The 288,358-nt window shown below is 45.8% G+C and overlaps 1 protein-coding gene across 1 annotated transcript; it reads right to left on the reverse strand.

Moving 5' to 3' along the window:
• Window positions 1–16,071: 16,071 nt before the first annotated feature.
• On the reverse strand, window positions 16,072–241,988 carry LOC138287142 (solute carrier family 23 member 1-like). The gene is made up of 12 exons (XM_069227501.1): window positions 241,953–241,988; window positions 240,861–241,028; window positions 233,792–233,949; window positions 198,574–198,733; window positions 143,931–144,112; window positions 141,938–142,058; window positions 108,660–108,816; window positions 81,783–82,036; window positions 49,751–49,915; window positions 44,280–44,388; window positions 43,064–43,159; window positions 16,072–17,517 (listed from the first exon to the last, which is right to left on the reverse strand). The coding sequence occupies exons 1-12, from the start codon at window positions 241,986–241,988 to the stop codon at window positions 17,273–17,275; spliced, it is 1,851 nt and encodes a 616-aa protein (XP_069083602.1). The 3' UTR covers window positions 16,072–17,272.
• Window positions 241,989–288,358: the final 46,370 nt, after the last annotated feature.

The following is a 288,358-nucleotide window of genomic DNA, read 5'->3' on the forward strand; positions in this document are numbered from 1 at the left end:
TTGCTCCTATAATTATGACTCCTCCTTCCTACTATTCTCTTTGGAACAGTGTATATTTTTTTGTTAAGTGCATCTCATCAGGGAGAGCGTACACTGGACCATCAATTTCTCCCTGTCCCTCTATTTTTGACCTACTTTGGAGCAACACTCCTGGAGCAATTGGAGTGTGACTGGTCTCTGTCATTCAGACCGGTTTTGAATTGTGTGCTGCCCGTGTTTCAGTGCCTCTGGTGCTCGTTCGAACATGCACTAAAAGTTTGTCTTTCTACGCAGCGCTTGCTTTCATTGGACGCTGATCTGTTGATGTTCTGGCTGAGGGCCGATTACCAGACATGCGCATTGAGGGTGCGTTTACTACGGGAAGCTGTTTATGAGTTACCCTTCATGGAGAATGCAGCTCTAAATTCATTGTTTTTTTTTTAAATAACTTTTATTGCGTTTTTTTTTTTTAAACATGTCAATAATATGCACACAATAGATTTTCCCAACATCACTCTAAGGATCCCACCCTCCCCCAATCATGCACTTAAATCATCATAATATGTTCCTAAGCTGATAATTCCTTGTTTGAGATAACAGTTCATCACTAGCAGCATAAATCTATGTTGTTGGCGTGGGGCAAACTCAGATTCGGATTCCGAGGCAGTTGAAGCATCTTCTGGTACAGGGGCATCGAGGGTCCTCAGGCTCTCCAGTATTGAGTCCCATTGTGTGGCACTATCCCTAGGTCTTCGCACCTGTAATGATTCTTTTAGAAGTACAGTTCCCTCGATTTCCGCCCATCTTTCTAAAGCGTCTTGCCATCTATTTACTAGCAGGCCCACTGAGTCTTTCCAATGTGATGTGATTTCTCTTTTCGCAAGGACAATAGCCAGGTCGATAAATTTGTTAGATGTTTTATAAGCTATGGGGCGTGGGAACTCTAAATTCATTGTTGGGCACACCACGGACTGCTGCTGCCTTGGCTGGAGCTCAGGCTTTGGAACACGAATGCTCCTTGGTTTTCCCTGGCGATGAACTTCCTACTTTACCACCTGCCGAAGTGGAAGATTTCCTGTATTCAGTTATCCTGGATGCGATTGGCAACTTCCAAAATGACTTTGATTCTTGAAATTCGGCCTTTTAAATGCCACAGTTAACATTTTTAAATTGTCCTTTTATATATACTCAAGTGCCTTTTTAACTTGTCATTATTGACATATATATCTTAGGTTAAGTTTTAGTAGCTTTTATCCATAATTAGGCTTTGAACTACCTTTAAACCGGCAAGGGAAGGGTGTTGTGTAGCCATTTTAGTTATAGCTTCATACATGTTATTTTAGCAAACTAGGCCTGCGGCTGTGCACTTTAACATAGATATATTTTATTCATCTTCGTTTATTATTTTAACAATAGCCACATTTGCGGTCTTGTTTTATTTTTTTCTATCTAGCTGTTCTTTGCCCAGGCCAGCACTGTGTTCTTTAGCAAGACATTTCTTTCACTCTGTGCTTCTCTCAAGGCTGCAGTAATATAGGTAGCCGGTAAATGTGGTACCGCTTTGTCTGTAGTGTTCATAGAAACATACACACTCTTACGTAGGGATCCTTTCTTGAAACATCAGCTGTTTTATTATCTCTGTTCCATACACGTTAGAGGGAGATTCCAGCCAGATGGCCACAGCTGTATGCTGATTGCTGAACGCTTTGCTACAGCTACTTATGTAAACTACAGGCCTCTTGCTCAGGTATGAGGGATGATGTCTTCCCAGGGGAACCTGAAGGGCAGAACTAGAGCTTAACATGCTGTGCTCTAACATAGCCTAGGTAGGAATTATTTTAACGATTCTAGTGACAACATGGTAGCGTTATCTTTATGCTTTACTCTCCTCGACACTATTTTAATCCTGTCGTGCTTTATCGTCCTGATTATTGCAGCACATGCTTTATATATACTGCCTCTGATTGTCCTTGTATATGTGAGGCTAATGTATCTGAGAGAAACAGATGCAATCTGAGTGACCACGATTTCCCTGAGGAGTCAATTGTGTTATGTGCTCGGCTGCCCAATCATCCCTGCTCTTCGGTATAGATGAGGCACTGCAAGTTAGCTGGAGCAAAACCCGGATTAGGTTGACAGGTGTCACCTGTAGTGGGTCAGACTCAGTCCCCCGCAGTGCAGGTGATTCTGCCGCCCAAATACAGTAGTCTCATTAGAATAATGAGAGCCTACGTGACACTCCTGCAGCTTTCCAATTTTTCATCAATGAAGTGCTGCAGGGGTTCTTCGACATCTGTGTATTGGTGTACATAGATGACATCCTGATCTACTCCCCTTCTGAGGAGAAACACATAGGCATGTACGAGCAGTTCTACAATGACTTTGCAAACATCATCTTTTTGCCAAATTGGAAAAGTGTATTTTTCTTTCCCGAACCAGTTCTTGCACTTGCTGAGAATCTCTAGGAGGCTCTAACTGGAGCACGCCGTGCCCTAGCTCATGTTGTGGATTTGGCACGTGTCACTAACTGACATTAACACTTGTTTTGGACTGAATTAAGTGCCTAACGCTACGCCATTCTTCTATTAGATTCCCTGGTAGTGTGGATCATGAGAACAGAGCATTTGGAGGTGATACGTTATGTTGCAACCTTTTTGTCCTTTGAAACCTTCTGTGCTCAAACTTTCACCAATAGTCCTTATTGTGTTACATTTAAGGTGCATTGTGCTTGCATTTCATGCATCAGTGTCTAAGATTTGTTTTTTCTGTGTGTGACAAATATACTAGTGCTGTTAACTGATCAGTGCGACACAACTGAGAACCCCGTTATTCCCCATTGTATGTATAACTGACCTAAATCACTTTGGGTGGCATTTTAGAGAGTATAGGATGGAGTGACTTCTCAACCCTTGTCCTTCATTTGTATGTTCTATGGACATTGACCCCAAGTCCTGTGTGTCAGTCATCCTTGCTTACAGACGTACCTGAGAATTGACACAAAAGGAGTAGATTCTGTGGTGTACTGTCAGAGAGTCAAGGTGATTTAACTCCCGGGTTAACAACTTGTGTTTTAGCCTCCACTTAACTCTAGGGCTTCCCAGTACGAGCAATACTAATTGTGGTGTCTCTGTTCTCTTCTCCAAAACATCATCCCTGATGAAACATTGACCACACCCCTACACTCCCAAGAAAGGGTGCCCGGCTGGATCAGGTGGTGAAGATGTACCAGTGTTGTTTTTTTCCTCTCTTCTCAATTCCTCTTCCCTTTCAGGACACCTGCTGAGACCCCTGTGACTGTCCGGTAGTATCGAGAGGTGTTCTGGGAGGTCAGGGGAGCATTCATTGTTCCTGTAGACATCATGCCCCTCAGGTGAGTGGCCCTGACAGTAGGTCATGGCAAAACTCCTGTTGCAGCTGTGCTGTAGCTTCTCAAACCTGATGAGACAAAGAACAAACCTCGTCAGCCAGTCCTTTGCAATAATCCAGCACCAAGTCATCTATAATGTTCACAAGCGCATTCGCAGGCATTTCTGACAATGTCATGGCTCTCCCCATGAAGATTTCACAAGGGGACAACCTAGTCTCTCTGGCAAGTGTACGGCGCATACTCATCAAAACAAGAGGCAATTCATCCATCATTTTGTCTGCTTGGGCAGAAAAGACTCTGCGAAGCCCGGAAGCTTCAATGACCCCCGAGACTGTGTAAATCTCATAACCAGCTGTCAGAGTACCATTTTTACCTGTTAAACAGGACCCATCAACAAACATGACATAATCATTTTCAGTCAGGGGAATGTCTTGAATGTCAGGAATGTTCAATAGTATTCACACAGTCATTGACATTTTCAACAGGGTTAGGCAATAACGTAGCAGGATTCAAAACGGTACATCTCTTGAGGTTAACATTTGGAGAAGCGAAGTGAACTGCTCTTAACGGGTCATACATGCACTGGTCAAATGCTGTGTTTTAGTCCAGGTTAACAGTATTTCCACAGACTGGGGAATAAAACCCTTCAGAGGGTGGCCCATAACAATGCCTTTACACTGTTCAATGCTGACACTCAAGGCAGCAACTGCCTTCAAACAACCAGCCAGTGCAGAAGCCCCAGGATCAAGAGTGGCAGAAAAATGGGCAACAGGCTTGTTCTCTCAGCTTTGTGAAGGCATGTATGCAGTTGTAATCCAATGGTACAGGACCAGACACATCCTTGTGTGGTAGCCTCTGTAAATGCTTGTCCATAAGGGAAACGTTTGGAATCCACTGGCAACAGTAGCCAACCATTCCCAGGAACATTCTGACTTCTTTCTGTGTGGTAGGGGGATTAATTTTCATTATTGCTGAGATTCTTTCCTGTGACACCTTTCACACACCTTCCTCTATGTGGTGGCCTAAGTACACAACTTCTTTAGTGCAATACTGCAGTTTTACAGCGGGAAATTGTATGTCCATTTTCTCCCAACTGTATCTCTCCTAAAGGCGTCTTGAGTGTTTGATGCAACAAGTAAGTCATCTATGTACTGCTCTAAGACTGAGTGGTAGGGCTTTTTAAGGGATTCCAGATTATTTTTCAAGATCTAGTTGAAACCTGAAGGACTCTCGGTATATCCTTGTGGAACTCGGAACCATGACTGCGAAACTTGAATGCAAAGAGGAATTCGCTTTCCTCATGCAATGTTATGGAGAAAAGGGCTTGGAATAAATCAATCACAGTACACCATTCTACTTCACACAGAATCTAGAATAAAATCACTGCAGGACTCAGTACCACGGGACAACATGGAACGACAATCTCTCTTAATTTTTCTCAGGTCCTGGGCTATGGGGTACTTTCCATTAGGCTTCCATAGTCCTAGAATGGGAGAGTTAAATGGACCTCTCATAATTTCTTTCATGATACCTTGCTGAATTAAACAATTGATCAGAGGAGTGATTCCAGCAATTGGCATGTTATATGGGGGAATTCTAGGATACACTCCATTTGGCGTCACTGTTATTTTTATAGGCTAAACTTCTTTGATGAGTCCTGTTTCCTTTCCTGAAAAATCCCAAACTTCAGGTGTCACTGTATCTTTTAAATCTTCAGGCAACTCATTACCTGTTAGCATCAGGTACAATGTGACACTCGGGGATGCTTCACAATTTTACAGGGCACTTTTTTCTCATTTGTTTGTATTGTGATTCCTTAGGGTGTGCATTCAATAGAACAATTTAGCCTACACAGTAAGTTGCGTCCAAGCAATCTTACAGGATTTGAATCACAGACCACAAAAGGGTGCTCATCTTCAAATGAACCTATTTTTTACAGGAACAGATTCTGTTACAGGGTTGGTCAACTGTGTATTTGCAACTCCTACAACCCGGATTTACTTTCCTGAAAGGGGCAAATTTTGAACTTCTGCTGTGCTGACAGTGGAGCATGTAGCCCCAGAGTCAACTAGAAATGACATACCATGTTCCATTAGGTTAGCATTCACATAGGGACCACACTGATCTACTTCTAAGGATGCACCGAACATGCAGTACTCGTCCTCCAAGCTATCTGCTGGAAGAAGGTCTGAAAATTCATCATCACTCAGCTACATTAGGGGAAACTGTGGTGCTATCTGATTCACATTTGCATTTGTGATTTGATTTAGATTCTGCTGGGGAACAGTCATTTGCTGCTGAGTCATCGGGCTTGTGGTACCTGCATCTGCTGTCCTGGGGACACATTTACATTTTGCACTCACGGTCTTCGAACTCTTTAGGCTTGAACCTGATTATTGTCTTATACCTGAGCAATTTCAGCATTCTGTATCCGATTACTCACACTATTAAAGGGACACACTCTTCACCAATGACCCAAAGTTCTGAATGCATGACACAGATTAGTTCTCTTCAAGGCCTGGACATCAACAACACTTCCACTTTGATCTACCTGAGCACTATGGGCCTTATTTAAGAAAAGTGGTGCTGCATCCAATGCAGCACCACTTTTCTTGCGCTCCTGTGCGCCCCCCTAACGCCACTATGTGTGTGCTGTATTTATGATCCAGCACACCATAGCTGCATTAGGAACAAGAGGGTCAAAATTTCTGATGCTATTGTGGTGCTGTGCTCCACTAGCATCAAAAATGTTGACACTAGTGGAACAAAGTGCATGGAGGCCCATTGATTACAATGGGTGCGTCCTTTTAAAGTCTGCTTTCAGCAAGCGCTAAAAATGACGCCAAAAATGGCGCAATGAAATCTTGTAGATTTCATTGAGCCATTTTGGCGGGCCTCCTTGTGCCAGAACGCCCCCTTTGCATACATTATGCATGGCACATGCATAATGTGGTGCAAGGGGTTATAAAGTGGCCCATTGCATGCATTGCACCACTTTGTAAAGACAGCACGGGGAACGGGCCACCTTAGCATAAATAAAATAACATTGAGGCGGCGCTAAAGTGGCACAAGGGGCTCTTAAATCTGCCCGTATGTCCTCTACCTCTAGACTGGACAACATTCATTACCTGCTGTGGCACACCTTTCATACCACCAGTGTTCACCATCATCTCAGGACTCTGACTGACTTTCTGTGCAGCTATCAATTGCATGACCATCACCTTTTCTTTTAACTTTTCTGCTTAAAATCCACTTCATTGCTGCAATATTTTGCATACCGCAGGATCTCATCAATCGGCTTGTTCTGTCAACAAATCAAGTGCTGCTGAATCATGCCACTTATGTCTTGTTTCAGCCCCTGTAACAAATCTGAATACAAAATGACGCATATCCTTAGCTTTCATAGTTTCCATATCACTGTGATGCTTGAAAGCCTGCAGCAGTCTCGTAAAAAGAATGAACCGACTCCCTCAATCCCTGGGTCCTCCTATCAATCCTCTGCCACTCAAGGGGCCAGATGTATCATCGCGGCCCGTTGCGATTCGGAAATAGCGATTTTTAAGAAATCGCTATTTCCGACTCGCAAAGTGCCATGTATCAACATTTGCGATTCGGTAATAGCGATTTCTTAAAAATCGCAAATGCTATTACCGAATCACAAATTGCGATACCGGCCCCATTCGCAGCTATGGGCCTGTTGGCCCATATCTGCGAATTTTTTGCATTTCCAAAATTGCGATTTCTGAACCAGAAATTGCAATTTTGGAAATGCAAAACCCCAGGGTGCTGGGGGGCTAAGGCCCCCTCTGCTGCAACCCAAAAAAAAATTGGGGGACATGTAAGGTGCACACATGCCAAAAGGGCATGTGTGCCTTACATGTACAATTTAAAAATGCATTTTAAATGCATTTTAAAATTTTGCACATGGTTACCACCAAGTTCAAATTGGTGGTATTAGCGATTCCTAAATGCCAAAATCGCATTTAGGAATTGCTTCCTACATGTGCTAAGAAATCGCAAATAAGGAATCCTTATTTGAGATTTCTAATTTAGAGAGTCGCAATTTGCGACTCTCTAAACAGGGTCACAATTTTAAGGAATCGCTATTTTAGCGATTCCTTAAAATTGCGTTCAGAATGTATTTCATACATTCTGAACTGGCATTTTGCATTCGCAAACGGGCATTTGCACTGTTTGCGAATGCAAAATGCTTTCATACATCTGGCCCAAGATCTTTTGGAGACACCTTGTTTTTCAAAAACCCAATCACCTTGTAATACTTTTCATCCCTTCTTCAGATGGTACACCTGTTACTGGATCTCTTAGGGGTTCATAGTCTGGCCACTCACCATTAACTTTGCATTCAGTCCACAGATCACTCTGAACCACAATGTCACAGGCATTTTGAAAGTTTCACAAATCTCTCTGCTTGCTTGTACCATTCCACCGGTGTTTCTCCCAATCTCAGGTAATCATTTGTGAATGACAAAATATCACTCCATCTCCAGGGCACATGAACATAACCTCCACCTTGTATTTCTCTCTAGGGCATCATTTTCACATTGTCTTTAGCTTGATTTGCTCCTGTCGGAGGCACATTTGCCTTTGATTTTTTTCTGATCTCTTTTCTTCGCCCACTACCTTTCCACTTATCTATAGCACTCTATTTCTGAATGTATGTCATCAATTCCTTAATGTGCAATTTCTTCCAGGGGATCTCATGTTAACTATATACTTTATGCAAAACTCCAGTCTATAACTTCTATTTAATAGCTTTGATTTTTCCAAATCCCCATCCTATTTCCTACCCACACCCCTAGCATCTATGTGACAGCATAGAAGTGATAGCCCTTTTCTGCCCATAATAGTTCATGAAAAGAGTCCCCACCCCCATACCTGAGAACAGGGGTCTGCTGGCTGTCTCCTCGGTTGGCTTCTAGTTAGTCTCTACCAGGTCCAATCCTCAAGAGTGATGGTTGAGTAGGTGGTCCAGAGACTACAGGAAACAACCAAAAGAGTATGGCTCTTAATAGCTAATAATAGAGCCCGAATATACAGAGGTGGGATAATACTTGCCCCTGTTGCCTTAATAAAATCAGGACTTTCCTGCACAACTGGCTAGGAGAATCTGCATTTTTTCACATACAATGGAGGCTTCATATTATGCATATGCTGAGCTCATTAATAACATAAGTAGCAGAATGATCAGCAGGTTTACAACACAGAGGCTTACATGTGGACACCCTGGACCAATCTACAGCCTTCAAGATGTACTCCAATCAAGACCCTGCCCAGAAAGCCTTCACAGCCATGGCCCCTCTAACACAATGGGCACCAAGAGAACCTGTATCTACGCCTGCTTTGGCCATAACGTCCTAAACCCATTTCCTCAGAGGAGTAAAATGTTTTCTTAAGGCTATCAACTGGGGGGCAGCTGTCCTCACCCCTCTGGTCAAGTGTACATAATGTTGAATGCACCATACCACACAAAACTTAGGATGCACATCAAAGCTCGGAAATTCAACAAATGAGGAAAACGTTTTAGTCCTCTTCGTAATGTGGAAGCCCACCCAAGTGGGCGTGTACAGCACAGCATACAGCATAACATTAATGTCTAAAGCATGGACATCGGATACTTTTTAAAAAGAGATGAATCACAATGAAGTCACCAATTTAGCTGACAACCATTTAATTGATAAGAGTATTTATTATATTCCCAGGACTCAAAAAGATGTACTACCAGATTGATATCCCGCATGACTGGGTATCTAGTTTTAGAGTGATTCACAAATCTAATACCCCTTAATATCTACAGACCAAAGGATGGTCAAGAAGATGTTTTTCATCAACCTTATGATGCCCTGCTGAAATAGTAGACCTGTAATAGTACTGTAAGACCTTTGATTTGCAGCTCATGATGCCAAGAAATTCAACACCCCCACAACATCTGTTGAAACAGGATCCATACCATGTTAAGAAGTCCAGCTACTTGACAGTTTGCATCCTGATCTATAGGCCTTCATACTGCCTGAGACCCATGAGCCCATGATATATCCTGAAGCATCAACCGAAAGGCCGGCATGTCTATAAACATCCTGAAGGGTTCAATGCCACTAGATCTAGCCTATTTTGAGAAACCAATGGATGCACCTGGCTAAATGGATTCCTCAACATCCCTTGGAAGACTGGAAACAGACTAAGATACTCCCTGGACAGTTCCAACAGAGTCAGGCACCATCACCACCCTAGCTGACTGCCTATGAATGTGTGCCAAGCTCCTCACTAACAGGACAAAGGGAGGGAAAGCATAGTGAATCACCCTTGACCAATCTTGGAGAAATGCATCCGTTGCCATGGCACATGGATCCAGTCTCCAACCGAAGTATCTTTCCAACTGTCATGAGTATGGATGCAAATAGATCGATATAGAAAGTTTGCCGCTATTCCTCCAAGGACCTGAATATTTGAGAGTCCGAACTGCAGTCACTGTTTTCCAACAGATTCCTGGAATCTCAATCTGCCATTCCCTTTATTGAATCTGGCATACATTCTGCCACCAGCGAAATGTCCTGCCATAGGCAGAACTTCCAAGGAGCTTTCACTAGCTCCGCTAATGATTTGGACTTTGTCCCTCCTAACTTGTTTACATACCTGACTGTGGTTATACTGTCCATAAGGAGGAGGACAGAACACCTTAGTTTGCTGTTCACCAGGCTTGATCTGCAAATGTGCCTGCAAGATGCTCTAAACAGTTTATGTGCCCCAATGTGGACCATCTTCCTCCAGTCCAGAAGGAACCACACCTTGTGCCCCATCCCCATAGACTTGCATCCAATTCTAATACAGAGTCTGCATATAAGGAAAATATTGTTCACCCATATCTGGTGTTCCTGTGTGCCAACCACCAAACCACTTCCTCTTTTGCCTCTGTATCTAATTGAATCAACTGAGCGTAAACTAGCCCTATATCTTATTTTCAGTCTTTGAAGGGTCCTGTAGCACAGCAGTCCTGGGAAAATGGCCTATACGGAGGAGGCCAACAGACCTATAATCCTGGCCAGATATCTGAGCTAGATATTGCTGTGAACCAGCACAGACCTCGACTGTTTACAAATCCCCTTCACCTTTGCTTCCAGCAAATTCAACAGTCTTTTCTCTGAATTTACTAGAAAATCCAAAAAGTCCATTCGTTGGGAATGAGAGAGAGATTCGATTTGGCTACATTTACCATAAATCCCAGACTCTGAATGAGATTTTCTACCCTCTGAACTCGGTCCACCAAAAGATCCCTCTCCTGACTTAAACATATCTCTCTTTGTTTCTGTAAATTTATCTCTATATCTGACTGATGTACCAGAAATGTTGTTGCTACCTTTGATGTCTCAGTAATCATCTCTATGTGACAGAGTTTGCTTTTTGTTATTTGAAACATTAATAGGTTAATTGTAAAGTGGTGCACTGAAATCCTATATTAATGTGCATTCACTGTAGAAAAGCAATATTAAGTATAACCATTCGTTTTGATTTCATATGTTTCTTTGTCATGTTAATTAATAGTTTTCATTAAAACGATAATGAACTTTTGAAAATAAATGTTTTAAATCTTACATGCAAATGTCAAAAATGCAGACCTGCATTATAGCTGATGGAATATATTAACAGAATTATTCTGTTTTAAATCCACTGTACCATGAATGCTGACAAAGCTTATTAAGGATGAATTAAAAATTCTGAATGTTATTTGTGCCCTCCTTGATATAAATGAATCTGCCATTTAATTCACTACAGTTAAGCCTAAGTGAGAACTGCAAGGCGCTGTTTCATGAACGTGCAGAAAATGTTTAGTCATTCTTGCTAATGTCACGTTTCTTTCAGACTTCATTCACATGACGTGCTAGCTTGGAAATAGATATCCTATTGTTTTACGTATAGTAGGTCTGACAAAGTAACGTTGTACCCTGTACCTTGAGCAACTGTGGAAACTGACTCTATACAATTGTTTCAACTCGCACAGATGAGCTAAAATGGATGCCTTTTCGTTATCGGTAATGGAAATCTTTCACTATGTTGCAGTCCCATGTCATGCAATGAACTTTCATTGGGCAGTTGAATCTTCTGTTTGATGTCATGCAGCTGATGGACAAATCATCAGTCATTTTGGACTTTAATATACCGTTCCCCAGTTGGATCACCGGCATTCTTCTCCAGATCCCCCTTGAGCACTCTGCTTGCCTCTCTTGCCTTGGCACTCTCTACTTTGCTTTTCCTTGGATTCTGAAAGGTACAGATATCTCTACCCTTACTCTTCATTTCAATACTTTGCTGACAATTAGAATTTTCCCCTGACCCGAGAAGAAGACTCTTGACCGAGCTGCTGAAATGCTGATGCCTCCCCTTTGTACTTACTTTTTATCAACTCTGGTTAGTCACTTTTCTCCCCAGATGTTGTTTCCAAATTTTGTTTGTCCTTTTTAGGGCTCACTTAATGGCACGCATGTGCTGTTGCTGTGAGGGGTACTGTATGGAGTAAAAGGCTTGAAGCTCCACCATCAGTTACCATTTGCAGGCTCGATTGTCACTCTTTGTAGCTGTCACCTAAATGGCCTCCATATGACTGATATAGCTTCCTTTAATTTTTCTGGCGCATGGAAAAAGTACTGATTAATTTAGTTTAATTTGTGTCCTTCCGCTATTTGCGCTGTGCTTCAGGGAACTTTTTTTGACATTTATTTTGGATCATTATTTTTATTTTTTCCACATTTCACTTTTTTTGCACAACATTTTTTTCGCATCTCTGACTTTTTTCAATGGCACCGATTATTAAAGCAGTCCAGGTGACTGCAATGTTTGTAGGTTGGGTTCATTGCCTGTTTTGTTTTTTGTGTGAGAGTTTGTGTACTTCAGGTCTTTGGTGCAACCTGCTCACATATTGTTTTCTCTTGCACCCCTCTCCGTGTTGTTCTTCCTCCTTCTTATCTCTGAAATTTCTTTTTGTTTGCAGTTTTCTATGGTGGCAACTCTATCGGAAAGTAATGGAGAACTCTACATGACCACCAGTTGGCATTAGGTAGGGTCACATTCCTCGTTTTTAAGGTACAGGGAGATGAAGTAATTTGCCCGGAATCACAGGATGTTGAGTCGAAGCTGGGACTCGAAGATGGTTCCAAAGTGTGCCACATCCTATCTTGTTTATTATTTGGTGTATTAGGTTTGTACTTTATTTTTTCAAACTTTCACTTTGTTCTACATGACTTTTTTCAATGGCACGGATTATTAAACCAGTCTGTTTGACTGCACTGTTTATTTTTCTACCTTTTTCAGATCAGCATCTTTTTCCTATCGCCATTTTTTTTGTTCAGCCTTTCACTTTGTTGGACATCACTTTTTTTTAAAATGGCGCCGACTATTAAAGCAGTTTGTGCAACTGCTTGTTTTTGTAGGTTGCATTCATTGCCTTTTGTGTCTTTTGTTTTGTGTGGGAGTGCATGTGCTTTAGGGCTTTGGTGCAACCCACACCAATATTACTCTCTTTCTCTGCCATCCCTCTCTGTATTTCTCCTCTACCTTCTTATCCCTCCTGCTTTTAGTTTATTTTTCTTTGCAACTCGACGTGAAGATATTGGTGCGCTCCACATGAGCACCAGTTACCTTTTACAAAGTCACATTCCTCTTTTTTTAGACACAAGAAGGTTGGGTGAGTTGCACAGGATGTTGAGCAGACACAAGACTTAAACCTGCTTCCCCATTTCCAAAGTGACCTGCTCTGACCATTAAACCGCATCCTCTCTTGTTTATTACTCTGGATGATACTAGGCTTATATTTAGAGTAACAGTAAGTGTGCATTTTATTTGAAATGTTGGATGAGCGTCCATTCGATGAGGTGGATGCATAAACAATTTTTTTTTTTTTTTACATGATGGTATTTGCCTCAGGTCTTTCTCCTTGCCCAAATGCTCCCTGCAGCTGTCCCTTGCCTGACACCAATTTGTATGTGGTGTTTGCAGCAGCCAGTTGACAGTGGTTGATTGATGCAGAGGATGGGAGCAAACAGCTACCCATTTCATTATTACTAGAGCAGTCTGGAGCTGCAAGTATGTGCACTCTCTGGACGTCTCTTCTTGGTGTTGTTAAATTTGAAGATGCGCATGTGTAAGCATAGCTGGAAGCTTATCTGCGATGCCAACGTGTCCCAGTTATTTCATGTGCACAGGGCTGCTGCCATAACTATGACACTTGACTTCATTTGTGGGGCATAGCAATTCCCAAAGCTTGTTGATCAGGTTGCACATCCCTATCACAATTGTCTTTGCTTCAGTTTAACTACTTATTTTCTTGGTGTGTGCTTCAATTAATTTGGATTGTTGTTGAAGCGTTTGCACAGCTTTGCTTCTATATCATGTTTCAAACATCTTGTTTCAAATTAAACTGACTTCCCTTTTCCTTAAAACATGCAGAGTGTTCTTGTTTTCGCCTATTAGGCAATCGCAAGCTGTATAAACCATGATTTCTGGCAGGTGAATTAAACCCTTTATCAGCCCTGCGGTTCATCCTATGTATGGGTGATGAAGTGTCTGGCAATTTATACACCTTTCTGGATTTCACGAGATTTATTATTGAAAATGTATTTGCTTTGATACAGTGGATCGTGATGGGCAGCTGAAGCCTTTCCCTCCATCAAAGAAGTGCATGTGGCTGTTCTGGCAGATCATAATTTACAAACATTCAACCATTTTGTAGTTTAGAAGTTCTCATCTGTTTTCTGGGCCCAAAAGATAGGCCCTGTTGTACATATATCATTTGAAAATGGCTGTACAACTGATTCTGGGCAGTGATCTTTCATTCACCCACTATAGAAACAAGCATTGCAAAACCAATAGGGCTTGCTTTCAACTTTGCCAGTACATTTTGCCAATGCTGTTTTACAGTGGCAAAAGGTAAAAAAATAGTTACTGCCAATGGTGAACATCATCAGCAAAAAAGAAGATAAAGCCAATAGGTCTTGCTAATATGAGATCTTTTTGATATGTCAATGTTTTTCCTAGCCATGCTGCAGTACAGCTGCTGGACGGCATGGCTAAAAGTAAAAAGTGAAGAAAAAAAAAAGATACGACTTGGTCAGTGCTGGCCACTTCATAGGGATCTTTTTCTTTACTTTCAATCATACTACACAGCAGCCACGCTGTTGTAAAACATGGCTCTAAAAACATTGACAAAGCCAAAAAATACATCTATTTGGCTTTGTCATTTTTTGCCATGTTGTCCATCAGTGTGGCTGCTGTGCAGCATGGTCAAATTAAAACAAAAACACTATCACATGGCCAGCATTTGCCACATCATAGCGCTTTTTTTGCTTTTAGCCATTACTGTACAACATAACTTAAAATATATATTGACAAAGCCGACAGATCTCACATAGGTGAGACATACTGGTTTGGCCAATGCTTGTTCTTTTACCTTTTTGTCCCAACGTGTTTTAGCCCAGCACATGCTAACTTGTGACTTGCTAATCTGTAGAGATTTCCCTTACCCTAGGTAGCTAACTTACATGACTTTTAAATTGCCTTCATGCTTAAAAACACAGAACAGTTCTTGTTTTCTACCAATTGGACTCTTTTGAAGTTTTGTATTACCATTGTCCAGTGTTTAGTTCTTTTGATATTAGTATCCATGAATCTTTTTCCTCCCCTCTGTCAGCCCATGGTGATTCTGTATCTTTATAACCTTGTTTTGAGAAGCATTTACGTAAATCTGATCCTGAATCTATAATAAAACATGTAACCTCGTTTCAGAATGGAGTTTTCATATATGGCCAAACGGGTCATGCTGTCAATTTAAGTTGAGCTGTTTGAAGTCTAGATTTTCTATTTCCCCACCTCTTCGTGCTGGGTGAAAAGACTAATTGATCTAAAGTATAACCAAAAACTGCATTATCCAACTCTTTGTCTATGTCTCTTCCTCGTGCTCTCTCTGTTTCTGTGTACCTGTATTTCTCTCTGATGATACATCAATCTTATGGGCAAGCGCAAAGTGCTCCATCCCATTTTGTAATCTCTCTTTGGGCTTCCAACCACGCCCATGTCACGTCAATCACTTACATTGGTTCTTGGGCTTTCCTTTTAAAATCTGCTTACATACGTCATGCCTTTTCCGCTGTTTAGCCCACCTACACAGCACCGGTAAACTACTAAAAACATACGAGGCTCTATGTTTTCAGCATGATATCCGGACTACTTTATCTGTTTATTTTCCACGCAGCGCGATCGAGCTGCATTTTACATAGTGCGATCATGCTGCGTTTTTTTTTCTTTACAACGCTAATAGCTCTAACTCGAGCAAATGCGAGACCTGTTGCATTGAAAATGCTTGTCTCTTTCTCTGTCTACGCCTTTGGGCATTTTATCATGTGGCTGTTGGTTTTACTAGTTTTAGATATACTTTGGAAATGTTCTGCTTCCTTTTAAAACATGCACTAAAAAGTCGCATGTGCATTCAGAGAGGGTCCATGTATCGTGTTTACCAACACAAGCAAGTAAAACAGAATGACTTGGCTCGAGCATAAATCCCATGCATTGTCGATCACACAGTAAAAATGTAGACATTTATCTTATTTGGAACCCTGTTCTCAGTTAAATACATGAGCCTTCAGTGTGCAATAATTAAATACTCAAAGTTTATTTTGTACCTGTTCAAATTTTATTTTTAAACATTTCTTTTGTGGTAGAACAGGGCCTTTGATAACCAGTGGCAGAGCGAGGAAACATATTTGGAGTGTGTGTTTTTGAAGATCTTCACTGATTGGGTTGTATTTAGTGCGAGGGGTCGGGGGGGGCTCTATGACTTTATTTCAGGTGAGAATGAAGTCGCTGCTTAAAGGGTTGGTGGTCAGGTGAGTTAGGCAGAATTCCATCCAAACAGCCAGACAAGGGCTCACAGTAACTGGTACGGTAATTGCGCACCAGCAATTCGCAAAACCGCAGGTAGTGGTACTTTTGGGTGTGTGATTACCGCACCTTTCCGATATAAGCACCTCGGGGGATGAGGAGCTAATTGTACTTGTTTTCACTCGCTGCACAGACTTGGCATTTGCACTGATTATCTGCAACATTTGACCAGATTGTAAATTGTGATTTTAGTGATGAAATTGCCAAAAAACTTGAAATCCTGAATTGGGCAGAAAATCCTGTTTATGCCAGATTCAGGATTTGCACCATTCTTAATAATGCCAGTAGTCTTGTTGCTGTCAATCTCCTCCCATGTACTGTTCTTTCTATGCCTCCATTTGCGTGTAGACTCTTTGAAGTCGTAATTTATTTTTTCCCTGAACAAGCTTCCTGAAACGTAAGCCCAGAATAACAGGGGGCCAGTGTTCAAGGTGATCATGAGGTGGGCATCATTCTTGCTACGTCCATGAGAGAGTCACTCTAAGCACTCCATATTGACGTTACAAGAATAAGGTCTTCAGTCCATCAGGATGGCATTGGCTTCTACATATGCTATAGAGGCTTATCCAAACTTTTCTAAGAGGCAGATATTCCTCGGGAGAGCTATACTGAGGCTTGTTGGAGGGTTATGCCATCATAAAGGGCTTAGGGAGTCAAGTGAATATCTCAACAGTCCTCTTTTGAACGTGAGATTAAAAGTGAAAATTGTCCTCTGCGACTAATTTAAGTAATATTGCTTCTGGTTTGAGGAAAAGATGCTGGATTACCATCATGTTAAAATCAATATTTGTAATCCTCATTGGATTGCAATACATTGTGGTCATTCCACCTCTACTCTGACCCCTTTGTAGAAACTGAGCTTTTAATCAAAAGTGGCATTATATGTCACCACTGATGTCATCTCGGAAACCTGTACCATATGGTACCACTTTTTCAGGTGAAGTTGAGGTGCTGCAATGATGGTGTTTGTTGCCCCACTGAATGTCACTGCGTTGTCTCAATCTCTCTATTTATAGTGTTGTCGAGGCAGCCATCTTCTGGGATGCTGCTGCTGGAGCTTTTCCTCTTGGGCTTGGGCCAAAAAGGGAGGTACCGAGTCCAAGGCCACGCGCAGCACTTGGTGCCCAAGCCAAAGGGTAGGCTGTAGATCTCGGTAGGATCCTGGCTGTCATCGGAGCCACCCCCAAGCTCCTCTTTCCATGCCACAATCCCTCGCTCTTCGGGTGTACCTAGAGAAAGGCAGACATAAAGGAAGGGTTAATGCCACTCAATACTAGTCCATGTTTTGCTACGTGTTGGAGATGTTCATGGTAAATATCAGTATGAAAACTGCATAACTAGGATTACTTAGAATAGAATCACATTAATGCCTGTGAGAGCAGTAGTTAGCACCCCCTGTTGCTTATGCTATTTCCTGCAATCATAATATGCCTTCCTTTTCTAGAATGCAAAGGATTTGCAGCTTGCAAACAAATAGTTGTTCTCAGGATTCAAACAAGCAACTGACAAACTATCTACGGTTCCAAATCACTTTTCGATAAGATTCCTCTTTTCGATGAACTGTTCTCTCAGGTTTGGTCATCAGAATGCACGAGGAGACCTTCGGCACATGGTACAAGCTACTGCACAGTTAATGTGCCTGGGTTTTGATGAAGGGGCTGTCTTTCTGTTAGTTTTTTTCTGTGCGAAATTACTTGAGCAGAGAAGTGGAAAGTCTTTGCACATTTGTGGCGCAATGTCCTGTGTGTTATGATGTGGCTACGGCAGAGTGAGATGAAGACAGTGCATTCAAAACAAAACCATTAGAACACCTCAACCAGCAATTGTGATGCTAAACTTGATAACAGGTCGATTACCATATGGGAATAGAGCGCTGGGCCTGTAATGCCTCTTCAACCACGACAATCACAATTTATCGCCCGAGTTACCCGCAAAGCTCACTGTGGTAAACTGATACCACATTCAGTACTATAATTCAGTGCCTTTTCTGTATTTTCAGCATACGTGGTAAAGAGTTTATTAACACATTCATTATTATAATTCACAGATATATAAGAAAAAAACTTCAATAATATAAAATAATATAAAATTATTTGATGCTGTAGTTGAATAAAGCATCAAACAGTAATGTATGAATTAAAGTAATCCCACCCACTGCTAAATCATAGACTTGACTAGGGACTACGTAACAATTCAAACTTTTATAAAGGATTGGATGAATCAACTCCAATATGGTATTTAGTTCAAACCTCTCATTTTAAACAGTACACTATTGTACATGGCATCGATCGTGCCTGAGGAAGTTATGCTGCAAGTATACACAAGCATTCACATTCCCTTGTTGGAAACTTTAATAACTGTAAGATGAATATAGCAATAAGCAAGCATTAGAATTAATGCAAATTAGTTTAGGAAGACCAATGAACATCACTTGTGAGTTCAAAAGGTAACATTGTTGATTTAAACCTGAAACATAATAGCTTTCTTTCATATAACATACAAAACGTTGTTTTAGATTTCAAAGCTCTTAATTATATTCACTATTCTTTTGTATGCAGAAACTTGTTACTGGTAGCTAAACAGTGGACGTTTTTAGAATTTGAAAACAGGTTAAAATCAACAAAGAAGCCCAATCATGTTTTTATGTTGTTTACCTTGTCTGCTATTCATGGTTATCTCAGCTCCTCAGTGTGGAAATGAGAAAGGGGCCCATGTACGAAGCTTGAGTTCCCAAAAGGCCGAGTCACCGATTTTTCTGACATACTAACACCGAACTGCGATTCTTCAGGATTGCAGTTTGGGTTTGTGAATCAATATTTAGAAGGAGGGTGTTTAGGGCGTCCCTGTCAAATACTGATTTGCAGAGTATGTGCTAATGTTTTGCGACCAAATTACATTTGCAAAACATTAATTTGTTTACTGACTACTGAAAGGAAGTGGTAACCATACACAAATGGGAAGGGGTCTCCATGGGTTAGTTGTGCATTCAGTTAATTGATCTGAGTGTACGAAAAAAGCTTAAGGCCTAAGATTCAGGCTTTCACTAATTTGGGCATGTTAGCCAGATTTTTCCTAACTGTTGATCCAATGCATCCCAATCGTGCTTTTGGCATTATTGTTTTGCGTGGTAGAAATTGTGTCTCTTTGGAGCTGTAAGGCTCTTCCTCAGGGACCTAGGGAAAGTTGCACAGAAGCATTTTGTATTAATCACAGATGCGGTTTTGGGGTAGGCTATTGACATGGACTCTGGATTGGAGCGTTTTGGGATGACATATCCTTTGTGCAAGTAAATGCGTGCCCCCGAGCACTGACTTGGTTTAAGTCAATCACTCATTAAATGTAAAGGAACTCACCCATGGACATGGTTATGACCCCACCCCAGCTGAAGGGAGCAACAGTCTTTCTGCTCCAGCTGCAGACTATAGCATCTAACTTAAAAGGCGAGCAAGAGGTCATTTCCTCCTTTTGGGTGTTGCTTTTCAATTTGGGGCAGGAGTGCTTGGCTAACTCCCAAAGTCGGACACCTTACAATGGAGAACTGCTGCACTTTTTGGGCTTGTGTAGATTGCCACCCAGACAAACCTACCAGAAACAGACACTTATGAAAACTAGACATCTGGAGGAGTTAAGGGTGGTGTGCTTCACATGTACTCTACACCATTTTCTTACCCACAATCCCTGCAAACCTCCAACTTTGCCTGAAATCACGCATTTTCCCTACATTTCTGGGATGGATCCTTCCAGAATCCGCAGGAATCCACAAAATTCCTACCGCCCAGCATTGTCGCATCTGTACTGATAAAAACTCTGCCCCACTTGTATGGGTGACCACAGCAGAATCAGCCTAAAATGTATGGAAAAACTGCCCTTTTGGACCCGCTTTGGTTCCCCCTCAATTTCTATACATTTATGCCCCCTCCCTATCACAGGCATTTGGCCCACCTACACAAGTGAGGTATCATTTTTATCAGGAGACCAAGGGGAACACCTATGTCAGATTCCAGATCTTTCTATCACTGAAATATGAGGCAAATGTGTTTTTAGACACATTTTAAGGTTTGCAAGGGATTCTGGGTAACAGAGCCTGGTGAGAACAACACAAGTCGCCCAATCCTACGTTTCTCTGGGTGTCTAGTTTTAAAAAATGTACAGGATTGCTAGGTTTCACCAGGTGCGACTGAGCTAGGGCCCAAATACCACAGCTCGGCACATTGCAAAAAAAGGGTCAGTTTTCAGTGAAAAATGTGCTGTGTTCACGTTGTGTTTTGGGCTGTTTCCTGTCACGGGCACTAGGCCTATCCACACATGTGAGGTACCATTTTTATTGTGAGACCTAGGGGAACACATAATAGTAGAATAATTGTTATTACCAATTGTCTTTCTCTGCATTTGTACCTTCCAAATGTAAGACAGTTGTTGAACTTTTTTGCCTATGCAGGGTCATGCTCAATCTTTTTGTCTCCTGCCTCCTATTTTTTCTAACCTGTTGCTGTTGGTTTTTGAACTCTGAGCACTTTACCACTGCTAACCAGTGCTAAAGTGCATGTGCTCTCTGTGTAAATGGTATTGTTGATTGGTTTATCCATGATTGGCATATTTGATTTACTAGTAAGTCCCTATTAAAGTGCACTAGAGGTGCCAGGGCCTGTAAATCAAATGCTACTAGTGGGCCTGCAGCACTGGTTGTGCCACCCACATAAGTAGCTCTGTAATCATGTCTCAGACCTGCCACTGCAGTGTCTGTGTGTGCAGTTTTTAACTGTAAATTCGGCTTGGCAAGTGTACCCACTTGCCAGGCCTAAACGTTCAGTTATCTTACATGTCAGACACCCCTAAGGTAGGCTCTAGGTAGCCCCAAGGGCAGGGTGCAGTGTATGGTTAAGGTAGGACATATAGGGCCTCATTCTGACCCTGGCGGACGGCGGAGGCCGTCCGCCAGGGTACCGCCGCTGAATGACCGCACCGCGGTCAAAAGACCACGGCGGCCATTCAGACATTTCCTCTGGGCCGGCGGGCGCTCTCCAAAAGAGCACCCGCCGGCCCAGAGGAAATGCCCCTGCAACGAGGACGCCGGCTCAGAATTGAGCCGGCGTAGTTGCAGGGGTGCGATGGGTGCAGTTGCACCCGTCGCGTATTTCAGTGTCTGCTTAGCAGACACTGAAATACTTTTCGGGGCCCTCTTACGGGGGCCCCTGCCGTGCCCATGCCATTGGTATGGGCACGGCAGGGGCCCCCAGGGGCCCCGCGGCACCCCCTACCGCCATCCTGTTCCTGGCGGGCGAACCGCCAGGAACAGGATGGCGGTAGGGGGTGTCAGAATCCCCCATAGCGGCGCAGCAAGCTGCACCGCCATGGGGGATTCTAAGGGCAGCGGTAAACCGGCAGGAGACCGCCGGTTTGCCTCTTCTGACCGCGGCCGAACCGCCGCGGTCAGAATGCCCTGCGGGGCACCGCCGGCCTGTCGGCGGTGCTCCCGACCGCCGGGGTCAGAATGACCCCCATAGTGATGTGTTTTATATATCCTGACAGTGAAATATTGCTGAATTCGTTTTTCACTGTTGCAAGGCCTGTCCCTCTCATCGGTTAATATGGGGGCTACCTTTAAATCTGATTAAAAGTGTAGATTCCCTTTGGGAGCGGATGGACATGTGGAGTTTGGGGTCTCTGAGCTCACAATTTAAAAATACATCTTTTAGTAAAGTTGTTTTTTGGTTGTGAAGCCTTTGCAGAATGGAAGTCAATTTCTGGCACCTATTTATGTATAAAAAGTGGCAGCTTAAAGCATTCTGCATGGAAAGGGGAAATCCAGAAGGGAGGATCTTGAGTCAGCCCTGTTTCAGTATGAGTTGAAACGTTGTCAGGAAACACCAACAAATGAATCTGAGGAGGAGAACTACTCTGAGGAGGAGGAGGACTACTCTGAGGAGGGAACAGAAAGAGATGATTGGCTCCTAGCTCGAATCCGGAGTCTGGAAGAACTAGAAGCAGAGCTTGAGAGGGCTGAGGAGAAGAAAGCCTTAGCCCTGGAAAAAGAAAGGATTGCAGCTCAAGAGCAGAGCTGTGAAGAGCTGCAGCTGGCGGCCATGAGGGCTGAGTCCAGTTCAGATGGTGGCAGCAAAAATGTTATATCCAGTACTGCTGAAAAAGTGCACTTGCCCAGAGATGTGGTGCCCTACTTGAAGGAGGGAGTTAACACACACCAGAAGGTTCAGGGGTATGAGGTAGCTCCAGTGATGCACAGGGTCCCTAAGGTGGATTGGGGAACTGGCATAGGGAGTCATATTCCTAGTGATGGGAGGGACACTCTACTGGCTCTAGGTGAGAGTGACAGGGAGAGGGGTTCCCCTCAGGTAGAAGTCCTGGTTATGGAGTGTGAAGACATCCTAGAAGAGTGTGGGTTGAGTGTCAGGGACAGTCAGGTACTATCTCACCAGTCTCAGGAGGGTGATGTGGGGTGCTTTTTCAAAGCAAAGTCACTGGATGGTTGGGTGAAGGGTACTTTGATTTATTCATGTGAGGGGCTGAGTGATGTAATTGCTGGAGAGCACATGTCTAGTCCTTATTTTCCAGAGCTACGCCAACACCAGGTGGAGTGTGAGTTCTCTGACCCCAGGGAACTTACACTGGAGACAGACATCTGGGTGAGTACCAGAGAGTCTGAAGAGGCATTTGGGGGTGTTCCTGAGAGGAGTGGTCTAGGTATTTCCCACCCAGGTGAGGTAGGGAAGGATTGTAGTGCCCCAGGTAGGTCCCAGTGTAGTGGGATGGGTGAGGGACCCCATGTCCAGTCTCAGAGGAGAGGGAATGGGGATGGGCTGAGGCCCAAGGTGCCCGAGATCCGGTCCCAGGTCCTGGAGGGTTCCATGAGGGAACACCAGGAGGGGAGCCTAGCCTGTACCATAGGGCCATCTGTTGAGGGAGACCCCAAAGTGTCAGGAGAACTTGGGGGGCGGCTGTAGCTAGCGTTCCACCATTTCTGGTGTCTGGCAGTACCACTCCTAGTGAGGGGGTGCAGAAGTTCAGACAGAGGGTTGAGAGGGGGTTGCGGACCCCAGTGGAGAACCTGGAGGGTCAGGTGTCAGCTCTTAGAGCAGAGCCCCCCAGGAATGACTTTGGTGAGACCATTTCTGGGTTGGGGGGAATCCAGGCTCTGTCAGATGGGCAGTGGTCAGGAGACCTGCGCCAGCCAGACTCTTGCGTGGCCCTTGGGGACGGTGTGTCCCTTAAGGGGGGTAAGTGTGCCCCCTGCAAGTCCTGGTGTGCCAGGCAGTGGTTCAACCACAGGGTGGTGACTCTGGGTTGAATGATCAGGTTCAGGGGGTAAACTCTGACCTGATGGGGGGTAGGTGTGCTCCCAAGGAAGTCCTGGTGCGCCAGGCAGTGGTTCAACCGCAGGGTGGTGACTCTGTGTTGTATGACCAGGTTCAGAGGGTAAACTCTGACCTGGTGGGGGGTAGGTATGCCCCCCAGGAAATCCTGGGTTGCCAGGCGGTGGTCCAGTCTGTGGGTACGGACCCTGGACTGGAGGATCAGGTGCAGGGGGTAAACCCTGACCTGAAGGGGGGGCGGTTTGCCCAATCACCCCCCCTGGTGTGATTTCAAGGGGTACTGTCCCTGAGGTGGGGGTGCAGAACCCTGAGAGTAGGGACAGGGGAGAGAGAGAGACTCACCCCTGACCCCAGTGCAATCTAAGGGTACAGACCCTGGATTGGAAGGCCAGGTTCATGGTGTCCCCCCTGACCTGAAGGAAGGGGCTACTGCTAACAGTGCCCCTACCATGTTGTCTTCTGGGGGGCCACTCCTAGTTGGGGGGTGCAGGGCCCCAGAAGGGAGGGCAGGGGGAGGGAAGCCTCACCCCTGGCCCTAATCCAACCTGAAGGTACAGACCCCAGGTTGGAGGACCAGTTGCAGGTAAACATCCCTGCACTGGTGGGAGAATTGTGCAGGGATGCTTCTACAAGCACACTGACAATTTTGGTCTCTGGGGCTGCCGCTCTTGCAAGGAGGGTACAGAGCCCCAGAGGGGAGGACCAGAGTCAGGTTGTCATCCCTGACCTGGTGGAAGAGAGAGTGGTCAAAGGGTGCCAGGCACCGGGGGCTACCGCCCCCCCACTCTCTATAGTCACAGTGGTTTGAGAGGCCTGAGGTCGGGCTCTCATCCCTGACAGTTGTCAAGGGTCACTGTGGATTGCTGTCCTGGTGGACAGAGTCGCCCCTGGGGGGGAACGAGAGTCACACCCCAAGGGTGGAGTGGGCAACACCACTGTGTTGGCCTTGGTGGTGCTATCTACCCCCTGGGATGCCTCTGTGAGAAAAGTAAAGTTAGGTGCTGCACAGATGGTATCTGCAGATGAGGAGAAAGGTTCCCCATGGGTTAGCTTAGTGGGCCCTGAGAGTATGGACACAGGGATCCAACTGGAGTCAGGAAGGCATAGAACTGGAACATGCCCCTGCTGTTGTGGGCCTGGGTCCCTGTTCTATCGCCCCAATCAGGGAAGTACATCAAGGTATTGATTGTTCTCCCTTGGCTTTAGGCTGGTAAGGGGTCATGTTGGATTTTTTTGCCTATGCAGGGTCATCCCAGTCTTTTTGCCTCCTGCCTCCTATTTCTTTCAACCTGTTGCTGTTGGTTTTTTAACTCTGAGCACTTTACCACTGCTAACCAGTACTAAAGTGCATATGCTCTGTGTGTAAATTGTATTGTTGATTGGTTTATCCATGATTGGCATATTTGATTTACTAGTAAGTCCCTAGTAAAGTGCACTAGAGGTGCCCAAGGCCTGTAAATCAAATGCTACTAGTGGGCCTGCAGCACTGGTTGTGCCACCCACATAAGTAGCTCTGTAATCATGTCTCAGACCTGCCACTGCAGTGTCTGTGTGTGCAGTTTTTAACTGTAAATTCGACTTGGCAAGTGGACCCACTTGCCAGGCCTAAACCTTCCCTTTTCTTACATGTCAGACACCCCTAAGGTAGGCCCTAGGTAGCCCCAAGGGCAGGGTGCAGTGTATGGTTAAGGTAGAACATTTAGGTGGTTATTACAACCCTGGCGGTCGGTGTTAAAGCAGCGGTAAGACCACCAACAGGCCGGCGGTAAAAATTTAGCAATTACGACCGTGGCGGAAACCGCCAACAAAGACAGCTACTTTAACACTCTGACCGCCACTGCGGTACAAACAAACAGCACGGCGGTCACCGCCAACAGACAGGCGGGAGACAATGTACCGCCCACACTATTATGACAGGCCAATCCACCCCCTTTTCCGGGGCGGATTCACCGCGGATAAAAACACGGCCGAAACAGGAATCCCGAAGGGAAAACACTCACCTCTACACACCCCACGAGGAACGAGGACGCCATGGACCCGGAACTCCAAATTCTCCCTGCAATAGTCTTCCTGCTCCTCTACCAGGAAGGAGGACGAACGCCGGCGGTGAAGACCACGGTGAGTACTGCACCTACCACACAGGGGAGGCAAAAAACAGGGACACACACACGCAACACCCCCACCCCCACCCTCACCCACTACAACACACACACTAATGCACATCAATACATCACAGTTACACCCCCCAAACCCTCCGGAAGAATGCAAAGACAATAGAAAATGAGTGTAACCATTGTAATATATTAAAAGCAAGTAGGAAGAAATATATATATACACCATGTACATGATATATACCAAGCATAGTAGTCCAGGTAGTGCACTAAGAAAGTCAGTGGAACACTGGGACCACACGGTATGGGCGAGGCCCACACAAGATCCCTGTCCATGACGGAGAGAACACTGCAGGGGCATCAGAGAGCAACTAAACAGGCACCTCAGGGGGAGGGAAAGGGGGGGCACCTCAGCCGCTTGAGTGCACGACGCCAAATCCACGAGGGGGCCACATGCCCATTGTTACATCCTGGGGAGTGCAAAGCCACAGTCTCTCAAGTCTCTACAGTGGGTGGTTTGCCCACTGCCATATCCTGGGGAGTGCAAAGCCACAGTCTCTCAAGTCTCTACAGTGGGTGGTTTGCCCACTGCCATATCCTGGGGAGTGCAAAGCCACAGTCTCTCAAGTCTCTACAGTGGGTGGTTTGCCCACTGCCATATCCTGGGGAGTGCAAAGCCAGAGTCTCTCAAGTCTCTACAGTGGGTGGGTTGCCCACTGCCATATCCTGGGGAGTGCAAAGCCACAGTCTCACAAGTGGATGACAGTCTCCACTGGGTCTGGAGGGGGCATGGTACCCAGAGTGCTTCATCCTGCCAAGGATTGGGGTAGTGGATGCTTTTCTCCACTGGTTCTGGAGGGGGCTTGGTGCCCAGAGTGCTTCATCCTGCCAAGGATTGGGGTAGTGGATGCTTTTCTCCACTGGTTCTGGAGGGGGCTTGGTGCCCAGAGTGCTTCATCCTGCCAAGGATTGGGGTAGTGGATGCTTTTCTCCACTGGTTCTGGAGGGGGCTTGGTGCCCAGAGTGCATCATTCACCCCGTGACGGACTCAGTTGCGTCAGTGCCCTTGCCGCTCATGGGCCAGCGGTGCTTGAGACGACGGTGCCCTGTTCAGCGGTGCTTGAGATGGCGGTGCCCTGTGCAGCGTTGCTTGAGACGCCGGTGCCCTGTTCAGTGGTGCTTGAGATGGCAGTGCCCTGTGTAGCTGTGCTTGTGACGGCAGTGCCCTGTGCAGCGGCGCTTGAGATGTCAATGCTTGAGATGGCGGTGCCCTGTTCAGCGGTGCTTGAGATGGCGGTGCCCTGTGCAGCGGTGCTTGAGATGGCGGTGCTCTGTTCAGCGGTGCTTGCGATGGCGGTGCCCTGTTCAGCGGTTCTTGAGATGGCGGTGCCCTGTTCAGCGTTGCTTGAAATGGTGGTGCCCTGTGCAGCGGTGCTTGCGATGGCGGTGCCCTGTGCAGCGGTGCTTGAGTTGGCGGTCTCCATTGCAGGGTGTCAGCTGCTGGCGGTCCTTCATGGCCCAGCGGGGCTTTTTCTGGCGGTCCTTCATGGCCCAGCGGGGCTTTTGCTGGCGGTCCTTCATGGCCCAGCGGGGCTTTTGCTGGCGATACTTCAAGGTCCAGCGGGGCTAGTGCTGGCGGGGGCCTCCTGGGCAGGTGGGCTGGTGCTGGCGGGGGCCTCCTGGGCAGGTGGGCTGGTGCTGGCGGTGGCCTCCTGGGCAGCTGGGCTGGTGCTGGCGGGGGCCTCCTGGGCAGCTGGGCTGGTGCTGGCGGTGGCCTCCTGGGCAGGTGGGCTGGTGCTGGCGGGGGCCTCCTGGGCAGGTGGGCTGGTGCTGGCGGGGGCCTCCTGGGCAGCTGGACTAGTGCTGGCGGTGGCCTCCTGGGCAGCTGGGCTAGTGCTGGCGGTCGTGTCCTGGGCAGCTGGGATTGTGCTGGAGGTGGGCTCCTGGGCATCGGGGGTGATGGCGGTCTTCTCCGCCGTGCTGCTCTTCCCAGACTTGCCGGGTTTCTTGTGGCCCTTCCCCACCTTGGAAGGTGTCACAGCTGACTCCACAATCCCAAGGGTCCCCTGGGAGCGGCTTTGGTGGCTGGAGTCTTCCCCCTCTCCCGCCGGGCACTGGCCAACTTCTGATACTTCACAGGTGGGGGACTGTCTGTGCTGGGGCTCCGTGCCACACTGGCTGCCCTGGTGGCCGGTGCACTCCAGATTCCGGTGACTACAAGCACCACTGGTCCCGGAGTTGTTGTGGCTGAGGTGCTAGTTCGGGACCTATGAGACGGACAGGGTGGGGGAGGTGTGGGGAAGAGGTCAAGGTTGGACAGGAAAAGTTTTTGGGACACACTGGGACGGGTAGCTGGAAGCAGGAGGGGGTTTGGGAGTGGAGGAAGAGGTGGTGGTTGTAGGAGGTGTACGTTTGGTGACTTTGGGTGAAGGTGCATGCGCTGGAGGCTGTCGTGAGGTGGATGGCTGTTGGGTGGGTGTGTGCCTGCGTTTGTGTATCTTGGGAGGGGGCGTCACAGACACACTGGGAGAGGACACAGGGGACGTGTGAATGGTAGTGGGGGTGGTGACTGCACATGAGCGGGGTGTGGTGGTGGGTGTGCTGGAGAGGGACGTAGTGGCTGTAGAGGTAGTGCATGCAGATGTGAGTGTAGACGAGACTGGGAGGGAGGAGGGAGACGAGGAGGGGGACACAGTGGAGGCAGTGGATGTTGGTGTGTCTGCATGTGTGTGATGCTTGTGTGAGTGCCTGTGGGATGTGTGGTGCTTATGTTTGCCTGAGCTTCCCTTGTGTGTTGACGTGTGTGCATGTTGGTCTGTAGGTGTGGTTGGGATAGGCTGAGCTACAGGGGATTGGGTCGGGGTTGAGGAAATTGGAGGGGGGAGGCTAGAAACGGGGACAATGGCTGCCATCAGTGCTGAGGCCAGAGTCTGAAAAGCTCGCTGAAGGGCCGCCTGACCAGAATGAATGCCCTCCAGGAATGCATTGGTTTGTTGCAACTGCCTCTCTACACCCTGGATGGCATTCAAAATGGTAGACTGCCCAACAATCAGGGACCTGAGGAGGTCAATGGCCTCCTCACTGAGGGCAGCAGGGGTGACTGGGGCAGGGCCTGAGGTGCCTGGGGCGAAGGTGATGCCCACCCTCCTGGGTGAGCGGGCACGGGGCAAAGGCTGAGGGGCTGCTGGGAGGGCGGTGCTGGTAGAGGGGGTGGCGGCTGTACCTGTAGATGCGGGGGGCACAGATGTTGCCGCCACCACAAGGGAGCTCCCATCAGAGGACGTGTCCGTGTTGCTGGTGTCAGCTCCTGTCCCCGCCGTGGAGCTCCCCTCGCCCTCCGTCCCACTGGTGAACTCTGAGTCCGTAGTCTCGCCCTCCAGGGCCATGTGGGATGCAGCTCCCTCGTGCTCCGGTGCCACTGCTCCTCCGCCTGATGATGCTAATGCACACAAGAACAGGGAGACCACAAAAAGGGGGGGGAGACAGAAGAAAGACATGTTGAGTGTATGCATTACCGCTACCGTTGGCAGACATGACAGACACAGAAGCCCCCTGCACTACGCCGCGCTCTTGGGCTCCACTGTTCAATTCCTGGTAAATGGCGTACAAGACTATGGACGACATCTGCACACATAGATGACACAGGGGCATGACTAGGTGTACTTGGCACTCTACAGAGGTGGGGTGGGGTGCCACATGGCCTGCCTTACGGAGGGGCCTTGCCTACGGAACTCGCCCTGGCCCAGGGAAACCCACCGCCCACCTCCCCCACCCAGACACCTCCACTGCGCGCAAAGTCACCAGAATGAGAGTAAACTCACCCCCTTGTGGCTGCTGTGATGCCCTCAAGCGCCCATCCAACTCCGGGTAGGCCACCGCCAGGATCCTGAACATCAGGGGGGTCATGGTGCGACGCGCACCCCTCCCACGTTGGGAGGCCATCCCCAGCTGAGCCTCCGCCGTCTTCTTGCTCCAGCGGCGAATGTCCTCCCATCTTTTCCAGCAGTGGGTGCTCCGTCTGTGGTAGACCCCCAGGGTCCGGACGTCCTTGGCGATGGCACGCCAAATATCTTTTTTCTGGTGGGCGCTGATCTACATGAAATGTACAGGGGAAAAGAGAAGTTATTAACAGCTGCACCGTCAAAGTGATTGGCCCCCATCCCCACCCTTGCCTTGTGGCACACGCATTCACTGTCTTTCATGCACGCAGCACTCTCCCCCCTTCCTTTTTACATCCAGCCCTCTCCACGCAGGCATAGCCCATACAACATGCTCCCTGTGTACTTACCTGTTTGTCTGGAGGACCGTTGAGTAGCGTGTACTGGGGGAGGACCCCATCCACGAGCTTCTCCAACTCCTCTGATGTGAAGGCAGGGGCCCTTTCCCCAGACACTCGAGCCATTGTCTCTTCCAGACCGAGGTCACAGCAGCACTTGCAGTGTAGGTCCTCTGCTGTCGAAGATCAGGTATTGAGTGATTGAACAGATAGAAAATGGCGGTCACATCAGCGGCGGTGCGTACCGTCACCGCCGGCGTACATCGTCATTGGCTCCTAGGACCCATAGGGTACAATGTTAACCAATGCAGCATTACGCCGCGGTCTTCGACCGCCTACCGTGACGGTGTGGAATGCCAGCGCAGTTACCTCACATCCCATTGTCCCACTTTAGAGGTCAGGCAGCTGCCATTTCAGGGGCCCACATGGCTTAATTTCCAACTGCGTCACACATACCTAGGCCTAGACTCAACACACATACAGGCCACCTTTTGTGTATGATTGGTGTTCTGGGTAAACTGTGGGTAGGTACCTCTGAGTTGTTTGACTCTGTGCTCGCTGTTGACCTTCATAGGCACCGTCCGCTGGGACATGTGAGGAGATGGCGGCATCCTCCGGTGTACCGACCGTTGGTGGACCTGTCGACAATGGAGGAGCGACATGTGATTATCACATACAGGCTTGACCGTGCCAGAATCCAGGAACTGTGTACCCAGTTGGAGCCAGACCTGATGTCAGCAATCCGCCATCCCACTGGAATCCCCCCTCAAGTGCTGGTGCTGTCAGTGCTCCATTTCCTTGCAAGTGGGTCATTTCAAACAACAGTGGCCATAGCATCAGGGATGTCCCAGCCTGTGTTTTCCAACGTATTGTCCAGAGTGTTGTCTGCCCTTCTGAAACACATGTTGAGCTACATCGTTTTCCCTCAGGTGGAGGATTTGCCTACAGTGAAAGGTGATTTCTATGCCCTGGGACACATCCCCAACATCATAGGTGCCATTGATGGGACCCATGTGGCTTTGGTCCCCCCCCCCCACAGGAGTGAACAGGTGTACAGAAACCGGAAGAGTTATCATTCTATGAATGTACAGATGGTATGTTTGGCAGACCAGTACATCTCCCATGTGAATGCCAAGTTCCCTGGCTCAGTGCATGATGCCTACATCCTGCGGAATAGCAGCATCCCTTATGTGATGGGTCAACTCCAGAGGCACCGTGTGTGGCTATTAGGTGAGCACCTGGAGGCAAGTCAGTGGGAATGGTTGTCTGGGTCTGGGGATATCCCTCCAGGTTAGTGCGTGTCTAACAGTTGTCCCTCACCATTTGCAGGTGACTCTGGTTACCCCAACCTGTCATGGCTATTGACCCCAGTGAGGAATCCCAGGACAAGGGCAGAGGAACGCTACAATGTGGCCCATGGGCGAACTAGGAGGGTGATCGAGCGGACCTTCGGCCTCCTGAAGGCCAGGTTCAGGTGCCTCCATATGACAGGTGGATCCCTATTCTACTCACCAAAGAAGGTGTGCTGGATCATCGTGGCCTGCTGTATGCTTCACAACTTGGCTTTGCGACGACAGGTGCCTTTTCTGCAGGAGGATGATCCAGATGGCGGTGTTGTTGCAGCTGTGGAGCCCGTGGACAGTGAAGACGAGGAAGCAGAGGAAGAAGACATGAACAACAGGGACTCAGTGATCCAGCAATATTTCCAGTGAGACACAGGTAAGAGTACAGACCTGCCTACTACATGTACTTTAACACTACTACCTCTCTACTGTCTGTCGTTTTCACCCAGTGTATGGTCACTGAGTTGTCACTTTCCCTTACGATTTCACAGATGTGGGTCCCACTGTGTGACATCTGCTTAGATTCCTCATGGACTAGAGCTGTGTGACATAGGTATGTTGACATTATAACTGAAAGAGCATTTTGTCACTGCAATTGATAATACACTATTTCGAAATCACAGACAGGCTCCAAATAGTTTTGTGCTTTAAGTGTGTTTATTTTAGTGCTCAATATTGGAGGGGGTAGTGAAATGGTGAGGGGTGATGGCGGAGGAATGTCCATGGCAGAGTCCAGTCTATTAGTCTCACAGGTGCATTGCCCAAATGGGCATAGGAAGTGGAGCTGGGGCAGTTTAAGGATGGACAGGTTGAAAAAGTGGGACAGTAGGATGACAATCAGGGTGGTCTCATTTCTTGGCGGGGGTCTTGGCATCGTGCTCTGTCTTTGTACTGGATCTCAGGGACCGTTTGCGGGGTGGTTCTCCCTCTGCAGGGGGTGGGGTGCTGGTGTGGTGGTCCTGTGGCGGGCGTCCTGTCCACTAGCGCCGGTGGAGGTGGTGGGCAGTTCATCGTCCATGCTAGTGTCAGGGGCCCCTTGTAGTGCCACAGTGTCCCTCCTGGTGTTGAGTACTTCCTTCAGCACCCCTATGATGGTGCCCAGGGTGGAGCTGATGGTTCTGAGTTCCTCCCTGAAGCCCAAATACTGTTCCTCCTGCAGGCGCTGGGTCTCCTGAAACTTGGCCAGTACCGTTGCCATCGTCTCCTGGGAGTGGTGGTAGGCTCCCATGATGGAGGAGAGGGCCTCGTGGAGAGTGGGTTCCCTTGGCCTGTCCGCCCCCTGTCGCACAGCAGCCCTCCCAGTTCCCCTGTGTTCCTGGGCCTCCGTCCCCTGGACCGTGTGCCCACTACCACTGCCCCCAGGTCCCTGTTGTTGTTGGGGTGCTGGGTTATCCTGGGTTCTCTGTAGTGGTGGACACACAGCTGATTGACTTGTCCTGGGGACGGAGGTATGGGCCCGCTGGGTGGGTGCTGTGCTGGTGTTTCCAGAGGGGGGAAGGTCTGTGGTGGCCTGTGCCAGTGTGAGGGGAACCGACTGTCCCGAGGTCCCCGATGGGCCGGGCTGGTCATCTAGATCCAGTTGGACAGAGGTGCTGTCATCACTGTGGGCCTCTTCTGTTGGTGGTTTGGACATGTGTGGACCCTCCTGTCCGGTGACGTTGGGTAGGGGTCCTGCAGGGGTATAAAAGGATGGTTATTACATCTGTGTGTGTCACGGTGTGCAATGGGTGGGTGACCGTGTACCCCAGTGCTTGCATTCCTGTGTGGGACCTTGTGTGATGATTGTTTAGGGGGTTGTATGGGTATGTGCAGTGGGCATGCTTTAGTGATGGGTGTCCATGCTTTGTTGTTGCATGCAGGGCTTGGTGTTGGGTTGGGTGGTTTTTGATGTTGGGACATATGTGAGGAGTTGGGGTGCTGGGGGTGAGGGTGGGTGTGGGGGTATGTGATAGCATGCAGGTAGGGTGGGGGATGTTATAATTAAGATTTGTCTTACCAGAGTCCATTCCTCCAGCTACTCCTGCGAGGCTCTCAGGATGCAGAATCGTCAAGACCTGCTCCTCCCATGTTGTTAGTTGTGGGGGAGGAGGTGGGGGTCCACCGCCAGTCCGCTGAACCGCCTGGTGGTGTCTTGAGACCACAGAACGCACCTTCCCCCGTAGGTCGTTCCACCTCTTCCTGATGTCCTCCCGATTTCTTGGGTGCTGTCCCACTGCATTGACCCTGTCCACTATTCTTCGCCATAGCTCCATCTTCCTTGCAATTGAGGTGTGCTGCACCTGTGCTCCGAATAGCTGTGGCTCTACCCGGACGATTTCCTCCACCATGGCCCTGAGCTCCTCCTCCGAGAACCTGGGGTGTCTTTGCCGTGCCATGGGGTGGTGTAGGTGATGTGTGGGGTGATAAGTGTGCTGATATGTAGTGGGGTGTTGTGTGAGGTGCGTGGAAGTTCTGTGGGTGATGGTGTTGTGGGATGCTGTTGTTCTTGCTGGTGGTGTCTCTCTCTGGCCTTCTTTCGGAATTTGTGGTCTTGGGGGTTTGTGGGTGATGTGGGTGTGTGTTTTATATTGTAATGGGTGTGTGGGAGTGGTGTGTGTATGTGTATCAGGTGTGTGTATTTCGAATTGTCCAATGTGGTAGTGTTTTGTAAGAGTGTGTGTATTTTGAGCGCGGCGGTGAGTACCGCCAATGGAATACCGCGGTTGAAAGACCGCCACATGGATTCGTGTGTCGTGATAGTGTGGGCGTATTTCTGTTGGCGTGACGGTGTTGGTTTTGTTTTCGCCATTTTATCACTGACCTTTGGTGTGGCAGACTTGTGTGGGTGTCTGAATTTTGGCGGATTCCGAAATGTGGGTTATAATAGCTGTGGCAGAATTCCGCGGCCATGGCGTTGTGTTGGCGGTCTTCTGCACGGCGGTAAGCGGCTTTTACCGCCAATGTTGTAATGACCGCCTTAGTGATGTGTCGTATATGTCCTGACAGTGAAATATTGCCAAATTCGTTTTTCACTGTTGCAAGGCCTGTCCCTCTCATAGGTTAATATGGGGGCTACCTTTAAATCTGATTAAAAGTGTAGATTCCCTTTGGGAGCGGATGGACATGTGGAGTTTAGGGTCTCTGAGCTCACAATTTAAAAATACATTTTTTAGTAAAGTTGGTTTTAAGATTGTGTGTTTGAAAATGCCACTTTTAGAAAATGAGCATTTTCTTGCTTATACCATTTCTGTGACTCTGCCTGTTTGTGGATTCCCTGTCTGTCAGTTTGACAGTTGGGCTGGTTGCACCTCACACTAGACAGTGACACAAAGGGAGCTGGGGTGTAGTCTGCATTTCCTGATGAGACATCTGTGCTAGGAGGGAGGGGAGGAGTGGTCACTTACACCTGAAAGGGCTGTGCTTGTCCTCACACAATGCAGTCTCCGACCCCCTTGTGAGTGTCTGGGGCCTGGCTTGGGCAAGGCAGGATTTCACATTCAAAAGAGACTTTACTTTGAAGTAGGCCTACTTCAAAGGAGAAATTGGGTATAAGAAGGGCACCCAAAACCACAGACTTTAGAAACACTTCTGGAAACAAGAGGAACCTCTGCCTGGAGAAGAGCGGAGGAAGAAGAGCTGCCCTGCCTGTGACTGTGCTTTGTGGAGCTATCCTGCAGTTGCTGCTTCTGCCAGAGTAAGAGGGCAAAGACTGGACTTTGTGTGTCTTCCATCTTGAGAAGAAATCTCGAAAGCCTTGATTTAGAGCTTGCCTCCTGTTGTTTGAAGTCTCAGGGACAGCAAAGACTTCTCTCTGCCAGCACCTAGAGTCTCTGGAGAGACTCCTACTCTGCCCTGTGGTGCCCATCCAGTTCCTGGGACCCTGAAAGGATAAGCTGGCAGCCTCAGAGGAAGAAATCCACGCCCAGAGTGCCGTGCGGGGAAAAGATCAACGCAACTCCGATCTGCGGCTGAAGAAACGGCGCACCGCCGGCTCCGCAGCTGAAAATCGACACTCGCCGGAAACGCGACCGAAGAATCGACGCAGGAGCAGGAGAAACGACACACAGCATTGCTGACGGAGGCTAGGAGATCGCAACCCATGGCGGGGTTTTCGGATCATCGTGCGGCTGGATTTCTGACGCGAACCATCGTTGTGCGTGCAAAAACAAAGCAAGGCCTGCGTGGACCGGTGTGCGGACCGAATCAACGCATCGCTCTCCTGCAGAGAGAAGAACCGACGCATGCAGACTCGACAGAAGGGGGAAACGACGCAAGGTTTCGCTCGTGAGTGATATCGACGCATCGCAAGCCCTTTTTGACGCACACCCGCCCGTGAGGGGTTATTTTTGACGCGCACCAGGTACATTTTCACGCTAGCAGCGCTAGCGTGTGTTTAACACTATTTAGACTCTTTTTGATTTTTAATTGATAACTTGACTTTTGTCATTTTGGTCTTGTTTTGTTCAGATAAATATTTCCTATTTTTCTAAACCTGTGTTGTGCCATTTTGTAGTGTTTTCATTGAGTTACTGTGTGTGTTTTGGTACAAATACTTTACACCTAGCACTTTGAAGTTAAGCCTGCTGCTCTGCCAAGCTACCAAGGGGGTAAGCAGAGGTTAGCTGAGGGTGATTCTCTTTTACCCTGACTAGAGTGAGGGTCCTTGCTTGAACAGGGGGTAACCTGACTGTCAACCAAAGACTCCATTACTAACAACAATGTTTAAGAAAGAAGTCATTTTGAGAAAGGCTGGCTTATTCACATGCTAGTATGGGTAACCCCAAATTCAGAGGTGTGCAAATACCCATTCCTTCTAAGCTCTATATCTTGGGCCCATTTTGGAAGTATGTAGGTTTCCTTGATATCTATTTTTCTCTCTTGATATTTTACCAACTAAATGACTATATATCCCGTACGCAATGAAAACCCATTTCAAGGTACAGCTCAGTTATTGGCTCTAGGTACCTAGGGTTCTTGGTGAATCTACAAGCACTACATATACCCGCAACCAGAAGGGCCCAGCGGATGTAACAGTATATTGCTTTAAAGAATCTGCCATACTAAGAAGAAGTTACAGAGGAAAATGTAGACATAAATGGCTGTTTTTTTCAACTCAGTTTCAATATATTTTAACTGTTGCTTTCCATAAGAAAACCTTGAAGGATCTACACAAATGACCCTTTGCTGAATTTAGAATTGTGTCTACTTTTTAAGAAATGTATAGCTTACTGGGATCCACCTGTGGGTTCACACCCATTTCTACCACTAACTGGAAGGAGGTTGAAAGCACAAAAAATAGGAAAAATAGGCTATATCTCAGTAAAATGAAAAAACTGTGTTGAAAAATTTGGTTTCATAATTCAAGCCTGCCTGTTCCTGAAAGCTGGAAGGTGGTGATTTTACCAAATTTGGCTGTATTTTAGATAATTTCTTGGTCCCATCAGGGAAATCCACAAACCATAAGTACCTTTAGAATTCCTAAGATGTTGGGAAAAAGTGCACAAATTTAGTGTGGATTCCTTATGTGGACAAAAAGTTGTGGGGGCCTAAGCGTGAACTACCCCAAATATCCAAAAAAGCCTTAGCACTTGGGTGGAAGAATGCCTAGCATCAAATGGGTTAACCACTTGGGTGCCGTGGATGTAATGGTTATGTCCTCGGCTGCAGCGCTGCTGTGCAGAAGACGAAACCATTATGTCCGGCACCCGGCCCACAACCCCCAGGCCACCCACCCACAACCCCTGGGCAGGGATGGCAGGGGAAGCGCTTCCTCTGCAACTCCCCGACCCCCCCCCAACCCTCCCAGTGACATCTGATGACGTCAGCGCGCAATCGCGTGCAGACCTCATCAGAGGTCGACCCGAGAAGAAACTGGTTAGTTTCTCCTCAGACGGGGGAAGTGGGCAGGTCGGAGAGGCATGAGAGAAAAGGAAAGGCTTTTCCTTTCCTTTCATGTCTCTCTGAGCATTCCTGCAGCACGATCGCATAGCATAGCGACCCTACTGCAGAAATGCCCACTAGACACCAGGGATTGTGTTTACATTTTGTAAACACATGAGGGGAGCGGCCCTTTTGGCAAGGGGGGCATTTTTTTCTAGGCCATTTCTGCTATTTTCTTTCTATTTTCATTAGGCCGATCTGCCTCCAAGGTGGGGGGCAGTAACCTCTAGACACCAGGGCAAATTTTTTAATTTTTTTATTGGGGGGGGGGGGGGGGAACGTCCCCTTAGGCAAGGGTCGCTCCCCTGGGGGCCAATATCATTTTAGGACATTTCTGCCCCCCCTTGGGGGCAGATCGGCCTATTTTTATTAGGCCAATCTGCCCCCAAGGGGGGGCAGAAACCACTAGACACCAGGGATTTAAAAAAATATATATTTTACATAAGGGGAGCGTCCCCCCTTGGGCATATTATTTTAGGCCATTTCTGCCCCCCTTGGAGGGAGATTAGCCTATTTCTGTTGGGCCCATTAGCCCTCAAGGGGGGGCCAGAAACCACTTAGGCACCAGGGATCGGTGTGTGTGTGTGTGTTTTGTTTGGGGGGGGCAGCCCCTTGGGCAAGGGTCGCTCTCCATGGGGGCACATTACTGATGGTCATTTCTGCCCCTCTGGGGGCATAGCAGCCTATTTTTGTAAGGGCCATCTTCCCCAAAGGAGGGCAGAAAGCTGACTAGACATCAGGGAAAAATGTGTTTTAAAAAAGAGGGTGGGGCAGATGGGGTAATTATCCCCGATCCACTCCAGGGGGGTGGGGGGGGCAGAAAACCTACTAGATACCAGAGAATTTTAAAAACTGAAGGGGGTAACAGTCTTTCAGCCCATCCCCCTGCAAACGAAAGGATCTTATCCCAGCAACAAGCAAGAGGACATTTGATTATTTTGGGTTTTGAATCTACTTTTGGGCCAAGAGAGCTTAGCTAACTCTCAATAGTATTCCACTTGGAATAGTGAGCATCTACACTTTTTGGACTTTGGGGCGCTGCCACCTAGAAAAATCTACCAGATCTAGACACATCTGAAAACTAAACATCAGGGAGAGTCCAGGGTAGTGTGTGTCACATGCACCCCACACCATTTTCTTTCCCACAATGCAATGCAATGCTCCAACTTTGCTTGAAATCACGCATTTTCCTACCACCCAGCATTGTTGCATCTGTACCAATACAAATTCATCCCCACTTGTCAGCCTAAAAACTTTTTTTTCCAAACTGCCCTTTTGGACCCGCTTTGGTTCCCTCTCAATTTCGACATGTTTTTGGCCCTTCCCTGTCACAGGCACTTGGCCCACCTACACAAGTGAGGTATCATTTTTATCGGGAGACCGAGGGGAACGTTGGGTGGTAGGAAATGTGTGCCAGTGCGGTGATCTCATACAGAAATGTGAGGAAAATTTTATTTTTTAGCAAAATTTGAGGTTTGCTGAGGATTCTGGGTAAGAAAACACTGGGGGTCCACGCAAGTCACACCTCCCTGGACTCCCTCGGGTGTCTAGTTTTCAGAAATGACTGGGTTTGCTGGGTTTTCCTAGATGGCTGCTGAGCCCAGGACCAAAAACGTAGGTGCCCCCCTTGCAAAAACAGGTAGTTTTGTAATAGATCATTTTGATGTGTCCTTGTTGTGTTTTGGACACTTCCCTTTCATGGGCACTAGGCCTGCCCACACAAGTGAGATATCATTTTTATCGGGAGATGGGGGGGGAGTGCCCGATGAGCTAGAGGCCAAAATCCACAGCTAGGCACTTTGCAAAAAAAACATCAGTTTTCTTTAGAAAAATGTGATGTGTCCACGTTGTGTTTTGGGGCATTTCCTGCCGTGGGCGCTAGGCCTACCCACACAAGTGAGGTATCATTTTTAACGGGAGACTTGGGGGTACGCTGGGTGGAAGGAAATTTGTGGCTCCTCTCTGATTCCAGAACTTTCTGTCACCAAAATATGAGGAGAAATTGTTTTTTATCAAATATTTAGGTTTGTAAAGGATTCTGGGTAACAGAATCTGGTGAGAGAGCCACAATTCACCCTATCCTGGGTTCCCCTAGGTGTCTAGTTATAAAAAATGCACAGGTTTGGTAGGTTTCCCTAGGTGCCAGCTGAGCATCGAGCCAAAATCCACAGCTAGGAACTTTGTAAAAAACTGGTCAGTTTTCTTTGGGAAAATGTGATATGTCCACGTTCTGTTTTGGGGCATTTCCTGTCATGGGCACACAAGTGAGATACTATTTTTATTGGAAGACTTGGGGAAATGCTGGGTATAAGAAAGTTTGTGGCTCTCCTCAGATTTCAGAACTTTCCATCACCAAATGTGAGGAGAAGGTGTTTTTTGGCTAAATTGTGAGGTTTGCAAAGGATTCTGGGTAACAGAACCTGGTGAGAACACCACAAGTCACAACATCCTGGATTCCCCTAGCTGTCTAGTTTTCAAAAATGCACAGGTTTTCTAGGTTTCCATAGGTGCCGGCTGAGCTAGATGTCAAACTCCACAGCTAGACACTTTCCAGAAAACACATCAAATTTCAATGTAAAAATGTGATGTGTCCATGTTGCGTTTCCTGTTGCGGGCAGTATGCCTAACCATACAAGTGAGGTATAATTTTTATCAGGAGACTTGGGGGAACACAGAATAGAAGAACAAGTGTTATTGCCCCTTGTCTTTCTCTACATTTTATCCTTCCAAATGTAAGACAGTGTGTAAAAAAGAAGTCTATTTGAGAAATGCCCTGTAATTCACATGCTAGTATTGGGTCCCCGGGATTCAGAGATGTGCAAATAACCACTGCTTCTCAACACCTTATCTTGTGCCCAATTTGGAAATACAAAGGTTTCCTTGATATCTATTTTTCACTCTATATATTTCACTAAATGAATTGCTGCATACTCGGTATACAATGAAAACCCATTGCAAGGTGCAGCTCATTTATTGGCTCTGGGTACCTAGGGTTCTTAATGAACCTACAAGCCCTATATATCCCCGGACTCAGAAGAGTCCAGCAGAGGTAACTGTATATAGCTTTCAAAAATCTGCCATAGCTCGAAAAAGTTACAGAAGAAAACGTGGACAGAAATGGCTGGTTTTTTTTTTCAATTTCAATATTTTTTTATTTCAGCAGTTTTCTACTTTCTGTAGGAAAATCTTGAAGGATCTACAAAAGTGATCCCTTGCTGTATTTAGAATTTTGTCTACTTTCCAGAAATGTTTAGTTGTCTAAGATCTACCATTGGTTTTACACCCATTTCTGTCACTAACTGGAAGGAGGCTGAAAGCACAAAAATAGTAAAATGGGGTATGTCCCAATGTGGTTTTCTGATTCAAGTCTGCTTGTTCCTGAAAGCTGGGAAGAAGGTGATTTTAGCACCACAAACCCCTTTGTTGATGCCATTTTCAGGGGGAAAAACACATGCTTTCTTCTGCAGCACTAGTTTCCAATTTGTTCCGAAAAAAAAACAAAATTTTAGCTGTATTTTGGCTAATTTCTTGGTCTCCTTTGGGGGAACCCACAACTCTGGGTACCTTTAGAATCCGTAGGATGTGGAAAAAAAGGAAGCAAATTTGGTGTGGATAGCTTATTTGGACAAAAAATTATGAGGGCCTAAGTGTGAACTACCCCAAATAGCCTGGCAGCGAAGGGGTTAAAGAGGATTTATCATTTCTATTCCATAGATACTTAACATGGCAGTTCTACCTCATCTCAATCAGGCCTATTAAATGTAATAAGGAATCCCCAATGTTCACCTATGAGTGGAGTAGGCCTCCCAGTAGTGAAAAACAAAATTGGGAGTTTTTCACCATCAGGACATGAAAAACTTAAAAGTACATGTCCTAATTTTTACTCTCATAACACCCTGCCCTAAGGGCCTACCTTAGGGGATACTTAGGCTGTCAGGCCTAACAGTTCCCTTTTAACTAGAATACATTAATATATGTGTGTGTTTCTTTCATGGAAGAATCAACACAAAGAAACAGGCTGCTTTTCTTTTTGTGCTATTTCTGTTTCCCCCCAAAATTTTCAAAGGTGGAGATCGAGTTGGTTTCACCTCGAGGGTATTGAGAGTAGAGGAGAACATTCATGCATTCATTCCTGCAATGTAGGGGCTTGTGACATAGATGGATTAGTTGCTCGGGTGAGATACAGAAAATAGGGGGCTGCAATATGAGGCCTACTGCCATAAAGGTATGCAGCGGTGTTTTAGATAATTTAGCAAATATTATGATAGTTTTCACACTAATAGATTAAGCTGCGAGCCAGCTAAATATAATATATTTAGGGATTTCACTAATAGGTTAGGGATATATAATTATCAAAATCTGTGGTGTAACTAGCTTTCACCCTTAACTCAATTTTGATTTCTAAGAAGGTAATTATTATTATGAGAATCCTTATTCATCTGATTTATATGAGAATGACACATACTAAATTATATTGTATTGTAAAACATCATGGCGGTCATTCTGACCCTGGCGGTCAAAGACCGCCAGGGCGGAGGACCGCGGGAGCACCGCCGACAGGCCGGCGGTGCTCCAATGGGGATTCCGACCGCGGCGGTAAAGCCGCGGTCGGACCGGCAACACTGGCGGTCTCCCGCCAGTGTACCGCCGCCCCATTGAATCCTCCAAGGCGGCGCAGCTTGCTGCGCCGCCGAGGGGATTCCGACCCCCCCTACCGCCATCCAGATCCCGGCGGTCCGACCGCCGGGAACCGGATGGCGGTAGGGGGGGTCGCGGGGCCCCCGTAAGAGGGCCCCTACAAGTATTTCACTGTCTGCTTGGCAGACAGTGAAATACGCGACGGGTGCAACTGCACCCGTCGCTCAGCTTCCACTCCGCCGGCTCGATTCCGAGCCGGCTTCATCGTGGAAGCCTCTTTCCCGCTGGGCTGGCGGGCGGCCTGAAGGCGGCCGCCCGCCAGCCCAGCGGGAATGTCAGAATTACCGCCGCGGTCTTTCGACCGCGGAACGGTAACCTGACGGCGGGACTTTGGCGGGTGGCCTCCGCCGCCCGCCAAGGTCAGAATGAGGGCCCATGTGTGTACTAATTCCAGAGCTCATGGACAGGGCTCTGCCCTATTACTTGTAACTGTAAGAGATTATCTGATTTAGAAAATCCTCACTCCTCAAGAGCAAAACTCATTGAGAGGGGGAGAGAAAAAAAAAGTTAGTTTCATTTTGGATCTTAGGATACTGGGTGTGACCTCAAAAAATACTGGGTATCACAACAGTTTACTCAAATGTAAAGCTATCACTATACCCATCCGCTGACACCATTCATATGTTGTTGTTTTTTAGCTTCTTGTAAGAATCTGGTAACATTGGACTTATGTATGATGGCTGTTTAAGCTCTTTCTCTTTGTCTCATGCTAATGCATCTAGTGCTTAAGTTCAGTCTCAAGGACAAATACGTAATTGTACTAAAATAAAACTAAGGACTGTTTGTTCTTCTTGTGGCTCCCTTGCTCCCCCAATTTAATTCTGTCCAACAACTCCTGGCGTCTGTTTAGGGATTTGTTCTATGCCTCTTAGCTGTTAAACAAAATGTGTTTGTGGTTTATACATCAACCACAGCTAACCAAAGAATATGTGTGTTTAATTGAACGTATAAAGGGAAGAAAGCTGTGCAGGGAACCTCATAGTGGAGGCAATGGTCTTCTAGTCACATTTCGTAGTGCACGCAGATACTCTTGTTAGTGCCAGCAGCACAAATAGGTCTGGGAAACCTGAAATAACATGCATTATTGTGACAAGAGTTACCTGGAATGGTGTTGTCTAGAATGAAGCCAAAGCACCCTCCCACTAGCATGCCAGTGGTCAGAAGTGCCAGGATCACTTGGTCAAGTTGGGAAATTCCTGCAGAGCACAGAAGGGAAAAAGCATTAATGAAAACCTCAACTAAAGCATTTGTTTTCCTTTTATTTGATATGTTATTCATATAGCTATTCATATTAGTAGCAATCATCCATCCCACATTATTAATTAAATAATATAACATAAATAAAGATAGATAGATAGATAGATAGATAGATAGATAGATAGATAGATAGATAGATAGATAGATAGATAGATAGATAGATAGATATACATGTTTATATATGCCAAGACAGTGAAAATAAATGTGGCCCAATAACACGTTTTTGTGCAAGCGTACTAATAAACGCACATTCACACTTGTATTACTACATTGCAAAAGCCAAAGTTTATTACCTCAGTAGAACGCACTTCACATTAGAAAAACACTGTTTACTGGCTTTTATATGGTATATAACAAATACTTAACTCATGGAAACAGTTCTCCTAAAGGTCATTAGTCAAGACAAGGTTTGGCTCTATTATTGTCTTAACTTTGTTTTTTCGTAGCACCATTTTACCCATGTCGTGAATGTTGCGCTTTAAAATACATTAAAAATAGTTACAAAAATACAACTGGGGGAAATTTCAAGTTGTAACTCTCAATCTATTTTACTTTGTCATTTTCGGCCAAACCTTTAAGTTGTACTACATGTTGTGCTGCTGAGTTTTTCTTGGATGTTGTATTGGTAACATATCTCAATATGTGTTGCACCTGCTGTATAACCTGACTGCAACCTTTACATTAAAAGTCTGAGTCATTTCAGGCTTCCATTTTTAAGAGGTCAATCAAATTAGATAAACTGGACTCTCCAAAACTAACAAGAGATATTAAGAAACAATTCAGTCTGGGGTGTTAGTTATATAAAGTAATAATATCAATAATAATATTATTAGAAGAAAAAATTAAATACATTGTCTTTTTCATCAGCACTATTGGTATTTTTAATATTAGTGAAAAAATACAGAATTTTTAAGTGTTACGTTCACATATTAATTGAAGCCAATAGATATCAGAAACCATTTCCAAGACTGAATTATTATTATTGTTGCTGTTGTTATTATTATTATTGTTATTATTATTGTTATTATTACAGATTATGGTAAGGACTATTAAACTCACCAGTCTCCATCATCCGGGCATTTTGGTTGACCCAGTTGGGAACAGTGAGACCAGAAAAAATGGAAAATCCAACTATAAATATATTCCTCGAAGAATTCATATCTGCAAACTATAGGAAAAAATATTCCAATTAAAACACAAAGCACTGTTTTCCTCATCGAGGTTTGTAGCACAGAAACAGAGACATACATCTCCCAGCAAACATCTGTCTATAAACTTTTTGTAATAGACAAAACTCATACAACAATGCAAAAATACACAGACACAAATGTGCAAATGTAGATGTATTACAGTATTACATAGCCTCACATTCAATAATGAAGAAACACTCACACTCCAATATGAATATACTACAGAGATAACAGGGTTCTCTCCAACTCATGCACCCAGTTGACAAAGAAGGAGAGGCAAACTGTGAGAAATTGGGTTGTTGGTTGGCTAGGGTGTGAGCCATGGTCAAGCAACAACCACAATCCCTTGCAGGGTGAACCACAAAGAGTCACTAATTTAACATGTGCTTAACCCTGGGTAGCTTGGTACAAAAAAAGCAGTCAGGCTAAAATTAGAGGTAGTGTGTAAAGTATTTGTGCACCACACAAACAATAATGAAGTGAAAACACAACAGAAGAACAATCCCAAAACAATTTAGAAAAATAGAGAAATATCAATAAATTCAAGGTTCAAAATAGCAAATCCTCCATTTTCGAAAATGGTCAACTGGGCACCTTTAGCTCCACAACCAAGGGTCCAGGAGTGGATGGCCTGAATGGCCTAAAATATGTGGAGCCTTCTGGAGGGAGAGAAATGAGTAGCAGCAGGACCCATTTTGACTAAGTTGCCAGATCGAGGGGCCGGCGGTGGCCTGACTAGTGCAGCCTTTGCCGTTGAGGACCCACTGAGTGGGAAGGCGGTCTGGACAGGAAAGCATGATCCCAAGGGACAGGTGAGTGGGTGCCGTGGAACCTGCCTGTAAACAGATATCCGACCGCGAAGAAGAAGAGGTGTGAGACCACAGCCCTCCCCACAGACAGAGGCTGTTGCGGACTGAGGCAGCGTGACCCACACGATTATGGGGCCCTGAAGGAGGGTCGACGCAAGACAGCACCGCAGCTCTTCTTCCCCTCTCTTCGCACCCCATTTCCAGGCAATGCAGAGGAAGCACTGGAGGAGGCCCCTCTTACTCCTGGCTGTCCTGCATGGGCCAAGGGGAGCGGGACCTGAAACAAGGAAGGAGCTCCTGCGGGGGTCTGACCTGTGACTGGCAGCCCATTGCTGCGCAACGAAGGAGGTGAGCAGGTCCGGGCGGCCGGGCTGTGCTGCATATCGACCACAAAGATGGGAGCCTGGTGAGAGGTTGGAATGATGGAGCACATGCTACCAACAGCTGGCCTGGCAACTGGTGGGCACCTTGGCCCCTGGTCCTCGAGACAGACAGTCAGCAATGAGCAGGGGGAGTGGTAAAGCCAAGAGGCTGCAGAGGATGTAGCAGGGGCAGATGCTGGCAGACGTCATCCTCTGGCAAGCGGCGGTGACTGCTGCTACCTTCAAGCTCCAGAACCCTCACTGGACTCCGCTATGGTGGCTGGTGCTCTGCTCATTATGGGGGAGGGGGCATGCCCCCTCCTACTCCGTGAGTAGCAGAGTGGTTCCCTAAATACGGGACCACATATGAGCTTCACAGACCCATGAATAGGAGAGTTAAGTTGTTTTTTTTTTAAATCAGTTTGCACGTGAATCCACGGCTATATGGGCAAGTAGCTTATGGCACACACCTCCAGGGAACATTGCATTATATTTCTGTCTTGATGAAAGCCCAGGACCTTATAGGCCTTGGAACGGGCTGAAACATGTCGACACTGAGTAATATTCTAATTTAGACTAGGTCCTATAACCATAATATACCTACAGATCCCCCCCCCCAGTTGTGCTATACTTTAATCATACTTACTGGCACCATGAATAAACCAACACCTTGGTGACCAGCAAGGTACTTTTAATCTAGTCCCCTATAGGATCTATCCTAAGTGTTCCCTTCAGACAGTTGAGCCTACCTTGGCCTCTAGGAGCTAGGGTGGACCTGATGATGAAGCATGCCACTACTAGATTGGGTGAGGGTCACTAAAAAAGAAAGAACTTCTTTATTCAAGGGAAAGGGAACCACGTTGTGATGAGCAGCCAAAACGGTGACCAGTGACTAGGTCTAGAGTTAATTATTTATTGTGATTGATTATTGAATTGGGAGGGTGTATGCCTGGTATTCCTGGGTGGGGAGTGGACACCTCCCCTCACCCCCCCACCCCCAAAAAAAAGATCCTTACAGACTTTTTGGGCTTGTGAACCAACTGAGTGTTGGTGGTTTCTCAATTCTCTATGTATAAAGACTACTGGACCCATGGCACCTGAAGGATATACAGATCAAGGATAGTTTACAGACCACAACTGAGGAATATTTTGCTGACAACGGGGGCTCGGTTGCCTCGGAGTGCACTCTGTGGGAGGCACACAATACAGTGGTGATGGTCAGGCACTGTCACTGATAGAGGGGGTTAAGAAGAAGAGGAGGGCACAGTTGTCCCACTTAGAATCCAAGGTGCTAGACCTAGAGAACAGAGTGAACAATTTGGCAGACACTGGATTGGTCCATCAGATGAAACTCAAACAACAGGAATACCGAGTTGTGGATCAATGTAAGGCAAAGCAGCTTTCTTAGCAACCCTTTGCAGGCTCTACGAGGGGGGCAACAGATCCAGACAGTTCTTGGTCTGGTTTGGGCAGAGGGAGTGTAAGAGGAACTGGGTGGTGGACACTGAGCCATAATGAACAGAGACATAGCGACGGTGTTTGCTGAGTTTTATGGCGGACTATATGCCTCCTCCAAGATCGGATCACCGGCAGATGTAAGAGAGTTTTTGGAGTACATAGAACTCCTGGTGCTCTCCCCATAGGACAGGCAAATGCTGGACACTGAACTCTCCAAAGTAGAGATAGAGCAAGCAATCATGGTACTATAATCAGGTAAAGTGGCGGGACTGAACGGTCTCCCCATTGAGCTCTAGAAAGGGGTGCCAGGAAAGGTGGCCCCACACTTCTTTAGTATGTTTCAAGAAGCTGGGCAGCGCGACATCCTCTGATTCGACCAGTGACTGGCTAACATAGTGACAATTCTGAAGGAGGGCAAACCACCACATAGATGCAGCTCCTATCGTCTAATATCACTGTTAAATGCTGAAGTTAAAATACTGGCAAAACTGCTGGCCAACCGATTGACCAGACCAGTCAAGATTCATGCCCAATATGGGGACCAGACTTAACCTGTGCAGACTTTACAGCTGCATGGCCTATATCAGACTTAACATATGCAGACTTTACAGCTGCATGGCCTATATGGAGTGCCCTGTGGAGCCAACAGTGGTTCTCTCGCTTGATGCAAAAATGGTTTTTGACTCCCTGGAGTGTCCCTTTCTGTTCGGGCAAATGAAGTTTGGCACAGAATACTGGAAATGGGTCAGCCTACTGTATAGCCAACCCATGGCACGGGTCAAAGTAAATGGGAAGAACTCTGAGGATTTCCAGCTGCACAAGGGGGTGAGGCAGGGATGCCCGGTCTCACTAATGCTTGTTGCGGTGGCTCTGGAGCCGCCTATGCCATGGATCTGAAAGGATGGGCTGGTGCTTGGGTTGCGATGGGATACTTCTTGGGATGACAGAACCTCACTCTATGCAGATGATGTCCTTATCTACACAGCCCATCTAGCCTGACTCCATGATGTTGAGACTCTTACATATATTCTACCTCTTTGGCACGTTCACTGGCTACACCATTAACTGGGAGAAGTCCTATCTCTACATGCTGTCTGGGGGCGAAGGGGCACACCCCAGAGGCCTCCCTCGCTTGAAGGCTTTCAGTACTTGGACACTGGGTGACAAGGAACAATTCCTCAAAGACTATCTATATGGCCTCCTGGATGAATTCAGGAATGATGTAAATTTCTGGAGGACTCTGCCCCTTTCCCTACTGGGAAGGGGGGCACTGTATAAAATTATCACACTGCCGACATTGGTATATGTGCTCCAGAATACACCATACAGGGTGCTGGATACCTTCTTCCGGCAACTGGAAAGTACGATAAAGCTTCTGTTGTGGAACAGCAGGGCACCCCATATAGCATTGGCAAAACTGATGAGGGGGATAAACGATATGGGGATAGCCTTGCCAGATGTCCAAAAGTATTATGTGGTGGCACAGCTGGTGGTCGCGAACGACTGGGAAAATGCACCGCTTACAAAACCTGGTTGACAGGCACGCAATGAACAGTAGGGGATACCTATCAGCTCTTTACAGACATCATTAGCAGAGCCAACTCCCACAGCAGATACACACCGTGGCCAGGGTCAGAATGCAGCACACACAGAAGTGCCAAAGCGTCATTTTGAATGATAGTTTATGTGTGGGAAGGGACAACTTCCCACACTTAAACAATCATGTCTGGCATTTTGCTCTTTGTATGTGTGCTGCATAAAAAGGACGAACGTAGTAAGACAGCAATAGAGTACAATAGCAGTACAATAGTAATGAGCGCTGCTGAGCTAGACTGAGGTGCACTAACCCTGTGAGTTCCTCAGTACTTAATTTACAAGTAGCACTGCCGTAACGAGGGTATGAGATGAACTGACAGAGCCAAATTTGGGTTTCAGCGATTGAATATTGGTGGGTTCTGACTGTCTGCAATGAAATGCACTTGAAGAGCTGTGTTCAGGCGTTAGCGTTTGATGAGTACCATGAAACTGCAGATCGGGAATGTGGATAATTTTTAAGCCTGTGTTTAGATCTCAGAAGTGGCATAACAAGGGGTGCAACCTTCTGGTCAGGATGTAGGTGCAAAAGGTCGTGCAGCCTTTACATGGATTGCATCATTGGTGGAATACCAACAAATCCTGATGGTCAGGGACCAAGTTCATTGCTAGAGGCTTGAAGCCATCTTAGGAGCTGGATAGCATAAGACATGACCGGTCGGGGCAGAGGTGAATTCCCAGAGCTACGTACGGTTGCAGTACTGGCAAGGCAGAGGGTGCGATGGCGAAAGAATGAGGTACATTCTCAAGGCTCCATGTGGATCTCAGCACTGGTATAGCAAGGGGGTGATGATGGAGAGGCCATGAATGAGCTGCATCACTAAAGCCTCAGATCTCCTAACGGTTTTCACGTTAGAAATTCTGTATGCACTCACGGTTATAGACATTCACAGAAGCACAAACATGCACAGGAATTCCTACAGCTTCCTGCAAGGGCCTAAATATGCATGTAGGCAGAAACGGGGGAGACTGAAAGCACCAGCTGCACAGGAATACGTGTTGCATACTTACACACAAAAACCTATTAAAACATGTACACGGTAATACTGGACGTGTTAAGACTTGCAAAACAGCAGCGTCATTCAGTTCGTTCTTAAAAGTTCACAAAATAATGAAACCTGTAAGGTGGAAAGTCCAACGCCAGTGAGGACCCCGAACATCACCATGAAAAGTCCTCCAATCACAGGTGCCGGAAGAGTGGAAAACACAGCTCCCACTTTACTAATAACTCCTACAAGAATCGCCAGTATTCCTGCAGCGATGACAACTACTCGGCTTCCCACCTGGAAAATGAGAGACATTTAGAAAGAGTTAACAGGACAAGAAGGAAAGTTGTAAATGTTCATTAACAGTAACAATAGGACGCTGATCAATCCAAGGTGGCTGACATGCTGAAGACATTTATTGCAGCCTATGTACGAAGTTATTGGTGACATTTGGTTTGCTCAAATTGTTATTACCACTTTAAAACTTCTATTCTGATGTTTTTGTAAAGTGCGTAGCTACCCAGCCGGGCGCCCCAGCGCTGTAAGCAACCACACCAGCCGGAGTAACAAGTGAACTTTTGATCATTGCGGGTCTTTAGAACAGATGAGTTTTAAAAAGCTTCCTCCACCTAGCTTCTGACTGTTGACATCTCAGGTCCGTGGGAAGATCATTCCAAAGTTTTGGTACTATGTATGCACATAGGTCCTTGTGTCTCTGATGGCAGAGGTCTCATAGGGACATAGAACGAGACCAGTTTCGGAGCAATAGGTGAGCCTCTTCTGTGCATTCGATGAGCAACAGAGGGCCTTAAAATGAATCCTTGTCTGAATCGGCAGCCAGTGCAAGGCTGCCAAGGCTGGACTGGCCGACTGATGTTTCAGAATTTTGTGTTGAATCCCAGCAGCAACATTCTGGACTACTTGAAGTCTTTTAAAGGTATATTTTAGACTCCCTATATAAAGGGAGTTACCATGGTCTAACCTTGACCTATTAAGCCCTGCACCACCACTTTCTCAGTGGGAGATGGTAACCAGCGCAGTACTCTTCTGAGCGTTCTTAGAATGCTGAAGCAGGATCCTACCAGTTTCCGGGTCTGAATTTCCATGTTAGGTTTATCATCTATCCAGAAGCCAAAACATTTTACTGCCTGGCAGACTTGGGGCAATCTCCTAGATACTCCGGCCAGGCAAGATCAGTCCACCTTGTGGTGTTATTTCTGACCACCAGAACCTCTGTATTTTCACCATTAAGTGCTCGACAACTTGCGTACACCCACTCAGTGACTTCCTTTAGACACTGATTAAGGTGGACAGATGTATGACCTGTGTCAGGAGTGAGGGCCATGATGATTTGTGTGTCATCGGCAAACAACACAAGATCAAGGCTGTGCAAATGAACAAACCCTGCCAAGGGGAGTGCATATAGATTAAAAAGCGTGGGCTCAAAGAGGACCTCTGTGGACCCCAACACAAAAGTGGAAGGACGACTGAATAGAAGACTTCCTCACCCACCTGGAACCTTTTGTTTTCAAGAAACGCTTCAAGCTATTTTATGGCCTGCCCACTGATTCAAACTTCCTTCATCCTCTAGATGAGGGTGAAATGAGAGACGGTATTGAAAGCCGCACTCAGTTCTAACATAATCGTAGCAGCTGAACCACCCTGATCCAACATGGTCCGCAGTTCCTCTGTGGAAGCCAGAAAAGCAGCCACCATGCTGCTGATCCGCCTGAAACCTGTTTGCTTGGGGTGAAGGATGTTATGCGCTTTCAGAAAATCAGAAAGGTGTTTATTAATATGTTTTTTCACAATTTTTCTTCCTACTGGGAGAACTGAGATAAAGATAAGTTAAAGGCTTATTGTAGAATAGTGGGGTTTTCCAGTTTCAACTCAAACACAGAGCACATGTTTGTTTAATCAATGCATGTCTTTGACTTTATTTTATCATAGGGGAGAATTTGTGATCCCTTGTATTGTCTATTCCTCTTCTTCCGTAACACCAAATGTGAGTTTTCACTATGCTTGCCAGTCTGCCTTTCCTAGCCCTCTTTGGCTGATTCATCCATCCATCCATCCTTTTATTTAATTACAACTTTTTTCTCAACAGCAAAAGACACAGAGGGGATTTATCAATAAGCAGATGATAATGGAATAATGTATTTAAACAACATATTTGACAATGACATTTCTAGAATGCCAGTGTTAAGCCGGTGAACTTTGAACCTGTTGGCATATAAGTGCCTTGCTTGAATTAACCGTGCAAAAGTAAAATGAGTCAACAAGGGTTTGAGGGTTTCACTGAGAATATTCTGAGCATAATTAAAAAAATATTGCATTTTGCAACTCTATTTCAAAATAACTTGGATAAAAAACAAATTGTGGAGAGCTAATAATGAATTGTTCAAGTAATATTATGGTGTCCCAGGCAAGCATTACAGTCTCTAGGCGTTTTGGTACTCATCTTCCCCGAACTGTAAGAGACTGGTGGCAAAACTGTGGATAGTTCAATGTAATGTTCCCTAAAAGCTGTTCAAAGATGTATGTATGTTACAAGCAGTTAAAAACACCTAGTTATGTAAGGTCACATGGCTTATCATTTTCAAAATGTACCTAGCATTTTTCTTCATTTCAATTTTTCATTCAGCCCGTCTAAATGCAGTCATATGTTACGACCAAGACTCTACGTGGAAGGGGCAAGGTGAACAAATCAAATCTCTCAATCACAGGCTTTAGGCAGACCTAGATAAATCTGAAAGGCTTACGCAGCAACATTACTACAGAATTGGAGCTCAGTATGTCAGACAGCAGAGTTTGGACCAATCGTATATGCTAAGGGGCTCAGAAAGCAGCAGTGATAATATCATAAACATTTTATGAACATCAATGACATAATGCCTACACAGAAGTGATGAAATAACAACTTTGGCATTAAATGTTCTCAAGAATCAAGGAACGAATATCAGCAGTAAGTCTCCTGAACATAGCATAAATTATTACTCAAATACCAGTTTTAAATATATTTCACAAATGGATTGATTTTGTTTGATAAATTAGCTTATGGGGTTCTTAAAATTCTAACATTTCACCAAGAAATGCACATTTCTCATAAGCCATTCCCCAAATGCTGAAGATTGTAATTTCCACGAACAATGCATTTTTTCATTTTTGGTTCCAATATCAGTAACCGAAAACATCATCACCTCTTCCCAAGAGCTGTGTGACATCCTGCCAGACATCTTCCATTACATGATCTCAGCTATCTACAAACACTTCAAATCCAGACCCACCACCGCCGACATCATCAGCTTCCTTGCCTCCAAAAATGCAAATCCGAACCACATGAGCACCATGTGGAACCAGCTCATCACGCAGAGCACCACAGCCATCGTGCATTGTATCCACTCACAGGCACCCACAGACCCCTGACCTCACCACACGTTCAACCTCGGAATCAAGGCCATCAGCAATAAGCTCACCGTCATCCTAAACACATCTGCCACCTTCCCAGAAGACTGGAAACATGCTCAGGTTAACCTGTCCTCAAGAAACCATCCGCCAACCCCCATCGAGCTCAAGAACTATCAGCCCATCTCTCTGCTCCCTTCCCCACCAAGGTCCTCAAAAAGGCCATCAACTGACAACTCACGAAATACCTGGAGAATAACGGTCTTCTGGACCCATCCCAATCTGGGTCCCGCAAGAACCACAGTACCAAAACCACTCTGATCGCAACCACCGACGACATCAGAACCCTCCTAGACAGAGGAGAAACAGCCGCCCTGACCCTCCTCAACCTCTCAGCAGCCTTCAACAATGTGTCCCACCATACCCTGATAAAGAGGCTTCGTCAGATCGGAATACAAGGGGACGTTCTCAAATGGATCGCCTCCTTCCTCACCGGAAGAACCCAGAGAGTCAGCCTTACACCATTCAACTCGAAACCCAGGAACATCATCTGCAGTGTCCCCCAAGGTTCATTCTTCAGCTCAACTCTGTTCAACAACTACATGAACCTCCTGGCCAACATAGTTACAACCAACGGACTGAACATCATATCCTAAGCAGACGACACCTAGCTCATCCTCTCTCTATCTGAAGACCCATCCACCACAAGAGCCAACTTCCGCCTGTGCATGATCAGCATCACCAGCTGGAGGCAAGACAACTGTCTCAAACTCAACACAGACAAAACAGAAGTACTGATCTCCGGGAAAAACACCTTCCATTGGAGAGACTCCTGGTGGCCAGCTGAACTAGGACCCTCACCCATCCCACAGACCACACCCGGAACCTTGGCATCATGCTGGATAGCAAACTCATCATGAAAAATCAGATCAATGCAGTCTCCTCAGCCTGTTTCCTCACTCTCTGCATGCTCCATAGTATCTTCAAATGGCTCCCATTCATCACCAGACGAACCGTCACTCAAGCCCTTGTCACAAGCCACCTTGACTACAGCAACACACCCTACACAGGAACCATCACATACCTCCTGAAGAGACTGAAGACCATACAGAACACATCGTTCAGACTCATCTTCGACCTCCCCTAGACAGTTCCACATCACCACACACCTCAAAAAACTCCATTGGCTGCCCGTCCATACCAGATGTCAATTCAAGATGCTGACCCACACCTAAGAAGCCCTGCACAATCAAGGATCAGCATACATTAATCACCACCTGAACTTAACTTCCACCAGCCCTCCAGACACCTGCACTCCACCTTTCTCTCCCTCGCTCACCCCCCCCATCCACTAAAGCAATAGTGGAGGAAGCTCCTTCTCCTACCTTACCATTAGGTCATGGAGCAGCGTCCCACTCCCACTCCACCTCCAGACCTCAACCTCCCCTCAGAAATTCGGAAACGGACTCAAGACCTGGTTGTTCAACTGACTCCACCCAACCAGCTTGGCTCTCAGAACCTGGATACCTTCGTGAGTGATTAGCTGCGCTCTAGAAATTGAGATTGATTGATCTCATCAAGAGCATGATGAAATTCAGCGGTATCCCCAACCCTTAAAGAACTACACTGGTTCCTCCCTCCCAGCCCACATTATCTTCAAGACCAGCTGCACCACATAGAAAGCCACCAGAAACGACAGACCTGCATTCCTCTGATAAAAAATACCCCCCTCAGGCAGACAGTGGCACATTAGGAGCCAGGGTGTCAGCTGTCTCGAAACAAATAAACTGCAAAAAGAGATAACCTAAACACAAGTCTTAACCATCTAGGCACCTAAAAACTTGAGCAAGATTCTTATTAACATCAGAACGGCATGAAACTGCTTGCAATTCAGAAAGAATTTGGAAACTAACCTCATCTTAGAACACTAGATCGTGGCATAATTGAAATTATGGTGGTCATTATGACATTAGCGGTCAGGTGACTGCCACGCTGGCGATGGCGGTAGTACCGCCACCAGGCTGTTAGTAATGACCGGCAAATTGTGACCATGGCGGTGATCCCTCCCATAAACAGCCAATGTACCACCCCAACTGCCAGTGGGGTACGACCACTGAACATGGCAGTAGCAATCTCCAGGCAGGTGGAAGACAAGGATGCACCCACCATATAATGACATAGCACACCACCAGGATTTCCAGGACGGTAGCAACACCACCAAAAGCCTGGCGGAAACACATCATATAAAAGGAAACACTCACCTCCAGGGACACAGAGGAGTCCGCGGCCGCCATGGAACTAGAACTGTAAGTCTTCCCTATGCTGTACCACACAATGGCCATCCAGGAGCACAAATGCCGACGAAGACAACGACGACGGTGAGTACAGCTGCCTAGCACACAAGAGAGGCAAGGAGGTATGGGAGAGTGACACACGCATAACACACACATTATACACACACCCAGAACTATCTGCAAGAGTTGATCGACAGTAACAGAACCCAGGAGCAAAGAAAGCTAGGACACAGTGGAGGAAGAGGGAGTGGTTGTAGGAGGAGGAGGTGTGCTGGACTTGGGTGCAGGTGCATGTACAGTGTGCGTGTGTGAGGTGGATGGCTGCTGGGGGACTCAGTGCAAGCGTTTGTGTGTCTTTGGAGGGGGGCAGACAGGGTGGGGGAGGTTAAACAGGACGTGTGGATGGATGTTGTGGTGGTGTCTGCAAGTGAGGTGGGTGTGCTGCATGAGGTGGTGATGGTGGTGACTGCGCAAGTGGTGTGTGGGGTGCATGTCTGCGGGTCTGCTGTTGTGGTGACTGTGGGCAAGGCTGTGTAGGTGGCAGGTTTTGGGACTGTTGATGCTGTGCAGGCAGGTGTGAGTGCTGATGTGACTGTGAGGGAGGAGGAGGAGAGGGAGACAGTGATGGCAGTAGCTGATGTTGTATGTGCATCTGTGTGTTGGCTGTGTGTCTGCTTGTGGACTGAAGTGTGCTGCCTGTGTTTGTCTGTGCGAGTCTTGTCTGTTGTTTTGGGTGAATGCTTGTCAGAATGTGTGCGTGGGATGGGTTTGGGGAGAGGAGACAGGGGAGTGGTAGTTGGGGGGGCAGAAGTAACAGGGACACTGGCTGCCATCAGAAGGGAGGACAGAGCCTGAAACGATCTCTGTAGGGCCATCAAGCCACCGTGAATGCCCTCCAGGAAGGCATTGCACTGCTGCATCTGGGATGCCAGCCCCTGGATGGCATTCACTATGGTTGTCTGCCCTACAGAGATGGTTCCCCGGAGGTCAATAGCCTCCTCACTGAGGGCAGTAGGGCTGACTGGGGCAGGGCCTGAGGTGCCTGGGGCGATGGAGACGACCACCTTCCTGAGTGAGCGGGCACGGGCAACTGGATGGGGGGGCTACTGGGAGGGCGGTGCTAGTACGGGGGTGGCAGAAGATCCTGTAGCTGGGGTGGTCCTAGAGGGGTCTGCCACCACCAGGGAGCTCCCATCAGAGAAGGAATCAGAGTCAGTTGTATCAGCTCCTGTCCCCCCTGTGGTGCTCCCCTCGCCCTCCGTCCCACTCGTCCCCTCGGCATCGGTGGACTCTGCTTCCTAGGTTCTGTGGGCTGCAGCTCCCTCACTCACTGGTGCCCCATTCCTTCACCAGATGATGCCAATGCACATATGGGCAGGATGAAAAAAGGAGCAAGGGGGGGAGAAAGAAAGGGAGCACAGGGCCAATCACAGCACCAACAGCACAGGCGGCTTACACATCACTATCACTTACTGGGACTAAGAATGGGCAGTATGGACCACACTGGCATACCATTGGCTAGGTACTACAACAGGTAGAACCCAAACACTGCCATCTGCACATCTACTGGGACCAACTAAGCCCTGTCTGCCATGGAAAGCCAGCTACCCAGGTATCTAAAGTATGCATTACACCCAAAATACCTAAGCTGGACCACTCAGCAATGTCTAAACTGGCATATTGGGGCATCCACTGACTGTAACCGTGCATCCAAATCCCATGCCAGGTAACAAATGATTGTTGTTACACACACTCTACTCACCCCCTTGTGGCTGCTGTGATGCCCTCAAGCACCCATCCAGCTCTGGGTAGGCCACCGCCAGTATGCGGGCCATTAGGGAGTCTCGTTGGGAGGCTGTCCCCAGCTGGTCCTCTGTGGTCTTCCGGGCCCAGTGTCTCAGGTCCTCCCACTGTTTCCTGCAGTGGGTGCTCCACTGGCTATGGACCCCCAGGGTCCACAATTCCTTGGCGATGGCACGCCACAACCCCTTCTTCTGATGGGCGTTGACCTGCAGAGGAAACATAGTCAGAGGGACACCATGAACAAGACAATCCAGCCTGTCACGCATTTGGCCCACATACTGCATTTGCCCCTCATCAAACACACACATGACCCGTACATCTGCATTAACACTGCCACCAGCCATACCCCCCGAAATGACACACTGCCAGCACACACACACATCTACATGCAGCCATGTCGCATGCAACATACCCATGATGTACTCACCTTTTGGTCTGGAGGCCCATACAACTGCCCATACAGGGGTAGGACCCCATCTACGAGCCTCTCCAACTCCTCCAATGTGAAGGCTGGGGCCCTTTCCCCTGTAACACGGACCATGGCAGGTACCATACACAGCTCACAGCAGAACACACAGTGGAGATGTAGTCCAGTGGAAAGTCAGGAATCAAGTGAAGTAGTTTGTAGAAAATGGCAGTCACGACCACGGCGGTGAACACCGTCACCGTCGGCGTTGATCATCATTGGTTCCTGAACTCCATAGCGCTCCATGTTAGCCAATGAGGAATTGCACGGCAGTGCAGACCGCTTCCCGCCATGATGCCTAACGCTGGCAGAGTGAGGTCACTTCCTTCTGTCCCTGCATACAGGACAGGTGGTTACCATTTTCTACTGCTAGTACACATGGGTTGATTTAAAAGTGCGTCATTGGTGTTGACTGTACATACCTAGATAATTCCAGTTTCCAACATACAAAAATGCTCTGTGTACTCTGATAATGTGTGTCCATAGTTCCTGTTGTCACGCCCTTCTTGCTTTTGGGTCACTTAGGTACCAAACACTACGGAGGAATAGGGGGAGGAGGTGAGCACCCGTGTACAGACCCCTTGTGGACTTGGCTACACTGGAGGACCAGCACATTATACTCACCTATCGTCTGGACAGGGCCACAATCACAGAGCTGTGTGCACAACTGGAGCCTGGTCTGATACCTGCTATCCGTTATACCACAGTAATACCCCCTCTTGTGCAGGCGCTTTCAGTGCTCCATTTCCTGGCAACAGGCTCTTTCTAGGCGACAGAGGGATTGGCTGCAGGAATGTCACAGCCAATGTTCTCATTAGTGGTTGCAAGGGTTTTGGCTGCCTTGCTCAAATACAAATGCAGCTACATTGCATTCCCCCAGGTTGATGATTTGCCCACTGTGAAGGCTAGATTCTATGCAATGGGACACATACCACATGTGATTGGGGCCATTGACGGCACCCATATTGCCTTACTCCCCCCAGGGCCAATGAGCAGGTGTACAGAAATAGGAAGAGTTTCCACTCACTCAGTGTCAAGATAGTGTGCCTTGCTGACCAGTACATCTCCCACGTCACGGCCAAGTGTCCTGGGTCGGTGCATGATGCCTTTGTCCTGAGGAATAGCAGCGTCCCACAGCTGATGGCACAACTACAGAGGCACAGAGTGTGGCTTATAGGTGAACCTGAGTCCCCACCCAATGTATGTCAGTGTATGCCTTCAGGAGTCATTCCGCATGCCATTGTGCAAGGCTAATGTGTGTCCCTCACTTCTTCCAGGTGACTCTGGCTACCCAAACCTGTCCTGGCTCTTGACTCCTGTTAGGAATCCGAGAACAGGGGCTGAGAATAGGTACAATGATGCTCATGGGCATACCAGGAGGATGGCTGAAAGGACCTTCGGTCTCCTGAAGGCCAGGTTCAGGTGCCTCCATCTGATCCCTATGCTACTCCCCTGAGAAGGTCTGCAAGATTGTTGTTGTGTGCTGCATGTTGCACAATTTGGCCCTCAGATGCCATGTGCCCTATCTGCAGGAGGAGGGAGGTGACAATGCAGCAGTGGCAGCAGTGGACACTGAGGACCATGAGGAGTAGGAAGTGGAGGAGGATGTGGACAACAGGACACATGTAATACAGCAGTACTTCCAATGACAGTCAGGTAAGACTGTTGAACTAAACATTTCTCCATTTAAGTGCTGTGCTGTGTGGCTGTAGCATAATTCCAGCCACTACCTTTGCATCCCAACTGACTGTCACCTATGCCTTCCCTTATTTAAGATGTTGGTGTAGTTACAACAGTTTAATGCTGTGATGTGTACAGACTGCTGAGACACATATGTAGGATGGATAAACATTTTACAGGATATTTGCACAGGATCATGCAGTTCAATACAATTAAATACATTGTACATTTCCTTGAGATAAAGCACTATTACTCAAGTAGTGTCCAAGGGTGTTTATTGATAAATTTGGTATACAATGCAAAGTGCAATAGGGTGGGGTAATGGTTGGGAAAAGTCCAGTGTAGTGGTTCAGTCTGTTTGTAGAACAGGTTCAGTGTCCAAGGGGCCATAAGAAGAGGAGCAATGGCAGTTCAAGGTGGACATGGTGACACAGTGGAACACAAGGGGGACATTCTGGAGGGGTTCATTTCCTTGCAGTGGTCTTGGTCTTGGCAACTGTCTCTGGTGTCTGTCTGGGTCGCAGAGAACATTTGTTAGGTGGTTCACCTTCTGCAGGGGGAGGGGTGCTGGTGGCCTGTGGGTCCTGTGGCAGGCCCTCCTGTCCACTAGCTGCAGCAGATGTGGAGAGCTGGTCAGCACACTGGCTGGTGGTAGGGGCCTGTGTACTCCTGCATGATGTTGGTCAAGTCACCCAGCACCCCTGCAATGGAGGCGATGGTGGTATTCAAGGCCTGCAATTGTTGCATGACCTCCTGGTGGTGTTCTGCCTGCAGCCGCTGGTTATCCTGCATGATGTTAAGCACCTGACTCATCCTGTCGTGGGATTGTTGTTATGCCCCCAGGACATTTGTGAGTGCCTCTTGGGCAGTTGGTTCCCTGGGCCTGTCCTTCCCCTGGAGCACAGCTATCCTCCGACTGTCCCTGACCCCCTGTGCCTGTGTCCTCTGGAGAGTGTGCCCACTCCCACTGACACCAGGACCCTCATTGTCATTGCCTGTGTGGTGTGGACTCAGCTCCCTGTACAGGTGGACACAGTACAGATTGACCTGTCCTGGGTACAGAAGTCTGGGGGCGTTGGCTGGCTGCTGTGGTGTTAGATTCTGAGGTGGGGGGGGCTCTGTTGTGGACTGGCTGTGGGATGGGTAGCTGAGTGACCAGTGGGCCCTAATAGGCCAGGGAGATTATCCAGATCCAGAGCTCCTGAGTTGCTGTCATCACTGGGAGCATCTTCTGGTGGGGGACTGGGTAGCCATGGCACCTCCTCGCAGCTGACATTGGCTGGGGTACCTGTGGGGATGTAAGTGATGTGTCATTTCTGTGACATATTCCGCCTTCCTAGCTTTCCCAATGACATGTGCATGCAGTGGGTATGGCATGCAGGGCTTGGCATTTAGGTATTTCACTGGGGTGGTGGACTCTGTGGGATGGAGTGGGGTGAAGGGACTCAGGGTGAGGGGTTGAGATCGCATGCAGGTATGGGGGGCTAATAGGTTGTAAATGGTGACCCACCAGTGTCCAGTCCTCCGGGTACTCCAGTGAGGCCCTCAGGATGTAGTATTGCCAAGACTTGCTCCTCCCAGGCCGTCAGCTGTGGAGGAGGAGGTGGGGGTCCACCGCCAGTCCTCCTGATGGTGAGCTGGTGCCTTGCTGCAATGGAACGCACCTTCCCCTGTAGGTCGGTCCACCTCTTCCTTATGTCATCCCTTGTGCGTGGATGTTGTCCCACGGCGTTCACCCTGTCCACGATTCTCCACCATAGCTCCATCTTCATGGCAACGGAGATCTGCTGTACCTGTGCTCCAAATAGCTGTGGCTCTAACCTGACTATTTCCTATACCATTACCCGCAACTCCTCATCAGTGAACCGGGGACATGGGTCTTGTGTGGTGTGTGTGTTGTGCAGAGGGTGATGTGTGAAGTGGTGGGGTGTGTGGTGTATGGTGCGTGACAGATGAATGGGTAGTTGTGGTATGTGTGTGCAGTCCTCTCTGGGATTGGCGTGGCAAAGTGTAGTAGTCTTCTCGTGTTTGCAAAGGTTTGTGGGTGATGTGGGGGTGTGTTTTATAGTGCTGTTGGTGAGTGTGTGGGGTGTGTGTATTTGTGTCAGGTGTGGGTTTTTGGTTTTAGCCAATGTTGTCTTGTTTTGTTTTTCGGTGGCCATATCCGCCTTCACAGTGTGTACTACCAATGGTTTACCTCTGTTGGATGTCCGCTGTGGTGATTCGTGGGTCATTATTTGAAGGGTGTTGTTTTGGTGGCATAACAGTATGGGTGGTAGTTCTGACAGTTTATCACATTCAGTAGGTCTGGCGGATTTATGTTGGCTTTGTGTGTATGTGTCATAATCTGGCGGAGGGATGTTCACCGCGGCGGTATTCAGAATTTACCGCCAATGTCATAATGAGGGCCAATGTTCCTTGAAGTGTGATTCACTGTAAACCATCTCTGAATCTTATCTCATGAATCCCACCATTTTTTGGTGCCCCATTGGGTCCCATCTAGGTTTCCATTCTACAAATAATGATAAGTATACACAGGCATCAGCTTATCATTTTCACAAAGTACTCACATATAGTACTGCCACACATGGGCAGATTCTGCCTTCCATGTCGATTTATCAGTATCAGATACCAGGGAGGTTCATCAAAGATTTTCACCACCACTACACAATGAAATGTCAGAGTTATGTGAAGCATGAAAAAGTTACATAAACGAAGGGCTGCTGCCACTCCATGGATAGCTATACCTTTGTCAAGAATGGCTTCGTATGACAATGACTGGCCACAGTAATGCCATAGTTTACCAAAACCAGGAATACATTTGTCATTAATGGGTCACAATTAAGTAAAGAAAACCAGCATGTCGAAACGAATGCTCACAAATAAGTCTCTAGAAGCCCCATCATTAAGACAACATGAGCCAGCATGTTCCCAAAATTACCCAGCAATATATCACTGATGTGCCTCATTATCAGGATGGGCATCATTATGTCAGGTATAGGCCACAAATATGGCACTGATTTGCTGTCATTAACTTGTTGGACATATTGGAGGGTTAACGTCTATGTTGTCAAATACACCCAGAAATCCCACCTTCTCTTCACACTACCCACCTCCTGGGTAGCAGCAATGATCTTGACTTAACATCCCTGGCTCTAGGGTGTCCCTCCACGGTCATCAGCTTGGATCAGGAGGCAGGAGCTATGGGACCTCATATTACTTGATACAAGGTCCCCTCCATGTCTCAGAAGACATAGTGATACAAAAGAAAGCTCTTCATCAACTGAGCCATGGGCATCCCCAGCACCTACACTGGAAAGGGCCATTTAAAACAGATGGGTTGCAGGGAAGACATATATGACTCAAAGCAGAGGCTGGGGGTCTCATACTAGAGGTTCCAAAGCCAGAAACACTTATCCAATCTGTAAGCCCAGGAAATCAAGCCCCAGGGATGGTGGGGTTTTCCCACCCTTTTACATGATTGGGTGGGATCATTAAACTGGTGTGACATGGCTGGAAATGGTGGAGTCGGCTGATGGATGAGGCTGTTTCAGGTAATGATGCAGAGGTCCATGCCCAAACAGGATTAAAACTTTGTCCCTAGAGCTACACCACTTTAGTGGTGGTCAGAGAAATGCACAACGTGTTCCCTAATGATACTCAGAAATACATAGTGGATAGCTGAGATCTGTACCTGGGCAGTGCTGGAGGTCCTCGCATTTGACATGCAGCAGGGCAGTGAAAGGCAAACACTTGTTCGCAAAAAAAAGGAGCAACCCACTGCAATATTTACATAACACTAATGGCTATCAGATTAGTGGTAGGATGGAGCCCTAACTCCCAAATAGATGAACAGCAAATACTTAATTATATGCTGGAACACACACATATTCCATTTGTGGAATGAGACGAAGAGGATGTCAGCCACTTGGGGGAGGTCACCCTCACCATTCCATTTCTGTAATAAGATCAATAATTACAGTTGGTGTAAAACAATTAATGGCAGATTGTGGAGAACACTGTGACAGGTCCTGTCTAAACTTCTTCTATTTCTACTATGTTTTTAAAATGGAGATGCACATACTAACAACAGTGTTAGTGAACTCTCTTATATTAGTTAAGCCGACTGTTATCAGTATTTAAAAAATGCTACAAGCAATTTCAAACAACATGTTGAGATATTAATCCTCGGTTTAATCGACAGAACTCCATATACATTTGTACAGTTTTGTGAACATCAGCCAGTTGAAATTAACTGTAACAAAGCTAAGCCAAATAATTAAGAAAATATGGCACATTCTGAGATTTAATGGATTTGTTTTCTCAGCCCTCGTTGTTCTGTTACAAGAGGGGTTATAATCTTAACGACCATTTAATCAAATACATTAAATGGAATCCTAAATACAGCTCAGGCTCCAAAAGCATTCCTGTAATGTTGGGTCTTCCTGCCAAAACTAGACATTTTAAATGCCAGAATTGTTCTGTATGCATGCTCACAGCTAATACTAAGGATTTCAAACATGCAACTATTACACACAAACTTTGACAATTCATTAACTGTGATTCTATGAATGTGGTGTACTCAATTAGGCTTCTGTACAATTGGCAAACTACAGAAAAGATTAAGACACATATCATTCAACATAAGAGCAGAATTAAATGCAGGACAGAGAAAGCCCTACTGGTACCATGCTTTCCTCAAAAAAACATTCAGAAAGTGATCTGGTGTGACAAGTGGCTGAGCAGGTGACTGCCTCTGAGGGGTGGAAATGTACAACATTTACTAAACAAAAGTGAATGCAGTTAGATTTCAATATGTGATTCTGTCAATATTTGTTTAGATACTTTGGATAAATGTAACTATATGATCACTGTGAGTTACTTGTTTAATTATGCTTTCATCACCCTCTGATACAATCACAATATTACATTGTGAGCCGTTTTGGACAGACTATGGGGGTGATTCCAACCGCCGCCCGCCAGGTGGGAACCGGCATTTGGCCGCCATGCGGCCAAAATACCGCTGCCCCCATTCCAACATTCCCGCTGGGCCGGCGGGTGCTAACCATGTTAGCGCCCGCCGGCCCAGCGGGAATGAGGCCGCAACACAGGAGCCGGCGGTGTTGCGGTGGTGCGACAGGTGCAGTTGCACCCGTCGCGCTTTTCACTGTCTGCTAAGCAGACAGTGAAAAGCTGGCCGGGGCCCTGTTAGGGGGCCCCTGCACTGCCCATGCCACTGGCATGGGCAGTGCAGGGGCCCCAGGGGCCCCAGGACACCCCTTACCGCCAGCCACTTCCTGGCGGTGAAAACCGCCAGAAACAGGCTGGCAGTACGGGGGTCAGAATCCCCAAGGCAGTGCTGCTTGCAGCGCTGCCCTGGCGGATTCTCCCAGCCGGGGCAAAAACGGCGGAATACCGCCAGCCCCGGCAGGGCGACCGCGGCTTTACCACCGCGGTCAGAATGGCATGGGAAGCACTGCCAGCCTGTTGGCGGTGCTTCCGTCATTCGTGACCCTGGCGGTCCAAGACCGCCAGGGTCAGAAGGACCCCCTATGTCTACTGTTGAATTAATTTATTATTTTTTGCTTATTTGTTTTGTACATCATATGTATGATCATTATGCACCTTTTCACTTCTGGGTATGTGGTTCCTTTTAATTTCTTGTCCCATCCTGTCTTTCCTTTTTGACCCCTGGATTTATCCAAGTGCTCTTGTGTTATGTACAACTTTGAGCGAACTATTTCCAATCAGATCTTTTTCATGACACAAAAACATGTACTGGGCTGGTCTACCTTGGGTTCGTCCAGGTAACCGTGTATAATCACTTCCTGTGTTGAGCCCTTATCCTTTAAAACCTGTGCTCCAGTTCTTAAACAAGTCCACATTCATACAGTTGCATCCTACATCACTGTGTTGTTTCCTTATAATTCAACTGATTCTGGGCTCTCACTCTACCAATTAGGATTTCTTGAGCTCTCGATTTGTTGCAGTAGGCGGCCTCCATTGCGGGTGAATATTTCTTCACCATGCCTTTTATAGAAATTTGCCCGCCTTGCACTAGGGATGAGTTTATTTCTTATTCCATAGTTAGTTAGACTTCCTTGACTGTGGAGTCTTATTTACACTGAGACCTACTTCTGTGGCTCCTTAGCTACACTGCTTTTTGTGCCTTTCTGATTCTTCAGAAACATGTCTGTTATTCAATAACTCTGGCAATGCCTTCACAATCCATCGGGATACAGTAATATCAGTGGGTTTCTTTCTCTTGTATTTACTATGCACCTTATTTTCATTCATATTGACTTGTTTAATAACATCATTTTCAATTACAGAACTCAACATCTGCTTCAAATTGATTGTTTGTTCCTAACGTTTGTGTGGCACTTTGGGATCTAGCATGGTTTTTCATTGATTCAGTAACGTTTTTGTGGCAAGTTGTTTGTCTATTTTTGTTTCTGGGTTATCTTTCAGTAGAAGGCACAAGTCTTTTCTAGATATAGTCCTACATGGAGACATGATTTTATATGATGTTAATTCATTTGGATGACTAAATGTTCTGCTTTATTCTGTGCCACCTCTTACTTTTCATAGTACTCAGGTATCTCTTGCTATCTCCTGATGATGACTCTTTAAATCAACAAGGATAGAAACACCATTGATAATTACACATTTTAAAAGAAAATATTGAGAGAATCTAAATGTCCAGTCCTTTCTCAAATACTTATCAGTTCTCTGTAAATAAAGAAATAGTTTTTTGTCTTTTTGCCGATTTCTTCATATGTGATCACTTTTATGCCGCCCTCTCACTTTTTGAGCACTGTATGTTCACTCACTACAGTGAGCACTCATTTGTACATATTTAATTAATTATTATGCTGCATAACATTACCACTAAGATCAAAGTACTTCTAGACAAATTAATTTGGTTGTATCTGGTTGTTAGACATTGATTGTATATAATAATAAATTAATGGGTATTGGATTAAGTTTATTATTTTGTTCTCATAATGACACCCATATGGACTTTCTTATTTTGATATGATAGCTTTTTTTCATAAACATCAGTTGAATTTGAGTTCTGTGTCGATGGTACATGTAGGAAGCTGGCCTGGTGTGTGGTGAGCACCTATGGTGTTATCACCCTATACCAGGTCCAGGTATCCCCTATTAGTGAGGTGTCGTCAGTGTCTAGTAAGCCAGGCTCTCTAGAGGTAGCTGTGGATGAGAAGCCACGACTTATCTAGGAGACATGCAAAGCTTATGCAATACCACTTATAGTCACATAGCACTTACACACATAAAGAACCACACAGTGTTACAAAAATAAAGGTACTTTATTATAGTAACACAAATACTAAAATACTGTATCGGCAACTCTCTACTAGCAGGTGAGTAAATACACTATTATATAAACCTAAGTAATCAGAAATGGGCATAGAAAGCAATAGAAAACAGTGAAATTACAGTAAACAATAGAGACCCGGGTGGGGGACTAAACCATATACTAAAAAAATGTAATGCGAAAGGCAGACCCTACCCAGGTAAGTGGAATCTGTAGCGGGGAGCTGGAGGAACTAGGAACCCCAAAAGGTAAGTACCAGAGTGCCCCCCAGCGACCAGAAGAGGTTAGTACCTGTTTTTTTCCAAACCCACAGGTAAACTTTGTAAAAGGACTGTGCAAGATTCAAGCAAGACTGGAAGAAACAGAAGATGGATCCAGACAGAAGAGGACCTGCAAATGAAGGGGACCAAGTCCAGTTGCAGTTGGAGTGTCCAGTTGGGGGCAGGAGCCACTACCCACCCTTCTGGAGGTGCAGGACCAGGTCAACAGTGAAGACCAGGAATCGGCTATGCAGCACAGGAAGAGTTCCAGAAGTGATGCAGTTGATGTCCCATGTCAGAAGAAGCATTGCAGTCCATCAGTAGTGTGGAAAAACCACCATCAAACCATGCCAAAGGCAAGAGTTACAGAAGAGAAGTTACAGAGCTGCTGGAGACCAAGAAGGTCTGAGGGGACTGAACCCAAGGAGGGGAGAGTCCGAGGCGACCCTCAGCAGTGAGAAGAGACCAATGTCAAGGATGCAGCCCCCACAGGCAACTCACAGGCAGCAGGCACAGGAGTGGCAGTGATGCCCACTCAGCACACATGGAAAGGAGTTCCACGTCGCTGGAGCAGAGGCAGGAGACTACGCTTTGCAGAGAAGAGTGCTAGAGGCCGGGGCTACATGGACTCTGAAGATCCCTTGTAAGAAGAGCCAACAAGGCTTGATAGCTGCAAGAGTTGCAGTGCACAGGGATACTGTTCTGCAAGGAGAGGCCAAGACTCACCACCTCCCAAGTTGGGCAGCTGGTAGAGGGGACCGAGGGGACCACTCAAGACCACCACCTGTGTTGCAGGATCCACTCAGAGTTGCAGGAAACAGAGTCCACTTGGCCGGTAATCATTGCAGTTGGTGCCTGCAGATACATGGGTGTGACTCCTTCACTCCAAGGGAGATTCCTTCTTGCTTCTTGGTGCAGTCTGAAGACTTGCCACCCTAAAAGGATGCACAGCTGGGGACATGTTGCAGTTGCTAGAAGGAGCTGGAGAAACAATGTTGCAGAGCAAAGCCATTGCTGGAGCTGCAGATTGTAGGTTCCTGTGAAGTCCAGTTGTGATTCCAGTGGCCAGAAGTTGAAGCAAACATTGTAGAGGAGTCCTGCTGGAATCTTGCACATCAAATATGAGGACTCACCCAAAAGAGAGACCCTAAATATCCCTATAAGAGGGGATTGGTCACCTAGCAGGGTGATCACCTATCAGGAGGGGCTGTGATGTCACCTGCCTGACCTGGCCACTCAGATGCTCCCAGAGGCCTCTGCCTACCTTGGATTCAAGATGTCAGAATCAAGTGGCCACCTGGAGGAGCTCTGGGCACCACCGCTGGGATGGTGATGGACAGGGGAGTAGTAACTCCCCTTTCCATTGTCTGGTTTCACACCAGAGCAGGTACTGGGGGTCCCTGGACGGGTGCAAACCGGCTTATGCAAGGAGGGCACCAAATGACCCTTCAAAGCATACCAGTGGCTTGGGGAAGGCTACCCCTCCCAAGCCATGTAACACCTATTTGCAAAGGGAGAGGGTGTTGCCTCCCTCTGCCAAAGAAAATCCTTTGTTCTGCCTTCCTGGGCTTGAACTATTCAAGCAGCAGGAGGGCAGAAATGTGTCTGTAGGATGGCAGCAGTGCGGGCTGCCCAAGAAAACCCTGCAAACTGGCAGGAGACAAGTTGGAGGACTTCTAAGGAGCCCCCAGAGTGCATGGAATCATACAACCAATACTGGCAAACGTATTTGGGTATGACTCCGATGTGTTTGATACCAAACATGCCTAGGTTTGGAGTTACCATTATGTAGCTGGACATGGGTAGTGACCTATGTGCAGTACACGGGTAAAATGGCTTCCCTGCACAGATGAAGTCCAGGAAAATGGAGCTGGAGTTCGAAGGGGCACCTTTGCTCAAGCAAGGGTGCCCTCACACACAGGCACTTGCACCCATGCCCTCTGGTCTAGGAGGGCCTGCCCTAGGGGTGACTTATAGTAACCTGGTGCAGTGACCTGTAGTGAAAGGGTACATGCACCTTTTCACGCAGGCTGCAATGGCATTTTGCATGGGCTTCCATGGGTGGCATAATACATTCTGCAGCCCATGGGGAACCCCTGGTGCCCTAATGCCATGGGTACCTGGGTAACATATACTAGGAACTTACCTGGGGGCACCAGTATGCCAATTGTGGGGTGCACAAAGTCAGGAACAACCACATTTGGAGGGAGAGAGCACAGTCACTGGGGTCCTGGTTAACAAGATCCCAGTGAACTCAGTCAAAAACATACTAACAGCATGATAAAAGTGGAGGTAACCATGCCACAAATAGGATAGTTTCCTACATAACCCCCCTCCCCAAGTGGAGGACAATGAGGCTAACCTTGTCCAGATGAGCCTTCATTGTCTAAGTGGAAATATCTGGAGAGTCCATCTACATTGGAGTGGTTACTCCCAGGTCTATGTTCCACTGTATTGTCCATTCCCTGTAGGGATGTGGACCACCTTAAAAGTTTGGTATTTTCACCTTTCGTTTGTTTTAACCATAGAAAGGGCTTGTAGTCAGTTTGAACAAGGAAGTGAGTGCCAAACAAGTATGGCCTCAGCTTCTTCAAAGCCCACACCACAGCAAAGGTCTCCCTTTCTATAGCTGACCAACAGTTTTCCCTGGGGGTCAACCTTCTGCTTATAATAGCTACAGGTTGATCCTGGCGCTCTGTATTCAGTTGTGACAGTACTGTCCCAATCCAGGCTCAGAAGCATCTGTCGGTACTATGAATTGCTTGGAGTAGTCAGGACTTTTTAAAATAGGAGCAGAGCACATGGCCTGTTTAAGGTCATCAAAAGCATTCTGGCAGCTAGCTATCCACAAAACATTTTTAGGCATTCTTTTGGAAGTGAGGTCATTTAGAGGAGCTACAGTGGAGCCATAATTCTCAATGTACCCCCTGTAGTACCCAGTGACGCCTAGAAAGGGTCTCACTTGGGTCTGTGTAGCAGGGGCAGTCCAATCCAGAATTGCCTGGATTTTCCCCTGTAGTGGCCGAATCTGGCCTTCACCTACCAGGTGGCCCAGATATACCACCTTCCCCTGTCCTACCTGGCACCTAGAGACCTTGATAGTGAGGCCTGCCCTTTGCAGAGCCTCTAAAACATTCTCCAGGTGGACCAGGCAGTCTTCCCAGGTGGAGCCAAAGACATCTATGTCGTCCAGATAAGCTGCACTGAAGCTTTCCAAACCTCAGAGGACTTTATTCACTAGCCTCTGGAATGTGGCAGGTGCATTTTTCAACCCAAAGGGCATCACAGTAAAGAGATAGTGACCACTAGGGGTGGGAAATGTAGTTTTTTGGCTGAGCATCATTTGATAATTTGATCTGCCAGTAGCCAGCAGCCAGATGAAAGGTGCTCAGATACTTGACAGATGCCAGTCTATCTATAAGCTCATCTGTCCTAGGGATAGGATGAGAATCTGTTCTAGTAACAGTGTTAAGACCTCTGTAGTCTACACAAAACCTAATTTCTTTTTTGTCCTCTTGGGAGTGAGGTTTGGGACAAGCACTACAGGGCTAGCCCAAGGGCTATCTGAGGGCTTAATGACTCCTAGGTCTAGTATCTTCTGAACTTCAGATTTGATGCATTCCCTCACATGGTCAGGTTGCCTGTAAATTTTGCTTTTAAGAGGCAAACTGTCCCCTGTGTCAATGGTGTGTTCACACCATGTGGTTTGAGCAGGTGTTAGGTTCAACAGTTCTGAAAACTGTTCTAGGAGGTTTCTGCAATTCTCCTTTTGGGACTCAGAGAGGCAGTCAGCAAGCACTACCCCATCAACTGAGCCATTAGCTGCAATGTGTGAGAAGAGGTCAGGAAGAGAGTCACTCTCCTCTTCCTGTCCCTCATCAGTGGCCATGAGCAGAGTCATATCAGACCTCTCATAATAGGGTTTAAGGCGATTCACATGAAGCACGTTGTGGGGGATTTTGGGGATGCCAATGTCTACCAAGTAGGTAACCTCACCCTTTTTCTCCACAATGGTGTGGGGGCCACTCCACTTGTCCTGGAGTGCCCTGGGAGCCACAGGCTCCAGGACCCACACTTTCTGTCCTGGCTGGTAGACAGTTAGGACAGCCTTCTGGTCATGCCATTGTTTCTGCAACTCTTGGCTGGCCTGAAGGTTTTTAGTAGCCCTGTTCGTGTACTCAGCCATCCTTGATCTGAGGCCAAGCACATAATCCACAATGTCTTGTTTAGGAGGCTTGAGAGGTTGCTCCCAGCAGTCTCTAACAAGAACTAGGGGGACCCCTAACAGGGTGCCCAAACAGAAGTTCAAATGGGCTGTAGCCTACACCCTTCTGATTTTTTCAGAGAGTCCCATTATCATACCCTTGAGAGTTTTGTTAAACCTCTCTACTAAGCCATTTGTTTGTGGGTGGTAAGGAGTGGTGAACTTGTAAGTCACACCACATTCCTTCCACATGGCTTTTAGGTAAGCAGGCATGAAGTTTGCACCCCTGTCTGATACCACCTCTTTAGGAAAACCCACTCTTGAAAAGATACCAAGAAGGGCTTTGGCCACTGCAGGATCTGTAGTGGTCCTAAGAGGAATGGCCTCTGAGTACCTGGTGTCATAGTCTACTACCACCAGTCTAAATCTGTTCCCGGAGGCCGTTGGTGGGACAAGGGAGCCAACAATATCTATCCCAGCCCTCTCAAAGGGAACCCCAACCACAGGAAGTGGAATTAAGGGGGCCTTTGGGGTGCCACCTGTCTTGCCACTAGCTTGACAGCTGACAGAGGAGCGACAAAACTCCTTTGTGTCTTCAGACATGTAGGGCCAGTGAAAGTGTGGGACAAGCCTGTTCCAAGTCTTTCTTTGCCCCAAGTGACCTGTCAGGGGAATGTCATGTGCCAAGGTCAACAGGAACTCCCTAAACTTCAGAGGGATCACCAATCTCTTGGTGACACCAGGTTTGGGATCCCTTGACTCTGAAATCTAGCGGCCTTAAGCTCTCCAGTGTGGGACAAACCTGTTGTTCCCTACTGAGCTCCTCCCTGGTGATCCCCCTGCACTCAAGAGCTCAGCTGTGTAAGCTTGCAGTTCTTCTGGTGTAGGTTCCACCGAAGAAGTGGATTCTTCTCCCTCAGGAGTTGAATCCTCACTGGAGGCTGGTGCAGGGGGTACTTTCTTACCCTTCCTGCTCTTGGGTTTATGAAGCTCTTGGGCCATTGTTCCAGGTTTCAAGGATCCTTGCTCTTTTTGCTTTTTAGCCTGTGCTCCTGTGAGGGCAAATATATGCCCTGGGATGCCCAGCATTGCTGCATGGGCCTCCAATTCCACCTCAGCCCAAGCTGAAGTCTCCAAGTCATTCCCTAGTAGACACTCTACAGGTAGGTCTGAGGAAACCACAACTTTCTTAGGACTAGTAACCCCCCCAGCTGAAATCAATAACTGCCATGGGGTGGCACAAGGTGTTATTATGAGCATCAGTCACTTGGTACGTGTGACCAGGTAGGTGTTGCTCAGGAGACACCAGTTTCTCAGTCACCTGTGTCCCTGTAGGCCTCAGCCTCAACACCATTAATTAGGGGATACTGCCTGTACTTACCCGTATTAAGGGGACAGACAGCAAGGGTGGCAAAGTCAATGCCCCCATCAGAGACCAAGACAGCCTCAGTGGTCTCTCTAACTAGCCCACTACAGTCCTTAAAGTGAGCCCAGCTACACTCTTGGACTGACTACTGTTAGTAGTCCCACCATTACTGCTATTGTCAGGGGCACTAGGAGTAGAAGTGGTGTTAGTAGTGGTGAAAGGCTTGGTGCCTTTCTTAGGACAGGAGCTGTCCCCTGCCCTATAGCCTTTGTTTTTGCAAACATAGCACCAAGGCCTTTACAAGCTTGAAGATGAGGAAGAGGATTTGTTCCCACCCCCAGAGGAAATTTGTGGGCCTGATGAAGACTCTTTGTGTTTATCTTTGTCCCCACCCTTGTCTTGAGACTTACCTGCTTCCTTCTTTTTGTGGTCACCTCCAGTGTGAGCCTTCCTACTCACCTTGATGCGGACCCATTTGTCTGCCTTCTTTCCCAATTCTTGGGGAGAGGTCAGATCAGAGTCCACCAGGCACTGATGCAGCTGATCAGATACACAGTTATTTAAAATGCGCTCTGTTAGGATAATGTTAAACAAGCCCTGGTAGTCACTGACTGTCCCCTGCAACCCGCCCTCCAGAGCTTCTACAGAGCAGTCCATAAAATCAACCCAATCTTGGGAGGACTATTACCTGGTCTCTCTGAACTTGATCCTATACTGTTCAGTTGTCAGACCAAACCCATCTAATTTATTGTGCTTATTTTAAAACTGTGTAATTGTCTGCATCCTCTTCTCTGACAGCGAGGAGTCTGTCTCTACCTTTGTCAGAGAAGGAGAGCCACAATATAGCTGCCCACTGTTCCTGAGGGACCCTCTGTACTTTACAGGCCCTCTCCAGAGCAGTGAACCACTTATAGATGTCGTCACCCACCTTGTAAGATGGGAGTACCTTGTTCAGGATCCTAGAGTCAAGAGTCCTTCCTGACCCTAGAGTCCCTGAAACTAAACCTGCTGCCACCATGGGGCACTAACCCCTCCCTTTCTCTCTCCACTGACAAGGCCTTCCTATCTAGGCCCACTTGTGTGACCACCCTTTCCACTACCGGTAGTGCTCCTAACAGGACTGTGAGTGTTTCTAGGTTGTCTCTGATCCTCCCTGGGTACTTTCTGACCCACCACAGGGTCTAAATCTACTCTCTCTAGCACTGGGGGGTCAGATTCTACTTCCTCCTCCTCCTGGCTACCAACATGGTCCTGGTCACATGGTCCTGGTCATCCTGGAGAAGCAGGCTAGAAGCAGACTCTTATTGGGATTTCTCCCTGTCTTCAGTTTTCTGTCTGCACACATCTCACTTAACTCTTGGAAGGTTAAACCCTCATATTGAGAGTTCAAGGCCTAAGAGGTGAGCTCTACTGAAGACATGATGTCTAGCTAGACTGGTGTTGGAGTCTCTAACTGCTCTAACTCTAGGCTCCCAGCAAAGTTTGGAGCAAGGTTATGCCAGACCCTAGTTTACCCAAACTTAGGAGACTAGATCCCTAACACTACGTGTATACAGTAGTGTATCTTTTGCGCGGTCTTTCTTGTGGAATTTACTCAGTGACAGAGTGGCAAGGCAAGTGCAAGTGCTTATCCCACCACTGCACCACCAATGTACGAAGCTGGCCTGGTGTGTGGTGAGCACCTATGGTGTTATCACCCTATACCAGGCCCAGGTATCCCCTAATAGTGAGGTGTAGTCAGTGTCTAGGAAGCCAGGCTCTCTAGAGGTAGCTGTGGATGAGCACCCAAGACTTATCTAGGAGACATGCAAAGCTTATGAAATACCACTTATAGTCACACAACACTTACACACATGAAAGAACAACACACTGTTACAAAAATAAAGGTACTTTATTATAGTAACACTAATACTAAAATACTGTATAGGCAATACTCTACTAGCAGGTGAGTAAACACACTATTATATACACCTTAGTAATCAGGAATGGGCATAGAAAGCAATAGAAAAGAGTGAAATAACAGTAAACAATAACAGTAAACAATATGGGGGACCAAACCATATACTAAAAAATGGAATGCAAAAGGCAGACTCCCACCCAGGTAAGTGGAATCTGTAGAGGGCAGCTGGAGGAACTAGGAGCCCCAAAAGGTAAGTACAAGAGTGCCCCCCAGCGACCAGGAGAGAAGGGGTAAGTACTTGTTTTTTCCCAAACCCACAGGTAAACGCAGTAAAAGGACTATGTAAGACCCAAGCAATACTGGAAGAAACAGAAGATGTATCCAGACAGAAGAGGACCTGCAATTGAAGGAGACCAAGTCCAGTTGCAGTTGGAGTGTCCAGTTTGAGCAGGAGCCACTACCCACCCTTCTGGAGGTGCAGGATCAGGTCGACGGTGAAGACCAGGAGTCGGCTATGCAGTACAAGAGCAGAGGAAGAGGTCTAGAAGTGAGGCAGTCGATGTCCCACGTCGGAAGAAGAGTTGAGGTCTGTCAGTGTTGTGGAAAAATCACCAACAAGCCTTGGCAAAGGCAAGAGTTGCAGAAGAGAAGTTGCAGAGCTGCTGGGGACCAGGAAGGTCCAAGGGGACTCAGCCCAAGGAGGGGAGTCCCAGGCGACCCTCTGCAGTGATGAGAGACAGAAGTCGAGGATGCAGCCCCCACAGTCAACTCACCGGCAGCAGGCACCGGAGTCGCAGTGAGGCCCACTCAGCACAACTGGAAAGGAGTCCCATGTCACTGGAGCAGAAGGCAGGAGACTACATGTGGCAGAGAAGAGTGCTGGAGGACAGGACTACATGGACCCTGAAGATCCCTTGGAAGAGCCAACAAGCCTTGGTAGCTGCAAGAGTCGCGGGCAGAGGGGTATTGTCCTGCAAGGAGAGGCAAAGACTCGCCACCTCCCAATTTAGACAGCTGGTAGAGGGGACCGAGGGGACGACTCAAGACCACCACCTGTGTTGCAGGATCCAAGCAGAGTTGCAGGAGAGAGGATCCACTTGGCCAGTCGTCATTGCAATTGGTGCCTGCGGATGCAGGGGGGTGAGTCCTTCACTTCAAGGGAGATTCCTTCTTGCTTCTTGGTGCAGACTGAAGACTTGCTGCCCCCAGAGGATGCACAGCCAGGGAAATGTTGCAGTTGCCTGAAGGAGCCAGAGAAACAATGTTGCCGAGTGAAGTTTTAGCTGGAGCTGCAGATTGTAGGTTCCTGTGAAGTCCAGTTGCGGTTCCAATGTAAAAGTTGCAGAGGAGTCCTGCTGGAATCTTTCATGTTGAATTTGAGGACCCACCCAAGAGGGAGAACCTAAATAACCCTTAAAGGGGGGATTGGTCACCTAGCAGGGTGCCACCTATCAGGAGGTGGCTGTGACGTCACCTGCCTGACCTGGCCACTCAGATTCTCCCAGAGGCCTCTGCCCACTTTGGATCCAAGATGGCAGAATCAAGTGGCCACCAGGGGGAGCTCTGGGCACCACCCCTGGGGTGGTGATGGACAGGGGAGTGGCAACATACCTTTCCATCGTCCAGTTTTGCGCCAGAGCAGGGAGCGGGGGTCCTTGGACTGGTGCAAACTGGTTTATGCAAAGCATACCAGGGGCTTGGGGAGGCTACCACTCCCAAGCCATGTAACACCTATTTCCAAAGGGAGAGGGTGTTGCCTCCCTCTGCCAAAGGAAATCCTCTGTTCTGCCTTCCTGGGCTTGAGCTGTTCAAGCAGCCGGAGGGCAGAAACCTGTCTGTAGGATGGCAGCAGCGCAGGCTGCCCAGGAAAACCTCGCAAACTTGTAGGAGCGAAGCTGTGGGTCTTCTAAGTAACCCCCAGAGTGCATTGAATCATACAATCAATACTGGCAACAGTATTGGGGTATGATTCCGACATGTTTGATACCAAACATGCCTAGGTTCGGGGTTACCATTTGTAGCTGGACAAGGGTAGTCCTCTATGTCCAGTACACGGGCACAATGGCTTCCTCCCACTCTCAAAGTGCAGAAAAATGGAGCTGGAGTTCGTGGGGGCACCTCTGCTCATGCAGGGGTGCCCTCACACACAGGCACTTGCACCTTACCCTCTGGGCTAGGAGGACCTGCCCTACGGTTGAATTGTAGTGACCTGTAGTGAAAGGGTACATGCACCTTTTCACACAGTCTGCAATGGCAGGCCTGCAGACACAGTTTGCATGGGCTCCCATGGGTGGCATAATACATGCTGGAGTGCATGGGGAACTCCTGGTGCCCCAATGCCCTGGGTAACATATACTAGGGATTTACATTGGGGCACCAGTATGCCAATTGTGGGATGCAGAAAGTCAGGAACAACCAAATTTAGAGGGAGAGAGCACAGTCACTGGGGTTCTGGTTAGCAGGATCCCAGTCAATACAGTCAAAAACATACTGACAGCAGGCAAAAGGTTGGGGTAGCCATGCTAAAAACAGGGCACTTTCCTGCAGTACAATTTGTGCTGAGCATCAGTGGTGCAGCAGAAAAGTACAAAATCCTACTAAATTGTTTCTCTGAGTTGAAGTTATAAATGGCTCATAGCTGGTTCCAGCTGAACAATTCATAAAAAGTTATCTTTTTTGTTACACAATACCCACTTCACAGAGATGCCCATTCTTACTTTATCAACTGATGGTCCTCATTCAGCATTGGAAAGAACGCATATTGCTTAACCTTGAAAAGTAAACGCAAGTTAACTGCAAGTCACTACTGACAGAATGAGGCATCCATGCAGTTCTCCACTGGCTTGCATTATATTATTTTAAGCAAGACCTATTGCTTTGCCAATGCCGCCAGGTGTGCCAGATTTGCATTTCAGTAGCTGCTCCACAGCAAGAGTAGTGGAGCTTCAGGAAACACAGACTTTTATCAGCAGTTAGGCAGCTGAATGTGGAGCTAGAGGTGAAAAGTACTGTTGCTCTTACTCATCCAATCAAATTAAAATGAACACGCTCAGTTCCCCCAATACCATATTGTCAGAACCCCTTTCAGAGGGCCACAGTGCATGCACGGACTACTTGTCCCACCCATTGTGGCTTAGGCATTTTACTCCTGATATCCTGGGGCCAAACCTACTATGGCTCCTGAGCAACTGGGCCAAGTACACCTTCTGCACTTAGCTCAGTGGTAGCTGTGGTTGAGCCATCAAGGCTTTCTCAGGGATGAGGGAGTGGGCACAATTGTAGATGCAGGTCATCGAACACGACTCATAAGTCAAACAGCAAACAGTAAAAGCAATAAATCAATGTCAGTCCAATACTCGCTTTTAAAGAAAAAAGTATTTTATTTCCAACTTTACACATGCAAAGGTATATGGCGTTAAGTATCAATAACACAATCCCCCTTGAGGTCAGGGCTGAAGGAGCTATCAGGCAAATCCCTGTTCCACCCTCCTTTGTGTAACATGTTCAGGGTTCATCCCCATTAACTGGTACCCGCATTCACAGAATGCAAACTATTAGGACGTACTCAAGAGTACTCCCTTTGATTCTTTAAGAATTAGTCTAAAATGTCCATAGTGCCCCAGCATTGTTATCAGCCAAGTCCACCGGCGCCCCAAAGGCCCATTTCCAGTCTTACTCGCTCTGGAGATATTGTAGTGCTCAGTGGAGCAGTAGGGGCCCTCTCTTTGGAAGCTCATGAATTTGGATCCTGTATGGCAAAGTTGAGCCGCTTGCGATGGATGCGGCAACACCCAAAGGCACAGTCTCGCTATGTTGAGCAGCACTGCTAGACCCTTCCAGTGAATGGAGCTGCTCCTACGCAACGGCCACTAAGGTAAGGTACTCTTCTCCCCTGCGGGGACGGAGTGGGGTTAGGGGGTGCTGATGCGATCCTCCAGCTCCGGACCGGAGGTCCAGTGAAGGATTCAAGCGCAGACTCTCCTGGCATATGGATTCGCCGATTTTGGCAGCCACAAGTCCTGCACTTCTATCCCAATATCAGTTCGCTGGTGAAAGCGCTCAGAACAAGGTGGCCCTCTCCTGGCATATGTGGATTGCTGAGCAGATACTGCACACACACAATAGCCCGTTTGGTGCACAGCCTCACACCTCGCTCAGGGAATCCTTGTGCAAGGCTCTCCACTGGACCACGCTCCCTACAACACTCTCCTTTTCCTCACAAGGCACTCGGGTATTGGCAAACAGGCAGACAATGGCACTCCAGCCTTCAGGCAAGGTGATCCTAGTGTCCTGGGTGATATCCTCTTACTCAGCAGGGAGACGAGCAAGCCTTGGCCCCAAGTTCTGGTGACAGGCAGAGTCATGCAGAGCTTCCCCTTCATCCTATGTGGCTGCTTGGCAGACAACACATTTGTGGGGATTCAACTGCCTCTTGTTATAGTCCTTTTCAAGACACCAAATGTGAGTCAGGGTCTGAGTCTTTCTAATTTTATGTTGGGGTTCTGCTCCCTTTGAAGTGGACACTCTTTCTTCTTTCCACACGAAAAATGTCTGTCACAGCAGGCAAGACTCCACAATTGATTGTCCTACAACATAATTTATGGGAGTGACCACAGTTCACACCTGAAAGTCAGCCACACTGATATGTGCATCAAAAGGATTATCCCAGACCCCCAGCCATACTCGTTATGTTTCCCTTATTAGTCCCATCTCATCTTCCTGAGATGTCTCCAGGCCCCTTCCTTGTGATCTATCACTGAATAAAAGAGCAGTCTTTTGATGTGTAAAGGAAGTCACTTCCTTTTCCCTCCAGTGTGTGTCTCACCCAGCTCACAGGAATGCAGCAATACACAAGTTTGTCCGTTGGGATTTCTGTCCTCCTCATGTCTTCACCAGGCAGGCCTGAGCATCCTAAAATAGAACCCAGCATCCTCCATATAATGTACCACTCCAGGAACACTCACTCATTTCACATTCACAGCACACTTTCAGTCCAGCAAAGTTACTTTTAAGCATTGTACTCTTACATATACACATTGATTCAGTACACACACTTAGGGCCTGATTACGACCTTGGCGGAGGGGATTATTTCGTCCCAAATGTGACCGATATCCCGTCCACCATATTACAAGTTCCATAGGATATAATGGAACTTGTGATACAGAAGGTCGGATATCCGTCATATTTGGTATGGAGTAATCCCCTCCACCAAGAATGTAATCTGGCCTTTAATCTGTGTGCACTGTTCAGCACTGAAGCTTTTCTATCTTTAACCAGGGTGTGTTATTTACAAACACACACACTACCAGCATGTACACACCCACGATGTGCGCTCTGCACAACACTTCACTCTTCTTGTATTGTACTTCACATGAGCATCAATACACCCCACACATGCTTTCATCGCACACCCACTGCGTAGCGCTACATCTTCCATGTCATGTTTACCTCACAGTTATACATACACCCAGCACACACACTAATTTCTCATGTACTACACAGTACTGCTTTATCCCTGTTCTGTACTCTTGCCAGGCACACATACAATCATGCGATATGCAGCATTCCACAGCTACCTGATGTGGGCCCGAAGGAACCTTGAGCACACAGCATCAGAACTGGCCTCACACCAGTGGCACAGGCTAAAAAGATCCTGTTCACCCCTACTGATCACCGCGCTCATGCTGCTTAACTCTTGGTGAAGGGCAGTAACTTTCCACCACTATCAGGGTAGTGCTTTGGGTGCCCCCCTGGTCCAACAAGACCGCAATCCATGAGACAGGCCTATGTCATGGCGCACACACATGATCTATATTTGCCTATCAGCATGAGAGATCCAGACAACAGTACAGTTGGTCACTCAGGGCAGGAGTACACGTCTTTACAATGCAGAGGACTTTTCCATCCTAACACAATTTCTTTAACTAGTTATTACAAACTAAATCAAATATTGCACTCCTAACATTAAAGAACAAACAGGAACTACTTGGGTACACCGTCTCTATGAAGGGTCCTTGCTCAACTGTTCTAGGAAGGATCCTAGTGTGTCAACAATGGAAACCCATATGATTTTTCTTTATATAACACAGAGAGGACTGAGGTCCCATGCCCACCAACTCCCTTCTGCAGGGGCGTACCTTGACCAGTAAGACTGGGGTGTGAGCTTCAGATTTTCCAAACAATAACGTTGCCATATAATGTTATAATACTTACCACTTCACCCAAATCGCATGACAGCATCAGAAGAAAATCTCTGACCACTTACATGGTGAAAATGGGTCAGGGGAGAGTTTGTGAATACTTACAAACTCACACCTTTGTGCATATACTCAAACTCACCTTGTAGCACCTACCTCACACCTAGCGCATGGAAGCTACTTTGGGGTATCTGCATGCAGGCTTGGTCTACAGTTACACAGGAATACGTGGATTTATATCAGGTGGGTTCAATTTTCTGAAAATCTAGCATTTATAAATCCAGCCATTTTCGGATGCCGTGAAGATACGATTGCAGCCGAAAATGCATTTGATAGTGGGCCAATATGTTTAATTTATCTGTATCAAAATCCTACTTTTGCAGAATGTGTGCATTAACAACTACGTAGTGTAGTGTGTGCTTGTATATTAGATGACTGCTGTGCATATTTGTTTTTATTTCCCTTTGTTCAGAATCAGAGTGTTGGCACAGTATACCTTCACTATCAGTGCACAGTGCATTGTAGGCTGTTGTTAATGTTTATGTTGGAGATGCTCCCCCTGGCCCTTCTGTACATGTGACTCCCGCTGGTCACATAATTAATGTATTGCATGAACGTATACCACACACAGACTAGTTGACAAAAAGGATGAATTAGGAACAGGAAGCATACATTACCATTCTAGAGAGAAGGTGCAAGAGCAGAGCTTACTGTTGCAAATTACTTTTCCTTTACTGGCAAATGCAGCCCTGCATCATGGGTCGCTTAGCAATGGTGTTTTGGAGTATGTAAAGGAGTACTCCTGTAGTATTGTTTTACATACTCTTACATGCGTTTGTGAGTTCGCTCCAAAACATCTAATACGGGAATATTCATGAAATATACATATATAGCTAGTAAACAAAGAAAGGCCTGTGCCCTTTTACTGATGAGGGAGATGAGCATTTCTAAGCCAATTTGTAAAGGCATGTAAGAGTACCTAAAAGAGTACTCCAGTAGTAGTTTTTCCCATCCTCGTAAAAGCTTTTGCAAAAGCCCCAATGTTGCCATGCAACTGCAGAAAAACATGGAAGATCTAAGGTCTGGCTCATCTTAAATATTTGAACCATTAGTCTCTGTCATGAAACAACACTATTTCTATGTGACTATGTCACTTCCAGATTCTGTACTACTTTACGTGCACTGTATGCTTACTTGTGATTAACAAGACTATGTGCTTATTCCGATTGAAAATGATATCTCTTACCTTGGTAATGCCCAAAGCACCAATATTTGCACCAAAGGATCCAATGCCGATACCTGAGCCCCAGGCCCCTGTCAGTAAGATGTTGATACCCTGGATGCCAATCCCTCGGTTAACGGCCTGCCTTGTAGGAGGTGGTGCCCCAGCCAACCGGGCACAGGAGTGATAGTCCCCAATGGCATCCACCATGGTTGCAATCACTGCAGCCAACATTCCAACTATTATACCCACGTTGATGGTGGGCCTTCCCCACTGGCCTACAAAAGAAAACATTAAAATATATTTGTTTAAAATATAATTGTACCAAGTGAAAGGATGTAAGGAGCACTTTCTCGAAAGACAGATATGGCTTAAACTTTTCAAAACCATAGTCAATTATCAGAGGTGAAGGGCACTTGTGGGGGACCACTGAGGTCCCAAGAACTTTCCCAATACTGTCTGACCTTTACTCCGCCCTTTTAACTTTGGCTCACCTTTCCCAGCAATTAATTTAACAGAAACTTTACTTTGTCGACAAGAATAACATTCCATCCAAAGCATCACAAAAAGAAACTTCTAAAATAAATACAAGTTAGAATTTCCATTAAAAACATTAAATTATTAGTAAATAAGGTTTAGTGATGTCATTTTGTTTAAGTGGGGTTAGGACATGTAAACAGTGATTCTTTGAAAAAGAATTGCACTCAAATTAAATAAGGGTTGGGCTTAGGGGAACGTTTGAATAATATCCAATCACAGAGATCACGTGGCACGGCGGACAAGAGTGGTTCTGCTGCAGCGTCAACACACTCCCCTTCCCCGCCTTCTGCTTCCACTGGGGGTTGCGTTGCCTGCTGAGGCCCTGAAGCCTCTCTGCCTCAATTCAGCAGGCACCAAGCGCTGCCTGGGCATTGGCAGGCCTCTGCTTCTGCTCCAGTGCAGTGGGGCACTGAAGAGGGGGAGGGGAGCAGGCGGCAATCGTCACGGAGCAACCACAGCAGTGGAATACCATGTTCAAACTATATGTAAGCACAACACATAGATGCCAAGTTTCCCAGATCCATGAGTGATGTGCTGCTCCAGTCCAGGTTTTTTCCCTTTGAATTTTGGGGCATGTGGACCTATTTTACAATGGAATGAACAAAACAACTTGTCCCAGAATTCAAAGAAAAAACCTGGTCTGAACTGGAAAACGTGGCAGGGCTGATAACATTTTAACATTTTCTAGTGGTGCTGGCATTCCCAACTGGGCCGCTGAACAGTGTCAGCTCAAGGATTTGTGTGGGACAACTTTAAATATCTTACCCAACTTTAGCTCACTCAAGCTATGTGACGATAAACAATATAAAATTATATGTTCAAATCTTTTTTAAGTTAAGTTCGTTTTACTTGCAGCAACATCTTATGTGTCGTTCGGTGTCTAACCAACTTGGTACTCTCATTTGAAGAAAAACATACTAAGGGCCTCATTCTGACCCTGGCCGGCGGCGGTAGCCGCCGGCCTGGCGGGGCCCGCCAGAATACCGCTGCGCGGTCAAAAGACCGCCGTGGGTATTCTGGGTTTCCCGCTGGGCTGGCGGGCGACCGCCAGAGGGCCGCCCGCCAGCCCAGCGGGGAACACCCTTCCATGAGGATGCCGGCTCCGAATGGAGCCGGCGGAGTGGAAGGGGTGCGACGGGTGCAGTTGCACCCGTCGCGATTTTCAGTGTCTGCATGGCAGACACTGAAAATCTTTGTGGGGCCCTGTTACCGGGGCCCCTGCAGTGCCCATGCCATTGGCATGGGCACTGCAGGGGCCCCCAGGGGCCCCACGACACCCCATACCGCCATTCTCTTCCTGGCGGCCAAAACCGCCAGTAACAGGATGGCGGTATGGGGCTCGGAATCCCCATGGCGGCGCAGCTTCCCCAGGGCAGCGGGAATCCGGCGGTACACCGCCGGTTTTCCGTTTCTGACCGCGGCTGTACCGCCGCGGTCAGAATGCCCATGGGAGCACTGCCAGCCTGTTGGCGGTGCTCCCGCGGTCGTTGGCCCTGGCGGTTTTTACTGCCAGGGTCAGAATGACCCCCTAAGTGTGACTTGGTAGAGCACTGAGGAACAAATGCGTAGTATAAAAATAAGACATATGAAATTGGAGCTTTAGTTGCTGAATATTTGCAATCACAAATAAACCCACCTGCATTACTGGCGTTCTTACTGCAAAATGTGAACACCAAGTGTTGCTCTGAGGATTTTCACCTTTCCACTGGTTAAAATTAGATAATTTTCTCTTTGCTTCCCTTCACCTTCCTTGGGGTGAAGGGTAAAATGAGAAATATAGGGTAGAGGAAAATAAGGAGGTTAAGAGGTTTGCATGAAAAACAGAAAGACAGGAGATGCTCATACAGTGGCAGGCAAAGGTGTGAGATAGAGGAAGAGATTGTGAGTGAGAGAGAGAGAGAGACCCACAAACGAAGAGGTATTGAGAGGTACAGGAGGTGAGTTGAAATGGTGGATGAAGTTCAGTGAGAGAGAGAATACACACACCCACACCTCCCCCAATACTCAGATTTCAAAAAAGAAGCAAAATATTTAGAGAGGAAAAGGAGAGAGTGAAAGGGGATGGAAAGATGAGGGAATTGAAAGAATGCTGAGGTAAACTGATAGTCTGTACTCAGAGAGAGAGCTATGAAGTAGAAAAAGGTGTGGTAGTGAGGGGATGTGAGGTAGAGAGAAATTTGGTAGAGCAGTGGCTCCCAACCTTTTGACTTCTGTGGACCCCCATTTTATCATTATTGGAACCCAAGAACCCCCACTGTGTCACTGTTGGAATCTGGGGGATCCCCCCACTGAATCATTACAAAAAGCTGGAGACCTAATCGGTTAATATTATTCAAATTTTTAAGCAGTTGCGGACCCCCTGAGGAGGCTTCATGGACCCCCAGGGGTCCCCGGACCACAGGTTGGGAACCACGGTGGTAGAGGGGTGAGGGGGAGAGGTGAGGTAGAAAAAGGGCTGAGAGAGAAGTAAGGTAGTAGAGACATTGAAAGAGAAGTAGGTGAGGGAAAGATAGAGATGGGGTTGTGTGCAAAGTGAAGTAGATAGAGGAGAGATACAGGGAGATCAGATGGGAAAAAAGAGCAGCGGGGTACAGAGAGCGGGACGATGTTCACAGAGTCGAGGTTCACTGAGAGGACTGAGAGCGATAGATATAGAGGCAGACACACAGGGGCATATTTAAACAAACCTAGTGTCACCATAGCATTTTTGTTTTTACGCTAAGATAGCACTAAAGTGTTTTTTCTGACACACCATATTTACATAGTGATGCAATGCATGCATTGCACCACTTTGTAACCCCTTGCGCCACCTTATGCCTGCCCCAGGCATAATGTATGCAAGAGGAGTGTTCCGGCGCTAGGAGGCCTGCAAAAATGGCGCAAGGAAATTTAAAAGATTTCACTGTTCCATTTTTTTACGTGATTTTCAACAGCAGCTCAGAGCAGGCATTAAAACCATTCTCCCATTGTAAACTATGGGCCTCCTTGCACTTTGCTGCACTAGAGTCAAATTGTTTGACGCTGGTGTAGCAAAGCGCAACAATAGCGTCAAAAATGTTGACACTATTGTGCTAACGAACGCCATGGTGCACTGTATTATAAATACGGTGCCCATGGTGTCGTTAGGAGTCAGTAGGGGGGCACAAGAAAAGTGGCACATCATAGCTGATGCGCCTCTTTTATTTAAGTATGCGCCGTTGAGTAATAGAGAGGCACCGGCATGAGAAAGAGGTAGAGAGAGATGAAGTTTAGTGAGATATATTAGATATATTGAGATAGAGGTGAGGTAGACATAGGTGAGTTAGTGATAGCTGAGATCACAAGAGCTGTGAAGATAGAGAGAGCAGTTAATAGAGAGGATTAGGGCAGAAGAGCTGAGGTGAAGTTAGGCAAACAAATGGCACAGATGAGGATTAGGCTGGGCAGACAGGAATGCACACTAAAGGGCAGATTTTTCAACACTTTGTTCCAGTGCAAAGTCATCAAAAGTGATGCAAACAGGCGCAAAGTGTGTATTTGGGATTTACCTTTCAGCGCAAAACTTGATTTGCACTGGAAATAGTAACAGAAAATAGCATTATGTGCTGTTTTGCATTACTTTGTGTCAAGAAGCATTCTGTGGGTGGTGCGAGGGTGTTTCCTTGCTATCACCCATTGTTTTTTTATGCTTATCCCTATCTACTAACATGTGTAGACAGATCTGTTCCAGGAGAAAAGTTACTTGAAACGTTTCACAATTTGCATGTGCGCTGTGCTGTAGAACACACATAAGAGGGAAAGGTTTTACAGTTGGTACTTGGAGGGTAACTTTCCAGTACAAAACCTATGCTGGACTAACACATACAGCTTTGCCCTATGGCGCAAAGGTGTGTTTGTGGCGCAAAGCAGCCAAATTGGGCATCAGTGCTTGGGAAGTGAGGAGCAGTGCCATATCTTAATAGATATGATGCTGTCTTGCTCTCTCCCTTGTGTGTAATTCAATACTGCAATTTTGAACTGTCAAACTGAAGGTGCCTAGCTATACTAGTAGTAGTGACATGGAAATGTCCTGTGCGTAAAGTGCACACTTTGGCTGCTGCTTGGGGTTCTGTCATTGAGGTAAAATGAAGGGGTTTCAGTCAGTAGAAAATTTCATAGCTTAATGTCAGCACATGCCAGCTATTCACAGTTGTTTTTAAAAAATATGGTGAAATTTTTCTGTGCCTCTTCAGCACACTGCTTCTCATCTTCACATGGCTGCCTGCCAGGGCCGGCTTTAGGGCTGTGCGACCAGTGCAGCCACACCTGGCGCTGTTTAAAAATAACTTACGCACTTTAAAGCACCTAATGCAGAGTTTCTAGTGTTTCCAGCACTTTGTGAGCTAAGAATAAAAATGTCAAAATAAGTCTGAAGATTAATGTTCCTGCTGGAGAGAAATGGAGTTTTGTCTAGTGGCACTTTCAACTCTTCATAATGTAGCGCAGAGGATATGCCTGATGCAAAGAACGTCTATCATTCTGCTCTCAGACCTACATTGATAGCTCAGTAGGCTACTGCTTTCGTCACATAGATCCTTTTACTTGCAGTTCATAAGTCACAATCCTATTATAGCAAAGTAATCAAGCAACTGTCATCAAAGAGCTGCACCCAAAATGCATGGTGTAGGATAGAATGTTATGTTTTTTCCCGCCTTTTGTTTTCCTAATGTTGCTAAAAACAGTTACTTGGGTAGAAAGACATTCTTATTAGTAAAGCCAACCCCAACCACTATGGTATGTTTTAAATCCTGAATATGTGCTTCTCCAGATCAAGATATACTTCCTACTAGTATCGGTGACCTTGCAATCCTCATTGTCTTATGTGACATTTCCTACAGACTGATTTACACATGTATGATTTATTGTCTCTGTATAATGCATGTGTGATGTAAAGTGCTCTGATACCCTACACTGCTATGAGTAGCGCTAACAAATGAATTTCATGTGAGTGAGGAGCTATGGAGAGATTAGAGGCCCTGTGTTGGAATTGGGTTCCCTGGCTGGCAGTCAGTTTACACTCTGTCCAAGAAGGGAAGCACACTCTAGTCAGGGTCAGGGAGATACACAGCTCAAATAACCCCGGCTCACCCCCTGGGTAGCTTGGCACAAGCAGTCCTGCTTATCTCAGAGGCAATGTGTCAACTATTTGTAACAACACAGACAGTAACAGAGTGAAAACACCACAAAAGGACTCCACACCAGCTTAAAAAAATAGCCAATATTTATCTAAATCAAACAAGACCAAAACGACAAAAACCTAACATACACTAGCAAATTTTTAAAGCAAAAAGAGTCTTAATCCATAGAAATCAATGTATGCGTTGTTTTAGCACAAAGTACTGGGTATGTGTGAAAAATAATGCCGCACCAGCAAGCGTGCATCGGGGAAGCAAGCAAATATATCGATTCCTTACTCGCAAGTGCTGTGAAGTGCAAGTGAAGTGCAGTGCTTCTATTCTTTCTCTGCTGGGCAAGCAATGGGTCGGCTTCAAGACCAGCAGCCTCGGGTCCGTGCGGTGGTGTCGAAGATTTTGACGCCCAGAGACGAAGTGTGGAAAATCCAGATTCATGGCAGTGATGAAGCCGCACTGAGCTGAGATGCGTCAATTTCACCAGCACTGCGGTGATTTTTCAGCTGCGGTGCAGGTGCTGCGTCAATGTTTCTGCCGCTCAGCTCCGGTGGATGGATTTTCACTCTGGTTCTGCCAGCTTCTTCTTCCACGGGCCCAGGCACTGGATGTGGCACCACTTGGCAAGTCAGGGGGTCTCAGCAAGAGAGCCCAGGTGCTGGCAGATGAAGTCTTTGAAGTCCCTGAGACTTCTTAACAGAAGGCAAGCTCAGTAGAAGCCCCTGGAGAAACTTCACAAGCAGCATACATAGCAAAGTACAGCAGGAACTGCAGGCCAACCCAGCAAAGCACACACAGCAAAGGGGCAGTTCTCCTCCTCCAGCTCTTCAGTTATTCTCCTTGGCAGAGGTTCCCCGTGATCCAGAAGTGTTCTAAAAGTATGGGGTTTTGGGTCCACAACTTATCCTAATTTCTGCCTTTGAAGTGGGCAGACTTCAAAGAAAAGTCTCTGCTGTTCACAAAATCCAGCCTTGCCCAGGCCTGGCACCAGACACACTCCAGGGGGTTGGAGACTGCATTGTGTGAGGATGGGCACAGCCCTTTCAGGTTCAGATGTCAGCTCCTGCCTCCCCACTCTAGCCCAGGAAGAATCATTAGGATACGCAGGACACGCCTCAGCTCCATTATGTGTCACTGTCTAGAGAGAATTCACAAACACCCCAACTGTCAGTCTGACCCAGGCATGGATTCCACAGGCAGGCATGGGCACAGAATGGTTAAGCAAGAAAATGCCCACTTCCTAAAAGTGGCATTTTCAAACAGACAATCTAAAAACTAACTCTAAAATAAGATATATTTTTAAATTGCGAGTCTAGAGACACCAAACTCCACACCTTTCTCTGCTCCCAATGGGAAACTGCACTTAAAAGATAGTTAAAGGCAGTCCCCATGTTGACCTATGGGAGAGATATGCCTTGCAATATTGAAAACCGGATTTAGCAGTATTTCACTATCAGGACATGTAAAACACAACAGTACATGTCTTACCTTTTACATACAATGCACCCTGCCCACGGAGCTCAATAGGGCCTACCTTAGAGGTGACTTACATATAGTAAAAGGGAAGGTTTGGGCCTGGCAAATGGGTATACTTGCCAGGTTGAATTGGCAGTGCAAGACTGTACACACAGAAACTGAATTGGCAGGTCTGAGACATGTTTATAGTTGTTAGAAATGGGGTCTCTAGTTGCCAGAGGTATACACCCTAATCCAAGTAGGGACCACAATCCTAGTCAGAGTACGTCACAACAGAATCCAAAATATCCTGTGCTCACCAAAATATCCAAAATATCCTGTGCTCACCCTCCGATAGCTTGTGGTAGGCAATCTGTAAAGTATTTGTGTAATAACTCAAACAGTAACACAGTGAAAACACCACGAAAAGACACCACACATGTTTAGAATAATAGAGAATATTTATCTGAATAAAATAGGGTCAAAACAATGATAATCCAATGTACACAAGCAAAGTTATGATTTTTTAAAGATTAAGGGGGTCATTCTGACCCTGGCGGCCGGTGGCCGCCAGGGCCACCGACCACGGGAGCACCGCCAACAGGCTGGCGGTGCTCCCACGAGCATTCTGACCGCGGCGGTTCAGCCGCGGTCAGAAGCGGCAAGTCGGCGGGCTCCCGCCGACTTACCGCTGCTCGGGGGAATCCTTCATGGCGGCGGAGCGCGCTCCGCCGCCATGAGGATTCTGACCCCCCCTACTGCCATCCTGTTCATGGCGGGAAAGCCGCCATGAACAGGATGGCGGTAGGGGGGGTCGCGGGGCCCCTGGGGGCCCCTGCCGTGCCCATGCCAATGGCATGGGCACGGCAGGGGCCCCCGTAAGAGGGCCCCGCAAAGTATTTCAGTGTCTGCCTTGCAGACACTGAAATACACGACGGGTGCCACTGCACCCGTCGCACCTTCCCACTCCGCCGGCTCGATTACGAGCCGGCATCCTCGTGGGAAGGGAGTTTTTCCCTGGGCTGGCGGGCGGTCTTTTGGAGACCGCCCGCCAGCCCAGGGAAAAACTCATAATACCCTCCGCGGTCTTCTGACCGCGGAGCGGTATAATGGGGGCGGAATTCTGGCGGGCGGCCTCCGCCGCCCGACAGAATCAGAATCACCCCCTAAATCCTACTAAAGTGCTTAGAAACACAATAGCTCAAACTGGGGCTATCACAGCGTTTTTGACGGAGTTGTTCCCAATAATCCGACACCACAGGCACTAGTCATGGAGTCGCCCGGACCCTCAGGCAGAGTACCTTTTGAAAATGAAGAACCAAAGATGTCACACGGAGTCGTGGAAGTGATGCGTTGCTCGAGCCGGTGTGGCGTCAGTCCCTTACGCCATCCGGGGAGGTGAGGTGTTGGGTCCGCACTACGAGGCAGGGGGAGACGAGACGTTGGTTCTGTCCGGTTGCAAGGGGAGCTGGTGCAGAGTCGATGGCGAGGCGTTGGTTCCTTGTGACCCGACGGGGTCGATGGATCCATTTGGTCAAGATGCGATGTGTTGACTTCACAGTGTTGCAGTCACACTGCGGGACGTCAGCAGCATTGTGGCAACATCAGACTTGCATTGCGGGCCGCTGTTGTTGCTTGCAGTGAGGACCAAGGAGCCGGAACAGGAAGCATTGTGGCGTCCTGCAGCGGCGCCTGTGCTGGAGTCGCTGAAGTCAGTCCTGGAGTCGCTGAAGTAGGAGAACGAGCTAGAAGCGAGTAGGTGAAGTATTGTTGACCCTGAGACTTCAGATCAGGAGGCAAGCTCAATCCAAGCCCTTAGAGAGCACTTTTGGGGAAGGCAGAGTCCTTCCAGCAAAGTCAGAGGCCAGCAGGCAGCAGGGCAGCAAGCAGGGCAGCAGTCCGTCTCAGCAAAGCATTCCAGATGAGTCCTTTGGGGGGCCAGACAGTTCCTGTGGCAGAGTTCAGGTGTAAATCCAGAAGTGTCTGATTTGGTGGAGTCAGAGGTCCAGTTTATATACCCAAAAATGCCTTTGAAGTGGGGGAAACTTCAAAGAGTGGTTTTAAAGTGCACACGTTCCCAATTCAGCCCAGTCCTGTCTGTCAGTCCTTTGTGTGAGGGCAGGCCACTGGCTTTTAAAGTGTAAGAGAGAGCCCCCTCCACCCTTCCTGCCCAAGGAGACCCATTCAATATGCAGATGAATGCAGAGCCGACTGAGTGTCCTGTGTTTATGGTTGTCTGCGTGGAATGCACAATGGGAGCTGTTAGCCAACACAGACCAGACATGGATTGCAGACAGACTGTAAGGTGCAGATGGCAGTAAGTGCAGAGAAATGCCCACTTTCTAAAAGTGGCATTTCTAAAATAGTAAAATTAAATCCAACTTCACCAGTAAGCAGGATTTCCTATTACCTTTCTGGCCATACTAAACATGACAAGGCCACTCCTTCCGGATCAGAATCTACCACTCAGAAGTAAATGAAGGCAGTTCTACTGCTCATCTATGAGAGGAGCAGGCCTCACTGTAGTGGAAAACAAATGTATGAGTTTTTCACTGCTAGGACATGCAAAACACATAAGTACATGTCCTGTCTTTTATCTACATAGCGCCCTGCCTTATGGGTTGCCTAGGGCCCACCTTATGGGTGACTTACATGTAGAAAAAGGGGAGTTTAAGGCTTGGCAAGCAGCTTTAAAAGCCAAGTCAAAGTGGCAGTGAAACTGCACACACATGCCTTGCAATGGCAGGCCTGAGACATGGTTAATTTACAGGCCCTGGGCACATGTAGTGCACATTACTAGGGACTTACAGGTATATTAAAAATGCCAATTGGGAGGGAACCAAAGTTACCATGTTTAGAAGAGAGAGCATATGCACTTTAGCACTAGGCAGCAGTGACAAAGTACCCAGAGTCCTAAAACCAGCAAAAACAGGGTCAGAAAAATGGAGGGAGGCAGACAAAAAGTTGGGGGATTGGCCACCCTAAGGCTGTCAGGCCTAACAATAGGACTACTCATGTGGGTAGCACAATCAGTGCTGTAGTCCCACTAGTAACATTTAATTTGCAGACCCTGAGCACCTCTAGTGCACTTTACCAGGGACTTACTAGTAAACCAAATAAGCCAATCATGGATAAACCAATCGCCAATACAATTTAGACAGAGAGCATATGCACTTTAGCACTGGTTAGCAGTGGTAAAGTGCTCAGAATCCTAAAGCCAACAGATGAAGCTCAGAAAAATTAGGAAGAAGGAGGCAAATTTTGGGGGGATGACCCTGCAAAAAGGGCCAGGTCCAACACCTTGTTGGAGGGCGGTAGTGAGGGAATCCGCGGAGAGGGACGTGATTGGAAAGGGGTCCCCACAAAAAAGATAGTGGCAAGGGGCGCCAACAGCACTAAGGCCAGGGATTATGCATGACCCCATTAAGTGTAAAAGAGGAAACAGCTATAGTTGCCTTTTATTACCAACCAGAGTGTGACTCCCTTCTGAGATAATTGAAGTACTTGTTGTTGCTGATGCAAGGCTTGCAATAAAAGCAATTCACTGTTGAATAATATCATATCTGTAATAACAGTGTTGACATTTGTTTAAGCTGAATGGATAAAAAATATGAATGAACATTGCATTCCCTTCTTTTGCTTGTTTCTGTTGACTCAGCAAGTTTAAAGGTGAGTGCCTGATAAAATTATTTGTCAGCTATTATTTAAAACTGATGTATTAGGAATTTCAAATGAGTTTCTCATTCTGTAAGTATTTTTTTCAATTAAGTCAGTCAGTTAAACTTTATTCGACTAGAGAGAGCCATAAAAGTACACAGAAACAATAAAAAGAAAAAAAAAGAATGTACAATCAATATCACATTATGTGTAAAAGCTGACTTATGCAATATTTCATCAATGTAGTAGTCTTATTTGGCAAGCTAAAGATAATAAAAACTTTATACGAGCAGTCATAAAAAGTGGCTTCCTAAAAAGCATACTATTAATCCACCTCAGTATTTCTTCCTCATGACCAGCAAACATTTTACATCATTTATTACTACATAACAAACTTGTGGGCTGTCTAAAAGCTGTATAAATAAAAACACGTTTACAATGCCTAATATTGGCATCACGTAAAACAGGGCTAAAAACGCTTCCAATGGGAAAGGTAAAGAGACTAGATTAGAATATGATGGATAGTACCTTGCCCAGAAGAATTATCACAAAAGCAGGGTGTTTGAAATTGGGTTATGGTTGACTGAAGTGTGAGTCCTGGTGAAGCGCAACCATGATCTTAGCTAGGGTAAGGTACAAGCAGACCCCAGATTAACCTGTGCTCAACCCCTTGGCAGCTTGACAGAGAGCTGTCAGGTTCTACTTAGAGGCAATGTGTGAAGTATTTATGCAACACTTCAAACAATAAAACAGTGACAACACCACACAAAAAGTATCCCACACCAGGCTAGAAAAATAGAGCAGAATTTATTAAATAAAACGAGAAAAATAATTACAGAAATCCAATCAGTAGAATCAGTTATGAATTTTTAAAGAATAAACTGTAATATAGAGCTTAAAAGCATAAAGTGGCAACCATGGCTACCTGATCCTGCTGGACCGAGTCAAAGTCAAAAGTTCAAGCTGACTGTGATGGAGCACAGGTCAGATACTGTCCCAGATTAGTCCTGCTGAAGGTTTATTGTCTCAAGCTTTGTGCCTAGAGTCCTGTTCGTGCTGGAGAGGTTTGTGAGGAAAGTGCCATGTGCGGCAGTCAGCATGACGCAAAGAGCAGGCCGGGCGTTGCACATGGGTGGGCTGGAGCATCATGTTGGCAGTCCCCCGTTGGCTGTCGGTGCTGCTGTGCGAAGAGGTGAGTTGGTGGCGGTGGCTTAAGCTGATTTTTGGGGTGTGTGGTGCAGTTCTGGTGCAATTCAGTCTGTTTGTGGCCGCGAAGAACCCAAAAGCTTGAATTTTGAATAACCAAGGATCCAGGACTTGAGAGGCATCTCTTCGGGGTCCGGTACTCACTGAAGATGGGTCCATGAGCTGTTGGGGAGTCTTGTCCATGAGGCTGAGATCAGGAGGCCAGCAGACTAGCCCTTTGAGCCAGTCTGGGGTCCTTGGTTCAAGATGGGTTGCAGATCCAGTTCTTCCTCCCCAGGTCAGCACAGCAAGGCAGCAGTCCAGCAGTGGCAGTCCTTGTAGCAGCACAGCAGTCCTTCTTCCTGGCAGAATATGCACAGGTTCAGAAGTGTACTGAAATGGTGGTGTCTGAGGTCCTTCTTGACTCCAGACTAACTACAGGGGATATGAGTCCTTTGTGTCGAGACAGGACATAGCCTATGCAGATGCAAGTGAGGCTTGGTCCAGCTCCTCCCTCCCATCCTGCCTCTGATGGCCCATCCAATCACACCTAAGCTGTCTAGGGTGCGTGCACAAAGCCCAACTGCAAACTACACCAGTCATTTGACCAGCGATAGGCTGCAGGCATCAAATGGCTAAGGCAAGAAAATGCCAACTTTCTAAAAGTGTAATTTTCAGAATTGTAATTTAAAATCTGACTTCATCATAAGTTAGGATTTAAAATTAGGATTCCAGAGACACCAAGCATGAATCAATTATCTCTTCCCATTTGGAAATTACACTTGTTAATGTTATCCTAAGGGAGAGATAGGCCTTGAAGTAGTGAAAAGCAGATTTAAGAGGTTTTCACTATCAGGACAAGTAAAACTTAAAAGTACATGTATCACTTTTTAAATACGTTGCACCCTGCCCTCTGGAATGTCCGGGGACTACCCTAGGGGTGACCTATATGTATCAAAAAGGAAGGCTTGGGTCTGCAAAAGGTTTATTTTGCCAGGTCAACATGGCAGATTAAAACTGCACACACAGGCTCTGCAATGGCAGGCCTGAGACATGTTCAAAGGGCTACTTACATGCCTGGCACAATCAGTGTTGCAGGCCCACTACTATCATTTAATGTACAGACCCTGGGCACATGAAGTGCACTTTACTAGGAACTTATAAGTTAATTAAATATGACAAATCGGTATAAGCCAATGTTACCATGTTTTGAAAAGAGAGCCCAAGCGCTTTAGCACTGGTTATCAGTGGTAAAGAGTTCAGAGTCCTGAGGCCAGCAAAAAAGCAGACAGCAAAAACAGGAGGTCTGAAAGCCAAAGGTTAGGGGGGAAAACATGCCAAGGAGGCCAGGTCTAACACATGGCAGAACATTTAAAAACCACAGGCCCTGAGTAGGGAAAGCTACCACAAAATGAACCAAGTTAAAACACAACCTAATTAGAAGGAATATAGACCAGTCATCAGATAAAATGGTCAAATAAGCCACTGGTAAAGATGTGACATTTAATGGGTGGGAGGAGGCACTATGTTATGGGACTTATCTCACCTCATATTGTGCCTTCTGACATGCATTATATAAGCTTCCATTCATCATGGCTATTGATTGTGCAGATATCTTCCACAAAGTGTAGGCCAACTTTAGCCTGGCATAATAAAGTGTATGCAGATTGAAGTAGGGCCAAAAGTCAGTGTAGGAATCCGTTTTCTACTTTTTGGACCTTCTTTACATTGGTATGCCCCTAAACTCCAGCACCGTCAGGGCCAACTGGAACACATTTCCTCCTGTAAATATGCAACATCACCTTGATTGGCTTATGGCCAAATCTCACTGAAAACCAAAACACTGAGTCAATAGATTTCTGAAATTGAAGAGATTTAACACTAGCAACTTCCAATTGTTTGCTGCCCAAATAAGTAAAATGTTGGACTTTGGCCACTTCCACGTCTGCTAAGCTGTTTTTTTATATGTGGCGTTTTTCAGGCAACAATTCATAACAGAGGATTTTGTCAAATTTGTTTTCAGCCTCAAATTATCCATAAAGGTACAAAAAGCATAGAGGGGAATTTGTTGCCCATTTGCGGTTCTCGTAGTAGCACCACGTTGTCTGCGTATAACAGGACTGGGACTAAGTGGGAACTCATTTAGGGCAAATCCTTCCCCAGTGTATCCAAAAAACTTTCCAAACCATTAATATAGAGCAGAAACAGGAATGAGGCCATAACACAACCCTGAAAAACTATCAAAGTTGAATATTTTTGTGGGGTAGGTTCGCCCTTGTTTGCAAACGGGACCTTTCCAAATGTATGCCAATGTTATCTGCGAAGCAGGTTGATTAAGGTAACTTCTAATACACAAACTCTCCATGATATCCCAGAGTTTGAGACAGTGTACCGTGTCAAATGCACAAGTGAGATTCACGAAGGCCAAATGCATGGTCCCCTCTTGGCCTTGATGTACTTTTCGGAGATGAAGTGTAAAGTCAAGCACTGTTCAATCATGCCCAAACTGGGGCGGGAGCCAAACTGTACATCAGACATAGCATTGTTTATAAACATCCATTCTTCTAGCCTAGATAATTTAAACTTTCTCGAGATCTTAACTGTGTTATGATGAACACAAATCAATACCCTTTTTTAAAGATCAGGACAACCATTGCTTCTTTTACATAAGGTAACCAGTGGGCCAACACGTACTCCTCTCAGACTGTTGGTAATTAAAGTGACTCAAAGTGAAAGTTGTTCCTTGAATAGGTCCGTTGGGACACCATCTGGGCCAGGCACTTTGCCTGAAGGGCTGCCATTAATTACCAGAACCATGTCCTTGATGTCAATGGACTCACTAAGGCAGTTGGTGCCTTCCTGATCATAGGTGACCTCCTCCTTGCCCATTTGGCCAGGATCCTGGCTCACTGGATCAAAATCTTAGTAAAGTGCCCAATCCTGATGTGGACTGGAATACGGGACTCAATTTGTGGTCTTTCATAGTTTAAAAATAAAGGAGTAATAGCTTTCCAAAAGGTCTTACTATCTTTTACCTGTCCTGCTTAAGTCAATTCCTCCCATGTTTTCGCTCCTATTTCTACGTCTCTTGCTTCTAAAATCTCCTTATACGCCTGTCGGATCAAACCTATTTTGTTCTTATCACATGGGCACTCCTGTAGGCCTGCTTTACGATGTTTATGGGATAAAGTACATGCATGGTTAAACCACCCCAACTGCAGTTTACTCAAACATTTACCCACTGTTAGCCTACATGCAATGTAAGCACAAAGGGCCTGTATTTACTGTGTTGTGAGGCCAAAATGAAAGCCTTCTGAATATCTATCATTAAGTCACATAGGAATTGTTCTTTATCGACCTACTCCCATTTAATTCTACCTCGCTTGCTCTAAGACAAATGTATTTCTCCACTCTAAACCTGTAAACCTGGTGTAGGAATTTGGCTCTGTATTTACTAGCTCAAAGTGAGAGATAGTGTGCACAGAGTCCAATGGTTCCCCTTAGAGGTTGATAGTGGCAAAATTAGATAATTCTAATGCTCTATTTTGTGGTAGTGTGGTCGAGCAGTAGGCTTATCAGAGGGTAGTGTTAAGCACACACACAGGCAATAAATGAGGAACACACACTCAAAGACTAAACTTTGAGTTTTTGACACACTCAAAAACTAACTCCAGGCCAATAGTTTTTTTATAGAACAATATATTTTCTTAATTTAATTTAGAACCACTAGATTCAAGATTCGAAGTGAATACATAAAATGCAAGGTACTCCACACAGGTAAGTAAGGAACTTTGAATTAAAGCAGTAATACACACAGTATATGTTAAAATGGCAATAAACTAATTTAAAAGTGTACACTGCAAAAATCAACAGTTCCTGGGGTAGGTAAGTATGGTTAAGTTTCTGAGGTAAGTAAAGCACTTACAAGTTCAGTTTCCTGGGCATAGGCAGCCCACCGTTGGGGGTTCAAGGCAACCCCAAAATCACCGTACCAGCAACACAGGGCCAGTCAGGTGCAGAGGTCAATGGAGGGCCCAAAACACTTAGGCGCCTATGGAGAACAGGGGTGCTCTGGTTCGAGTCTGCCAACAGGTAAGTACCTGCATCTTCGGAGGGCAGACTCAGGGGGTTTTGTAGAGCACTGGGGGGGGGGACACAAACAGGCACACAAAACACACCCTCAGCGGCACAGGGGCAGCCAGTAGCAGTGTGCTTAGCAGGTGTCGGGTTTTCTGTAGAAATCAATGGAGGGACCCGGGGGTCACTCTAGCGATGGAGGCAGGGCACAGGGGGGCTTCTCGGGCCAGCCACCGACTGGGCTAGGCAGAGGGTCGCCTGATGGTAACTCCTGCACTGGAGTTCGGTTCCTTTTGGTCCTGGGGCTGCGGGTGCAGTGCTTGGTCCAGGCGGCGGGTTCTTTGTTCCAGGCAGTTGCGGTCACGGGGGAGCCCCTTCATCCTCTCTGCAGGTGTCACTGTAGAGGTGCAGGGGGATCATCTCAGGTTACTCACGAGGTCGCAGTTGCCTGGGAGTCCTCTCTGCAGTGTTGGTTCTCTGGAGCTCGAGCGGGGGCAGTTGGGTGCAGAGTGTGAAGTCTCACGCTTCGGGCGGGAAGAGTGAGTTCTTTAAAAGTTGTTTTAAAGTTGCAAAAATGTTGCTGTTGGTGAACAGTGCCGCTGTTCTCAGGAGTTTCTTGGTCCTTCGGTTTCAGGGCAGTCCTCTGAGTCCTCATAGGTCGCTGGTCCCTGTCGGATGCGTCGCTGTGCAGGTTCTTTGAATCTGCAGACAGGCCGGTAGGGCTGGGGCCAAGTCAATTGTCGTCTCTGTCGTCTCTGCAGGACTTTCAGGTCAGCAGTCCTTCTTTGTGTAGGTTCCAGGAATCTGATTTCCTGGGTTCTGGGTCGCCCCTAAATACTAGATTTAGGGGTGTGTTTAGGTCAGGAGGGCAGTAGCCAATGGCTACGCCCTCTTTGTGCCTCCTCCCTGAGGGGGGCACATCCCTAATCCTATTGGGGGAATCCTCCAATCTCAAGATGGAGGATTTCTAAAGGCAGGAGTCACCTCAGCTCAGGGTGCCTTAGGGGCTGTCCTGACTGGTGAGTGACTCCTCCTTGTTTTTCTCATTATCCTCTCCTGCCTTGCCGCCTAAAGTGGGGGCTGTGGCCGGAGGGGCAGGCATCTCCACTAGCTGGGATGCCGTGGGGTGCTGTAACAAAAGGCATGAGCCTTTGAGGCTGACCGCCAGGTGTTACAGTTCCTGCAGGGGGAGGTGAGAAGCACCTCCACCCAGTACAGGCTTTGCTGCGGGCCACAGAGTGACAAAGGCACTCTCCCCATGTGACCAGAAACTCATCTGGTTGTGGCAGGCTGGCAGAAACTAGTCAGCCTAGCACTAGGAGTTGGACTGGTATTCAGGGGGCATCTTTAAGGTACCCTCTGGGTGCATTTTACAATAAATTCCACACTGGCATCAGTGTGCATTTATTGTGCTGAGAAGTTTCATACCAAACTTCCCAGATTTCAGTGTACCCATTAGGGAACTGTGGAGTTCGTGTTTGACAAACTCCCAGACCATACACTCTTTATGGCTAGCCTGCACTTACAATGTCTAAGGTTTTGTTTAGACACTGTAGGGGCATAGTTCTCATGCACATATGCCCTCACCTGTGGTATAGTGCACCCTGCCTTAGGGCTGTAAGGCCTTCTAGAGGGGTGACTTACCTATGCAACAGGCAGTGAGAGCTGGGCATGGCACTCTGAGGGAAGTGCCATGTCGACTTAGTCATTTTCTCCCCACAAGCACACACAAGCTGTGAGGCAGTGTGCATGTGCTGAGTGAGGGGTCCCAGGGTGGCATAAGACATGGTGCAGCCCTTAGAGACCTTCCCTGGCATCACAGCCCTTGGACCCAGGGGTACCATTTACAAGGGACTTATCTGGGTGCCGGGGCTGTGCCAATTGTGGAAACAAAGGTACAGTTTAGGGAAAGAACACTGGTCCCGGGGCCTGGTTAGCAGGGTCCCAGCACACTTTCAATCATAACTGGCATCAACAAAAGGCAAAAAGTCAGGGGGTAACCATGCTAAGGAGGCATTTCCTTACACCTGGTTCCACCATATCAATTGCAAGATAAAGAGACAGCACATTGTGATCACTAATGCAACTGGCAGTCACCCTATACTCTAATGGGAGTGGCACAAGATCCAGAGGGATGACATAAAATCTATGTTACTACAATATCCACTTGACATAACTTAAAGGTAAAAGTGTTAATGGCAACTTATATTCGTGGAAAAAAACAAAGGGCTTATTTACAAGCCCCTTGCAGCATCTGTGTGTCACTTTTTATGATGCTTTGGCGGCGCGGAGTGCGGACCCATATCTACGAGGCCACTCAGAGCCACTTTGCGTGGCTTTTCATGGCCTCGTAGATATGGTGTAAGTCAACGCTGCACATGTTGTTGGATTGCCTTACACTGCATCAAGGAGGCACTGCTTTGGATTTTTCCACGCATTTTCCATGAGTTTTGGTGCACTACCAGGTTTACAAGGATCTGTAAACCTGGGAATGTGTCAAAACTGAATGCCTCGCTTATTTCGCCTTGTTTATTCCTCTTTCGATGGAGAGGAAAATGCCTCTATGGATTGTTTTTGCACAGAAAGGTGCCCCTTCCTTCACAAAAACAATCCTGCCAACAATGCAGACACCCTTGCACCATGGTGCATGGGTGCCTGCGTTGGCACTAGGCACCAAATAGTGCGTTGGCCAAAAGGACAGGAATGCCCCATATCTCATTAATATGGTGCATCCATGCCCTTTTAAATTGGTGTTGGTCAGTGCAGCAAAGATACTTGCGATGCTGCCCTACGCCAATTCATTGTAAATATGCCCCCAAATCTTTTGACATAATGAACCTATTTAGAGCATCCAAATATGGTACATGTCTAAAATGTGTCAGCTCATGCCGCGGTGAGTCCTGAAAACCGCAGGTCAAGAAACTGCTTGGGTTGCAAATTTGTATGTACAAATTGCCTGCCCACAGGATCAAAACCTCTTTGTTATGTTTTCATGAGTTCTGTGATGTGTGCTTCAGTCATCAATCACATTATTTTTTTAGCATTACCGAAAATATTGTAATGAAAATTAATCAGTAACAAATTATGCTGTTCCTGCAATTTAGCAAGTAATACCCGATAAAAGGGGGTACATTTTAGCTATTCAATGACCAATTTGGTGAGTTTGACTGAAATCAGAATCGCTAAGCCTCCTTTTGCTCTTCCAGCTGGTGCCAGGAGAGCAGAGGTATAAAATTGATAATAACTTACAATGTTGATAATGTTTGGTGGTCCAGGACTTCTGGGACCGTATAATACCATAACAATTTACTGAGTTCAGAGCATCTTTATTCTCCATATTGGATCGCCTTATTGGATTGGACCCCTTCCACGTTCCAGGATATCATCCTTAAACTTGGATACATTTCTGGGTTAATGGAACTAGGAAGATCTAACATAAGCTCCTTGCTTTTATTCCCTTGTGGCCCAGGGGCATTATCAGTAGAATTTGACAGACCATCCATCTGGTCCAACGTGGCCGGGGCCTCAAGTCTATCAGAGGTTGCTAAATTGTAGACAGTGTTTAGGTTCCGGTCACCGATTCTATCAGTGAATTCATGAAAATCAGCAGGTGGATTTGGCGGGCCATAAAAATATCTTAAGGGTTGAGCCTTCATGGATCCTGACTTGTAGATTAATGGACGTAAACAATGGAGCAGTGCATGCATGAGTCAAAAAGGATTTCTTAAAATTGACAAGCACACAGAGCCCAATTTAGAGACTTATTTTGACATTAGGGGCCAGATGTATCAAAGAGTTTTACCCATTTTGTGTCTATGGGAAAATGTGTTCATACATATGGCCCTAGGTACCCACTGAGGAGCCCTTCTGAAGGAGTACATAAGTCCATTGGTTGCACACTCATTTATTTTTTAATGCACGATGAAATCTAGAAAAACGGCTCTGTTTCTCCCTTGAGAGAAGGTCTTGCTGATTCTAGGAGGAATCACTCAAGGAAAAATTAGCTGAGTCATGGCTTATCTGAAATATAATTACAGTTAATGGTAAAATCAATAGCTGAAACCTTTCAGAAACAACAGGAAGAAAAAGGGAGTGTTCAAGTCTCCCTCAGGGACAGACTCCTCTCAGATGTCCTGCCATTACCCTTCTTCTTCGGTTTCATCTTTATGATCACCCCCTACCTATGATACTGATGAGACAAACACAACTGTCCCTACAGGGAAATATTTAAAAAATGAGGAATTAAATGATTTGATTGCATATGTATCATCACAATTTGTAAATGTCTTTAGACAATGATCAGCCCTCTTCTAGAAGACTGTTTTAGAAAATCCATCAAACCTCTGCACAATTGGGGTTAAGTTGGTAAATCAAGTAATTTATCAAGGTTAATCTTTAGAGTGTCAGAATCTTCCTATAAAAGACCAGCTTTTTCCTACAATAGTTCCAAGCAACATGGAGAAAAGTGAAGCTTTGTTTAAGAATCTGCTTATCCTCTGAAAGAATAAAGCAATAGTACCTGTACCAAAGTTGAAGGAGGTCAGGGCTGGCTGTCCCTGGTGTTTCTGGTGAAAAAGTAATCAGGGGAATATCCTCTAGTAGTAGAGTTGAAAGAACTGAAAGTACTTCTAAAGACATACCATTTTAAAATGAACTGTGTCCAACATGTGATTCACTGGGTGGGGGAAGGGAACTTTGTAGCATTAACAAATCTACAGGATGTTTTTTCATATTCTGCCATTCAGAATGAAAGCTTCACCCACGGTGTTTATAAAGATCCTAGTACCCAAGATGACAATCTTACTTGAGAAGAAAATCCAAGTTCATCCTTATTTAGATGATCCACTTAATGTTGCTCATACTCGATACACTGTGATCAAGAATGTTCAGGAGGTAAAATGGACATGGAAACAGGCAAATTAGAAAAGGTACTGCCTCCCTCAATTTGTTAGTCAAATTGGTTTGCAGTTGGACAAAACTAAATTTCGCCTTGCTGAGGGCTGTTCATATAAGTGGGAAAGAGAATACCATTGTTGATTCATTTAGCAGTGTTTCCATTGTCTCCGAATTTCAGGTTCTCAGTTCAGGCAGTTGAGACAATATATTGCAGGTTTGGTCTGCCAGAAGTAAATCTATTTGTAGATCACCTCAATACCTTCATGTCCCAGTTTTTCTCAAGTTTTCATAACTGTCTAGCCTTGGGTGACTGCTCTAACATTACAATTGCCAAAGAACTGCAGTATGTGTTTCCTGTAATCCCTCTCACTCCTCTGAGGTTAGCAAAGATCAGGAGCGAGAAAGCAGAAGAGATATTGGTATGTACGTACTGGCTAAGGAGATAATAGTTTTCCCTACTGAAAGAATTGGTTGAAGGTCAGGTTTGGGTTTTTCTTCTGAACCCTTATTCTCTAATCCCTCCACCTCTACTCTCCATTTAGTTTATATAACGGTTGAGATTGGCAGTGTGAGGTTGAAAGAGAGGGTCTTAATAATTTAGGACTCTTTCAGTAGTGCAATCCACTCAAAATGATGTGGAAATAAACATCTGAACCCTGTTCAATGTTCACGTCAGGATATTGTAGATCCTTTACAGAAAAGCTTTTTAGAAAGGCTGCCATAGAAGCATTTCGTTCTCTTTGGGAAGCCCTTTCTGATACTGAAAAAACTGTTCTTAGACTTTTCAAGGGATTTGATTATTTGATACCCTGGTCCCTGATTGGGACTTTTTATTGGTGCTAGAGGCTTTAAGTAGAGTTCCCTTTTAACCTTACAGCATAGTGACCTTAAATTCCTGTCTTTCAATGTGGCCTTCTTAGTAGCCAGAGTTACAGCACGAAGATTAGGGGACCTGGCAGCTCTCTTACACTGTCCTGCATATGTTAGGGTTTTTGAGGACTGCATAGTCTTAAGCTGTGTTCCCCAATTTGTACCAAAAGTAAATTCTCCATTCCACAAATCTCAAAAAATAATTTTACCAGTCTTACCAGATGATGAAGATGTGAGTCAACAGCAGTATCTTTCTAGAACTTCTTCACAGGATAAGTGATTCACTGTTAATTAACTTTGGTGAAGCAAATAATAGAAAAATGGCTTCCCTTTCAACACTAGGTAATTTTAAATAAATAATTTCAATTTTGTATACTAAAAGTGGTCTCAGTGCTCCGAGATTTTGTCAAGCCTACTCCCCTAAGAGGACAGCATCTTCTTCGGCTGAGTGGAGTGGGTATCATTAAATGATACCTGTGCAGCAACTACATGGAAAGGTCAGTCTACCTTTGTTAAATGTTATAGGTTTAACTTTGCATTTGGTTCAGAATTACAGTTTGGTACAAAAGTTCGGAAGCCAAGAAATGTATTTGGGTATGGGACATTTTCATGTTTTTGAAAACATTCTGTTGTTGGCATGATCTCTGTCTTAAACATTTCACTTCTTTGAGAATATTTCTTTTGTATACCTGCAATTAGAGTATCAATCAAACAATCAATCAGAGTTTATAGAGTGCAGCTACTCACCCGTTAGGGTTTAAAAGCGCTGGGGGGGGGGTGTAGCGTGTACCAGAGGTGGATTAGTAAAGCCATGTCTTCAGTTCCTTCGTGAAGCTGGGGAGGGAGGTGGTTTGTCTGATGTGGATGGGTAGGGTGTTCCAGGTGGTGGCGACAAGATAGGAGAAGGAGAAGGGGATGAGTAATGTGCATGAGGATGGTAATGTGTGTATTTCTTACCAGGAATCCTCATTACTCCGTTTCTACATTCCTCATCCCATTACTCATGTTAATCCTCCCTCCCTCCCATCCTATTTTTTGGGAGAAGTGCAGAGTTTATAACTTCAAGAGGTAGTATTGGTAATGGAGTAACGGTTGTTTTCCTCTTTCATACTCAAAGGAGACATGTGAAGTCCTAATTTAAAAAAAGGATGGTTGTTTTAAAGGCATGCCTGATGTGAAGGGGGGGCCTCACCCCTACAATTATTGAGTAATGGGATGAGTAGTGTAGAATTCACGGAGTGGGCTTGGGGAGGTGGGGAAGAGGTGGAATTAGCTGGGTTTCTAGATTCTCACTGGTAGAAATGCCTACCAAAGTGTTCTGGGTAATACTGGTTTAGGAGGTGGGGTCCCATTACTCATGTTCCCTTCCTCGAGCCCTCTTTTTATGGGGAGACGTGGAGTGCCTTTGTGGTTGTTTTCCTCCCTTATAATTCAAGAGGCCATGCAAAGTCCTAATTTTTAAAAAAAGTAAGGTTGCTTGAGAGGGGTGTCTTATGTGAGGCACGGCCTCCCCATTGCAAACAGTGAGTAATGGGATGATTATGATTATTGATGACGTATAGGGATGATACTTAATTGCCACTATTGTTGGCGAGAAATGCTGGGTATTGTATTGCACTGTTTACACTTGGAAGGTCATAAGATATTTAGAAAGTTTTCACTACTATTATCTCCTAAGTGAAGAGGAGTGGAATGATTTCAGTTAGTTTGTAGCAAGCTTTCTAAATATTTAAAGCCTCACTTCACTGTTGTGTTAGAAAGCTATTGGTGTTATTTTTGTGTATAAGGTGAATGTGAATTTTTTTGTTGTGGTCTTGTCAGCTGTGTCAACATTGGCTTTTGCAGATGACAAATCGAGTAACCACACTGGAGGAGGCCGCTCCAGCTCATATTGATGTGAGTGTGAAGGACCCCTTCAGCATATCTTGCAGGCCCCACCATCCTCCCGCTCGTTTTCTTACACCACTGCACTAACATGGCCAGTTCTAACTTAAAATAATGCTGTTTGGCCTTCCTTTCCTGTACTCTCCATTTTAGAGAGTTGTGCATCCATCATTTAATGACATGTACCTTAATGTAAAATGCTTTCAGACTGACATTTCAACTTATATCATTGATGACGTTTTACATGAGCAAGTGTGGCTAAAAGTAGCATATTTCTTCTAAAGGAATTTACACTGAATGAAAAGAAGTGTGGATTGTTTGAATGGTAAGTAGTTTATGTGAGGTAAATTATTACTGATGAGGTATTTTGCTCAACTACGAACTAGTGAGTACAATACACTGTGCACCAGCTCCTGACTCAAATTATGAGTTCCAGGCAATCCTGGTACTATGTAAAGTGAGCAGAACAATTATCAAAAATATTGCTGAAGTAGCCCATGTGGATGTTTTTACAAAAGGATGTTGCACATGAGTGAACTGGTGAACAGCTGGAGGCCCCTGGGAAAGTGAAGTGGTCTATTGTGTCTGCACCAATACTGACAACTTTCGGTTTGGGGAAAATGTATATCATCACTGCTGGTGCTAAGGGTCGGTGACACAGATGCGTGGTTGCTCACAACTGAACACAGTGTTTGCATTGCGCACTGAGGGGCATATTTATACTCTGTTTGCGCTGAATGTGCGTCAAAAGTTTTGACGCACAATCGGCGCAAACCCTGCCCCATATTTATACTTTGACGCCCGACCCCGCGGGCGTCAAAATTCCACCATGTGCGTCATTTTTTGGAAGGGGGAACCAGCCTTGCGTTAATTATATGCATGGTAGGCGTTCCCTTCCAAAAAATGACTTTAACGCCTGTGCCCCATATTTATACTGACGTCATTTTGACGCACAGGAGGGGGTGGGTCTTAGAAAACGACGCACAGCCTGATGGGCGCCGTTTTTTAACGCCTGGGTCAGGGCAGGCGTTAAGGGACCTTAAGTGCCCAGGGACACCCCCTGCCACCCTTGCCCACCCCAGGAGGATACCCAAGGATGGAGGGACCCATCCCAGGAAAGTAAAGGTAAGTTCGGGTAAGTATTTTTTTCAGATTTTGTCTGTGGCATAGGGGGGCCTGATTTGGGCCCCCCTACATGCCACTATGCCCAATGACCACGCCCAGGGGACATAAGTCCCCTGGGCATGGCCATTGGGCAAGGGGGCATGACTCCTGTCTTTGCTAAGACAGGAGTCATGTCAATGGAGGTTGGGCGTAAAAAAAAATTGCGCAAATCCGGTTTGAGGCCTGAATTTTGCCTCAGACCTGACCTGCCCCATTTTTTGACGCACAACCCCCATTTTCCCATACGCTGGCGCTGCCTGGTGTGAGTAATTTTTTTTTACGCACACCAGTCCGCAGTGCCGGCTAACGTCATTCCATAAATAAGGCACCCGCATGGTGCGTTGGAATGGCGTTAGCCGGCAGTAAAATTTTTGACGCACAACTGCGTTGGCGCAGTTGTGCGTCAAAAAGTATAAATATGGGCCTGAATGACTCGGAGTGAATGCGCTGCAATTAAAAACTTTCGTCCTGAGTCCGTGCAGCTAATCATTGCTGGCATTACATGTGTGGAAGTAAGTTCCTTCTTAGAGCGGACCACAGACTATGGCACGTACTGCTATAGTATATCCTGTGTCACAGGAGTAAAGTACGGAAGTTAGAAATGTGTGCCTGAGGAAAAAAAATGTGACTGCAGATTTGTTGTTACAATTGCTGTATTATAATCCCCATTGAGTTGTGTTGAATGAGGAAGAGGACATTAGCATTGTGGTAGTCGTCAAGGGTGTTGTGAAACAAGGGGGGCTATTCACAAATGCGTTTTGCAGTTCCTAAAGTAGTACGTCTATTTTACTCGCTCACGCACTCTTTATGCCTTAATGAAATGACCACAAAACATCTAAAACATCTAAAATAGCAATATTCAGCGAATATTCACATACAGTTAGTACACCGAAAAAAGATTGTGCACGTTTCGACTTTTATTAATAGGGAGTAAGACATTTCAGGGCTGATGCACGAAAACTTGAGGGAGTGCTTAAAAGAGTACTCCTGTAGTATTGCCACCCTTACTCATGATTACTTTTGTGACTCAGCCCGCAGTGTTCACAGGGTGACAGAAGACAGATGGTGTGATACTGAAAGCAAGGATGTTCATATGCCGGAAGTGAGACAATATGTGCATGATGGCCAGCCATATGTGATTGTAATGCGTGGAGAGGGCAGTATCTATGCTCAGGTTTCAACTGATGGCGTTTTGTTAACTAGAGCAAGCATGTGTGGACCATCTGAAGACATACAGTCCTGAATATTACAGAGAGAGTTTAGAGTTTTTATTAACCTTAACAGTACTGATGAGTTGGAATACCTGCCCTTTCCAGTGTTGCAAACTTGTTTAACCTCATTCCATCCACGATATACTTACTGATTCTCTTTTTGCTTATGATAAATGTTCGAAAAATACCCTTAAATCTGCAAACATGGCACAGATAACACACAAAGTAAAATGGGCACATTACAAGGAATGCAACTGCCTGGACAATATGAGATCAATGTTTATTTATTCTGTAGTTAGATGTAAATATTTAAAATAGTAATGCAGTATGTCAAGCCTATTGAATTAAAAAGTCAAACATGTAAGCACATTTCAAAGAAATGTAAAATCACAATAATCTATGGAAAATAATTTTTCAAACAGTCAGGTAACCACTGAAGAATTAATCCTGAATAAGTACTTAAAAGAATTTTTAAAAGTCCTAATTCTTGCTTGTTTAAAAAGGGGCCTTAAATATTGTATTTGTTTCGTCAAGTGTAAAGAGCATATCAGAAATAGATGGGAACTCCTAGGTTAGTACTGAAAAATGCAGGAGTAGTTCCAAAAGGACAAATCCTGATGTTCCTTTTGAACATTCAGTATCAGACCACATATAATTAACATCAGGTCTCTTTTTGAATTGGGATTAGGTACCTCCTTTAAGTAGCCTGCTGAGCCAAATGTGGTCTAGTGCATATCAACATAGTTCAAGGAGTTCTTGGTACTGATACACTGTTAATCGGCGATAAAACTTAAGACAAGTGGATAATACTGTACCAGGGTAGGGGAACCGGAACCATGGTGCCTCCGCGACAACCCTTCCTTTCACATCCGTCCGAGCCAAGTATCCATAGCTTGTAGGGTTAGAAGGAAGAGCATTGGTCACAGTAAGAATGTAGCACACGAGCCAAGAAATGCAGATCCCAAAAAGCATCTGTCCAATGAAAAAGAAGACACCAATTAATATATCATCACTGAAGCCTTGGGCTCTAGTGTACAGTAGTATGCAGCCAAAAAACTTGTGTTCCCAGGGTTGCAAAGTCATGTAGTTCGAACTCTACCCCACTCCCACCATTTTACTAATGGACAGAGAACACTAAGGACATGTATATATTTATTTACATAGTTTCCTAGAACAAAAACAAATTTCTAAGACCAGAAGAGTGATACCGTGCGACGCATGCAGAAATGGAAACCTATGTCACAGCACCACTGGTTTGGTTCAAATGTAGTGAGAAAATAAATACTTTACAGAAAATATGGTATGATTTGCATCTCTAGTCCAAGAGTACTGTGCCAAGGATGCAAGTACACAAATACAGTGCTTACTATTAGTTATCAAGTCAGAGCATAACTACAGAGTTGTAAGATTAAGTCCAAGTTCTATAACGTTTTTGAAGCTGGTGTCAAGATGCTGAGTCTTTGGTGGGGAGATGCATCTCTCCTTTCACTCACGGCGTGGGTTTTGGACCTGGCCCTTTTTGCAGGGTCAACCCCAAACTTTTTGCCTTACTCCTATTTTCCTATTTTCTAAGACTTGCTTTTGTTGGTTTTAGGACTCTGGGCACTTTACCACTAATGACCACTGCTAAAGTGCATATGCTCTCTGTCTAAATTACATTGGTGATTGGTTTCTCCATGATTGGCACATTTGATTTACTAGTACGTCCTTAGTAAAGTGCAATAGAGGTGCCCTGGGCCTGTAAATCAAATGCTACTAGTGGGCCTGCAGCACAGATTGTGCCGCCCACATGAGTAGCCATGTAAACATGTCTCAGATGTGCCACTACAGTGACTGTGGGTGCAGTTCTAAACTGCCAGTTCGACCTGGCAAGTGTACTCACTTGCCAGGCCCAAACCTCTCCTTTTATACTTGTAAGTCACCCCTAAGGTAGGCCAAAGGCAGCCCCATGGGCAGGGTGCAGTATATTTAAAAGGAGGGAAATATACTAGTGTGTTTTACATGTCCTGAAAGTGAAATGCCTCTAAATTTGGTTTTCACTATTGCAGTGCCTATCTCTCCAATAGGGTAACATGGCGATTGCCTTGAAATATCTTTTAAGTGCAGTATTCCATTGGGTGCAGATAGGGATATGGAGTTTGGGGTCTCCTAACTCACAATTTAAAAATACAACTTATGGTAAAGCTGGTTTTGAGACTGTCAGTTTGAACATGTCACTTTTAGAAAGTGGCCATTTTCTTGCTTAACCATTCTGTGCCTCTGCTTGGCTGCTGAATCCACATCTGGGTCAGACTGACAGTTGGGCTGTTTGTGAATTCACTTTAGACAGTGACACAAAGGGAGCTGAGGGTTGTCCTGCATATCCTGATGAGTCTTCCTGGGCTAGAGTGGGAGGGACATCTTCACCTAAGGGGATATGCCTGACCCCTCACAATACAGTCTCCAACCCCCAAGAGTGTATCTGGGGCAGGGCAAGGAAGAGGCAGGGTTGTGTGCACTACAAAGACTTTCCTTTGAGGTTTGCCTACTTCAAAGGCAGAAAAGAGTATAAGTATTGGCTACTGACCCCACAATTTTAGAACACTTCTGGATCAAGAGGAGACTCTGCCAAAGAGAAGAGCTGAAGAACTGTGAGGAGGACTACTGCTCCTTTGCTGTGTGTGCTTTGCTAGGTTGGCCTGCAGTTGCTTCTCTTGCTTTGGGAAGGACAAAGACTAGACTTTGCTGTGTATCCTACTTGTGAAGTTTCTCCAAGGGATTGGACTGAGTTTGCCTCCTGTTAAAAAGTCTCAGGGACATCAACATCTTCATCTGCCAGCACCTGGGATCTCTTGCTGAGACCCTATACTAGCCAGGTGGTGCCACATCCAGTCCCTGGGCCCCTGGAAGGAGAAGCTGGTAGAACCTGAATGAAAAATCAAGCACGGGGCCGAGCGGCAGAAAAATCAATGCAGCACCTTCACCGCAGCTGTAAAATCGACGCAGCACCTTCCTCGAGGCTGCAGAAATCGATGCATTGCCAGCTCAGTGCAGCTTCACCGTTGTCGTGCGACTGAATTTTCCAAGCATGGTCCCCGGGCGCCAAAACTCCAACATCACCACACGGACCAGAGGCTGCTTGCCTGGAAATCGACACATCGCTTACCCAGCGGGAAAAGAATTGATGCACGGCCTCATTTGCGTGTAAGGAATCTACACATTGCTTGCTTTTCTGATGCACTTTGCGGCTTTATTTTTGATGCATACCAGGTAAAACAACGCATCTATAGATTTCTATGGACTAAGACTTTTTACTTTAAAAATGTATATCTCTTTTTGTGTGTGTTGGATGTTTATTGTTCGGTCTTGTTTGATTTAGATAAATATTGACTATTGCTCTAAACCGGTGTGGAGTCCTTTTGTGGTGTTTCACTGTGTTACTGTGTGGGTTTGTACAAATACTTTACACATTGCCTTTGAGATAAGCCTGACTGCTTGTGCCACGCTACCAAGAGGTGAGCAGGAGTAATCCTAGGTGTGTGACTCCGTTACCCTAACTAGAGTGAGGGGTCCAACTTGGACAGGGTGCAAACCACTGCCAACTAGAGACTCCATTTCTAACAGTAGGTATGCTAAAGTACTCTTGGCTGCTAATTTTCTCACACACAACTACCCACCTGTCTGCCTCAATACCAAACATATCCCACCATATTATGCCACTACCCTTTAGATCTCATTAAGCCATAGCTTAGCCACCACATTTTGCTTTAGAACTGTGTACCACGCCAGTCAACACCACATTCCTCCAAAACACATTATCTCACCCACTGCAACTCTCCTTACATCATAACACCCCACCATATCACATCATATATGCCAATCTCGCAGGGTCTATGGGTGGGAACAGTAAATGTTAAGGATGAGGAAAGACACACCCACCAACTTTAACACCACAGATAGGTTGACCTTTAAGGTCATTAAGGACACTGTTTCCAGGAGTGAACTTTCACATGATTATCTAATTTATTGTGTGTGTTTTTGTCGTGGTTTTCCACAAATGAACCGATTAGATGAACACACCTGCAAACTATTTCAGCTTAAGTGATACTACTATATAGCATGGACGACAATTCACCGAAATGCCAGGTGTAGCGGAAGTGACATCACACCCCCTTTGACCTCCACTTTCACTCAAAGCCACATACTTACACAGACACACAAATTCACACTCTCACCCCCAAGCACGCACACAAAATACATTTAAAAGCATTTTTTACTTACCTCAGCTGCCATGGAAACGCATATTCTAGCTAAATGTATACTCCATTTGTATTACAATGATAGTGAATAAAATATTATTGTTCACTTTTGGTGTAATAAAAAAATACAGAGAACAAAGAGAGTGGAGCTCTGACGTCTGAGCTGCTACAATGCCCCTGGCACTGAATTTTCGACGTCTGAGGCCAGGGGTCGTAAAGGCAGTGCCAGGGGTAGCAGAGGGCATGCCTGGGGTCCCAACTGTGACCCCTAAATGACGTCCATGCTATATAGGAGAGCAACACACTTAGATACACACTACAGCTTAACGAAATTCCATTTACACATCCCACATTTCGTACCCGGTGTATTCGTAGAGATTGTCGTTCACTTGCACGTGTGAAAGCTGAATTAATTGTTAACGAATTTGCATTATATTATGGGTTAAGAATTTACATGAATTAGGCTAACATAGAAAATAATGTGCGTCTTGGAAAATGTGCCCACTTGAGTGGCCACCATTAAAATGGAATAATCACTAACGAAGTAGCATTTATAGTTAAATGTTGTGCACATGTAGGATAAAATGTATTAGTGCTTCATACTAATGATTTAATGTTATGTATTTGTTTAATAACTTTAGGCCATAGGTAAATTGTGTGGTTTGTGCCTAGTTTGCAAAACCTCATGTCAAGCTGCATTACCTTAATACATGCTCAAAAATGTAGAGAAATTAATATTTTTTCAAGTTCACATCATGCTGACCAAACGATTTGTAAATGTCTTTAACTTTCTCATGAGAACTGCTTGTGGAACCATGTTGTACTAAATCATGTAGACATGATGCGTAAGACAGGACATTTTCCCAGGAGCGGACAACAGATGTATTGTATGGATTGCAACAAAAGAGTTACCTGACGATAGGAACAGGAGAGGAGGAGCCAATCATCGATATGTAAAAGACTGCTTAGTTATATCTTAGATTTAGGTTTTAGTTTCCATTGAACCTACTGCAAATGTTCGATTTCTCTGACCATCGGCGTCATGAGAAGATACTTAATGGAGTTTTGGCTTAGCCTGACTTCACTTGGGAGTTGCACTCATTATATCTTACTCCTTACTGTTAGTGGTCTCATTTGAGGAGCTGAGTGATCCTTGATGTCTTTATTTCTAAATTTTAACTTAATTGCTCAGTTTGTTAATGGTGAATGCTGATCTCTTAGTAAATGCTTTGCAATTGGTTCAGTTAGCTTGGAGTCCAACCATGGCTGAGCCATTCCCTTTCACTGTCCCGTTGCTGAAACTGACCAGATAGATGTCCCACTGATGAGGCAAAATCACAGCTTGCTGATTTTAATTGAGGAGAGGTATAACAAAATGCTATTGTTTCTGTTTTGCTTGTTTTTCTTTTCTAGGTACCAACTGCTATTTTGATAGAATCCTAGTTAGACGTTTTCCAAATTAACGTTGATTAAATTACTTTTGCATGGAGTCCAAACATGACATTCTAATTTGAGGGTTAGCAAGTATTATCAAATGATGGAAAGTGCTATTAACCAAGAATTGATTCTGTTCATCTGTTGAATCGAGATGTAGGTCATTTCTATTGCTCAATTATTGTTGGTATTAATTTGTACTGTGACTATTGAATGTTTAATTAAAAATGCATTGATCAAATTGAGATTCTTTCGATGTTTTGGTCAGCCTGTGTTGTTCATTTTTGTATATCATTTGGTATTGAGACTAATCTACGTGATGTTAGCATTATTAATATAGGGAAATAAGCTTTCTAACTTTTACTAAAGGTGTGGTTATTCATGGCCACCTAGGTCATGGTGTGAGAAGGTTACTGACTCAGGTTTTAATAATTGTTTTGTTAAATGTGTAACATTGCATTAGGAAAGGGTTATGACTATTGATGCTAATTATCGTGGACTTTCCTTAAGCGTAGTCAAAAGGTCCATAGAACCTCTCATGTGTCCCCTTATAAATAAATTATAAAAGACCAAATAAGGGAGATGCGCTCACAGATTTTGGCAGCAGAGTCGGATGGTTTGTCTCTTTAAAAAACCACCAAAATTCCCCAGTTGTTAGTAGAAGAATTGGATGGTTAACCTCCTTAAGAGATCACTACAAATTTCCTAGTTTTGGTAGCAAAGTCAAACTGTCTCTTTAAGAGGCCACCATAAGTTTCAAATTTGATAATTAACTGAAAGATCATGTCTCCGTAAGAGCCTACCATGACGGTCCCAGAACCTTGGAGTTTGCCAGTGCTTGTTTGAGGATGTTCTCTGTGTTCTAGTGAGAGTGTGAATGAAATAGGTACGCGCTTGCACAGCTTAACCAAATCGCAGGTGATTTGTGATGCTTGTGAGTGGTTAGGGAGTCTGCGTAATCCAGATGAAGTTGTTTAGGGAGTTTGCGTACTTCAAAGGATGTGAGTAGGGAAGTCATCGAACTTCACATGTGTGTGGCGCTTTGTGCTCTAAAATTGCCCACATGGTTGTTGGTATACGGACCCTGTGTGGTCTAAGACTCCGGAGTATTGTATAAGGGTATGAGACACTTAGTTTATGTTGTAATTTTCAGTTTAATAGGTCAACTGGGTGTGGTTGACAATCCCAGAGTGTGTGTTAAAGTGAGTGATAGTTTTTCAATGGAGATTTTGTGAGTCCTATGTGTACCAGGAGGATCCAATGATCAGCTTGCGAGTCCGGGAAACTGAGATAGAAGGAGTATCTGTTACAGCAAAATGCTGCACTTGAAAATTCAGTAAGGTTTCTGAAGCAATTTTGTTACCTACTTGTAGTAAACAGACAAATTGTGTGTTGATTTTATTTAGTGCTCGCAATCTTTGCATTTAGTTTGGCGCAGATCTGAATTGAGGTAAGACGAGCCGAAGGGCTATGTCACTCGCTGTACATGTGACGTTACTAGAGCCGTGCTGGGATAGGTCTGTTAGTGAGAAAGGTCGCAAACAGATTGGTGGACAACCGTGAAACGTAATTGGTTGAGAAGGTAGACGAAAAGGATTTTGGGATTTAAATTTACTTCCTGATTCGATTGAGGCAGTGTAAAATACCGAAAATGCAATTTTTCAAAGCTTTAAAGAGTGCCCTAAGGGGAGATGCGTTTATTCCAGTTAGGATTGGAGAAGTTACACCACCAGAAGGTACACCCGAATAAATCGTATTCGAAGAACAAGGTGCTGTGCCATGTGTTTGGTTAAAACAATGATGCAAAAAGACAGAGAAAGATGGGAGCTTAGCGTTTCTTGCCCACTGAACAATGAACTTGAGGATTTATGAACATTTGAGGAAAGTACTGTATGATTCTAAACCTCCTCCGAGACCTGCACAATTTGAAGCATTAGCTATTTGGGAATTAGTGGCCAGACAGCAACAGAAACCGAAATTCGAGAGGAGAATGACAAAAGCAGGAAAAACTTTAGCTGAGGCGAGATGGGATAGTGAGCTGAAATTTTGGAGAACTGAGACTTTACAGGGAATTAAAATGTTTCCTGCAATTACACAAGAGAATGAGAGTAAGGACAGAAAGAGTATGAAGAAGAGCGATTCCTATCCTTCTGTTGACAGGGAGCAGAGACTGACTGAGTCCAAAATGTCTTTGACTTGCGACAAAGATTCAGATGATGCCGAGTTTATTTTACAATTATTGAGAAATCGTCTTCCACCGTATGCAGCACATGAGTCAGGTCCCAGTACTAGTGCAGACCCTACAGCTACATAGAGACAGATACAGGTTAGCCATAGTGTACCTACCACTTCTGCGTCCCAGATACCTATGCCGCAGGTTGACCAACTGAGAATTTATTCAGATGTACCTATTGTAGATACTGACACAAATTTAGGTGCCGACAGGACAGGTTTCCCAGATGAGACAAGTTTATCAGAGGCTGGCACTGGTCCAGATAGAGTCTACTCCAAATTTAATGTCCCCAATGCAAACACATACAGTCCCGAGATACACCCCTAATTTCACAGACATAAAAGTCTGCATTTACAAGTCAGGATACAGGAGTAATGTACCCTAGAGATCCCAACGTCCAACCGAGTCCGGATGCCATGTCTGTTATCATAGGTCCAGTTATACCACTGTTTGCTCAGGGAAACAATACGAGCAGTGAACGGAAAATTTTGACTCCAAGTGTTGCAATGGAAAGGTTCAATGATAATGCAACAATGATGACTCCAATGAAACCGACATTTGATGGAGCAGGTCCATTAATTGATTTAAGTTCTTTCAGGACTCCTCCAAATAATCTGGGGAGATCATTCATAGGTCCTAATCCAAGCATGGTGACACCAGAGACCCCGTGCTTAACGTTAAAGCAAGTGCCCAGTGTGAGTAATAACAACATTTCATTACAAGGTTTGACAGCTCAGTAATTAACTGAATGGTTGGAAAAACTAAGTAGCACACAAGGAGATTCCAGTGGAGGAAGATCACTGAATTTGACCAGGCTTAGACTGGAGGCAGAGGAATTGATGGAGGGAACAATAGGGATAGACAGGATTGACTCATACCAAGAAGAAGAGTTGCGTTATTTGTGCAAACTGATTACCAACAAAGCAGGATTACTACATCAGAAATTAGCAGATCTGGCAGAGAAATATGATGTAGAAATTAAGAAAACAAAGCATTTGAAAAGAAGTTACAGATCGGAATTTGACTTGGAAGACTTTGAGAATATGAGAATACCGGGAATGAAGATTCATGTTAGGGAATTAATCCAAAGCATTCAAACATGGGGAGCATTAGATAAGTGGGAAGTCATATGGGTGAAGAAAAGAGACAAGAAGAAATGGGATTCTGCGAATCTTACTGCAAATGTGCAGCAGGTTGATGACCCAGTGAACATATTACCAATGAGAGAAATTCCGGGAGGGAATTTTGTTCATGTCCCCTGGAGCCGAAGTGATATATTGTCGTTTACAAATGATTACCCCAGATCGAGAGAGAAACCCTTGGAATGGTATCAGCAAACGGATAAGTTTGTGAAACTCGGCGAAATGCCTGTGGGAGGATTTAGACACCCTATTAGAAATAGTGGTCCCAGCAGACTTGTGGGTCAAGTGTAAGAGGAGTGCAGAGTGGCCAACAAGAGAACCTCAGAAAGATCCGGCTATAGGTGCACCATCTCCTGATGTAATGAAATATTACTATAAAGTGACTGAATTTTTGAAAACAAGAATTTCTCCCAAGAACACTGATTGGCAGAGATTTGAGAGGCCAGCTCAAGAAGGGAATACTTGCGTACTATGAGAGATTGTTGCAGGCATTTAAACATTACAGTGGTACAGAAACAATTGAGCCAAAAGACATGATTTATTTTGTGTTCAGATTTGCCGAAGGATTGAGACCTGAAATTGGTCAGATGATCACGAGTCATTTGATTTGTTGGCAAGTGAAGCCGATTGATTAAGTGTTGCAATATGCCAAGTACAGTAGTAACGAGAATGAATTGAATTTTGTGCCCTTTGTCCATTCCACTTCGTTCTGCCCTCCGCGTTTTCTGCCCGTTTTTCCCAGCCGGCTCTTGCCGGTTCTTCCAATCCCTGCCGCTGCGTCCCCTGCGGGCCCGCCCCCCTCGCACACTCATTGGTCTTTCCCTCCCACCTCCCAGCTGCTCCTCTCTCCCACCTCCCCTTCTAAATGGCGGCCGCTGTGCGGAGCCCTGTGTGACCCCCTGACCTGCCTTTGGCCAGGAGTCCACTTTGGCTCCACCAGCCTGACTCCGTGCCCCTGACCCCACCATTTGCCGCCAGAAGAAGTTTGAGGCCCTCCTCCACCTGCAGGCGCCCGCCTGCGCCTCATCCCTGGTGCCTAGTGGTAGGCGTATCTAGTGTACTCTGCTCCTTGTATTTGTATTTATATTGAGCTTAGTAGTTCGTATTTGTTATATCGTTTTTAGTTTTTTGCACTTCTTGTGATTGTTTTTGTGCCCTTTGTCCATTCCACTTCGTTCTGCCTGCCGCGTTTTCCGCCCGTTTTTCCCAGCCAGCTCTTGCCGGTTCTTCCGATCCCTGCTGCTGCGTCCCCTGCGGCCCGCCCACCTTGCGCCCCCATTGGTCTTTCCCTCCCACCTCCCAGCTGCTCCTCCCTCCCACCTTCCCTTCTTAATGGCAGCCGATGTGCAGCCGCGCTGCTGGCGCGCCTGTCTGCGCCCGTCCCCCGGTCCACGCTGCCCCGACCTCCCAAAGCAGCACTACTCCTCCACAGAACTCCATGCCCTCAACCCAGGCCAGCATCCCGCCTGCGCCCAAGCCAACCCCAAGTACACACGTGGACCATTCTCATGCCATTTATGCCATTTTTCCTGCACTCACACTAACACCAACACGCACCGCAATAACACCAACCCCCGCAACCACCTTAACTGCATCCTCCTTAACACCTGCTCCTTCCACAAACATGCCATCGACCTCTGGGACCTGCTCACAACATATGCCCCTGACATCGCCTTCCTCACGGAAACATGGATGAACCTCTCATCAGAACCCGACATAGCTATAGCCATCCCAGAAGGTTACAAAATCACCCGTAGAGACTGCATAAACAAGCCAGGAGGAGGTATCGCCATCATACACAAAAATACCATCAAAATCTTCACCAACACCAACGATACCCTAGACAGTGCAGAACACCTACACTTTCTAATACACATCAACGCCAACACCACCCTTAGAGGAACCCTCATGTACAGACCACCAGGACCCCGCCCCCCATTTTGCGACACCATCACTGATACTATCAGCTCCCACGCCCTCACCTCCACAGACTACATACTCCTTGGTGACCTCAGCTTTCACCTGGAAAGCACCCACAACTGCAACTCCACAGCCCTGCTGGACAACCTCACGAACCTCGGCCTCAAGCAACTGGTCACCTCACCCACTCACTCAGCAGGACACACACTTGATGCAATTTTCACCTCCTGCAGCCACGTCACCTTTACCCACACCACCGAACTCCACTGGACTGACCACCACTGCATCCATTTCTCCTTCATGAAACCCCCTACCCACCACCAACAACACACCACACCCTATTGCAAGTGAAACAAGATCTCCAAAGAACACCTGATCGCCAATCTCACACAAGCCCCACCTCCCATCACCAACAACCCCCAACACTGCCGCCCACAACCTCACACAATGGCTAACAACCTGCGCAAACTCCCTCGCCCCATTGAAAAGAAACAACAACACCCGCACCGTCAAGACCGCCCCCTGGTTCACCACAGAACCACAGAACTCCAAGTTTCCAAACGAGAATGCCGAATGGCGCCAAGAACCCTCAATGAGCAATTTCTCCGTCCTCAAAACAGCCATGCGCAAACACCACCAACTCATCTGGATCACCAAACGGTCCTTCTACAAAGAACCCATAGGGAACAACACACACAACAGCAAGGAACTCTTTGCCATCGTCAAAGAAGTCACCAAACCCAAATCCAGCACCATTGACTCTCCTCACACCCAAAACCTCTGCAACTCCCTCTCCAACTACTTTCACCTCAAAATCATAGACATACACAACAGCTTCACAGCATCAGCACCCACCATCACCACCACCGACAGGACCAACAACACAACGCCCTCCCGCACCAACCAACTACACACCTGGACCCCCACCAACGATGAAGAAACCGAAAAAAACATGAACTCCATCCACTCAGGGTCCACCACAGACCCCTGCCCCCACCACATTTTCAACAAGGCCAGCCAAATCATCGCTCCCCAGCTCCGCACCGTCATCAACAGCTCCTTCGACACCGCAACCTTCCCAGACGTCTGGAAGCACGCCGAAGTCAACACGCTCATCATAAAACCCAAAGCAAACCCGGAAGACCTCACGAACTACCGTCCCATCTCTCTTCTCCCCTTCCCTGCAAAGGTCGCTGAGATGATAGTCAACGCCCAACTGTCTCACTTCTTAGAAGAAAACAACATACTCGATGCCTCCCAGTCTGGATTCCGCAAGAACCACAGCACTGAGACCGCCCTCATCTCTTGCACAGATGACATCAGGACCAGAGTGGACAAGGGTGAGACCGTCGCCCTCATCCTCCTAGACCTCACCGCAGCCTTCGACACTGTATGCCACCAGACCCTCTGCGCACGCCTTTTTGACGCAGGAATCCGACACAAAGCCCTGGACTGGCTCACCTCCTTCCTCACCAAAAGAACCCAGAGTTCGCCTCCCTCCCTTCCAGTCTCCAGCCACCAAGATCATCTGCGGGGTCCCCCAAGGATCCTCTCTCAGCCCCACCCTCTTTAACATCTATATGGCCCCCCTCGCCAACATCCTCCGCCCCCACGGAATCACCATCATCTCTTACACAGACGACACCCAGCTCAACATCTCCCTCACCAGGAACCCAGCCATCGCCAAGACAAACCTGCACGCCGGACTCCTCGACATCGCCAAATGGATGACAGCAAGCCACCTCAAACTTAACTCAATCAAAACAGAAATCATCATCTTCGGCCCCAACAAGACAGCATGGGACGACTCCTGGTGGCCCACCACCCTCGGACCACCCCCAACACCCACCATCCACGCACGCAACCTTGGTATCATCCTAGACTCGTCTCTCCCCATGGCCCATCGAATCAACACCATATCGTCCTCCTGCTTCAACACACTTCGCATCCTACGCAAGACTTTCAAATGGATTCCTTTAGAAACAAGAAAAACGGTCACCCATGCCCTCATCAGCAGCAGACTGGATTACGGCCAAGCTTCAGAAAAAACTCCAGCGAATCCAGAACGCAACCGCACGTCTCATCCTCAACCTCCCCCGCCACAAACACATCTCCACTCATCTCAGATCCCTACACTGGCTGCCCATAAGCAAAAGGATCATCTTCAAAGTCCTCATCCACGCTCACAAATCCCTCCACGACACTGGACCGGCCTACCTCAACGAACGAGTAAACTTCCACATACCAACTCGACATCTCCGCTCCGCTGACCTCGCCCTCGCCACAGTCCCCCGCATCCAACGCACAACCTCCGGCGGCAGATCCTTCTCTCACCTCGCCACCAAGACCTGGAACTCCCTCCCCACCAACCTACGCAAGACCCAAGACCTTCTAACTTTCAGAAAGCACCTCAAGACATGGCTTTTTGAGCAGTAAACGGCAACAACCCCCCCCCCCACAGCGTCTTGAGACCCTAACGGGTGAGTAGTGCGCTTAAGAAATGTTTTGATTGATTGAGTGATAGAAGCAGAGGAAGTTGAAAGAGAAGGCAATGGTGATGCAGATTAAAGCGTCACAGACAGGAATGCAAGGGAGTTTCCCGCAGCAGCAGCAGGGAAACGTGTGGTTGCAGAATCAGGCGAAAGGTAGAGGTTGTGGTGGAATTGGAAATGTGAACCGTGGTCCCGATTTGAATAAGGTTGTCACTCAGAATGATGTACAGCGAATAAAAATGATGTTACCTTGTCACACTTGCGGAGGCCTCGGACATTGGAAGCAGGAGTGTCCGATGTTAGGACAGGAAGGTGTTGGTCAGAAGACAGATTAAATCAATTCTTTCCCAAATATGAGAGGACCAAGAATGAAAGGTCAAAATCCGAATTTTCAAAATAATGTGCAATAACCATTAAAACAAACAGAGAATAACACTGAGGATGAGCAGAAGCTTAAAAGCACAAAGTGATGTCCAAACGTCGAGATGAAGAGGAACGCAGACCCAGCTGACTATGAGTAGGAACGCAATCCTCTACCCTCAGAAACAAGGAGCACCACTCTATGGAGGCCTAGCTTTGAGGCCAAGATGGAAAAGCCTTAGGGAGAGCTGCTGCTCGTGGAAGTCTCCCAAATCAATGAAGACTTACCTGGAGGGAAGAGAAGGAGATGCAGAAAGGGTGAACACTGTAAAGGTCAATGCTCCAAGCTACAGCGTGGGGCTAACACTAAAGCGTAGGCTTTCCAGAGCACAAAGATAGGAAAAGTAAGATTGTGAGGCCCCTACGAGAAGTGGCCTTGCAGCGTATTTTGAGTTACTTATCTGTACATTGTAGTTCTCCCGCATTGATATCTTTGATAGATTCACATGCAACCCATCCTCTTCCCTGAATGCAGCCCATCACTTGAAATACCTCTCATATCCTACTTACACACTTGTGCTGAGAAATCTGAGATATGGTAGCACTTGAGGGAAAGGGTGCTTCCTGAGGTGCTTCCTGATTGGTTGGAGTTTGGTTCTTCTCAAATGGTGTGAACTGTTTAACAATATCACTGCTTTGAACTTTGTTAAGCTATGCTTTTCCTTCAAACGGCTTACTATAATTAATGTGGGAGTCCCAACTCGACAACAGGGAAGATTCAAGCATGTGAAGTGATCACAGATATCAATACTGGAGAACTACAGTGTTCAAGTAGGTACGTATTTTTTTCACCACCTTTAGGTTTTCTTAAAATTCTTCTTTTTGTTTTTCTCTTTTCATTGTTATGGCAGCATTAGATTTTAGCTTAAAATTTTGCTAATATGTTCTTTTGCTACTTAATATGTAAAGTTGTATGTATTGTTGATCGATTATTGTTGTAAAACTCATCAAACTTTGAGATACGCATTGCTTATGGACTTCCTGGGGAGGGGAAGAATAGCCCAGATTTATAAATAGGGCTATTGGCTTTATGCTTTTCATTTTTTCAACATTTTTGTTTGTATTTATCCATCTTTATTTTTTTTGCCCTCTTGTTGGCATTTAGCCATATTTATTTAGTGCTTTGTGAATAAATTATATAGGAACTTTTTCACATTTATTTAACCAATAAGTGTGCACTCATACTTTGATGCCTGTCGGGTTTTCGCACATTAAACATCCTAATATAAAATCTATCCACCCACGTGAACATATTAGCATTATAACACAAGCATATGCAGTTATTTTAGCAAATTTAATTCTGTTTTTTAACTTCCCATGTGGTCAATATGCACAGCCATTGGCCTTGAATTCATTAAGACACAATGGACAGTCACTCAAATAGGGTTCACTTTTCTGTATTTTTCTGCTTCTAAAAATAAATACAGACAGGAATCATATTGTTTTCTGTCTGTATAACCTGTACAAATCAGTAAAAATGGAAAACTGGGAGCCTTAGTTATAAAACACTAGTTATACACTCCGCCAACCTCATGTTAAGCCGGCAACTGCAGGGCGAGGGATGGCTGGGTCCATTGAATGATAGTGACTGGAAGGGAGCATGCAGGGCTTCCCGAGCCCTTGTATTCTCAGCACATTTGTACCTCGCCAACTGAAATACCTCCATCTCACTAACCTAACGTCTCTGTGATTGTGGAGAGTCTACAGAATCTAAATGCTTCAGTTGTCAAGAACCTGGGGAGACTTTTTTCATTTACTGTGGAGATGCCTTGTCATATTGAGGTACGGGCAAAACACCAATAGACCCCTCGTTGAGGCTAGCCGTTCTGGGGCCCTCCGGATGACTGGACCCTAGTAGGGATTGGGACAATGATTGCTCAGGGAGATGCTACTAAACATTGGCGTTGCACGGGGTCCCCCCCTCTGGCTGGATGACACGCAGGAACTGACTGGTGCACAAAGCAGGAAGAGTTCATATATATTGCAAGAGGATGTCCTCAGTAGCATACCAAAATTTGGGGAGAGAGGTGCGCCTACTCTAGGATGGAATAACTTTTTTTGGATGTTGCATCATGATAAATGCATGGTCGAGGTAAATGTAGATGTTTCTTTTCTGTACCTAATCCCTGTGGAATCTGATGTTTTGCTCACGTTCACAAACAATACAAATTGATACGAAAAAGTAATCAAACTTGCAGTTCTAGTCTGATCCTCCACTGCCTCCTCCATTACTCTAGTCAAGTCTGAGCCACATAAGTCAAATTTATCCAGGCTTACTGCTATTTCACTATAGGTATATTCTTTTAAATTGTAAAAATTTTCATATCCACCCCAATATATTTATGGAAGTTTAGGAATCTGGCCAGTCCCTGCTTGACACAACATTCACATTTATGGGTGAGAAAATTACCACCGCCATATATTTACGCTGATATCTTGCCTACTTTTACCCACTAGATGTTGTCACATTTGCAAAAACACGTCCCTTTGGTGATCTGCCTTCAGCATATCTTCATTTAGAAGCTTCAGCATTGATTACATAATTCTCTGTACAATCTCCAACACAGAGGAAGCCAAATTGGACTGATATTGATTACAATTAGATTTCATTAGTGACAGATCCTGTTTAGCAATAGTAATGAAATAGTCCTAGAACTTACTGATAGATTATAGATTATCAGGGGAGAAAGATGAAGGGGGAAATTGAAGTCAAAGTGAACATTGTCTCTTCGACATTTTTACCCATAATTAATATTTGTTTTGTGTAAAGGTGAGCTTGGTGTTTTGAGGCCATGGACCAGCTTTGTTCATATCATAAAGATATCCCCCTCACTATTGCCCTCTTAGAATGTTGGTGTGATTACTTCTGTTCATGTGAAGTGCTCCATCACTGATTTCTGACAGTTGAACCTTTTTGGAATATTCGGTTTAGGAGATGTTGATTTTTTGGTGGGAATAACCTCCTCTGTTTGATTTGCAGCCCGCTTGAGAGGTGAATTACAGTTTTCCTTTTACAACTGCCTCCACCACCTCTGACACCTCTGTTTCTCCATGTACCTGCCCTCCCAGCCACCACCCTCCCCTCGCTGCTTAAATTTACATCCCAGAATTCTATAGCTGTATGATCAACATCTCCCAATGCTTTCTTTAATACTCGAACGTCAAATTAACTTCTTCTGTAGACAACTAAGGCAGTCAAGTATTCCTGCCACAACTATAAGGGTGTTCAGTTGTTCAGACTCCTTATGGTCTTTTTTTCTAGATTTAAATCCCGTATTTGACATTCCTCTGTATTTTATTTTATTAGCTCTGAAGAGGCTTTAGCAACTGGGTGATGAAAATCAGGTTTTTGCAACAATCTGAATTAGGTTTGATTCCACAGAAGTCCACCTTTTATCTGCTTGGCTGCAGGTGCAAGTGAAGACGTTTTCCAGCTTTTTACCTTTATTCGACCCCTGTGCAACAGATGCTTTTCCACATGACTGGAATGTATTTTCCCAAATTTAGTGCCATTTCTATGCTTTCACGAGTTTTGGCCATCATTCAGAGGTATCAATCCACAAATTTGCTAGTTTCTCCAAAACGGAGGTTATCTCTAATTTATCGGTGTCGATTTCGATGGGACCCGAAATGTTCAAGCTCTTTCAAATCCCCCACAGGAGCTCAACCAAGAGTCCCATCCCTAGAACCAAGAGCCACTGCAGCTCCTGTTGGACTGCCTGGGTTCATTGGTGCCCGGAAAGACATATGCATCCTATTGCTGATAATGTATTGGAAGTCAATTTCCTTGCAGAACAAGGATTTTCTTAATGTTGCTTTGTTAATGACAAGTCAGCTCGTGCAGTAGGCCATTGCTTATTCAGTGCTTTGCCTGCTAATAAGGGCTACAAGGGTTAGTCTGGTTCGATGGAGTGTGCATCCTTTGCTCAGATATGGAAGTAGCCGCAATTTCAATCTGATGCTACAACTTTTTTTCCAGTCAATTTCTAAAAATTCGTGCCTCCATATTAACCATCTTTTGATTAAGAACATTGTGCGTCTTTGTTTAGTTTCGTGTAGAAGATGCCAAATGGGATATCACAAATATATCCTTATCTTCAAAGGGTGATTTCTCCAAACAGTTCTTCTTCCACCTGCCCTTCCTCTGTATGGTACGGTGCTTCTTGGAGTACAAATATATATGAAATATTCTCTCACCAGATTACTGAGAAGATGTGACTATTTTATTTAATTCTTCTATTCTTCTATGATATGATTGGTTTCCTTAATTTTGATATACAACAGATTTGATTGGAGGTGCTGAATGTTAATTTAATCATTTAGTAATGCTACAATCTTTAGGATTTGTTTTCTCCTCTTCTGTATTATTTTGGTAAGGCTGCAGCAATTTACGCTTTTCGACTCTGATGATGGGCCTTCTGGCAGGACTTGGGCTCATTTTTGAAGGGACATATGAAGACAGGATCTGCTGCTTGGCCGCTGCTGCTCATGCTTGCGGTCTTCTCAGCTTTCTGCCACTGGCGTGGATCGGATGCTGTTTATCAACCAGCAGCACAGGACAGTTCCCTCTTTTGTTAGCTTAGATCTAGCTCACTAGTTACCATCAACCGGGGGGGGGGGGGGGGGGGGGGGTTGGAAAGTGTGCTTACCACCGCCATGTGGAATATGCCCTCTCCTGTCTTTTGGACCATCGGTGAGCCAGTACCCAGCGCGTTTCACACCTGGTGGGGTGCAATTTTACCTCTTCCTTGCACTAGACCCTGCACCCATTATTGGTGCCACTTACACTACAAGCATTTGCTGCATACCGCACCACCGTCCGGCAAGTATACCAATGGTCGTCACCATTTAGGGTCCTTTTACAGAGTGCGCTCTGGGGAGGGTTTTTTGGGACAATAACCTTGATCTGTATTTTATTTCCCAAAGTCTCCAGTTCAGTTATATTCATGCATGCTTATAGTACTTGCAGTACCATATGGTGCATAGAATAAAGCTTGCATTTTGCATATCTAACCTGAATTCTACACTGTAGTTAGAATAATGCTTTTGTGATTTTCTTTTTCCAACTCTTGGTACAGTACACAGAACATATACAAAATTATGGCAACATAACATGGAATATACTTTACTACACCATGTTATGGCAACATAACATGGAATATACTTTACTACACCGTGTTATGACATACAAATGAATTATAACAGCTTGTTCCCATCCAAAAGATCCCGCAAGTGTCGATCCCACGTTATTTATTCTGATTCTCCTCTGTGGGAGTGTGGTTCTCCACTCAGGACCAGGGCTGTGGGGGGCATGGTTCCAGTGGAATGCATCTAAAGTCGGCCCATTTCCTCCAGATTTCATGGTGTTTTGGGGGCATCCCCGCACCAGGTATATGGGACGTTCTAGCCCCATGCAGTGGTCCTTGCCCTTGACCCATCTGGTGAAGGACGGGCCGTTGTGGCTTTCTATTCCTGCACTATATCACGTTTTGCAGTCACTAATCCTAACCACAGTAACGCCCTTTGATATCTGTTCGCATTGATGCCCTCTGTAACATGTAGTACGAGTGAGGTGCGTACGGTGTAGCAATTTGAGTTGGATCAGGTGAAACTGAGATACGATCGCTGCCTCCCTAGGGACGGCGACTGGCTCTATTCAGTCCTGATTTTCCAATGGGTCCAGATCACGTGCCCACACTTCCCTCACACCGGCCATAAAGTCTGGCATGTTGTGGAGGAGCATACGATATAAGTCAGAGAGTCTGTGGATTTTGATGTTGGTCAGGAGGAGTTTGACCTCCAATGGGGAGTATTCAGGGATGTCCTCCACCGACTGTGTATAGGGCAGGAGTGCATGTCGAAGTTGGAGGTATATGAAGAATTGGGAGTGATGGAGGTCATATTCTGATTGCAGGTCCTAGAGAGGTCTCCAGCATGAGCTTGCCAGCCCATCCTGTGGACTTGAGCGTGTCCGCCCATAATGTCAACATTACTTTTGTGGCAGAGGGTCGAAGGCTGGGGCGTGCACCCCCATAAAGCAAATGCGGGAGATTGGAGTGACCCATGAGCCACCCCTCGGCATACGCTGGATCCTCAAATCCCTTCAACCACCAGTCATTCAGAATGAGAAGGTGGGCAGCTTGGTAAAAAATTAATATGTCTGGAGAAACGATCCCACCATTGTGTGTGGGATGGGCGGCACTTTCCAAGGGATATTCGTGCCCCCCCACCACCACAAGGCAGAGTTCGTAGCAAGGCATTAACTCTAGTGAAGAAAATTCGACAGATAGGGTAGGGATAATTCTGGAGCTGGTACAGAAGCCTCGGCAGGGACACTATCTTTAAAATGGCCGTGCTCCCAAGCAGGGACAGCAGGAGCGTTGACCAGAATTTTGTGTCTTTGGCTAGCCCATCTATTTTGGATTGTAAGTTGGACTTGTAAACTCAGTTTTTGTCAAAGGTGACAAACACCCCTACGTATTTAAAGCCCTGTGGGAGCACCCTCATCTTAGTTGCCCAGGGCAGAGACTGTGGGCAAGGGGAAATGGGATAAATGTAAGATATGCCTCATTCATGTGGAGGCCTAGAATAGGACCCAAAGATCTGGAGAATTTGAATGGCGTGAGGTCTCGATTCCTGTGGGTTATCAAGGAACATTATCCGTATAGAGGGTAAATCTGTCACTCACCTCTGTGGACCATTGAAATCTGCCGAGTAAAGCATGAACTCGCTCCCAGGCCACCAGCAGCTCGATGGCTAGTGCGAACAGTAAGGGAGAGATAGAACATCCCTTACAAGTACCTTCCTGTATATTAAACCAGTCGGAAACCGCCTCCCCACTCGTACGGCGCCCTAAAGTTGGTGGAAAGCAAACATATATAGCTAATAAGGTGTGGGCCAAAGCCATATCTATCCAAAAGGGCAAATAAACAATCCCAGTTGACCGAGTCGAAAGCTTTTTGAAAGTCGACCATGATTAGTGCCTGGTGACCCTGCAGCCTTTCGTTCAGCTCAATAGCATTGTAGACACTCCAGATGTTGTATCTAGTGGCTCGTGGGGAATACATCTGGACTGGTCTGGGTGAAAAAGGAGGGAGATCACTCCAGCGAGTCCAGTGGCAGGCATCTTGGCCCAGATTTTCACCTCTGAATTCAGTAGGGATATCGGCCGATATATTTCGCATTTGCCACCTTGGAGGCTTGGTTTCGGAATAATGAAGATCTCGGCCCCCTGTACATCACAGCACAGCTCCAGGGCCTCCTTGAGGGTGCTTAGTAACAAGGCGACAGTATGGGGCCAGAGCAGGTGCCAAAATTTGGCTGATAATCCATTGGGGCCTGGCGCTTTATCTGTATGAATGCTGCCCCAAGTTCCTTGCATGTAATCTCCACTTCCAGGGATTCCCAAACCTCAGGCGGCAGGTGTGGCACTCCCACCACTAATTGGTGAAAGTCATAGAGGGGCCACTGGATCTGAGCCATAAGGAACACTGTAATAAGCTGCAAATGTGGTTGCTATGTCAACACTGCAGGTGATGTGAGCACCCTCATTGGTTTCAAGGTATGCAACTGAAGCCCCTACTTTTCAGGGAGTGCATAACCAGTGTTAGAAATGGGGTTTTTGGTTGGCAGTCAGGTTACCCCCTGTCCAAGCAAGAACCCTCACTCTAGTCAGGGTAAGTCACACACAATCCAAATTATCCTGTGCCCACCCTCTGGCAGCTTGGCACTGAGCAGTCAGGCTTAACTTAGAAGGCAATGTGTAAAGTATTTGTGCAATAAATCATACAATAACACAATATAGCACCACAAAAATATACCACACAGTGTTTTGAAAAATATATAATATTTATCTGGGTATTTGCAGGTCAAAACGATAAAAGATGCAATATGAATTTGTAGAAATATCACTGAAAAGTGATATAAAGGCCCTGATTCTCACCCTGGCGGTAATTACCGCCAGGGCGGAGGTCGGCGGTAGCACCGCCAACCGGCTGGCGGTGCTCCGCCGGGCATTCTGACCGCGGCGGTACAGCCGCGGCCAGAAGCGGAAAGCCGGCGGGGTACCGCTGACTTTCCGCTGCCCGTCTGAATCCTCCATGGCGGCGGAGCGCGCTCCGCCGCCATGGGGATTCAGACACCCCCTACCGCCATCCTGTTCATGGCGGCTCTCCCGCCATGAACAGGATGGCGGTAGGGGGTGCCGCGGGGCACCTGGGGGCCCCTGCAGTGCCCATGCCAATGGCATGGGCACTGCAGGGGCCCCCGTAAGAGGGCCCCGCAAAGTATTTCAGTGTCTGCTTTGCAGACACTGAAATACGCGACGGGTGCAACTGCACCCGTCGCACCTTCCCACTCCGCCGGCTCAATTCTGAGCCGGCATCCTAGTGGGAAGGTTGATTTGCCCTGGGCTGGCGGGCGGCCTTTTGGCGGCCGCCCGCCAGCCCAGGGCAAATGTCAGAATCACCGCCGCGGTCTTTCGACCGCGGTGTTCTGACGGCGGTACCTTGGCGGACGGCCTCCGCCGTCCGCCAAGGTCAGAATGACCGCCAAAGTGTCTTAAGTCTTTAAAAAGTAAACAAAGTCTCTTTCAAGCACAAAGTACCTGATTTGGAGTGGAAAATCTCCGCAGAGGGCCGCAGAGGGAGAGATGCGTGGAAAAATGGTGCGTGCGTCGGTTTCGCCCCTTCACACACGGACTCGCGTCGTTATTTTTCATGCCGGGAAGTCGTGCGTAGTTTTCCGGCGCACGGACAGTCTCCTTCTGTGGGTCGCGGGATTACCAGATGTCCCGGGGTCTGTGCGTGGAATCCTGGGCTTGTTATCCGGCTGCGCGTCATTCCGGTGGGCTGTGCGTGGAATTTTCTCCCTCACGGCAGGTGTCGCGTCGATTTCCTCTCTGGAAGTCGGGCGGCGTTGTCCAGGCGGGCCATGCGTCAAAGTTCCGGTCGCACCGCAGGCGTCGCGTCGATCTTTTCCTTGCGGGGTCGAGCGGCGTCTTTCCGGATCGGCGTGCAGTGAATTTTTCACCGCGGAGCAAGCTGTGCGTCGACTTTTTCGCCGCACAAGGAGTCCAGTTGAAAAAGAGAAGTCTTTTTGGTCCTGAGACTTCAGGGAACAGGAGGCAAGCTCTATCCAAGCCCTTGGAGAACACTTCTGCAGCAAGGCAAGAGTTCAGCAAGGCAGCAGGGCAACAGCAAGGCAGCAGTCCTTTGTAGAAAGCAGTCAGATGAGTCCTTTAGGCAGCCAGGCAGTTCTTCTTGGCAGGATGCAGGTTCTGGTTCAGGTTTCTTCTCCAGCAAGTGTCTGAGGTGGTAGAGCAGAGGCCCTGTTTTATGCCCAAATGTGCCTTTGAAGTGGGGGAGACTTCAAAGAGTGGCTAGGAAGTGCACCAGGTCCCCTTTCAGTTCAATCCTGTCTGCCAGGATCCCAGTAGGGGGTGTGGCAGTCCTTTGTGTGAGAGCAGGCCCTCCACCCTCCCAGCCCAGGAAGACCCATTCAAAATGCAGATGTATGCAAGTGAGGCTGAGTACCCTGTGTTTGGGGTGTGTCTGAGTGAATGCACAAGGAGCTGTCAACTAAACCCAGCCAGAAATGGATTGTAAGGCACAGAAGGATTTAAGTGCAAAGAAATGCTCACTTTCTAAAAGTGGCATTTCTAGAACAGTAATATTAAATCCAACTTCACCAGTCAGCAGGATTTTGTATTACCATTCTGGCCATACTAAATATGACCTTCCTACTCCATTCAGATCAGCAGCTACCACTTCAATAATGTATGAGGGCAGCCCCAATGTTAGCCTATGAAGGGAGCAGGCCTCACAGTAGTGTAAAAACGAATTTAGGAGTTTTACACTACCAGGACATGTAAACTACACAGGTACATGTCCTGCCTTTCACCCACACAGCACCCTGCTCTAGGGGTTACCTAGGGCACACATTACAGGTGACTTATATGTGGAGAAAGGGGAGGTTTATGCTTGGCAAGTACTTTTAAATGTCAAGTCGAGGTGACAGTGAAACTGCACACACAGGCCTTGCAATGGCAGGCCTGAGACAAGGTAAAGGGGCTACTTAAGTGGGTGGCACAACCAGTGCTGCAGGCCCACTAGTAGCATTTTATCTACAGGCCCTAGGCACATATAGTGCACATTACTAGGGACTTATAAGTAAATTAAATAGTCCAATCAGGTATGATACAAGGTTACCATGTTTAAAGGGAGAGAGCATATGCACTTTAGCACTGGTTAGCAGTGGTAAAGTGCGCAGAGTCTAGAAGCCAGCAAAAACAGTGTCCAAAAAGTGGAGGGAGGCAGGCACAAAGTTAGGGGGGACCACCCTAAGGCTGTCAGGTCTAACATGTGTCCCCCCCAGCTGAAAGTGGGGAGAGATACCCAACCTCCTGGGAGCTCTCATCACTAAGGCAGAAGTATCTGGAGAGACCATCAGCATTAGCGTGGTCAACCCCTGGGCGATGCTCCACCGTAAAGTCCATCCCCTGTAGGGAAATGGACCACCTCAAGAGCTTTGGATTTTCACCCCTCATCTGCATGAGCCATCTGAGGGTCCTGTGGTCTGTCTGAACCCGGAAGTGAGTCCTAAACAGGTATGGTCTCAGCTTCTTCAGTGCCCAGACCACAGCAAAAGCTTCTCTTTCAATAGCACTCCACCTCTGATCCCGTGGTAATAGTCTTCTGCTAATAAAGACTACTGGTTGGTCTAGGCCCTCCTCGTTTAGCTGTGCTAGGATCGCGCCTATGCCATGCTCTGAAGCGTCTGTCTGCATGATAAATTCCTTGGAGTAGTCAGGGGCCTCGAGCACGGGGGCCGTGCACATGGTTTCCTTCAGAGAGTCAAAGGCTTTCTGACAAGCCTCTGTCCAATTCACCAACCTAGGTTGTTTCTTGGAAGTGAGTTCTGTCAAGGGTGACACAATGGTACCATAGCCCTTGACGAATCTGCGGTAGTATCCAGTGAGGCCTAAAAAGGCTCTCACCTCAGTCTGTGTTCTAGGTGGTTGCCAGGCCTTGATAGTTTCAATCTTGGCCTGGAGTGGCTGCACCTTGCCACCACCTACTAGGTGTCCCAAGTACACCACGGAACCCTGCCCAATCTGGCACTTACTAGCCTTGATAGTCAGGCCTGCCTGTTGCAGAGCCTGAAGCACCTTCTTGAGGTGGAGCAGGTGTTCCTCCCAGCTGGAACTGTAGACAGCTATGTCGTCCAGGTAGGCTGCACAGAAGGCATCCTTGCCAGCTAGGACCCCGTTAACCAACCGTTGGAAGGTAGCGGGGGCATTTTTCAACCCAAATGGCATCACCTGGAACTGGTAATGGCCATCAGGTGTGGAAAATGCTGATCTCTCTTTAGCCCCCTCAGTCAGGGCGATCTGCCAGTACCCTGAAGTAAGATCAAACGTACTCAGGAACTTGGCAGCGCCTAGTCTGTCAACGAGCTCATCAGCTCGGGGGATGGGGTGAGCATCAGTCCATGTGACTGAGTTGAGACCCCGGTAGTCCACACAGAACCTGAGTTCTGGCTTCGCACCTGGGGCAGTAGCCTTAGGGACCAACACCACAGGCCTGGCCCAGGGACTACTGGATTTCTCAATAACCCTTAAAGCCAACATCTTGGAGACCTCCTCCTTGATGATGGCCTTCACCTTATCCGATAACCTTTACATTTTGTTCTTCACAGGGGGACTGTCACCTGTGTCAATGTCATGGACACAGAGGTGGGTCAGTCCAGGAGTAAGGGAGAACAGGGGGAGAACTGCTCCAACAGCTCATAGCAGTCTCCTCTCTGGTTTAGAGTCAGGGAGTCAGAGAGAATGACACCTCTCACTGACCCATCACCTTCTTGGGCAGAGAGGAGGTCGGGGAGAGGTTTACTCTCCTCTTCCATTCCTTCATCTGTGACCAGAAGCATGTTGACTTCAGACCTCTCAAAATGAGGCTTCAGTCGGTTGACATGGAGCACCCTTAGGGGGTTCCTAGGGGATTGGAGGTCCACTAGGTAAGTGGCCTCCCCTTTCCGCTCCTTCACTTCAAATGGGCCAGACCACCGGTCCTGGAGAGCTCTAGGCTCTACTGGCTCCATTACCCACACTTTGTCTCCAGGTTGAAACTCTACCAGGGTGGCCTTCTGGTCATACCAGCGTTTCATTACCTCTTGACTGGCCTCAAGGTTACTTTTGGCCTCTTTCCAGAAGCGGTTCATCTGGTTGCGGAGGGCCAGCATGAAGCTGACCACATCCAGAGGGGGTGCCTTTGGAGCCTTCTCCAACCCCTCCTTGACAATGCTTAAGGGTCCCCTGACAGGGTACCCATAGAGGAGCTCAAAGGGACTGAACCCTAACCCCTTCTGGGGTACTTCTCTGTAAGCAAAGAGAAGGCATGGTAAGAGGATGTCCCACTTACGCCTCAGGGCCTCAGGGAGGCCATCAATCATGCCTTTTAAGGTCTTGTTGAATCTCTCCACAAGACCGTTAGATTGGGGGTGATAGGGTGTGGTGAACTTCTACGTTACACCACACGCATCCCACATAGACTTCATGTATGCAGACATGAAGTTAGTGCCTCTGTCAGACCCTATCTCCTTTGGGAATCCCACACAGGTAAATATCCCCATTAGAGTTCTGGTCACCACCGGTGCAGTTACGGTCCTCAGAGGGATTGCCTCTGGGTAACGGGTGGCATGGTCCACCAAAACCAGGATGAACCTGTTGCCTAGGGCAGTTTTGGGGTCCAATGGACCAACAATGTTGATGCCTACCCTTTCAAAGGGGGTGCCAACGACAGGAAGTGGAATCAGGGGGGCCTTAACCCTTTTTCTTGTTTTACCACTGGCCTGGCAGGTACGACAGGATCTACAGAACGTATCTGAGTTTGTCCTATTTCTGGGCCATTAAAAGTGGGTGACAAGCCTGGCAAAGGTCTTGTCTTGCCCCAAATGTCCTGCCAGGGGAATGTCGTGAGCCAGACCCAGTAGGAAGGTTCGGTAACACTGGGGGACCACCAGCGCACGTGCTGCCCCAATGGCCGGAACCTTAGGCTCACTGTAGAGGAGATCATTCTCTCAATATATGTGGTGATCGCCAGAGGCTTCACCTGCTGCCTGGGCTGAGGCTTGCTTCCTCATGCCCTCTAGAGTGGGACGTTCTTTCTGCGCCTTGCAGAATTCCTCCCTGGTGGGCCCACCCTCAACTTGCCAGCCAGCAAGCTCAGGTAAGTCACATAGGGCGGCAATGTCTTCCCCAGTTGGCTCAGGGGCCTCCTCCTCAGGAACCCCGTCAACCACTGCGGGAACTTCTGGGACCGGTTTCCCGCGCCCCTTGCCCCTCCTCTTGGCAATTGTCTGGGCCATTGTTCCAGGCTCCAGACGTCCTTGACTTCCCTCTCGGTCAGCTATGGACCGTGTGGTCATGCAGACCCACTCAGGCAATCCTAACATTTCCAAGTGAGACCTTAGCTCTACCTCCTTCCAGGTAGTGTGCTCAAGGTCGTTGCCTAACAGACAATCTACAGGCATGGCTGGACTCACAGCTACTTTCAGAGTACCAGAGACCCCCCCACACTCTAAGGGAACCAGAGGTACCGGTAGGTGGCTCTCCCGATTGTCAGCGACTATGACCTGGTGGAATGTATTTGGGATGACCTACTCTGCTGACACCAGCTGACCCTTGACAGTAGTCATGCTGGCTCCTGTGTCACGCAGAGCCTCCACCCTTTGCCCATTGATGGTGACCCACTGTCTATACTTGGAAGTATTGGCAGGCATGTGGGCTTTTAGCACCATCTCTGCATCCCCCAGGGACACTAGGGTTACCTCTGTCTGCACCCCAAAACTGTCTGGGACCTTCTCCTCCCCGAGCGCTACGCTAGTCAACCCAGGTGTCTGCCCTCCTTTGGGGGGCTGTGCCCTCTTGGGACACTTGGAGTCGCCCTCAGAGTGCCCATACTTATTGCACTCTGAACAGTGGTGTACAAACGTCCCTGTCTTATGGTCAGTGAAACCTTTCTTTTGAGAATCAGACCGGGACTGGTTACCATTACTCCCTTGGGAACTATTTTGGGGGCCTTTTGAGAACTCCTTGTTTTTAAGTTTTTCTACCCCCTCTTTCTTCTGATGGGAACCCTGACCACCTTTGTGGGTGTCCCCCCCAGATACATTTTTGGACACTCTGGTACTAGTCCAGAGGTCCGCCTCCTCAGCAAGCTTCCTGGGATCAGTCAGCTTACTGTCTACTAGGTGCTGGCGCAACTCTGTAAAACAAATACTGAGCATATGCTCTCTCAGAATCAAATGATACAATCCTGTGTAATCATCTACTTTGCAGCCCTGCACCCATCCATTCAGTGCCTTACTGGAAAAGTCAAAGAAATCTACCCATGTTTGTGTGGATAGTTTTGTGCTGTCCCTAAACCTCGGACGGTATTTCTCAGGGGTCAGTCCAAACTTGGCAAGTAAAATGGATTTCTGACATGGGTATGTGTTTTGATCTGGTTTGTCCAATGTGAGAAGTGTGTCCCTCCCCAACGGTGGCACATAACTCCACATAGCTGTACCCCATTGCCCTTCAGGAACCTCATGAGCCCTTAGTGCAACTTCATAGGCAGCTAACCATTTATCTATGTCATCTCCCACCACAAAACTGGGCACCACATTTTTGGGTATACGAACCTTCTTTTCTCCAGCAGGTCCTGTCTGTATGCTGCCACCATTACTGCTGGATTCAGACTGCTTTGCCTTGAGATCCAGCTCCTTGAGACTCAGTTCATGAGCCAACAAAAGTTTATTTTCAGCCAAGGCTCTCTCAGCTACTTGGGCTTCTCTCTCTGCCCTTCTTTCCTCCTGTTGAGCCTCAATTTTCAACCTTGCCATTTGCAATTGGAACTCCCTCTCTTCTCTACTTTCCTCTGCGGTCAGGCCTTGCTCAGAGACACTGCTCCCTGAACTGGAAGGGGGAACAATTGCAGTGGTAACATCACTCACTGATGGCAACAAATCCTCTGAGGGGCCATTTTCTGGCTCCTCTTCCTCATCATCCTCCTCTAAATGGGCTTCTGCCCAGGCCTCAGCGCCACTTGAAAGTCCTCCTTTCTGGAGGCCCCTTGGGTGGGTACTCTCATCACCCTGCAGAACCCTTTTAGCTGCTTGACAGTATATGTCTCCAACAGGGCTAGGTCCAAATCTCCTGCTTGAGACCCAGCCAGAGACATGTTGAGTGAGGATTTAGTTTTTGAAAATTGTCAGGAAAAACAAATTTGCAAAAAGAGATAAAAATCAAGTTGACCTTCAACTGTGGGTAGGTAGTGAAATACTTAGCTAATGTATGTCACTGCACAAATACAAGTCCTATCCTCACCGCTGATCACCAATGTCAGAAATTGGATTTTTGGTTGGCAGTCAGGTTACCCCCTGTCCAAGCAAGAACCCTCACTCTAGTCAGGGTAAGTCACACACAATCCAAATTATCCTGTGCCCACCCTTGGCACTGAGCAGTCAGGCTTAACTTAGAAGGCAATGTGTAAAGTATTTGTGCAATAAATCATACAATAACACAATATAGCACCACAAAAATACACCACACAGTGTTTAGAAAAATATATAATATTTATCTGGGTATTAGCAGGTCATAACGATAAAAGATGCAATATGAATTTGTAGAAATATCACTGAAAAGGGATATAAAGTGTTTTAAGTCTTTAAAAAGTAAACAAAGTCTCTTTTAAGCACAAAGTACCTGGTTTGGAGTGGAAAATCTCCGCAGAGGGCCGCAGAGGGAGAGATGCTTGGAAAAATGGTGTGTGCGTTGATTTCGCCCCTTCACACAAGGACTTGCGTCGTTATTTTTCATGCGGGGAAGTCGTGCGTTGTTTTCCGGCACGCGGACAGTCTCCTTCTGTGGGTTGCGGGATTACCAGATGTCCCGGGGTCTGTGCGTGGAATCCTGGGCTTGTTATCCGGCTGCGTGTCGTTCCGGTGGGCTGTGCGTGGAATTTTCTCCCTCACGGCAGGCGTCGCGTTGATTTCCTCTCTGGAAGTCGGGCGGCGTTGTCCAGGCGGGCCGTGCGTCGAAGTTCCAGTCGCACCGCAGGCGTCGCGTCGATCTTTTCCTTGCGGGGTCGAGCGGCATCTTTCCGGATCGGCGTGCGGTGAATTTTTCACAGCGGAGCAAGCTGTGCGTCGAATTTTTCGGCGCACAAGGAGTCCAATTGAAAAAGAGAAGTCTTTTTGGTCCTGAGACTTCAGGGAACAGGAGGCAAGCTCTATCCAAGCCCTTGGAGAGCACTTCTGCAGCAAGGCAAGAGTTCAGCAAGGCAGCAAGGCAACAGCAAGGCAGCAGTCCTTTGTAGAAAGCAGTCAGGTGAGTCCTTTAGGCAGCCAGGCAGTTCTTCTTGGCAGGATGCAGGTTCTGGTTCAGGTTTCTTCTCCAGCAAGTGTCTGAGGTGGTAGGGCAGAGGCCCTGTTTTATACCCAAATGTGCGTTTGAAGTGGGGGAGACTTCAAAGAGTGGCTAAGAAGTGCACCGGGCCCCCTTTCAGTTCAATCCTGTCTGCCAGGGTCCCAGTAGGGGGTGTGGCAGTCCTTTGTGTGAGAGCAGGACCTCCACCCTCCCAGCCCAGGGAGACCCATTCAAAATGCAGATGTAAGCAAGTGAGACTGAGTACCCTGTGTTTGGGGTGTGTCTGAGTGAATGCACAAGGAGCTGTCAACTAAACCCAGCCAGACGTGGATTGGAAGGCACAGAAGGATCTAAGTGCAAAGAAATGCTCACTTTCTAAAAGTGGCATTTCTAGAATAGTAATATTAAATCCAACTTCACCAGTCAGCAGGATTTTGTATTACCATTCTGGCCTTACTAAATATGACCTTCCTACTCCATTCAGATCAGCAGCTACCACTTCAATAATGTATGAGGGCAGCCCCAATATTAGCCTATGAAGGGAGCAGGCCTCACAGTAGTGTAAAAACGAATTTAGGAGTTTTACACTACCAGGACATGTAAACTACACAGGTACATGTCCTGCCTTTCACCCACACAGCACCCTGCTCTAGGGGTTACCTAGGGCACACATTACAGGTGACTTATATGTGGAGAAAGGGGAGGTTTATGCTTGGCAAGTACTTTTAAATGTCAAGTCGAGGTGACAGTGAAACTGCACACACAGGCCTTGCAATGGCAGGCCTGAGACAAGGTAAAGGGGCTACTTAAGTGGGTGGCACAACCAGTGCTGCAGGCCCCCTAGTAGCATTTTATCTACAGGCCCTAGGCACATATAGTGCACATTACTAGGGACTTATAAGTAAATTAAATAGTCCAATCAGGTATGATCCAAGGTTACCATGTTTAAAGGGAGAGAGCATATGCACTTTAGCACTGGTTAGCAGTGGTAAAGTGCGCAGAGTCTAAAAGCCAGCAAAAACAGTGTCCAAAAAGTGGAGGGAGGCAGGCATAAAGTTAGGGGTGACCACCCTAAGGCTGTCAGGCCTAACAACCAGTGTAGAGTTTTTCTCTCTTTGTCACCCTATTGATAGACACGACTATGTGTAGCCTCCTGGGTGAGCTCTTGTTTGAGCATGGTCTGTGCACGAAGAAAATACTGAAGGAGTTCACCATCCATTGTATCAAGGTATTGTCGTTCAAGGTCAAGCACCTTTGCTTCAAGGTCTTTCACTCTCCGGCAGACACACGACCATTGCAAAAACTGATTATTTCACTGTGTAAACTGGCTTTTTGGGCCTCCCACATGACACCCGGGAAGTTAACCAATCCGTGGCTCTCGTTGGAGAATGTCTGGCACCTTTGTGTGCAAGCCTCCTGAAATTCCTTCCCCTGCAGGCACCAGCAGCTCAGCTGCCATCCCACTTCGGACCCCTAAACCATGTCCACCGCCAAAGGGGAGTGGTCAGGAAGGCCTCTTGCCAGTAGGCATACATCCAGGACTCAATGGCCCTCTCAACAGGGCATTAAGAGATAGCCCAGACATGAGAAGGATCAATGGGCTCTGGAAAATGAAGATGTAACCTCTTTCTGTCGAGTGGTGAGCCCTCCATATGTCCACTAGGGACAAGTTGTGTAGGAAGGCGGAGAGTAACGTGCGCCCCCCCCCAGCATCAGCAGATGCACTAAAGCGGTGCAGGACAGGATCTAAATTTCCATTGAGGACAGGAACCATGGAGCCTCGGGCAACTCCCTAAGAAGAGCACTCAGTCTGCCCAGGCTGCCCAGGAAATTGGTATTCAAGGGAGGGGGGGGCAATTATGCTAATTATGGTAATAATAGTTTTATATTATACAAATCTGAGCAATGTATATACACAAGTATGTATGTGTGTGTTATTTATATAGTACAAACAGCCAAAAAGCAGTGGAGCACAGTAAACGGTAAAACGCAAAGGCAGTCAATATGTCATTGGAAGGTAGATGGTTTCTAAGAGCAAAAGTAGTCTGTTACTGCATCTTGCAGTAGTGTCCTTTAAAGATGTTTGTTTTCAGCTCTTTCCTAAATTCGAGCAGGGTTCGACTGTTTTGATCAATCTATAGCATTAATTTCCTGGGAATGTAGATGGAAAAGGCTGTTGCCTTGTTTTTACCTTTTTTGCACTTCTTCATCTCCATTCTAGTGATGTCCTTCCTCCCAGGTTGCCAAGATCCACCAAAGCTGGAGAGCTTGTGAGGCAGATGGGCAGTAGTCCTGGTTGTGATGGCTCTGTACATAATACATCCAGTTTTAAAGATGGTACCATCAGGAAGGTCAACTAGTGGAGTTCCATGAGGGTAGGGGTGATGTGGACGTGTTTCTCCGGGCCCTTGATAAGGCATGGTGTGGCATGTAGAGTGCCTATAAAGAAGTCAGTCTTCAAAGTTGGTCAGCAATGCAGGGCAGATGCAAGAGTATGAGGGCTTGAATAGCAAAGACGTGTTTTGAGAGGAATGGTTTCACTTTATTTAGTAGAGAGAGTTCATACCAGGACATCTTGGTTTTCTTGATGTTATGTTCCTTGAGGGTGAGACCAGTGTCCAGGGTAAGTCCAAGTGACCTAGCACTATTTTCAGTGTGGATTCAGATCCATCCAGATTCTTCTTGTTGAGCCAGGTTTGCACACATTGCTGCTTGTTGTTCTCGGTGAATAGCATAAATTCATTTGGGGGTTAATTTCAGGTAGGTGTTGGACATGCAGTTGCAAATAAGATGCAAGACATGTTTGAGGTGTTGAAAGTCTAGAGCAGAAGAGACTTTCAAATATGTTCGGTGCCCTTGGTGAATTGATGTGTTTTTATGCAATCAGCGAGTACAGTACTATGAAGACGCTGAGGATGAGGGGGTGGCAAAATGGAGCCCTGAGGAACTCTGTAGAATATCAAGATCTTCTGTGAAGTGAAGGGACCCATGTGAATGAATTGGTGTTGGTTGCAATCCCATTCAAGACTTATGTTGTGTTGAAGACAGCTGAGAGGTCCAATAATATCAAGAGGCAGGAGTCATGTTATCTGTAGTCAAAAGGTCATAGTCTCCTCCTTGCTGCAGCTTTGTCTGAAGCTCAATTGACGCAGGAGACTGTTGTCTTTGATGTGATCTTCCAGCTGTGGACAGATGATTTTACCAGTGAGGGGTAGGCAAGTGAAGGGCCAGTAGTCGGTCATCAGTGTCTAGGGTGAGTTTCTTTAGGAGTGGGAGGATCTGGGTTTTATTGATTTGTATGTGGGCATTTAAATACCAGGTGCTATACTAACTTCACTGTACGTATTTCATCAACCTGAGAAAAGCAAGGCATTCTTAGCCAGCGTTCACATTGTTTTGTTGCTGGCATTTGTATAGCAACAGGTTGACATATGAATGGCCTTGTACTGATGGAAAACTGGTTGAGGTTCTACTCACCCTTGACTACTGTGATCCAATAGAGAGTACACATTACAATGACAAGCCCCTGTTTCTTACATACGAGGCTGCAGTGTTGTTTAATTGTAAAAGCTAAAATAAGGTAACACTGGTGTTGTTCGCCCTGGTCCCACATAGAAAACATAACCTCTCTAACAAAACATAAATCAAGTATTTAATGAGTTTACTCAAAATGTTGACATGCCGGCTTTAAAATTCATAACAGTGTTAACAACATAGATAAAGTTTGGCCCCTGTCAGTCCAGTGCTAGTTAAGTTGCAGTAGCTGCCCTTTAAAAGGGTAACTAGAAGACCAGGCAATAACTCACCGGGAAAAGCTGGAAGAGGTTGAGCCTGGTGGAGTGGCACTTCCTAGCTTTGGTGTAGGTTGGACACGGCACTGGAATCTGACGTAGATATTGAGAGAACACAATGATGAGGACGAATGTCCTGCAAGAGAAAACAATCCATCAAAAAACAAAACAGGTGCAAGAGTGCTGAGCAGCCCCTCAATTCTGGGTCTGGACACAGCTACACTGACACCTGGGGTCTCGCTACAAGAACTGAATGGCTGTGGTACTGCCCCTGCAGAAGGTGTCTGATGTCAGCCTTGCAGTTCCCTCCATTGCTTGCAGCATCTGAATTTTTTTACCAAACCCTCGCAATTTTCTGTACTGGTTATTCACTTCAGAATAGGTAAAATAACACTGTGATTGCATGATTCAACTCCGTATTTATTTTAAAAAGCTACTCTCAATCTTTTGATAATGGCGGCTTATCCAAAGGCACTAAAAGTTTTTTGAGTGCGCGTAATTTTTCTTCCGGCCGTTCAGCTAACGTTTTTGGTTTTCACAAACAAATTACAAGTGCAAAAGTGTGTTCAACAAAACCGCAACGAGTCTCCCATCCTGGCCGTTTTCTCCCTGGGTCTGTGAGTCACTTTTATATTTTTTCTGTTTGGGATCATCATACTTTCCCACACTCTAAATCATGCCCCACTGTGCTATTCCAGACAGGGATCAAAATATGCAAATCTGATTTAGTCTTGCACCACAAAGTGCATTCAAGTCCCAGATCTGCCAACTCACTCAGTGCCTCCATGTGACACAATATCGGCTCCTATCACACGGTCACTCATTGAGGAGCCGATATCACACGGTGGAGTGGGAAAAGAGCTGAAAACCACTGTAAACAGTGGTTTTCAGCTCATTTTCGGAAGCTTAAAACTGCTGATGTCCATTAATGGGTGTGAAAATACATCAGGACATCGGCAGCGGGTCTCATCAAGCTTTTTATTTCAGAAGAGGAGTGGCCTATGGTGGGCTGGTAGCATAAGTGCCACTTAGGTACTTCTTGGCACAAGGCCCCGCCCCCCTCCTCACAATGTTAGATTTTATTCAAGTGGGAAGGTCTGAAGTCCCAACTGCTAGGCTGTCTGGTTGGGAAACCAGACTTGTTTCAGCCTTGTGGGGGATCATCAGCGAGGTACAGCTCGAGTCTCTGTGATACTATAAGCTAAGGGACCCACATTTGGGCCTAGCACGCCACTTAGGGTATCTCGCAAAAAACACGGATGGATGGATGGAATAGTTAAAGAAATATCGACTATCTGTAATAATTCTGAGATGCATTCCATTCTAGTGTTCATTTGTCTAATGTAACGTTCCATTCTGGAACCAGCCGTATGCAAATTGTCTCAGCCCTAGTCTTCAAGAAAGTACTGAAGATTGGAGAGTGCCAAAGGTCTTCAGATAAACAACTGGTAGATAATGTGTATCCTAGATGCCTTTAGCAGTTCAGATCTGCAATTCAATTTGAGCCCCAACCCACTCAAGACTAACAATAGCCAAGGGCTCTCAAGATGTGATGAGCTTTACTGTGTGAAATTACAATACAGCTTTGACTTCAAAAGGTCAGATTGAAAACCTAAGTCAAGAGCTACCTCTTCTCTGGCCTGGCAAACAGCAAACAAGTGTAGCTTTTAATATCCACACCTAAATCCAATATTAGTTTGGGTACATAGACAGTTTTCATCCTCCCCACCATTGTCCTTTCAGCCTCATCAAAACAATGCCTTTATTACAGTAGGATTATTGTTCTTGTTTTTCTTTCTCTTCTCTGATCTTTACTGCTCCTCCCTTCTTGCACTGGTCTTGGGGGAGGCAATATAAGCTTGACATATTGAAACCAACAAGCTACAGAGTTGTATATCACTATTTTAAGTCTGATTTGTTTCTAGGAAAATGGCAAAAAGACCTTGTTAACAATCTAAAGCTTGGTATATTTCATGTGCATAGTTGAGACTTAAAACTTTCAACTTACATGGCGGCTATCCCCCAATGTGAGCCGGCATCTTTTCCTGCTGCAGTAAAGAGAGGCAGAGCGATGAGACAAATGGTTGGGGCGATTGTCAAGGGTCCAAGAAAGCGCATGACGAATCCAATCAGACCAGAGAAGCCCATCAATATTTGGAGACAGGAAGCAACTATTACAGCTCCTTGAATCTGCAATTGAGAGGCAGATTTGAAGGGTCCGAAAGAAAGGACTGGGTGAGGTGAGAGATAAATGTGAGTGTGGGGTAGAGAAAGGTCAAGAAAAAAGAAGAAAATGGCAGGAGGAAAGAGAAAACTGTATAGACCAAATAGCAATAAAGTAGTATTGTGTGATTAGGGAGAAAGAAAATAGCAGAAGTAAAGCAGAAGATAGTAGTCAAGAGCAGGAAGATGGAGAGGAATACACACGCAAAGAGAATGGCAGCAGCAGAATGTGAAGAGAACAAAGTTTGGATTAGATAAAAACAATGTGGTAGAAGAAACTAAAAAAATGAGAAAACAAGAATATTTTAAGGAAAGATAAGGGCCAACATGAGCAGGTAGATTGTGAGTGCAACATTATAGGTAGTAGAAGAAGTGGATGCAGACATTATTAAAGAGAAATGAAAGATGCCACAAAGATAAAAAATGTATTGTTATCAATAGACAGCCAGAAATAAGTGGAGGAATTTAGAGATATTGAAAGGAGAAGAACGAAAGAAAGAAAGAAAGAAAGAAGGAAAGAAAGAGAGAAAGAAAGAAAGAAAGAAAGAAAGAAAGAAAGAAAGAAAGAAAGAAAGAAAGAAAGAAAGGAAGAAAGAAAGAAAAACATGGAGAGTTTGAAGGCAAGAATATAGAAATATAAAGGAGCTTGAGCAAGAGAAAGATAGTGGTAATAAGAGAGGGCGCAACCGAGAATTAGAGGGAAGTGAGGGATAGAGAGAAGGAGAGGGGTGATGGAACACAAGAATATTTGCACATGCGGCAAGAAAATATAATACGCTCTGTACCAATTGGCATTTGAACACAATAGAAATCATGTACATTTGAGGACTCTGTTGGAGTGTGTAGTTTTAAAAGCAATATTAATACGAAGCTTGAAATATAATGTGTGATAAAGCCGCATAGAAATGTGTTAACATAGAGAAATAATACACACGTCTAAAATGTGCCCACGGGGAGTGGCTACCAATGTACACGAAGACTAATGAAAATAAATATTAATGATGAAATGTTATGCACTAATGTTTAGATTTGTACTAGTATATCATATTTTAGGTTATATGTTAAGGGTTTGCTTTATTAATTAAAATGGGTTTAAGTTAACAAGGGCTTGGGCCTAGCTGCCTGGCCTCATATTTGAATTGCTTTTTCTAACATGCAATGTGCTGTTTTGCTGAAGGACACGAAACTGTACTTTTCCAGAAGCTATGTGTGTGTGTGTGTGTAACCGTAGTAAATTCTTTCTCATGAGAACTGACTTGCTCAAGGCGATGTTCTTGCTGGATGCAACAGTGTAATTCGCAACAGACACAAGTTTAACTTCCCAGGGAGAAGACAATGAAGACACTGACTGGAGCGCGAAGTGTAACTTTTCCTACCTGACATTCCAAACATTGAAGATGTCAAATAAACTGGACCAATGAGTGACATGAGAACCACAAATTGAGGAAAATTCTAGTAGGGGACTTACCTTGCGATTGGATGGAGATACTAATGCACCAAAAATTACCCAATGAGGAATTGGGGAACTGTTAGACAGTTTTGATTTAACGACATGACCCAAGGAGAAATCATCCTTATTCGCAGTCACTCTTGCCATTCGATTTTTCCAAGAGACTTTTGCCATTGCCACTTATTCTTTGCCAAAGACTTTTGCCAGTTATCATACTTAGTTTAGTTTGCCCCTTGTGAGCCATCCTCTACCTATCTATGCCCGATTCTATCTTCTCCTCCATAAGAGGGAAGTAATCTGTCCTTAACTATGATATCTTGAGACTTTGCCCCGTCCTGCTTTGCCTGATGCCGGTGAACTGATGTCCTGAGGACGAAGACTGACGCTGCTTGCTGATCCGTTGGATTGGTAACTATCTGATGCAAATTGTAAATTTGTCTGTTTGCCTTTTCTTTCTAGGTACCAACTGCTCCTTTGATAGAGGCCTTAGTTTAGATGTTTTCTAAATTCGTGTTCACTAAATTGTTTTGCATGAAGCCCAACATGCTAATGCTAATTTGGGGTTAGTTAAGGTGTTGACTAATATTTGATGCAAATAGACAAATGAACGAGTTCTTGCTTTGTTGAATCATATACGAATGAGACTCTGCTAAATTGATTCATGTTAATGATGTGCTTAAGTTCTAATGATCCTAATCTGTGCATTGATTTAGCTGTTTTCTGATAGCCATATGATAGTGGTTTTAATGTGCTATTGAGATCAACAAACATGATATTAGGTTGTAACGAATAGGGAATAAATCTCTTAACACTTAACTAACTGGTGTGGTTATTCATGACTGAAAGGTCATGGTGTGTACAGTTATTGATTCTTATTGATTGTTTATTGATTAGTGATTGCTTTCATTGACTTGTTATATTGATCTGTTAAATGATTATGCAAAGAAGTTACTTCGTACTGGGAAGTCTCCAAACGTGGTCCAAAGGTTTATCGACCTAAACGCGTGTTCCCTTGTAAGTTTACTTATCAAGGTTCTGACGCGCTAACAGTTTTTGGTAGCAGTGCGGATGGCTTGGCCCTTTGGTGCCCCAGTACGAAGGGTCAACACTTTTGACAGAGATTGATGAATTTGGTCCTTTGAGGTTGTGGTGCGGATGGTAAAAGGTGAAGAGGTTTGGTGGTAGCCAGGGTGTGCCGAAAAATTGGGTTTCTGTGGGGTTTTCTTTTTCAAATGATGCAAATTGCAAAGGTGATGTGTCCCTAAGTCCCAAATGACTTTCCCGGAATCTCGGAGCTTGCTGAAGGGAGTTTGAGTATGTTCTTGGTGTTCTAGTGATAGTGTGAATGAAGTAGGTTTTGCGCTTGCACAGCTTATGCAAATCGCAGGTGAATTGTGTTGTTTGTGAGGATTTTTGGCCAAATGATGATGTTTTAGTAGGAGTGGGCATACTCCGCAGTATGAGAGTAGGGAAGTCGGCGAACTTCATGTGAGTGTGGTGCTTTGTGCTAAAAAATTGTCCACGTGGTTGTTGATGATGTACGGACCCCGCGTGGTCTAAGACTCCGGAGTATATTGATAAGTGTATGAGACACTTGGTTTAGGTTGTAATTTGTGCAGTTTAATAGGTCGATAGTGAAGTCGAGTTTGAGTCAAAGTGAGTGAATGAAAACTTCGATGGAGATTTGGTGAGTTCTAAAGTGCACTAGAACATATTCCATTGACAAGTCGAGAGTAGAATTTGCGGGTCAAATTTTGTTTGCAAGTGCGGGATCTGAGAAGGAGAGAGTAGCGGCCGAGGCTAAGCGAAACCTCTGTAAAGTTCTGAAGCGATTGTGTTACCCTTCCTGTAGTAAACCGGCAAATTTGAGTTTTGTATTGGTTGGTGCTCGCAATATATTGCATTAGTTTTGTGTGAATTTGAGATTCGGAGGACGAGCCGCAAGACTTTGTCAGCCGCAGTACGTGTTAGTGTGATGTCATTGGAGCCGCGCTGGGATAGGTTGGTTAGTGAGAAGGGTCGTGCACGGATTGGCAGCCGTCCGTGAGAGGCAATTGGTTGGGAAGGTGGGCGAAGAGAATTCTGGGAATTAAAGTCACTTCCTGATTCAAGTTTGAACAAAATAAAAGACAAAAAGATGACATTTTTCAAGGCTTTTGAAGAGCGCTTTGAGGGGAGATGTATACATTACCGTGAGTGTAGGGAAGGTTACACCGTTAGAGGGTACACCGGCTTATGTTGTAATGGAGGAAAAGGGCATTGCGCCATGTCTATGGCTAAAGCAATGGTGCAAAGCAACGGAGAAACATGGGAGCTTAGCGTTTCCAGAAAGTGGAACGTTCAATTTGAGGATTTTGGGAAAATTTGCGGATGGTGCTATATGATCTGAAGCCACCTCCGAGACCAGCACAGTTTGAGGCGTTAGCTATTCGGGAGCTAATGGCAAGACAGCAACAGCAGCAGAAATTTGAGAGGAGAATGAGGAGAGCAGAAAAGACACTACAAGAGGCTAGATAGGATAGCGTGCAGAGATTTTGGACGAAGGAAACGATAGACGGGATTAAGCTGTTTCCAGCGATAGTTCAAGAGGGTGAAGACAAAGGGGGGAAAGCTACCCGAAAGTCTGACAAAAGTCGTCCCAGAGGCAAAGAGACTAAGAAGTCCTCGATAGAGGAAGAGGACTCAGATGATGATGAGTTCCTTAATCAGTTGTTGCATGATCGTCCACCGCCATATGTAAAAGACGATAACAGACCAAGTACTAGTACGTGTCCTACAGGTGTGACACAAGAAAAGGTGACAATGAATCCGACACAGGTTAGTCCTGTCTCAACACCAGTTCCGATGCAAAGTAGTTTCGGTGTGCCCACCACACCGGTTACGCAACCACAGTTGCAAATGCCACAGGTTCAGAGGCTTTACCCGGATATACCTATCCTAGAGACTGCAACTAATCTGATGGTACCGACAGAGCCGGTATATTCCAGACCAAAGTTGATTCAGACTGAACCGACTCCACCTTTACTGCCCCAGGTGCAGCCGCAAATGGTACCAAGATATACTTCGGTTACTGGACTGCAGTCAGACATGACACCAATGATGAGCCAGAACATGGGAGTTAGTCTTCCACAGGGCTTGGGAAACAGACAGACACCAGATGCCATATCTTTGCCTATTACAGTTGGTCCGCCAGTACCATTGTATGCGCAGGCGAAGCCGTGTGTATGCGATCAAGGGGTAATGACACAAAACATGACAAGAGGAGAGTTTGTAGGAAGCTCTCAAGGGATGACTCCAGTGGAACAAACACTTGACGGATCCAGATCCTTGCTAGATTTTAGTCCGATTGGGGCTCCTCCAGATGCTATGAGCCAGGTTCGAAACTGTTGACACCGCAGATTGCGAGTGCGAATGTACCACAGACACCTTTAGTGCACGCTGGAAATATCTCATTGCAGGGAATGACAGCACAACAGCTGACAGATTGGTTAGACAAGCTTAACACTCCACAGACTACTCCTTTAGCAGCAGGGAGAGTGGAAGGAGAAGAATACCTGAACTATGTGAGGTTGGGTATGGAAGCAGGTGAACTCGTTGAAGGGAACATGGGTGTGAATAGGTTAGAGTCATACAGAAGCGGAATTGAGGTACTTGTGCCTGAAGATAATTAGAGAGGTGTGCAAAGTGCACCAGAGGTTTGCGAACTTGGCAGACAAGTATGGCATAGACTTAGAGAATACAAAAACATTTGGAGAGAAGCTACAGATTAGATTTTGAGCCAAAAGATTTTGAGCACATGAGGTCTACTGGGATGAAAGCACACCTCAAAGAGATACTGCAGAGTGCTCAAGTTTGGGGAGCATTAGAAAAGTGGGAAGGCAGATGGGCGAAGAAAAGAGACAAAAACAAGACCGATTCTCCAGAACGGTCTGCTAAAACATTACCGGATACAGGTACTGTAAGGATGTTACCAATGAGAGAAACTGCTGGAGGGGTTCTTGTCCATGTACCTTGGACTAGAGGTGATATTCTGTCATTCACGAATGATTTCCCCAGGCTGAGGGAGAAACCAATAGAGTGGTATCAGCAGACAGATAGATTCGTGAAGCTTGCAAAGTGTCTTTGGGAAGACCTGAATACATTTTTTGAGATCATAGTTCCGGCTAAATTGTGGATTGAGTGCAAAAGGAGCGTAGTTTGGCCGACTGCGGAACCAGCAATGGACAGAAGCACAGGTGCGCCGTCTCCTGAGGTGATGAAGTATTAATACAAAGTGATTGAGTTTCTGAAAACAAGAGTTTCGCCGAAGAATATTGATTGGCAAAGGATTGATCGAACGGCTCAGGAACCTAAGGAGTCGACACATGCCTATTATGAGAGGTTGTTAAAAGCGTTCAAGCATTACAGTGGCACAGAGGTCATTGAGGCAAAACACATGATTCACTTTGTGTTCAGATTCATAGAAGGGTTGAGACCTGAGATTAGCCAGATGATTAAGAGTCACTTGAATTGCTGGCAGGCAAAGCCAATTGATGAAGTGTTGCAGTATGCAAAGTAATGTAGTGACGAGATTGAGTTGAAGCAGAGAAAGTGGAAGGAAAAAGCGATAGTGATGCAAATTAAGGCAGCACAGACAGGGATGCAGGGAGGTTTTATGCAGCCGATGGTACAGCAGCCACAAGGAAATGGGATGTTTCAGGCGCAGGTGCGAGGTAGAGGCCGTGGAGGTATGGTGAACCGCGGTCCAGACTTGAACACTGTAGTAGTTCAAAACGATGCACAGGGGATGAAGAAGGTGTTACCTTGTCATGCTTGCGGGGTCGTTGGACACTGGAAGCGGGAGTGCCCAATGATGGTGCAGGATGGTGTTGTTCAACAAAGCAATGATGTCAATTCATTTAAAAACATGAGAGGACCGAGAATGAGAGGTCAAAATCCAAATTTTCAGAATAATGTGAATCAGATGCAGGGTTTTCAACCCGTGCAGCAGGTGCAAATGCCACGAATGCAGACAATACAGATGCAACCAATGCAACAGCAGGTCCCCATGGTACCTAGACAGCAAATGAAAGTGCCTATAGCTCTGATGGAACAGCAACAGGTGATGCTTCCTCAACAGGTCACAGGTCAAAAAATGAGTCCAAATAACACAGTATATCAGTTCCCATTGCGTGGTGAGAATGGAATAAACGATGAATGGTCGGATGAGAGTTCAGATGACGAGGAGTGCAGGCTTGCAGCATCCTTAGAGGTAGATCAGAGAGGACCCTATGTGCAGGGGAAGGTTATGGGTCATAAGGTTTCATTTTTGGTTGACACAGGAGCTACACGCTCTACAGTCAGAAGTGCAGAGGTTCCGAACTTGCCCCTTTCAGGAAAGACAGTTAAGGTAGTGGGAGTAGCCAATCAACTCCTGACTAACCCGATTACAGATCCGGTTCAAGTTGAGCTTAGCACTTTCCAAGGGTTGCACAGATTTGTGGTTTGCAATTCAAGTCCTGTATCCCTACTGGGAAGAGACTTATTTTGCAAAACGAGGTGTTCAATTACCTGTTCCAATGAGGGAATTGAGGTTCAGACAAACAGTGACGATGAAGGGGAGGACGAGGTTTCAGAGCCCGAAACTGAAACGACAGAGGAGGAATATTCTCTGATTAACTTCTTTCCGATGTTCACAGTGGCTGATCTTCCTGCAAATTTACAGGGGACAGATAAAGAAAAGGTGTGGGATTTAACAGGGAAAAAAGTGGGGCTGATAAAAGGAGTAGAGCCAGTCAAGGTCAGTGTTAGGCCTAATGCTGTGTTTCCACAGATACCACAGTATCATATGGCGCAAGATGTCCTTATAAAGGTTGTTCATCTCATTGCAGACTTTGTGAAACAAGGAGTCTTGAAAGAGGTATTGAGCAGTCCATGTAATTCACCAATAATGGGACTGAGAAAGCCTTGTGGGAAAGTTCGGATTGTCCAAGATTTGAGAAAGATCAATAACATAGTGGTAAAATGTTGCCCAGTGGTGCCAAATCCAGCTGTGATTATGTTTCAGGTTCCATGTGATGCAGAATGGTTCACAGTAATTGATCTGTCACAAGCGTTCTTTTCTGTGCCTCTTCATGAGGACAGCCAGTTTCTTTTCTGTTTCAAATTCCTGGACAAGGTTTATAGTTGGTGTCGAATTCCTCAAGGGTTTTCGGAATCACCTTCTATATTCAATCAGATACTGAAGAAGGATTTGGAGTCATTGGAGCTGCCTTTTCAATCGACTGTAGTGCAGTACATTGATGATTTGTTGGTTGCATCCAAAACAAGGGACGGCTGCAAGTATGATACCATTGCCTTACTGAATCACTTGGGAAAGAATGGGCACAAGGTGTCCCCCAAGAAATTGCAATACTGTCAGAAAGAGGTGAAGTATATGGGTCATCTGATTGAGAAAGGGTCGAGGAAGTTATCCAGGGAAAGAGTAACTGCAGTGTTACAGATGAATCCCCCGACAACACAGAGAGATGTTAGGATGTTCCTGGGAATGGTGGGTTACTGTCGCCAGTGAATCCCGAATTTCTCAGTCATCTCTAAACCATTGCTGAGGCTGACAGTCAAAGAGGATCAGGATGCTATAGTTTTGGGAGGGAATGAAATGAATTTTACTGAGTTAAGAGAGAGCATGTGCAGGGCTCCAGCTTTGGGTATGTCTGATTACACGAAGCCTTTTGTTCTGTTTTGTCATGAACGTGATGCATGTTCTTTGTCTGTCCTGACACAGGTCCATGGAGGTGTGAACCGACCAGTAGCATATTTTTCAGCTACTTTGGACCCAGTTGCAGCAGCCTTACCAGGTTGTCTGCGTGCAGTAGCAGCAGTTGTTCAAAGCCTCACACAGTGTGAAGGCATAGTGTTGGGACATCCTATAACTGTCATGGTCCCTCACTCAGTTGAAATATTGCTGACCCGTACTAAGACGCAGCACATGACAAATGCAAGATTGACCAAATATGAGACAATTATATTGGGGTCGCCAAATGTAACGTTGAAAAGATATACAGTGTTGAACCCGGCAACTTTGCTTCCAAATGAAAATACAGAAGTTGAAAATATGGAAGATGTAGAACATGATTGTCTTGAGGTAACGGAAATGTGCACCAAACCGAGACCTGACATTAAAGATACCCAATTAGAAGAAAATGACCAAATTATCTTTGTTGATGGCTCACGTTTGAGAGACTCAATAGGAGTACTGAGAGCTGGATATGCTGTGTGCACAATATCTGGTATCCTGTAAGTGTCCTGGCTTCAAGGAGTGTATTCCCCTCAAGAAGCTGAACTGGTAGCTCTTACCAAGGCTTGCCAAGTCTATGCTCAGATGAGAGTTACTACCTATACTGATAGCCGGTATGGATTTGGAATTGTCCATGATTTTGGCCAATTGTGGTCACAGAGGGGTTAATTGACCTCTTCTGGTTCGCCAGTGAAAAATGGTGAAAGAATTAAGGAGTTGTTGCATGCAATTCAGTTACCTCATTAAATTGCCGTGGTGAAATGCAGTGCACACATGAAGTCACAAGACTTTGTTTCAATGGGAAATGGATATGAAGATCAAGTTGCAAGGTTTTGTGCATTGAACTGTATATCATTTAAGGATCAGTGGGAATTGTTACCTGAAAAAGAAAATGAAACATGCACAGGTTACGCATTGAGGGTGATTGACACGTTAGAGGAGTTGAAAATGTTGCAGAATCGTGTTAGCAGAGATGAGAGGCGTTCTTGGGTTCAGATGCAATGCATACAAAGACCAGATGATTTGTGGGTTTCAGAAGAGGGGAAAATGGTTTTGCCGAACAGTCTTTTGTCACAGTTTGCAAGGATTTATCATGGTCAAGCACACATTGGGAGGGATGCCATGATTAGGTTGTTTAAGATCGACTGGTTTAACCCAAAGTTTAGACAAGCTGCAGAGGTGATTTGCCATCGCTGTATCATCTGCCAACAGATGAATGCGGGGAAAGGGACAGTGGTGAATTTGAGCCACATTGGAAGAGCTGGAGGTCCATTTAGCAGAATGCAAATGGATTTTATTGAGATGCCTGTATGTGGAGGTCTGAGGTATGTGTTGGTGATTGTGTGCATCTTTAGTCACTGGATTGAAGCTTACCCTACAGGCAGAAATGACAGCCTTACAGTAGCAAAGCTGCTGCTTAGGGAACTGATACCGCGTTTCGGTTTTCCGATCTCTTTAGAATCAGATAGGGGAAGTCACTTCAACAATGAGGTGGTTAAACTCTTGTGTCAGCATCAGGACTAGTGGAACAGATGAATGGTACCTTGAAGTCAAGAATGGCGAAAATGTGTGCAGCCACGAATTTGAAATGGCCTGACGCATTGCCTTTAGTATTAATGTCAATGAGAAATACACCTAAAAAGAAGACAGGATTGTCTCCGCACGAAATTCTCATGGATCGAGCTATGAGACTGCCCGCAGTGCCTGCAAATGCTCTTGTGAATATCACAGATGATATGGTGTTGGACTACTGCAAAGGTCTGGCTGATGTGGTTCACTCTTTTTCTCACCAGGTGGAAGCCGCCACCCTGCCACCGATTCATGATCCAGGACACAACCTGAAAGCTGGTGATTGGGTTGTCATCAAGAAACACGTAAGGAAGACTTGCTTGGAGCCTAGGAGGAAAGGACCCTACCAAGTGATACTGACAACTACTACTGTTGTGAAGTGTGCAGGAATTCCGAATTGGATCCATGCCAGTCACACAAAGAAGGTGACATGCCCAACTGATGAGGAAGTTGAGTTGTTGAAAGTACCATCAACAGAAAAGGAGGTCTCAGGGCCGGAGAGTGATCGAAGGGGAACTGAGACAGAAGGAGAGCCCGTTGAGGACGGTTCGGTCACTCCAGTAAGAGACGAGGGAGACAGTATCCAGAGGGGTGACGGTGAGCCTATCTCAACTGAGGCAGCAGGGGAGCCTAGTCAGAGGGAGGCTCTCCCAGAAGCAGACAATTCTGGAAATGAGCAAGAGCACTTGACAGACCCAGAAGGCGAAGGAGTTGAGGCGGAGGAGAGTCAAGGGGTCGAGACTCCTCCTGAGCACTTTGCAGGTCCATCAAGTGAAGACACCAAAGAGCAAGGAGAAGGAGCAAGGTTGCCCCAAAAGAGATCAAAGACCAAAGAGATACTGAAAGGAGACAAGTGGCCAGAGTCGCAAGTGAAGGGGAAAGGAGTGGTTGTCGAAGTTACAATAGAGGAAGAGGTAGACACCACAAGGAAGGAAGATCTAAGTGAAGGAGAGTTACAAGGTGACCGCAAGTTGAAGAGAAAGAGAATTGCAAACAGAAGGTACGTAGGTCCTGAATGGGCGTATGCAACTACATCTGAGTGGCAGCAGGAGTTCTTGTCGTTTTTGCTTTGATCAAGAAGTCCCAGGTCAATACTTTGGCACCTGAATATAGCGGAAGAGACTGAACTGGTATAAAGATTTGAGTGAAAATTGAGATTGAGAAAAGAGACTGAGAATTTACCGGATGAGACTTTGAGAACCTGAATTGACCTTTGAAACCTGATTTGACAAGCTGCTAACCTGATTCGACAAGGGATCCTGGGACTGAAATTGCCAGCTGTAAATAACTGCCGCAAGAAGACTTGCTTGTTTGTCTTTGCTGTGAGAGAAGGGAGGTTTTTTTTGTAATCATCCTCTGTTGTTGTCGTTTTAGAAATAAAAAGTTCTTCACTTTCTGATTCTTTACAGATCATGGCTAGTACTAGGCAGGAGAATAGAGAGAGTAGGTGTTGTAAACGTTTGGAAGTTGGCTTAGGTGTTGCGTGTGTGATATTGATTGTGGTTGTGATTGTGAGCATGACACTAATGGATAAGAAGGAGACTAACAATGCTTCAATTCCTGAAACTACTACTACTGTACTATCAGCTCTGGAGAGGTTTGAGCTAGATGAGAGATACTTGCATGAGGGAACTAATGCAAAGGGGGAACTTTCCTCTAATGTTTTCTATCGCTTGCTGAGTGAGTATGTTGAGACAATGGATGCGAAAGATTGTTTTTTGTGTACACAGATTCCTACTTCTGTGCAAGAGCGGGTTACCTATCATAGCTTGCCTTTAACTTATGGGATAAGTTGTAGTCTGTTACTAACAAGGTTTTATAATCAAGAAGAGATACAGTACTTCTACTCCAACCATGATCTAGTGTTTTCTTATGTGCCTATAATAGAGGATTTGAATGGTGTAGCTAGATACTATAGGATAAAATTAATTAAGGGATTCTTTGAGCCGACATCGACAATTGGTACATCTTATGCTCACTGCAATAATTTGACATGCTTGCTTACACCTGTAAAGAAAAGCTTTTTAGATCACACTGATGATAGGAGGAGGGCGCTAAAGGACAAATTAGAAAAAGGATTACAGCAGAGAGCTTTTGCTAGTAATGAAGCTTATGGCGCAGTTAGAGAGCAGGGGAAATTAGCTTTAGATGCACTACACATAGGGAAGCTTTGCATATCTAGGCCAAAGTCATATTATGACAATGTGTTTGTGGGAATGAGTGAATGTAAGCATGTGTTTGTGTTTCAGAGTAAATGGACATTCATGTTGAATGGACAGGTCCAGCGATTCCTGGGATTTATTACATATGTGGGCTTAATGCTTATTACTGTCTTCCAAAGGGATGGTATGGGACATGTTATTTGGGGATAGTTTTCCCAAAGATTTACCTACTTAACGATTTGAAAAAGTTTCCGAGATTGTCTGAATTACATCGTACTAGACAGAAAAGAGAGACAGCTGCTGCTGTAGTGGGTGACATATTTGGGGCAATAATTCCCTCAGTGGGAGTTATTCTGAACTCAATAAAGATTTGAAAGTTGTCTACTATTGTGGATAACATGCTGACAAATTTTTCAGGAGCAATACTCCTAATGAATACTGAACTTGCTGCGGAGAGGGCTATGACTCTTCAAAAGAGGCTTGCTTTAGACATTCTGTTAGCGCAAAATGGTGGAGTCTGTAAGATGCTTAATGAGCGTTATTGTTGCGCTTACATACCAGATAATAGTAATGAGATTAGAAGTATGCTTACTAACTTGACTAAGGATAGTACAGATTTGAAGGAATTTAAGGAACCTGGGGCCAGATGTAGCAAAGGATTTGTGCGTCGCAAACGGCGAAAATCGCCGTTTGCGAGGCGCAAATGCCTCTTTGCTATGCAGAAATGCATATTGCGAGTCGGGACCGACTCGCTATATGCATTTCAGAATCGCAAATAGGAAGGGGTGTTCCCTTCCTATTTGCGATTCGGAGTGGCATGCAATACCATTTGCGACCGCATATGCGGTCGCAAAGGGTGTCGCAGTTACCATCCACTACAAGTGGATGGTAACCCAATCGCAAATTGGAAGGGGTCCCCATGGGACCCCTTCCCCTTTGCGAATGGACCCAATACTATTTTTTCAGGGCAGGTAGTGGTCCAAGGGACCACTACCTGCCCTGAAAAAATACCGAAACTAAAGGTTTCGGTTTTTTTTTAAGTGCAGCTCGTTTTCCTTTAAGGAAAACTGGCTACACTTAAAAAAAAAAAAATGCTTTATTGAGAAAGCAGTCACAAACATGGAGGTCTGCTGACGACAGCAGGCCTCCATGTTTGCGAGTGCCTAGACTCGCTATGGGGCCGCAATTTGCGACCCACCTCATTAATATTAATGAGGTGGGTCATTGCGACCCCATAGCGACTCGCAGACGGTGTCTGAGACACCGTACTGCATACCAATTTGCGAGTTGCAAATTGCGAGTCGCATGGACTCGCAATTTGCAACTCGCAAATTTTCTTTTTGCTACATCTGGCCCCTGGTGTTTGGGAAAAGGTTGGAAAGGGTCTTGCTACAGTGGGAAATTGGTTTAGCAACATTTGGCATGGGATATTGTCTAAAATAATAGGGGGGATATTGAGTGCTTTTGCGTGTATATTTGGATTATGGTTGGCATGTAAAATTAGTAAAAGAATAAAATTCAATAAGGCGAAAAATAATAAGAGGAGGGAAGAAAAAGAAAGGGAAAAATTGTTCAGAGAAAAATCAAAGGGGAAAACAAAATGTGAGGAAATTGAAATGAGACAATTAAATTGAAGTTAAATGTTTGGAGAAGGATTTGAGTGATGACAAGAGTCATCAGAGGAGGGATTGTTGGAGTGTGTAGTTTTAAAAGCAATATTAATACGAAGCTTGAAATATAATGTGTGATAAAGCCGCATAGAAATGTATTAACATAGAGAAATAATGCACGCGTCTAAAATTTGCCCACGGGGGGTGGCTACCAATGTACACGAAGACTAATGAAAAAAAATATTAATGATGAAATGTTATGCACTAATGTTTAGATTTGTACTAGTATATCATATTTTAGGTTATATGTTAAGGGTTTGCTTTATTAATTAAAATGGGTTTAAGTTTACAAGGGCTTGGGCCTAGCTGCCTGGCCTCATATTTGAATTGTTTTTTCTAACATGCAATGTGCTGTTTTGCGGAAGGACACGAAGCTGTACTTTTCCAGAAGCTATGTGTGTGTGACCGTAGTAAATTCTTTCTCATGAGAATTGACTTGCTCAAGGCGATGTTCTTGCTGGATGCAACAGTGTAATTTGCAACAGACACAAGTTTAACTTCCCAGGGAGAAGACAATAAAGACACTGATTGGAGCGCGAAGTGTAACTTTTCCTACCTGACATTCCAAACGTTGAAGACGTCAAATAAACTGGACCAAGTGACATGAGAACCCCAAATTGAGGAAAATTCTAGTAGGGTACTTACCTTGCGATTGGATTGAGATACTAATGCACCAAAAATTACCCAATGAGGAATTAGGGAACAGTTAGACAGTTTTGATTTAACGACATGACCCAAGGAGAAATCATCCTTATTCGCAGTCACTCTTGCCATTCGATTTTTCCAAGAGACTTTTGCCATTGCCACTTATTCTTTGCTAAAGACTTTTGCCAGTTATCATACTTAGTTTAGTTTGCCCCTTGCGAGCCATCCTCTACCTATCTATGCCCGATTCTATCTTCTCCTCCATAAGAGGGAAGTAATCTGTCCTTAACTATGCTATCTTGAGACTTTGCCCCGTCCTGCTTTGCCTGATGCTGGTGAACTGATGTCCTGAGGACGAAGACTGGCGCTGCTTGCTGATCCGTTGGATTGGTAACTATCTGATGCAAATTGTAAATTTGTCTGTTTGCCTTTTCTTTCTAGGTACCAACTGCTCCTTTGATAGAGGCCTTAGTTTAGATGTTTTCTAAATTTGTGTTCACTAAATTGTTTTGCATGAAGCCCAACATGCTAATGCTAATTGGGGTTAGTTAAGGTGTTGACTAATATTTGATGCAAATAGACAAATGAACGAGTTCTTGCTTTGTTGAATCATGTACTAATGAGACTCTGCTAAGTTGATTCATATTAATGATGTGCTTAAGTTCTAATGATCCTAATCTATGCATTGATTAAACTGTTTTCTGATAGCCATATGATAGTGGTTTTGATGTGCTTATTGCTATTGAGACTAATAAACATGATATTAGGTTGTAACAAATAGGGAATAAATCTCTTAACACTTAACTAACTGGTGTGGTTATTCATAACTGAAAGGTCATGGTGTGTACAGTTATTGATTCTTATTGATTGTTTATTGATTAGTGATTGCTTTCATTGACTTTTTATATTGATCTGTTAAATGATTATGCAAAGAAGTTACTTCGTACTGGGAATTCTCCAAACGTGGTCCAAAGGTTTATCGACCTAAACGCATGTCCCCTAGTAAGTTTACTTATCAAGGTTCTGACGCGCTAACAACTCTCAACTCCTTCTGTGTTACACAGCTGTACATTAAGCCATAGATCAACTACATAAATGAATATAAAATCAGACAAAAGAGTTTGAGAGGGTGAATTAGCATCTGAGTTCTATAGAAATTTTGAATGTTATGAGGCATGGGTCCTTTTAAAATGGCCAAGAGCTTAGTTGTGTCCACAAGTGGTATTCAAACTTTTTAAGTTTTATAAATAATGTGTTTTCTCAAAGACATCCATGACTGTCCTTGGATTTTCAAATTAGCTGTATGTGAAAGATAAAAATATATAGATCAAAGGCAATAGACAACTAAAAATATGTCAATGTAGTCTGCGGTATTTTTCTGAAGAAATACTCAGATTCCCAGAAGGGGGTGTGACCAGGAAGGGGACCCTGAGTTCCGCGCATCAGAGGAACCCCCGACCCAGGGACACAGCGGGGCGACTGCGATGACCGCAGCTACATGGGGATGAGAGAGGAGCAAAAAGGATGGTGGGCTGTCCCGAGCGGGGAGAGGTGGCGACCATCTTAAGGCGACTGCGGAGCATGGGCCACTCCTGCGGCAGGAGCGTGACTGTGGTGAAGGACGTCGCTCCCTCACCTTGTGTCACTGATGTATTTCGGCTGGGCACCTGCAGCGGACTCGTGAGGGTGTCGGGCGTGCAGCGGCTCAGGGGCTCGTTCTGGCCTAGGCCATGTACACCACCTCCTGTATCGCAGCATTGGAGGGCTGGTCGGTTGGCGCGCTGGCCCTCCTAGACTGAGCTTGCTCTTCCCATCGCCGCTGTAGAGGCACCAGGACATTGGGCGTGCAGTGGCTCGGGGGCCGGATCAGGCCTAGGCCACATGCGCCTCCCACTACGCCACAGCATCGGAGGGCCAATAGGTTCATGTGCCGGCCCTCTGCGATTGACCTTGCTCTCTCCTCATATGTTTGACACCCACCACGAGGGTGTTGCATAAGTGGTGGTTCGGGGGTCACATTGGGCCTAGGCCGCCCACGCCACCTGTTATGGTGAAACACCGAGGGGCTGGTGAGTTGCCGTGCCGGCCCTCCCCGATTGTGTCTGCTCTCCCTCTCATCTTGGGCAGCAGCCTGGGAGGCACATCTGAGGGCAATTGAAATACTGCTTTGAGGGCCAGGCATGCTGGATCTCCCCATCCCTCTTGTCCCCCCTGAGCACGTGCAGCCAAGTGGATCCTGACTTGGGACAGGCCCTCTGGTACAGCATTGAGAGACTGTATAAGAGATGAGATTGGAGGGGGAGAGAGTACCCGGCATCATTGATGGATAGCCAGTGTGAAGTGAGAGACTTACCTAGCGTTGACTTCCACAAATAGTAAATTGCGCTACCATTACATTATTGGGGGCCCAGAGCATTTAGGCATTGGAGTTGCTCTGTCTTACACTAACTAACGCTTATTTCTACACCACAGGGGGCACTCCCCCTTTCTTCTTGATTTAGCGAATATCCTACTCCTGGTTTTTGCCGCAATTGGGCTTTCTGTCGGCATGGTACACCGATACTTGCACTTTGATCTTCAATCCCTTCCAGGGCCGTACCAGCCAGCTCCATGGCCGCACCACCATGCAAAAGATAGACAGGAACCTTGGCTCCCTGCATAGACAGACATCCAAGTCAGTGCTTTGCGGGGTGCTGGTCCTACAATCTCGGCGGATAAAGCTAAGCAGAACCATTCTTCCTCGATTTGTGACATGCTTCAAAAATTTGATCCACCCTGCTGGGCGGGGAATGCCTCCCAGACCTAGTCTGTTACCTCAGGTGATAGCTAGGATTTACACACTTCTGCGACTAAGGAAGACATCCAGCTTCTGCTCACTGAATTTCCTTAGGACTTCACCTATCTGAACCAAGATTTCACTAGAGCCATCTCTGACCTCAATCAATCCTTGTGTCAGACGGATGCCCGCTTGACTACTGTGGAGTCAACGGTGGCAGATCATATACTGGACAATGTTGAGAGGACGGCCCATATTGAAAAATTGGAGCGGGGACAACTCACTTTACAGGACAAAATAGACTACCTGGAGAATCACTCCAGGTGCAATAACATCTGCATCCAGGTCCTGGCTGCCTCTATCTCACCAGCTGATCTCGAATCCCATGTCCAAGCTCTATTTGCCCATATCTTGCAGCTTCCTGATGATTCTTCTGTTCTCCTGGACCGTACCCACAGTGTGTATTCTGCTTTCCCGCAACAAAAGAACTTAGCTCCGGATACCCTGATTCTTAAACACTAGGAGAGAACATAGAAGCTTCCTAGGTGCTCACGCTAGCCTCACTTAATCTCAAGAAACACAACATTATGTGGTGCCCACCTTTAATCACTCAACCTCCCGTATTCTAGGAGTTTTTTGGTGATACTCTTCCTATTCCAGAGTTAAGCAGGTCCGAAAAATCCTAAAGGTTTGGACAAGGTGGGCTCACTCACGTAAAGTGACATGGTACATCATCGGCCACCTCGTCCCACCCTGGTAAGATGGTACTACCAGATCAGACTCAACCTCAAGTGGGGCTATCTTGAGAGAGTTCTTAGATATTATCAACCTGGACATCAAACTCTGGTCCAGGTTCAATTTAAAATATCTATGGATAAACCACAAAGAGATCATTTTATTAGGTGTTATCCTTGATAAGATTAAAAACACCTACGTAATAGAGGTGTTATATTAGGGTAGTCAAGTGGGTATTATGCCTAATACTACCCCTACTCATCACCTGCCCAGGTACAGTACTTTCATCAAAAAGAGCAGATTTTGCAGATAGCACGCCAGCAGGAACCAATCGTCTTCCATGGTGAGATTCAATATCCCTATACCAGGATGTCTCGGCTCACACATTAGCTCATTGTAAAGACATTTAGGATATCACTCAACATTTGCAAGGCTTTTCCATACCGCTGGGGCTTCCCGCTCCGCATCCACTTCACCCACCAGGACAAGAGGATTGCCACTTGCTTGCCACAGGAAGCCTGCAAAGCGAGTGGCCTGTTGAATAGCAAGACCTTGCTTTGATAGATGGGTGGCTGGCTGGCTGGCTGGCGCTTCCAGCCCTCACACCAAGCCAAAAAGAAAGCCTGGAAACTCAAAAGACAGGCAGCTAAAGCACAGCATCCCCTTTCCTCTGATGATGACACACCACCTTGAAAGTTTGATCTTCATTAGCAGGGAACTGATTGGATTTTTCTTATTTGTTATGCTTCTAGCATTGCCTGTGGTTAGAGGGGGACATGAATGTTTCTCTTCCACTTTAGCCAATAACTGTTTTCTTTTTTTGTTCCTTGTATTGATCCTATGATTGAGGGGGACACATGGGTTTAAATACGAGCTCACCCCCTTCTTGCGGTTGTTCACCTGTACTTTTTGATGTCCAGCTTATCTGCTATTATTAATCGTTGTGTTTTTCTTTTTCGCTCTTTCCAACGTAAGATTTGCCTGTTTACAGATTGGTGGCCAGCTGGCCTTTCTGCCATTTTGCTACGTCGTTTCGGGATATTTCCAGCTAAGTTTCTTGTTAATTTGTGTTTGCTATTGACACATTTGTACATGACACACCTTGCTAGCATGTGACAGCCACACATACACCATTCTTCCATAGAAGTAATGGGAGTCTGCACACCTCCCTACATATTGTACCCCTTAATATACAAGGCCTCAACACCCCGCTTAACTGTAGGGCATTACTAAAATGGTTACGCCGCAAGGAGGTAGATGTTGTGCTTTTACAAGAAACGCATCTCTTACGAGCTCCGCTCCTAGTGGTATGCCACACAATCCCACACTCGCAAATCTCGGGGTGGCCATTCTGCTTTGTAGAGACCTTTTCTTTACCCTGGACAGCACACACAGGGATCATGAGGGACAACAGATAGGCATACGTGGTACCTTCGGCTCAACATGACTGTCCATTGTTTGAATCTATGGTCCCAACGAAGATAGAGATGAATTCTACTCTGACCTTTTTCCAAGGGTTTCCCACTTCCACAGGTGCGACGCTGTGTTGGGAGGGACTTCAATGTTCCACTGGACTTGGGCCAGGACCGCTCCTATCCTCAACAGGATGAACCTCACTCACCTCTGGCCTTGACTCAGGGTATATTTGACCTGACCTTGTCCAATGCCACCACTACCCCCAACAACAGGACTATACATTCTTTTCAAATCTCCACAAAACCTATTTGAGAATTGTTATATCCCAGTTATTTTTGCTCAGTCTTACAGACACTAAAATTGATGTTACCATTATCTCTGACCATGCCCCAGTTTGGCTGACCTTTAGCTTGGTGACCCCAAAATGCTTATTTCATTGGCCATGGATCCTTAATGACCTTGCGCTCAGGGATCCGGCCCTTCGTGATTGTAATAAAGACACTATTTAACATTATTTTCCAGAAAATGACATAGGGTATGTGGCACCTGCGATCCTCTGGGACACGGCAAAAGTGGCTTTTTAGAGAGGGCTTATCTCTCTTACCGCGGCCTTTGAACAGGTGAATAAACTCCGCCAACAAGAATTAGAGACTCAGATATGACAAGCAGAGGCACACCATAGAGAAGGGGTCTCCCACAGGACGTTTCAGGACTTACGCCAGCTGCAGGGTGAGCGTGAACATCTCTTATTGAAATCAGTGGCCAAAAACTGCTTTTCTTTAATCAAACATATTATGAAAAAGGTGACAAAGCGGACAGACTCTTAGTGCATAAATTACGCATCCACTCTACTCGCAGCCATATCAGGGAACTTGTAGATGAGGAGGATTGCCTTTGCCACGAGACGGAGGACATCCTAGTGATTTTTAGGAACTATTACATTACTCTTTACCAAGCCCAACAGCTTGACGCTTAGTGACAAGATGATTACCTGAGCACCTATAGGCCTCCGGATAGATTGGAAGTGTTGCACCTTCTAGAGGAAAATATCACACCGGAGAGACAATTAGCAGCATTCCTTCATGTACTGCACCTGGCCCTGATGGCTTCACCGCCACATTCTATAAAGCCTATGCCTTTCTTCTGATCGAGCCTCTAGTATGCGTTTTTAATTTGATTTTAACACCTGGGGTGGTTACCAATACTATGTTAAAATTGCACATAGCTCTTCTTCTGAAACATGGTAAACCAGCCACACAATGTCATTCCTATCAGACTATAGCTCTCCTCATTGCAATGTGAAGCTATTTGTTCTATTCTGGTTGCTTGCCTATGCCATGTCTGGCCAAAAATATATATACTGGGGCGGCTCCTCCGTTAGGGAGGAGGAGTGTCACCCCCGGCCAACAGCAGAAGCTGCAAACCTTTCATAACGAAAGGATAATAAACTTAATTTATTATTCTTTTGTTCTGAAAGGGGCGGGCCATGGGGTGATTAGCAGAGAGGGGGAGTGCTCAGCATTCCCCCGCACTCCCCCTCATTGCGAATGTATGTTTTGCTGTCCGTCTCGGGCCGGCCAAACATACATGCGCAGTAGGGTCTCTCCAGCCCAGCAACAGTGTTGCTGGGCTGGAGAGTGCCTGCACATTCTCCCAGTCTGCCTGGCAATCTTGACACTGCTCTGAGCAGCGTCAGGTTTGGCCGCAGGGCAGGCTGGGAGCCTGTGCCTGCCTGCAGCGACGGGAGCAAGAGGAGCGGTAAGTTTTTTAATAAAAAAAAAATAATGAAATGTACCCCCTGCTCCCCCTCTTCCCACCTCCCCCGTCACGCCGCACCCGCCACGCCCCTTATTAGCGCTGCAAGTGGCAACTGTATATAAAGTCAGGCTTCATCCGCAATATACAAGCAAATGACAATAACCAGCAGGCCGTGGCCCTTATGGAGGTAAGTAATGGAGTGGCAACACCAACCTATATCCCTTCTCTCTTTCAATGCAGAGATATGGGGTAGATTGGAGTCATCTCATCAAAGTCCTGGACAAAGTCCACTTAGGCCCAAAATTAAAAAGTTTATTCTGGCTAAATTCAGAAACCTAACTCCAAACTCAAAATCAATGGTTCCTTCTCCCAACCAATTTGACTTACGCAAGGCACCCCTCAGGGATGCCCGCTCCCACTTTTTATGTTCTCTCTCATGATGGAACCATTAGTAGCAAAGATACAAGCCAACCCTCGGATCACGGGAATGACGGTTGATGACATCGAACATAAGCTTGCCTTATTCGCCGATGACATCCTTTGCATTATTACGAACCCCAGTACCACAGTTCTGGCCCTAATGGAGGAGTTGAATGCCGTCTCTCAGGTGTCGGGCTTCAAATTAACTTCACTAAGTCACAGGGTATGGGAGTTGCTTATCCCCAAAACATTTTAGAGGGCCCCATTAGACATATAGGCTTTTAGTGGGAGACATCGGCCATCCCCTATCCTCTAACGAAGGACTTATACACTTGCAATATACGCCTCTTCTGCACGGCCCTTTTCAAGGACCTGTATCGTTGGGGAAAACTCGAAATCTTGTGGCTGGGCAGACCCAATGGCTTGAAAATGAATTTTATGCCTAGAGTGTTAAATGTACTTCAAACTTTCCCCCTTGCCCTCTCCCCTTCATTACATAAACATACCCAGGTGAAAATGCTAATTTCTATATGGGGAGGTAAGTCACGAAGAGTGGCGGGTGCAACACTGAGCAAACCGGTCTCAGAGGGAGGTTTCGGATTCTCTGACGTTTCTGCTTACAATCTGGCCACACAACTCCACCCCTCCTTGGCCTGGAATCATGACCCTGCAAGAAACACTGGATCCAGGTGGAGCAAGTATTTTCCCCTTCCCTCTGATAGGGTGATGATGGCTACCAATGTCTTTCCCAGCACAATTCCCCCCTTGTTGCTTTTGACATTGTTGCTCTTGCCCTATTGGGGAGAGGTACGCCGACATAGGGCATTCCCAACTTACCCCTTTCGACTGACCCCTCTGGCGCACAATCCAGCCTTTATCCCGGGCACGACTCATCCTAGTTCCATTAGCTGGAATCAGGGGCACTCCCCCACTTTGGGGGATTTCTTTGACGATGGTGATTTGCAGTCGAGGGATTATTTGCTTGCCAAATGTGCCCTGAACCGATGACATGGTTTCAAACTGACTATGTTGGAATGGACACGGTGAGAGGGGAACCTTTTGACATACATAGTGGTCATGCTCCATGATTCAATCTTTCTGGGTGGAGATACAAAGAACAGTGTGGACCATCACCAATATCCACCTCCCACTCAAAACCCAAATGGTTATTTTAGGCGATCAGGGCTGCCTTGTATCCCAACTACTCTGGGCAGCACGACTTTGGGTGGCACAGTTATGGAAACAGCCACACTCTCCTTCTATAAATATGTAGTGGGGGAAGATTTGGTCCATTTATGCCATGGAAAAACTGACTGTTTTCATCCGTGATATGGGGGAGAAATTCGATGCTACTTGGCACCCCTTCACCATCTATGTTAAGCGATTCCAAAGGGCTGGAGGTCTCCATATGTCATGTCTAAAACACTGTGCGCATCTGACATCCACATCATGCCTACCTCAGAACGGGAAGATGGTTCGGTCCAAATTTGAACACCGTGTGAGGGATTAGGGTGGCAGTTGTTTCAGCTAACAATTCCCTTTGTATACGGGTCTATACGATCTGTTCTTCCTGTTATGTGTGAGTCTGATTCATTGTCCTTGGCAACTCGGTACGATGTGTCATGTTTAACTGGTTTCATCTGAAAATGCAAACTAAAATCGTTTTAAAAAAAAGAAATTCCTAGAGGCATCAGACAACCCAGATTGTATAACCTGGGACTCCGAGAATCCAAACTATGGCTGCCTAGCTGTTTTTGACTTAGTGCCTCTTTTGAACTTTATTTACCACGTGGTATGGCCCTTATAAGTAACATTTAGTAAGTGGTAGGGCTATCGAACGCTACAAGAATCACTGCAAGCAGATCTATATTTGTAACAGACATATGATTGATGGTCTATTTAATACGAATAAATAATTGTCACAGGAATAATGGAGACACCGCTGAATAGTTAGAATGGTCTATGAATCTCATGCATTTCAAACAGCTTGTCAATATATTGACACGTGTTTTTGTTAACAGTATATGTATAATTACTAGAGATGTGAGTTCCAGCCTCAAGATCTATATCAATGGCTCCCAACCTTTTGACTTCTGTGGACCCCCACTTTTTCATAACTGGAACCCGGGGACCCCCACTGAATCTTTATTGGAATCCAGGGACCTCCCACTGAGTCATTACTAACAGCTGGGGACCTAATATGGTAATAATATTTAATTTTCATAGCAGTGACGGACCCCCTGTGGAGGCTTTGCGGACCCCCAGTATGGGAAACACTGATCTATATGACAGACAAACTCTCTATCTGATTGCAGATCTGTAGCTTCCATTAGTTAAACACATAACAGCAAGCCCCCGATCTATATATAACATAACATATATTGCTGAGCAAATGTCCAGTCACGGAACTGTCTGCAGCACAAAAATGGTCCAAAATAAATCCACGTTACCTTGGTTAGAGACCTCGTTTAATAAATGCATATTTAGGAAAATGCTCCCATTTTGTGTACGTCTCACCTTTTCGACCTTCTGAAATGAATATTCCTTAACGTTACCCACAAGGCTCAGTGCTTTCTTCCATAATGTTACGTCTTAATATCCAGCTGCTTTGTGGGCTCATTCACTCCTTAGGCTTAAACACCTTGTCCTCTGTTCATAATATCAACACTGCATACAGAACTGGATGTCTGCCGTTATTTAATACTAAATGATGAAAAGAAGGGGCTTTTGCTATTTAGTGAGGTTGTCACTGATTGGTCCCCCTAATTTGGCACTTGACCATCTCCTGCAGTTAACATTAAAAAACAGAGGCCCTCATTACAACATCGGCGGTAAAAGCCGCTTACCACCGTGCAGAAGACCGCCAAAACACCGCCGCGGAATACCGACACAGCTATTATGACACACATCTCGGAATCCGCCGATATTCAGACATCCACAGAACTCCGCCACACCAAAGGTGAGTGTTAAACTGGCGAAAACAATTCCTCCACCGTCACGCCAACAGAAACACGCCCATGCTATCACGACACACGAATCCACGCGGCGGTCTTTCAATCGCGGTATTCCATTGGCGGTACACACCGCCACGCTCAAAATACACACACATCTCCAAAACACCGCCACATTGGACAATTCCAAATACACACACCTGATACACATACAAACACCACTCCCACACACCCAACACAATATAAAACACACACCCACATCACCCACAAACCCCTACGACCATAATTCACGAACGAAGGCCAGAGAGACAGAGAGCACAGCAATTGAGAACCCCACCACACAGAGGCACACAACACCATCACCCATACAACATTCCACGCACAAAACAACACACACCACTACACATCACCACACACATCAACACTTACACCACCCCACACATCACCCACACCACCCCATGTCACGGCACAGACACCCCAGGTTTTCCGAGTAGGAGCTCAGGGTCATGGTGGAGGAAATCCTACGGGTAGAGCCACAGCTATTTGGCTCACAGGTGCAGCACACCTCCATAGCCAGGAAGATGGAGCTATGGCGCAGAATCGTCGACACGGTCAACGCTGTGGGACAGCATCCAAGAAATCGGGAGGACATCAGGAAGAGGTGGAACGACCTACGGGAGAAGGTGCGTTCCGTGGTCTCCAGGCACAACATCGTGGTACAGCGGACTGGTGGCGGACCCCCACCTCCTCCCCCACAACTAACAACATGGGAGAAGCAAGTCTTGACCATCATGCATCCTGAGGGCCTCGGAGGAGTCAGTGGAGGAATGGACACTGGTAAGTCAAATCTTAACTATCATATCCCCCACCCTACCTGCATGCTATCACACCCCCCCACCCTCACACCCTCCCCTATCACCCCAAATCCTCACTAATGTACTAATAACACAAACCACTCATCCCAACACCAAGCCCTGCATGACACAACTAAGCATGGTCACCCCTCACCAAAGCATGCTCACTGCACATACCCAGAACAACCCCCTAACCAGCATCACACAAACCCACACACAGGAATGCTTGCACTGGGGTACACGCACACCCACCCATTGCACACCATTACACACACACATGCAATAATCATGCTCTCATATCCCTGCAGGACCACTAAGGAACGTCACCACACCGGAGGGTCCAGACATCTCCACTCCACCCACAGAAGAGGCCCACAGTGACGACAGCAGCTCTGCCCTACTGGATCCTGATGACCAGCCCGGACCATCGCGGGCCTCGGGACAGTCGGTTCCCCTTGCAAAGGCACAGCCCAACACTGACCTTCCACCCTCTGGTAACACCAGCACAGCACCCACCCAGCGGGCCCATACCTCCGTACCCAGGACACGTCAATCAGCGGTGTGTCCACCACTACAGGGAACCCAGGATAACCCAGCACCCCAACAACAACAGGGACCTGGGGGCAGTGGTAGTGGGCACACGGTCCAGGGGACGGAGGCACAGGAACACAGGGGAACTGGGAGGGCTGCTGTGCGACAGGGGGCGGACAGGCCAAGGGAACCCACTCTCCACAAGGCCCTCTCCTCCATCATGGGAGCATACCACCACTCCCAGGAGACGATGGCGACAGTCCTCGCCAAGTTTCAGGAGACCCAGCGCCTGCAGGAGGAACAGTATTCGGGCTTCCGGGAGGAACTCAGAACCATCAGCTCCGCCCTGGGCACCATCGTAGGGGTGCTGAAGGACATACAAAACACCATGCGGGACACCGTGGCACTCCAAGGAGCCCCCTTACACTAGCATGGACGATGAACTGCCCACCACCTCCGCCGGCGCTAGTGGACAGTACGTCCCGCCACAGGACCACCACACCAGCACCCCACCCCCTGCAGACGGACAACCACCACGCAAGCGGTCCCTGAGATCCAGGAACAGGACAGAGCAAGATGGCAAGAACCCCACCAGGAAATGAGACCACCCTGATTGTCATCCCACTGTCTCACTTTGTTACCCTGTCCATACTTTAACTGCCCCAGCTCTACTTCCTATGCCCATATGGGCAGTGCACCTGTGTGACCAATAGACTGGACTCTGCCATGGACATTCCTCCACCGTCCCCCATCACCATTTGACAACCCCCCTCCATTTTTGAGCACTTAAATAAACACCCTTGAACCACAAAACAATCTGGAGTCATTCTGTGATTTGGTAAATTTGTATTATCAATGACAGTGTCAAAATGTGTTTTCTATTGTAAAGCCAACATACCTATGTCACACATCACAAGTCCTTGAAGGATGCAAGCAGATGACACACGTTGGTAACCACACCTGTGAAACCGTAATGGAAAGGTACAACTCAGTGACCAAATAGTGCTATGGAATGACAGACATGATAGAGGTAGAAGTGTGAAAGTGAATGTAATGGTAAGAAAGAAATGTTCTCACCTGTGTGTCACTGGAAATATTGCTGTATGACTGACTCCCTGTTGTCTATGTCTTCTTCCTCAGCTTCCTCCTCATCACTGTCCACAGGCTCCACAGCTGGCACAACACCGCCATCTGGACCATCCTCCTGCACAAAAGGCACCTGGCGTCGCAAAGCAAGATTGTGAAGCATAGAGCAGGCGATGATGATCTGGCACACATTCCTTGGTGAGTAGAATAGGGAACCACCTGTGATATGGAGGCACCTGAACCTGCCCTTCAGGAGGCCGAAGGTGCGTTCGATCACCCTCCTAGTCTGCCCATGGGCCTCATTGTAGCGTTCCTCTGCCCTGGTCCTGGGATTCCTCACTGGGGTCAATAGCCAGGACAGGTTGGGGTAACCAGAGTCCCCTAATAGCCACACACAGTGCCTCTGGAGTTGACCCATCACATACGGGATACTGCTATTCCGCAGGATGTAGGCGTCATGCACAGAGCCAGGGAACATAGCATTTACCTGCGAGATGTACTGGTCTGCCAAACATACCATCTGTACATTCATCGAATGATAACTCTTCTGGTTCCTGTACACCTGTTCACTCCTGTGGGGGGGGACCAGAGCTACATGGGTGCCATCAATAGCACCTATGATGTTGGGGATATGTCCCAGGGCATAGAAGTCACCTTTAACTGTAGCCAAATCCTCCACCTGAGGGAAAACGATGTAGCTCCTTACGTGTTTCAGCAGGGCAGACAACACTCTGGACAATACGTTGGAAAACATAGGCTGGGACATCCCTGATGCCATGGCCACTGTTGTCTGAAAAGACCCACTTGCAAGGAAATGGAGCACTGATAGCACCTGCACTTCAGGGGGGATTCCTGTGGGATGGCGGATTGGTGAGATCAGGTCTGGCTCCAACTGGGGATTCCTGGATAGTGGCACAGTCAAACCTGTAGGTGATGATTAAATGTCGCTCCTCCATTGTCAACAGGTCCACCAGCGATCGGTACACCGGAGGATTCCGCCATCTTCTCACATGTCCAAGCTGACGGTGCCTAGGAAGGACAACAGCGACCACAGAGTCAACTAATTTCCAGGTATGTACCCACAGATACACAGAACACGACACCAAACACAAAACTCTTCCTGTATGTGTGTTGAGTGTAGGCCTAGGTATGTGTGACGCAGTAGTAAATGAAGCCATGTGGGCCCCTGAAATGGTGGCTGCCTGACCTCTAAACTGGTACAATGGGATGTGAGGTATCTGCGCTGGCGTTGTACACCGTCGCGGTAGACCGCAGCGCAATGCTGCATTGGTTAACATTGGACCCTATGGGTCCCAGGAGCCAATGATGAAGTGCGCCGGCGGTGATGAGACGCACCGCCGCGGACGTGACCGCCGCGGACGTGACCGCCATTTTCTATCTGTTCAATCACTCGATACCTGATCTTCGACAGGAGAGGACCTACACTGCAAGTACTGCTGTGACCTCGGTCTGGAAGAGACAATGACTGCTGCGTCTGGGGAAAGGGCCCCTGCCTTCACTGCTCAGGAGTTGGAGAAACTCGTGGACGGGGTCCTCCCCCAGTACACGCTACTCTACGGTCCTCCAGACCAACAGGTAAGTACACAGGGAGGACGTTGTATGGGCTATGCCTGGGTGGAGAGGGCTGGTTGTAAGAAGGAAGGGGGCAGAGTTCAGGGAACATGAAGGACTGTGAATGCATGTGCCACATGGCAAGGGTAGGGATGGGGGCCACTCACATCGACGGGGCAGTTGGTAATGACTTCTCTTCTTCCCCTGTGCATGTCATGTAGGTCAGCGCCCACCAGAAGAAGGACATTTGGCATGCCATCGCCAAGGATGTCCGGACCCTGGGGGTCCACCAGAGACGGGGCACCCACTGCCGGAAAAGATGGGAGGACATTCGCCGCTGGAGCAAGAAGACGGCAGAGGCTCAGCTGGGGATGGCCTCCCAACGTGGGAGGGGTGCCCGTCGCCCCATGACCTTCTGATGTTCAGGATCCTGGCGGTGGCCTACCCGGAGTTGAATGGGCGCTTGAGGGCATCACAGCAGACACAAGGGGGTGAGTACACTCTCATTCTGGGGACTTTGCGCGCAGTGGAGGGGTCTGGGTGGGGGAGGAGGGCTGTGGGTTTCCCTAGGCCAGGGCGACTTACGTAGGCTAGGCCACTCTGTAATGCAGGCCATGTGCCACTCCACCCCACCTCAGTAGAGGGCCAAGTACAGGTATACATGCCCCTGTGGCATCCATGTGTGCAGATGTCCACCATAGCCATGTAGGCCAGATCCCAGGAATTGCATCTGTAGTGGCCAAGAGCACGGCGTAGTGCAGGTGGCTGCTGTGTCTGTATTGTCCGCCAACGGTAGCGGTAAGCCATGCACTTAATCTGTCTTTCTTCTGTCGTCCCCTCCCCCTTTTTCTGCTCTCCCTGTTCTTTTGTGCATCAGCATCATCAGGCGGAGGTACAGTGGCACCGGAGCACGAGGGAGCTGCATCCCACATGGCCATGGAGGGCCACACCACAGACTCTGAATACACCAGTGGGACGGAGGGCGAGGGGAGCTTCACGTCGGGCACAGGATCACCAAACAGCGACACGGACTCGTCCGCCGATGGGAGCTCCCTTGTGGTGGCGGCACCATCTGTGCCCCCCCCCACTTCTACAGGTACAGCTGCCACCTCCCCTACTAGCACCGCCCTCCCAGAAGCCCCTCAGCGTTCGCCCCGTGCCCGCTCACCCAGGAGGGTGGGCATCACCTTCGCCCCAGGCACCTCAGCCCCTGTCCCTGTCACCCCTGCTGCCCTCACTGAGGAGGCCATTGACCTCCTCAGGTCACTCACTGTTGGGCAGTCTACCATTGTGAAGGCCATCCAGGGTGAAGAAAGGGAGTTGCAACACGGTAATGCATTCCTGGAGGGCATTCATTCTGGTCAGGCTGCCCTTCATCGAACCCTGCAATCTCTGGCCTCAGCACTGATGGCAGCCATTGTCCCTGTGTCTAGCCTCCCCCCTCCAACTTCCTCCACCCAGACCCAATCCACCGGTACCCCAGCCTATCCCAAGCACACCATCAGACAAGCATGCATACACCTCAACAAACAAAAGTAGCTCAGGCAAACATAAGCACCACACAACCCACAGGCACTCACACAAGCATCACCCACATACAGACACAGCAACATCCACTGCCTCGACTGTGTCCCCCTCCTCGTCGTCTCCCTCCTCCCTCCCAGTGTCGTCTACACTCTCACCTGCATGCACTACATCTACAGGCACTAGGACTCGCACCAGAACACCCAGCACCACACCCCGCTCACCTGCACTCACTACCCCCACTACCATTTACACTTCCCCTGTGTCCACTCCCAGTGTGTCTGTGACGCCCCCGCCCAAAGTACACAAACGCGGGCACCCACACACCCAACATCCATCCACCTCACGACGGCCCCAGTACCTGCACCTGCACCCAAAACACCTAAAGTTACACCTCCTAGAACCACCTCCTCTTCCTCCACTCCCAGACCCCCTCCAGCTACCCATCCCAGTCTTCGTCAGCAACTCCTCCTCAGCAACGTTGACCTCTTTGCCACCACCCCCACCCCCACCCCTCCAATTCATAAGTCCTGTAGTAGCACCTCAGCCAAAAAAACACCAGGACCTGTGGTGCGTGTTCAAGGTGTGTGGAGTGCACCGGCCACCAGGGCAGCCAGTGTGACACGGAGCCAAAGCACTGCCAGTCCACCCCCTGTGAAGCACCTCAAATTGGAAAGTGGCCGACGGGACAGGGTGAAGACTCCTGGCGGCAAAACTGCACGCAAGGGTCCCAGGGGGATTGCAGAGGGGCCAGAAGAAGTCTGGTAAGAGCAGCACGGCGGAGAAGGGCGCCATCCTCCCCGGCGGCCGGGACGCCACCACCAGCACCGTCGTCACTGGTCAGGAGACCACCGCCAGAGTCAGTGCCCAGGAGGGCAGCAGTATCGTCACTGGTCAGGAGACCACTGCCGGAGTCAGTGCCCAGGAGGGCAGCAGTATCGTCACTGGTCAGGAGACCACCGCCGGAGTCAGTGCATAGAGGGCAGCAGTATCGTCACTGGTCAGGAGACCACCGCCAGAGTCAGTGCCCAGGAGGGCAGCAGTATCGTCACTAGTCAGGAGACCACCGCCGGAGTCAGTGCCCAGGAGGGCCCTGGCAGCCACAGCCCCGCTGGGCAATGAGGGAGCGTCATGCCACACACCAATGCACAGGTCAGAGACCGCCATGGCAAAGCACCTCTGAACAGGGCAAAGCACCGCTGAACAGGTCAGAGACCGCCATGGCAAAGCACCGCTGAACAGGGCAAAGCACTGCTGAACAGGTCAGAGACCGCCATGGCAAAGCACCGCTGAACAGGGCAAAGCACCGCTGAACAGGTCAGAGACCGCCATGGCAAAGCACCGTGCTCAAGGAAAAGACCGCCATGGCAAAGCACCGCTGAACAGGGCAAAGCACCGCTGAACAGGTCAGAGACCGCCATGGCAAAGCACCGCTGAACAGGGCAAAGCACTGCTGAACAGGGCAAAGCACCGCCATGGCGAAGCACCGGTGAACAGGGCAAAGCACCGCTGAACAGGTCAGAGACCGCCATGGCAAAGCACCGCTGAACAGGGCAAAGCACCGCTGAACAGGTCAGAGACCGCCATGGCAAAGCACCGCTGCACAAGGAAAAGCACCGCCACATCAAGCATTGTTATCTCATGTGCAGCTGGGACAGTGACGGAACAGGAACCGTCACAGGGAGCCTGCTGCAGTCTGGGCACCATTCCCCCTCCAGAACCAGTGGACACATGCATCCACTCCGTCTGTCCTTAACAGGATGAAGCACTCTAGGCACCATTCCCCCTCCAGAACCAGTGGAGACTGTTATCCACTTGTGAGACTGTGGCTTTGCACTCCCCAGGATGTAACAGTGGGCAAACCACCCACTGTAGAGACTTGAGAGACTGTGACTTTTCACTCCCCAGGATGTAACAGTGGGCAAACCACCCACTGTAGAGACTTGAGAGACTGTGGCTTTGCACTACCCAGGATGTAACAGTGGGCAAACCACCCACTGTAGAGACTTGAGAGACTGTGGCTTTGCATTCCCCAGGATGTAACAGTGGGCAAACCACCCACTGTAGAGACTCGAGAGACTGTGGCTTTGCACTCCCCAGGATACATCAATGGGCATGGAGCCCCGTTGTGGATCTGGCGTGGTGCTGTAATCTGGCTCAGGTGCCCCCCCCCTTCCCCCTGAGGTGCCTGTTGTATTTCTATCTGATGCCCCTGCAGTGTTCTCTCCGTTTGTGGACAGGTATCTAGTGTGGGCCTTGCCCATGCATTTTTGGACCAGTGGTGCACGGACATTGATATGTGCATACCTGCACTACTTCTCGTAATGTATATAATGTTGATTGTGTATATTTATCTGTATATATTTGGAACTGTATTTTGATACATTAAAATGTTTGGACCGATTTCCTTTTGTCTTTGCATTCTTCCGGGGGGGTTGTGGGTTGTTACTGTGATGTTTGGAAATGCATTGGTGTGTGTGTTGTAATGTGCAAGGGTGGGGGTGGGGGTGTTGCGTGTGTGTGTTCCTGACTTTTGCCTCCCCCCTCCCATATCTCGTAGGTACAGTACTCACCGTTGTCTTCGGCGCCGCCGGTGCTGGTGTTCGTAGATGAGCAGGAAGACAAGGGCAGGGAGTATTTGTAATTCCGGCTCCATGGTGTCCTCCTTCCTCGTGGAGTGTGTTAAGGTGAGCGTTTTCTCCATTGCAAAAGCTGTTTCCACTGTGTTTTTATCCACGGTGAATCCGCCCCGGAAAAGGTGGCGGATTGGCGGGTTGTGATACTGTGGGCGGTACATTGTCTTCCGCCTGTCTGTTGCCGGTGACCGCCGTGGCGGGCGGTGTGTTAAAGTGGCTGTCTATGTTGCCGGTTTCCGCCACGGTCATAATTCCCTTTTTTTGTCCGCCGGCCTGTTTGCGGTATTACCGCAGCTTTAACACCGTCCGCCAGGGTTGTAATGACCCCCAGAGTCATTCATTTTGACTGGGATTTATCACCTCCAATTCAGAAAGTCTGTGCTGCAGGTTTCCATTACCTTAAAATGTTGAAGAAGATTCTTTATTCTCCTTCACCAGATAAACACACTTCTTTGGTGGGGGACATAAATTGTCACATATGGATTACTGCAGTGCCCTATATGTTCTGCAGTATGGTACTACCAGGCGCCACTTCTTTAAAGTATGGCAGAAAGATTGGTGAGCAAGCACTCCACACCCTCCGCCCCATCCATTACCTTCCAGTGAAGCAAAGAATACAATTCAAAGACCTTTTTTGAGGAATCCGGTGCAGAGATGTGCAGGGCAATCAGGGGTTACTGATCTCCAATTGTGACACACATATCGTTCGTTTCTGGTGTCCATTGGCTCAGGTATTGCAGACTCTCCAATTGGGAAGTAAGCATACCTTTTTGCAACTGACTCTCAGGGTAGCACAGTAGACAAGTCCAAAGCTTACTAAGAAGATTTCATTGGGCTAGAAAATCTGACAGAACTTAACAATGCAATAAATAACAAAATTCATCAGTGTACAGTCAGTGCTTTAAATAGCAAAAATATTCAATTGCATGCAATGATATGTACTTTGCACAAAATTACAGAAAACATGGCAGACGGAAAAACCATTGGGAACACCTTCCAAATGGCCTCTCAACTACAAATGGTACACACTAACGAAAGGTCACAGAGGTCAACTAACCCTGTGAGTGCAGACTAGACTACATAAACATCATCAACGGTTTGTGTGAAACAAACTGTGAGTCCCACAATTACAATACCATATAAGTCTGCAGTACATTGTCAAATGTGCACAGCTATAAAACGTTGGGCTTATTGACTGTGTCACATGAAGCACATACATTAAACAATGAGAAACTATGGGCCTCAGGCCTTTGTGTCACCACTGCGTCGTTTTGATTTGACGCAATAGTGGTGTAAGCAGTGCCTTACACTGCTCCACATTTACAAACTGATGCATTGGGCCCAGTGCATCAGTTTATAAAGCCTTGCATCACATCATACCTGAGCCAGGTATAATGTATGTAAGGTAGGAGTTTCCTCAGGAGAAGCCACGCAGAACTGACGCAGTGAAATTTACAACATTTTACTGCGTCGTTCTGCAACTCTGCTCAGAGCAGGCAATAAAATGATGCAGGGCTTTTCTCTATGGGAGCATTCCTTGCACTGCTGGAGTAGCATAATTTTTTTACGCTAGTCCGGTAATGCATCAGTTTAGCGTCATAGATGTGTCAGAATTTCTGAAGCATCTGTGAAAACGTGCTCAATGGAGCTCTGTATTGTAAATACAGCGCATCCATGGCATCATTAGGGGAGGTAGGGCAGCGCAAGAAATCTGAATCATTGAAGCTGATGCATCTGATTCTTGTAAATGAGGGTCTATGAGTCCTTTTACATTAATAAACATTTTCCACTTTTTGTTGTTAACCCCTCAGCTGTTGAGGTTTTTCCTGCCCCAGGTATGACCCCTTCCTGGTTGTTTGGAGCACTTTGCACTAAAGCCTTATGTCGTAATCTAAAGTATCCATTATCCCTCGCAGTATTTTGAATGTTTTAAATACTTTATTATGTAGTCATGGCAATCCCCTCAAGCTTGAAGCTAAGTGGCAGTTACCTATAGCTGCTCGACGGGGATACCACGACGTGAGAAGTTGGGAATGAAATAAAACATTTTACAAGCTTTGCGGTCTGGAAAACACCTTCATTACAAGATTAATTTGATGACGGACAACAGCTACGCGCGTGGCGGACCTCTTCGCATGTGGAGAAGAACCTACTCGTAACCAAGATAAGATAAGTGCAACCACGCGTTAGCTCGTAAATCATCATGTTATCTTGAAGGCTTTAATGTGTGACTCACCATAAAACACCCGGTGAAGTCAACAACACATATTTCTGCTGGAGAGGGGAAGCGTTTTACAAAGGTCATTACAAAGAAATATTCAAGCCTTGTTTAAAAGGGAGACTATCCATTTCATAAAGGGAAAGTCACCAGGCATTTAATGAAGTTTATCTAGCAAATTCATTTCTTCAGTTTTTAACCTTTTAAATGCTGGTTACAAGCAAATAACAGTTAAAAGCAATTACAAACAAGTTTGAACACTATTTGTACATTTTATGCACGAAAGATTTCTGAAATAATAATAGAAAACTGAAGAAGGGCTAATTTTTATATTCGAATTAATTGGGATAAAGCATTATTAACGTTTTAACATGGATATCACCACAATTTCATCACCTCGCTGTTTCCTTTCACAACCTGGAGTTCCACCTATTGAATGGGACGAATGGGTGGAAATGTTTAACAATTATTTGGAAGCTATCGATGGCCAAGGTTTTAGACCGAGTAGGAAATTAGCTATCCTTTTGAGTACCCTAGGAAAAGAGGGTCAACACATATTTAAATATCTTCCTGTGGCTTTAGATGATGAAGGTCAGCCCATGGAGAATGTGTATTTGGAAGCATGCAAGAGAACAGAAACGAGATTTGCTAAGGAGACAAATGTGGTGATGAGAAGGTACAAATTCTACACTCAACCCCAGAAAGTAGGTGAATCCATAGATGACTTCCTAACAAGACTTCGCGAACTTTCTCTTAAATGCAGATTTGGAGCAATGACAAAAGAGATGATAAGAGATCAACTTATTGTTCAAAGCAGAAGTAGAAAAACACAAGAACGTTTGTGGGCTGCACAAAATCCTTCTCTCAAGGATGCCATCGAGATTGCAAAAATAGTTGAAGGATCTGAATATTGCATGAAGGAAATGGAATGAAGAGACGCTAAGGGAGACATTAAGGCGATTGATGGAATGTCGACAGTGGACAAAGTTGATGAAGACGTATTTATTACGAACAAAGGGAATTTCAGAGGAAGATCTTTCCAGGAAATTAGAAACTATGGCAATAAAATCAGTAGTAGAGTGTGTGGAAAGTGTGGTAGTACACACCACACTTTAGCCTCAATGAAACGCTATGCTATAGGAAAGGAATGTAGACATTGTGGTCGTAAAGGTCATTTTGCCAAGATGTGCAGAGAAATGGGAGAAAGCAAAGTTGCAGCTGTGTCGGAAGAAATATTTTATGGCAGCGAAAGAGTTGATAGAGTTTTGTGTGTCAATGAGTATAACAATGAACAGTTTCATGGAGTAACTTGTAGTGACAGCGAAAGTAGGAGGAGAAGGAGACCCAGTACTAGTTTTACCATCAAGGGCAGGAATATTGAGTTAATGGTAGATTCAGGGTCACTGTACACCATTATCCCAAAAAATGTGTTTAAGAAATAGTGGCCTAATATAATATTGTTACCCAGAGATATTAGCCCAGGAGGATTTCAAGGAGAACAGCTAAATATTTTGGCGTACATGGACACGCTCATTCAATAAAAAAAATAGGTGCGTAAAAGGCAAAGTTTCTGTGGTAGAGTTAGGGCCAACAATACTGGGGTGGGTTCACCAGTATGATCTGCAAATAAAGATTGATCCACGTGCTGTGGAACAAGTTATGGTAGTGGAGGAGCTATCAATAGATTACATTCTGAAAGGCGTTCATCAAGTGTTTAAAGATGATCTTGGAGAACTGAAGAGGTATGTGTACAAAATAATGTTAAAACAGTGTGCTACCTGTCCAGCACAAAGTTAGAAGAGTTCCCATTAAGATAAGGGGTGAATTAAAAAAAATGTTTGATGAGTTGCTGTCCAATGGAATTATTGAACCAGATGAAACATCAGCGCGGATATCTCCGGTCGTGATTACTTAGAAAGCAGATGGAATAGTTTTCAAAATTAGACTTGCAACATGCTTATCACCAAATTAGGCTTGATGATTCATCCAAACAACTAACAGCATTCATTACCATGGAGGGCACTTTCCAGTTCACAAGAGTGCCGTTTGGGTTGTCGTCAGTGGCCAGTGTTTTCCAGAGAATGGTGAATGAAGTATTCAAGGGCATAGAGAATGTTATATTTTTCCAAGACGATATTTTGGTTTTTGGAGACAGTGTGGGTAGTCATAACAGGGCTTTAAAGAAGGAGGCATTGAGCAGATTAGCTGAGTTTGGATTGAAATTACGCAAAGAAAAGTGTTCATTCCTGGTAACTGAAGTGGAATATTTAGGACATACCCTGTCATTTGACGGGGTAAGACCAAAAAGGGATTTGCTTGAAGCAATAAAATCAACACCAACACCTCAAACTAAGGATCAATTCAGATCTTTCGTGGGTTTAATTGAATTTTGCAAGTCAAACTGAAAACCTCAAAGTAATTATGAGGAAGAGTATGGTGTATGTGTGGGGTGAAGATCAACAAAAGTGTTTTATTAACATTAAGAAAGAAATATTTGAAGCAGGCATAATGTCACCTGTTGGTGTAAACAAAAAAATAATTGTTACAGTGGATGCCAGTGATGTTGGCATTAGGGCTGTGTCATCTCAGACGTTTGGCTCCCCAGAAAGAACTGTTGCATTTGCTTCACGTTCCTTAACTGTCGTGGAACGTCACTACTCTGTTGTTAAGAAAGAAACCCTGGCGGCAGTTTGGGGTGTAGTGTCACGGTTTCGGGCGGGTCTGATCAGGACTTTGGTTGGGACACCCCTTGAGGTCACCGAATATCCTAAAGAGGTAGTACACTGGGGCAGAGGAGCAGCTAAAGGCATACACGGAAAGGACAGCTATGGATAGGCACAGGAAACAGGAAAGTAAAAGCAGAGCAACCCTTGTGCGAACAAACAGGAAACAGATTACCAGTGGACAAACACGCTGGGGTTGTACACAGAGTAAGGCGCAGAACCTCCCACAGTGACAGGGAATCTCAATGCCTCTGTGCAGTTTGCTCTTACAGATAGTCACCCTGCCAGCCCCATAGAAAGGAGGCGGCAGAAGTGATTCTGTCTCTGGACCCTAGAGCACAAACAAGGATAGTACTTACATACACAGGACACGCTCTTGTGGGTCCAGCTGGAAACACAGTGGCGATTCCTGAGAAAACAGCAATAGCACACTGTCACTGTTAGGCACGATATACAACGTATAACACTGGACAAGGATGGGGGCTGGAATTGCCTCCTGGAAACCAGGAGCCAACCCCAGTACACAGGAGGACACGTATACACTGGTGAAGACTGATAGAACACTTACCAGACACAAAGAACCAAGAAGAAACAGAAACAGAAGGGAACAAACAAAGAGGCAGAGGCAAGAACAGGCTCAGGCTGAAGCAAAGGCGGGACTAGGACTTGAAAACAGGGCGCAAACTTCTGTCTGGGACAGACAGAGACAGGACTGGGAAACTGAGAACAGGCTCTGGCTGGAACAGGCAAGGACAGGACTGGAATACAGGGAGTAGGAAATGAGCAGTAAACAGGACTGGGAAACAGAGAGAAGGTTCAGGCTGAAACAAGGCAGGAGCAGGGCAGAGAAACAGGGAGCAGGCTTTGGAAGAAACAAACAGGTACAAGGCTAAGAAGTAGGGAGCAGACTCTGGCTGGAACAATCAGGAGCAGGGCAGAGAAACAGGAAACAGGATCAGGCTGGAACAGAACAGGAACAAAACTGGAACACCATCCGACAAGGGGTCTGTAACACAAAGGAATTGAAGTCCGATGCACGACGGGGAGCTTGAGGAAATGGCTGCTTATAAGCAGTTCCAAGCTGGGCTGCACAGGAGAGGTTTCAGGTGTGTGTGGTTTCGGACACTTGCAAGTCCTGGAGGAGAGGATCCAGTGAAAAGGAGCAACTGGACTTCTCCCATTGAAAACAATGGGAAACAGAATCCGGGTTTTCCTGACTACCAAGCTGTGCATTATGGGATTTGCAGTCCCAAGAAGCAAATGTAGTCCTACACAAGTGTACCATGGAGAAAAGAGAAACAAACAGGAGTCAGAAAGGGACTCTAGATAGGTGTTCAAGGTGATTCCCAGGCTTCTGACAGTCCCCTTACAGCGCCCCCTGGAAATGGGACGACCGAGTCGTAACAGTATACCCCCTCCCACCAGTCTGCTCAAGAAGAGAAGGCGATCCTTTGGCTGAAAAAAGTTGAAGAGGAAAAGCCACAGCAAGAAAATCCAACACCAACCTTGGTTGATAAGTTTACAGTCCTGCCATAGGTGAATCTTCCAATGAGCAAAGCATGTATTAATACCCATATGGGCTCCAATGTCTTTCCTCTCTATTGTTCGATTGATATGGGAGGAGTGCATGGAGTTGGTTTCTGGTGAAGTGGATTCAAGAGCAAGGAGATCTGGAATTACATCTTGGGCGGTATTCTTTAGTACTTTAGTTTCCTGTTCAGTACTGTCTTCTTTGGAGGAGATAAGTGGTGTATTAGTAACTGTCAGGTCTGTAACACCTTCAAACAAGAAGGATTTGTCTGTTTCTGCAGCAGTATTTACATTGATTGTGGTCTGAGGCTTGCAAAGCATAGAGACTTGGGAGGCATGGGTAACTGGTGTTCTCAAAGTAAACATGAAAAAGTCAGAATTTTCTTTCATCTTGGATGACTTTGGAGTATCAAATTCAGGAGCAACAAGAGTTTTCAAGTCTTTAGAAACTGGATTAACATCTGAAAATGTAGAAGTTTCACAAGCTAATTCTTTAGGGTGATCTTCAGACAAGACTGAGATTTCATCATTGCAAGTGCTCTGTGGTGTGTTCGTGGTATCAGAAATGGTTTCTTTGCAAGGCGTTTCTCCTACAGGTAGTTGATCTTCAACTCTGTTAACACTGAAAGGTTGTTCTTTGGAAAGAAATGGAACCGGAGTCTCTTCAGAAATCGCCTCTACATTGTTATCTAAAGCTTCAGCTTTAGCCTTTGAATTGATGATGGTTTCTTGCAATAAAACACTAAGAACAGTACTTATCATCAGATCTTCGAATACAAGATTCAAATTCAAGTCTTTAGTTTTAGTGGGACATATTATATCTTTCAGTACTTGAGCTTCGGTTTCAGATTGCTGGGTTTCAGGAGTCTTTAATTTCAGGGACACAGCAGGTGACGTTGGTGTGGCTGATTTTACATCAAGATGAGATACCGGTAGCTCAGAGATCTGTTCTTCACTAATTGTGGAGCTGAAAACAGGATACACATTGGCAGGGATCAGCAGGTCAGGATCAGTGGTTGAGGCTGCAACTGTGTCCAGTTCTAGGAGAAGGCGCTCATTTCTTATGACAGGCTGTTTAGTTTCAGATTGCTGGCTTTCTTCCTTTTCTGAAATCTCCACGGTTTGCTTTGACACAGAAGAGATTTTTAAACTTTCTGAGAAGTCCATTACAATCTTAGTAATTGCGGGTATTTCGTCATGGTCAGAAAAATCCATTAGTTCACTTGAAACATGAACTGTCTCTTCATTATCTGAAAATTCTATGATATTGTTTGAAAGGTCAGGAGTATCCCCACAATCTGAAAATTCTGGTGTGTGCGCCATTTGAACAGCACTATCTGCAGGTTTATTCACGGCAAGGCAGGAACCACTGTCATCACTAGATTCAGATTCTTCAACACTGTTGCACAACTTGCCATTAACCTCCAGTAAAGTCATATCTTGGTTTCTTAAGGTGCAGCTATTGGAGTCTGCTTCAGAACTCTCTTCTTCCTTTGGCTTTATTTGTTCTGATAGAGGGGCTGAGACACTTCCTTCTGAAGACTCTGATCCATCCTTTGAATCAAGAGGTGTCAAATCTCTCAGAGATGTCAGAGATTCAGTCAACTGTACTGGGATATTCTCTGGAGAACCACAAGCTGAGAGAGAGTCTGAAAAAGGGGCTGATATATTTATAACTGGAGCTGTCTTTTGACTGTCAATAATAGAAGGGACAATATGCTCTATAGCAGTCTTTGGAGAGGCACATGAAGTAGCATACTGTTCTTTGAGCCAAAGCTGGTGATCATTTTCTTTTTTCAAGTTTTCAAATTGTCTTGCAGTAGTTTCCATCAGCTGCTCTGTTACTTCTTCTACCTTACAGATAAACAGAATGTCTGGTTCTGGCAACAGTGAAATATGCATGGATGAAAAGAGCCCACGTGCTCGATTTCTTGTGTATGTTACAACATAATCATCATAGAAGTCCAATATCTGCCTTTTAATCTGCCAAAACTGCTCTTTTAGTGTGTGTATGTCCATATTGTTATCAAACCCACTCATAATAGAAAAGGGTTTAGCAGAGCTTTTAGGGATTGAGACTGGTATATTATCATCCAGTTTGGGAAGAGCACAAGCCGTTTGAATTGAACTAAGGAATCCCACAGTCTTTACTGATCCCTTTGATACAGGGTCTAGCCTGCTGACTTGGAAGCTCTGAGGGATTGATAGGTCTTTATAAGAGTCAGCACTGCACTTTGAATTCTGAGAAACTGGCCTAGATGGGCTGAAGCACTCAACAGAAAACAAGGGAATCCCTAGTGTGGCTTCTTGAACAGTGTCAGGGTTCTTTGTTTTGACAGAGTCCTGGAAGTGAATTTGGGATGCGCTAGCATGAGGCAAGGAATTAACAAGTTTTTCTTGAGTGTGAGTGCCTTGTGCAGAGATAGCAAAAGTACTTTTACTGTTAGGAACATTCTCCCCTGTTTGAGGTAATAGAACCTCCAAAAACTCATTATTACTTTGTAATTCTTCTACAGACAGGGATTGGGGGTCATAATCACAGATGTTATAATAGTTGAACATTGATGGATCAGCAAGCCACGCAATGTAGTACTGCATTTGCAATCTTTGATTTTCTTTAACAAGTCTATCCTTTAAACTAAGGCCTTTTTTAGAGGTCTTCAGAGAATGTCTAGGTTTAGAAAGGGGTGTCTTAACATGATAGGAAAGCCCTTTAGGTTTGCGTGTGCCTTTACTGCCAGGGGAGCTTGAAATGTTTGGGTCGTGCATTCTGTCACGGTTTCGGGCGGGTCTGATCAGGACTTTGGTTGGGACACCCCTTGAGGTCACCGAATATCCTAAAGAGGTAGTACACTGGGGCAGAGGAGCAGCTAAAGGCATACACGGAAAGGACAGCTATGGATAGGCACAGGAAACAGGAAAGTAAAAGCAGAGCAACCCTTGTGCGAACAAACAGGAAACAGATTACCAGTGGACAAACACGCTGGGGTTGTACACAGAGTAAGGCGCAGAACCTCCCACAGTGACAGGGAATCTCAATGCCTCTGTGCAGTTTGCTCTTACAGATAGTCACCCTGCCAGCCCCATAGAAAGGAGGCGGCAGAAGTGATTCTGTCTCTGGACCCTAGAGCACAAACAAGGATAGTACTTACATACACAGGACACGCTCTTGTGGGTCCAGCTGGAAACACAGTGGCGATTCCTGAGAAAACAGCAATAGCACACTGTCACTGTTAGGCACGATATACAACGTATAACACTGGACAAGGATGGGGGCTGGAATTGCCTCCTGGAAACCAGGAGCCAACCCCAGTACACAGGAGGACACGTATACACTGGTGAAGACTGATAGAACACTTACCAGACACAAAGAACCAAGAAGAAACAGAAACAGAAGGGAACAAACAAAGAGGCAGAGGCAAGAACAGGCTCAGGCTGAAGCAAAGGCGGGACTAGGACTTGAAAACAGGGCGCAAACTTCTGTCTGGGACAGACAGAGACAGGACTGGGAAACTGAGAACAGGCTCTGGCTGGAACAGGCAAGGACAGGACTGGAATACAGGGAGTAGGAAATGAGCAGTAAACAGGACTGGGAAACAGAGAGAAGGTTCAGGCTGAAACAAGGCAGGAGCAGGGCAGAGAAACAGGGAGCAGGCTTTGGAAGAAACAAACAGGTACAAGGCTAAGAAGTAGGGAGCAGACTCTGGCTGGAACAATCAGGAGCAGGGCAGAGAAACAGGAAACAGGATCAGGCTGGAACAGAACAGGAACAAAACTGGAACACCATCCGACAAGGGGTCTGTAACACAAAGGAATTGAAGTCCGATGCACGACGGGGAGCTTGAGGAAATGGCTGCTTATAAGCAGTTCCAAGCTGGGCTGCACAGGAGAGGTTTCAGGTGTGTGTGGTTTCGGACACTTGCAAGTCCTGGAGGAGAGGATCCAGTGAAAAGGAGCAACTGGACTTCTCCCATTGAAAACAATGGGAAACAGAATCCGGGTTTTCCTGACTACCAAGCTGTGCATTATGGGATTTGCAGTCCCAAGAAGCAAATGTAGTCCTACACAAGTGTACCATGGAGAAAAGAGAAACAAACAGGAGTCAGAAAGGGACTCTAGATAGGTGTTCAAGGTGATTCCCAGGCTTCTGACAGTCCCCTTACAGCGCCCCCTGGAAATGGGACGACCGAGTCGTAACATGTAGAGTATTATAGAACATATGTGTGGAGCCAAAACATTCACAGATCATAAACCTTTGTTAAAGGTTTTGCCTCCTGGGGGTGCAGGAAAAGGTTCAGCAAGGCTTATGAGACTAGCATCAAAATTCTAAGAGTACAATTTTATAACTGAGTACATTCCAGGGTGGAAGAACACACAAGCAGATTGCTTGTCACACCTGCCTTTGGATTGGAAGAATGTAGATGAGAAAGGTGTAAAAAAGGGGGAAAGAGAAGGAGTGGTGGCCAGTGTTCAGGATGTGATTTTTTGGAGTAGAGTAGCTATCAATAAATCAGAATGGTCCCGTGCCATGGATGAGGATGATGTTTTAAAGGAAGTACAAGTATTGATAGAAAAGGGACCAAGGAGAGAGAGTACTTTGTTGAGTGCTCTAAGGTCTTTCAACAAAGTGTTAGACGAACTGTCCATAGTAGCTAGGCAGATTATAATGCGGGGTGAGAAGATTGTTCGACCCTTTGCTCTACAAAAGAGATTTTTGATATTGCTTACGAGGGACACCTTGGTCAGACGCTAACTAAGAAAAGGTTGAGTATGGAGTTTTGGTGGCCAGGGATGGATGAAGAAGTGGCAATGTGGATTGAACAGTGTGTTGAATGCAAAGAGTTTGACAGTGGGACCGCAGAATGTTGCAAGCAGTATTTGTGATCCTGTTCATGGATGGCATACTGTTTGCCTTGATTTCATTGGTCCTATGGCAGGGATCAAGCATGAAAAAAGGTTTAGTTTGGTACTAGTTGATGTTCATTCTAGGTGGTTGGCTGAAATTAATTCCAGAAATTACTACAAAAATGACCATATGGGTCTTACGTAATGTTTTTAGTGAAGAAGGTTATCCTGCTGTCCTTGTAACTGATATTGGCACTCAATTAACTTCTCAGAAAATTAGAAACTTTTTAAATGAATGTGGCATCCAACATTGTTGTACAGCACTTTACAATCCACAAGTCAATGGCATTGTAGAGAGGGCTAATCGTATGGTAAAGGAGGCTTTACAATTGCTGATTTGGCGTGGGCCTATCGCACCACAGAAATACTACCACAAAGAAAGTGCCATTTTATGTTATTAAAGGAAGGAAACCTATTTTCAAGTTGACAATGACTTGGGTAAAAAATCTTATTGAGTGTAGAGACCCTGATATTGAATCTTCTAAAACAAATAAGAACAAAGGGAAAATCAATCCGGGGGTTGGGTGAAAATAAAGCCAGAGCGCTTTAAAAGTGGTTTGAGCAAAATTATCAGACTGTTTCAAGTGAAAGAAGTTCATAATTGGCATGTGGTCTTAAACAATGGTCAAAGGTGGAATTTGCACAGGATGGCAAAATTTGGTTCAGTCAACACTGAACAAGGGAGAAGAGATTGTAGAGATGCTTATAAAGATACATGTAGCGGTTATATGTTAATTCATGACCAAGAATTGTTGGACCTATTGTGGGTAATGAATGGAGAAACAATGGGTTTGGGAAGACAGTATGAGAGGTGATATTACAGGTGATATTAGAAGAGATGACATGAGAACCTACAAGGAACAAAGACCTTCAAGGGGGTGAAATTATCGAGTTACTTGAATGACTATGCAATGAATATGTGAATATGAATATACCCGTATTACTGTGGAAGACCTATATCTTCGAATAATGATTGTGTTCTTATAATTTGTTTTTTCATCTTTGTTTCCATTTTGCCTTTGAAACACATACCCTTAGTATTTTAGGGCCAGATGTAGGAAGCATTTTGCATTGTGCAAACTGCGAAAATCGCAGTTTGCGCCATGCAAAATGCTCATTGTGAATGCGACTTGCAAATAGGAAGGGGTGTCCCCTTCCTATTTGCCACTCGTATCGCAATGCTAAATTGCTTTGTGACCGCGAATGTGGTAGCAAAGCAATTTGCAGTTACCACCAGTGTCACACTGGTGGTAACCCATTCCCAAAAGGACCCCTTCCCCTTTGTGAATGTTGCCCAAAATGTTTTTTCAGAGCAGGCAGTGGTCCAATGGACCACTGCCTACTCTGAAAAAACGAAACCAAATGGTTTCGTTATTTTTTTTATTTTGCAACTCGTTTTCCTCTAAGGAAAACGGGCTGCAAAATAAAAAAAAAGACTGCTTTATTTAAAAAGCAGTCACAGACATGGAGGTCTGCTGTCTTCAGAAGGCCACCATCCCTGTGAGTGCAGGGACTCGCTATGGGGTCGCAAAATGCGACCCCATAGCGAATCGCAGACGGTGTCTGAGACACCGTTCTGCATCCGATTTTGCAAATCGGAAATTGCGAGTCGCACCTACATTTGGCCCTTAATGTTTAGTTCGTTTTTGGTTTTCAATGCGAATGAAGGGGGATATGTTGTAATCTTAAGTCTCTGTTATCCCTCGCAGTATTTCGAATGTTTTCAACACTTTATTATGTAATCATGGCAATCCCCTCGCGCTTGAAGCTAAGTGGCAGTTACCGCTAGCTGCTCGACTGGGATACCACGACGCGAGGAGTTGGGAATGAAATAAAACATTTTACAAGCTTTGCATGCTGGAAAACACCTTCATTACAACACCTTCATATCATTTATTCCTCGAAAGCATTCATAGCAATTTGCGTCCTTTCCTCCCACATGTTGGGGATTCTAAAGTTAACCAGGGTTTGGGGACTTCCCTGGAGGAAGTTGAAAAAATAGCCAAAAAATGCCAACATTTTGAGTTTGTGTATTTTTTTCTAAAAATTGCATCCGCTAAAGTTTTGCTGTGCTAGGATCACAATCTTGCCAGCTTTTAGGAACAAGCATAGTTGTAAGAGGCAGTAAAAGCCAATTTTTGCATTTTCCAACTGGAACTCCATTTTTCAGTTGTTGGAAAATGGGTTATTGGTAAGGGCAGGTAGGTATCTACACCTAGCAACAAGACACCAACCTCCACTTAGGTACAGTTAGGTCTCAGTAAATTAATCCCAGCTCAACCCTTGGTAGCTTGGCAACGAGCGTCAAGGCTTAACTTAGGAGACAGTGTGTAAAGCATTCAAATATCACAAAACAGTAATTAAATAAAACACAGGAAACAGTTTAAAAATCCAAAACCAATTTATAAAAATAGTTTATATTTTTATCTTAAAAATGACACAAAAACGAATAAAATCAGATAAAGGGAACCGGAGATATGAATTTTTAAAGAATTATAATTTTTCTAGCGCTTAGAAATAAAAAGCGCCAATCGGGTCATCTGGTTGCACCAGGACCGGGGCAAAGTCAAAGTTTCAGGCCGACCGCGATGGAGCCCTGCTCGGCTACAAGTCGCGGGAGGCCTCGGTTAAAAAGTTACCTTCTGACTTAGTCTTTATTTTGAAGATTTTCTTCAGCGGGACGAACCTGCCAGTCGAATCCGACCTCCTGGAGCCCTTGTCCGGATACGCGATGCTGGATTCCTCGGTGGAGATTTTTACCTTCGGACTTAGTCGTTTTTTCGAGGTGAAAATCCTTCGACCGGGGTAAACCTGGATCTTGATCCGACGTCCGTGGAGCCCTTCTCGGATACGATGGCTGGGAGGTCCCGGTCAACTTTTTACCTTCGGACTTAGGGGGTCATTCTGACCGCGGCGGACGGCGGTCGCCGCCCGCCACGCGGTTCCCGCCGAAAGACCGCGGCGGTCATTCTGGCTTTCCCACTGGGCTGGCGGGCGACCGCCGAAAGTCCGCCCGCCAGCCCAGCGGGAAACACCCTTCCCACGAGGACGCCGGCTCAGAATTGAGCCGGCGGTGTGGGAAGGTGCGACGGGTGCAGTTGCACCCGTCGCGAATTTCAGTGTCTGCTAGGTAGACACTGAAATTCTTTTTGGGGCCCTCTTACGGGGGCCCCTGCAGTGCCCATGCCATTGGCATGGGCACTGCAGGGGCCCCCAGGGGCCCCGCGGCACCCCCTACCGCCATCCTGTTCCCGGCGGGAGAACCGCCAGGAACTGGATGGCGGTAGGGGGTGTCAGAATCCCCGCGCTCCGCCGCCATGGAGGATTCTCAAGGGCAGCGGAAAGTCGGCGGGACACCGCCGACTTTCCGTTTCTGGCCGCGGCTGAACCGCCACGGTCAGAATGCCCAGCGGTGCACCGCCAGCCTGTTGGCGGTGCTACCGCCGACCTCCGCCATGGCGGTAATTACCGCCAGGGTCAGAATGACCCCCTTAGTTTCTTTTTTGGAGATTTTTCTTTACCGGGACGAACCACCAAGTCAGGCCGGGTCGCGGTTGAGGCAAGCCGGCTAGAATTTCCACGGCGGGTCGGTCCCTCTCTGGAGCTTTTTTACAAAAATTCTCAAATCTTCTCCAAACTTCTGGGGCTTCACCCAGATGTTCTTTTAAGGTTCTTTTGGGGTCCACAGCTCACCCCAAGGGTCCAGAAGTTCTGAGATGGTCCTTGGGGGGTGTGGACTTCAACTCCCAGAATGCACCTGGCGCAAACTCCTTTTTGGCCACTGGACAGTGGTCAGCTGGTCACTTTTCAGGAGTTGGTGCAGGGGGACTCTGGATAGCAATTTTTCACCTGTAGCAAACAGGGAGTCCCTCCTTGAACCAGTTGAAGCCAGGCAAAGTCCTTCTTGTGGTGAAGCCCAAGTGTGCAGCTGGTGCAGTCCTTCTGAGTGCAGGTTCCAGATGCAGGCCAGGGGTCCAGCAGGGCAGTCCTTCTTCTCCTTTAGTTCTTTTCTTCTTGAAATCTGGCGGGGATCTGAGGTGTGGGGGCAGGTCTGCCAGTTTTATCCTTGCTCCTGGGTGAAAAGCAGGGGGGTCCTGGTTTTCCAATCAGGTACAGGGTGGTCCCCCTGTGATGACTACTTCCTGGGAAGTGTGGCAAAAATCCATCCCAAAAGGCAACATTCTCTAAAAATCCAACATGGCTGAATCTGATTTTTGGAGGTTACATCTGGCTGAGCCCACCCACTGGTGTGGCTAAAAATCATAAACACACCCCTCTCCTGCCCTCTCCTAATCTAATCAAGGGGGCACCTAGCTGTCTGGGGTTGCAGGATGTGGGGGTGTTGCTGGTTGCTCCAAATGTCCTTCTCTGCCTTTGAAGACCAGTTTGGCAGCCCTCCCCCTTCCTGCCTCAGCATCTGCTGAGGGGAGATTCTCCTTTGTGTGAAGCCAGGCCACTTCACACCTCATCAAGGGAGCTTGACTAAGCTGCTGCAGGCTGGCCAATCAGAGCACAGCAGCAAAAACAATGCAGGGCTGAAATTGGCAACGTTTTAGGTAAAGTCTAAAACTCTTTACCTGAACAAGTTATATTAAATCCAACAACTGGAAGTTGTGGGATTTATTACAACAATTAATTTGATACCAAATTCTTGGTATGCAACCTTTAAGGAGACTTTAAAATTTAAAATAAAGTCTCCCCATTCTAGCCTATGAAGGCCATTTACTTCAATGAGGGAAAAACGAATTTGGCTGTTTTTACCTCACCAGGGTTTATAAATCTATTTTTATAAAGTCCCTGCTTAAAGTTACATGGCACCCAGCCCTAGGGGCACATAGGGCACACCTTAGGGGTGACTTATATGTAAAAATAAGGTAGTTTAAGACTTTGGAACTACTTTTAATTCCAAAGTCGAATTTGCATATAACTTTAATTTAAAAGCAGCCAGCAAGGCAGGCCTGCCTTTAAAATGACACTGGGCAACTCAGCAGTGCACCTAGGTCTGCATCACCTATGCTGTGGTCCCTAAACCTACATGCCCTACCATATACTAGGGACTTATAGGTAGGTTAACTTAGCCAATTATAATTAGCCTAATTTGCATATCCATTTTACACAGAGCACTGGCCCTGGGACTGGTAAGCAGTACCCAAGGCACAGCCAAGAGTCAGTAACCACCAGTACCTGTCCAAAAAGTGTGGGGGTGATCAGGGCAAAAAAGGAGGACTTTCCTACATCAGTTTTTTGTGGTTTCAACCTACTCGCAGTTTGTGGTGGCAATGTGTGAAAATCTTGTGTGAAACCAGAAAGCAATATAGTTCTCAAAACTAGACAACAATCGAAATTCAGCAATGAGTTATCTGTGTAGATTGGTAATGGATTTCTGAAAGAAACTAAGGGCCAGATGTAGTAAGCCGTTTGCATGTCGCAAGCAAACGGCCGAACCCGATGCTCATTCCCAAATTGCGAGTCGGTACTGGGGTGTTCCCTTCCTATTTGCGACTCGCATCGCAATTCAGAGTTGCTTTGTGACCGCGAATGCGGTCGCAAACCAACTCGTAGTTACCACCAGTGTCACACTGGTGGTAACTCATTCGCAAAAGGGAAGGGGTCCCCATGGGACCCCTTCCCCTTTGTGAATGTCGGCAAAAATATTTTTCAGAGCAGGCAGTGGTCCTATGGACCACTGCCTACTCTGAAAAAAACTAAACCAAATGGTTTCGGTTTACTTTTCATTTTGCAACTCGTTTTCCTTTAAGGAAAACGGGCTGCAAAATGAAAAAAAAAAAACTGCTTTATTTATAAAGCAGTCACAGACATGGAGGTCTGCTGACTACAGCAGGCCACCATCCCTGTGAGTGCAGGGACTCGCTATGGGGTCGCAAAATGCGACCACCTCATGAATATTGATGAGGTGGGTCTTTGCGACCCCATAGCGAGTCGCAGAAGGTGTCTGAGACACCATTCTTCATCCAATTTTGTGACTTGCAAATTGCGAGTCGGTCAGACTCGCAATTTGCAAGTCGCAAAATTGGATTTTCCTACATCTGGCCCTAAATGTTGAATTAAAAAGTGATGAAAATTAGTTGGAAAACATAGCACAACATTTTCATCTGTCATTTTTTGCCCCAATGGCCAATTTACAAAATGAATATACATCTGCAAAACCCTTCTAGTCGCAGGGATATTTAAGGTTTGTTGGTTGTTTAAAAACATATGATACCCAGAGCCAAAGACTCAAATACAGCTCATAATGATTTTTTATTGTGTACTGATCATGTAGCAATTCATATGCTAAAATCTAATGAATGGAAACTGAGTATACAGGAAACGTGTATTTTTGAAAGGTGCACAAGATACTGAGTTTAGGAACAGTATTTGTACACCTCTGAATTTTCGGGTTACCCATATTATCATGTGATTCAGAGGGCTATTGTGCAAAATGTGTTTTTTCTTGCACACTGGCTACAGTTGGAAGTCGAAAATGGGGAGTAATGCAATTGGTAATGACAAATGTTGTACTATTCTCACACTTGTGCGGCTGTGCCTAGCACCCATCACAGGAAAGGCCTCCAAAACCCAACATAGAGAAAACACATTTTTCCCATCAAAATTGACCCTTTTTTCATGTGATGAGGGTAGCTGTAGAATTTGACTTTGTCACCTCCCAGGGAACCTATCATATCATGACATTTCTGACAAATAGACACGTTAGCGAGCCCAGGGTTGTCTGATGTTGATCTCACTACCTTTTCTAATCCACAGTGGATTGCAAACCTCAACAAAATTCCTACCACGAACAATCCCACACTTCGTTTGATAAAAATGGTACCCAATTTGTGTGTATGGGCCTAGCGCCTCGGCAAACAAGAGAGGTCCCAATACACAACAGTGGGTCTAGCGCCTTGAGCAGGAAATATCCCAATACACATAGAGAGATCAAATTTCCCCAACAAAATGAACCCTTTTTTGTGACGTGGGTAGCTGTGGAATGTAGCACAGCCACGTCCCAGGGAACATACCAAAACATGACATTTCTGAAAAGTAGACACCCTGGTGAGTCCATGGTGGTCTGGCATAGATCCCACTATCTTTTCTAAACCACAATGCCATGCAAAACCTCAACCTTTGCCTAAACCAACACATTTTACTCACTTTTCTGCAAGGCAGGTTCTGGAAGTTTGAAAAGTGATCTACAATATTCCTGCCATCCAGCATTTGCACACACCACCTGATAAAAACAGTACTCAACTTATGTGGTTGATCCTAGTGCCCACGACAGGAGAGGCCACAAAAACAATGTGGCGACATCAAATTCTCCCTATAAAACCGATCCACTTTGGTGACATGGATAGCTGCAGAATTTGGGCTTGGCCGTTTCCCAGGAAAACCTTCCAAACCCAGATACTTCTGAAAACTAGACACACAAGGGAGTCCAGAATGGCGTGTCTTGTGTGGATCCCACTACTGTGCCCAAGTGCCCCGCATGCCTCAAATGTTAGCTTAAAACAAGAATTTTCCCCACGTTCTGTGGCAGGAGGTTTTGGATCATATGGGGGTGGTTGGGCCCAGCGCCCATGGCACTATTGTATCAAACCAGGGTACAGCTGTAGACCATATTGACTTTGTATGATCTGTGGTTGATATGTTTCTTTAATGGGTGCTAGGCAGTATGGAGGATGACCCGTTGACGTCCTCTGCAGTACAGAGGTAATGTGGAGGATGTCAGCGGATCATCCTCTGCACTATGGGGGTTACAATGCCATACCCATTTAACACTCCACAAAAGTAAACATTGAATAACAGTGAACATTTCATTGAAAACTATATTCCAACTTTTGAAGCAAGTTGCCTAACAACCTCTTAGAACCCAAAACTCAATGGATTCCCTGCAATCTCAGAGCACACCAAAAGGTCAGCTCTGGCCAAAACTAAAACCCAGCCTGCATCACTCCTAGAGATCTAGGGTGCCGCTTTCTCAAAAACAAAAAAGCTAGTGAAACGTTTATAGGGGTTTGTGTCGCTTTCTTAAATAATGTAGATACATTCACTTTGTCCATCAGGGAGCACTCATACAGATCATGGAAGAGCTGCACAATTGGCTACAATAAATTTGACATCTCCTGCCCTGATGGTCAGATTTAGAGAAGGTTTGCTTTGTTTTGCTCCTTGTGGCACGTTCTGCTCACCAGAAGTATTCCAGCGGGCCTCCTGGCCTCCAAATTATAGATGGTTGTTTAATTGTGCTTTTCCGCAGCCACAGTACAATGCTGCTTTCTTCTTTTTAGCAGCAGCTGGTGGTACGAGCTAGGGCCTGCCCTCCTGTCCAGCCTGTGCCAGACTTCTGACCGGGGGTCCTCCTTCAGCAGTGCCCCGTAGTTCTAATGACTGGCCGCTATCATTGTCTGCATTCACCATTCACCCAAGTCCTTGAGCCATTTGCAGCCTGTGTGACTGGCAGAAGCCTATCACATCTACTCCCCAGGCACACACGCAGAACCAAACTATGGAAGCCTAAGGGGACACACTTCCTTCATGGTCCCCATCATGTCTGCCATCAACTATCCCCAAGACTGACTGTGAGCCAGTACCACTAATTCTGAAGAAAAAGACCAACAAACTTCTAAGAATACAATTCCAATGCTGGTTAACCACACTTCATACAGGAGTTCATCAGCATGTTCTGTAAGCTGCTCCTTTTCTTCTCAATGGTCTTTCTTTGTGTATGGGATTAAAAAAAAGGTCGAGATTTTTAGAGGGTGGAAGTCTCTACCCAGTCCAGAGATGCCACGTTTCCTCCCCACCCTTAAGTGGGACTTCCTGTGAGTAGCTGATCAACCCCCTGCACAGTATTCTGGGAAGAATCAAAATGGCAGCTTGAAATTACATTGTTACAGATCCCTTTCTCTGAACCAAGCCCCGCCCATCCAGGTCTGTTTTCTTTCCTCAAAGAAACTCCCCTTGGGTCACTGTAATCAATAGACCGCAGGCTCTTCAATTGTCCCATGTTGGAAGATTTCTCCCTCACCATTTCTCTGCTGGGAGAAAACTAATCTCTCAGAATGAGTCTCTTGTTCTAGGGGAGTCTTTTAACTACCAGCTAGCCTGCGGAGTAATTAATGGTGGACCCTGAAGGGTAGCTCAAAGCATGAATTCTACTAACGATGGCTTACGGAAATATGCCCCATTATACAAACGCATAACCTGTAGACTGAAACTAACTCTGGATATGTATTTGAAACAAAAATTTCGAAAGGAAAGACACATTAATGATTTTCCTACCTCATGCCAATCAAACATTTTATTTTAGACACACATTCACTGAGGTTTAAACCAGTTTAAGCACCACAGATTTTACACATCAGCCAAAAAGAAATGAGACTTCTATCCTTTGATTCCGAAATGAATTATAAGACCATAGCAGGAAGTAACCAATTTATTCACTGAACCCTACTCAATTGGTTTTCATCTTTTTTTTTATAGAATGTATGCAATGTGTTACTTTTGGTTCTTTTAACTAGTTACTTTTTCTGTAATCTGTGGTGTTTCCCAATACTATGCACTTTCCCCATTTCTCTTCAACATATATGTTAAGCTACCCATCCTGATCCAGCTCCAGACGTATGTAGATGGCGCTCAACTCTTATTCAGACTGAGTGATGGCCCGTATGACGAATCTGTCCTTCAGAGATGTTTGCTGGATGTCAGAGAGTAGAAAGAACAGGTTAGCTCAAGCTTAGCAAGAAGACCGAAGTGCTAGTGCCTGGTGGCTGTGTAGATTTTTGGCTTTCTGAATTTGCACCTTATCCTACACCACTCTAAGTGGTTTGGAGTTTTGGACTGCAGACTGATTGCACTTCTTAATTGGCAGCAGCAATAGTACCCTAATGGACTCTTCACGCATGATTAAGGCTGTTCAACCTTCATGGCCCTTATCAGCTCACGTCTGTATTAGAAGGAAGTCACAGCCAATCCTGAAGGAGAGAGCACCAGACTAGGCCTAGCTTGTGAATGAATGAGTGCCGCTGGTCTTCACAAGATTGCCCAATCTGCTTTCCACTTCATGAGGAAAGAGGGTGGCACGACTGAATTGTTACTAAATTGGTGAGTAGGGTACGTCAGTCATATATGTCTATCCATTGGCTACTCCTTTGCTGATATGTCCAATAAGTTATGCTGCTCCACTTCGATCTCGGGTTGCAAAGATCACAAGGACCAGTCCCCCGTTTGATTTTTCATTAAAAAAGCTAAGCAGCACGTTAGTAAAAGGAAATGTCAAGCTTATATGCAAACCTATGAAAGGGTATGCATTCTTGATATGTCCCAATTCAACACTAAAGAGTAGTATTTTCTCCTGCAGACCCGGAATTTGAAACTGAGAAATGGAGAATAAAAGTGGCAGTCTTGCCTAAGTATTCAATGTTTTTAGTATAACTAAAGCAGGTGCAAGAGCCTAATAAGCCTATTAAAGGTACAAGAAAATGTTTAAACCATGGCATATATCAAATGTCCTGGAACTTACCTCTCGCATCCTCGACTGCCATACTTCTTTGAACTCCAGTGAAGTGGTGTTTACCAGGCTGGCATTTTGGGTCCAATCCGGACATTTCCACTGGGGGAGGGAAAGCATAGTGAGGGCAGGAGTGAGAAATGCAGGTGATGATCCCTCCAAGATGGGTAGCCTACAATTATTGAGGGACACATTTATGTATTGTTACAAATTGGTTCTGAGGCAATCTGGTGCTTTTAAAGCATGTACATGCATAAATGTAATACAAACCATCAAAGTCTCTGTAAAGGGAGGCTCAGTCTATATTTATTCACTTTTTGCTTTACTTGTAACCATGGATAGGGACAAAATTACTTTCATCATATTCAGTTGACAGAAATGATCAGAAACTAAACTGTGACATTATTATTTCAGGGAGAACTGTAATTATGAACATACAGTGGGTGTTAGGTCTTGCTCTCCCTCTCGAGTAACTACTTGAGAACAGTCCAGCATAGCAGAGATAGATGGAAACTGGCCTTAAGATAGTTGATATACTTTGTGAAATGAGCCATTGTCCACAGCTGCCGACTTTGGAACTTGGAAACAAAGCCCAGCTTCGGCTCGACATCCTGGGCAAATTACTGAATCTCAGTGTACCTAAAAATGGTGTAATTTGGGTTTCTTGTAAAGCATTTTAATGCCCTCAAGCCAAGTTCGCTCTACATAAAATTGCACAAAAAAAGCATTGGCAAATCCAATAGGTCTTGCATTTGGGACCTACAGGTTTTTGCCTATGTTATCATTGTTGCCAGTGGCGTAATTCTGTAGGGTTGTGCATATGGCACCATGTGTATGCCTACAGAATGAAGTGTTGAGTGCCACTTAGATTAGCCAACTAAAACAAATATATTTTCAGTGCCCTAAAGCACTTTTATGGAGGTCCTCCCCAAAAAATATTTTTTTAAAAACAGCGGTGGAGGGGGCCAAAAGAGGAGCTGATTGTGGGGGTGAGAGGAGCACTAGGGAGTGGTCAGACTTAAAAATGGATCCTTTGAAGGAGAGGGCAGCATGAGGAGATAGCTGCACGGTGCACGGCGTGTGAATCAGGGGAAGAAGCACACAGAACGTGCATGGAGATGGGTTATGGGGGAAGAAGCAAAAGAGGGAGAGAGCTGAAAAACATGCACTCTGATGGAGTGCTTAACCAAGAAGAAAAAATAAGTTGCCCAAACGTGAGCAGAGAAAGGACACAAGACAACCTGTTCAAAGGATGGTAAAGAAGCTATGCTCTAAGGGAAGGACAAACACGGTATGAAACAAGAACAAGGAAAGCCATTGAAAAGAAGCAAGGAAAGAAAGTCACACTAAAGCCACACACTGGTAAACAATAGGGAAGCTGTAAGCCCTATGTAAATTCCTGGTAGGTCCACAATATGTCTTGAGTAACCAGACAACCAGTGTTGGCCTTCAGGTTTAAAATATGATGGGGTGCCATAGTGTCAAACTTACCATATTTGAGGCCCTCCCAGCTGCAGCACTTCTCCCCCGTGTCCACGAGCAGGAATGGAAGGACTTAATTCCTGCTCAGTGCAACTGGATTCCAACCAATCCTGTAGCTGCTCCCATGCTGTTTTCAGCAGATCCTGGATTGGTGGGAGAAGGCTAATCCAGCGCTCATTGTGAGGCAGGGGGCCTGTGCCAGCAATCCCTCGGCTGTTCGACAGCCCTAGGATTGCTGGGTCTACAGTGCGTATATGGGCTGGCCCTAGCTAGACAGCCGGCCCAACCTGACATGCCGACTGAAAGGGGCAGCAGTCATCTTGCATTTGCAAATGCAGCCCCGCTCCATGCCCTCACGCTTGCACTGTACACAGTGCAAGCGTGAGGGCAAAGTAAAACGGCATTATTATTCCATTTTATTTATTTGTGTTTGCCTGCTGCGCATGCAGCAGGGAGGGCGACGCTCCTGCTGTCTGGTAGGCTTGACCTAAATATCTGGGTGTTTATAAATGCATGCCCTTCTCTATATCTGGCATTGGCTTCAGTGCAAGTTCCACACGGGGTCTTATTACTTCTTTTTTTTTTTACAACAGAAATATGCAGGTGAAGGTAGTTTGCTGTGTGTTAAGCGAAGGAAAGAATGAAAAAGAGCACCTGAATCAGCATAAAGGTAACTCCTCAATAAGAAGTGTGATTTTACGGTCTCCATATTAAAAGCTGTACTTTATTTTCTGACTGCAGGCACAATTTGACATCAAAATGTTCATTTAATAAGACAATTACATAAACACTTACTTATAATATCTAATTGCAAGCGAGTAGGGATGCCATAACACTACTTACTCTTGCTGCAAAAGTGAAAGGGACCCCGTAGGTTCTCAGCCACACACATGGACAATTTCAATAGCTCTTGCTTATGAATGAAAATGCCTTTTGATCCATTGGTGGGTTTAGGCGCTCAATAAGTCATCATACATGCATTCCGTCACTCATCTTTGCACTCAGGTACACATTCATCCCATTGATTCACTCGTGTATTCTCCCTCTGACACAACTGCAATAAAATGTACACAATCTCAAAAACGTATACAAAATAATTTAAGAATATAAAAAAAGAAAACTAAACCCACCAGGCCTATTCTTGCAATAACAGAGCTAAACATAGCAGTGAGTGTCCGTCTTTCAAAGTTATTGAAAACAGTCTATTGTTCTTTTAAAACACAAGCACGGTTGCTACATTTAGAACCAACGTGTTAGCCATCTTGGAATGGTAAAACAGTGATACACTATGGACGGCATTCCATAATGGCCATGTGGGTTATGGCGCTCAATAGATGAAGTGAATGGCATGCAAGTGATCCGATAGCACTGTCTGGAGAGCTATAGTATCCTCACAAGAAAATAAAAGTGGAGAAGCAAAGAAATGAAAGGGAACTACAAAAGGTGAAAATTCTAAACTAAAGTACTGACCAACCAGCACTTACATTGTAGCGCACTTATTTTCAGGTGCATTTACACACATGATCAATGCCGTCATTTACAGGGCGAGAGAGCCAATAACTGATGCAGACTAAACCATTACCCTATGCAGTTCGCTGTCATGGACAGATAGCTGACCCAAAGCCCCTCTATCTACCTGTATGGATATACATTTATCTATATTGATGTAATGTTTCAAGATTTTCTTTGCTCTAAGATCTTGGCAGACAGCTTAGAAGAGATTCTAGCAAGAAGTTATTACAGTGCAAATCTTCTCCTCCCTGGACTTGTCAGAGGCAGTGGCCTACACCAAAATCATTCCCTACTAATGTAATCTGTGACATTTCATATAATAAATGCCTAGCCATAGGCTTTAATACCGAGAAATAACAAATTCACCCTTACATGCTTAATGATGTTAACATATGCTTTTTCACAATCAATATGTCAGACCTGATGTGTTTGTTATAACTTTTTCATAACCATACCTAGGGCAATGGAATGCACTTTTTCCTAGTGAACCAGACCTGTGGCTGTTATCAATGGCTTGCCACCAAAACCCACAGGGCTTGTCAGAGTGGGTGGCCAATGTCAAAACCCTTGCCTAGTATTGTAATCTGTGACATTACATGTAACAAAATATTTGCATACAGCCAGTAACACAATGTGATAACAACCAACCTCTAAAGGCTTACTAGCGACAAAATGTAACTGGGGTGTAGTACGTCTGATGCAGAAAGAGAAAGTGTATAAGGCATTAAGGGAAAGAGACTGCGGGAAGCTGCACACGCCTGCCCAATCCTTATATGATATGGATTTACCCAGGGCCACCTTCCAGTGAAGCTTAGCATGCAGGGTGTTCAGGGGCATCTCAGCTTGCGCAGAGACGTAGAGACAAAATAGAAGGTGACAAGGAGAGGAGGCCACAGGAAGGAGAGTAAAGATTTTACACTTTGCTGGAGAATTCGGGAAAGTCAGGGTAACAGTCTCAGAGTTTTGCACCTGTACGAAAACAAATGAAAAGGTCTAGAGTGTCAAATGGGGTGCCTGCATTGTTGGTCAATCTATTACAGAAGCGGTCCGCAGGGAAAAGATAACTCATCTCTGTTATGCACCATCACGATACCCGTTGGGTTGCTACCCTCTCCTCCCAAAATAGATTGCAATGGAGAATGAGTACTGTTGGAGTTTGACCTTTAAATTTAATAGTAACATGAAAGGCTTGCAATATAACGTGTAGTGAAACTGCATAGAAATATGTTAACACGGGGAGTAGCCACCAATGTATACGATGATTAATGAAACTGACTAATGATGAATTAACAATGTACTAATGTATGACTTTATATTAGCATTAAGAGTTATGTATTAGGGGTTCTGCTAAATTAAACACTAAGCCTTAGTTAGTGAGGGTCTGGGCCTAGCTTCCTGGTTTCATATTAATTGTGTTTTTCTAACGTGCAATGTGCTGCTTTCCTGAAGGACACGAAGCTGTACTTTTCCAGAAGCTAGAGAGATGTGTGTGTAGCCATAGTAAATTATTTCTCATGGGACCCGACTTGCTCAAGGAGACATTCTTGCCAAATGCAACAGTGTAATTCGCAACAGGTGCAAAGCCGCCTGGACTAGGAGAAGACATTGGAACTACTGACTGGAGCGTAAAGTGTAACTTTTCTTACCTGACATTCCACCCGATGAAGACGTCAATCACGGGAGCCAATGGACTGCATGAGAACTGTGTTTGTGGAAAATTCTAGTAAGGTGCGTGGAGAATTATTGGACAGAGATAATGATGAACCAAAATTGATCCAATGATAAATTAAGGACTAGTTCGACAGTTTTGATATAACAGCGTGACCCGAGAAGAAATTTGCCATTATTAGCCATACTCAGCCATTATTAGGACACTTTTGACGTTATTCTGGCTTTCTGCCTTAAGCTATACTTTGCCATTATTCTTTGAGACTTTGCTGTTCTGATATCTTAACCATCCTCTTTTGAATCCTTACCTGATTCTGACTTCTCTTCCTTATGAGGGAAGAGCCTATTCTTAACTATGCCATACTGAGACTTGTCCTGTCCTATCTTTGATGATGGTGAATCTACTGATGTCCTGAGGACGAAGACTGACGCTGATTGCTGATACGTTGGAGGGGTAACTCTCTGATGAAAATTGTGTAATTGTCTGTTTGCCTTTACTTTCTAGGTACCAACTGCTCTTTTGATAGAGGCCATAGTTGGCTGATGCTAATTCGAAGTTAGTTAAGGAATTCACTAATATCGGATGCAAATAGACAAATGACTGTATTCTTGCTTTGTTGAATAATGTACTAATGCTACTCTGCTAAAGTTGATTCATGTTAACGTTGTGCTTCAGCCTAATGTTCATGATCTATGCCTTGATAAAGTTTTGCTCTGATTGCCTAGTTATAGTGGTTTTGATGTGCTTGTTGTTGAAACTAATAAATATGATATTAGATTGTAACTAATAGGGAATAAATATCCTAACGCATAACTAGGTTCGTGTGGTTATTCATGGCCGAAAGGTCATGGTGTGTTCGCTGTATTGAGATATATTGAATGTCATTGATTAGCTAAATGATTAGTTATTTTGAATATTGAAAGAGTTATTGACATATTGATTGCGATGCTAAACGGATATCTCGTTCTGGGAAGTCTCCAAACATGGTCAAAAGGTTAATTGGCCTAGACGTGTCTCCTTGTAAGTTTACTTATCAAGGTTCTGACACGTTATCAGTTTTGGTAGCAGAGGTAGATGGTTTTGGCCCTTTGGGGCCCCAGGACGAGGGACCACTGTTTGAAAATTGTTATAAAATGATGCAAATTAGAGAGATAATGTACCCCTAAGTCCCGAATGACTTTCCCGGAATCTCAGAGCTTGCTGAAGTGAGTTGGGTATGTTCTTGGCGTCCTAGTGATAGTGTGAATAAAATAGGTTTTGCGCTTGCACAGCTTATGCGTACTGCAGGTGAATTGTGAGGTAATGTTTTAGTAGGAGTGTGCATACTCCGCAGTATGAGAGTATGGAAGTCGGCAAACTTCATGTCAAAAATTGTCCACGTGGTTGTTGGTGATGTACGGACCCTGCGTGGTCTAAGACTCCGGAGTATACTGCTAAGTGTATGAGACACTTGGTTTATGTTGTAATTTGCGCTGTTTAATAGGTCAATAGGGCGTGGTTGACAAGTCGAGTTTGAGTCAAAGTGAGTGAATGAAAACTTCAATGGTGATTTGGTGAGTCCTAAAGTGCACTAGGACAACCCATTGACAAGTCGAGAGTAGAACTTGCGGGTCAAATGTTGCTTGCGAGTGCGGGATCTGAGAAGGAGAGCGTAGCAGGCAAGGCTAAGCAAAATCTCTGTAAAGTTCTGAAGCGATTGTGTTACCCTTTCCTGTAGTAAACCGGCAAATTAGAGTTTTGATAGTGCTCGCAATATATTGCATTAGTTTTGTGTGAATCGAGAGTGAGGAAGACAAGCCGCAAGACTTTGTCAGCCGCAGTGTGTGTGAGTGTGACGTCATTGGAGCCGCGCTGGGATACGTCGTTAGTGAGAAAGGTCGGGGACAGATTGGCAGCCGTCTGTGAGAGGCAATTGGTTGAGAAGGTGAGCGAAGAGAGTTCTGGGAATTAAAGTCACTTCCTGATTCGGTTGTTAACAAAATAAAAGAAGCAAAAATGAAGTTTTTCAAGGCTTTAAAGAGTGCTTTGAGGGGAGATGTGTACATTAACGCAAGTGTAGGGGAACCTACACCGCCAGAGGATACACCGGCTTATGCCGTAATGGAGGAGAGGGGAGTCTCGCCATGTCTTTGGCTAAAGCAATGGTGCAAAGTGACAGAGAAAGAAGGGTGTTTGGCGTTTCCGGAGCACGGAACGTTCAATATAAGGATTTTGGAAAATTTGCGGAGGGTGTTGAATGAGCTAAAGCCACCTCCGAGGCCAGCACAGTTTGGGGTGCTAGCAATTTGGGAACTGATGGCAATACGGGAACAGCAACAGAAATTTGAGAGGAGAATGAGGAAAGCAGAAAAGACACTAGCAGAGGCTAGGTGGGATAGCGCACAGAGGGTTTGGAGATGAGAAACAATAGACGGAGTTAGGATGTTTCCAGCAATAACTCAAGGACTGTGTCATAACGGTGACGAATAGCCCGTCCACTGAAATCTAAATCCCATTATTTCCTATGAAATTTAGATTTCGGTGAACGGGCTATCCGTCACCATTGTGATGGAGTAACCTGTCTGCCATGTATGTAAATCAGGCCCTTAGTCCAATTTATTGCTACGCCCGACACTACTCTGAACAAGGAAAATTAGCAGGTAACAGGGGCCAGATTCTCACCTGGGTTGCTTACACAGAGAGTGATGTCAACTATTAACAGCGATATGACGATGTTGCAAAGCGAGAATACCAGGCCTCTATGTCCATCGAGAGGCTCAGTCACCACCACATATAATAAGGGAGCAACCCTGACAGGTGCCTCTACAGTTGGGGACTGGGTAATCATTGGCCCTAATCCAGGATGAAGGTGCTGCATAGAGCAGCTGAATTAATAATAAATAACAATAGGAAAATCCAATACTGCTCAGAAGAGCAAAGAGAAAGGGCCTTTCCAAGCAATCAAAGGCTTTAGTGGCATCTAGGAAGACCACCTCATCTTCTGGTCATAGTTGATGTAAGAGCGCAAAAAGAGTTCAGAGATTATTAGAGGTGGAAGGATTAGGGATGGATTCAGTCTGGACTGGTGGAATTAGGGAGAGGAGCAAAAGTAGCAGTCGATTAGCCAACACTTTCCCTCATATTTTTGCATCCGAATTGATAAGGGGACGATAAGAACCTGGAGATTCAGGGGGCTTGTCAGGTTTTAGGAGCATTATTAGGAAGCTCTCACAGTAAGAAAGAGGCAAGACACCAGCATGCAAGGCTTCATTGTACACCTGTAGGAGACAAGGAGCAAGAAGGAACGAAAAAGCCTTGTAAAACTCAGATGAAATCAATCAATCAGGAATTTGTAAAGCGCACTACTTGGGAAGGCCATCACTTTCTGGGTTTTTGTATGCAATCTCATCAAGAGTTACTCAACCAGAAATGCCTGGGGGGTCCCTCCAGCCAAGCCAGAGTAAGGCGGCAGAAGTAGGTGGTATAGTCCTCTGGTGCATGCGAGTGGTGAAGGAAAAATGGCTGCTTGTAATATGCTACAAATTCCTGCATGATGTCCTCATCATTGAAAACCATTGTACCGTTGTTACGGTTTAACTGGGCAACAATAGGAGGGCTCCTCTGCCGCTGCAACTCATAGATGAGCGTATGTGAATGCAGTGTCATATTTATGCCAGTGCCTACACTGTTTCCGCCAGGACAGCAGATTCTCTGAGGGCCACCTGAGGGCCTCCTGAAGCTCCGCTACAGGACACAGTTGATAGTTAGTCTCAATGTGACATTCTAGTTGGAAAAGGCAGCGCTGAACGTCTTTCTAGATCAAGAACTGCTTGGACATGCACATCTCTCTGATGTATACTTTAAATGCCTCACATACCGTGCCCACCGAGTCCACCGTACCTTCATTATTTGCAAATAAAATAGTTATGTCTCGTTGAATGTATGAATGAAACACAGGGTCCTGTAGCGCCTGTGGAGAGAGGGTCCACGCAAAGGCAGTGTTGGAATTAAACTTGGAAGTAATGATCTCAACAGATGCAATCAGAAGGTTGAGCTGATGAAACCAATAATCAAAGAGGTTGGGCAACATTAGTCATGCGGCTTCCAGACAGGTAAGTAGAGAAGAGCCCTCTGTAGACCAAGAGTCAGGGCCTGTAAGGTACGATAAGCCAGTGTCACTGCTGGGCGTGGACAACCTGGTGTTGCAACTGTGCCTGGTTTGTGGTAAAAAAACAGACTTGATGCTACGAAGAGCTTCCATTGGCAAGGTAAAGATAGGTGTCTTCCCATTTAACTGACAGTGAAGCTTGGCTGGGTACAACATGGCATAGGGCTCGTTGTGCTCCCGAAGGAGGGCCTTGAATGTCCCAATAAGTGCGCCGGGCTTCCTGCACTTGAAGGCTAAAGTACGGGAAGATGGAACATTTGGAGCCTTGATAGGTTAGTTCACCCTTCTCCTGGGCCAGTTGAAGTGCAGTATCGCAATCATAGTAACTATAGAACATGCCGATGAGTGGGCCTTGAGGCACACAAGAGAGAGCCCTAAAGAGTGGTGGGCTCTTTCCAAAACAAAACATTTGGAAAAAGAGTTTGCACCAAATAAGTTGCATAGTAATTGCTCAATGAGCGATTCCATCCACCCTGTGTCGGTGGACTCCGGGTTGCCCACTAGGCATAGTTTGTTGTTTCGGAGCGGGCCTCCAAGTCTTTATTCTTGGAAGCTACATTTAGGAGTTCAGTTACCAAGGTGGTTTGTTCCAGCTCAAGTGAAGTGAGGCGCTGTTTAGCATCAGTGGCCCTCGTCTCCTATTTCACAAGATGAGCCTCCAGTTGGTCAAGTTAGCCTGTCAGATGATCTATTTTGGAGTCTATAAGTTGGAGGCTAGTATCCATCTGGAGCAACAGAGCTTGTGTGTCAGAGTCAGTGGAAAGGGCACCCAAAGCCACTACCATTGAAGTGGCTACTTCAACTTTGTTAGTAGAGTCTTAGCTGGCCTCAAAGCCCAATTGAGCCTGCTTAGGATCAGATTTGCCACTTAGGAGGCGGTCCACAAGGGAGGCACAGCTTCCCAGATGGAGGGTTGTAAAACCACCCTACTGCAGCAAAACAGGGAACTATTTCACTGGCTCCCCGAGATCAAGGTTCTGACCTGCTGCAGAGGATAGGGGAGTTAAAGTAGGCACCAGGCACATGCCACTCTTGAAGATGTTACCACAGCTCCATAGTTTGTATAGAGAAGGGGGTAATTGCAGAGACTCTCAATGCGCAAAAATGGGTGCATCAGTAATTATTCAGGGTATGCTGGGGTCCATAATAAGAGAAAGTTAGCAATGTGCAGAGGATTGAGGGAGTACGATCGCCCTCACTCCCCCCTCTACCTAGTCTCTTCCACTAAGTTAATGTCAGGCCTCCAATATGCACTGTCTCATGGGTCTTTAGCGCATCACTGTAGACTGTCACAGGGAAACAGCTCCTCCAGAAAGGCCCCTGCAACAGGAAAAGCCAAATGGGGTCTCACCATGCAGCATCATCCAACCGTAGCTCTCAGTAGTTCTGAAATCAGCTGGCTAAAAGTAGGCACCAGCACCTCTGGTGTAGTCATCAGTAGTGGTCTTCCTGCGGCAGATGCACAATGGGTCATCCAACAGAAGCAATGCAAGGGGCCCCTCCCCACCATTCCAGGCCTCGGGCCTACCCCTCTTCTGGCCCACAGTGGCAGCCAACAGCATGCCCCCACCACAGCAAGCGCCCTGAGGGCCCGCCCCTGCCCACCTGGCACAGCCGAGGCCCAAGCAGGCACTAGGCCTGTCCAGTACTCAGCCCCTGACAGTGGCCTAAGGCATTCCCTGCCATCCCCACCTCAACCAACAGTCAAGCCTCTGAGCAACCCCTGCAGCTACTTCAAGTCTTGGGTAGGGAGAGGCACCTCTAAGTTGCCCCCCTAGCCAGGCACAGACAAGCAGCGCCCAAAGGAGAAAACCACTAAAGGGCCAGCGCCGCCGTAGCCTGCCAGACAGACAGGCCTCACACCCTAGCCCCCAACCACAGGAGTGCAGCCTCACGTCTGTTGGCCACAGATGAAAGGCCGGGGATCGGCGGCACATGTAGCAGAACAGCTCAGTGTCCTCAGGCCCCTCACAAGACCCACGGCACTCACAGCGTTCCCGGACCATTAGCAATGCTGCAAGCCTCAATCCACGTGGGTGCGGTAGCAGGCCACACCTCACCACCAGTGTCAAATGTCATGCAGCCCCAATATTGGCATCAACAGGTAGAGGACTGCTCTGCCGATGCCCTCATGGTATGAAAGATGGCAATCAAGAGTAGTAACGGATAGATACAGGCAGATATTGTGGTCTGGGGAATGGAGCATACACCTCAAGCAGCCATTTTGATCAGCTGTAGGCCACATCACCCCCGAAGCCTATAGCTAGACTGCCCTCCTTCCATCTGTACTGCTGCCAGTAAAACACCATAAATTATCTAGTTATCAAAAGACACTTTCTTAGCATTATAATGTCATGTGTGTGCCCTTGAAAGTTCAAGCAGCTGGATAAATAATCACACTGATCACAGATACTTGGAGGGCAAGCACTCTGTTTGTGGAAACACACCATGTCTACCCAATCAAAACATGTACTCCTGGCTACCAACTAGTGAGCGGAGTCAAAGTCCCTTAGAGCCCTTTTTTAGGTTGATCATATAACCTCTGGCAACAGTTTCACTGTCAAGACAAAACCTAAAAACAGAACTGTTATATTTAGAGAGTATATGTTGTATTTAGTGAATGTCTGGTTAGTTGCTTGGTAACTAGGAATAGAATTTAGAATGAAGAGAACAGATTGTAAGGTGGGCTCAGTTGCTGCGGTGATCTGCCAGGGTTTGAATGCATACATCTTGTCGAGAAAATAAACGAAGAAAAAACACGAAATTAGGTATTGTGCTTTCTTTAGTGGCGACGAGGATGGGATCTGAAGATTTTGGACAACCCTGGCAGAATTCAAATGATGGCCACAATATTTTATAAGGTGAAATACTGGTGTGTGAAACTTCAGTCACAGCAGCAGTGTGCCTGTGGAAGGAGCTCAGGTTGGACTTTGACACCGATACTTGAATGGTGAAGGATATGCTTTTTGCCAAATTTGATCGTAGTGGCTGAGAAGCTAGGGGCAATATCGTAACCTGATTCTGCTGAGTGTGGTGAAGGAGCGAGAAAGACTGAACAAAGGCAAGGAAAAATTAACTTTTATTATTGTGACTTTTTTTGTGTGCTTGGTTTCATTTTCAGAAAATAATAACTGCTAAATAATGCGCGTCCTGATTACCGCACCTCGGGCTGCAGAAGCGTTGGTGATCCAAGATATTTTTTTAAGGCGGGCACGAGCAACGAGGTGGCGCCAGGAGCATGAGCAGTGATTATTTCGTCCCTTTGGTGCGCGATCTCAGCGTGTGCGTCAGGACGATAGTAACAGGGGAGATTGCCTGTAGAGAAAAGACTGGAGTTTCATCCCTATGGATGTGATCTGAATATGTCAGGACGTTTATTTCTACGGACGCGATCTCTGTGGATATGTTAGTATTTCAAAACAAGGAAGATTGCCCATTGATAATAATCTGGGCGTTTTTTATGATATCAAAAATATTTTTTTGTAAACGTTGACTGCAACAATTGAGAACAGACTGCTTGTCTATAAACTTGTGTGTGAATTGCATAATCTAGGAGCAGAAACTCGTCATAAACGGAGTGGAAATTACTCGCAGAACTTTGACAATTACTCTTTCTTTGGATATTATTGGTGAAATTATTATTATTATTTTTTTATTGGTATTTCTCCAATGTGGATGTATTTAGACAACGGTGACTACTTTTGTTGTGTTAATTTGTTGTTTTAAAATAATTTTTTTACTCTTTTTTTAATATATAACAACAATAGGGAGTTAATAATTTAGAATACACCATGCAGGCAATAGCACCACCCCCTACATTTGTATCTATCCCTGGTGAACCATGTATGTCTTGGGAGGATTGGCAAGAGGCATTCAAAACGTATTTAGAGGCCCTAGGTGGAGCTATTTTCACAGCTAAAAGAAAATTAGATTTATTGAAACATAATGTAGGGGTGGAAGGGAGGAAGATTTTGAAAATGTTACCCTCTGTGAATATTTTTTTAAATGAGGATGGTGGGTCGGATGAAGAGGTGGATGAGGAGGATGTGTACACTAGAAAAATTATGACGTTGTAAATTAAGCATTGTGGTAGAACGTCATAAGTTTTTTTCGAGGGCACAAGCGCCGCACGAGTCAATTGATCAATTTGTTAGTGCGTTGCGAATGCTGGCAAATAAGTGTAGGTTTAGAGATTTGCAAGAGGAAATAATCAGGGATCAATTGATAAATTGTACAAAAAGCCTGCGTATTCAAAAAGTATTAAGCCTAAAAGATCCATCCTTAGATGAAGCTATAAAGGTGGCAAAATGGGTAGAGGATACATCAAGGTATGTTAAGGAGTTAGGAAAAAATGGTACGAATGATTTGTCGGTGCAATCAGTTAATGTTGTGAAACACAAGACAAGCAGTAAAGAAAATTGGAAGAAAAAATGCTTTAGATGTGGAAGTGCAAAACATTTGGCTGTTTCAATTAATTGTCCTGCGAGAGATGCCAAGTGTTTTCTGTGTGACAAAGTGGGACATTTCTCGAAGGTGTGTAACCAAAAGAAAAATTTGAGCAAGAAGTGTAAATTGTATACGTAATGAAGTTCAGGAACACAATCCCTCCATTGAGGATGGGAGTGTTGATGACTTTATAGAAGTGTTTATGCTTAATGACATCGCCACGTGTGTACAAGTACAAGAAAACAGAATTTGTAAGCTAGAACAAGATCAGTATAGACTCCCGAAGTGTGTAACCAGCATAAATGGCGTGTCGGTGAATATGTGGGCGGATTCATGTTCCCCTTATTCTCTCATTGATAAAATGACGTGGCTCAAATTAGGACAGTGTGATTTATATAGCTCTAACATAGAATTGGTGGGGTATGGAGGCAACAAAATTCCCATTATAGGTTTTTTCCATGGGAAAGTGGTATTCAAACAAAGAGAGACTGTGTGTTGGGTGTATGTAGTGGAAAACAGTTGTTGTTTGTTGGAATGGAAGGAACAAAAAGCGTTAAAAATATTATTAGATCCCAATGATGAGGAACAAGTTTTGACCGTATTGAAAGAAGAGGAAGAAAAATGGAAGCTGGAGTTCCCTACCATAATCAATAATAGATTGGGTTTCTTAAAAAATGTCATCATAAAATTGTGCTGAAGGAAGGTGCAGTGCCAAGAGGGCATAAAGTGAGGAATGTACCTGTGGTGTTGAAAGATGCTTTGAAGGATGAACTGGCACGATTACTGGATTTGGGTGTAATAGAGAAAATGTAATCATCAGAATGGTTGAGTCCAGTGGTTCTAGCTCGTAAACTGAATGGCAAGATCAGGATGTGTGTAGACCTGAGAGATCTGAATGACAACATATGGGTGGACAAGCACCCTATCCTCAATATAAATGAATTGCTGGCGGGAGTTCAGGGTGGAAAGATATATTCGACCTTAGACTTGTCAAATGCATATCATCAAATTGTATTACACCCGGTATCGAAACATTTAACATCATTTATCACACCAGAAGGTGCATTTAGATTTGTACGCATGCCGTTCGGTCTGGCATTTGCTTCGGCAGTTTCCCAGAGAGTTATGCAAAATGTATTAGGTGACCTTGAGCATGTGAGATGCTTTCAGGATGATGTGTTGGTGTGGGGAGAAAACATGGATGAACATGATTGTGTATTGAGAAGGGTGTGCCAAATCTTGGAAGGAGCAGGTTTGACGGTCGAAGTAAACAAATGTAAGTTTGCACGTCAAAGTGTAGAATATTTAGGTCACACAATATCTTGGGATGGGATAAAACCAAAAGCCAGTTTCATGGAGGCCATTGAAAAGAAAAGACACCTAGTCCAGTGAATAAGGATCAGTTGAGGTCATTTCTAGGTTTGGCGGAGTATTATGCCAAATTTGTTAAGAATTTTGCAGACATAGCACAACCGTTACGCATATTGATGAAAAAAAATCAGCAGTAAGTTTGGTCGAGTGAATGTCAACAGGCATTTCTCAAGCTCAAAAAGTGCATTGCTGATGCGGTTGAATTGAAACCATTTGTAACACAAGACCACACTATAATTTCGACTGATGCTAGTATGTATGGGTTGGAGGCAGTGTGGATGCAAATTCATAAGGCAAAGGAGCATGTGATAGCATTTGCGTAGCAAACCTTGAAAGGAGCGGAAGCGACTTATTCAGCAATTGAAAAAGAAGCACTGGAGTGTTGGTGGGGAATTCAGTATTTTAGAAATTATGTATGGGGAAGGAGATTCGAGTTATGCACTGATCATAAACCATTAGTAGATTTGTTCACTACAAAGGGTGCCAGCCGTACATCATCAGGGATTGCGAAGTGGTTGTATAGACTGCAGGATTATACATTTACTGTAAAGTACGTACCTGGTGTAACAAATCTAAACGCTGATTGTTTATCAAGGTTACCATTTGAGGTGAAGCTTGATGAGGAAGATGAAGAATGGTTGGTGGCAGATTTACAGTATAGAAATACAAAGGCCATAAGTGAAGAGGTATGGAAGACAGCACTGCAGGAGGATACTGAAATGCAGATTTTGAAAAAGAATTTGAGCAAGCAATGGTCGGAGTTAGGAGAGGAGGCCAGATTGGTAGTAAATTATAAGAATGTGTGGTCTGAATTAACAATGCAGGATGACATGATGAGGAGAGGGGGGTAGGGGACAAGTTGATTGTGCCACATAAACTGAGACAGGCTGTCTTAGAAAGTTTGCATGATGGACATGGGGGCATGTCTGGTATGAAGAGGAAAGTGAGAGAGGATTTTTGCTGGCCAGGTATGGATAAAGATGTTGAAAGGTTTGGATAGCTATGGAGACTGCTGTCTTCAATCTCTGGCATCTTGCCTGCCCACCTAGCCTGCCTCAGATCACCTGGCTTACTCAACCCATCTGTCAGCCCATTCCACCACTTCCGCTACTTATCATTACACGGGTGGAAGATTATGGCAATTGCTTCAACCAGGATGCATGCTCCTTTTTGGACAACCGGTATTGTATCAACGCATGGAAAAGCCTACCTCGTCTGCCGCTGGCCAGCCTAGCAGTATCACAGCCATCTAGGCAGCCAAGTTAAGTTTGTGGGAAGTGAGGGATTGGGAGTATTGCTTCCTCGCTAGAGTAGAGGCAGTAGAGGCATGCACTGCTTTGAGCTGTCCTAGGTTGAGCATGAGGGGCACAGTCTGCCCTTGTTTTTGTTTTGAAGTATGATTCCTGTAGTTCTGCTTTCATAAATGAAAAAAACAAAAATAGAAATCTAAGGATGCAAAGAAAAAATACAGCTGAATGAGCTATGTCTAACTGACTTTGTACAACGTGTGAGTTTGTGATCTATTTATTACATGGAATATTGTTATGAATTGGTGGGTTTAGCAAAGGTAGGATGAAGCAAAGGCAGGGAAGTAAAGGTATGGGGAAATAAGGATAGTAGAAGTAAAGTTATACAACCATGAGAAGTGCACTTGCACATTTACTTCTGGAGGCATCTCTCTTTTGTGCTCTATGTACATTGACAACACATGGTCAACAGGACATTCTTACTCTAATTTTATCCCAAAAGGAGAAAAGGCATCGGGAGAAGGTTTAGCAAATTAAAGTGAAGCCCATTGTGCAAAGTGGGACAAATGAAAGCATTTACTTTGTAAGTGAAAGGGTGCAAAGCAATTCTGTAGGGAAGAAAGGGTGGGGGGTCATAAATTAGGAATGGTCCCTAAAAGAGTAAAACCAAATAACTGAAAACATCTACATAGAAAGGCTCACTGTATGAAGAGGTCTGAGCATGACAGGAATGATTTTTCTTGGCTCCGTCGAATGAATCAGACCACTTGCCTGGTAAATAAATTATATGTGAGGAAGAAAACTTTCTAGCCCAATTCTAACAAAAGAGAGCAAGGCAAAAACACCACATCATGTGCAGCAGGTTTAGCCCAGGAAAGCATCACCAATGTACTGGTGAAAGAGCACAGTCACCATTTTGAAGGAGGCTGCATGTCACTGCATAACACTAAGTGTGAATGGAATTTGGCATCAAGGAAATCGTGTTAATAAAATGGAAAAAGATTTACAAAAGACATAAAGTACATCATTTACAAAAGACATAATGACGACAATTGAACCAAGTTAAAAATAGAAATAACAATTTTAAATGGAAGAATTGCTACCAATGAATGGATTAAAAAACATGGGAAATTGCAAAAACGGGTACAATAACAAAAATCACAATTGAAAAGAGGGCATACTGTGAAATTAAAAAAATAAAATCTGTTTTTGAAACATGAAAAAAAGCGGAAATCTGTTAAGTGGCAAACAATGGAAAGAAAAAATACATGCCACTACCAGGCAAAATGTCCTACAAATTGAAAGAAAGGTTGTAGAGGCAGTTAGAAGAGCAAATATAAATCAATCAAATTTCCAAACATTACAGTTGATTCAGACAGAGAACAATAAACTCAGAAATAATCTTAACCCCTTCGCTGCCAGGCCTTTTCCCCCTCAGGTGCCAAGCCTTTTTTGCATCCTTTTTTCCAACATCCTAGGGATTCTAGAGGTACCCAGACTTTGTGGGTTCCACTGACGGAGACCTAGAAATTAGCCAAAATACAGCAAAAATTTAGTTTTTTAAAAACAAAATTGGAAAAAGGGCTGCAGAAGAAGGCTTGTGTTTTTGTCCCGGAAAATGGCATCAACAAGGTTTTGCAGTGCTAAAATTACCATCTTCCCAGCCTTCAGGAACAGGCAGACTTGAATCAGAAAATCAAATTTTTCTACACAATTTTGGCATTTTACTGGGACGTACCCCATTTTTACACTGTTTTTGTGCTTTGAGCCTCCTTCCAGTTAGTGACAGAAAAGGGTGTTAAACCATCGCAATCGGGCAGCAGAAATGCTGAGAAAGACATCAAAGGAAAGGAAAGGCCTTTCATTTCCTTTGATGCTTTTCTCGGCCCCTCCACGTGATCGGAGGAGAAATGCAAAAGCATTTCTCCTCGATCTGCGCTGGAAGCTCAGCTTCCAGCGCGGAGGGGCAGGTTTCTGATGAGGTCAGCGACATCATCAGATGCCACGGGGGTGGAAAGGGAAGCGATTCCCCTTCCATTCCTGCAGTGTGGGCGCCAAGATGAGGCTCATGGAGGGAGAGCTAGCGGTCCCCGTGAGCCAGTCCAAGGACGTAACGGTTACGTCCTTGGCACCTCAGCACTGCAGCCAAGGACGTAACCGTTACATCCTTTGCTGCCAATGAGTTAAAAAAATTAATACAAGCTGATCTCAATTGTAAACAAAGTGTGAAATTACTCAAGTCACTTTGCTGTTCATAGAAAGCAAAAGAGTGTTCAACAGGATGAACATGTGAGTTCCCTTCTATAGACAAGTGTTTTGATGAAAATGATTTACAGACTAGACAAGGGTTCATTATATGTATGAAAACTACATCAGCTGGATGAAATTGCTGTTATCAGTGAAAAGTCTAGATGGAGGAGACACAGTGAGAGGTTACAGAGCAAAATACTTCTACACTCTGCCAGTCATCCATGGTATTGAGATCTCATGCAAAGGAGTCACACTGAGATATCCATTTGCATTCTCGTATGAAGTTTCCATGCTACTGCATTTTAGTACACTGGAGCAAAACTACAGCCTTTGAGTGGCATCTGTAGCACCCTCCAGTGTTTGGAATGTAGCCCTCCCTCTAGAGACAAGATATGAACTAGAGGTTGGTGGGCTGTTTGTCAATTACATTTGTTGCCCCCAAATTAAATATTTGAAATGGAGCACTGGTCACAAATAGGCCAATTGTTCAGACTTTCTGTTGAACTAAGGGTCCTAGAAGCATAGCCAACCACCCACTTGTGTACTTGTTGTATTGCAATTGCAAAGCAACATTTATATATCAGTTACTTCCCCTACGTGGGGCGCTGAAGCAATTGCCTACATGGGCAGCATGGTACAATGTGTAGTGTGTGTGGGAGGAAGGATGTTGTCTTTGTTTTGATTCTATGTGAGAAATGTGTCCATGTCGTGTGTGATGATCACCAAGGTGCAGTTACCATGTTTTGGGGTGCAGTACTGTGCAGTGTGATGGATGTAGAAGAATGAGAGATAAGCGGGCAGTTTATGGTTTTCAGTAAGCTGGCAACTTTAGGCAGCTCTGCAGGTCCCTTATAGCATTTCATATCTTCATAGTCCACTAAGCTGGTTATTGCATTGGGTTGTCAATTCTAAGAAATCTTGTTTAAAGTTTAAACTGTATGGTCCCAACAAGGCATAGGTTAAAGGGAGACGTGGATCAGAGAACTGCTGGGATGGACTTTCTACAAACACATATCTGATTGCCATTGTGAAAAGTCAAAACAATCATAGTATGTGGCTAGTTGGGACCTGCAGTGGTGGTCTAAATTAAAGTGCGTGCTTGAGTGTGAGTTGTGACAGAACAGCTCCTGACCTGTAGGAATTGGTATCTACAGTGATGGTATATTATTTTCCAAATGTGAATGGTTGTGCGGTGGGAGCATTGGTTATGTTCTGCGTTACCAGGTTGAAAGCTTCTTCTTGGTCTTCTCCCTCTTCATATTTCTGATCTTTGCAAAGCAGGTGTCTTTGGCATTCTGTGACTGTGGAGAAGTTCTTGATGAATCGTGACTAATGTTCACACAGTCCACGAAAGACAGCAATTTTTCTTTCCATACTAGTCGTGGTGCTTTGTTCGTAGCATTCACCAGGGAATTCTAGGCAAGAACACCTTCTGTTGTCACATTGTGGCCACTATCCTCTACTTGTTATATAAACAAATTGCACTTTTCAGGTGAGAGCGTTAAACCATGGGCTACCAGTCTTGAACAGACCATATTCAAAACCTCAAGATGAAGCTAAAGCTAATGTTTGTTTTTCAAAAAATAGAATATCACCTTGGGAGCATCTTACATGTTCATCCATGTTCTTGAAAGTATGGTAAATCATTCTCTAGAAAATGAAAAAGGCAGATGCCAGGCCCAAGAGCATTCCCCTATACTGGAAGAGACAAAAAGGGGTGATGAAAGCAATTAATGATTTCAAGTCCTCCATCAATCACCCATGATGGAATGTTTGTTGTAAGTTCATTGAGAATAGAAAACAGTTTGCTTTTCTTAAGTAGTGGATTTCTGTCTAAAATGATGCTTGAATTGAGAATTCTAAGGTTGAGACACAAACAAAGGTTTCCTTTGCTCTTCTTAGTTAAAACAATAAGTGGCACCCACTACCATGATCCAGTCTCTTCAATTATCCATTACAAAAGGAGATAGTGTAATACATTCTGCAATTCTTTCTTCACACATGAGGGTACTCTGCTCATTTTCTGCCTGACTGGTACATATCCATCTTTCAACTTGGTAAGGTGGATGAATCCTGTTAATCTTCCTATCCTATCACTGAAGATTTTGGGTAACTCATGGAAGAGCACAGCAGCCATCTCAACCTCCTGAATAGCTAAAACAGGTTCAGAGGCATTAGGGTTTAAGGTAATTTGCAGACGTTGTTGGTCCTTCCAACCAAGAACACCCCTATGAGTTATGTCATTTTTTATGTTTGCACTCCTATCCTTGAACTGGACATTGGCACAGAAATATCCAGTGTAGTCAATTGATCTTCCATCAAAGGCCATAGCTCTTATTTCAGGTTTCTGCAGGGTGCCAGCTATAGGTGCAAATTTCTAACTAAATATCTACCCAGTAATTATGGTATATGGCGAAACAGAGTCCACCATAACCTCCAAATCAGTTTTTGACACCCGTGAAGTGCACTAGTGGGGCTTATCAATGGATCTTCCATGCATATTTTCCATCTCCCAGACAACTAAAACCATCCCTTAGAATGATTTTGCTACAGCTTCATGTTCATTATGGGTCATGCCTGTTGAGATGTGAGCTATTTTGGGCCGTTGTTAATGATGGCCTTCCTTGCACACTCTGCTGAAATGTCCAGTCCGTCTGCAGACATTGCAATCCTTGCCCAGAGCAGGACAGTTTTTGAATGAAGCAATGTGTTTGAGACTGCCAAGCCAGAAACAAGATAACTGTGCTTCATTTTTTGTTCATCTCAGATTTTCCATGCTTGTTGATAACACTACATACCTCACCAAGCTTACTCGTGGACATTTCATCTCTTTTACTTCAAGTACCCCGGAAACTGATTGTTCAATAGCCTTTGTGGATTTGATTCATTTGTCACTTGTGGGGTCCCCTATGACCCACAACGTTTCCTGAAATCGCTTACTATTGGTATTGAACAATTCACAAACCATCTGAGCTGTTAAATGTCTTAGATAATCCTGGTATAAATTTGTCAAAGGATTCTCCTTCTCTCTGCTTTTTAGTATAAAAGTGATAACATTCAAGTGTGATCTGTATTGTAGGTTTAAATCTACTCTTTCACTCTACCTTCTCAGTCATTATAATCCTCATCATCTGCAGGTGCTTCAACTTTACGTAAATTGAGTAAAATGTCTTGTCCCACAAACTCAATTTTTTTTTATAGTATCCCTTTTCTCTGCAGTCAGTGGCATCAGAGGCCACTGAATATGTCTGTAACTCCTCTTTCCGTGGAACAGGTGGATCCCTATTATTTTGTAAGAATTTGTGAGGTGGTTTAAACTGCATAATGCTACTAGCAAGCCAAAAAGGTGGTTAAGAGCAACTGAATTTGAAGTTGTAATAGTCACCCTGTATTCAGAGGTTCAAGAGGCAGAGAGGAACGCTGCTCTAGACAGTAGAAATGTTCTAGAAAAATATGCATGAATGTATGCACTAACAAATTTCAGTTTAATCAGTGGATTTGAAGGGTTAACAGGGGGAAAAGGCATGTCACATAAAGAAAAAATGAAGGAACTCTCCTGGGTCAGCTTCAGCCGCTGGAAAAGTTACTGCCCAAGGGAATGTCTAGCGGCGTGATATGGTGGGTTTTGACAGTTGACGGCGGTCACAGGGCAGTTGGTGTGGCAAAGACATCAGGCGCTGATGTGATGGGCCTACCTAACAGTGCTCCGCCTAGGAGTTGAGGTAGCATAGCGGAAGCCTGAAAGGTGTCGCAGAAGTTTCAGAGAGGAAGTCGGCCCATTAAAGGGCAGCTCATCAGTTCGGCCCCCGGGCAGGAGATAACAATGGCCCTCATTACAACCCTGGCGGTTTGTGTTAAAGTGGCAGTAATACCCCAACAGGCCGGCGGTAATTACCGCCAAATTATGACCATGGCAGAAAGATCTTCGATATACAGCCAATGTACCATACTGACCAAAAGGACGGAAACAACAGCCTCCACGGCGGTAGCAGCCTACAGCCAGACGGAAGTCAATGTTCCGCCAACCATATTATGACCCTGCAAACCGCCACCTTTTCCGGGGCGGTACCAACGACACCAAAAGTCTGGCGGAAACTGTGCTCAGAAGGGAAAGGACTCACCATTGGAGACACAGGGAACAGGGTGGTTTACATCCCCACAGGAAAGTAACCATATAGTGGATGATAAAGGGAGTAACCAGTCTATTGCAGAGCTACTCTCCACTTATCACCACTTAGACAAGAAAGACTCAACTGGCCAAGGTTAGCCTTATTGTCCTTCGTTTGGGGGGGGGCGTTGTGTAGGAAAGTAGCCTCTTTCTAGCCTTGTTACCCCCACTTTTGGCCTGTTTGTGTGTATCTGTCAGGGTGTTTTCACTGTCTCACTGGGATCCTGCTAGCCAGGGCCCAGTGCTCATAGTGAAAACCCTATGTTGTAAGTATGTTTGTTATGTGTCGCTGGGATCTTGCTAGCCAGGACCCCAGTGCTCATAAGTTTGTGACCTATATGTGTTCCCTGTGTGGTGCCTAACTGTCTCACTGAGGCTCTGCTTATCAGAACCTCAGTGGTTATGCTCTCTCTGCTTTCCAAATTTGTCACTAACAGGCTAGTGACTAAATTTGCCAATTCACATTGGCATACTGGTACGCCCATATAATTCCCTAGTATATGGTACTGAGGTACCCAGGGTATTGGGGTTCCAGGAGATCCCTATGGGCTGCAGCATTTCTTTTGCCACCCATAGGGAGCTCTGACAATTCTTACACAGGCCTGCCACTGCAGCCTGCGTGAAATAACGTCCATGTTATTTCACAGCCATTTACCACTGCACTTAAGTAACTTATAAGTCACCTATATGTCTAACCTTCACCTGGTGAAGGTTGGGTGCAAAGTTACTTAGTGTGTGGGCACCCTGGCACTAGCCAAGGTGCCCCCACATCGTTCATGGCAAATTCCCCGGACTTTGTGAGTGCGGGGACACCATTACACGCATGCACTATACATAGGTCACTACCTATGTATAGTGTCACAATGGTAATTCCGAACATGGCCATGTAACATGTCTAAGATCATGGAATTATCACCCCCCAATGCCATTCTGGCATAGGGGGGTGACAATTCCATGATCCCCCGGGTCTCTAGCATAGTACCCGGGTACTGCCAAACTGCCTTTCCGGGATCTCCACTGCAGCTGCTGCTGTTGCCAAACTCCTCAGACAGGTTTCTGCCCTCCTGGGGTCCAGGCAGCCCTGGCCCAGGAAGGCAGAACAAAGGACTTCCTCTGAGAGAGGGTGTAACACCCTCTCCCTTTGGAAATAGGTGTGAGGGCTGGGGAGGAGTAGCCTCCCCCAGCCTCTGGAAATGCTTTGATGGGCACAGATGGTGCCCATCTCTGCATAAACCAGTCTACACCTGTTCAGGGATCCCCCAGCCCTGTTCTGGCGCGAAACTGGACAAAGGAAAGGGGAGTGACCACTCCCCTGACCTGTACCTCCCAGGGGAGGTGCCCAGAGCTCATCCAGTGTGTCCCAGACCTCTGCCATCTTGGAAACAGAGGTGTTGGGGGCACACTGGACTGCTCTGAGTGGCCAGTGCCAGCAGGTGACGTCAGAGGCTCCTTCTGATAGGCTCTTACCTCTCTTGGTAGCCAATCCTCCTTACTAGGTAGCCAGACCTCCTTTTCTGGCTATTTAGGGTCTCTGCTTTGGGGAATTCTTCAGATAACGAATGCAAGAGCTCACCAGAGTTCCTCTGCATCTCCCTCTTCACCTTCTGCCAAAGGATCGACCGCTGACTGCTCAGGACGCCTGCAAAACCGCAACAAAGTAGCAAGATGACTACTAGCAACCTTGTATCGTCTCATCCTGCCGGCTTTCTCAACTGTTTCCAGGTGGTGCATGCTCTGGGGGTAGCCTGCCTCCTCCCTGCACCAGGAGCTCTGAAGAAATCTCCTGTGGGTTGACAGAATCTTCCCCCTGCTAATGCAGGCACCAAAAGATTGCATCACTGGCCCTCTGGGTCCCCTCTCAGCCCGACGAGCGTGGTCCCTGGAACTCAGCAACTCTGTCCAAGTGACTCCCACAGTCCAGTGACTCTTCAGTCCAAGTTTGGTGGAGGTAAGTCCTTGCCTCCCCACGCTAGACTGCATTGCTGGGTACCGCGTGATTTGCAGCTGCTCCGGCTCCTGTGCACTCTTCCAGGATTTCCTTTGTGCACAGCCAATCCTGGGTGCCTAACACTCCTTCCTGCAGTGCACAACCTTCTGAATTGTCCTCCAGAGTCGTGGGACTCCCTTTTGTGACTTCGCGTGGACTCCGGTTCACTTTACTTCCAGTTGCCTGTTCAGGTACTTCTGCGGGTGCTGCCTGCTTCTGTGAGGGCTCCCTGAGTTGCTGGGTGCCCCCTCTGTCTCCTCTTCCAAGTGGCGACATCCTGGTCCCTCCTGGGCCACAGCAGCACCCAAAAACCTCTACTGCAACCCTTGCAGCTAGCAAGGCTTGTTTGCGGTCTTTCTGCGTGGGAACACCTTTGCAAGCTATATCGCGACGTGGGACATCCGTCTTCCAAAGGAGAAGTCCCTAGCTTTCTTCTTTCTTGCAGAACTCCAAGCTTCTTCCATCCGGTGGCAGCTTCCTTGCACCCTCAGCTGGCATTTCCTGGGCTCATGCCCACTCTCGACACTGTCACGACTATTGGACTTAGTCCCCTTGTCTTACAGGTACTCAGGTCTGGAAATCCACTATTGTTGCATTGCTGGTGTTTGTTATTCCTGCAGAATCCCCCTATCACGACTTCTGTGCTCTCTGGGGGTAGTAGGTGCACTTTACACCTACCTATCAGGGTCTTGGGGTGGGCTATTTTTCTAACCCTCACTGTTTTCTTACAGTCCCAGCGACCCTCTACAAGTTCACATAGGTTTGGGGTCCATTCGTGGTTCGCATTCCAATTTTGGAGTATATGGTTTGTGTTGCCCCTATACCTATGTGCTCCTATTGCAATCTATTGTAATTCTACACTGTTTGCATTACTTTTCTTGCTATTACTTACCTAAGTTTGGTTTGTGTACGTATATCTTGTGTATATAACTTATCCTCATACTGAGGGTACTCACTGAGATACTTTTGGCATATTGTCATAAAAATAAAGTACCTTTATTTTTAGAACTTCTGTGTATTGTGTTTTCTTATGATATTGTGCATATGACACCAGTGGTATAGTAGAAGCTTTACATGTCTCCTAGTTCAGCCTAAGCTGCTTTGCCATAGCTACCTTCTATCAGCCTAAGCTGCTAGAAACACCTCTTCTACACTAATAAGGGATAACTGGACCTGGCACAAGGTGTAAGTACCTCTGGTACCCACTACAAGCCAGGCCAGCCTCTTACAATGGGGCATCTGGACTGTAAATCAGGGGATTAGGAAGTCCTAGGAAAGGGGAGATGGTGACCAGGGAATACCTGTGGAAACCACCCACTTTGGACTATAGATGGCATAGAATGTATACTCCTAAGAGGAGAAGCTGGAAATGTATTATTAACCTTTAGTTAATTAAGGTATTGGTAGGGGATATCCACACCTTGGTTGATATGAAATTTACAAAGGGCTGTAGACACAACATTCCCAGTATGAAGATGGTCAGTCTAGGGAGTAGAAAAGCATCATGTCACCCATATGCCATGATGTCTAAAGCCTACACAGGCCAAACACTTGTTTGAGTATCCTCTGCTAGATATTAGAACAAGGAGCAAATAAAGGCTTCTGTCAGGAGAGACATCTCTGTGAGATCCATACAAGAATGAAATCCAGTGTTTTCCCCTGAAAAATACTATCCCACCAAAGAAATCAACAGGAGTAGAGATGCTGATGAAAGCACAGCACATCTTTTTAGATAATGGTGTTAAAAGGGATAGGATTGGATGCTGGGTGGTTTAAAATGGGACATGGAGTGGTCATTTGATTTCACTTGCATCAGTAGAGGCCCTGAACCAGGTACAAGAGGAAAGGCGAGGGTGAACTATTCAAAAGATCATTGACTTTGTCTCATAATTGTAGGAGGACATACTAATTTATTAATCTCTGCTCAATGAGGCTGCTTCCAACAGAGGCTAGGGGGGTACAAACACCTGCTATATCTTTTGGTGGGAAGATAGAATTAGAGGATTTGGCCTGTTAGGTGCATGGCTTCACTGCCATCCCTCATGTGTAGATGTCTCACACATCTCAGTGGCACACAGCACATATGCCAAAATAGACTACCCCATAGTAGATAAAATACTTCTGAATAGTCCTGAAACAGTGGGTCAGGCTCCAGAAACACTATAATATCATGGGCGTATACTGGGGACAATGAGCTTGCCTTCTGTTGGGGATTTTGGATGCAGGGGGTTTTCAGCAGGTGAACAAGTTACTTCTGTGAGGCACAGTAGTCATAGACACAGTTAGAAGAAAGAGAAAGGAATATATTGCTTTCAGTGATACAGGGGACTTAGCCAAATAGATAGTTTGAGATGGGTGTTAAGTGGAGATTCAAGGCACCCTAATGCTAGAAGCTACACACCTGAAAGCTATGAGAGAAGCTTTCTTTGTGAACCTTTGGCTGAAACTAAAGAATGCAGAAAAAAACATACGTCTAAAAGTGGGCACGATATTTGATAAAGAGATGAACAAAGAAAGGAGGCTGATGGCAAGTAAATTACAAGCTCATCACCTATGTACCAATATCGAAGATGAGGCGGAAGTAACCCAAAAGATGTAAGAGGGAAAACTCAGAACATTTCAAGCCTTCTTCTATTAGGCACTGTACACCTAATAAGCAACTGACTCCACCTTAGAGAGTACTACATAGAATCTGTGATCCTTCCAAAACGTAACAAGTCTGTGACCAAATGGCTTAATGCCTTGTTTCTTTAAAGAGGAATCCATGTTAGGGACAGGCCTAGTTTCTGGGTTCAGTTGCCATTATATATAATGTATATAAACACCAACTTTTTGCTGCTGACTGGCTTCTTCCACCAGCAGTGCTGGTACATCGTCTGCAGGCACAAGCCCCCTTCACATTCCCAGCAACTTGCCCTGGAGGGAGAAATAACAACTGGCACTCAGAAGCAGTCAGTTTTGCAAATTCAATTAATGGTGAAGCAACAAAAGCTGAGATGTTTCCAATCTGTGGATCCTTGGTTAAGGTGCCCTTGACACACATATAAAAATATAAATATGTGAGAGAGAGAAAGAGAGACTATACATAATGGGCAACTGTTTACTATGGTGTGATATTGCCTTTGAGGCATTCTGGTGACATTATAAACCACAAGGCCGAAGGCCACATGGTTTGTAGAAGCCACCAGAACCCCAAGATGATAATACAGGACCACATTAAGGCCCTCATTACGACTTCAGCGGTCTTACTAGAAGACCACCCGAAGCCGCGGGCACCACTATACCGCCCAAAATTTGGGCAGTGAAATGCGCAATGGGGCTGTGCTTGGGGGCCTCCGCACTGCCCATGCGAAGTAATGGGCATTGATAACATTGATTGCTTTCATAACAATGGACACTGGTGAAAGCTAGTGAATTTATGTGATTCTTTGGCTGCAGGGTTACCACATAATTAGGTATGTACTGTGTTTGTCAGAATTATGCCGCATAAGTTGCAAAAGTTACAGACATCGCAAAAATACTGTTGTATTGTTTCTATTTCATATTATGAAAATAATGGTGCCAGCGAATGTGCCACATACTTTTTTGCTACATAAAGTATGTAACTTGCTGCACAATTTGGTCCTTCTTGGCACATAATCCCAGTAGCCCAATGGTAAAATATTTGTTGGGGGCTGTCATTATCAAAACATATATTATAGGGATATTGCAAGTCACTGAGGAGTAGCATGACTATGGGCCTCATTACGACCCTGGTGGCCGGCGGTAAGCTGGCGGTAACACCACCAACAGGCTGGTCGTGTTCTGCCAGCTATTATAACCGTGGCACATTAGCCACAGCCATACCGCCGGCCCCTCCACTATACCGCCAGGCTTCTGCCTGGCGGTCATAATCCCCAGGGGATGCCCTGGGGATTATGAGTCCTCAACCGCCAGCCTGTCTACGGCAGTAAACACCGCCATGGAAAGGCTGGCAGTAAGGGGGACTCAGGGTGCCCCTGGGTAGCCCCCGCACTGCCCATGCACTTGGCATGGGCAGTGTAGGGGCCCCCAGGCACAGCCCAATCGCGCATTTCATTGCCCGAATTTTATATATTACAAGCCGGCTGCAATGTTGATGTGACTTTTCCGCTGGGCCAGCGGACGTAAACACTGTTACCGTCTGCTTGCCCAGCGAAAAAGTCATAATAGGGAGCCAGATATACAACAGCACTGGTGGTATACTGGCGCCCGCAGCTTCGGCGGTCTTTACAAAAGACCGCCGAAGTTGTAATGAGGCCCTTTATAAGGAAACAAGGCCTAAGGTCGATATCCTTAATAAGATCATGTAATTCCGAGGTGACTTGTAATGTCTTTTTAATGTATGGGAGAGGATATTGTATTACTTATAATGCATGGTCACATCATCACCCTTCCCACATACTGCTTAAATACTTAGGTGCTCATTACGAGTTTGGCGGTATGTGTACCGCCATGGTGGAGGAGGCGGTCTCACTGCTGCGGCCCCGGCGGTAAGGACCGCTGCATTACGAGTGTGGTGGTTTGGCGGAAGCCAAACCGCCACAACGCCGCCAGTTCCGCCGGTGTGGGCAGACCGCTGCAGCCGGCGGCGAGCACTTCCCGGCCAGTGGCATGCCTAAGACCACTGTCCGTATTACGAGGCAGCAAACCACCAAGCTTTTTGCGGCAGTCGCTCTGCCACGAAAACCCTGGAGGTAACGCACCTGGCAACAGGAATCCTCATTCCTGTCGCCGGCACATGCCCCCCAACTCCCCCACACACATACAGACACACACCTCCACTCCTCCGCACACATACAGACACACACACCCACTCCTATGCACACATACAGACACACACACATGCTCGCACACCCATTCCGACACACACAAACATGCTCACACACATACACACCACACATGCACTTAGGACACACACATCCCCCCCCGGGCCACCTACTTGTCTAGGCCACACAGCAGCCCACGTTGAGGTGGTCGTCCGGGGGAAGATATCAGCGGTTCGAACTGCCACTGCTGCACCGCCCAGCAAATATCGCCATGCCGTATTACTACTTGTAATATTGGGGGCGGAGTCCTCGCGGCGTGGTGTTGCTGGTGGTGGGACCGCCTCTTCCTCGACATCAGTCAGCCCGGCGGTGGCGGTTTTCGGCCTGATTTTTGGCATTCTCCTGTATGTGCTCGGAATACGGCGGTCAAGAGACCGCCATCACTGGCGGTATTTCGGCAGCTGCCAGCACAGCGGTCTTTGGAACTACCGCCAAAGTCATAATCGGCACCTAAGACGGCCAAAGTCGCGGTGGCGGTTGGACTGGCGCACTCCTGGCGTTCCAACTGCCAGAATCCGATACTGGTGGTCAGATCGCCAGAAGACTTCCGCCACTGCCAGGATATCAGATTCCGACGGGTTGGCGGCCATCAGAGTGGCGCCAACTTCAGTACTGCCGTGCTGATCACGACTTTGCTTTCCCCACCATGAAAATGCTGCCGGAAAGGCAGTGCTGGGGTCCGACGATCGTGCCGCCAAAGTCGTAATCCGGCTCTTAGTGTCTTGCTCTGTCATGTTCATTGCAGAAACAAATGAGCTATAAACTGGTGTGTTGAAACATACAGATATTCTATCTTTCCTGTAATGACGTATAATGTGGACAAAAGTCAACATTCTGCCATAAATATCTCCTATCCTCTGAACGCTTTGAAGCTCCTGAAAACATATCAGAAGAAAGAACAAGCCAGTTCCCATTTTCCTCATTTAAACTGTGGCTGAAATTGTGCTCTGTGACCTGCCTTCCACCCATGATGCTGGCTCTGGCAACAGGCATTGTGACATTAGAACTCCTAGTGGCTAGAGCTGCCAACCTTGGAACATAGGAGTCCAGATGTGAATTATGGCCTTGGCACTTGACTCCACATTGTGTGTGTGTGAGAAATTGGGTTGTTGGTGGACTGGGGTGTGAGCCCTGGTCACGTAACAGCCACAATCCCTTGCAGGGTGAACTACAAAAAATCACTAATGTAACCTATGCTTAACCCTGGGAGCTTGGCACAAAAACAGTAAGGCTTAACTTAGAGACAATGTGTAAATTATAGAATAGAGGACATTTCAATAAATTATTTGACATCTTCAAAACCATCAAAATCCAATCAGTAGAAAAGGAGTAATACATTTCTAAAGTTCAAGATTCGAAATAGCAAGTTCTCAGTTTTGGAGAATGGCCATCTGGGTACCTTTAGCACCACAATGAAGGGTCCAGGAGTAGCTGGAAACCTCTTGGAGGTGAGGACTCACTCAGGCTGGGTCCAGGTGCAGGTTCAAGATGGTAGGGGGGAGCCTGTTATGTCCCTGAACAGGAGGCCAGAAAACTAGCCCGTGGAGTCACTTCTGAAAGTCCTGGATGCAGGTGAAGATATAGGGCTCAATAGCAGGGCTGGCCTCTGAGGGTTCAAGGCAGGCTCCAGGCAGTGACGCAGTCTTTGAGGTACAGCAGCAGTGTGACAGAGTGCACAGCATGTCACAACAGCAGGCAGTCCTCTGGGAGTCCTACAGCAGGCCCAGTAGTGAACTGAAAAGTAGGTCTGAGAGCCCTATTTTTATACCCTTGTGCCCTGCTCCAAGAAGGTGGGAGAAGTTTCCAGAAAGGTACTTTGAAGTTCCAGGAGTATTCTGCCTCACCTGTCCTGGCTCCTAGCTGGCTGCATTGACAATACAGGGTTGTTAAACCTATTGTGTGGTGGCAGAGCACAGCCTGTTCAGGTGCACTTGGGGCTGTGCTTAGCTCCACACCCTATCAAGGCAGTTAATGGGGCTTTCAGGCTCAGCAAATCCAACTAGTGTGTGACTGTCTAAAGGGAATTCACAAAATCCTAAATGTCAGCTACACCCAGTCATGTGACCTACGGCAGGCTATAGGCATAGACGGCTAAGGGTAGGCCAATGCCAACTTTCTAAAAGTGGCATTTTTAAATTTGTAACAATAAATTCAACTTTAACATTAAAGAGGGATTATCATTACAAGTTCATATGTACGAACATGAGATATCTACCACCTCTGGTTTAGAAATTACAGTGTATTAAATATAATAAGGAATCCCCAATGTTATCCTATGAAAAACAAATTTCAGTACTAGGGCATGTAAAACTTAAAAGTACATGTCCTGCCTTTTAATTATACAGCCCTCTGCCCTATGGGCTACCTAGGGCCTACCTTAGAAGTGACTTATATGTAATAAAAATGGAGTTTAAGGCTCGGTAAGGGGTTTTAAATGCCAAGTCGACATGGCAGTGGGACACTGCATTCAGGCTGCAATTTAAGGTGGGTGGCACAATAAGTGCTGCGGGCCCACTGGTAGCATTTAGTTTACAGGCCCTGGCTATATGGTATACCACTCTACAAGGGACTTAGTCATGTATATGCCAATTAAACCATGTTTTACAAGTAAATCAAATATGCCAGTCAAGTGTATGCCAATTAAACGATGTTTAGGGAAGTGAACACAAAAACGTTAGCAGTGGTAAAGTGTGCAGAGTCCTAAGGTCAACAAGAACAAAAAATCCAGAAAAATGTAGGAGGAGGAAGGCAAAACATCGGGGGTGACCTGTAGGGAGGGCCATATCCAAAAGTGAGTCTGACCAGATCACTTATGCTCCCTGTGTCTAAAAATGTTAAATATTATTATGTATTTTTGTAATCCCCACTTGACAAACACAATTACTAGATTGCCTCCCATTCCATTAGGTAATGTACAGTGGTCAGTTGCTTCCTACCTAGATCTGTGCTACATAAATACCAATACATACATACAAACTGTAATAATGTATTACAGTTGAGCTGCTATTTTGTTTCTTTATTATTGGGACTAGGAGTACCACAAATCACCTTTAATAAGGAAATTAGAGATGGGTTTTATACAGGGATTACAGGACTCCGTGTATATGTACATTATACCCAGTGTAGTTATAGTTAGGTCAGACTTTCCAAAGGAAAGGCATTTAATATTGCCATTTGATGAAGCTTTACTGAAATTTCCCAAAAAAGGTTTATCCACTTCAGGGTAAGTTTCAAGCTGATTCATCAAGCACTAGTCAAGAAAAAGCAGGCGGTCCCAAAAGTGATATTTACCATCTTAAACCCGAGGGGGAAGCTTGTTCTTTGATAAAGAAAAATTGGCTGAACAGAATTACACCACATTTAGCACAAACTTAGAACCTTAATCAGAATGCTTTTTATGATTTGGTGTAATTCTGTTTAAGTGTTTTTGAGAAATTAGTGCTTAAACTCTTCAGTGGGACTAACCAGGAACCTGTATTGGCCACTGGATCCATCACAGTCAGCCTGAACTTGTGACTTTTAACTGGTGTAGCATAACCAAATAACCGCGAGTGGCACTTTCTGCTTCCTGTCGCTATTTTCACTAAAAACATTAGTATGTTATATCTCCCGTTCTCTTGACTGGATCTTTGTCATTCTGGTATCATTTTATCTATTACATTTATTCTATTGTTCTAAAGTGGTTTGCAATTTTTATTGTGTTGTGTTTTCAGTTTATTGCTTTGTTTGCTGCATTAATACTTAACACATTGCCTCACAGCAACACCTGACTGCTTTTGTGCCACGCTATGAGAGGTTGAAGCACAGGTTAATTTACTGACTTTTGTGGTTCACCCTGACAAATATTGTGGTTGTTGCTTGAGTGGGGCTTCCAACCTCTGCAACCAATAACCCAATTTCTTATAACTGTGAACTAATGTATGACTCTTTTATGTGTGTTACATTTTTTCATGTGCGTTAAAACGAAAAAAGATATGCTCCACACAAAAATTTTAGAAATGTTGAAAACGTGTTGTTAAAGGATTTAGTTAGAAGTCTAAAGATGGACCGATCCAAACATTCCCTAAAAGACGTCTCCAGCCTTTGCCCGTCTGTGGCATACTTGCTAGTAGATGACCGTCAGGGAGAAGGGCCCATTCTCAAGACTGGATAAATATCTGGGGATAGACATGACAGGATATAAATATTGATGAATAGATAATAACTTGGGAGTGCTCATTGACGGCTTCTTCTCTGACGTGGACCACTAGAGGAAAATCCAGCTTTTAATTGTGGGCAGCATTGACCTTTTCAAATTGATATTGTTTCCACGTATGCTCTCCAAAATAGTCTGTATATGGTCCAAGATAAGTATTCAAAAAAAATAGATAGGGTCGTTTGCTCCCTACTATGGGATGGTGGACCTACTTGAATAACCATGGAAACACTACAAAGAGGTGTTTACAATGAGGGCATACCATTACCATTTATCTGGATACTTTACGGAGCATCACAGTTAGCTGTTATCATTGAGTGGGTGTACAGCATCGTAAATAAACCCTCTATAATAGAGGTTAGGAGGGCAACAGGTACAAGGGGCCATTTAGAGCAGCTATATGGTGGGAGGACACCCAGCACTTGGCCACAGTGACTAAAATCTGGTAACATAACATAACATGTGTATTTGTAAAGCGCACGTTCACCTGCAGGCATCTTGGCGCTGAATAACAGATGTTTATTGTTACCCAACTCAATGGTACTCATTTTATCGACCTCAGAATTTTGGATGAAAGGCTGAGTGAACCTGCCGGGATTTGAACCTGTGACCATGAGGTCAAACACATGCCCCTATAGTGGACGCATTAGTCCACTACGCCACCAGACCCGGCTTTGGTAGATGATGAACGGCAGAATGTATTGGGAAGGCATAATGACTCTTGAAACCCCACTGTGGAATTCCATTGGACTAAGAGAACTATGGACTTCGGAGTGTTTTAGAGAATGGGATTTGATAGATATGTCCAGAATAGGGTACATTTTGGGCACGTAATATCTTAAATCCTTCAACAAAATAAAAGAAGAATATACATTATCAGACACCCATTCTAAATATTTCTGCATGAAGCAGACACTATGTAAACACTCTACACATCCAAGAAAGTAAAGTTGAATCTCCTTTGGAACATCGGGCACTGTTGAGCCCATTGTACAAACATGCAATATTCCTAATATACAAAACCATAGTTAACAACATACAAGAACCACTCACTGAACTCAGATGAATATGAACCAAAGATATAGGACCACTGGAAGATGAAGATTGGATGGAAGCTTGCCAATAGCCACGGGTGGGAGCCATTGGAGCAGGATCTAGAATAGTGCAACTTAAAATACTAAACTGGCATATTACACCAGAGAACAAGAATTTAATTTTCACAGAATAAGTGGTTCAAGGGGTGTTAAAGGTTGGTACCTTAAAGCATGCTTGGTGTGAATGCCCTGAAATACAATCTTTTTGGTAATAGGTTAGGAACCAGATTTGACATACAATGGTTTTTGAAATGCAGGTGGAGATGGTGTATTTGGATCCCATACACATTTTGTATTTGGCAATTACAGTCTCTAGAAGGAACATTGCAAAGGGGTGGTCGGTAGGGGAAAGCACCCACCTTTGATAAGCTAGCAAATAATTGAGGTTGATGTATGAGCACCGGGAAATGGGCCTGTGAGGCACAAGGATGCCCTAAGAAGTTCAAAGTAATCTGGGCCTAAGGCAAGAATACAGAGGTCTGATGTACTAGTGGGAGGATAACTGAACTCAAGGGCTAAGACCGGTATAAGCAGTATGATAAGTTGTTGTCTCTGCACTGATATAGGATACAACAAATCTAAATGTAAAACACATGTGAAGATCAATTATGCCTATTTAAGGTAGATACTGAATTCAAAAGGAAGGTGGTTCATAAATATATGATTGTTGAATTGCAGTGAATGTTCAAAACTAACAAAATGTGTTAAAAAAGACTAGATAAATAGATATGTGGTCTGGAAGCACAGCTCTATCGGTTGAACCATTGAATGTTACTGGAGAATTAGGATTGAGAAGTGTTACCTCTGTCACTTACCTGACCCCCAAAACAACTTGAAGTATGGTGCAGATTCCTGAGACAAAGAAGGTGGTACTGATGATGTGGCTTTGAGTGAGGGGGTCATGCGTCAGGCACAGCTCTTTGGACAAGATCAACGGTACAGACAAATTCCCACCTAGTGCAGTTAGGTAGTGCTGTGAAATAGAAATCAGAAATAAAGACGTGATGTGGAGAACAAAGCTTGAGGTGGTACTGAATACCTGAAAATGCATTTAGTGTGATAATGGAAATCCACTGTTTTGCCCCCACTAACATACTATATTGTAACTCACATACCAACAGGTGTACCTGTTGGAGTGTGTCCTTTAAAAGCAATATTAATACGAAAGACTTGCAATATATTGTGTGATGAAGCTGCATAGAAAATGTGTTAACGTAGAAAATAATGTACGCGTTGAAATGTGCCCACGGGGAGTGGCTAACAATGTATACGAAGACTAATGAAAAGGCTTATTAATTCTGATTTTAATGCAATAATGTTTGAAATTGTATTAGTGTATCATAATAAATAGGGTTATGTGCTGAGAGTTGCTTTACTTAACACGAAGGGCTTTAGCTTATCGAGGGTTTGGGCCTTGCTGCCTGACCTCATATTGAAATGTGTTTTCTAACGTGTAAGGTGCTGTTTTTCCTGAAGGACACGAAGCTGTACTTTTCCAAGAGCTCTATGTGTGTAGCCGTAGTAAATCCTTTCTCATGAGAACCGGATTGCTCAAGGCGATGTTCTTGCTAGATGCAACAGTGTAATTCATAACAGGTGCAAGGTTAACAGTACTATGAGAAGACAATGAAGACACTGACTGGAGCGCAAAGTGTAACATTTTCTACCTGACATTCCAACCGTTGAAGACGTCAATAACATGGACCAATCCGTGACATTGGAACTGTGAACTGTGAAAAATTCTAGCAAGGTGCTTACCAAATTATTGGACAGATATAATGATGCACCAAACTGTATCCAATGAGGAATTAGGGAATAGTTAGACAGTTTTGATTTAACGGTGTGACTCAAGAAGAAACCATCCATTTTGTCATTTTCTCCATCCCCATTTCTCCATTTTGCCATTTCCCTTTCGCCATAAGACTTTTACCATTTGCCATTGTCCGGACACTCCAAGCCCATACTTTAGTTTAGTTGTCCTATCACCCAAACCATCCTCTGCCCACCTTTTGCTTGATATTATCTTCTTCTCTATCTGAGGGAAGTGAAATGTTCCTTAGCTATGCTATTACTAAACTTTGTCCCATCCTATCTCTGCTGATGATGAATCGACTGATGTCCTGAGGACGAAGACTGACGCTGTTTGCTGATCTGTTGGATTGGTAACTATCCGATGCAATTGTGATTGTCTGTTTGCCTTTTCTTTCCAGGTACCAACTGCTATTTTGATAGAGGCCGTAGTATAGATGTTTTCTAAATTCGTGTTCACTCAAATGTTTTGCATGAAGCCCAACATGCTAATGCTAATTTGAGGTTAGTTAAGGCATTCACTAATATCTTGTGCAAATAGACAAATGACTGAGTTCTTATTTTGTTGATTCATGTACTAATGAGACTCTGCTAAGTTGATTCATATTAAGGATATGCCTAAATTTTGAATGAATATAGTTTATGTTCTGATTAAGTTGTACATTAGACATTAGATTGTAACTAATAGGGAAATAAATATCCTAACTCTTAACTAAATTGGGGTGGTTATTCATGACTGAAAAGTCATGGTGTGTTCAAGTTATTGATTCCTATTAAAGGTTTATTGATTAGTGATTGCCATTATTGATTGTTCATTGATTTATTGATTGGTGATGCCCAGAAAATATCTCGTACTGGGAAGTCCCCAAACGCGGTCCAAACGTTTGCCGACTTAAACGCATCCCCTTGTAAGTTTACTTATTAAGGCTCTGACGCGCTATCATACCCTGTTATGGCCTACATTTAAAGAGTAATTTGCAGTATTTGTGTTGGTATTAGTAAAATGATTACTCTTGATTCCTTTTGTTATGGGGACAAAATATCCAGCACAGGAATTGATACAAAAGCATGTTTTGGTATTGGAACAAAATGTTTGTGCATGGCCTTGAGAAAGATCCAGGGCTATTTGTTCTCATAGAAGCGAAACACTCTGACCTCAGAGGTAACACATACACTTTCAAGTGTAACTGGGATCTAGCCTAAGTTAAATGCGGTAACAACAAGAAAATGCATTGCCACCAGTGTATTTTCTAAACATAAATTAATGAAACATTTAAGTAAATTACTGGCTTAATTTTATTTTGACTGTATTGGAATTTGGGTTGGGTTGTTCATGTATTTTGAGGAATTCTGGGGGGGAACCTATCTGCAGTCAGTTGGTGCGACTAGCAAAATAAACTAAACACAGGCCAGAGTATTTACATATACTACGTTGCTTCAGGATGCAAAGACCCTCAACATTACATATCATCAGTTTCCAGATCACACATTGCCATATCAATTTCTACATTTTCCCTGTATGCAAAACACCACTGCCATCACAAAAGGCTCATTACTCCAACAGGCAAAACATAATTTCCAGGGCAGAAAGAGCTGTCCCAAAACAAAGGGCCTGATTTGTGAAAGTAAGGTTACCTTTTTGTGTAAGTTTCCGATTTTTTGTAATTCACACACTACAAGTTTAAAGTAATTTTATGACTGTGGAGACTCCGCAGTTGGGTGGAGACCTCTGCACAAGATATGCAATTGTAGTGCAGGCTTCCACTGGTTGGTTTAAGGCCATTTACTAACACATCAGAATCCAGATTGCCCACATATGTAAAGGTACAAGGCCCTCTTGGTATACAAAGCCAATTTCAATGCAAACATCATTAACAACATGCTCTCTACTCCAAATCTCATGTCTATTTATGAGCTCTTCTGTTTTCCTCCTGCTCCTTCACCCAGTGGTTTAGAACAGCGTGCACCTGCTTATGCAAGGGAGGCCAACCTGCAATTGGCTTGATGCTAGCTGCTCAGTATTCTGCTGAGATAGATGGAGGCCCATCACCACATAGCCCGGGTTCAGAGTATAGTAGTGCTCTCCCACAAAATTTGCAGACTTTGTGTGCCCCTAGATCGCCCACTGGGTGTGCATGGGTGCCAAATTCACTGGAGAAACATACACAAAGGGTGTCATTATGAGTTTGGTGGACGGAAAAGGCCATTCGCCAAACTCCCGCTGTCAGGTTCCGCCAGTGTGGCCACCTTCCGCGGGCCCCATTAGGAGTTTCCCGCTGGGTCAGCAGGCAGAAACGATGTTTCCGCCCACTGGCCCAGCAGCAAACAGCCTACAACATTGACGCTGGATAATAATTGAGCCGGCGGCAATGCTGCAGTGCATAGGGTATCAGCACCTGTCGCGCTGTTCACTGTCTGCAAAACAAACAGTGTGACGGGCCTGGCCATGGGGCTCCTGCAATGCCCATGCCCAGTGCATGGGCAGTGCAAGGGCCCTCCTGGGGTTCCCTGCACCACGTCTCTGCCAGCCTTCACATGGTGGTGCTACCGCCATGTAAAAGCTGGCAGAGAGGGGGGCTGTAATCCCCAGGGAGGTGCTGTTTGCTGCGCCGCCCTGGTGGATTAGGACCTCCAGCACTGCCAGCCCCTCCTGTGGAGGTAAACTGCTGGTCTGACCGTGGCGCAACCGCCACGGTCGTAATGTGGCAGTCAGACCACCGCCAAAGCGGTCACACCATTGCTTTTGTGGCGGTCAGACCACCACCACAAGCCTGGCGGTCTCAAGACCGCCAGGGTCGTAATGAGGCCCAAAATGTTCAAAAATCATACAAGTGCAGGTTTTCATAAACTCCTAAATCAATGCAGACGTTTGACGCAAACAAAGAATTATATGTAACAACTGCAGAATAATAAAACAAAGCTATACATCATTTAATGAAAACTTTAAAAGCAACGCATAAGCACCTAAAGCAAGCCTGAAACACTAGATGAATTTTTAAAACATAGCGCATAGGAAGGCTAAGGGACTACAGTGGGGGGAAAAAAAGCACAATTGTACTCGTGGGTCAATGGAAAACAAGCCAGGTTTGACATAGTCTCAGTATTGGCCGAATTATTCAAAGGATCTTTATTTAGAACATTCTCCCTTGAATCAGCATGCCTGCCACAGACAGCCACGTTGTCTGTTATAGACTAAGGATTGGTAGACATAGCCCAAGCATAGCACAAGCACTTACATTTCAGCACAAAATATGTTAATCACGTCTGATGTAGTTATTTTCTGACAGTGCTGTGATGTACAAAACTATGTTTCCGGGCATGTGCCAAACTAGGCCAAAGTTAGTCATCACCTCCATCTTGTATTTGAATAGCTGCTTCAACATATTTATTTTGTGCTCATAATTTTTCATTGATACCACACACAGCAAAATGTGCCCTGTTGCTTTGTGTTCCTGAAGAACTCTGAGGGAAGCTTTTAGATACTTTTCAAGGCTCTTCATTGTCGCTCACTGTAGAACATTAATCTATTAGTCTTTTCATTATGTAACCAGATTTGCTGTGACATCTTCGATCAGATTAGGCAGAAGGGGAAAATTATTATTCATTTAGGGGGATAGTGCTAGGACGGTGGTGCTATATGATGTTATATAATTCTGTATTCCATTGCAAAATGTATGATAAAAGCCCCTGATTTTGTGGATGAGCCAGACGCTTTTTTGAATTACTAGGGATGATGTCTCTGTCTCTATTGATCTGCTGTACATCCTGACATATTTTATAGATTTAGCTGATTGCTTCATTATTTTGAATTGCTGAGGGCCTTTAAAGCAATTGCTTTTTATGCCTATGATGGATTTATAGAGATGCTATATTTTTGTAATCTGTATTGCACTTTAAAAATGTAATAAACCTTAATTCTTTTTAATTTACTGATCTAGAACTCCCTTTTTGAGTCAGGTTTATTTTTCTACTTTGAAAAGATGGCTTGAATCTTGCCTTTAGCTACGCATTGCCTCATCTATTCTTGAGGACAACGCTCGCGTCAAACCTGCAATAGGAGATTCAACTCAATCATGCAGATTTCCTAAGAAATACACTGGAAGGTCTATAGTCATTATCATTATCATCAACAACAAACACTGAGGAAGTAACCAGAATCATGCTTTCCATCATTTCTGACTCGCCTATTGATATCTGCCCACACTACATTTGCACGATTCGGTAAGAACGTTCAGGCAATGCTCTCACCACCTTCTTTAATGTCTTACTATTTTCTGCCTCCTACCCCATGTACTAGAAACATGCCCAGGTTCTGTTCCTCCTCAAGGAACCACGGCTGACCTAAGGTCTGAATTGATATCAAGCCCATCTCTCCACTTCCCTTCCTTCCAAAGTACTTGCAAAACTGTTTGATTTGCAACTCATATGGTACCCTACCTAGAATCCCACCATAGTCTTGATCCATCACAGTTGGCCTTTCACTTTGACCACAGAACCAAAATCGCCTTTATCAATGCTACAGATGGCACTCGCCACATCGTTGACCATGGAGGCACACCCGCCTAGGTTGTATTGAACCTTTCTGCAGCATTTCGTACAGTGTTAAATCCCACGCTGCTTAGGCACCTCCACAAATCAGGCATCTGCCTAACTGGCCTCCAGTAGTTTCAGTCTTTTCTATCTCACCTATCGCAATCTATCTCCCTCCGCCTTTTCACTCTGATTCACCTGAGGCTACATGCGGTGTTCACGGGGCCTTTTGCTCAGCCCTACTTTATGTAACATTTGCACTGCCCCTCTTGCAGCCATTAGCAGATGCTTTGCTTTCAATGCAATATCTTATTCAGATGACACTGAGTTGATCCTCTCCCTCAGAAGACACTAACAAAGTTCAGGCCAACCTCGACCTCTGTATGTCCAAGATTGATAAGCAGATGAGCTGCAGCTGCTTAAAACATAACAGCGACAAAACAGAGATCATCATGTTTCATAAAAACATGACCCTCCGGTCTTAATCATGGTGCTCAAAAGGATTGGGCCCTGCCCCTCAGCGGCACAATCCAGTAAAACTTGGGAATAATTTTAGACAGTCAATTTTCGATAGCTGACCAGATCATTTCTGTCTCTGCCATCTGTTTCAACATCATCAAGATGCTTATAAAAAAATTCCAATGGCTTCCAATGGACACTAGAGGCCAGATGTATCAAAGGGTTTTACCCATTCTGTGTCTATGGGAAAAAAAGTGTTCGTACATATGGCCCTTGGAAACTAGTCAGTCATGCAAGCCCTCTTTACCAGTAGTTTAGATTACAGATCTACTCTTTATACAGCCATCTCTTCCTGCTGTTTTAAGGGTCTACTGGTGGTTCAGCCCTTGCCTGCCAGGCTAGAATTTAATCTTCCCCACCGCACCACTGTATCCAACCACCTGCACACTCTCGATTGGCTTCCCATTCACAAACACAACATGCCGTTTTTTTAAACTAGCCTAAAATAGTTATAGGGCACTTCAAAACTTAGGCCCCCTTTAACTCAGCAACAGGATCAATTTCCTCAATCCATCCATACAGCTCTGGCTTGCTTCTCTCTTACTTGAATGCTCCCCTGATATTCTTTGCACCAGATCCTGAAGATGTACTTTCTCCTACCTTGCCCCCACTGCCTTAAACATACTTTCCTTACCCATTAGCTCCACCAGTTCCCTACTCGTTTTCAGGAAGAAACTCTAAATGTTGCTGTTTTAGTCCTCTATCTTCTCCAGGCTCCCCTAAGCAATGCAACCCCACAGATTTGAACCAGGATACACTTGAGTGATATGTGCATGCTGTAAATTCAAATATCATAACAACCATTGCAGAACTGACTAGATCCAAACCATTTAACGTGTGTCTAGGTGGTACTCATAAGAACACCCAGAACATGCAAAGCAGTGCAATGACTCAGCAGTTTAAGAGTATACAACATGTTATCTTCCAACACTACCCATTCATATTTTTGTTGTGCAAATATTACCCTGGTTTGCTGTCTCATGTACATGACTCATGCTGGCATCCTGCTGTCCTTTCCTGCCTCACCTGAACGCCAAGGAAGATGCACAAGTGCCATGGTGGTATTTCGGTCACTCCGTATAACATCTTGGTGTGGCTGGCATCTCGGTGTGAGCCTTTGTTGTCCTTTTCATCCAGCTCATTGCCACTGTCACTGCACTCTATAACCACACAGTTATGGTTTCCATCCTCAATCTATAATGAAATAAAGTGGAAACTCTATTAGGGAGGGATGAAGCTTGGAGAAATGAAAAGACATCTGTATCAATGGATTTCTAAGATCCACTATTTATATAACTGTAACGGGAGCACCCTCCTCTGTAAGAAACAAAGGGAACAAGCCGGTTACAGCCTCTAAATGAGTCAAAATAAGGTGAAATCAAAGCATCCAGAATATCTTTAGATCATAATAATAGGAGACTGAAGGCATTGCCTCTACTGACACATTAAATGCAGATTTATCTAATCACTGAAGGCTGACAGGTTCACTAAACAGTCATACACCGATAAAGGACAGAAAGCTTACACCAACATTTTATGTATTTCAGTAAAATTTTAACCCTCAAAATTCACTATGCAAAAAAGCAACAAAAACTCCAGCTTAGATTAAACAAGCACCTCTTTCAATGCCAATTTTATGTAGGCTGGCAAAGGGTACTTGATCAATGTTTGAAACATCCTTCCAGTCAGTATGACTTGTAACCAACAGGTAACACAACACACCTCTAGCCTCAGCTCAGTAAACATCTAATGCCTTAAAGACTGGATAGTATTGTGTCTAATGAATCATTGATACATGCTTAGGCAATTCACAATGTCTTCAAGTTTATGCTACAGGCGTCTGCAATTACTTCAGCGCTCTAGGTTCTACCTTAGACTATGCCATACCATATGTATGTTGATATTTGTGAACATGATTGTGGAGTTTAAATAACCCTATAAACTCCTAAATACTTAAACAGTCAACCTACAAAGGCTGTAGATGAAAAGGTTAACTTAGGGGGGAGTGGCTTGGTGCTGCTTCAAGATGGCTGCAATGTGGAGACCTCTGAGGCAGCCACGGGGAGATATCGGCTCGACTGCTTTCACTGCAGGCAGACCAGCTCTGTATCACCGCACCAAGTAATGTGAACACTCGGCTTCCTGCAGGTTCATTTTTCTTGCCGCAAACATGAGCTTTTCTCCTCAAATGAGGAGAAACGCGCTGACGGAGATGTTGAGCTCGCTATTTTGAATTCCATACAGTAATCTTGTTTCAATTTGCTACCTCATAAATAGGTGGTTTTCAAACAATTTCACTGCATAACTGTTTTGGACACTTCAGATCTTCTCCAAGTGCTTTTGAATGTGCCCAGCATATGAGATAATATGTTTTCTGGCTGTTCTGTAATTTTTCTTGACATTACTTGGGGCTTAGTCAGTGCTCTGATGGTAAATGATTTCTGGAGTTTACTCGAAATCCTCTTCAATAAATTTTAATATCTTTGCACTCCCTGTCTTATGGGCAGAACCAGGAGATTGAGGCTGTGTCCATCTACTTCAGCTAACTACTCATACACTTGCTCTGCTGATACTGCCAACTCATTCTCTGTGCTTGAAAAAAACATGGAAAGCAATAATTTTGAGTCAGCTTTGTCATCCATTGCATCATCTAGTGGAAATGTCACAACTAATATCAAAATACCTTCCAAGTAAAGCTCAAGTATGACACAGGCAACTAAATGAGTAAAAAATTAGTAAAACAGGATCCTTTGTCTCCCATTAAACTTCTGCCGCAATTTACATGAAACACTTGCTTAACTAATAATAAATTTCAGGCTTTGACTGATAATTGGTCTCTTATAAACAATAGGGTCACTCACGTCGAGTCAGTGTCCTTGAGGATAACATGCTGACCTTCTAAAATCTCAAATCTGAAGTATCTCAACTGCGCAAAGATGCTGCAGACTTAGAAAATGGGAGTAGAAAAAATAACCTCTGCATTTATAGTCAGACGGAAGTGGTGGAAGGCCCAGAAAAAATAGAATTTTTCAATACTTTCTTCCTAAGGTCCAAGGCCTTCCAACCTCTCCATTACTGAATATACAACAAGCTCACAGATTAGGCCATCCTACTCGTCATTCTTCATCATCACAAAAACCGAGAGGAGTCGTTATCTACCTTTTAGAATATGATGACCTTATTGAAGTTCTTAAAGCTGCTAAAACGAAGGGTCAAATTGCTTGGTCCGGATCTCAACTGTTTTTTACACATTTTGCTAAAGCTACGGCAGACAGGAGGAAAATATTCCTTGATGTGAGACCTGCTTTAAGTTCCCTCAACGCAAGATTTGGGCTTTTCCATCCATGTCTGTTTAAAGTAACATACAAGAACAAAACTACGGTGTATGAAGATCCCATGTTATTGCAATGTTTTATTGATAAGAGAAGAGATGGATACATCTAAAATTTCTTCAGTTTGAATTTTACTGTTATTGTGGTTATGCTGAGAAGTCACATGTGATATTGTAGACAGATGTTATTCATGTTTTCTTTCACTGTTGTTTGCCCCACTCTCACTAATTGTTTATTTGTATTCTTCCATTTCAGGTATTGCTTTGACATAGCCCTAGAAATTACGTCATCATTGTTTTATGTGGTCTGAATCTTCCCTTGTCGGCTGTGCTGAAGTTCGAGTTGCATCATCTCCCTTCTGTGGTGGCATCACCCTCAACTATTTGTATGTTTTTATGAGTATTTTTATTTTGTTATTTTGTCTTTCATGTTTCCTGTCTCTATCCTATCCCTATCTCTATATGATTTCTTTGATTTTTCTTCTGTTTTCTTCTCCCTCCTTTTCATCAGCATGTTTATCCTCTTTCAGCTATACTCCTTTACCTTCTTCTGCTACTTCTACCTTTCTTTAGCTATTCTGTTTGGATTACAGTTTAATGTTAAGTTTGGTTGTTTTATGCCAAATGTTGTATACTTTATTATTACTAATTGGTGGACATTTTTAATCTTATTTTTTTTTACATCTATTTTTTCTTTTCCTTTATTCTACTTACAACATTACTGTTATAACCTGTATTTATAGAAATGCTTATGATATTAAGCTTGTAGAATTTGTTAAGCATTATCTCAACAGTTGTTTATGTCTTTACTTGTAATTACATGGAATGTTAAGGGGTTAGGTTTGCCCATTAAGCGACAAAGAATTCTTACACATTTAGCCAAAATAACCACAGATGTGGCTTTATTACAAGAATCACATGTTATACATAAGGAAGTTAAAAAACTTGTTCGTAATTGGGTAGGTTATGCCTTTTCATCACCAGAGACAGGTAAATGTAATGGTGTTGTTGTCCTCTGTAAAAAAAAACTCTAGATGTTAAGCTGTTGTCACAAGAAATGGACAAAGAGGGTCGATGGCTTCTATTAAGCCTAACCATTAATAACATCCTGTTAACAATATTCAATGTATATGCCCCTGAGAAAGTAGACAGATCTTTCTGGACTATTATTACACATAAGTTGATGTCTATTATAGATGATTATTTAAATATTGAAGAGGACTGTAACCTTATATTTTTAGATCACTCCTTCAAGACTACTTTTCTTCCTTCTTCCTTGCATAAACAACTTACTGCAACCATCAAACAACGTGCTCTTATAGACTCATGGAGACATAGTAACCCCAGTGTACAAGAATATCCTTTCTTTTCCCCTGCCCACTTCTTGCAATCCAGAATTGATTATTTGTATCTAAAGCATTATCTCAACATATATTACAAGCAGACACAGGGACAATTTTAATTTCAGATCACCATCTAGTCATTTTAGATTTAGAGTTGCTTCCTGTCACTCCTAACGTAAGACCCTGGCATTTGAATACTTCTCTTTTATTCGATTTTACTCAACGGTTTCAGGACTTTATCCATGAATTCTTCCTTTTAAATTAATCCCCCAAAATCTCTTTCCAGACCATCTGGGATACTGTCAAATGTGCCTCACAGGATTTCACTTTACCTTATGTCTCTAATCAAAAGAAAGCTAATGCAAAAAAAGCTTTAGACATTTTGAAACAAATTAAGTCATACAAACACTCTTATTTTACATCCGAATCCAAGACATGTTTGGATGACTCAGTTAAAGCTAAGTTTTAATTGAACAAACTCTCAACAGAGAATTCTGCTTCTTACCTTCTTAAATCAAGTGCTAAATAGTATGGGGGACAAAACAAAGCAGGCAAACTTTTAGCAAAGTATGTCAAAGTAAAAAAAGATTGAATTAAAATTGAAACAATCCTACATGATGGTATAACTCCAATATTTAAAGATAGGGATATGTTAGCAGAATTTTCTGATTATTACAAAACAATGGCGGTGTGAATATCCTGAAGAAAGCTATCCTCTTCAAGAGAAGAAAAATATATATTTGAATTGAATTCTTTATGAATAGAAACCAAGTATTGATCAATATAAATATAAGATGGATGAGATTTTGGGGTCATCCATCTTATATTGATATTGATCAATACTGGCATTGCTACCACCTGCACCACGCCGCCACTCGTATTATGACCATTCAGACAACCTGGCGGTGTCCTGCTGGAGGGGCGCTGCCGGCGGTAGCAGCGCCCCTTCCCATTCCCTGCCGACGACCTCCTCGCAGGACAAGATAAGTCAGCCGTCCGACAGGGGAGGGTTGTGGGAGGGTCAGGGGTGTTGTGTGTGAGTGTGTGGTGTCTGCGTGTGTGTGTGTTTGAATGTGTTTATGCATGTGTGAATGCGTGTTTGGATGTCTGTGTTTATGCATGCTTGAATGCGTGTGAGTATGTGTGAGTGAATGCATGTATGGATGTTGAAGTGAGTGCGTGTTTGGATGTCTGTTTCTATGCGCGCCTGAGTGCGTATTTGGATGTCTGTGTGTATGTGTGAGTGAATGCGTGTAAGGATGAGTGTGAATATATGTGAGTGAATGCATGTATGGATGAATGTGAGTGGATGCGTGTCTGGAAGTGCAGGTGAATGGGTGTATACCTAGTGTGTGTGGGTGTCTGTGTTCATGTATGCGGGGAGGGGGTGCGGGAGGGCTGCTATGTGAGATGGGGGAAGGTGGTGATGTGAGTGTGTGTATCTGTGTGCGTGTATGGCTGTGGGGGGTGGGGAGTGTTGTGTGGTCGGTGAGTGTCTGCGTGTGTGTGCATGGTTTGGGGGTGGGGGTTAATGAATGGATCAGGGGTGGGGGTTTGGTGTGTGGTTCGGGGGTGGGGGGCTAGTGTTTGTATGAGGGGAGGGAGGGCTAGTGTTTGCATGGGGGGTCAGGGGCTTGCTGGGAGGGGTTGAGGGGAGCTGCCTACCGCTTTGAAAACCATGGCGGTAGGCTGGGTCATAATATTGCCAGCAGTCATCTGTGGCCCACTGTGGCAGTATGAGTGGAGATGTGGTTGGTTGCCAGCAGCAAACCCGCCACACTCATTATGTGGCGGTATACACCGCCAGCCTGTTGGCAGTGATACCGCCACATTAACCCTGGCCAGGGTCATAATGAGGGCCTAAATGTTCTGTATATATATTCTTTTATACGTGTCTTCTCCTACTTCCTCTATGCAACCTTTCCTAGATTCAATTTCCACTTTTGCTGCACTTTCGCCAGGGTCATAATGAGGGCCTAAATGTTCTGTATATATATTCTTTTATACATGTCTTCTCCTACTTCCTCTGTGCAACCCTTCCTGGATTCAGTTTCCACTTTTGCTGCACTTTCGGGATAAAACCCTAATGCTGGCAAATGTGAAATTCTTCGACTAAATGGTGTTTTAAGCATGGATTTTCATCTTCAGATTTTCTTTGGAGCCCAACAAAAATTAAATATTAGGTCTCTGGTTTACTAATTCTGTTGAGGATGCTGCGTCTAGTAATTTCACTACTCTTTTTTCCACCTTAAACACCCTCACATCATGATAGAATCCATTGTTCCGCTCATGGTGGGGTAGGCTAGATTCTATAAAAATGATACTAGTTCCCATAATAATTTTTTGTTAAAATATTTATTCTATCCTAACAGGTTTTTTGTGGAATAATGAAAAATCTTGTATGGCTCTCATCAAACTTCAGCATAGCAAACAACAAGGGGCATTAACTTTCCAAACTTTCAAGCTTATCATACTGCTTTCTTTTTAAAACATTCATCCCATTTTTATACAGAGCATTTCCCACATGAACAGCCTTTGTGGTCAAAACTAAAATTATCTCTTATTCATCCTTTCCAGAATTTCTGTCTGTTACCCAATGCCCTTCCTCCATGTAGTTACCCATCCTCAAAAATGCGTGTAGGATACTAAACCCCATTTACATCTCTAATCCCTCCACTTTAGAACAATTTCTTCAACCCTCTATTTGGTATAATAAATTCATCAAAATCATTAATGGATATATATTTTGGAAAACCTGGTAAGAAAAAGGTTTGTATAGACTCACCAATTAATCCATAATCATTCAGCAATCCCCTTCTCCAAAGCCAACGTTTTATTTAATTTCCCTAATTCCTATCAACACAAGTACCAATGTTTGAACCAACTATTTTTGATACTTATAATTCCCTCCATTCTTCCACTTCTTCTATTGTCTTTTTCCTCAGCCTTGCAAAAATTGTGATCAACCCCCCCCACCCACTGCATCTAAAATATACAACCAACGTATTTTAGTACCTGAACCTAGAGAGAAAATATCAGTGGAGTTGCAATGGGAAACTGACTTACAGCTCTCCTTCTCTAAGTCTTTATGGGACAAAATCTGGTTAAAAATTCGTAAAACTTCAAGTGCTGCTAATGTTACCCAAACACTGCTTTTCATATATAACATATTAATGTTTACACCAGATACATTACATAAATTTGATCCCAGTATATCATCAACATGTTGGACATGTCACCTTTCTATTTTAACATTGAAACATATGTTATTTGATTGTCCTCACACATATCAATTCTGGAATCAAGTCTTAACACAAATTAATCCAAAGTTCAACACACAGGTCCCTCTTTCTTTCACAAATATATTTAGGTAGTTTTTCCTAAGCTTGAAACAATTGTGATCTTAATGTAGAAATTGTGGACTTAATAATTGCAATTGCATTTCAACAAATAACAAAAAATTGGAAAAATGCTTTTAATATTTATTTTCAAGCATGGTGGTACGGAATTTGTTACAATCATATGTTAGACAGGAGCTATGTCACTCCAATATCCTTAGCTATTAAGAGGGATATTATTTGGTCGCCAGTAACGGCTATGTTGGACTTCTATGCTCTAATGACTAATTTACAACAACCTTGTATGGAAGAAGTTTTTAAACACCCTTGACTTTCCTCTCTTTTACTTGATTTCATAATAATCATAATTCTATGTTTTTACTCACTTCACTGAGATGCTCTTTCTACAATGTTGAGAATTTTTTAGGATACTTTGCTAAATTGTCATATATCATAAGGAATGTTTTTTCTCTGTTTCTAATCCTTCTCCCTTCCCCTCTCTCTAATTTTCTTCTTTCTTTTTTTAAAATTTTTTATACACAAATTTTATATTTATGTATATTGGTTATAGAGAACTCAATATAAATAATCTGTGGTTATCACATTCTTACTGTAATTGTTCCCATTATTTTACTTGTTTTACATATATCTCAATACAATTTTATTTTAAACTTTAAAAAAAGTTCCAGTTTAGCCCATCTTGCTTCTGGGGTTATACAAGGTTCCAGCATATAGTGAGGAACACCTTTATGTGGCATTGACTAAGGGTTAAAAGTCGCTTATCAGCTTGCTATGCTATTCTTGCTATGCTACCCCTTGATTACACAATGTCAAAGGCCTTCCACCAGCTGTTTCGTTAGTGCCTATTCAAAACAATGTCCTTGCTGTCAGCAAAAGTGAGGAAAACCATAAAACATGCAGGAAAACTCAAAAGATGGAACTTGCCCATATGTTATTTGCTTAGTACATTCAGAAACAGAACCTCTCAGCTTATCTAAGCCATTTCCAGCAAGGAAAGAAACAAGCCTGTGAGCTGCTTCCGGTCTCGTAGGTGGTAGTAAATACATTCTTATACCAAAGTGTTGTAATTGGACTCTCACTCCTGGGTGAGACTGCTGGTTTAGGGATGACAGCACTTTTGTTTGTAGGTGAGTAAGCCACTCCTACAGCAAGTTGCAATTGTGGGCCCAACCCTCCCGGCTCACAATCAGTACCTCACCAAGAACCCAAACAGTAAAAGGTGATTTCTGGCAGCCTTAAGCATGGACTCTAGATTGTGACATTTCAGGGGAGTTGTGGTGGAACGGAAGTCACCTTTTTCTCATGTTAGAAATAAGTCTCAGTCACACAAAGGCAATGAAGGAGATGCAGGAAGCTTTTCAATAGGTTTGTTGAAAAGACAGCAATCTATGATAAAATGCAGGAGCTGCAATGATTAGGACAACAAACAATAAAAGAAGCATAATTGTAAAGATGAGAGTCGTGAATATAAAGACCCCAACCATTTAGCAGTAAACATGAAATGTGAAATCCCTAGCATGAAGGACCAAAACTGTAACCTAATGAGAGCTAGGTATGATAAACCTAATCTCCCAGTACCATGTCCATGAGAAGTGCCCCCCAACCCTTGTTACCTTGGAATGAGGTCTCTAGGTCAGACTCCGTAGTGACACAAAGACTGAGTTCTGCAGCAAGGTGACGTGCAGTGTAGATGGCATCTGGAAGGAATCCCTCTAATGACCTTGTCGATGTGAGATGTATTTATACAGATCATGTAGGACCCCTGACGCAGGTATGTTCCCCAACAGTTGATAAGGAGGCAGACTTGCGCTGGCAATTATATAAATAATCCCCAACAAGTGTACATTATGTTCCTGTCACACGTAATTGGGAAAGAAACACAATGTTAATACCTACATACATCACTTGATTATGATTCTGATAGTGACGCCTTCACAGAGCGGCACTGATAATGCAAATCAAAACATCTTTATAAAATATAAACGGCAGCCATCTTAAAAGAAATAATAAAATAAATGGACTAAAACGGAGCAAGCTAAGTAGGGCACAAGCCTGCAAGGCTAAGCTATTCTCCCGAGTCCCAATAAAAACTAAATTGGATTAACCACAAAAGTGTACCATACGAAGTGTTAACTTTCTTACTAAGCTCTATGTACCCAGTGGTATTTCCAGTGAACACAATAATCAAAATAATTACCTTCACAGCACTAAATATATCTGTTAAAATATCGATGCATAAGTAAAAACCAAGGCCCTCGTTATGAGAGTGACGGTCTCAAGGCCGCCACACTTGCGATGGAGGTCAAACCGCCGCAGACAGGGTAGTTCGACTGCCCTATTATGACCATGCCAGATGGGCCACGCTCTGCCCGCCGGCACCGCCAAAGATGCTGTTCTCGCCTGCTGGCCCAGCAGAAAACTCCTATAAGGGCGGCCAGCATACCGCCAGCACTGGTGGTATGCTAGCTTCAGCAGTCTTTCAAAAAGACCGCCGAAGTCATAATGAGGGCCCAAATGTCACTAGTTCATTGGATCAAGGAACTCACATAAACAAATACATAAACATTCAATAGAATGTAGGAAAACCCCATAATTACATGTGGAAATCATAAAGATTGTCAATTTTATGTTAAAAACAAGGGCCCTCCTTACAACCCTGGCGGTCAGTGATAAAGCGGCGCTAATACCGCCAACAGGCTGGCATTAACAAAAATGGAATTATGACCGCGGCGAAAACCGCTCAGACAGACAGCCCGACCACCATGGCGGTAACAACAAGCACCACGGCGGTAACCACCAACAGCCAGGCAGAAGACAATGTTCCGCCCACTGTATTAAGACAGGCCTATCCGCCACCTTTTCCGGGGCGATACCAACGACAGCAAAAACACGGCGGAAACACTGCAAGGAAGGGAAATGAATCACCTCTGGAGAATCAGGGAACAACCACGACGCCTTGGAGCCCGAGTTGCACATCATCCCCATGCTTGTATACCTTTTCCTGCATTACAAACATCAATGCTGGCGAAGACGACCACAGTGAGTACTGCCACCTAGCACACAAGGAAGGGGGGAAAGAGTGACACACACACACAACACGCAACACCCCCACCCCCAACACCACACACACAACCAGATGCAGTAAAAAAAACATATGCACCCCATACCCCTCAGGAATAATGCAAGGACAAAACAAATTTATTAAAGTGAGTGTAATAAGACAAAAGAGTATAAATACATGGTTCAATATCAAAATGTACATACATATTTACAAATGGAGGAACTCTGCCCAGTCCTCAATGTCCGTGGGCCACAGGGCCACATCACATAGGCCAAGGCCCAACCGTACTCCTGCAACAACACGGAGAGAACACTGCCAGGGCATCAGGTATAAAATAGCCAGGCACCTCAGGGGGAAGGGGAATGGGGGGCACCTCAGCCGGAAGATGGGACAACGCCACTGCTCCTGGAGGGGGCTACATGCCCTGTGCTCTGTCCTGGGGAGTGCAAGGCTACAGTCTCCCAAGTGGGTGGTTTGCCCACTGCTTGGTCCTGGGGAGTGCAAAGCCACAGTCTTTCAAGTGGGTGGTTTGCCCACTGCTTGGTCCTGGGGAGTGCAAAGCCACAGTCTCTCAAGTGGGTGGTTTGCCCACTGCTTGCTCCTGGGGAGTGCAAAGCCACAGTCTCTCAAGTGGATGACTTCTCCACTGGTTCTGGAGGGGGCCTTGTGCCCAGTGTGCTTCATCCTGGCAAGGATGGGGTGAGTGGATGGCTTCTCCACTGCTTTTGAAGGGGGCCTTGTGCCCAGTGTGCTTCATCCTGGCCAGGATGGGGTGAGTGGATGACTTCTCCATTGCTTCTGGAGGGGGCCTTGTGCCCAGTGTGCTTCATCCTGGCAAGGATGGGGTGAGTGGAAGGTTCCTCCACTGGTTCTGGAGGGGGCATTGTGCCCTGTGATGCAGCACTTGGGGAGTGCAAGGTCACAGTCTCTCACCTGGGTGCCATACTCACAGGATATGCAGGGTCCAGGACGCACTACAGTCCATGGAGGAAGGACTACACACTGCCCACCGGCGGTGACGGCTGCTCAGTGGTGGCATTGGCAGGGCTGGTGGCGGTGCTGGCAGTGGTGGGGGGAGGCTCCAGCCCTTCCCCTGCAGCTTCGGACGGCTGCCCACTGGGGCTGCTGCTGCTGGCAGTGGTGCTTGTGGCAGTGCTGCCTCAGACAGCTGTCCACTGGGGCTGCTGCTGCCGGCAGTGGTACTGGTGGAGGTGCTGGCAGTGGTGGAGGGAAGCTCCAGCTCTTCCCCTGCAGCCTCGGACGGCTGCCCACTGGCGCTGCTGCTGCTGGCAGTGGTGCTGGTGGCGGTGCTGGCAGTGGTGGGGGGAGGCTCCAGCCCTTCCCCTGCAGCCTTGGAACGCTGCCCACTGGGGCTGCTGGCAGTGGCACTGGTGGCGGTGCACGTGGGTTGGCTGATGGCGGTGCTGGCAGTGGTGGGGGGAGGCTCCAGCCTTTCTCCTGCAGCCTCGAATGGCTGCCCACTGGGGCGGCTGCTGCTGGCAGTGGCGCTGGCGGCGGTGCAGGTGGCGGTGCTGATGGGGGTGCTGGCAGTGGTGGGGGGAGGCTCCAGGCCTTTTCCTGCAGCCTCGGATGGCTGAACCGCCATGGTTGGTGGTGGGGGCTCCGAATGAGTCCCAGCACCAGGCCTCCTGTCCTTCCTGCCTGCTTGTGCAAGTCCCTTGCCCTTCCCTTTTGCCTCCTTGCCCTTCCTTTTGGCAGCTGGTGGTGCCTTCTTGCCCTTCCCTTTGGCAGCTGATCGTGTCTTCTTGCCCTTCCCTTTGGCAGCCGGTTGTGCCTCCTTGCCCATCCTCGACACACCTGGTGCAGGAACACTTTCAGTTCTTCTACCTGGTTCCCTGGCACCTCTCCCACCCGGAGTAGCTGTCGACACTACTGTGGCCGTGGACTGGGTGGCTGAGGTGCTCGCCTGGGTTCTGGCCACCCTGGCCCGACGTGAAGGACGGGGTAGGGAATAGGTAAAAGGAGGAGAGGAAGAGCTTCGTAGGGACATTGGTGCGGGAAGAGGGAGATGGTTTGGGAGTGGAGGAAGAGGGAGTGGTGGTAGGAGGTGTCTGTTTGCTGTGTTTGGGTGCAGGTGCATGGGCTGGATGCTCTTGTGAGGTGAATGGCTGTTGGGTGTCTGAGTGCTTGCGTTTGTGTACTTTGGGAGGTGGGGGCACAGACACAGTGGGAGAGGACACAGGGGACGTGTGCATGGAGTGAGGGTGGTGAATGCCAGTGAGGGGCGTGTAGTGAAAGGCGTGATGGTGGTAGTGGATGAGGATGTAGTGTATGCAGGTGTGAGTGTAGACGCTACTGGGAGGGAGGTGGACGATGACGAGGAGGGGGACACAGTGGAGGCAGTGGATGTTGGTATGTCTGCATCTGGATGGTGTTTGTGTGAGTGTCTGTGGGATGATGTGTGGTGCTTGTGTTTGCCATGTCCACTCTTTTGTGTTGTCCTGGGTGCCTGCTCGTCTGACTGTATGCTTGGGATAGGTTGGGGTTGAGGCGAATGGGATTGGGTAGAGGAAGTTGGAGGAGGGAGGCTAAAAATGGGGACAATGGCTGCCATCAGGGAGGAGGCCAGAGCCTGGATTGATCTCTGTTGAGCCGCCATGCCAGAGTGAATGCCCTCCAGGAATGCATTTGTTTGTTGCAAATGGGCTGCCAGCCCCTGGATGGCATTCACTATGGTTGACTGACCAACAGAGATGGTTTGCAGGAGGTCACAAGCCTCCTCACTCAGGGCAGCACAGCTCACTGGGGCAGGGCCTGGGGCGAAGGAGACGCTAACCCTCCTGGGTGAGCGGGCATGGGAAACTCGATGAGATGCTGCTGGGAGAGCGGTGCTGGTACGGAGTGGCAGCTGTACCTGTAGTTGGGGTGGCCACAGAGATGTCCACCACCGCCAGGGAGCTTCCATTGGAGGAGGAATCACTCTCAGAACTGTCCCCTCCTGTCCCTGCCGTGGTGCTCCCCTCACCCTCCGTCCCACTGGTGCCCTCACCGTCAGTGGATTCGGCCTCCTGAGTCTTGTGGGATGCAGTTCCCTCCGTCGCCGGTGCCTCTGCTCCTCCACCAGATGATGCTAATGCACAGAAGGACAGGGTGACAAAACAAAAAGGGGGGGAAGAGACAAAGGATACACATGGTCAATGGCGGCACCAACACCACCGTTGGCGTACACGACACACACACACAGGGAACATTGTACTAGAACAGTCACAATGCTAGTCACCAGCCCATGGACAGGGATACCGAACACCAATCGCAGTATACCTGATACCCACAGACCCCCGCCCAGTAGTGGATGCCTACTAGCTTGGTAGGAGGTGGTGTACATCAGACCCTGCCAACATGGGACCCACCCTTCAATGTCCGGCCTGGCGTAGGGGCACCCACAGGTCCACATCCTCCAACCGGAGACCACCCCACCATGCACAAGTAGTATGTTGTGAAACTGTACTCAGCCCCCTTGTGGCTGCTGTGATGCCCCCAAGCGCCCATCCAGCTCTGGATCTGCCACCCCCAGTATGCGGGCCATCAGGGGGGTCAGGGTTCGACGGGCACCCCTTCCTTGTTGGGAGGCCATCCACAGCTGGGCCTCTGCTGTTTTCCGGTCCCAGCATCTCAGGTTCTGCTGCAGACTCCCAGGGTCTGCACGTCTTTGGTGATGGCACGCCATATACCCTTTTTCTGATGGGCACTGACCTGCAGAAAAATACACATTGAACAAAGGTATCGTCCGGACTGTTACACTCATATCCCACCATAGCCCTCACATCCCCACTAGCACACACATTGCCCCCAATACATGCATCACGCTGCCCAAGGCCCTTCCACCAACACCCCCCTACGCAAAGCCCTCACACACAGCACTCCATGCATTCATGCCCCATGCATCGTGCTCACAGTGTGCTCAGCTGTTGGTCTGGAGGCCCATACAGCATTCGGTACTGGGGTAGAACCCCATCCACCAGTCTCTCCAACTCTGCAGCGGTGAAGGCCAGGGCCCTTTCCCCAGTGACACGAGCCATGGTTGCTTCCAAACACAGGTCACAGCAGCACTTGCAGTGTAGGTTCTCTCCTGTTGAAGGTCAGGTAGCAAGTGAGTGAACAGATTGAAAATGGCGGTCACGTCCGCTGCCGTGCGTACTGTCACTGCCGGCGTACATCACTATTTGCCACTGTAACCCATAGGGCCCAATGACAACCAATGAGGAGTTGCACGGCAGTACTCGACCGCCTCCTGCAACGGCGGATAACGTCAGCGGATTTACTTCATTTCCACATGTCCATCCACACAAAACAGGCGGATGCAATTTCATGGGGGCCAGGCCATGGCACCTAACTGCGTCACAGTACACATAGACACCATTTTGGCCTATTCAAATATCCTGGCTTTGTGCATAATGCCTTTATCCTGAGGAACAGCCGCATTCCCATATGTGATGGCTCAACTCCAGAGGCACTGGGTGTGGCTAATAGGTGAGCCCTGGTTCCCACCCAGTGGATGTTGGTGTATGGTGTGGGCTTTAAGGGTTGGTGTGTGGCTAACAGGTATCCCTCTATATTTGCAGGTGACTCTGGTTACCCCAACCTCTCCTGGCCACTGACCCCAGTGAGGAATGCCAGGACAAGGGGAGAGGAAAGTTACAATGAGGCACATGGGTGGACAAGAAGGATTATCGAGAGGACCTTTGGCCTCCTGTAGGCCATGTTTCGTTGCCTCCATCAGGCCATGTTTCGTTGCCTCCATCTAACTGGTGGATCCCTGTACTACTCACCCAAGATGGTCTGCCAGATCATCGCAGCATGCTGCATGTTGCATAACCTTGCCTTGAGACACCAGGTGCCTTTTCTGCAGGAGGAGGAGGCTGGAGATGGGCGTGTGGCAGCAGTGGACCCTGTGGACAGTGAAGAAGAGGTTGCAGAGGATGAGGATGAGGACAACAGAACAGCAATCATACGACAGTACTTCCAATGACACACAGGTAAGAAACTGTAACTTCACCTTACATTGACGGCTGTTTGTTGGACATTGTACATGGCAGGCAGAATCTCCCAAATCTATGGCCACTTACTGTACCCTTTGGCAACTCTATTTTCAGATATATGTGCCCCACTCTGGCTCCTGGTGTGTTGACTGCAGCCAACTACAGGTCATGCCTGTGTATACATTACTGTACAGTTTAATTGCAATGCTTACAGCTTGTTAAACGAATACATAGTTCAATCATTTGACAGATTCCATACTTGTATTTTTTCCAAGGGTGTTTATTTAAGTGTAATAAGTGGAGGGGGTATTCCAATGGGCTGGGGTAATGATGGAGGAAAGTCCAGGGTAGAGTCCAGTCTAGTTGTATCACAGGTGCATTGTCCGAGGGGGCATAGGAAGTAGAGCAATGGCAGTTCAAGGTGGACAGGGTGACAGAGTAGGACACAAGGGCGACAATCAGGAGAGTCTTATTTCCTGGCGGTGGTCTTGGCAAGGTTCTCTGGCTTCTGCCTGGATCGCAGGGACCGTTTGCAGGGTGGTTCTCCTTCTGCAGGGGGAGGGGTGCTGGTGGCCTGTTGTTCCTGTGGCGGGGCCTCCTGTCCACTAGCTGCAGCAGAGATAGAGGGCTGTTCATCTGTGTGGCTAGTGTCAGGGGCCCGTTGGTTTGCCACTGCCTCCCTCATGGTGTTGGCCATGTCTGCAAGCACCCCTGCAGTGGTGACCATGATGGTGTGGATGTCCTTCAGGTCCTACCTGATCCCCAGGTACTGTCCCTCCTGCATCTGCTCCGTCTCCTGCAACTTGTCCAGTATCTGTCCCATCGTCTCCTGGGAATGGTGGTATGCTCCCAGGATGTTGTTGAGTGCCTCCTGGAGAGTGGGTTCCCTGGGCCTATCCTCCCCCTGTCACACAGCAGTCCTCCCAGCTTCCCTGTTGTCCTGTGCCTCTGCCCACTGAACGGTGTGCCCACTGTCACTGTCCCCAGGTCCCTGATTGTCTTGGGCTTGTGGGGTGGCCTGGAGTCCCTGTAGTGGTGGACACACTGCTGATTGATGTGTCCTGGGGACAGAGGTTTGGGCCCGCTGGGTGGGTGCTGTGCTGGGGTTTCCTGATGGGGGAGGCTCTGTGGTGGTATGGGACTGTGCCTGGGCAACCGACTGTCCGGAGGTCCCTGATGGGCCAGGTTGGTGATCCAGATCCAGGCGACCAGAGCTGCTGTCATCACTGTGGTCCTCTTCTGGGGGGGACTTGATGTTGCTGGCACCTCCTATCCGGTGATGTTGGATGGGGGACCTGTGGAGATGTATATGCAGTGTTATTGTTTCTGCGTGTGACATCTTGTACATGGGTGTGTTGCACTGTATGGTTGTTATTGCCCTGGCTGCTTTGCCTTGTGGGAGTAGTCATTTAGTGTACTAGGTGATTGTCTCTAGTGTGCATGCTTTAGTGATAGTTATCTATGCAGGTCTGTGATGGGTGTCCATGCATTGGTGCTGCATGCAGGGCTTGGTTTTGAGATGGGTGGGATATGATGGTGGGGTGTGTGGGAGGTGGTGGAGTGATGGAGTGAGGGTAAGGGTGGGGATATGTAATGGCATGCAGGTAGGGGAGTGATAGTATTTAAGATTTGACTTACCAGAGTCCAGTCCTTGTCCTACTCCGGCCACGTCGTCAGGACGCAGTATTGTCAGTACTTGCTTCTCCCATGTTAGTTGTGGGGGTCCACCGCCAGTACGCTGTACAGATAGTTGGTGTCTTGCTGCTGTGGAACGTACCTTCCCCTATAAGTCATGCCACCTCTTCCTGATGTCATCTCTTGTTCTTGGATGCTGTCCCACGGCGTTGACCCTGTTGACAATTCTCCACTGTAGGAAGATGGCTCTGTATATACTATTTCAAAGTAAGAAATAGTGTGCACAGAGACCAAGTGTTTCCCCTTAGAGGTAAGATAGTGGCAAAATTAGATAATTCTAATGCTCTATTTTGTGGTAGTGTGGTTGAGCAGTAGGCTTATCAGAGGGTAGTGTTAAGCATTTGTTGCACACACACCGGCAATAAATGAGGAACACACACTCAAAGACTTACTCCAGGCCAATAGGTTTTTATATAGAAATATATATTTTCTTAGTTTATTTTAAGAACCACAGGTTCAAGATTTGCAATAAACAGTTTAAATGCAAGGTACTTCACTTGGATACTTTATGAACTTTGAATAAAAGCAATATCATATACAGTCTTTGTAAAAACGGCAATAATCTATTTTCAAAGTGGACACTGCAAAAATCAACAGTTCCTGGGGGAGGTAAGTAAAGGTTAGTTTGTGAGGTAAGTAAAACACTTACAAATCTCAGTCCTGGGTCATAGGCATCCCACCATTGGGCGTTCAAGGCAACCTTAAAGTTACCACACCAGCAGCTCAGGGCCGGTCAGGTGCTGAGGTCAAGGAGGTGCCCAAAACAAATGGGCGCCTATGGAGAACAGGGGGTGCTCCAGTTCCAGTCTGCCAGCAGGTAAGTACCTGCGTCTTCGGGGGACAGACCACAGGGGTTTTGTAGAGCACTGGGGGAAACACAAGTAGGCACACAAAAGACACCCTCAGCGGCACAGGGGCGGCCGGGTGCAGTGTGCAAAGCAGGTGTCGGGTTTAGTATTGATTTCAATGGAGGGACCAGGGGGGTCACTCTAGAGGTGCAGGCAGGCACAGGGGGGGCTTCTCGGGACGGCCACCACCTGGGTTAGGCAGAGGGTTGCCTGGGGGTCACTCCTGCACTGAAGTTCGGTTCCTTCAGGTCCTGGGGGCTGCGGGTGCAGTGCTGGTTCCAGGCGTCGGGTCCCTTGTTACAGGCAGTCGTGGTCAGGGGGAGCCTCCGGATTCTCTCTGCAGGCGATGCTGTGGGGGCTCAGGGGGGTCGTCTCTGGCTACTCACGGGCTCGCAGTCGCCGGGGAGTCTCTGTGGTGTTTGTTCTCTGAATCTTGAGCCGGGGGCGTCGGGTGCAGAGTGAGAAGGTTGCGGTTTCTTCAGGTTGCAGGAATCTAATTTCCTGGGATCTGGGGTGCCCCTAAATACTAAATTTAGGGGTGTGTTTAGGTCTGGGAGGGCAGTAGCCAATGGCTACTGTCCTTGAGTGTGGCTACCCCCTCTTTGTGCCTCCTCCCTGTGGGGTGGGGAGCACATCCCTAATCCTATTGGCGGAATCCTCCAAACTCAAGATGGAGGATTTCTAAAGGCAGGGGTCACCTCAGCTCTGGACACCTTAGGGGCTGTCCTGACTGGTGGGTGACTCCTCCTTGTTTTTCTCATGATCTCCTCCAGCCTTGCCGCCAAAAGTGGGGACAGTGGCCAGAGGGGCGGGCATCTCCACTAGCTGGGATGCCCTGGGGCACTGTAACAAAAGGGGTGAGCCTTTGAGGCTCACCCCCAGGTGTTACAGTTCCTGCAGGGGGAGGTGAGAAGCACCTCCACCCAGTACAGGCTTTGTTCCTGGCCAAAGAGTGACAAAGGCACTCTCCCCATGTGGCCAGCAACATGTCTGGTGTGTGGCAGGCTGGCAGAAACTGGTCAGCCTACACTAGAAGTCGGATTGGTATTCAGGGGGCATCTCTCAGATGCCCTCTGGGTGTATGTTACAATAAATTGCACACTGGCATCAGTATGCATTTTTTGTGCTGAGAAGTTTGATACCTAACTTCTCAGTTTTCAGTGTAGCCATTATGGAACTGTGGAGTTCGTGTTTGACAAACTCCCAGACCATATACTCTTATGGCTACCCTGCACTTACAATGTCTAAGGTTTTGCTTAGACACTGTAGGGGCATAGTGCTCATGCACATATCCCCTCACCTGTGGTATAGTGCACCCTGCCTTAGGGCTGTAAGGCCTGCTAGAGGGGTGTCTTACCTATGCCACAGGCAGTGTGAGGTTGGCATGGCACTCTGAGGGGAGTGTCATGTCGACTTAGTCTTTTTCTCACCACCAGCACACACAAGCTGTGAGGCAGTGTGCATGTGATGTGTGAGGGGTCCCCAGGGTGGCATAAGACATGCTGCAGCCCTTAGAGACCTTCCCTGGCATCAGGGCCCTTAGTATCAGGGGTACCAGTTACAAGGGACTTATCTGAGTGGCAGGGCTGAGCCAATTGTGGAAGCAAAGGTACAGTTTAGGGGAAGAACACTGGTGCTGGGGCCTGGTTAGCAGGGTCCCAGCATACTTTCAATCAAAACTTAGCATCAGCAAAGGCAAAAAATTAGGAGGTAACCATGCCAAGGAGGCATTTCCTTACATCCGCCATAGCTCCATCTTCCTAGCAATGGATGTCTGCTGCACCTGTGATCTGAATATCTGTGGCTCTACCATGATGAATTCCTCCACCATGACCCTTAGCTCCTCCTCCGAGTACCTGGGGTGTCTTTGTGGTGCCATGGGTGTAGTCTGAGTGGGGTGTGTGAGGGTGTGTGGGGTGATGTGTTGGGGTGTATGCTGTGAGGTGTGTGGATGGTGTATGGGTGATGGTGTTCTATGGCTCTGGATCTGTGGGTGCTCTTGGTGTCTCTCTCTCTCGCAGTTGTCAATATTTTTTTTACCGTAAAGGGTTGTGTGTGTGTGTGTTTTATAGTGGTGTGGAGTGGTGTGTGTATGTGTGTCAGGTGTGTGTAGTTTGAATTGTCCATTGTGGTGTAGTTTTGTTTTAGTGTGTGTATTTTGGGTGCAGTAGTATGTACCGCCAATGGTTTACCGCGGTTGCATGTCCGCCACAGTGATTCGTGGGTTATAATGCTGTGGGCATCATTCTGTTGTCGTAACGGTGTGGGTTTTGGTACTGCCAGTTTATCACTGACCTTTGGGCTGTCGGATTTATGTGTGTGTCTGTATTGTGTCAGATTGATGTGTGTGTGTGTCATAATATGGTTGTCGGATTACCGCCGCAGCAGCGGTATGTTGTTGGCCGTCACCGCGGCGGTAAGCGGCATTTACCGCCAATGTTGTAATGAGGGCCAAGGTGTCTGTTTGTACAAAAAATCCCTGTAACGTGGAAGCTGTCAATCAGATGCTTGATCTCTCCTCTGCAGGTAACAAAAGTGGATTTTAAAATGCCAGCTGATGTACATTTTGGTGAAGTCCCTGTAGTTAATACACCACCTACGTCAGGATCATGTACACATTCGTCAGGATCATGTACAGTACAAGAGCAGACAATCTTACGTCTCAACAACTGAGACATGGGTCTATTTGTGAAAACAACAAATAAGCAGAGTGAAATTCTCGTCTAAAGCAGGTTAATAGAACAATAATAGCAATTTAACAGAGGAATCCCTATAAATGTTAAAGAACTCCGTCATAATTCTTCAGGATAATGTACATTAAACAACAGATTATGTTTTGTTATATTTTACAATAATGGAAAAGCAGAACCACTCTACAAACACAATATTGTATCAGCTCAGTGTCAGTACAGTGATAACATAAATACACACTGGAACAGCAACCTCATTCACATTGATAATAAATAAAAATTTACAAAGTTGATACATATATACTAAAATGACAAGAATGAGGAGCCCAAAGAGGGCACAGTAATACCGTCTCCTAAACAGAGAATACATTATCATAATTTTAAATTCATTAATGCAAACAGGCCTGATAGATGCTACGTAAACGTATTTAATTCATGAAAAGCCTGACAAAAACAGCTAATGCCACATGACAGCTTTTTCATCATAGGAGCAGGGACTTGGTTAAACACACATATGTATATGTCTCAAATCATACCAGATAAAGCCATGCTAAATAGTGGACACAGGTAACCAGAGAAAATCAATCACAACAGGGGACTGGCCACGATCACCTGAAAATATGGGAGCGGACCAGTAATTGCTGCAGATTATTTAGTCAAAATCTCCAGACACAGCCACATCTCCTCCCACCTCAGAGACCTACACTGGCTCCCAGTCAACAAGCACATCACATACAAACTCCTGATCCACACCTATAAGGCACTGCACAACATAGGACCGGCATACCTCAACCACAGCCTCGCCTTCTACGTACCCAACAGACATCTCCGTTCTTTCCAGCTCGCCCTTGCAGCCATTCCCAAGATCCGGAAAAGCACAGCAAGAGGAAGATCCTTCTCCTACCTAGCACCCTGGCGTGGAACACGCTACCTCTCAAGATTAGGCAGACCGCATCACTGAAGCAGTTCAGGAAGGACCTCAAGACCTGGCTCTTTGACTGAGTAGCACACCACATACAGCACCTTGAGACCCTACGGATGATTAGCCGTGCTTTATAAATCACTGATTGATTGATTGAAACAAAGCTGCACTTAAAAAAGTAAATGGTCTAATAATTCTTTGTCACAACTCCATCAACAACAAAGTCTGTCCTTTTTATCAACCTTTGATGATGATGATGAAACATGACATGAATGAGTGTGTGATGTTTCTTCTTCCATAAGAAAAAGCTTCCCTCGTGTTCTGTGTTACACCCCAACTTGGGACATTGATCTGCTGATCCATCCCGGGAAACAATCTATAATGCTCATTAGCTACAATACTTGATGTGATAGAGATATTGTGACTTGGGAGGACGTGCGGTGGCCTAAACAACCTCCCCCTCTCTTTTAACGGTCAAAGGAAGAAGTAGTGACAGTCACTACTAATGCACATAGGATGAATTCAGTGAAACCGGAGAGCTCAGACAGAGAAGATGGGGAATGCGCTCTTATGTCTCAAGGTCAGCCCAAGACAAGTGTAGCGTGTGGTAAACGAACCATGAGTAGCCATAGTGACCCAAACTAAAAAAGCTGCAAGTGCACTTTCTGAACATGGAGAGGGTACAAGCAGTGCGACCAGAGGAGGGGGCCTAGAAATAAAAGGTAGCCAAAGAGAGGTGAGAGAGAGAAGGTTTCTATGTCTGAGGAGGACAGACCAGTGAGCAAGATGATAGTGACTGTGAACAGTCAGTAGTCAGGAGATCTACGAGAAAATTAGGTACTCAGCTCTTGAATGGACATAGTTCGCTGAGAGTGAAGCTGATTTTAGAATAGATGAGGTAGATTAGGGCTGACTCATTTTACTTTGATAGATTGGCAATTTTCTATTAAACTGAAGTCAACTGACATTTCTGAATGACTGAACTTCCGAATTGAACTTTGTAATTGCATTTAGGGCCAAGGCTCCAGTAGAAGATTAGGGATATCTTTTTAGAAGAAGAGGCTGATGTAGGGATAGGATTGACAGGTCAAGCGACTGAGCTTGATACTCATTGGGAACAAGACACCAGTTTGCAGAGTTTTGCACAAAATAGGAAAATACTTGTAGACTGTTTATTTGTGTTATTTTTGAGTTTGCATTTTTCACTTTCTGATTCATTAAAAATTATGTTGACCTGTTAACCTAAGCTGTTGCATGGTTATTCACAGTTAATTAATGCTAGCGGGTGTTATGTGTGCACCTAAATGCCAGCATAGGTTGCTGCTATTATGAGTTTTCGCTATTTTCCACTAACATATGTTCTAACTTTTAGTGTTATTACTAGTTTATTTTATAGACAAGGTAGTTTAGGTTTTCATTTTTCAAATGTTGACAAGCCTTTACACAGGGTACCTATGTTTAGGGATTTGATTACGTATGCTTCGCTTGCATGGGTAAGAGAATAGGGATACTTCCTGGATGGCAAGACCGCCCTGTCTTATAATAAAGGGGATTTCACATGTAAGATGAACAGGGATGAAAACTATTTTATGGAATAGTTGGAAGCAAAATGGGAACAAATTATCAAGAATTCAAGGGATAGTGAGGCTTCTAGTTGGAGGAAAGACGAACAGTTAAAGGATGCAGGAGTGCATCATAAAGTGGGTCTGGATTTGCTAAAGGAAGGAATGTTATGTTTCATCAGGGCGAAATGAGGACTTAAGAATTCACGAGAGGTAGGGTGTAATAAGTGTCTACAGGTAATAGAAGTTAAAAATGACTATATTCTGGTTTGAATAGAAACTGCAGTGTCTGGAGTATATAATATATGTGGGACTAATGCTTATTTTTAGCTTCCATCAAAATGGACGGGTAGTTGTTACATGAGTTTAGTGTTCCCAAAGCTTTATCATGTAGAGACATTAGAAGCCAAGAATAGAGTTGCACATGGGAGATCTGTTTTTACTGTGCAACAAATAGCGGGTATTAACTTTGGTGGTATGATTTCTTCTGTCGGTGTGGTGTTGAATGACGTGAAATTTAGAAAATTGCCTATCTTAGTTGATAGGCTGGCAGCAGATACTGCAGGGGCATTGAATGCCATAAATTAGTAGCAGCATTGAATGCCATAAATTAGTAGCAATGAGAGCCATGGCTCTTAAGAGCTCCTTGCTTTGGAAATTTTGCTTGCTTGGAATTTGCAAGGATTTGGGTGTCCAACAATGCTGTACTTATGTCGAAAGATTTGAAGGTGTTGGAAGAGACATCTGCTTTAGTTAGTGAATGTGCATTTAAAGTTAACTTGTGTGTGCCTAGGTGCCTCACTCTATTTTGAAATAACCATTGTATTTCTACTTGCTGTGCATAATACTTTTCTGTTTTAGATATCTAAGTCATTGTTTAGTCACTTAAAATGTTATTCTTTGTTAGCTTACATCTAGAGGGTCCCTTTGAACTAACCCGGGAGGACATATCCTGTTTTGAAATATTAAGTTACAATTAGTGCATTGGAAACTGTGGGCCTTACTATGACTTTGGCAGACGGAAAAGCCTGTTCGCCGAAGTACGGACAGGAAGGTTGCCGCCAGTGTGGCAGCCGACCTGCCGGGCCCATTACGAGTTTCCCGGTGGGGTAGGTGGGTGGAAACTCAGTTTCCACCCGCTGGCCCAGCGGGAAATGGCCTACAGCATTGTCTCCGGCTCATACTAGAGCCAGCAGCAATGCTGTAGTGCCTAGGGTGCACCAGCACCCGTCTCAATGTTCACTCTCTGCTTTGCAGACAGTGAACATTGCGGCGGGGCTGGCCCCTGCACTGCCCATGCCAAGTGCATGGGCAGTCCAGGGGCACCCCTAGGGCCCCCTGCACCACGTCTCTGCCAGCCTTTATCATGGCAGTGCTACAGCCATGAAACCGCTGGTAGAGAAGGGAGTCATAATCCCGTGGGCAGCACTGCTGGCGGTCCGACCGCGACGCTACCACTGCGGTCACAATATGACGCTCAGACCGCCGCATTGGCGGCGGTCCGACCATGACCCTGGCGGTCATTAGACCGCAAGGGTCGTTATGAGGCCCTGTATCATTTGGATGAAAGGTTATGTTTTAACTGTCTGAGGTTCATTGGTTGGTTAGATCACTTGCCCCTGTCCACCTTTGCAGGCAGACATCAATTCGCTCCTCTGAGACCAATGCTCTTTATTTTTCTGCTCATAGAGATAATCTCAATAGCAAGTATTTCCCTTCTCATTCTAATTGGAACCTTTATCTGGTCTTCTTTCGATGCTATATTTGCTGACACCTGCTGCTTCTGAATTTGGCCCCACCTGCCACAAAACCTCATCTTAGAATTAGGGAGTTTCCTTTATGGAAACGAGTCTTTGCCTTGATTTGTATATGTTACCTTTCAATATGCAATATCTGCATTACTAATTGAACTAGTTGGATGATATTAATGTATGCTGTATTCAGGTGAATATCAATTTTTGCTTAATTGATTTTATTGGAGGTTGTAACATTACCAATTTGTTAATAAACCTTTATAGTTTTGCAATCTAATCATCTCTGTCATTAAGGTGGAGCAAAATCTGTTTTACTGTCAATGCGATGTTACCGAATTTGTGATTTTAGCCTCAGTTCAATATACAGATTCATCCTGGTGGACTTAGTGGAGTTCCAAGTTTGCGCCAAGTTAGCGCATTGAAAATACCAAGTTAGCACGGTGTAAATACCCTCCTTATCTAATCCACTATCAAGCATCATCATCAGAAGTGCTTAATGAAGTGCATAGGTTGTTCCCAATTTGCCTTTTTACATCAGTGAACAGCCTGCCAAACCTGTTGAAATTTCATTCAAACTTGTAAATACAATAAATGACCTTATCTACAGAGGCCAGGTGATCACAAAAGGTGTGTCATGAAGTTCTTCCAATCATTAGTATTTGTCTAATTATTTTTTAGAAAATGGTTACGCTTTTGGTGTATCAAGAGCATTAAACCACATGGGCATAAAAAGATAACTGAACAAACAGAAGATTGTTTCAATTAATATTATTTTTGTTATTAATCATGCCTGATGCATTATTCAGACCTTATTTACATACCAGAATAATATGATCCCATTTTATACTAAAGGTTTCTAGGGGTAATCACTCTCTGGCCAGTCAACAATTTGAAAGCAACGGTCCAAATAGAAAGTGATGACCTGGACAAGGAGATAGTTTAAAGTTGTACCATGTCTGTAAAAAACAAAGTGAGTTCTACCAGCTGGACAATCGTGACCACGTCTACCATTTAAACAAGGGAAACCAAAGTCATGTTTGTTTAATTAGTTGGGTGACAAAACAGAAATAAATTTGCTGAAGCGTTCAAAATGTTGTTGAGATTGTACAATATTACCTTAAAATGATTGTTTGCAAAGTCAGCGCTGTATTGTCTTCCTCACACAGTTCTGTTATCATTATGCCAGTGGTGAGGGATGGATGGTGTTATTTTTGCATCTGAGTCATCAGTTTGTACAGCAATACATAGTTCTTTTTGGTAGCAATATTATGTAACATATACAAATTACTACTATTTTAGCTACATTTTGTTGGGTATATTGCAAAGCACCACCTCTAAAATGGAGACACCTGGATCTACTGGATTCTTCTGGAGCCCTTGTTCATCTGTGTGCTAAGTTATATCTTCACTCCTCAACTATCACTGGTTTTAAACAAGAAGTAATTATCTACAGTCAAATAGAATATGTGTTATCCCCTACGTAAAATACAAAAAAATGCTTAATTTAGTATTAAAAGTAAACTGCAACATTTTTTAAATAATTAGCAAGTTAATTAACTAAAATAACTCCAATATACAAACTCTCCTCTAGCCAAACAGTTGCAGAGACCACAGTATCTGAAAATACACAAATCAAAGGTACTTTCAGGATAGTCTGCCACAAGGTCTGTTATAATGCTCTCTGTGTTGCATACAATCTGCATGTTTAGTAAGTGCTGATGTTTGAGATTGTGATAAATAAACTCCACTGCTCAAATCGGGCAAATTAGACCATGCAGGCCACTCAACCGATCAGGTGTGCAATGTGCAATTCTGCAAAAATCATCTTTAGTGTTCATTGATCCCTGAACAGAATCTAGACATACACATGCTAGGTAGGTGTGTATTTAGGTTAACATAGTATTGAAAAAATGTTCAAAAGATCTTGTGAAAGCACTATGGGAAACACAATTTGCTGTAGCTACAACTGACTGATAACTGTCAGACGCCAGTAGATAAAGTAAGCAAAGTACCTGAACATGTGTGGGCATTACCTGCCTTTAATACCTACCTGGAAGTGGGTCCAAACCACTCATAAGGTCAAAAGTGGTAATTCTGACCCTGAAAATCCTTTCCAGTCTCCTTCTCCTGTACTGTGCTGCCACAATTCTCATTATCCTTGCCACTGCGTATAGTGCAGCCATTCTGGAGAAACGGTTTTGTTTTCTGGCCCACCTACCTGGTTACCACCTGTTTGCACTTAGTGGTGAATTGTGGATACATAAATGCCCTTTTTCATAACTTGCAGTTTGTGATTCAGTACATTTTATAGAATCACATTTTTTGTTTGTTATGCAAAAACAGCAAATCAAAAATTGTAAGCTTTGGTGCATTATGAATATCTGTGTTAGCTTGTAATGCAAGGAGTCTTTTTCTTAGTGCATGCTCCACAGGCACAGGATGGAGATGAGGCTAATGAAATGTCAAAATGGCGAAAAAGCAGAGAAAAGCACAGGGGAATGCACCCCACTGCAATCAGAAATGATATGCATCAGGGAGCGTGGCTTGACGTCGACGGGAATGGCCTCCTGATTCTACAACTCTGCGGCGGCTCGGGGGATATATCGGCCTCCTTCCGGATGAGACGCTTCAGCAGCTGTAAAATGTGCCCGTATGCTGCGTGAATGCTGTCCGCGTATGAATATTTGGTGACATTTGACTGGTAAGCGGTAACCACCGCGTTTTTCGTTACTATATTGCCGAGTGCTCCCTCTCAGGCGATGCCCACTCCATTTTCTCTTCTGCTGTGTCTCCTATTCTCCTCAGGCGACACCGCGTGACGCACTACAAATAATAACACATTCATAACATGGAGCCTCTAACTTCAGCCTAACAATGTTTAAAGACTGCCTTTTCATTATATCATGTTTATTTCTGATGATGACAGCAATTAAGTAATTAAAACACTTTTCCACGCATTCGAACACAGCAAGCTTCGGTTCTTTTTATTATAAACATTGGCGAAAGGCAATGGTATAGTTTATGACGAGTACCGACTCTCTCTTTCCATTCATGTTAATATACAAATCATAAAAAAACCTATGGTGGAGATAAGCAAGTCTTTTACTTCTTCATTATCTGAAATGGGTACTGTACTAATTTACATTAGCGACTCTTTATGAAATTCCTACATCTCTATCTATCAAATGACGCTAGAAGTCTAAAAACGTTGCCACTATATACAAAAAGTATAACAGTTCTTGCTACCCTATTGAGGTGTTTATGGGGAAAATAAAGTCTCTTGGATATAACTGCGCTATGTCCCCTATTGTGTTAGACTTTACTCCGTTCTCGATATTATAATAATTCATGGAAGACTCGGAGTATAGTAACCAACATTCCTCCACAGGAGCTACAGTATCTAGTATTCCACTCCAAACATACTTCGAAATCTGCAGCTTCTTAAAATAAAAGGGTAAAAAAAGATCCCCCTTCGCTGGCTAAATCACCTCCACCAGTATCCATGGAACTTCTTTAAGAAGAAATACGAGCCCTTAAGCTGTATGTGGAAAAGACGAACAGCCGCATTCAAAACGTTGATAATAAATGTCCTCAATTGACAATAAAGTTGCGCATATGGAACAAAAATTAGAATCAATTCAAGTCATTGCTCACCAACTTCCTACTCTACAAATGGAAATATTGCATCTTAAGAAACAGGTAGAAGATCTTAAAAACCACAATAGAGCAATAATCTACGTATTTATGGCCTAACAAAAGGTTCGGAAGGCTCCAACCCTATCTCCTTCTTTCAATCTTTTCTTCAAAAAGTTTTGAATCTTCCTGTATCACCAGTTTTAAATATTCAACGGGGTGCACAGATTGGATCACACTTCAAGTACTGCATCTTCATCTAAAAAACCAGGAGGTGTCATCCTCTGCTTTTTTTAATATACTGACCTATTAAAAGTCCTACAAGCAGCTAAATTAAAAGTTTCATGTGGTCATTACAACATTGGCGGTAAAAGCCGCTTACTGCCGTACAGAAGACCGCCAACACACCGCCGCGGCCGTGGAAATCCGCCACAGTTGTTATGACCCTCAGCTCGGAATCCGCCAAAATTCAGACACCCACACAAGTCCGCCACACCAAAGGTCAGTGATAAACTGCCGAAAACAAATCCTCCACCGTCACGCCAACAGAAATACGCCCACACTATCACGACCCACTAATCCACGCGGCGGTCTTTCAACTGCGGTATTCCATTGGCGGTACACACTGCCGCGCTCAAAATACACACACATCTACAAAACACAGCCACATTGGACAAATCGAAATACACACACCTGATACACATACACACACCACTCCCACACACCCATTACAATATAAAACGCACACCCACATCACCCACAAACCCCTACGACCAGAATTACAGAGAAAAGGCCAGAGAGAGACACCACAAACAACTACCAAGCATTCACAGGCACACAATACCATGACCCACAGAACTTCCACGCACCTCACACAACACACCACTAAATATCACCACACTTATCACTACACACACCACCCCACACATCACCCACACCACCCCATAGCACGGCAAAGACACCCCAGGTTCTCTGAGGAGGAGCTCACGGTCATGGCAGAGGAAATCGTCCGGGTAGAGCCACAGCTATTCGGATCACAGGTGCAGCACACCTTCATAGCAAGGAAGATGGAGCTATGGCGCAGAATAGTGGACAGGGTTAACGCAGTGGGACAGCACCCAAGAAATAGGGATGACATCAGGAAGAGGTGGAACAACCTATGGGGGAAGGTGCGTTCCGTGGTCTCAAGACACCACCTTGCGGTTCAATGGACTGGCGGCGGACCCCCACCTTCTCCCCCACAACTAACAACATGGGATGAGCAAGTCTTGGCAATTCTGCATCCTGAGGGCCTCGCAGGAGTAGATGGAGGAATGGACTCTGGTAAGTCAAATCTTAACTATTACATCCCCCACCCTACTTGCATGATATCACATACCCCCACCCTCACCCCCATCACTCCAACTCCTCACAAATGTCCCAACATCACAAACTACACATCCTAACACCAAGCCCTGCATGCAACAACAAAGCATGGACACCCATCACCAAAGCATGGCCACTGCACATACCCATACACCCCTCTAAACCACCATCACACAAGGTCCCACACAGGAATGCAAGCACTGGGGTACACGGTCACCCACCTATTGCACACCATAGCACACACAGATGTAATAAACATCCTTTTATACCCCTGCAGGACCCCTACCCAACGTCACCGGACAGGAGGATTCACACCACCAACAGAAGAGGCCCACAGTGATTACAGCAGCTCTGTCCAACTGGATCTAGATGACCAGCCCGGCCCATCGGGGACCTCGGGACAGTCAGTTCCCCTCACACAGTCACAGGCCACCACAGAGCTTCCCCCCTCTGGAAACAAACAGCACAGCACCCACCCAGCAGGCCATACCTCTGTCCCCAGGACACGTCAATCAGCAGTGTGTCCACCACTACAGGGAACCCAGGCTAACCCACCACCCCAACAACAACAGGGACCTGGGGGCAGTGGTAGTGGGCACACGGTTCAGGGGACAGAAGCCCAGGGAAACAGGGGAACTGGGAGGGCTGCTGTGCGACAGGGGGAGGAAAGGCCAAGGGAACCCACTCTCCACGAGACCCTCTCCAACATCATGGGAGCCTACCACCACTCCCAGGAGACGATGGCAACGGTACTGGCCAAGTTTCAGGAGACCCAGCGCCTGCAGGAGGAACAGTATTTGAGGTTCAGGGAGGAACTCAGATCCATCAATTTCACCCTGGGCACCATCGTAGGGGTGCAGAAGGAAGTACTCAACACCAGGAGGGACACTGTGGCACAACAAGGGGCCCCTGACACTAGCCTGGACGATGAACTGCCCACCATCTCTGCCGGCGCTAGTGGACAGGACGCCCCGCCAAAGGACCACCACACCAGCACCCCACCCCCTGCAGAGGGAGAACCAACCCGCAAATGGTCCCTGAGACCCAGGACAAAGACAGAGAACGATGCCAAGACCCCCGCCAAGAAATGAGACCACCCTGAATGTCATCCCTCTGTCCCACTTTGTCACCCTGTCCATCCTCAAACTGCCCCAGCTCCACTTCCTATGCCCATTTGGGCAATGCACCTGTGAGACTAATAGACTGGACTCTGCCATGGACATTCCTCCACCATCACCCCTCACCATTTTACAACCCCCTCCAATATTGAGCACTTAAATAAACACCCTTGAAGCACAAAACAATCTGGAGTCAGTCTGTGATTTCGAAATAGTGTATTAGCAATTACAGTGTCAAAATGCTCTTTCAAATGTAATGTCAACATACCTATGTCGCACAGCTCTAGTCCATGAGGAAACACAGCAGATGTCACACAGTGGGACCCACATCTGTGAAATCGAAAGAGAAAGTGACAACTCAATGACCAAACACTGGGTGAAAACGACAGACAGTAGAGAGGTAGTAGTGTTAAAGTACATGTAGTAGGCAGGTTTGTATTCTTACCTGTGTCTCACTGGAAATATTGCAGGATCACCGAGTTCCTGTTGTCGATGTCCTCTTCTTCTGCTTCCTCGTCTTCACTGTCCACAGGCTCCACAGCTGCAACAACACCGCAATCTGGACCATCCTCCTGCAGAAAAGGCACCTGTCGTCGCAAAGCTAAGTTGTGAACCATACAGCAGGCCACGATGATCTGTCACACCTTCTTTGGTGAGTAGAATAGGGATCCACCTGCCATATGTAGGCACCTGAACCTGGCCTTCAGGATGCCAAAGGTCCGCTCTATTATCCGCCGAGTTTGCCCATGGGCCTCATTGCAGCGTTCCTCTGCCCTTGTCCTGGGATTCCTCACTGGGGTCAGTAGCCATGACAGGTTTGGGTAACCAGAGTCACCTGCAAATGGCGAGGGACAACTGTTAGACACACACTAACCTGTAGGGATATCCCCAGACCCAGACAGCCATTCCCACTGACTTGCTTCCAGGTGCTCACCTAATAACCACACACAGTGCCTCTGGAGTTGACCCATCACATGAGGGATGCTGCTATTCTGCAGTATGTAAGCGTCATGCACTGAGCCAGGGAATTTGGCATTCACATGGGAGGTGTACTGGTCTGCCAAACACGCCATCTGCACATTCATGGAATGATAACTCTTCCGGTTTCTGTACACCTGTTCACTCCTGCGGGGGGGGTACCAAAGCCACATGTGTCCCATCAATGGCACCTATGATGTTGGGGATATGTCCCAGGGCATAGAAGTCACCTTCCACTGTAGGCAAATCCTCCACCTGAGGGAAAACGATGTAGCTCCGCATGTGTCTCAGCAGGGCAGACAACACTCTGGACAACACGTTGGAAAACATAGGCTGGGACATCCCTGATGGTATGGCCACTGTTGTTTGAAAAGACCCACTTGCAAGGAAATGGAGTACTGACAGCACCTGCACTTGAAGGGGGGATTCCTGTGGGATGGCGTATAGCTGACATCAGGTCTGGCTCCAACTGGGCACACAGTTCCAGGATTGTGGCATGATCAAGCCTGTAGGTGATGATCACATGTCTTTCCTCCATTGTCGACAGGTCCACCAGTGGTCTGTACACCGGAGGATGCCGCCATCTCCTCACATGTCCCAGTGGACGGCGCCTATGAAGGACAACAGCGAGCACAGAGTCAAACAACTCAGAGGTACGTACCCACAGCTTACACAGAACATGAATCATAATCCGAAATTTGGCCTGTATGAGTGTTGAGGCAAGGCCTAGGTATGTGTGACGCAGTTAAAAATTAAGCCATGTGGGCCCCTGAAATGGTGGCTGCCTGACCTGTAAAGTGGGACAATGGGATGTGAGGTAACTGCGCTGGCGTTGTACACCGTCGCGGTAGGCGGTCGAAGACCGTGGTGCAATTCTGCATTGGTTAACATTGGACCCTATGGACGTGACCGCCATTTTCTATCTGTTTAATCACTCGATACCTGATCTTCAACAGGAGAGGACCTACACTGCAAGTGCTGCTGTGACCTCGGTCTGGAAGAGACAATGGCTCGTGCGTCTGGGTAAAGGGCCCCTGCCTTCACATCGGAGGAGTTGGAGAAACTCGTAGATGGGGTCCTCCCCCAGTACACGCTACTCTACGGTCCTCCAGACAAACAGGTAAGCACACTGGGAGCATGCTGTATGGTCTATGCCTGTGTGGAGTGGGGTGGATGAAAGATGGGGGGAGAGATTGAGGCGTGCATGAAACGACGGTGAGTGCATGTGCCACATGGCAAGGGTAGGGATGGGGGCCGATGACTGTGACGGTGCAGTTGGTAATAACTTTTCTTTTCCCCCTGTACAATTCATGTAGGTCAGCGCCCACCAGAAAAAGGATATTTGGCGGCCATCGCCAAGGACGTCCGGACCCTGGGGGTCTACCACAGACTGAGCACCCACTGCTGTAAGAGATGGGAGGACATTCGTCGCTGGAGCAAGAAGACGGCGGAGGCCCAGCTGGGGATGGCCTCCCAACGCCCGTCGCACCATGACCCCCCTGATGTTCAGGATCCTGGAGGTGGCGTACCCAGAGTTGGATGGGTGCTTGAGGGCATCACAGCAGCCACAAGGTGGTGAGTACACTCTCATTCTACTGATTTTGCGCACAGTCGAGGTGTCGGGGTGGGGGAGGTGGGCTGTGGGTTTCCCTAGGCCAGGGCGAGTGTGCTAGTTAGGTCCCCTTGTTCTGGCAGACCCTGTGGCACTCCACCCCACCTGTGTGCAGTGCCAAGTACACCTAGTCAGGCTCCTGTGTCATCCATGTGTGCAGATGTCTCCAGCCACCAAAGCCGCTCCCAGGGGTACAGGTAGGAGTGTGGAGTCAGCTGCGACACCTTACAAGGTGGGGAAGGGCCACAAGAAAGTCAGCAAGGCTGGGAAGAGCTGAACAGGGCCCCGCTGCAACAAGCACCGCTGCCAATGACACCACTGCAACAAGCACCGCTGGCCCATGAGTGCCAAGGGCACTGATGCTACTGAGTCCGTCACAAACAGGATGAAGCACTCTGGGCACAAAGCCCCCTCCAGAACTAGTGGAGAAAAACATCCACTACCTCTGTCTTTGGCAGGATGAAGCACTCTGGGCACAAAGCCCCCTCCAGAACCAGTGGAGACAAACATCCACTACCTCTGTCCTTGGCAGGATGAAGCACTCTGGGCACAAAGCCCCCTCCAGAACCAATGGAGTATCACATCCACTACCTCTGTCCTTGGCAGGATGAAGCACTCTGGGCACAAAGCCCCCTCCAGAACCAGTGGAGACTAACATCCACCACCTCTGTCCTTGGCAGGATGAAGCACTCTGGGCACAAAGCCCCCTCCAGAACCAGTGGAGTATCACATCCATTACCTCTGTCCTTGGCAGGATGAAGCACTCTGGGCACAAAGCCCCCTCCAGAACCAGTGGAGACAAACATCCGCTACCTCTGTCCTTGGCAGGATGAAGCACTCTGGGCACAAAGCCCCCTCCAGAACCAGTGGAGTATCACATCCACTACCTCTGTCCTTGGCAGGATGAAGCACTCTGGGCACAAAGCCCCCTCCAGAACCAGTGGAGACTGTTATCCACTTGAGAGACTGTGGCTTTGCACTCCCCAGGATGGAACAGTGGGCAACCCACCCACTGTAGAGACTTGAGAGACTGTGGCTTTGCACTCCCCAGGATGGAACAGTGGGCAACCCACCCACTGTAGAGACTTGAGAGACTGTGGCTTTGCACTCCCCAGGATGGAACAGTGGGCAAACCACCCACTGTAGAGACTTGAGAGACTATGGCTTTGCACTCCCCAGGATGGAACAGTGGGCATGTGGCCCCCTCGTGGATTTGGCGTTGTGCACTCAACCGGCTGAGGTGCCCCCCCTTTCTCTTCCCCCTGAGGTGCCTGTTTTATTACTATCTGATGCCTCTGCAGTGTTCTCTCTGTCATTTCGGGGATTGAGTGTTGGCCACGCCCATACCGTGTGGGCCCAGTGTTCCACGGACTTCAATGGAGCACTACCTGGACTACTAATCTTGGTGTATATTTTGTTTATAGTGTACATATATATTTTTGCGTACTGGAGTTTAATATATTACAATGGTTTCACTCATTTCCTTTTGTCCTTGCATTCTTCCCAGGGGGGGTTGGAGGGTGTAACTGTAATGTATCATGCTGTATTAGTTTGTGTGCTGTTGTGGGTGAGGGTGGGGGTGGGGATGCTGCGTGTTGCCTGTGTGTGTCCCTGTTTTTTCCTTTTCCCTCCCCTGTGTCGTAGGTGCAGTACTCACCGTGGTCTTCGCCGCCGGCGTTCGTGCTCCTGGTAGAGGAGCAAGAAGATAAGGGCTGGCAGGATGTGGAGTTCGGGTTCCATGGTGTCCAGATTCCTCGTGGGGTGTGTAGAGGTGAGCGTTTTCCCTTCGAAGTCCTGTTTCCGCCCTGTTTTTGACCGCAGTGAATCTGCCCCGGAAAAGATGGCGGATTGGTAGGTTGTGATACTGTGGGCGGTACATTTTCCTCCGCCTGTCTGTTGGCGGTGACCGCCAAGCTGTTTGTTTGTACCACCGTGGCGGTCGGAGTGTTAACGTGGCTATCTATGTTGGCGGTTTACGCCACAGTTGTAATTCCATTTTTTTTACCGCCGGCCTGTTGGCGGTCTTACCGCTGCTTTAACACCGACCGGCAGGGTTGTAATGACCACCTCAGTGTCTTGGCAAGGAGCTACATTGTTCTTTTCTCAAGATGATGCCAAAGCAACAGCAGATAAGAGGAAGAAACGTATTGATATGCGTCCAGCACTTCGGAATCTCAACGCCAGATTTGGGCTTTTTTATCCATGTCTTTTTAAAGTAACCTACAAAAATAAAACTATGACCAATGAAGATCCGGCTTTGCCAAAGCGTTTCCTAGACAATTGCAAAGAGGAAGAAATGGATGTTACAAGAGTTTCTGCTACTTGATAAATGATAACTTTTATTACCTTTAAATTGTTTATTAAGGTTGGGCAAAAGTTCTATTATTTATTTGATATACTCATAAGATGTCCTGAACAAAATTCACTTTTTTTTTTCCTTTGTCTTTGTTAGGTAATACCTTCTTGTTTGATCAATCGTTTGTTCGTCGTTTAATTGGATGGTCCGTTGTCCTTCTGGCCAGCCTTGGAGTCCGTCCCAGTCGTGTCCCCAATGTGGCCTCACCACGCTCGATTTATATTTGTGTTTTTGGTATGTCATTTTGTTCATTCCTTATATAGATTCTATTTTCTCTTCTCTCTTTCTATTTTTCTCTTTCTTTCTTCATACTCTTCTTTTTCCTTTTTGTCCTTGTATATATTTTCATCATATCTATCATTTTCTTATTATCTCTTCTTCTTTTTAGAGAATGTCATAGTATATTATATTGATTCAGTTTTACGTAATAACTACAAACTATATTTAATAAGTTTCTATCTTTACTAAATGTAATTATGTGTTATCTCATGGAATGTTAAAGGTTTGGGATCACCTATTAAATGACAAAGAGTACTTACTCACTTATCCAAACTCAAGGCAGACATAGCTTTTTGCAAGAAACACATGTAGTCGCTTCTGAAATTTCAAAACTTAAACGTCAGTGAGTAGGAACTGTTTTTTCCTCTCCTGGCTCTGGGAAAAGAAATGGAGTTATTATACTCTGTCACAAAAAACGTCAAGTTACACTCCTCTCCCAGAAGTCAGATGATGACGGTAGATAGGTGATTGCACATCTCCACATCAATAACATTCCTGTTTTTTTAATAAATATATATGCTCCCATTAAAATCAATAATTTATATTGACCTGCTATTTGCACCAAACTAATATCCATATCCATATTTGGAGGTGATTGTAATTTGGTTTTTGATCCTTATATAGATCGCACTTCTAAGACTACTTTTGTTCCATCTACTATGCATAAAGAATTCACTACAACTATTGACCAAAGATCTCTTGGAGATTATGTAATCCATCACTACGAGGGTATACATTTTTCTCTCCCACACACCTATCTCAGTCGCAAATTGATTACTTATTTGTCTCCAAACCGCTAGTACAACACATTATACATGCAGATATTCATTCTATACTGATATCAGACCATGCTCCAGTAACAATTGACCTAGAATTACTCCCTCCTGTCACTGGAAATAGAAGATGGCATTTTAATAATTCTTTGTTACCCGATCTGGTTTTTGCCTCTATATTTCAGTCTTTCATTACTGAATTTTTTACTGCTAATTTATCCCCCAATCTTCCCTTTCACATTATTTGGGATTCATTTAAGGAAACGGCTAGAGATTTTATAATCTCCTATGTTTCTGCAAAGAAAAGATTTAACTATCAAAAAGCGTTTGATATTATGAAACATATTAAACATTTGGAAACTCTTTATGCTGCATCTAATTCCAGTACCCATTTTAATAACCTAATTGTAGAAAAATTCAAATCTAATAAACTTTCCACAGAAAAAGCTTCCTCCTACCTGCTCAAAGGAACTGCTCGATACTATGGGGGTCAAAAACAGTTAGCAAACTACTTGCTACTTGCCTTAAAATTTAAAAAGAATGAACCAAAATTGAATCCATTTTTAAACCAGATTCCACTCCTATTTTTAAAGATGCAGACATCTTAGAAGAATTCAAATCATTTTACACGTCTTTGTATACCCCTGAATCCACTCCCACTTCAGATAACATATTAAATTATTTGTCCAATGTTCAGAAAGTATTTGATACCACTATAGATCTTTCTCCACTAGAAGGCGATATATCCATTAAGGCTATCTCTCAAGCAATGAAACTAAAACAGGAAAGGCTCGGGACAGATGGATTCCCTATTGAATTTTGTTTGCATTTTTCCAATATTTGACTTCAAAAACTTCAAAATAATTTTATTCACTTCATATCTTCCAAAACCTCCAATGTCATTTTTCAAGAGGAACTTATTTGCCTTATTCCTAAAGAAGGCCGGGACCCACACTTATGTAAAAATTATAGACTGATGTCCTTAGTTAGCTCCAATTATAAAATATTTGCTATTCGTTTAGACCCCATAGCTTTGTCAAAAACACATAATTGATAAATGATTTACTAAAGAACACAGAAATCCTCAACGCGGCTCTCTAAGCACTACACGAGAGTCGATATTACAATATTCACTGCAATCCGGAAAAGTCACCCCAGAAAGCTTTGCAAGCATTCTTTTTCAAAACATTTCTGCCCATAACTCAGCCTGTGGTGGTCCTAGGACAATGGGACCACCACCTAAACGTTCAGCACAACACACTCTTTATGTTTAGGTCATCTTTGGGTCCCCATACTAGGTTAGTGGAGACCTCAAAATAATAACCACTCCCACCATTCAGTCCCTTTTTAATATGTTTTACTGGAACCTTTGTTTTACAGATTGGAGTAATTTGTGTTTTAAGGGCATTAGTATTGAAGTAGGCCTGCTAGGCCTGAAAATGTGTAAGGCACTACACTCTCTAGGGGCTAAATCTATGGTTGCATTGCATTCATTTCTGTCATTATATTTTCATGTGGTTATGCCCTCTAGGGGCAAATGATGTGGTTACATGACCATGTTTCTTGCAAATGATATTTTATTGTGGTGTCCTCTAAGGGCAGTTCTGAGCATTACAGTTAAGGCACTACAATATTTGCTCCACTCGGTAGTCCCATAATGCTTTGCAGGGCATTCTTTTACAAAACATTTTTGCTCATAACTCAGCCTGTGGTGCTCCGAGGACAATGGGGCTGCCTTAAAAAAATGTTCACCACAACCTGCTCTTTCTGTCTAGATCATCTCTCGGTCCCCACACTAGGTTAGTGGGGACCTCAAAATAATAACCCCTCACTCCATTCAGTGTCTTTTTAACCTCTCTCATGACTAGAACTTTTGTTTTACAGCTGAGTAGTTTGTGTCTTAAGGGTCTTGTTTGTAATATCATTGTAGTTGGTCTCCTAGATTTGAAAATGTGTATGTTTTCTAGGAGCTAAATATATGGTTACATTGCAATACATTCAGTTATTTTCTTTTCATGTTTCACAGCTGAGACATTATGGACTCCTACTCTAGGAGGAATGGAGATGCTGCGCCACCCACCCTCTGTGTGATTGCACTGATGAACAACCTCCGCAGCCATTACCCCTCCTTACTTGATGGTATACTGTGACACTCAGCTTGGGCGTACTGCCATTTGCAATAGGCTCTTAAAATTGTTCATACCTGTTATTATGATACCTGTTTTTTTTTCTCTTCCCACACTTGGGCCAAGTAGACATGCACCGCTCCCCTGGGAAGGCAGGGACAGCAATGTGGAGATGGAGGGGCAGGCCTATGGCATACACATGCCGCAGGGACCAACACAAATCACTATACGTACCATGACTCCACCTACACTCATTAGGTTCCTTACCCTGAATGTGTGTGGCATGCACACAGCGCAAAAACAATACACTGTGCACTCCTACCCAGAACTGCAGCAGCTACAAAAATGGCAGAGAGGAAAGATTTATGCCACTGCTTACACTGCCTATGCTCAAGGATCGATGGTCTGGATCCACCCAGGAGTTCCTTTCCAAGCCCTAAACACTTTTATAGATAAGGAGGGCAGGTTTGTCCTGGTGGAGGGCCAGCTGGACTGCTCCTGGGTCATGTTGGGGAGTATCTATGCCCCAAATGCAGACCAGGGGTCTTTCTGGATCACGCTTTCAGGTGTCCTAGGACACGGAGCCCATATGCCATCGGTGTTGGGTGGAGATTATAATTGTGTGCTTGACCTGCCCCTAGACCGCTCCCACCCGCCCCTCCCTTGATCTCTCCCACATAACCAGCAGAGCTCTTCACAGGGTGAGTACGGTAACAGGCATTTGCAAAAGTCTGGAAGGCCGAAAACCCTAATGCTCGGGTCTGCACATTTTATTCTGCACCCCATTATCTATACATACCTAGACCGTATCCTCTGGTCTCACACTGTTGTGGGATCAGTACAATATAGAGATTACCTTGGGTGGGTGGTATCTGATTGCTATGCCCACATGATAGATGTGCAATGTAAAAGCATGCTCCCCCCGACACCCACTTGGCTTCTCCCCAGAGACTGCATGGAAGATCCCCCATTTTGTGATTTCCAAGAGTCCCATATTCGTAAGCATTTTGCAGAGACTCACGCCTCGGTATCCACTAGAGTAATCGAATGGGATGCTTTTAAGGTGGTCATGAGGGGAATTTGCCTGCAGGAGGTGACGGGGATCCGCAGAATCTTAGATAGAGAGATCAAGACCACTGAATGACTGCTGATGCACTGGAGAGCAAAGGCGGATAGCAATGCCTCTAGGAAACCCATGCTAGCTGAGGTAAGAGGTAACAAGCTGCTCTTCTAGAGCGACACCCGCCCTTTAAATTCAATTCCTTCACAAGCAAGATGCATCGCAAGGAAGACACATCCAGCTGCTTTCTTGTTTGGCTAATTCGCCAGGACATTCATCCGAGCCCTTTACTAGAAATTCCTTCACCTGCCTGAGGCACTCTCTACAACCAAATGGACATTCTGAGTGCGTTCTTCAAATACTACTCTGCCACATACAAGGCACCCAACCTTCCCGCTGAAGATGCAGTAGATGCTTTCCTATCTGGGCTTCCTCTCCCTTGCATCAAAGCAGTAGCCTGTGAAGGCGTATATGCATCGATTTTGGTCGCTGATGTGAAACAAGCTATCTGTGACTTGCCCAGAAATAAAACCCTGGGGCTCAACAGCTTGCCCATTGAGTACTATACCACTTTTGCCACAAGCCTCGCACCTCGCTTGTCGGAGATGTACAACTATGCCCAAAATTCAGGGAAATTGCCTACATTACTCTATGAGTCCCTCTTGCTCTCTCTCTCAAAACCCAACAGGAATCCCACCAGTTTGTCCTCCTACTGGCTGATGACAATTTAAGCGCTGATTACTAGATCTTGAGAAAAATACTAGCAGACAGATACCCGCTGATTCTCCAAAAGATCATCCACTCTTGCCAAAACTGCTTTGTTCCTGGCCGCAGCACATCACAAAACTCTAGACGCCTCTTTCATGTAGAGGATCAAACCCCAAAATAATTCCCCCATGCTGCCTGTCCAATTTTGGACCTTGCAAAGACGTTCAACATGCTCACATGGGCTACCTCATTTGGGTACTAGCCGCATGGGAGTGGGCAACCGCCCTCTAAAACATACAAAGTTACTATATACAAAACCCACATCCCTGGTGCACCTGGGGCGGCTAATCTCACAACCCTTCTCAGTAGGCAGGGGAACCAGACAAGAATGCTCCCTGTCCCCCTGCTCTTTGCAGTGGCAAAGGAGCCCCTTGGTATTCAACATCACAGGGAGGGGCAAGATTGGGGACTCCCCCTGGATGATGGAACACATGCAGTGTCCTTATTCCCAGATGATCTCCGTGACCTAAGCTCCAATCTTACGCTATTAAGGCCACATTAGACGCATTTGCCCACGCTGCAGGCCTCTGCATCAACTGGGCCAAATCTAGTGTGTACCTGCTGCACTACAAAGCTCCCCCACAGGAGGTAATACTTGGGGGCTCCATGCTCAGCTGGCTCGGCACCAAGGCCTGATATCTCAGGGTTCACCTCAATCACTCCGCAGCCGATCTACTTTGCGGTAATCTGCGAAAAAGCTTGTCCTCAGTGAAACCAAGAGTGCAGTTCTGGAAGCAGCTTCCCTTGGCCATGACGGGGAGGACAGCCCTGTCAAAAATGGTTGTCTTTCCCCAACTCTTGTATTATTTCACATGTCTTCCTATTGCTCCTCTCTGATTCTGTTTTCAGGAGTTAGACACCCTTCTGAGAGAGCTTACATGGGTGTAAAACGCCACCGCAAAGCTCGTTGGGTTCCCACTGACGGAGCTATGTAGTAGATGGGAGGATGATATTGGAATGGAATGGGAGCAAGTCCTGGAGTCTCCCAGAAGGTCTCTCGGAATGCACAGTCTAAAAACATTCAGTTTTCCATCCTGCACCTATCTTACCCCTTTTCAGCTTAATCGCTACTTCCCTCTGCATGTGCCTGCAGAGTCCCCTCTGCTAATCATCCTTTGCCGATCTGCATCATATGCTTAGTCGTGCCCTTCCCTCTCCACATACTGGCTTTCGGTATACGAGGTCCTACGAGAGGTTACAGAGCTGCCTGATATCTACTCTTGGGAGGCCTGTGCCCTGGGCTTATCTAAGGTGTGCACATGCTTTGCCGGCACGGCCATCCTGCTGGTGAAGAGGCCTTGACCATGCACTGGAAGGCAGCATTGGCACAATGTAGAAATGTGGCAAGGCTGAAAGGGAAGCCCTTCGATAAGAAGAGACTCGCCAGCTATGCAAAATCCCCATTTGCCAGCATGGTGTTGAGCTGAGGTGCACAATGCTGTGCAGTGATTAATAAGGGCACCACTGCGTAGCTGTTGTATTGGACTCAGGCACAATGGTCGTGGTCCGTGTCTCTCTCTGTTCCGTTGTTCTGACCACTCCAATTGTCCGCGCCCCATTTATTAAACCTTTGGACGTGACCCATGGGCCATGCCAAAATACAGAGGAGAATAACGTGGTAGTGCACGTGTTCCCGTTCCGTCATGGGCGCGACACTACATCCCTCCCAAAAGTGCAAAACAAAACAAACAATTCTAAAATAATAGCTAAGACCACCATCATCACTACGTTATACTAAATAATCTTGCAGTCTCGTCGAAGGTGTGGGGTTGCTTCTTAACCGCTATAGTGACTTTGACGCCCGCCCAGCAGGTGACATCAACCCACCAGGGCTGACAACTGGGGCACTGTCCTACCCAGAGAGTGCCCAGTCATCGCCAAAAGAGTCATCATTAGGCAGAGATTTCTCGGGTCCAATGTCCTCCGAGGCCTCTTCAAACTTGGCAGTTTAAGGAATCATTTTCTATGTCGTCATAAGGTACCATCAAAGTAGGTTGAAACTTTTTAAACCAGGCGACATTACGAGCAATCTGTTCAGATCCCCTTTTTGCCACCATAAGGGATCCTTGGTGCCTAATAACAGTCCAGGGTCTTTTCCTCAAACAGTAGCTGAAACTTGCTGCCAGGGAATCTATCTCGCACAAGCACACAGTCGCCGACTCGCACGTTCGACTGACGTGATCGCCAGTGACGGCTCGCCAAATCTTAGATCGCTTCCTCTTGGAATATTTTCAGTCTTCATTCATAGGTATGGACTTCCAGGACTCATGATGTGGGATGACATCTGTTACCACGCGGCCCATTGAGAGGTGACTAGGCGCTACTCCAGTTGTGGAGTGTGGGGTCAGAGGATAATCACGGAGAAAAGAGTGCACTGCCCTCTCCGGTGTTTCGCTCTTGGCTACTGCAATACGGACGAAAGTTAAAGTCCTCATAAATCTTTCAATCCTCTCCCTTGGCTTGAGAACATCTGGGTGTGATCGTTTGATGTTTTATGCCCAAAGAACCTAAGTACTCTGCAAAATCTTCTCCAGCTTCGGTATTACTTCAGCTGCTATCAGAGCTCGGACTATTTCCACCTCAGGGTAGCGAGAGTAGTGGTCTACCATTACCATCATGTGTATGGTATTTTGAAAAACTTCTGCCGCACTCGAGATCCCAAAATTCAGCCATTTGTATTGGCGAAGTCCGATGTGGGTGGAGACGATCGTAATATATCTAGACTTCTCCGCCAGGACTAACTGGTGGTATCCAGATCTTAAATCAAGTTTGGAAAACCACTTTGCTTCACTCAACTCCCCAATGAAGTCATCAATAGTAGGAGTAAGATGTTGTTCTCTTTTTATGGCAGCATTAGGTAGCCTCATATCAACACAAATCCTAACCTCCCCCGGTTGTTTAGGTTTCTTGGCCACTACAGTCAGGGATACCCATGGTGTGGGGCCACCTACTTTTTCAATGATCCCCGCAGCTTCTAGTTTTGTTAGTTCTCTCTCAGCAAGGGGTCTGAGGTGGAATACTATCCGTCAATGTCTTAGGGCCACTGTTTGGATTGATCGGTCAATATGCAGGGTGATTTCTTTGTTCTTTAGACACCCTATGCCTTAAAAGACTTGGGAAAACAACTCTAAAATGTCACTGAGAGACTCAATGTAGACTCCAAATGTGAACGTCACAATGCCTAAGGCTTCGGCTGTGTGGCACCCTAGAAGGGTGCGTTGACCTTCCTCAGCAACGTATATATATGTGAGACCCATGTGGTATGGTAGTTTGGAATCTCTCTTTCATGGTGAGTGGTTGTATTTGTCCATATGCGAATACTTTGATGTGTGTTAGCATCAGGGTCGGTAGCGGTTGCAGAGTTTAGTAAGTCACCTGTGACATGACGTTGATGGACACCCCAGTGTCCACTATGACTACCACCAGACACCCTGCTACATGCACCTTGCATTTGGGCAACCTTTTGTTCCTCTGTGTAGCAGTGCTGACAGTGAAGAGTGAATGAACTACTTGTGTCTCGTCTTCATCATCGTCCATGTCACTGCCACAGGACTGTACTTCAGTTGCTGTGTTTACTGTGGTTTGGGTCACTACTCCTTTCGCTGAGTGGCACACTTTGACAAAGTGATTGAGCTTTCCATATCCTGCACATTTCTCACCCTTGGCTGGACAATTAGCCATGGGATGAATCGATCCTCCATATCTCCCACATGTTCTCCGTGGTGGTGTTGGTCTATGAGGTCTCGGCTTGGAGGAGGTTAGCATAACTGATGAATCCTGTTCAGTTTTGATCGGGCTCTGGAGTGCAGCCTCCATGTGGGAGGCTCTAGCCTTTGACAGGTCTTTTGACCTTCCCATCGTCAGGATGTCTGCAAGAGAGCACCCTGATTTCTCTAGGATGCCTTCTCTTAGTTTGGATGACGCAAATCCCTGAATGATCTGGCCCCGAATTTCATTGTTTTTGTTGTGGAACTCACACGTAGTAGCGAGTTCTTTTAGCCTCATATAGAACATATCAATGGACTCTTCTGTGTGTTGGCGAGCTTGCCTAAACACAAACCTGTTATAGTGGACGTTGACCATTGGCGCAAAATGTGCTTGCAAGACTGCGATGAGTGTTAAATGCGTCTTTGGCTCTGCTTCGACTGTCGTTCTGGATATGCAATGTATTTCTTTTCCACCTAAGTGCATTAACATGGCTCTTTTCTGTTCATCTTCTATCTTTGTGGCATCGAAGAAAAACATTAAAAGCTCTACCCAATCATTCCACCAGGAGGCTTGTGCAGACGGGCACCCTCCACTATGAATGGCTCAATGGGGGGTAAGGAGTTCATGGTGTGGCCGCTGTGCGTCTGGTGGCTGACGGTCCCTTTCTGGTGTGGCCAAAAGTCTTTTCAACGGTCCCTTTTTCGTGTGTTTTTTTGGGGGGATGGTGCTGCTGCACAGGGGTATGTCTCTGGTGAGCAGGGCTCTTCTCAGCTTATGGGCCTGTGCCTCTGGTGCCAGACTGCACTGTGCCTTTAAGACAGAACAGGGGGCGTGGCTAGCCAAAGCCCAGTGTTGAAAAGGCCTGTGTGCCTTTAAGACAGGACAGAAGGCGTGGCCAGCCAAAGCACAGAGTTGAAAAGGCCTGTGTGACTTTAAGACAGGACAGGGGGCGTGGCCAGCCAGTGTTTAGTAGTGGACTGCCTCCTTCGGGAACCACGAGGCACAACAAAAAAAAGGGTGCGTGGCCAGCCGCGTCTTACCGGCGTGTGGAGAGACCAAAGCAGAGGCCCTCCCTGACGACAGCAGTTGCGGCACGAGGCACAAGCACCGCGCTATGTGATGTAGCGAGCACCCGCCTCGCCGTTGAAAGGTGGGTGGTGTAACCCCTCGTCGCCAGTGTTGTGTCGAGGTGCACGATGCTGTGCAGTGATTAATAAGGACACCACTGCGTACCTGTTGCATTGGACTTCAGCACAATAGTCGTGGTCCGTGACTCTCTCTGTTCCGTCGTTCTGACCACTCCCATTGTCCGCGCCCCATTTATTAAACCCTTGCACGTGACCCATGGGCCATGCCAAAATACAAACAGAGGAGGGGTTGCGTCCGCAACACCCCTCTCAACAAGAATAACGTGGTAGTGCACGCGTTCTTGTTCCGTCACGGGCGCAACACTACATCTGGGACACCCTACTCGATCAGTTCCGGCAGCTCACACTGCCTGCTGTCTCCTTTGCAACCCAATGAAGGGGGCCTAAATGTTACAGCTCTAATTGTCAAGATCTGATGGCAGCCCAACTTCACCTCAGGGGCTCTCCGTCTTCCACTGACCCGCAGCAATTCCGCAACCATCACCGCACTGGTACCTTCGTACGGTCTTGGCTCTCAACCACCCCCACTTTAGGGGCGGGGTTGTCATCATAGCCTCACCCCGGAGATCGGCAGCCGCTGCACTCAAGACAAGCATCCTCGAATCCGCGCACCAGGCCCGTTTTTCAACCAACCCTTCCTCTAGTTTCTCCCAGTTCAAGGGGCAACCTCAACTGCATATGGTGAACACACATCCACAGCTCATTCACCGTTCAGAACACACAGGTCCTGCCTGAATGAGTTAAATTGTGCCATTGCTTACTTGGAAATGCATTTTGAACAGAAATAATGGTGCAAACATGTCTCACTGTTACCCCCAGTGCAGGGGACTTGTACAATTATGACCCTTCGTTTATTTTAACATTCTCAATAAAAACAGTTTTAAAAAAGGAGCTTGTGAATTACACATCCTGAACTGAAGCATTTAAAAGTGATCTCATATGTGACAATTAGGAAAAAGGAGGGTCTGTTAAATAGAATATTTGTCTAGGATCACAGAGTTTGGACAATCAGAAAAGCAGTATTGAGTCTAGGTTATCTTGTTTCACATTTTGAAATAAGGCCAGTAGACGGGTATCTCAGTCTCTCTCTCTCTCTCCTGTTTACATCAAATGTCTTTCATTCTTGGCTCAACACCGACACAGGGAGGGTAGAAACAACTAGGGGCCCTCAGACTCAACTACCAAGCCAACAAATGCATTTATTTGGGGGAGGGTGGTGGTTGGCTGTCACAACTCCAAACATCTTCCCCACCCCGCCCCTGGGCCATAGACGACTGTCTGAGTTATGAAGTCAAATTTGCATCTAATAATGCTGTCTGATTTTGTAAAATGTTACAATTAAAAGATAAAATACACATAGGTTCCTCTCAACTATAAGTCATTGTGAGCACCTGTCGGCCTTCACAGTGCAACAGAACCACATGGCAGCACATAAATCTTCTGCCAAGCAATTAAGGGAGGGTTTAAAACTGAATACAAATCAGTTTCATTATATCCATTAATTTAACACCCATTATTTACTTTTACGAGTACCTCCACATTGCACATACATTGCACAGTAAGCCTACGGGACAATTTTGCCAATTTAAGTTAATAGGGACGACGTGTACGTGCCCATTCTCACAAACGTCTTAAATGACTATACAATGAAATGACTATATAATGAAGCCTATATGAGGCAATGCTGCACTTCCTGCTACGACAGGGTTCCACCCATAACCAGTGCTTAATTTGAGCGGTGGTTTCCGGTGCAGGGCACCAGCACTTATTTTTGAGGGCCGGCACTTATTTTTCTGCACCAGGCAATTACGGTGTGCAAAATACACATATGAGAAAGGCGGAGGAAGAGGAAGACGGAAAAGCACAGAAAGGGAGAAAGCTGCAAGAGTGAGCTGAAGGGCAGGGACTGGCTGTAAATGGATGAAAGAGGTCCAATATGGCTTTAGGATTGTGCCTGAGTGCTCTGTGTTCGCACATTTAAATGCAGAAGCCGCCTATGTCAGAGGAAAGCTCTGAGCAGCGGCACGTTTTTACT

Source organism: Pleurodeles waltl, chromosome 4_1 (assembly GCF_031143425.1).
Source record: "Pleurodeles waltl isolate 20211129_DDA chromosome 4_1, aPleWal1.hap1.20221129, whole genome shotgun sequence".
In the NCBI taxonomy this organism is placed as follows: Eukaryota; Metazoa; Chordata; class Amphibia; order Caudata; family Salamandridae; genus Pleurodeles; species Pleurodeles waltl.

Excerpts from the sequence above, each read along its gene's own strand:
- LOC138287142 (XM_069227501.1), bottom strand. The coding sequence starts at position 241,988 with ATGAACCTGCAGGAAGCCGAGTGTTCACATTACTTG. Across the intron at positions 198,734-233,791 it reads CAAGTTGTTTTGGGGGTCAG|GCTACCCATCTTGGAGGGAT; the intron begins GTAAGTGACAGA and ends CAATAATTGTAG. Across the intron at positions 142,059-143,930 it reads CATTGGGGGATAGCCGCCAT|GACATTCGTCCTCATCATTG; the intron begins GTAAGTTGAAAG and ends TTTCTCTTGCAG.